This window comes from Onychostoma macrolepis, chromosome 05, assembly GCF_012432095.1.
Source record: "Onychostoma macrolepis isolate SWU-2019 chromosome 05, ASM1243209v1, whole genome shotgun sequence".
Taxonomy (NCBI): domain Eukaryota; kingdom Metazoa; phylum Chordata; class Actinopteri; order Cypriniformes; family Cyprinidae; genus Onychostoma; species Onychostoma macrolepis.
The window spans coordinates 28847588-29135945 of record NC_081159.1 but is presented as its reverse complement, the minus strand read 5'-3'; the positions used below and the strand labels follow the sequence as shown (position 1 = coordinate 29135945).

The 288358-nt window shown below is 37.5% G+C and overlaps 5 protein-coding genes across 19 annotated transcripts; 2 read left to right on the top strand and 3 right to left on the bottom strand.

The window, feature by feature from the left end:
• Positions 1-22600: 22600 nt before the first annotated feature.
• Positions 22601-50599, bottom strand: pik3r1 (phosphoinositide-3-kinase, regulatory subunit 1 (alpha)). 5 transcript variants are annotated; one of them, XM_058775275.1, is made up of 16 exons: positions 50258-50599; positions 48568-49188; positions 34521-34616; positions 34345-34419; positions 33640-33771; positions 31977-32178; positions 31812-31894; positions 27227-27333; positions 27027-27121; positions 26731-26911; positions 26488-26613; positions 26230-26372; positions 25964-26140; positions 25752-25826; positions 25495-25665; positions 22601-25320 (listed from the first exon to the last, which is right to left on the bottom strand). In XM_058775275.1, the coding sequence occupies exons 2-16, from the start codon at positions 48896-48898 to the stop codon at positions 25131-25133; spliced, it is 2184 nt and encodes a 727-aa protein (XP_058631258.1). In that variant the 5' UTR covers positions 48899-49188; positions 50258-50599; the 3' UTR covers positions 22601-25130. The 5 variants fall into 5 exon arrangements, with proteins under 5 accessions (XP_058631258.1, XP_058631261.1, XP_058631262.1 ...); XM_058775278.1 differs by lacking the exons at positions 31812-31894; positions 31977-32178; positions 33640-33771; ... (2 more) ...; positions 48568-49188; positions 50258-50599 and adding an exon at positions 29892-31417; XM_058775279.1 differs by lacking the exons at positions 31812-31894; positions 31977-32178; positions 33640-33771; ... (2 more) ...; positions 48568-49188; positions 50258-50599 and adding an exon at positions 28774-29860.
• A 73537-nt stretch (positions 50600-124136) lies between these two features.
• Positions 124137-126775, top strand: cd180 (CD180 molecule). 2 transcript variants are annotated; one of them, XM_058777590.1, is made up of 3 exons: positions 124137-124502; positions 124611-124771; positions 124870-126775. In XM_058777590.1, the coding sequence occupies exons 1-3, from the start codon at positions 124362-124364 to the stop codon at positions 126599-126601; spliced, it is 2034 nt and encodes a 677-aa protein (XP_058633573.1). In that variant the 5' UTR covers positions 124137-124361; the 3' UTR covers positions 126602-126775. The 2 variants fall into 2 exon arrangements, with proteins under 2 accessions (XP_058633573.1, XP_058633572.1); XM_058777589.1 differs by having other exon boundaries at positions 124137-124771.
• Positions 126776-126783: 8 nt separating this feature from the next.
• On the bottom strand, positions 126784-237706 carry mast4 (microtubule associated serine/threonine kinase family member 4). Of its 6 annotated transcripts, none has more exons than XM_058777582.1 (30): positions 237255-237706; positions 207631-207784; positions 202162-202289; positions 177828-177859; positions 167860-167940; positions 160106-160194; positions 157897-157966; positions 156418-156496; positions 152856-153010; positions 152468-152543; positions 152163-152372; positions 151882-151983; positions 151592-151724; positions 149802-149869; positions 149451-149542; positions 149062-149270; positions 148415-148553; positions 147985-148117; positions 145696-145861; positions 138633-138734; positions 138005-138130; positions 137413-137525; positions 136396-136517; positions 135912-136129; positions 135295-135492; positions 134903-135129; positions 134606-134728; positions 134361-134497; positions 133860-134044; positions 126784-133646 (listed from the first exon to the last, which is right to left on the bottom strand). In XM_058777582.1, the coding sequence occupies exons 1-30, from the start codon at positions 237513-237515 to the stop codon at positions 129655-129657; spliced, it is 7920 nt and encodes a 2639-aa protein (XP_058633565.1). In that variant the 5' UTR covers positions 237516-237706; the 3' UTR covers positions 126784-129654. The 6 variants fall into 6 exon arrangements, with proteins under 6 accessions (XP_058633565.1, XP_058633566.1, XP_058633567.1 ...); XM_058777583.1 differs by having other exon boundaries at positions 138005-138127; XM_058777584.1 differs by having other exon boundaries at positions 152856-152992.
• A 7839-nt stretch (positions 237707-245545) lies between these two features.
• On the top strand, positions 245546-261434 carry LOC131540402 (interleukin-31 receptor subunit alpha). The gene is made up of 16 exons (XM_058775167.1): positions 245546-245654; positions 245767-245802; positions 247089-247151; positions 248060-248162; positions 248336-248499; positions 249050-249192; positions 252778-252913; positions 253179-253276; positions 255475-255685; positions 255837-256046; positions 256536-256664; positions 257110-257256; positions 257803-257946; positions 258087-258180; positions 258286-258367; positions 259576-261434. The coding sequence occupies exons 1-16, from the start codon at positions 245546-245548 to the stop codon at positions 260125-260127; spliced, it is 2421 nt and encodes an 806-aa protein (XP_058631150.1). The 3' UTR covers positions 260128-261434.
• An 809-nt stretch (positions 261435-262243) lies between these two features.
• On the bottom strand, positions 262244-287620 carry srek1 (splicing regulatory glutamine/lysine-rich protein 1). Of its 5 annotated transcripts, none has more exons than XM_058775170.1 (13): positions 287369-287507; positions 284132-284238; positions 282028-282161; positions 270438-270553; positions 269315-269479; positions 268830-269008; positions 268547-268677; positions 268348-268453; positions 267510-267620; positions 267292-267423; positions 266063-266137; positions 265865-265979; positions 262244-263639 (listed from the first exon to the last, which is right to left on the bottom strand). In XM_058775170.1, the coding sequence occupies exons 2-13, from the start codon at positions 284179-284181 to the stop codon at positions 263484-263486; spliced, it is 1470 nt and encodes a 489-aa protein (XP_058631153.1). In that variant the 5' UTR covers positions 284182-284238; positions 287369-287507; the 3' UTR covers positions 262244-263483. The 5 variants fall into 5 exon arrangements, with proteins under 5 accessions (XP_058631153.1, XP_058631155.1, XP_058631152.1 ...); XM_058775172.1 differs by lacking the exons at positions 284132-284238; positions 287369-287507 and adding exons at positions 270875-271005; positions 273738-274116 and having other exon boundaries at positions 282028-282162; XM_058775169.1 differs by lacking the exon at positions 284132-284238 and having other exon boundaries at positions 266084-266137; positions 287369-287620.
• Between the last annotated feature and the right edge of the window lie 738 nt (positions 287621-288358).

The window sequence follows — 288358 nt, the reverse complement described above, 5'->3', positions numbered from 1 at the left end:
GAGGGCTCCACAAATGACTGATGGTTTTAAAAGGGGTCTAAAATCTTACTTGTTAAAGTCTTTTAATGTTTGATGTTTAATTTCGGTGTTAATCTTAGTTGGCAGCTGGTTTTAATTTATTTTTTTTAATTGTTCTAATTGCTTTATAATATTATGACTCTTTTTGTAGCACTTTGAGATTTTCTTTAAAATGTAAAGTGCTTCATAAATAAAATGTATTATTATTATTACTTTTAGTTTTCTGCTGTTTTTCGATTATGAATACGGACAAACTACTCTTTTCGCATACTGTTTTTCATTAGCCATATAGTATGGAAGTATTCCATTTCGGGTGCAGTAATACATATATATATATATATAGTCACGGGGTGAAGAATCACACGACAAGGATTGTTCAAATAAATGCCCCGGAGGGTGGGTTTATTTACAGACAAACAGGGGGGTGAGGGGAAAAGGCGCCTCAGTGCTCTCTCCTCCAGTTTCTTGGCAGTGTGTCCGTGCTCATGCTCAAGGGGAGCCGCTCGGTCATATGCTGCTGTCTGTGGAGGAAACGAGAGAAAGGCGTTAGGTGCTGCCTCATGGAGATCGAACTCTCCTGTGGCTTAGTTCGACATGGCTTAAGAAGCTGGCTGCTGATGAGCCGCAGCTGGGACCGAGTGGCCAGTGACGAGGGAGTGCAGGTGTTCCTGCTCCGTTTCCAGGGTGACGCTGATGAGTTACCGGGGCGCTCGTCACACTCCCTCCCCCCTAAGCATCGTCCTGGTCCTGTTGGAGATGTGAGACAGTAGGGGAGAAATTGGGGGTGGGTGGGGAGTGACCCCTGACAGACCTGAGAAAACTGCCCAGATCCGAGAGAGGCCATCTGCGTTGGCGTTCGTGGCTCCGGCCCGGTGACGCACAACAAAGTGGAAGTCCTGGAGTGTGAGGAACCACCGAGTCACCCTGGCGTTGGTGTCCTTGGTGCAGGCCATCCATTGTAGGGGCGCGTGGTCGGTGACCAGGGTGAACTTTTGGCCGAGGAGATAGTACCGCAGCTCCAGGACTGCCCACTTGACAGCCAGGGCTTCCTTCTCTACTGCGGCGTAGTTTCTCTCGGCTGGGGACAGCTTTCTGCTGATATAAAGGACCGGATACTCCTCACCTTCCTGGACCTGTGACAGGATGGCCCCGAGTCCTGTATCGGAGGCATCCGTCTGCAGCAGGAAGGGACAGCTAAAATCCGGGGCTCGGAGGTAAGAGCTTCCTTGATGTTCCGAAAGGCCTCCTCTGCTGCTGATGTCCACTGCACTTTCTCTGGCTGCCCCTTCCTGGTCAGATCTGTCAGGGAGGCGGCTAAGGAGGAGAAGTTAGGGATGAAGCAGCGATAATATCCCGCCAACCCCAAAAAGGCTCGTACCTGGGTTTTTGTCTTTGGCCTAGGGGCGGAGCGTACGGCTTCCACCTTCTTTTCTTGCGGCCGAATTAGACCCCGCCCGACTTGGAATCCCAGGTACTTCGCTTCTGAGAGCGCCAGATGACATTTGCGGGGGTTGGCGGTGAGTCCAGCCCTCCGGAGTTCTGACAGCACCCTCCGTAACCTTTCCAGGTGGTCCTCCCAGGTCTCTGAATGGACTACCACGTCATCCAAGTAGGCGGCGGCGTACGACTGATGGGGCCGCAAGAGGATATCCATCATCCGTTGGAACGTGGCTGGAGCCCCGTGAAGGCCGAAGGGAAGGGTCCGGTACTGCCAGTGGCCACTAGGGGTGGAAAAAGCAGTTTTAAGTTTGGCATTTTCTGATAGCGGTACCTGCCAATAGCCTTTGGTAAGGTCCAGCGTAGAGATGTACCGGGCCCTTCCCAAGCGGTCCAAAAGTTCATCGACCCTTGGCATAGGGTAGCCATCGAACTGGGAGACTTCATTAAGGCGGCGGTAGTCATTACAGAAACGGAGGGTGCCATCCGGTTTCGGGACCAAGACGATGGGGCTGGACCACGGGCTGCGCGATGGCTCAATCACCCCTAACTTCAGCATTTGTTGAATCTCCACCTCAATAGCATGCCGACGAGCCTCAGGAGGTGTCTGAATATCATGCTGAATGACATTGGTCTGCCCGGGGAGAGGGGAGAACACATCAGAGAACTGACCGATCAGGTGCTGCAGCTCTGTCTTCTGGGCGGCCGACAGATGGGGGTTGAAGTCTACAACCACGGGCTCTGAGGTGGCGAGGGCGGCGAGCTGTTCTCTCATCCCCACCCATTTCTTCAGCAAGTTCACTAATGGCATGACACGGTCGATCCTCTCCCTCATCTCCTTGACGTGCTCGATAACTGAGCGTTGGGGTGCCGGCTGCTGCTCCCAGGCTTCCTTCGCCACATCCAGCAGGCCACGGGGTTGTCGGCCGAACAGGAGCTCAAAGGGGGTGAAGCCAGTTGAGGCCTGGGGGACCTCGCGGATCCCGAAGAGGACGTAGGGAATCATGAGGTCCCAATCGCGCTTGTCTTCTGCCACCACTCGTCTTAACATCTGTTTGAGGGTCTGATTAAAGCGCTCGACGAGCCCATCCATTTCGGGGTGGTAGACTGTGGTCTTCAACTGCTTCACCCTCAGCAGCCGGCAGAGGTCAGCCATTAACCGGGACATGAATGGGGTCCCCTGATCGATCAGGATCTCCGCTGGGATGGCGACTCGGCTGGACAGTAGGAAGAGCTCCTGGGCGATAGCTTTGGCCGTGGCTTTCCGCAGGGGGATTGCCTCTGGGTACCGGGTGGCATAGTCGACGATCACCAGGATGTGTTCGTGTCCCCGGGCAGACTTTGGCAACGGCCCTACCAGGTCCATCCCGATGCGCTCGAAGGGCACCTCAATGATGGGAAGCGGAATAAGCGGGCTAGGGGGAGGCTTTCTGGGTGATGTCACCTGGCAGGTGGGACAGGCCTGACAGAACCGTTTCACCTCGGCGTCCAGGCCCAGCCAGTGGAAACGATCTCTAATTCGTTGAGCGGTGTTGGCCGGCCCAAGGTGTCCCGCCATGGGATGGGAGTGCATCTCGGTCTTGGTGCGTGGCACCACCAGTAGCCATTTTTCCTCCCCCCTTCGCTACGCAACACAATAGAGCAGGCCGTTCTGGACAACGAAATGCGGGAGAGGATGGGGCCCAACAGTGTTTCAGCCTATCGTCCTCCCGTTGTTCTCGGCCGAACGAGCCGAGGGGTACTCACCATCTCTCCCGCATTCCGAAGCCAGAAGGACGGGGCGTTTGCGCGGCCGCTTTGGGGCTGGCCGTTTTTGGCGGCCCCCTCCAGAGCTGGCAGGCTGGGTGAGGGTCGCCAGGAGGCGGTCAAACCCGGGCCAGTCTCGGCCGATCAGGGCGGGGACGGGGAGATCCTTCATCACGCCCACTTCGACGGGCCATGTGCCTGGAGCAGCCGAGATGGTCACACGGCGGGCTGGGACCTGACGGGTGTCCCCATGGACACAAGTTATTGGCAGGTACGTCTTGTAGTCAGTGCGAGGGGCCAGGACGTGAGACTGGACTAGGCTAACTGCGCTCCCCGAGTCCAGGAGGGCCCGGAACAACTTTCCATTTACTTTTACCTCGGTCTCAGGTGCCCCAGCGGGAAGGTCCCGGTGTACGATGCAGCCTGCCAGCCAGGTTCGAGCGGGAGGTGTGGGAGGCTCCGTTGGCATGGGCTCGTCCCGAGGGGAGGGAGCCGCTGGCCTGCTCATGTGTCACAGGGTGCCCTCCGGCGCGCGTCGCTCCTGGCCCACCCTCCGGGGAAACGGCGGCGCTCTCTCCCCAACGGGTTCCCCTCCAGTAGCCAGTGCTGCGCCAACCGTGTGAGCTCGGGCTTTATATTCCCACTCGTGGAAGTGTTGCGCTGCACATACAGCTGACAGGCCCAGTCGGGCTAGGATTTCTCACTTGACCTCGTCATACTGGCCAGCGGTAACCGCGGGGAGACTGAAATACGCTCGTTGAGCTTCACCAGTTAAGAGGGGAGCCAAGGCCCGGGCCCAGTCAGCGGGTAGCCAACCTTCCACGGTCGCTGTATTTTCAAACATTTGAAAAAAACGCCTCGACGTCATCGCGGGGAGTAATCTTTGGGAGTAACCTTGCAGCCTGCGCGCGGGCATCCGGGGGCGGAACGGGTGGGGCGGAGGCTCGGAGAGCTGCGAGCTCCTGCTCGGTCTGTCCTTGCCGGGTGGCGAGATGTTCCACGATTTGTTGCTGGCGGATGCTAACCTCGGTGAGGTGTTTTAGGAGTTCGTCCATGTCGGGGGGAAAGAGCGCGCACCTATGCAGAAAGGAGAAAAAACTCGGGATGAAAAAAAAAAACAGGCAAGTGATCCCGTTTGTCGGTGATCCTTCACTACCATGCCCGCATTCTCCACCACTTGTCACGGGGTGAAGAATCACACGACAAGGACTGTTCAAATAAATGCCCCGGAGGGTGGGTTTATTTACAGACAAACAGGGGGGTGAGGGGAAAAGGCGCCTCAGTGCCGTCAGTGCTCTCTCCTCCAGTTTCTTGGCAGTGTGTCCGTGCTCGTGCTCAAGGGGAGCCGCTCGGTCATATGCTGCTGTCTGTGGAGGAAACAAGAGAAAGGCGTTAGGTGCTGCCTCATGGAGATCAAACTCTCCTGTGGCTTAGTTTGGCGTGGCTTAAGAAGCTGGCTGCTGATGAGCCGCAGCTGGGACCGAGCAGCCGGTGACGAGGGAGTGCAGGTGTTCCTGCTCCGTTTCCAGGGCGACGCTGATGAGTTACCGGGGCGTTCGTCACAATATATATACTGTATACATTGAAGGAGGAACCCAGAATTATCAAGTCAAGAGATTTGCAGGTGGGCTCTTCTAGCAACATCCTAGCTAGCAGTATTCCATCCACTTAGAAGCCCCCAATGCCTTGGTGAGCATCAGTGACTTTTCTCTTTAGAAAATGTTAAATCTATATATGACACGTTTAAAAATGTCAAGCAAACACTGCCGAGTGGGAAACCAAAAGCTGTGAATTTCAGCTCTTTTCTAATCTTACATAAGTGCTGTGACATCATCCAGTGGGCCAATCTGGATAGTGGGGTACTTGGATTAAAACTCATTGCATAGTGAGTTTATTTTGGGACTAACAATGGATAAAAAAAAGGATTAGAGCTCAATAAATCCCCGAGAACTCTTAGTGTTAAGGTCCTCAAAAGCCTGCTGCTGTGACATCTCATATTCTCAAATCTCCATCTGGGAGTGATAGTCTTCTGCTAAACATAGATTTGACATCCTATCTGATGAGAAGATTTACTGTTTTAGGTCTGCTCGACAACTATACTGGCATTCTGTATGGAAATGTTTAAGAACAGAGTGTTCTGCCTGTTGAAGTGCTTTAGATGTTTGGGAGATGGGGAGAAAGAGATTACTAAAAATAAGCTGATAGGCGATGACTGTAAAAGTTGATCTTCAAGTTACATCTCATTAACTTGAATACACTGAATTTTGATTACATAAACAATGTTCCCAGCAAAGTAAATTTAAATGTAGCATTTATGCATGACTTGCAGTAACAAAGTGGACCAGGTGAACTCGGTCATTTCCATAGTGATTGACTGAAGACCCTTCTCGGTGCTTAAATAGACCTCGGTGCTTAAAGGTTTGGTGCAACAATCTTTTGAACATCTAAAGCAAGCAGGCTTTTACAATTAGAAAATGTTTTAGGGTGCTTTAAGTGTGTGCCTTACATGTTAAGTTGTGGAGCTTATGCAGAGGACACACGTTTGACCTGCAAGCTTTTCCGATAACTTTCCCTCTTTCGTTTTTTTGGGCTCTTTATTATTTGTTATATTATGAAATTAAATATTTATTTATGAAAATGTGAAAAGGCAAACATTCAGAAAATAAATTAAGGGAAAGCAAATCTTGTTTGAGTTCATATTCAGATGGTACAGATTTCCTTGTGACAACATACGCTCAATTATTCATAGCTTATAGTGATCTCTGATAGGCTCCGCTTTTTCAATTAGGCACAATAGACTAGTGCTCTAGTAATTTCTTCTGTTTAAGTGAATTAGGAGCCCTACAACCTCATCTCCAGGGATATTAATCTCATAGTCTCTGGAGAGCATTAAACTCGATGTACATTTTCTGATTGAGCTTTGAAATGATTGACCTGATTTAACTTTTTGACCATATTGCCATATGGTCTTTTTTTTAATTATTATTATTATTTTTTAATCATTATATTGTCAAATCAACCAAATATCAGAAACTTCCCTGGCTCAAATTTTGATTTTGTAAATATTTTTTCTTTTTCTGAAGAAAGATATATATATATGTATAATTATGAAAGTCAAAATATTAAATGTAATTTATGTATATTTAGAGAATAATTCACTATTTTGTGTAGGGGGGGTTAAAGACCATATTAAGCTGAGATTCAGAGCCAAATTACAGAGGGGTAAAAATGACTTCAGAAAGATGCCAGCTTCACTATGCTATATTTACACAGAGATTGGTAGGTCTATTAGTAAATTTGTTGCAATTGTCTTTATCAACTTTACTTATTCTTCAGACATTCCCTTTAAATACAAGAAATGGGAAATATTCAACAATCTGAATATGGAGCTGCACTGAGAACCCCATATCTCTGGGACTGAATGATGTAGGGCCTTAAAATGAAGATTCCAAAAGAAAAGTTTAAGTACTAGAATCTAAAATCATATTGAGATATCTTTAAACCTTCTTGAGTTACAGGCATGCAAATTTTGGAAAAAGAATATTAATGGCACAGGTATGGAACAGGTATGTTCAAAACAGTTTTTTTGACAGAAAGAAATGATATACATTTCTAGTTTCAACATTTTTGTTCTTCAGACATTCCTCTTTAAAAGAAAATCATCTTTATGGAAAGTGATGCACATTTGGTTTTTGACCACTGAAAAATTGTACAATTAACAATTTGCTACTGGAGCCATATTGAAATTCCAATATCTCTGGAACCATATACATAAAAAAAAAATGAAGATTTTTTCCAAAAGAAAAGTTTAAGACCCAAAATCTAAAAGGACATTAAGATAGCTTAGATGCTTCTCAAGTTACAGGCATGCAAATTTTGGAGAAAAAACCTGAAAATAGTTTTTCCCTCAGTTTTGAATGGTCACCATTGACACGTAATACAACAAAGATTGCTGAAGTCAACAGATTTTACTAAAAGACCTACTAATCTCAATGTAAAAAATGGCATATGGTGCTGTCATCTTTCCGTTTTACCCCCCTGTAATTTGCCTCTGAATCTCAGGCAAAAATTGGCATTTTGATCCCCCTCTACATACTACTGAAATTTGAGCCAGGTTGAGTTGACTGGGAATGGCTTCTTGGAATAGGACTTCAGTTACAGCAACAATTCCAGACACTAAGCCAAACACAAATGGAAGAAAATTTCAAATATTTTGTAACAACAAAAGTATTATTCTGTATTTTATTTCTCTGATTCTACCACGGGTATGGGGTGTTCTTAGGCACCATGAAAAAAACACAATAGTTAATAAATTATAATGTATTAATAGTTCAAGTCAAGTCAAGTCACCTTTATTTATATAGCGCTTTTAACAATACAGATTGTGTCAAAGCACTTAACAGTATCAAATTGGAGGATAGAGAGTCAGTAATGTATAATGATAAGATTAAACACTCAATTTTCAGTTAAAGGCATTTCATTATTGAATTCAGAGATGTCATTGTCTAGCTCAGTTTAGTTTAAATAGTATCTGTGCAATCAAATCGACGATAATCGCTAGAAATTAAGTGTACCCAACTGAGCAAGCCAGAGGCGACAGCGGCAAGGAACCAATAGTTCAATAAATAGTTAATAAATTATGATTTATTGATAGTATAAATCAGATAAACTGCTTACAGATGGCTTACAGTTGGCAAGTAACATAGCACTTGGGGCTGCAGGGATGACCTACATCTGACATTTGTAGGCCAAAACCCGGAACTGATTTAGCATTTTAGCACTTCTGGTTCCATCTTCAAAGGATTTTTGAATGGGTTTTCGGTTCAATGCCTGAAAAAAGGTCTGTGGTTAACACAATTGATTCTGGTAATACAGTATCTCACAGAAGTGAGTACACCCCTCACATTTTTGTAAATATTTTATTATATCTTTTCATGTGACAACACTGAAGAAATAACACTTTACTACAATGTAAAGTAGTGAGTGTACAGCTTGTATAACAGTGTAAATTTGCTGTCCCCTCAAAATAACTCAACACACAGCCATTAATGTCTAAATCACTGGCCACAAAAGTGAGTACACTGTCCAAATTGGGCCCAATTAGCCATTTTCTCTCCCCGGTGTCATGTGACTCGTTAGTGTTACAAGGTCTCAGGTGTGAATGGGGAGCAGGTGTGTTAAATTTGGTGTTATCACTCTCACTCTCTCATACTGGTCACTGGAAGTTCAACATGGCACCTCATGGCAAAGAACTCCTCTGAGGATCTGAAAAAAATAATTGTTGCTCTACATAAAGATGGCGTAGGCTATAAGAAGATTGCCAAGACCCTGAAACTGAGCTGCAGCACAATGGCCAAGACTATACAGTGGTTTAACAGGACAGGTTCCACTCAGAACAGGCCTCGCCATGGTCGACCAAAGAAGTTGAGTGCACGTGCTCAGCATCATATCCAGAGGTTGTGTTTGGGAAAAAGACGTATGAGTGCTGCCAGCATTGCTGTGGAGGTTGAAGGGGTGGGGGGTCAGCCTGTCAGTTCTCAGACCATACGCTGCACACTGCATCAAATTGGTCTGCATGGCTGTCGTCCCAGAAGGAAGCCTCTTCTAAAGATGATGCACAAGAAAGCCTGCAAACAGTTTGCTGAAGACAAGCAGACTAAGGACATGGATTACTGGAACCATGTCCTGTGGTCTGATGAGACCAAGATAAACTTATTTGGTTCAGATAGTGTCAAGCGTGTGTGGCAGCAACCAGGTGAGGAGTACAAAGACAAGTGTGTCTTGCCTACAGTCAAGCATGGTGGTGGGAGTGTCATGGTCTGGGGGCTGCATGAGTCCTGCCGGCACTGGGGAGCTACAGTTCATTGAGGGGAACCATGAATGCCAACATGTACTGTGACATACTGAAGCAGAGCATGATCCTCTCCCTTCGGAGACTGGGCCGCAAGGCAATATTCCAACATAACGATCCAAACACACCTCCAAGACGACCACTGCCTTGCTAAAGAAGCTGATGGTAGAGGTGATGGACTGGCCAAGCATGTCTCCAGACCTAAACCCTATTGAGCATCTGTGGGGCATCCTCAAACGGAAGGTGGAGGAGCGCAAGGTCTCTAACATCCACCAGCTCCGTGATGTCGTCGTGGAGGAGTGGAAGAGGACTCCAGTGGCAACCTGTGAAGCTCTGGTGAACTCCATGCCCAAGAGGGTTAAGGCAGTGCTGGAAAATAATTGTGGCCACACAAAATATTGACACTTTGAGCCCAATTTGGATATTTTCACTTTGGGGTGTACTCACTTTTGTGGCCAGCAGTTTAGACATTAATGGCTGTGTGTTGAGTTATTTTGAGGGGACAGCAAATTTACACTGTTATACAAGCTGTACACTCACTACTTTACAGTGTAGCAAAGTGTCATTTCTTCAGTGTTGTCACATGAAAAGATATAATAAAATATTTACAAAAATGTGAGGAGTGTACTCACTTCTGTGAGATACTGTATACTTAAGTTTTCTTATAGTTGTTTTTTCAGCCCCATTAAATATAATTCCAGTCACAAATCATGTATCAAAATTGTGTCATCGTAATTATGCTGTCACACCCCAGGACTGTTTTGTTGTGTTTTTTATTCCCCATGTGCTCTGTGTGACCTAGTTTCTGTCTATGTCTGATTGTGTCATGTTCAGGTGTGTCTCGTCAATTAACCTCCCTATATAAGTTGTATTCAGTTCAGTGTTTTTTCGTCCGGTCTTATGTCTGTATTACCCTGGTGTGTGTGTATGCTGCTTCCTTGCTATGGATTACACATATGTGGATTATTAAATACTGTTTATTGTTATCTTCGTCGCATTAGTGCTTCTCTCCCGCACCACACCGTGACCGATGACCGGACCCATAAAAAAAGTATAGCGTCGTCTTCCCCTCGTTTTGTTTTCTGTTTTTGCCAGTTTTTTGTTTGTTGTCATGGACGATCCTGCTGTCCTCGTCCTCCAAAAAATAAAATAAATAAATATATATATATATACAACAGAAATATATTAAATGAATTAAACTATAAATTTAAATTATCATAAACAAACAAATATATATTATAAAAATAGACAGAGAAACAATAAATGTATAGTTTAATAACTATACATTACAATTATAGCAAATGAATAAATCATATAAATGAAAAACTTCAAATAATGAATAAAACACAAATATAACAAGACCACGAGAATCAGATAAGCCCTTTACACAATCTGACATGGTTGTGGTTGGAATTGAACTGCGGGTTTCGTCTGGCCAGAGGAGAACTGCCCCCCCCGACTGAGCCTGGTTTCTCCCAAGGTTTTTTTCTCCATTCTGTCACAGAGGGAGTTTTGGTTCCTTGCCGCTGTCGCCTCTGGCTTGCTCAGTTGGGGACACTTAATTTCTAGCGATTATCGCCGATTTGATTGCACAGATACTATTTAAACTAAACTGAGCTAGACAATGACATCTCTGAATTCAATAATGAAATGCCTTTAACTGAAAATTGAGTGTTTAATCGTATCATTATACATTACTGACACTCTGTCCTCCAATTTGATACTGTTAAGTGCTTTGACACAATCTGTATTGTTAAAAGCGCTATATAAATAAAGGTGACTTGACTTGACTTGGCTCCTGCTGGAGCAGGGGGGCCTCTCTCTAGAGGACCACACCGAAGACTTTGTGTTTCTTGCCAACCTGACACACTACCCGAACAGCTACCTCTGCTCGTTTTATCAAGCTGGACTGAACACCTCTACACTTCATCAAGTGGGTACTGGTGTCCTGCAAGTCACATCTGACCGTGGACATCACGGATGACGACACCAGCCCCACTCAGGACCCAGAGCCCAGTCATCTACCACCCCACAGCGCGGAGCTGCCCGAGCCCACCGCAGACGGAGAGCCAGAGCCTGCTGCGGTCGTTGAGCCATTGCCATCAGGAGCGACAGAACTGACTGAGTGTCTGACCAGGTGCGAGAGCCAACAGCACAAGTGATGGTGGATGCAGCTGTGGAGATCGTGGAGGCAATGGAAAGCCCCAGCTACGGTGCCACCGCTGGGGGTGAGCACAAACTGGACCTGGGAGATTTACTAGACTTTCACTCAGAGATACTCGTCCTTCAGCCATCATCATGAACTGTGTGCCTGGGAAAATATCCCACCCAACCTCCCTCTCCCACCGCCTCTCATTGATCTGTTCCTTTCCTCAATGCCATTTCCGCAGGATCATTTCAGCCCCTTTGCTCACCCTCAGCTCACCATCTGTGGCGTGGGCTCGCCGCTAGTCTGCCCATCTCCAGCTCCATTGGCGTTGAGTCTGGAGGATCCCTCGACTCCGTCTTCAGGTGCTTCAGTATGCTGCTTCCTTGCTATGGATTACCCATATGTGGATTATTAAATACTGTTTATTGTTATCTTCGTCATATTAGTGCTTCTCTCCCGCACCACACCGTGACATATGCATTAAAAACTGTTCATTAATGCAATTTGTATTCATAACAGCATTGCTTTAAATGAAGGTTGTGTCTTATGTTATCATATCACATACAGGTACATTGCCAAAGATAATATGAATCATTGATCTTAAAAGGAATTACCATGACAGATACCAGCAGGGTTATTAAAGGGCATGACTAATAGAAAAAGGAAAGAGAATCCTTTTTGAGCACTTTCTTTTTCTGTTCATGGTTCTTGGTACAGTACTAGCACTGAAGTTTTTGCGCCTGTATTATGTTTGGAAGTGCATAACCTCACAGGCTAAGCAAGATTAGCGTCTTGCTCAAGCAGAAAACAGCGTCAAGCTAAATCCTTTTCCTAGAAGCTAACTTCACCGGTTGCACTGGTGTAATGACACACATAGAGCAGGCTATGGAATGATAATCACGGCTTATTATATGAGCTGTTGGAAATACTTGTCATAAGCTTATAACCTGCGTAACCTAAACAGTTCTGTCAATCTGTTAGAAACAGAATAAGAAGATATTCCTGATATTTCCTGATATGAAACTATTTCCTCAAGTTTTCATTTACTGAAAGACCATAAGTGTTTAATGTATAGGTTTAGATAGTATGCCATTTATTAATTCATGAGTATATTGTGTTGATGACTTTGGGTTAGTTCACAGAGAATGTTTTTGTTTTTTGTAACACCTACAAGGAGAAATGTTGAAGAATGTCCTTTTACATAGAATAAAAGTAAATGGAGACTTGGGCTGTGAGATCCAAAATGACAAATAAGCACCACAGATGATAAATGTGGTAATATGACTGCACTATTTTATTTATTTGATTAAATCTTTTGAGGCTAAATGATTTTCTCACAGAAAAATAACATTTGCATTCAGAATGCTTGGAATACACTACTAAATATTTACCTTTTTTGCACTTAAAAAAAAAAAAAAAAAGGTTGAGCCAATTTTAAATTTTAAGGTAACCAGCTTCAGCAGATTTTTGAGTTTTCTCAATTTGTTTTAAGTTTATACAACAAAAAGTTGAGACAAATCAAAAATCTCCTACAAAGAACTCAAAAATCTGCTGAAGCTGCTGCATTAAAGTTTTAAGTTGGCTATTTTACAGTGTGCCACCCTTCATTTAATACATTTATATGCAAAACATCAGCACGGACTAAATATGGAATTACTTCTTTGAGTGACCATGTTATTTAACTATTCATTTATGGTTATTTTTTTTCTCATTATGCCCTAAATATACATAAACCCACAAATTTAGTGCTTCATGCTTTCCACAAGTGCTTTTAGATAATTCTTCTTAGAGATACACTGAAGGAGCAACATTTCAATATCATAGATATGCCTGGCAAACCATTAACAGCTTATTGCATAAGAGTAAACTAATGGTCTGAGCTCTTTCAGGTGTGCACTTTAAACCTTTATCTTATCTTCATAGCATACATAGGAACCTCAGGACCCTCAGTTGAGTCAAAAGCACCCAATCCATTCAATGCCAGTAAGAGTCAATATTATAAAATACATAGGAAAAAGTATAAAAATATATATAACTAATCCATCTTGGCAGATGAAACAAAACTACTACTGATTTGACATTAGTTGCTAAATTATGTTTGAAGTAATTGACAAGCAGTTGGCTTCCTGTATTTGAGGCAAGCATGAATTGTAAACTGTGAACTGCTTTTTGAAATAGAAATATTGTTATAAAAGCTGTTCTCAGCATTCTAATCAGATTTAACAAAGTTAAAAGCTTATTACTTGTGAACCCATGGCAGGGTTATTGCCATGTAAAAGATTAGAATGTATCTAGGCCAACAGGTGGAACAGCCAGGGATGGCTTGGCCTACAGGGGATATGTGTAGTTGCCTGGGGCCCCAAAGTGTCTGGGGGTCCCATAGGGAGATGTAAATGTAACTGTTTTACTGCCAAGTAAATATTCTTTGTTCTCCATTAAAAATGTGATTGGCACAAAGACCACACAGCAGATTGCATATACAATAGAACAGTGCCATCAAAAAACAAAAAACAAACAAACAAAAAACAAAACAATAAAAGATAAGCTTTCAGTCACTAAATGACAAATAACTGTCAAGTAACTTAATTCACAAAGTGTATAAAAAACAACAACAACAGTCAAACAAAAAAATAATTTCCAGAAATTACTTCAGTAAGACTGCTTAAGTTGGTGAAAATGTACAAAATAGGTCACATAAATGATTACAGATATTTGTGATGTTTTCTGTGTTTCAAGCATGTTTGAATGGAAGAAACAGCCCTTCTGTTGCCAAAGTCTTGACATGTTTTCTCAAGAATATTCTGGGCAACATATTCAAAAATTGCCAACACAAAAATGTGAAAAAATCAGGCAATTAATTAATAAACTAATCCATCTACTAAAGATCTGGGTCCGTATTCATGAAAAATCTTAAAACTGTTAGGAGTACGGGCGAGGACTTTTAAGAAGCTTAAGAGTTTCTTTAGCAGTCGAGAAAATGGACAAAACTTGAAGAGGGAGAAGAAATATGTTGCACACAATGCATGACAGTGAGTATAATAATATGTATATATGTGTATATACTATATGTATGTATATGTATATGTATATGTGTATGTATGTGTATATGTATGTGCATATGTGTATGTGTATATATGTGTATGTGTATGTATGTATATTATATATACACATATATAATGTGTGTGTGAGAGAGCCCCACCTCCTCACTAAGATGAAGGTTTTGTCTTTTCCTTGCTCAGAGTTGCTCTCAGTCTCAAATGTCTCTTAAGCTAAGTCTCCTATACATATATATATACTAAATTAGGAGCTTTCTTAGAGGTTTCTTAGAAGCTTTAAGAATATGGGCCCTGGTATGGTTATAGATATGTGTGTAGTCATTACATATTTATGCATTATGCATTCTCCAAACTGCAAGTCCTAGTTCTGTCCCAATTTTTGTACACACTTTTACTTATTCATTTTGCACTACTAAGTGTTTATATATATAGTTGGCATGGAATTTCAAGCACTCAAGTGTGAAATTTCAGATTATCCATCAACTCTATACTAAAATTATTGTACAAGCAGTTTTTATGACATCACATTAATGTCTGCATGATTTATATTGTACTTTCATTAATTATTTGTGACACCACTACTGCTAAAAGCTGAAAGGTGATTAAAAATAGTGAAAAATTTAATTAAATTTTCAGTCATATCACCTAAAATAAACACTGTTAATTTTATATTTATATAGATTTTAACTTAATGTTGGTAAAAAAAAATGTACGTATATGTTATTTGTCAAGAATCTGTGTACATATTGTATTGTACTGAATATGTACTGTAATTTAATATTGTTAGTACCCACAAACCCATACTGTGTGTTTTCTCTCATGTTGAACATGACAGCTGCGCTGAAATACATTGTATACATCTAAAACAACTATGACATCTGATCAATTGCAGTTTGTGTATATTTAAAGCACATCGCACATTAGTAACCGTGAATGTTGTATAGCACTTCAGGCTGTGCTAGAATGAATTCTTCTTTTTGACGTTCTCTCTGCTGTTATTTCCACAGTCCCCTGTGCAAGCCTGCCTGCCAATGAGCTGCCATAATGAACGAATCGGAAATGCTTGTTCAGTTTTTCTCACTACACTCCAGTGTACATATACAGTCATTCCAACCAAGGATTACTGTAGCAGTGAAATATCTTATGTTGAAAGTTGACACGAAATGTCATTCTCAACAGATTTTACTTCCTTAATGTGAAGTATTTCTAAACTAAACAAGATAATCCAATAGAAAGAGTATTGTTGGGGTTTAGAGTGATAGTTTCTTTTACTCTCCATCAAGCTATCGGAGATGTAGGTTACTTTTTTTTCTTAAGTAGAACAGTAAAGAAGATTTTTAGCTGAAACCATGGGCCTTGGTGATTCATAAAATGCAGGTAAGCAGCTACTAGTTTTGAGAATAAAAAATAAAAGCATATCAAGGAACACAAAATTGATACCCGTGGCTCCTGACGATATATTGCGGTCTTATGAAGTTAAACGATCGGTCTGTGCATGAACCTGAACATTACTGACCTGTAACCCATAGCCTCAGGCAAGACCAATTCTTTTCTGCAAACTGGTTCTTTTTGACTGTTTCACCAGTTGATATAATCACACAATGATGTAATACACAATTATGTAATTAAAGCAAACAATAATGTGAAATGTGGATGTTTTACATCTAAAGCATATAGAGTAAATAAACTTGTCTTCATCAGCTCAGTTTTTTACATAAATAATAGGAAACCAAATACCATTACAAACCATTTTCTGTAGTGTGCTTTGGGACATATTCCATTAGGATTTATTGCTTTTAACAAGCCACCAATAGAAGGTGACCAATTACCATTAGAGACCAACAGGGTCCATTACAGTTTCCATTAAAACCAATACAAGTCCTGTTATAACTAGTAAAACCATAAAAAATTTTGTGATGGTGTCTATTTTTTTTTTTTTCAACATTACATGTTATTACAAATGCCTGCAAAGGGAGCCAAAGGCCTGGTAATTGCTGCTGTTACACTTACAGGATGATCATATCCTTGTTTAATAGGCTATTGACCAAACATTTAATTCAAATATCTACTTAATCTTTAATTTTTGGACACCTTTTTGCTATAGATGACACAGCCTCTATAATTTCTTCAACAAAAAACATGTGGACATCACAACCCTTACAAAAATTAACCATGGTTTTCGTAGTAAAACTGCTTAATTTTCTTTTGCATGAGACCATAAAATCAATCAGACAACTGTATTAATAAAATAATAGCCATAGGTAACTGTCTAGACTAAGCTACAATTGTAATTTGTAAATAATACAATTTAATTACAATTTATTTATTTATTTACTTTTATATTTTATTAACGTTCTATTTTGACCCCTATAGTAGGTTTTTTTTAAATTAATTTATTTTTTTACTTCCATAATATTTAAGGGAGAGGGCACAACAATACAATCCTGTTTAGGGCACCCATTTGGCCAGCTGGCTGTGGATTACAGGTAATGATGTTGTAAATAATGTTCAGTTTCTTGCATAGACCGATCATTTCGCTTCATAAGACCTCAATATATTGTCAGGAGCCACAGGTCTTAAATTTGTGTTTCTTAATTAGATTTGTTTTTTAAATTTATTCTCAAAAACCAGTACTTACTGGCTTGCATTTTATGATTCATTAACAACCATAGTTTCAGCTAAAAGTCTTCTTTTCTGTTCTACTGAAGAAAAAAGTCACCTACATCTTGAATGGGTGAGTAAATTAACAGCAAATTTTCTTTTTTGGGTGAACTATCCCTTTAAGAGGCCTTGGTGACATTAGCTGAAAAATAAATTTGTTTCAGAGTTGGAGCTACATTTTGATCAAAAAGATTTCAAAAGACTTTTTGTAATAAATGAAAATGGTACTTTAAAAAAAGTGTTGGATTTAAATATGTTTGCTGACATTCAATGGTGTGTTGCTAAATTAAACATTTGAGTTGGTATATGAACCTTTTATATGCTTTGGATTGATCAGGCCTTTTCAAGCTATAAGTGAAGAGTCTGCCTTCTGAAAGTAGGTTGAGAGCTACCAGGAAGTGCAAAGTCTCTAATGAATATTTAACAGTGAGCGATTACAGCTCGACACTCTGACATTCACCACACTCATACAGATCTGAGCTTCTCAGCCTTACCAACAGATCAACAGCTTAGTAAAAGATACATTATAGCAAACCAACCCTACAAATGAGATGTAGAATGAGCTCCAAATGTTGAGACATCTAGTTTAAATTCTATTTTATATTTTATTAATTTAGTACAATTCTTTAATGAACAAGTTTGTGTACAACCTGATGATCATGTTCTCCAGCATGGTCTGAGAATGATATAAAAAAACATCTGTACAAAGAAGTTCACATGGTCAATGTCACAAATGTATTGCAGTGCCACAAATTTGACTTAGAAACAATGTTTATTTATTTATTTATTTGCATATCAAACCATTTATTTATTTTTTAAGCTTAAAATGTTCTATTTACAAATTTAAGTTAGACTGAAGGACCTAGACTTTGTTCATGAAAAGTACTTGGTATACAGGGTGTAAGTCAATACTACTACTACTACTACTACTACTAATAATAATAATAATAATAAACATAGAATTTAACATATTATGCCAATATTTATTGGCAAAATATGATATTTTTACAAAATATACTTCACAGGGCACACTTTTTTTAATGCATTATTACAGATGTTGCAGGAAGTCTAGTTACAATTGGATAGAGGACCTTTCTGCCTATTATAACCTGCCTATTACAGTCACACATAATTTCCTGTAGATTCAAAACAATAATCTGAAATGTGCAAGCTGTTAACATCTGTAATCGCGTATACAATACACTATGCAGATGTATTATACTCAAAAGTATGTGGGCACCTGAACACCACACATTTCTGATGTATTTGTTAATCAAATTAATGGCTTCCATGTTTAAGATGCAGTCACATTTGCCGTTGCTACTTCATACACCGTTACACTATTGACAACGGAAAATTTATCATTTTTGTCTGTGACCTCGAGTGTTCAGGCTAGTCGGGTTCTTAACAGACTTTTTATATGGACCTTGTTTTGTGCACAGGGCTATTGTCATGCTGAAACAGAAGGGCACACAATTCTTTCGAAATGTCATAGTAAACTGTAGCATTATTATTATTATTATTTTATTCAGTGGAATTAAGGCTCCTAGCAAACTCATTAATCAGAAGTGGGAATCCACACTTTTGTGCATAGTGTAGTCTATACGGTAAGAATGTTGTTGCAGAAGTATGACATAAAGACACCACCCTGCATCACTGTGAAAAAGAAAAAGAGCGTCATCTCCAATACTGATGAACACAGTCCGATGGCCTCTGTGTACATGTTGCACAAGTGAAGAAATCTCACAGTCTGTCAGTCATACTCTAGATTTTTTCTGCATGCCATTCTGAACCTGTTACAATCTACATGACATGGTGGTAAATGCATTGAATGCATGTATATCAGACAACTTTGTAGATCTGGCCTGTTTTAATGATGTGAGAAGACAGTTTTACACTCTTCCCTTTTCCTGAGAACAGTGCATTTGACGCTGCTCATGACTGTGGTTTACTGTTTCCGTCTTCTCTTGCTACAGAGTGGCGTGGTAAAGAACTGCATGGTCAACCAAATCCTATAGTACGACAGAAAGTAGGTCACAACTTTAAAAGCCACTTCTCAAGTCTTGCATTATCGGTGTTATTCTTTTCCTAAAAAAGGTAACAATTGCAAAATCATTGCTTTTTTTGATGTCAGTCACATTTGATATTCGGTTTTAGAAGGTACACATTATTGTTAGAGGGGACACAAATGCAATGTGTGCTATATAATGTCTCTTTCTCAAAAAAAAAAAAAAATTACTCTTTCAGCAATTCATCAATATGACTACTGACTTCTAAATACTTCAGTTATGCAGGAAGTTATGCGAGACCGTTTCTGCCCTTATGCACATGTGGCATACAGCTGGGTGTTTTTTTTTTTTTAAGTGAAGAGACTTTTGTACCTTTTTTTTCTGAGAGTATGGTAGCCATTGACATCCAAAGCATTGATTCAAATCAATGGCTTCCAGCGACAGTTTGGTTACCAACATTCTTCCATTTTTCAAATTTACATTAAAATGCAGTGAGATCTATAAATACCTGTAGCATTTACATTTTTCTTTTTTTAATTTTAGTTTTTAGGGGTTCAAGTAGTGCTGAAACCCTATTGCAATTGTAAGGATTTTTATTATTATTTTTCCGCCGTAAAACTGATCGTGCAGACCAAACCGTAAGGCCTAGAGACTTGAAACTTGGCCAGATAGTAGAGCTCAATTTGGGGAGAACCTGACAAAGACTCACACCAATCGGCCAATAGGGGGCGCTACAGCGAACAAAAACGTGAAATTGCTCATATCTCCCAGACCGTTTGTCTGTATAAGTATAAATTTAATACTTTTGAAATCCTTGGGTCAAGACGAACAAAAGCCCAGAAATTCGTAGATTCGCGCTACGAGGTCTGGTTTTCCCACTATTATGAAGTAAATTCAAAACCTACTTTTGCAAAGTAGTCCTAGGTTTTTCGCCCGATCAGAACCAAACCACTGCAGAACTGCACCATCTCTGGACAGTGAATATCAATAATTATAAAAAAACTCGCTGTCTCATAGGGACACCAAAATGTTCATAAGGGGCGGGGCCAATTTTACTAAAATGGCTTTAACCAAAGTCCCTTTCAAGGAAAGTCTGTCATATTTGCAATGCCTCCGGGCAGCTCAAATAAGACCAAGTCCTATCTAAATGAATGGGGGAATCCTGAAATGTCAAAAACTGCTCGCTGAACTCGTGATTAAATTCATGAACAGAATTAGATATCTTCACCAATCTCAGTACACATGTGTAAGAGCTTAATCTTTGCCTAATTGACCTGAAAATTGGTATGCAGTGTCTTTGTCCAATGTGCCATAACTGTCTATGAGGACATTGGCGTATATCAAAAAACATGGCTGCCATTGGCCAATGAAGTTTGAGCACCTATTAGACAAGGTTAACGGAGGCCGATCGGAACGAAACTTTGTGGGCATGTTTGACCCATGGCCCTAAAGGTCTGTAAGAATTTTGAAAGAAATCGGCCACCATGGGGGCGAAATTGCATTTTTAAAGTACATAAATGATTGTATATTGCACGATTTTTCAGACATACACTCAATATTCATATCATTTGATAGATCTCCTCATGCTGAGAAACTTTGCCTCAAGAATCACTGCTGTCAATCAAATCGTTCATTAATTATTCTCAATTGTGTTAAAAACTTACTTTTACGAACTAGTCCTAGGTTTTTCGCTCAATCTCGATCAAACCACTGCAGCACAATTCTCTGGGCCCAAAAGCTTATAAAACCTAAACAAAAACTAAAAACTTTACGAAACTTGGTGAAAACATTTGTCAGATAACTCTTAACAATCATGCAAAGTTTCATTAAGATCGGAACATAGGTGGTGCTATAACAGTAAAAAAGACTTCAAAAACACAACATTTCAATTGAAAATGACTTTAAATTCTAAAAAAACAAGTTTATTCATATCATATGATAGATCTCCTCATTCTCAACAACTTTGCCTCCTGGACCAATGCTGTCAATCAAACTGGTCATTAAATATTCAAGATTATTTAAAAAGGCTACTTTTGCAAAGTAGTCCTAGGTTTTTCGCTCGATTGCAACAAAACCACTGCAGTACAATTCTCGGGACCCTCTAGATCCATAATTATCAAAAAATATTAAACTTTACACTTTGGTAAGCTACAACAGCGTCACTTTTAAAGGGATGTGGCCAATTATACCCAAAAGCCTATAAATCCTAAAGAAAAACTCAAAACTTCATGAAACTCGGTGAGCATATGCAACAGATGATTCTAAACAAGCATGCAACATTTAATGTACATTTGACCATAGGTAGCGCTATAACAGTCATAACTGTTAAAAATCATCATATTTCTTTGGTAAATTACCTGCATTTACCAAATGCTATTTTAATCATTGATTTAGGTGGTTACAGCCGTTAACACAATGTCTTTTACCTTATGTGCTTAAATGCCTAAAGTGCTTGAACCCCGGTAATCGCTGCTTGCAGCTATATTTTATTTATTTATTTATAATTATTATTATTTTTATTCATTAAATATTTTTATATTTTAATATCAGCCATATCAGTCATGAAAATAATTATCAGGTTTTCCGGCCAGAATTTAAAGTCTGTTAAGTTGTGTCACTTTATATTAGGTGCTTTAACTACTATGTACATATCTCAAAATGTTTATACTTTTAAACTAATATGTAGTTGCATTATTGTACATACTACTGAAAGCAGGGACCCATTTTAGGTCTATCAAGTCAAGTCAAGTCAAGTCACCTTTATTTATATAGCGCTTTTAACAATACAGATTGTGTGAAAGCAGCTTTACAGTATTAAAAATGAAAAATAGGGTGTCAATAATGCAAAAGGACAATAGTAAGCACTAAATTTTCAGTTAAAGGCAGTTCTGTATCATGTGCCACAAACCATATAATAGTGTATAATTAGAAGAGTACAATATATATGCTTATTAACTTAATAGGGGGAGGACAAAAGTTTTTCTTTTGTTTCATCTTTTATTACTGACGTTGCTGAGACTGTCTCAAATCAAACTCTTAGATATTTTGGTGCAAGTTCATATATTTGAAGCTAATCACATTGTTAATTTTCCTATTCAAATTGTCATGACAATAATAATTGACAATTTTGCATATTATTGGACCTATGCAAGGCACAGTAATGTCAGCACATTTTAAAGTTTTGAAAATCAAACAGTGTTAGTACTGTGTTGGATTGCCACCATTGAAATGTTGGGTTCTGAGGTAAAACTAGTTAGGCCCTTGTTTAATAAATTGTCTTCACAATTTGTTAGCCAGGAAAGACCTAAAAATAAAGTAAAGTCAACTAACTAATCAAGTAAACCTGTTGCATTTCTCAATGCGAGAACAAAGTTCTAACCTTCAGCCCATTTTGTGACTGATGACATCAATGCCGTGCCATCATATCACACCACAACATTTGCATAACCTCAAAAGTCTCTGAAATGGTACAGGGAGTTCAACAGTCAACTGTCAACTTATAGACATATATAGAAAAGACCAGAAATGATCATAAAAACCAAAGACTTTTAGTTTCTAAACCATTTTATTTAACCTTAAAAAAAAAAAAAAAAGCCAATACAGATCTGAAGCATTTTAGAACTGGAACACACTGGTTAATCTCAATTTCAGCATTCCGGTAACAATGTCTGTAAACCAATGCTATACAATTTCCAAAAAAAAAAACAAATTGGATTCACAAAATACAAGAAATTCTGAGAACAGGGGCTGCAGAAAGAAGACTACCATGATAATGTGAAACACGGAAGTTTGTGGCCTTTAAGCGAGAGGTGAAAAGAGTACAACGCAGAAGGGGAGAAAGAAAGAAAGAAAGAAAGAAAGAAAGAAAGAAAAGAAAGAAAAGAAAGAAAGAAAAAAGCCTCAGATAAAATTACCATGAAAGTTGTGTGTTTTTTTTCTTCCCCATTGTAATTGAGTATAGGTTTACGGTGACATTTGCAGAGATTGAATAATAATAAAAAAAAATGGTTAAAAAACAAATTAAGAATTAGAACATGTAAACTTCCTGATTCTCAGATTTTCAAAATCACAAGCAGTAAAAGTTTGAAACGAATTGGCCTGTGAAGTTCAAATATTTGCTTCAAACCACATGCTAGTTTACTCAGTAAGAAGGGGACTCGGAGAGAGCCCATCTTATCATTTGAGAACTTTATGCTAACTCGGTGGGCAAATCATAATAGTATAGGACAATTGTGCGTATAGACGTGGCAGAAAAACGCAAGAATTACCATTCCTCTTAAATCTTACATTAAAGACCTTCAAATACTTACAAAACCCAAAATGGTGAAATTCAGCAGTACTCTCTGCTTAAAAAAAAATTATAATAATAATACACAGCTGACTCATTTTAAGGCAATCAGGCCTAGTTAAAACAAGGAGTCAAACTAATTCAAAATATAGGAACAGAGAGTTGACCAACAAAAGTGATTTAAAAATAACATTAATTAATGGTGTCACATTGATGTTTATTTATGTGGAACATCAAATGCAAATTTGCATGTGTCAAGTGTAACTGCAATGCAGATGAGAGGGGAAGGCAAAAGCAATACTGATGTCAGTGATGATAAAATCAGAAATACTGTAGCTAGCTTTGAATGTCAAGCTGGAAGGTTCCCCTAACTTTGTTGCATCCAAGTAATAAACTTTTTTGTTTTAGAGAATGTGGCGCAAACTAGAACGTTGGGTACTAGTCGAACTGAGTTAATCCATTTATGTAAACACTATTAAGGATTTTCTGATACAGAAAAAATACTATGTTGACAAGGAATGAGAGGGAGTTATGTCACCGAAATGAATTTTTGTTTTGTTTTGTTTTCCATCATTCCAGAGGATCAAATCAATACACTCTCGATTATGGGAAAGATATCACAAAATAAACCTCTATATTGGATTAGGAACCTGCAGTATTATGTTGTCGTGACATTAATCATTCAATTGCAGTTATTTCAAATGTCATGTTTTATTCATTTATGTTTGCTCTAGTGAAAATGTTCAGATATATATCACCATTACTGTAGACAGAAACAGCACTAATGTCCTCCAGGCTCTGCCCAAGAGAAAATCAGCTCCAAGTGAAAAAGACTAATAAAATACTCTCTCTTTAATTTTACCAGCGGCTGATAAAGAAATATGTAATAAAGTACTTTTTCCACACTTCTTCTGTAAAACTGAAGCCACCCTTCTTGGTGCTTTGACACTTAAAATATCCTCTTAGATACATAAAAAAAGACTTTAAGCATTAAAAACAAGTTTATATTATGGGTAGCAACATGTAAAATAAAATCACAACTCTGCAGAGAAGATGGAAAATACAGAATTTGCATAGCAGATTAGAATACAACTGAGAAGGAACTGCGTTTTTGGTACAATATGGTTGTGTCACATAGCTTTTGATGCTATCTGTATGTACAGCGTGAAGTCCGTTTCAGTTCCTTTCTTGCCAGTCCATAAAGCAGAAATGGTTTTAGAGTCTGTCACTATAATGCTCACAAAAGAAATGCCAAGCATCTCGTTCGCTTCTCGTCGCGCTGCTCCTTTCAGGCGATATGTGTCATATCAATGTTTGTGTAGGAGTCTCTTACAGGAAAACGAGTAGATACTGTTTCGAAAGTGCCATCTTGCTACATTTGATCAGCTGATTCCATGGTCTGTTCGTGAAAATTAAACATCCCGATAGCTTTCATATACTGTGAGTTTTGGTCACATTCTCTCGTACACACACACACACACACACACACACACACACACACACAACCACACGCATACACACAAATGGGGACCTGCACCGAACAGGTCGAGGGGTAGAAGAGGTAAAAAAAAGATGCACTCTAGACGTTCAATCAATGTTCCACATTCCAGCAGCGGGTAAAGCTTTGAAATGAACAAGCACCATTTGGAAAAGGCCTCCGAAGTCCTCCATTTTGGGAGAGAGAGTTAAATTTTAGCAGTTTCCGCTCAATAAAGAAAACTACATTCAGACTGGCAAAAGTCTCAGTGGCTGAAATGTTCGTTTTGGGTTTTGCTTTCTTGGCTTTCCGACATGGTCGTTTCAAGGCAAAAAGAAGCCCTCGGTAGCAGCCTTACTGGAGGCGTCTCCATTCGAGGGGAGGCCCTTTCTCAACTCCCGTGTTTGTAACGAGTCCCAAGGGTGTGTTCACGAGTCCTCACCGCCTCTGGTGTGCGTAGACTGGGTATGCTAACGTGACATTCAAAGAGTCATTGTGCTGAACCAGGGACGTATGCTGGTAGTGCAAGACCAGTTCTTTCAGAGAGCTGTAAAGGTTGTAGGGCTCAGCAAAGCCAAATCCTGTGGGTGTCTTGTTGATGACGCAGTGCTTGACCTCACCATCCACACTGAGAGAAGACAAAGAGATGGTTTTAGTCATCAGTGCCTTTTGCAATTTCCCATTTCAACATGCAACTGGTCTAGTAGTCAATGAATTGCACAGCATATCGAGATATGTCTATGTAAAAACAACCTACATGTGAACTGATGCTGCCCTACAAGCACAAAAAAGTGGTACGTACACAACACTACAGGCGTAACATCCAGCTTTGCTGCTGTCCCTGACCAGGAATGTTCCGTCTCTCTTGCCCCGCAGCAGGGCCTCTGCCTGGAGGCGGTTAATGTTACCCAGCTTCCAAGAGCGTTCGTCGTGGTGTGGCAAATCCTCATCGTCATCCACCATTGAGTATTGACTAGTGCAGAAGCAGAGAGTTTGATTTAGTAACCAGGAAAACTTTTAAATGTCAGGTGGCTATAATGTGCTTAGCAGAATACTCACTCGTCCTGGTTGTCGTTTTTGATTCCCAACCATTCGTTGAGTTTCTTCTGTCGGACCCCTTTCTGTGTCAACCACCTGTGCAGCAAAAAAAAAAAAAAAAGGAGAATTGTTTATTACATTACATTGTGCTCCATTTAGTCATTTCTGAATGCAAGATTGCGTCCTGTGTGTTAAATCTGAAGTGCAGAACCTATGGAGTATGAGCTACTTACATGAGGTACTGATCCCTGGTCTTTCTGAGCTGGATGAGGTCAGGCTTAATGCTGTTCATCCGCTTGTCGATCTCCCTGTAGTCCGCCGCTTGCTTCTTCAGGTCTTCCTCGAGACGCCGTTTGCTGTCCACAATTTCACTGATGCGTGATTTTAACTTCTCATAGTTGACCATTATCCTGCATTGAAACATCGCAGAGATGTTGCATTACACTTCTGAAATGTTCACAAAAAGACTACTTTGGAAGTTCTCAGCTTCAGAACTCACCTTTGGATTTCCTTCTCATTGCCTTCTCTCCTGAACTTCTCAATATATTCTTTGCTGTACCGTTCTTGTGTTTGGCACTGCTCTTCAAAGATCTTTATGGTCTCATTAAAAGCTTCAATAGCAGTCCTTTTCATTTGTATTTCCTAGTGAGCAGACAAAAGCATGTCAGAATGTGAGCTTTCCCTGAAGGGCTTTTCTCAAGCTTTGTGTGAAATACATATAGCCAATCATCTACTATAAACACATTTAGGAGCACACCTGTGATGTTCTAGTGTATTCCTCATAGAGTCGGTCGTACTCTCTGTTCTTTTCTTGGTACTGCTGGTGGTATTCGTGCAACTTCTTCCCAACAGCTTCAATATTGTCCTCCTTTACCACCTGATCCTGTAAATACAAAAAAAACCCCATATATTCAATAAAATGTTTCCAAATGAAACGCGATGATCTAGAGTGAAGTGCTTCAGGGCACTCTACATTCCAGTGAAATCAGAGGATGATTACCTGTTGGTGCTTGGACACAGGATACAGTAGTTTCACATCTAGTTTGGGGTTGTACTGGGCGAGAGACTCGTGCCGATAGTGGTTGATCAACTCAACCACAGAGTTGAAGGTCAGGGGGTCTGAAAAGCCGTATTTTCCATCACGATGGAAGATTTTGATCAGCTTGTTGTTACCTCCTTTCCTGTACGGCCAATAAAAAGTAGTATTTAGATCAATCCTTTGAGTCAAGGGAAGCACCCTCAATAAAAAAAAAAAATGCATACACACATATGGGTTTTTACAGAGGAGATCTGTACCTCAGTGTCAGTGTGTAATCCCCATGCATTTTAGTGGAAGCATCTCGGACCAAAAATGTACCATCAGCAGTGTCCCTAAGCTTTTCGTTGACCTCCTCCCTGCAACAGAAAGAGAGTCAAACTTTTACAAGAAGAAACATTAATAAGAACAACAAAAAAAATGCATGCTTATCTGACCAAACATTAGGGTTGATGAGTACTTGCCTGGAGATGTCCCCCCAGTACCATTCAGCATCTTGCAGAGCCATGTTGTTGTTCATACCGTTGTTAGTGACAGACGTTGGTTTGGGTGGCTTGGGAGGTAGTGCTGTAAAGAGAAAAAGAGAGAAACTGGTTGAGACCAGAACTGCCGATGAACCAGCAGCACTCAAGGTCATTTACACAGACAACATGTGCAGGCATGCTCAAACCTATGTGTCAATATGAAACAACAATATTACTAAAGGATGCTTTAATCTGATGAGGAGAAAGGAAAACCCCTAAAAAAATCCTTTAGCATTTTTCTGTCAAGTAAGCGATGAATGTTGTTTTCCCCCAAATGTGACAGTCATGTTTTAAAAGCATGCAACGGTTACTGCAGTTTTCTCAAATTCTTGCCTCCTCCCCTTCCAGCGTTTTCCATTTCATTAAATGCAGCTGAGCACATGCCTCTCGAGCGCTCAGCGGGGAGTCGGATTCTTTACTCAGTGAGAATGCATTTCATTGACCCTTTCAAAAAATATTTATCATCACTATTTCTGGATCTGGACAGCATTATACCACATAAACTGTTCCTGAGATGCAAAATCACACACATAAATCACGGATATACAAGACGGGGATATGGAGCTTTAATTTGGATTTGAGCATCGCTTGACATTTACAACAAGTGTTTCAGAACAGAATTAGCACCATTTCTAGAAGCAATGACATCTGACAGCATGCAGAGACCCAGTGATGGGCTTTTTAAAGCATTGCAATATGCACATTCATGCAAGAATCCTTAACCATTGAGAACATGTTGCTTTGCTGGATGGAGGCAGAGGTTGCATCTGATTGGCTGCTGGGCCGAGTGACGAGAAGCAGCGGGGGCAGTGCAGTCTCCGTGGAGCATGAGGCAGAGCTGAAGCGGTGGGCTATTTTTATCTTCCAACCCCCCCCCACCTCATGCACACTCACTGTCTCTCCTTTGTTCACTTCAGTCACTATCGTCGCTAAGCATTTTCAGCCTAGTTCAACCACACAAAGATTAATTAACCAGATACACCTACAAGAATCTATCCGACAAATCACCCAATGCTTTGCAGTACTTGCAGCAGATGCATCCTCCATAAAAGAAACACACACAAAATAATCTACGCAATGACTAATGTATGTTTCACCATAAGAATAAGTCAACATCAAATATTAAAACTGTTTTCAGATGAACGAATGCATCCAAGACAACATACAGAGCTGTCACCCATCAAATCGAGCCTTAAGAATGACACATTTGTTATGTACCAACTTCAACAGTTACCTGGCACGTCTATTTCTAGGTAAAACAGCAGGTCTGATCCAGCTCCTGATCCAGTGTCAAGTCTCAGGCTTTCTAAATCTGCCATGCTTAATGGTTTGTTGCATATCTGGAAGATTTCGCATACAGTTTTCTTGGCAAACCTCCTCAAAATAGATACTATAAATCCAGGTTCTTCTTGCTCATTGCTTCGAGATCAATTTTCGAAAAGCCTTGGAGAGTGGGGTCGGTGAAAACCATTACATCACTTACCCCAGCCAATGGTGCAGCGGGACTGTTGCTGGCCACTCCTGCCTCATCACCTGCCTCTATTTCTTCCAAGTCCTGAGTGCAGTGATGTCATTGCAACAGTGCTTTGTCCATTCAAAAGAAGTCGGCAATGAAAAACGTAGCAAAGAAAGATGTATCTGCTCCGAAGTACGTGATCCAGCAATTTCCTTTATCCGTGTGGAACATAAGCGTTGTCTAAGCCGTTTCAATGCTGCCAAACGCAGGGAGGTAAATCATCGACAAGGTGCACTGCAGTACAGCATCTTTCGAATGAGGAAAGGAACTGAAGCCTCACACTGTCTTTCTCTGTCACCCCCTCCCTTCCTGTATCTATGATACAGCTTTGCTAAGCCCCGCCTCTCTGAGCAGAAGCGATCAGTACAGCCCCTCTGCTGGTAGGCAGACAAAAGCAGAGCCCTGATCGCTGCTGCAGCGGCACGTAGGCAGTCCCTACGTCAAAGACAAGGCCGGGTCAGGAGGCAGGCACGGCTTGCAAATACTTCTTATAATCCCCAAATGCGACTCATGGAGGACCGTAGGAGGGGAGAGATCAGCTATTTGAGCTTGAGAAGGTACCTGAAATAGTCGCAGTTCTAAGTAGGGTTAAAAACGGCTCCAGGAACGTGGGCTATTGTCACGCTCAGCACTCTAATGACAGGTCAGAGAGGCACTTCAGCTGGGGCGCTTAACAGTCATGCAGTAGGTCAAGTGTAACTGACTGCTTCTGGATAAAGCAGCATATAAAAAAAACACTGAAAACTTTAATAACTTTAATGAATAATACAACATGTTCACCTCGCGTGTTCAGACATGCCAGTGTCAGTCAAACAGGTTAACCCACTTTTCGTAGCAGGTTGCACTTGTGCTAGTCTTGATACACATGAGCACTAGCCAATCTCACAGTGGAGAAGCATGGATATTCAAGTCTGTGAAAGAGCTAGAACAGGACACAAAATAGGATATCTGAGAAGAGCCACTCATGCTCTCTGAAAAGCTGGGTAACTTCCCAAAGCAATGAAATGCTGCTTTGATTTGATGCACTTCTAAAAGTACCCAATCATTACACCAAACTTCCTGAGACACAAAAACCACACACTTACATTGCAAGTTGTGCATGTTCAGCAGAAGTCAAGCAGCCTTTTGTTCAGTAAGTCCGCCCGGGAAGCATTTCTTGTGATTAAATCCAAGAGACAGTCCTTTTGAAAAAAATATTCCCACTTGACAGGCGCAGGAGTCTAAAACTCACTGTAGCAGTCTGAAGAAATTCAGCAAAATCCAAGTTGATAAAGAGAAGCTGAGTGCGACAGGTTGAAACCGTAGAGCCCGACGAACTAAAGCAGGTCTGAGAGGGGTGGAGAATGACGCCTGCTCCGGGACGGCTAGGTTAATGATTGCTGGGGTCGCACTGCTGCTAACCAACTCTCTCTCTCTCTCTCTCTCTCTGCTCATTCACTCTGTCTGGCTCCAAGGGTTCAGTCTCATGATTAACTTGCTCAGGTTCAAATATTTGCTGAGCTGTGCACCCTTATGTTTTGGGAGGGGACTGTGGCACAGGCAGGAGGGGGCCAGGGGGTGGAGTAAAGTCCTCGGAAGTGAACGTTTGCAAGTGTGTGAGAATGCATGCAAGACAGAACAGCCGCCGTTGCAAGGGAACAAGAGAGCTCTGTGGAGCAGACAGCACTTCAATCCAACCCAATCCAAGTGGGCCTTTTGCCACCAGCTTAAAATAGCCACCCAGTAACTAGGAACATGCGCACACACACACACACACACACACACCCTTGCACTCAAATTAACACACACATCCACAGTTACCGACCGCCACATGTGCAGGAATCGTGTATGGGCAGGTTGGTAAGGCAACAAGTAGCAGTTAAAGGTGGCACTTGTGTGATTCGTGTTTGTGTAAAAGCTTGCACATAAGGTACAGGAAGTATTCGAGCTGCACGAGCAGAAAGGAGGCAAGTGTGCTTTTGAGTCTGGGCTCGCCCAACCCAGCCTCCTGCAGGTGCAAATTACTGACAGCTGAGCTCGCTCCATGCCAGGGCAAGGTATAAATAGGCCCTAACAGGTAATAAAACATTTAAACAGTCACACAGCCAGACTTGGGGCCCCTGGCAGCCTGAGAGAGATAGACGGATAAAGACAGGGAGAGAAACTTTACTGCTGCTATAAAAGCCCAACTAGACAACTGGTCTGTGTTCAGGGTAGCATACACACAGCAGAAGTGTCTCTGTGGCCTGTCCCATCTCTAAATGAACCTGACCCACAGAAGCAAGGGAGTGGAACACAGATTTTTCAACAGAGCACTCCCATCCATTAAACATTCATATCAAAGTGCTACACTGCAGCCAAGATTACACACTGCTGAGGTGAAGGGGCACAGCTACTTCACATAATAATTAAGAACATCAATAGTGTTGTCTTTTTTAACTGCATAAAACAAATCAGGACTGGACATCTCCCTTTTTTACAACTCTTTTCTGTCCATTTCAGCAATTCTTTGGAGCAGTGTTTGATTTTGATCTGACGTACAAGGTGTGAACATCATTTGGATCTGTGGGCTAGCTCATGCAGTAAAACCTGTTGCTAGTTCATTACACAAAATCTTTACCTGACCTATCTTCTTCCCAATGTTGCCTACCCTCCATCTACTTGAATACATTATAAAAAAGGTGCATGTGTGAGACATTGAGCCATGGTATTCAATGTTTGCACAACACTGGTTTGAATATAGCTCGTCATCGCTATCCTATTCCCCCACCATTGTCTCTTGTCCTGTCAAAAATATCAGTAAAAAGCAGCATGACTACACTACATACAATGCCATAGAGCAGTGTTTCTCAACCTTTTCGACTACAACGCTGCATTTGAATATGATGTCAAGTTTAAAGTTTTACATATTTATTTTTCATTTGTTAACATAGCTAAATTTCAATAAAGTAACTTAAAATAACTTATTGGTTGAGAACCATTGCTTTGTAATTTGTGGTTTGTACTCAATATTGTAGTATATTTACCTGGAGCCGCCTGACTATCACTCCATTCGCTGGTCACCAGGACTTCAATTATCCGGATGTGTGCCTCTGGGCTGGGCTCACAGCTGGGGAAGGGAAATTAAACATCAGGGTTTTTCGCTAGCTGGCAACAATGTGATTCATCAGCATATATGTGTGAGGGTGTACCTGGTGGGCTGTTGTCTGAAGAGTGCCGGGCTGAAGATCTCAGCAAGGGCACGAGCACTAAGCAGGTTGGCCGCTGAGGCCTGGCAAACACGGGAGAAGTGGCGCAGCAAGCTCTGCAGGGTCAGCCAGTACTGCGGAGGAAGTGCAGAGGAGCTGGCCACCAGCCGCAGGTGATGTGCGCATTCGTCTGTACCCTGCACTTCTGAAGAGACAAGAGATAAAAAAAAAAGTGTGTGAAAAAGGGCTCTCACACCCACTTTAACACACTTGGTGTGTCGTCAGAACACATCCCTTGACATTTGACTCAAGGGCTATGTATTTATAGTGAGCTAAACATTCCAATAAGCAGCGAGGACATATGCAAAAAAAAAAAAAAAAAAAAAGTGTACATGCAGTCATGTGGAAAATTGTGCGCAGTGTGCATCTAACCACACAAGATCTTAAGCGAGACAATGACAGAGTGAGTAAGGTACTCTGAGAGGTGATTGGTTGACAGCGCTGATGTCGCAGATAAGTTTTCAGGTTTGCTTTAGGTCTATTAACCACAGATATCCTGTTTCCAGCCACGTGACTGTACACTACCCAAAAGAGAACTGAAATAAAGAAAATAACACCGTGTTCTCTTTCAAACTGGATACATGCTAGTTTACACCGCTGAAAGTTTGTTCTGCACACGGACAGAATGTTCAGTCACACAGCGAGGGCAGATAAAGTTAACATCCTCAAGCCAACCACCAATACACCACCTGGAATACTTTTCACTGTCAAATTGTCTGGGGTTTGTAGACACAAAAACAGATAAGCGTTGGAACATGTGTACTCATAAAAGCACACGCCGAGATGATACAACCACAAGATTTTGCTAGATGAGTCCACACTGATGCTTTCAGAAGTTCATGGGAGTGTGCAAAACTCTCTTCTTTCATGAGGACTCCTTGAGATACTTTATTACCATTGTAGGAGGCTCACCATCTGGCAAACACATATCAGAACAATTGCACCACCCTGTGGCTCGAATAATGAATTGAGATCAATGAAAAATGCTTTGATTATTCCATACATCCTTTGGTTTTAAGGCTTTTAAGTTTAATTTAATGGACCACAGGAGTTCACATCAGAGAGACAGACCATATAATGAACCAGACCACTAACGAACAGGAAATATCAGGACTCTGAACATGACAGTTGAAAGGAAGTCCTACATTTCAAATGAAATAACTGAAAGCCCTTACTCTAAAACGTGCATTAGCATAACCAACCTGATCAAAATTCTTTAAAAATACATATGTTAGCCTGATTGTAGCTAAATAAGCTAATTTTAAGATATTGTTACTGAGATTTTATTGGGGACTTGATGTGTTACCAAAATCTGATCCGGTAACATAGGAGCTGTACTTGCATAGCTAGAACATAGCATAGGAATGTTACTATGCTGACCAATGAATGAACCGATTTAAAAAGGACTTAAGCCACAGCATTTCATAGCAGTTTAAACATTAGCTTAGTGGCAAACTGAGAATTGGCAACTCATCCCACTGTAAATCCAATGATTCACATAGTTCTATTAATATAGATTATTATTATTATTATATTATGGAAACCCCCTGAGAATTGTAAGGCTGTTAATCTAATGCTGATATGCTGTACACCTATGGAAACCCACCTTGAGCGATGCGCATCATCTCGCTGTAGACCACAGAGGGGACGACAGGCTGAGGTAGATCTTGAAGATACCTCCTCAGACCATCACACAACATCTGAAGGTCCATCTGCTCAAGATCCACCGAGGCAGGGTCTATTTCAAAGAACACAAACATCAGTGAGCTAGCACCAGGCACAAAGAGACAAGCATTAAATCTTTTCGATCTATACATTTTCACCTTAACCAGCTTTAGCTATGATTTATATTTGTAGCATGTTGAAAATATGAGTGGTGCTCAATGTAACAATGCTAGCTTGTTCTGGGTGGTTTGCCAGGACATAGATGTGGTTTCTAAAAGTATTCTGAGTAGCTGTATGTGGTTGCTAGGGTGTCCTGGGTCAAAATCCATTGCCAAGTCTACGTGACAATCTGGTCTTCAGATACGTTCAGAGTGCTTTCAAGTGTAAGTCTATGGAATTTTACCTAAAATTGTAAATCTGACTGCTTAGACAACTGACAGAACACCTTTTCTCAAGAAGCCACGTCTGTAGCGCCAATTATGTGAGAAGAGTTACGTAAATTTTATTACTTCAGGTTGAGGTTTTTGAGAAAGGAGCAACAGTAGTATCCAAAGGCTGTGTTTCACGTTCAGCGTGGACAGAAAGCATGCGTTGCATCGCTCCAGACAACTAACGGTAGCAAAACCTAATGCAGTGCATCACTTACCACTATCAAAGGACTGTCTGACATCCAGCCCTCCTCCAGCAGTGAAGTTTCTGTAGAGCGTAGGGTTGTCTAAACCTGTACAAAGTTTATATGTAAGTTAATACATGTAGAAAATGCAATAATTACGGTGTGCACATACATGTGACAAAGAAATATGCATGATGGATTCTATTCACCTTTCCTCTCGATGGCCTCAAGGAGCTTGAGCAGCATGGGCGGTGCTACCTCCGGAGGTGCAAACTGCTCCGTCAGGTCTACCAGAGCACTCGAGCCTAGAGGAGAGAAAGTGGAACGCTCAGATCAAAAAGCCGCCAGGTACCTTTGAACAAGTACTAGCTTTTCATTAAGCACCAAACGCCATCATTTCAAAGCCTCCAAGGAAAACAAGAATTTTACACCACGACCCACTCCAGAGAGTCACGGCACGCTTAGATCAATAATGGTCCTCGTGTATTTGTGTGGTGCAGCAAGAAGCACATTTGGACGGCACATCTAAGCATGGCCGGGGGGGTTTAGGGCTGGTGCTGACCGGTAGGATATGATTAAGTGTGCAGTGAAGGTGGACGAGAAGGCTAAAGCAAACAGACCGCAATATGCAGCCGCTGGTGTAGGGTGGAGGGTTACTGAGATCTACAAGTCCAGGTGCGGGTATGAAAGGGCTGCGGGCCTGGCTTGAGCTTTATTTGGATTCACTGCACAGCATTTTAAAAGGCTAGGATTTCTAAAAGACTTGACTGTTAGCAATGTCCGAGATCCAAACACAGCAGATTATGAATGGATTCCCTTTACAGAGTCTTTTTTATAGAGGTATCAAGAGTATCTTTGCAAAGTTTCTTGGAAGGAATGGCTCAAATTAAAAGTTTGGATGCTGCCTAAATGGGGAACAAAAAAACAACAACCACACATGAGGAAATGGGGGTTTAAGCCATTAGAAATAATAGTCTTGTTTAGTCCCAAGGCTCTGGGACTTTTTTTTGCTAGCCTGGGAGATAAGCAAGGAAAGTTGTAGATATCACACCACTTCTCTTGAACTTCGCTTTGAAAGACAACAGCCAGCTGGAGTCCATTACTGCGAAGGCAACATCGAGCATAAGAAGAGTTATTCATTTTCTGAGAACTGCTGAACTCGAGGCAGGGAGAGTGAATGACGGATTCCTCATATAGAAATTTGGAGTGTAGTGTCACTTTGGTACGCCGCACTGAGTGGTAACCTTGTGCCCAAACGGACACCTTATCCAGCCCACTGCTTCTTAGAATCAAGATTCAAAGTGCTGGGCTAATTTTACCTTAGCTCGAAATGTTCTGGTCAAAGGCGACAAATATGGTCTTTGAATTTAACAGATCTCTACATTTCCTACGTATGTTTGGTGAAATAGCTAAAGTCACTATGCTGTTGTGAGATTGAAACTGGCTCAGTGAATAACACTATGGTGGTCTGGAATCTCAAAATAAATAAAATAAACAAATGTCATAACGCACACCCTATTTCAGGGTAGAACTGTATATTCCAAGAAGCTTGTGTTTATTTACATGTGTTGGATGGGCATTTCCACGGAGATGGGAGACTGAGAGGGGAGGGGGGGATGAGTTGCTTCTAAGTAACTCAGGGTGACCTGATAGCACTGGCCTTCCACACGGCTAGATTGAATGACATTCAGGATTGATGATAGTAGAATAGTCCAAATGTTTTAGTTCAAGGTTCCACTATGTCCCTGAGACAACTTCTTGGTGTAACTAAAGAGGAACTAGACTTTGGTTCTTAGGTTTTGAGCATGCAAAACACATTGCAAAAAAAGTCAAAAGGGCCCATCTCAATGTTTTCAGCCTGGGTCTGTTCTTCAGTGTAATTCAATGGAATTTTCTGGCTATTTATTGTTCATTGAAAACTAAGTCTGACCACTCTCCAAAATAAGCTACGTGACGCGTTACATGCCAAGTATAAGCAAGCGTCACTAAGAACTGGGCAGTCCAGCAAGATTGGATGCACTGCGCCGTGAACTCACGCAATGTTATACTCACGCCAAGCTCGTCAACCCACTGCGAGTAGCAATAGTGGGAACTTAGTGAGTGAGTGTTCCTGTGAACAATGCTCTAGAAAGATCCACATGAAAACACCCCCTGTTTTCAACTACTAGGCTTAATTTGTTCAAGCTGTGCAGTTGAGATCACACAATCAACCGGGCAATGGAAACAATTAAAGATGCATTCACAGTGAAGTCCAAGTGCTGTAAGACTTTACGGGTAAAGGGTAAACATTAGCAACATTTGTGCGTGAAAAAACTGCTTAAAATGCCTCTAGTTCTCTGCTAGCAAATTAAACAAACAGAAAACAGGCAGAAAGCAGCCCAGCTCAGATTCAGACAGCCAATCAAAGTGGGCTGCAGATTCCAGTTGCCGTAGCAACTCTTGGAAGAGGGAGTCAATGGACAAGTCTGAACATGCGTCTGAATGTGTGGTGGTCCTGTTGTTTCTATGCCATGGGATGCAAGGAAAGAATCCCAGGTTAAGGAGGGGAAAGCAGCTGCCTGGGTTTGTAGAACAAACTCGGCACATCTGAAACACAGACTAAGATCAGAGAAAGTGCACATGGTGCTAAAGACAATTTCCTCAGCAGCTAATTTTAGGCGTCTACTCGTGTACCTAGTGTTTCCATTACTGACTTATTCTTCTTTGAAATGTCATTCTAGCAAACCACTAAATGATCATTTCCCCCAAGCATCAATAAGGGATGTTTAAGTGTCTTAACCTGCTTTTGAGGAAACAAGTTGTCAAGGTGTAGCAGAAAGCAGCGTTTCCATAAGAGTCATCAGCTGCTCTGGTTAATACTTGTGTTGTGTACGTAAAAATGGTCCTCTTGGTAGCTTGACAGAATTTTTGGAAAGAGTCAAGTCGAGTCACCTTTATTTATATAGCGCTTTATATAATACAGATTGTGTCAAAGCAGCTTTAGAATATTAAACAGTAAAATAGTGTGTCGATAATGCAAGAGGACCACAGTAAACTAAATTTTTCAGTGATGTCATCGTTTAGTTCAAATAGTATCTGTGCAATCAAGTCGACAATATTGCCAGAAATTAAATGTCCCCAGCTAAGGGGACAGTGGCAAGGAGTGACAACCCAGTAGCAAGGGTGGGGTCATTTCTCCTCTGGCCAGACAAATCCAGCATGGTGTGATCGTCTGGTTCTTGTGGTCCAGAGCTCTTTGATGATCCTTCAAAATCTCCCCCACCCTCCCCATTTAATGTCTCCTATAAAACATCTTTAAATAATCTATTTTATTCATTAAATCTTTAGTAAAATGCAATGAAAGAAATAAGGGTCACACTTTATTCTCACAATTAACTATGAATTTTTGCCTAATTTGCTGCTTATTAACAGTTAGTAAGGTAGTTGTTTAAGTTTATGTATTGGGTAGAATTAGGGATGTATATGTGCTTTAAGTACTAATAAACAGCCAATATGTTAATAATAAGCATGCTAATAATGCCTTATTCTACATCCCTAATCCTAAATGTCTTTTCCAACTTAAATATACAGTCACAAAGAATTGTTTATTACACAGAATCTGTACCAATATCATGGACCATAAGCATCACTTGGCCATTGAGTGTACACTTAAGTAATTGCAATTTAATAAATTTAAGTTAGTCCAACTTAAAATAAAAAGACAACATGTTTTCAAATTGTTATTTGACAGTGTAACTCAGAATTGTCAAGTTGACTTATTGTATTACTTTAATTATGCATTAAGTTTATTTACTTAATTTTAAAGGCAACGGATTTCCTTTTGTTTTTTAAATTTTTTTTTTTTTTAAGAAAACTGATCGCTTTTTACAGTGTTAGTTTGGGCTCCTCCTCAATGCATCCTATAGAAATGTTGTCATATCTCTCACACATCCAGTCAGTTTTTCTTCATTAGTAACATGCAATTTTATAGGACTTGTTGAATTTTATCTTTAGTTTGCATTCTTTATCACGTAGACAACAGGTTAAGTAAAAACATTAATATGCAATAGCGAATAAATATAGTAAAATGCTCCTCTTTATAGTTGAGGTAAATGTATTGTTACGTGGCATTGTTTACAAGCTTTGCACATTTTCCAGTTTGACACAGAATGAGCGATTACATGAGACATTTCAATATGTTTTACTGTAGGCTCTCTTATAAAATAGCCTACCTTTTGATGTTAATTCACGTTCATTTCGTACTATAGTAGAGAAAGATATAATGGGTTCACTTGCCGCTTGAACTGAGGTGCTTGCGCCTGCCTCATTAAAGAGCGCCAAAACCGTATTTATTGAATGAATTTCGTTCAGAACATTTCGGCAGAATGTTAAAGCTGATACTTTGTTTATTAAAAAGTAACAAAACACAAAGCTTATGGTGATTACTGGACAGCAAGTGCGCTGCAACCAGGCTAATATGAAGTTCAGGCATTAACAGAACAGCATATACTAAGATCTTGATAACAAGAAGCCATATTAGTAATTATTATAAGCAAGAATTGTTAACGATATTGCCAATATCCACACAGCTGACAGCTTTACCTGTTGAAGTTTGTTCAAGTTGTGCAAGAAATAGACACTGCTTTTCTGCACTCACTTTACACGTCTCCGTCATTTTGATCTCTCTCGCGCTGCGTTTAGCAGCATTTCTGCAGAGATGAGGACTTTTTTTCCACTAAAACTTTGATGCGCATCGTCTCAGTTTAATGCAAAACAATCAGGAAAATAAATAAATAGTCATAACATGTAAATATACATTGTCGCCAGCGGCGACCTCAGCAAAAACTTCACTCGCAAATTTAGATTTTTGGTCGCAAATGCGACCGTTTTAGTCGCAGTTTGGAGCCCTGAACTTACTAACTATTAATAAGCAGCAAATTAAGAATTTGAGGGAAAAGTCATAGTTAATAGTTAACAAGTGTTACCTATTCTAAAGTGTTACCGATATAAGCTACCAAAATAGGAACAAAATTTATTACAGTGAACATTGTGTGTTGCCCTATTGGTTAAGAGCATAACAGCTCAAATCAGCAGAAGAAAGGGGTTTTCAAACAACCCACTTCTTAACAGAAAGACTTCAGACAAAAAGACACTTGTGTTTTGAAACATCTACGGTAATAGCAATGTGAGATATTACAGTGATGAAACATTCAATGTAACAACACTTTGGGCAGCGTGTGAAAATGCCTCTGATAGCACACACAAATGATCACAGCACACAAGACACTATACAGCAAGACAGCAAAAATAATGCTGAGACACAGATGGGCTGTTTTCATGTTTTCAATCTTAACGCCCTGAAAACAGCACACATGTATTGTGATCTTACATGAAGATAACAGGCTCTTTGTTTTTTCCAGCTGCTTTAAGAGCTTGTAAAAATCTCAAACCCCTGGAGTGAAAATCCTTTTATTTCTATTTCTTTTAATAAGTTTAGTGTTTGTGGTTTAGTTTGCATGCAGGGTTTTAGCCCAGGGGTGGGCAAACTTTCTGACTCGAGGGCCACATCAAGTTTTCCACATTAAGTGAGGGGCTGCATTATGTTTATGACAAATTAAGCTTTTATTATTTTTTTTATTCTAAATTGACACTCACTTACTACTGTACTGTATACTTGTACATACATGGCAGTTCTATTCTTGTACCATCTCTACCTATTTTTTTTTATGAGCACTTTATGACATAGATTAGTTGCATTAGTGTAGCCTACAAGTCGATTGATGTGTAAGACACATTTTATAGTTTCATTCAGAAATAATGTAAAATAAACTAAAAGTTTACAAACATTAAAACATGTATATTCCCCACACTCCACAAAAATCCTGTAAATTTAGCAGTGTTCAGAATAGATAAAAGAACAAAAATAAGTGAAAAACAAACAAATTATAGTGGCATTCACTATAAACATATATTATAAACTCCCAGCCTAATTATTTAAAGCGAAACTGAAACTAGTGCGTGGTTGCTAGAAAATGCACAATACAAGCTCAAAACAAACTCACTTGCCTTTTCTCGTTCGTTATCAATCCTAATGTGTGTGTTTTGCGCTTGACCTTGATTGTTTAATGTCGCCTTGGAAATCGCAGCACTTTTCAGATGAAAAAAAACAAAAAAACGCAATTTATAATCTAGAAAAAAAAAAATAGTACTATATCCATTTTCATAAAAATGTGTGTGGAAAACAGAAGAAAGCACATCTTTGCAAGATAAAACAACAAATTATTTGCATGTTTTCCCCACGAAATTACAGTACCCGTGAGCAGGAGGATAGCACTGGCATTTGTTCTGAAACTGGTAAGTCTAGAGCATTTCAAGCATTTTTAAAACCGTACCAAAAAGCATTTTTTCAAAACAAATGAACCCTTTCATTTTTAAAAGTAATTTACAATTGTGTCAGTTTTGTAGGGTATATTTTGTTACTTTTTATTTTGTATTTGCTGTACGGCTTGAACGCAGCGTCCGTCAAAAATAGACTAGGCACCTATCTTTAGCGAAGCGGCACAGAGAGCCGCTTCTGAAACATGCCGCAGCATGGCTGGTGTAAACACAAGCATTGACTCGAGTGGCCGCAATCAGCTCCAGTGGTCTGAGCGGCACTACGGTGTAAATCAGGGGTTATATGCACTACAGGCTACAGCGCCATCTATTGGATTTTACTGATATTGCATCAAATTAGCTATTTTGGACCAACTGCCTCACGGGCTGGATGAAAACGCCGTAGTTCGCCCACCTCTGCAGATTCGTATCATTTTTAAAAATCCCTCGCAGGCCGCCACATGAGTGATAGTGGGCCGTAGATTGGACACCCCTGGTTTAGCCATTCAGTGCTCGTTCACTGATGGCAACACATTTTCCTGCTGGAAATAATGAAATAAACTACAGATCTAAGATCAGACCTCATGCTATAAAATAATTGTAGGGACGTAACGATCAATCGTGAGCCGGTTGAAAATCGATTCAAAGCGGTTGAGATGCTAAACAAATCGCGATACAATTAAGGGTAGGAGTTTATATGAATGCATGTCTGAGGGGTACTTACTGTCTTTAGAAAAGTTTAGATGGTATTTTTTCCTTTTCATCTTGTCTCTGTATAATGCATATTAAAGTTCATAAGTGCAGCGCTGCTTTGTTTACACCGGAAACCAAGGAAACGCTTTAAGTGCCACCTGCTGGCAGAGAGTGAATCTGCGTCCCATTCTGCTCATCTGCTGTTTCATGCAGATTTTTTTGCATTTTTTCAGACCATTCTGTTTTTGCTTCAAATTTAGAAATTATACAATCTAATTTAGATTAAAAACTGCTCATGTTGTATGTAGGCAGCATCTTTGTTTGGATCATGATTAAAATGCAGTGGTTACCTCTAATTTTAAATGGAAAGAGCACATTTTTCCTTAAAGATGCTTGTAAATTGTAACCTTGATTTTTGCTGAAACAAGAAGGGTTTAAATACCCATTAAAAACCTGTATGGAAAAAAGGTACCGATATCTAGGAAAATCTTCCTTTTTTAAACAAACAATCCAAAGGAACTCAATTAGAGAAATTAACTTGAAGTTTGACTTCAACTCTACTACACGGGCTTGGAAAAGGCTCTACATCTGCTGTGTTCTCTCCCACCACTAATGTTTAGTTTGTGTTATATACAAACACTCCATGTCTCTTCACATAACCAACACGCATGCAAACGATAAATGGGGGATGGGATAGCACCAAAACTCAGTTATCCCTTTGTGCATATTTCAGTTCTGCTTTTCTTCAGCTGCTCTTGCTCCACCTCTTGCAACGTGTTTCTAATCCGCCGAGCAGACATGCTTGTCCTTCAGTAAGAAGATTTGCCAATTCAGCCCCGTGTCTCTGGAGGCGATCATTAATGAAGACCACATGTACACACTCTCACGCACATCCCAATAAACACCAGCTTTCACAACGGTACCACCTCCATTGCAACAACCCTCTACTGAAGTCCAGTCCTTTCTGTTTGACAAGTTTCTTTTCCAGGTTTTGTATGTTACTGCTGGGAACCTTATACAATTTCAATACACTTTTGACCCATAGGCACCAACAGATATGATCTCTTGTGACTGTTATGCAACGCAGCACTTTATCCTACAGAAAGAGCCACAGAGAGTTGTTTTGCTTTATTCAGAGAACAAGTCGATTTAAAACATAGTGGATGTGTAATGGCCATTCCATACCTTGCCAAATGCAGTCATCTGGACTAGCACAAGCTTTCCTTTTGCAAGAGCACTTTTCTGCCGCCTACTGTGCAGCACTTAGAGACGATTGTACGGATTCGTCATGATGCTAAATGTGGCGACCGGGCACAAGCTGTTCAAACTAAGCCACAGGAACGTGCATCATTACGCCCACAGCCACAAACCAATCCTGCCCCGGTTACAACCACCATGATCTAATGAGAGCCATTACTCTGCATAGGAACGATGCCTTTAGCAGGGAAAGAAACTTAAAAGAAATAGCAGGATGCACCTAACAAAGCTGTTTGAGAAAATGTCCTGTGCAGCATTCTAGACAAAGTTGTTGACTTTGAAGATGATATTTAAATTTGTCATTTTTAAAATACATTGTAACTTTATACTTTTGAAGACTATATTACTATAATGCTAAATATGGACAAGAATAATATGTATAATAATCTATCAATCATTGTGTTTTATGGAACCTAACAAATATTTAAAAGCATCTAAACAAATACATTAATAAATGTATTATTTTATACTATTTAAATGAAAATACAATAATCGAGATAAAACGATTATTGCACCCCCTTCCACCACCTTATAAAGTCTTTTAGCTCAAGGTGCACGCCTAAATGGTCAAATACAAGCAAAATGTGTTAGAATGCGGCGCTTAGTGATTATTCATGTAAACCTTCGTGGCTTCGTCAGTCATGTAATAAATGAACGTAAAGAGTTAAGATAAGAATGAAAATACACATGTAATGGTAAATTGGATCCGTGCGGCTCTTAAAGTGACAGCGGGCTATATTCCTGCTTCCGACTGTGTGCTTAATATTAATCAAAAAACAAATTCAAAATCACATACTGATCTTGAGTGAAGGACTTTTGTAGCTCTAATAAGAAAAAGAAAGTTTAATTCTTACAGTGAAAGATACTGTTTTATTTTACATTTGATTATTCATTTCTGTAGTAGGCTGTTAAATGCTTGAGACTTGCATTAAAAAAAAACCTTAAAGCACAGTTTGTTTCATTTGTATCTTTTTATTCTATTGTACTTGTCCTTTGCTTTTTTTATTATTTTTATTTTTTACTACTGATGGTTTAATTATTTTCAATAATTGAGGACTTTTTATTTGTTTGTTTGTTTGTTACTAAAAGTTACCTACTCTGCTCTGTTATTGAGAATTGTGAAATTTCGCTGGTCTCTACAATGTAGATGCCATAGCAACCTTATTTACAGGAAATATATTTGATATGTATCACTATCTTTAAATAAATCACTCGTATAAAGTTTTGGTCATATGGCCCCCTCATAATCTTTTTAAATAATCGTGATTACAATATTGACCAAAACAATCGTGATTATGATTTTTGCCATAATCGAGCAGCCCTACCTTTTCATATATATTGGTTTACTGCTTGGTTAGGAGAAAGTGCACATTCTTTACAAAACCCAGCAACAATTCTCCCTCAAAGAGCTGCTCCATGCAGCAGATGTTCAAATAAGAACTGAAGAGGCCCCAAAAAGGAGAGCAGCACATTATCTCAAACACCAGCAATGCCTTTCCCCAACTAGCTCACACTTTCAGTTAACTGCCACAGCTCTCCCTGGCAGTTCTCACATGTACTCTCTCACAGTCTGTTTTTTTTTTTTTTTTTGTCAATTAATTTGTGATGTCCTGCATTCTTTAAATAAATGCTCATTAACTGCACAACAACAACAACAACAACAAGAGACCTGTAAATAAGATTGAGATTAAATTAAAAGAACAAATAAGGAGATAACATCTCAGCACAGCATCACCATTGCAAACTCGCATGCTAAAAGACTGCCATATCTCATTAAGCACAGGAATGTGGGCCTTGCATGGACTTGAATGTACTAACCAGTTTTAGTCCCACCATGCACAAAGTTTGATCACATCTACTTTATCCATGAAAATAGAGAATCCTGAACTCCAGAATACCAGAACAAAAAAACATTTAGTGGCCTTACTGAACGTTTTATTTCTAAAGCATGCTTTACATAAATTTATTTATTTTTTTATTGTTTTAACTTGATGAATCAAACATAACGCTTGTGATAGGGCACTCAAACATTCAGAAGCAATATTAAATTACTTAAATTAATTACATGTAATAATTAACCATGTAACAGCTAAAGCACCGCTAAAAATGTCAACACTAAAAGAAAACTCTTATCAAATCACTAATCAGTTTTTGGATGACTAGTCCACTTTTGTAACCACTGCAGCTCTAATTTATTTAGCCATTTCCTCATATTTATTATTGAATTACATATTGGTCATTGAAAAAAACATTCTTTCCACTATACAAGTTGATATGCAACAGAAGTTGTAATCTTCTTCCCTCTTGTGAGGCGAATCTGAGTGAAACGGCTTCTTGAATGAGAGTAAAAAAACAAACAAAGTTGGGCAGATTTCATTTGGCACTTCGAGAGTTGATTTGATCATTTGATTGTTGTCGTTTGCCATTTCTGCGATCTCGTGTGAGTGACAGGTTGTCCCACCTTCGCACCATATGTTATCAGAGAAAAGGTGTCGTTGCAAGAGGGAGGGGAGGTTACTTTGAATTTTATTACGAGGGCATATGCATTCCTAATGATGTGCATGGATGAATAAATTATGATAATCACTGCAACATTACATTAATAAAAATGGTCAAGTACTCATGCCTCATGTTTGGTCAAGTACTCATGTTTAGCAGCTCAGCCCCATCATTCTCCATGCAATAAAACAGAACAGTTGTAGATAGAGGAACTCTAATTTCCATGGAACAGAAGAAGTTAAAGCCATAAAAGATCTCATTCCCTGTTCGGAGTCATGCACAGAGAGAAAAAAAAAAAAAAAAAAAAAATCAACTTGGAACCCAAGTGAAGGAAAAACTGAGAAATACATTTTGTGGACCCAAAATGCAGAAGCTTTAGCAAGAATGGGTTAACAAATAAAACAAGAATTGTGCAAAAAGCTGGGCTGGGCACATACGGATTCTCTCACTCCAGAGGCCCGCAGAAAGGAGCATGTTAGTGTTATAAAAAAGCCTGGGAGCCGGAACGGACTGGAATTCCACATCTGCTGTTCTCTGAAGCAAACCCAAGCGGCTCAAAAAGAGAGAGACAGAGACAGAAAATGCAAGAGGCCCCAAGCTGAACACTCCCCCTTAATCCCCTCCATCAGGTCTGACCCCAGAAGAATAATCCAAAAATTCAAAGAGGAAGATGGAGAAATGAGAGAGCTAGGAGAGAGAAAGAGAAAAATCTGGAAGACCATTCAGTAGCAGCTAATAAATCTGAAACACGGCGAGGCAATGAGAAGTGAAACCTGGGTGCCTTAAATACACAATACATTCACACTGATCTAAGTACTGCCGTTTAACAGTATGGATGGTACACAGTATAGAGAGAAGGGGGGGGGAGAAACCCCCTGAAATTTATGGTAAAAAAGAAAAAGAAAAGAAAAGGCAAGCTGTGGTTGCCAGAACTTTACCGTACCATCATGGTACCAGTAAAATAATGAAACTTAAAAGTGGGCTGTCACGCAAAGAATTCTGGGAATGTCACTTTACGGGTTTTCCACTGCAAAATATGAGACTTGGATATGTTTTTGAGGACTAAGATAACTTGTACAGCTTTTGGAACCGAAAAGAACATTTAACAGTTTCTGTGAGTCAAGATGCAATGGTTCCTATCACACATTAAATCACAGTCTAGGCTATTGTATTGCCGTCTTTGTGACATTTTCCCATTAGTACCATGTTCATGTTGTGGAAACCACAATTTCTATTTGTCTATTTTTAAGTTTTAAAGAAAACTGAGAAAATGGTCCCACTTTACATTAGGTGGCCTTAACTACTATGTACTTACATTTAAATTAATAATTTGGTACAATGCACTTATTGTGTACAATCATGTTTTTACATTGTACTTATATTTTTAAAAATACCTATATGTAGTTACATCTGTAATTAATTTCTGTAATTACATTTATAATTACACTGTTGACCCATCCCTTACACCTTAACCCACCCTTAAACCCACCCATACCACCAAACCTGTCCCTAACCTTAACCGTATCCCACCTCAATAGCAGCAAAAGTGAACACAAAACAATATGAACACAATAAGTACATTGTACTTATTTTTTGATGCAAGTACATAGTAGTTAAGGCCACCTAATATAAAGTGTGACCGAAAATACTTTTAGAGTTTCACCAGAAATAACATTTGTCAAAATGACATTTACATCAAGCATCAAGCATCAATATTGTGAATCATTTTCTGGAATTTCACTTCTCTCTGCACTGATTTTTTTATGCAACAGTAATGCAAATAGACTGACTAAAAGTGTACAGTGTAAAACAGCCTCAGCTTTCAGTTCTTTAAATTATCACTGCCAAGTCAAAAGTGCTTAGGCCTTTGAGTTGGAATTTTATCTGAAATTTTATGTGGTTTTAGTGGTGGTGTGGGGGATCAGGGTTTGAGTCCTGTTTCTACTGTGTGAGAAGCATAATGCCAAGAGCTCTGGCCATCATCCAGATCTGCTTTACATTCCGCAAAACTCCGCTCTCTATATCTTCCCTTCCGTTAACGTGGACACAAATCAGAATAGTCATTCAGAACAGAAAGAGGCCATAGTGTCACTTTAGCCACAGTCATGCTGCTTAAGCAATCCTGACCTCCGGGAAAAGTTAGGTGGGTTTCGTCAAACAAAAATAGCTCTCGTCAAAGAAAAAAAAGGTATGTGCTCATGTTTTTATGCATCAAACCACATAGGACAAGGAAGTAGCAAACAAGTTTGCCACTGCTTTTCAACAGAAATGATTCTGAGTGGCATAATCTCACTTATGATCTATGTTCCATAACACGATAACCTGAAAACCACATCTAACTTAGTTGTCACCATGACAACCGAGGTAAACAAGGAGAAAAAAAAATAAAATAAAAGAAGAATACTAGCTGTGTATGGGAAACTGGGTTAAATTTAACACACTTTAAAACGTAAATACTTTCTATACCATTAGCGTCGCCTAACAGAAGAGCAAAGATACTGTTGACAAACATTTCCACACAAACTAAACTCAAATGGATTTGGGTCCCCAAAAGTTCAAGCATGAAAGTGCCCTTAGCGTCTGTATTGTATCATGTACAATAAATATACAGAAGAAGCCTTTTTAGACGTTGCGGGTCACATCACTAGAAAAGAAATGTAACAGTTGGCACAAGAAGACAGCATAGACCAAAACTACAGATTAAAAGATCTGGGTGATATGTTAAAGGAGCCATAGGGGGCTCTAAATGCTCATACTGTGGCTGTGCGAAAGATGCAGCCACGCCAGACAATTACAAACTACTGTGTACAGGCCTTCATCCAGATCTGGGCTTCCTGCCATGTTTGCAATTACGAATCATAGCCCAGCGCAAACCTAAAACAGCCTTAAATATTCAGGGGACATTTGTGTGCTGCAGCTATAAATCCAATCTCTTGATGAAATGGTGGTGTAAAATCTGGTCACTAGTTACGAAAATGGAAAAAGTGGCGAGTGGGTATTTTGAGAGAGGCACGTGGGTTTGGCATCAGCATGAATGGATCTAGTTCAGAGGAAAGAGAATTCGTTAAAATTATGCACCCTGAGATCCAACGAAACCGAGCTAAAATGGTTGACGACAATTTTTTTTACTGTAAATAAACAAGACCTGCTTTGTGACCACTGGTTAAGGTCAACTCTGGTGACCAAATATTAATCTAAAGGTTAACTATAGACAGCTTCTGTGGAATTAGGCAACTATCTAAACAGCAGCTCAAAATGGTAGACAGGTAGAGGGTTTGAGACATAAATATTTTGAATTCACAAGCTCATTCAGATGCACCAAGTTGCAGTGCTTATGCAGCCAACGCAGGATTGAGCCCAGTTAGCAACATATCCTGAGGACTCAATGTGGTTAAAAAAAATGCTGAAAATAACATTCATGAAAAGAAAAAAAAACAAAAACAGCTCACTCACTTTGCTCAGAGTCCGAGTCTGGCCTTGCAGGCCCTGGGGCCACTGGTAGAGGCCTTGGGGGTCTTGGTTTGGGAGTTGGTGGAGAAATCTTTTTCTTGCCGATGAACTCCACGTACGTACCAGGAAAGTCCCCCTTTTCCTGAGTGGTTTCATTAAAGCCAGGCAGCCATCCGATTTCATCTGGTCTCTCCTCCATCCCCTCAGTGTAACCAACTGCGAGTAGTGCACCTTTATTGACTGTAAGAATGTCCCCTATATGCAGGTCAATATCCTCTTCCCTCTCTTTCTTATAGTCATACAGCGCTCTGTACTGATATCCTTCTGCACTCATTTTGATGGCGTCGTCTCAAACTTTTGGTGTCACAAAAATGATAATGATTGCTTACAATGGTTCTTTGAACCAATATTTGGATGAGAGGCAAGAGTCAAAAAAAGTTGTTGTTTATTTTCTCCCTAAGACTTTACGTCTTTATTAACATCATCTACATTGTAGTCTCTAAGGATGAGTGGATTATGTAAAACTAATAGTCCAATGATTGGGTGCACCTTCAAGGTGCTTTATACACACTCTTCCCATCTGTGTGAGGCCTTATCCTGTGAATCTCACAGAGTAACTCGAACCTGAAACACAGAAGAGAAGCCATTTTACACACGCCACACAAAAAAGCACATCAACTACACACAGGCTCAACTTCCATGGGGAAAACACTGTAAATGTACTTATTGTACATTATATGCTCAAACTAAATAAATAACACAAATAATAACAATGTGCAGGTGTTTATTTTCTATAGTAGCTTAATAGTATAAACAACAATGGGTTATAAATATGGTGCATATTTTAGAGTAAATGCTTGACGTTTTTAACAAAATTTTAGCTACATTTTATATTAGTATTTTGAAAAGATTTATGGAACGTTTATTTTTCTTTCTCCGTCATGAAACAAACTTCTTTCAAAATTGTAAACACCATATGCCTAAAAAAAAAACTGACAAACTGACTGAGAAAGCATCAAAAGGATAACACTATACACAAATGCAGTGCAAATAAAGGAACAAATGGCGCAAAAGAACCTCCAAAGAGTCGCAATGCTGACCGTGCAAAACTCTCGATTGAGTTTCATGTAACAGATTACGATTAATAAACGTAAACAATTTAGCCAAGCATAAACTAACCCAGTGTGAATTATTTATTTAAATAAAAAGACAATTAAAGTGCAACTTCATAGTTTTAGAGTGCAGTATTAAGACTGAAAACCACAATCAAATCAGATTCAAAATCACTCTGCAGATGCAATAAAATCGATCTGACCTCATGACCTGTGGCGTTAACCGGAGATGCTTATATTTATAGATTTATATTAATCTTACGTGGTCGGGGTTAGCATATTTGCTAACGTTGGCTTTAAATAATATAACATTATTGCTAGAGCGAAATACATCAACGTATACTCAAAATAACTTTAGAAAGATTATATCTTCAATTACGCGCTAAAACGCACGGTTGCGGTAGAAAATAAAGTCAATGTGAATTAAGCGAGTAGAGCCTGTAATAGGATGCAGTTGGGACACGCTGTACTGGAACAATCGACACAGTAAAGCGATCCTATTAAACCTCCCATAATCTCAACATTACAATACACACTAATCCTAAACAGATTTTTCTGTTTCATAAAACAAGCATACGTACCGGGGAATGGTGAAAATAGAGAGCAGCTGAAGTATATCTGTGAACTTTAGTAAGTTGTAAGGGGCCCGTTCATGAAAACCAGGGCCGAGAAAATCTCCTTCGCTTCCCGTAACTCCAGTTTAGCAGCTCTCCAACAAATCCACTCACCACAACCGCTATAAAACACACCTCATACGACGCGTCTTCAGGGAAGTAACATCCAGAGGTAAGATAAATTTCAACACGCTAATTGAGTGTGTTTTTTGAAATACTTTAACTTAATGATTGAGCTCGTTTCCCGACAGTAAAGCCGACTCCGCCCGAGTCACCGCACAGTGAATCCTCTCAATGGCAGGAACACCAGAACACAAGCCACGCCTTCTGGGCTGCGTCAGCGACAGTCCCCTTTCATGCCCCGCCTCTCTAGTTAATATGTATGTTCTCGTAATACTACAGTATGTGCCAAACGGCTGGACATGCCTGGTTGCGCCCGCGCCAGTCGGTCATGGTGGAGTTACGTAACTTCCACATGTGGGGTGTTTCTAGAGCAATAACTAGAAAATAAACAGCTGTTATCCTGATCATAGCAATCGTAATATAAGGCCTAGTTAATGTGGATCTTCTTAGAAAAGTTACTAGATTGGTTCACAAAATATAAATCAATGATGTATCAGATGTCACCGTATTTTTATACTGCGGTACTGAATAACACAAAATTATGAAATTATGTTGAAACATGAACTTTTTTTTTTTTTTTTTTTGGTAAAAGTGGTACAAGTTTCTGTAACTACAAAACAATTTAGCAATAATGTGTTTGATTGCCAATTGATGTCAAATGCAAAATCTGGGTTGTAAAATAAAACCAGGTGAGAATAACAAAAAATACAAGTAAAATGATTCTTGATATAAATAATGAGGTGCATGAATATGGTAACCATTTAGGCCTATTGTTGTAAAAATCAAAGTAACAACTTTTTGTGTGTATTATCAAAAAATAAATAAAAAAGAAGCCATTCCACATGATTCACATTTTTAATTTGTTTATTTTCCGACGGTTTTGTTAGAATGTTAGGTGCATTCTTGCAGTCTGGTGCGTAAAGCATAAAGAAAGACTGTAAGCATAAGAGTTTCATGCAACATTTTCTCTCTAACTCCCCGTTCCTTTTGCCTAATTAAATCAAGCTGAATTTCTTCCACAGTCACCCTGTTTCTCAGTATTGGAACACTTAGCCTTCTCAGAATAGAGCAGAACATGTCCTCAGTGTATCACTGTGCACTAAGGAGGACGCTGTGAAGCAGTGATATTGCAAAAAAAAAAAAAAAAAAAAAATTAACTGGGACACATTCATCTTAATTTGGTCACATTTTCCTCATAAAATACACAGTAATGAATTTCAAGAAATCGAATTAAAGGTCAATAAAATTTAATATATCATGTGTCTGTGAACGCATATAAATGTAATGTGATCTTATCACCTGATTTCAACTTTACATTCTAAGAAAATACTTTTCTTTCTTTCTTTCTCTTTCTCTTTCTCTTTCTCTTTCTCTTTCTCTTTCTCTTTCTCTTTCTCTTTCTCTTTCTCTTTCTCTTTCTTTCTCTTTGCAGCTATTGCATGAATTTATTGCATTTATAACCAATAACTGATAAATTATCCCTCTCTTTATATTGTTTTATGAATTGATTTCTTCATAAAACTAACTTTATAGAGAAAAAATAACTTTCACAATTTCACACATCTACATTTAGACAACTGATGTTAACTTTTCTTTCTCTCAAAAGTATAAGAAATTAGATTTCCTTCAGTCTTTTGTGGGCAGGTTTCATTCAGCTTCTGCAAAATATATAGCACTCCAAGATAAGTTTAGTGGTCATATCAAAGCAGCGGCCATTTCCTGTGTTCCATTATTCCCTGCCAGTCAGGATTCAATATGGAGTACACTGGACTCATTTAGAATGGCCAATCCCAGCCACATGACTGTGAATGTGGGTGGCCTGATCACGGGGGAGGTTAACTTGCAGAAATCCCCTACCATCCAAAGGATACAGAGAGAGCGTACAGCATTCTGTGCTAGAGAATAATTTAATAAAGCTATGTTGTGAAAGAATTTCAACCAATGTTACTGTGACATTAGAATGTAAAGCAGTGTATTAATGTATCACATTCTTCCAGTAGCCACATGGATCATGTAGGTGGAGTTTGGCAAACCTCAGACAGGCAGTATGTTCTGTTTGGATAGCTGTGGTTTCCTCCTTGGAGCATTCCCATAAACACCACCTTTCTACAGTGTTTTCCGAATGATGAATTCATGGACACTAGTGTTAAGCTAGTTAACTAGCCAGCTCAATCTGTTGGATTATTATACTGCTTATTCTTATTGGGTTACTTAGATAAACGGGTCACACTTTATATAGGTGGCCTTAACTACTATGCACTTACATGAAAAAATAAGTACAATGTACTTATTGTGTTCATACTGTATTGCAAAACACCATTGCTGCTATTGAGGTGGGATACGAGTAAGGTTAGGTACAGGTTTGGTGGTTTGGGTAGGTTTAAGGTGTAAGGGATGGGTCAACAGTGTAATTATAAATGTAATCACATATCGGTATGTTTAAAAATATAAGTACAATGTAAAAACATGCATGTACACAATAAGTGCATTGTACCAAATTATTAATTTAAACGTAAGTACGTAGTAGTTAAGGCCACCTAATATAAAGTCGGACCGATAAACGTATGAGAAATTTAGCAATGGTTTTCAATGTTCTTAAATTGCAGATACATGACTAGGGATGTATGGAACACACAAAAGCATATGCTTTAATATTCTAAAAAAAAAAAAAAGGTGCTAAATAGACCTTAAAGTGGTTTCTTTGGCTCGTAATCATAGGGGACATAGAACCTATATCTTTAAATATGGTGCTATATTGCACCTTAACCACCCCGAAGAACTGCTGAAGAACCATTACAGGTTCTTTATAGGTGCTATAGCAATTGATTACGAGCTATGATTATGATTTGGCTACGATTACGAGCCAAAGAACCACTTAGCAGTGCTATATAGCACCTCAACTACCACAAAGAACTGCTGAAGAACCAATTTGTTTTGTGTGTGTAAATTGTTCAGATGAAATATGTGCTTCTTTAAGTGGTCTTAAACACACAACTGAAAATACTGATAATTTTAGATGACAATACAGGCAAAAACTATTTGAGACGAGTTATATGCAAGTGTACAATAATACCAATACTGAGTACAATATGAACAGTAGCAGTAGAAATACATTGACATTTTTTTTCTGACAAATGGCTGTGGATGTTACGGGTTTGTGGTTGTGGCGTGAGCAAACTTAAATCTAAATGAATGACAAGAGAATGAAATGGCTTCAACGCACTTTTCCCATTTAATAAACTTCAAGAACGGCCAAAAACAAAATGGAGAACTGAAGGCTTTTAAAGGAACAGGAACAAAAGAGCAAACAACTTAATTAAACTCAGGTGGGGACAACGAAACGATAATTAATGAGGACAGGAACTAAACCAAATAAGGAAAACGGGGACTAGGACAGGCAGACACGTTACAGTGGAAAATAAGCATTAAAACAGCTGTATACAGTTGTGAAAAAAAGCATACTTTTAAAAAGACTTTAAGGATTAAATTTTTTATTAAATACTATTAGCTGCACTGGAGAGTGCTTCTTTGATCCACTTAAGTAGGATTTGTTGTAAGTATGTTTAAATGTAATTTCAATTATTTCTAATACATGGATACTTTAAAAACTTGTGACATTATTACAAGGTGCACTTTTTTGGAAGTGTGTTAAGAAACATATTCATAAAACTTCCTTTAAGGACATTTAAGCAGCTTTTATTTAATAATAGTAATATCAATAATAGTAAATCTACAAGTATAGTTTTTAAATACGTTGAATATTTTCAGTACTCTACAAATACAAATTTTTTTTCAGAAGGGTATTTTTCGGTCTGATTTGCACACGGTGCTTTTCAAATCCAGTGCACAGCTAGAAAAGACGCTCCACTCATATTGCATTATCATAAATTAGCCGAACTCATTGTGACATACGAGTATCCCACAGAAGCAGACAAAAAAGTATGGCTCTCTCCCTAATGGAAGTATGCTGATGTTGGCTGTGTTCCAGCCCATCAGCTGCAGGCTCTCAATTCGACATTACAAATCCAGACCTTGGGTCGCCCAGAAGCATCGTTCCACTGATAGAGGCTGTTTATGACTTGTGGAACAGTTTGTCCTGAAATCCTGCAGCTTTGTTTTGCATTTTCACCTATAGCACTCTATATAGAGATGAATTAGGCAATGGCAGATAGCAAGGAGTTACTGTAGTTCACAAAACTTGAGCAACAACATTCACTCACAATTTCTGCACTTCAGAGCTGAGCAGACAGACCTACAGGCAATATACAATTGCAGGTAATTACACCACTATCATCCCATCCACAGCTCTGAGCTTCAGGGTTGTAGCATAATGACTTGAATTCTTTCTGTTTATTAGCATTATACCTGCTAGTCCTACTACTAGCTCACTTTTTTTCATGATTTATGTACCTACAAAACATGTTGTTGCAAGTACTGTGGTGGATTGTTTTTATATATATACCATATCACTGAAAATCATGCTTTTTATGGTCCTCCAAGGTACTTGTCATGCAAGTTGTACCATATATGTCCATAATGGTATACCGTAGTACTTTTATGTGTGCAGAATTACTTTGAGCATTTTCAACCACCCTGTCTTGCATTTTTTCTTTCTTTCTTTTTCAATGTTTTCTTCTTTTTTTAATAGTTATTTTATACAAGCAAGTTACCATAATTTACTGACTTTCATAATGTTCCAAAACCCCTGGAGGAACGTGGTTGAGAACCGTTGTTATAAAAGAAGGAGAATGAGGGTAAATAAATGATGACAGATTTTTTTTTTTCATTCAACTATTCCTTTATTGCCTTTTAAAATTAGATATTTGTAATATCTCACAATATCAAAAAATCTAATTTCATGGCCTTGAAACACTCTTGTATACTTAGTGAGAACACTGGACTCACTCAAATGTGCCTCAGTGCTTTAAAGCAAGTTTAGACATGTCTAAAAAAGAAAACCCTCATCATGTTGCTAGCTGCAGTGCCTCTTTCTTTCTATTTTCACCTTTATGTTTACTATCTGCATAGACATTAGCCCTGATGAATTTCTACATAGGATGCATCATTTACAGTTTTGAAAGAAACTGAATCTCATTATTAAAATTTCATGCAGAAGAAATTTCACATTCTTTCCAAACTACAGAACACCTCCCCCAGTTCACCCATCTTTTTCTCACAAGCTGAAAGCAAAGAAAATCAGTCCTGTCCGCAGATTGTTGCTTTTGGCTCTTGTGAGTTAGTGTAGTTTTAAAATGTGTTTTATTAACGCCTGTACATGACCACAGAGGGGCGTACCATAACATTCAGTGTATGCATGTCTGACACTTAAATAATATACAGAATATACAGTGTATATTTGATGGGATTTTGGATTGAGTGAACTGTTACAAAGCCTAACCAATTTTGACAGGAACTGTCAGCTGGTCTTTTGTTCTTGTTGTAGATTAGTTATGCTGAGGCTCCAAACCAGAGAGGCACAAAATAACTTTCCAGAACGTTTTCATTCACTGTTCCTGGCTGGTGGAATGAACTTCCCACCCCTGTCAGGAATGCTGAATCCCTGACAATTTTCAAGCGACACCTGAAAACTCATCTCTTCTGCCATCACTTGACTTCATCTTAAAAAAAGAGAAACTTTGCTTTCTTTCCTTAACCTCTCCATGTCTAGCTAGTATTTACTCTGAACAATGCCTGCAACTTTGTATTGCAAGCACTTCCTGTGTCTATTTGCCTCTTTATAATGAATCGCTTATTGTATTCCTCAATTGTGAGTCGCTTAAAACCGTCTGCTAAATGAATGAATGTAAATGTAGTGTATATATATGTATATATGTATATGTATATGTACATGTATATATATATATATATATGTGTGTGTGTGTGTGTGTGTGTGTGCAACCCGAATTTCGGAAGTGTTCAGTTTCGGATATTTTATTCACAATAGAACACAGATAACATAACAAATGTTTAAACTGAGAAATTTTAAAATTTTATGCACAAAATGAGCACATTTCAAATTTGATGCCTGCTACAGGTCTCAAAATAGTTGGGATGGGGGCATGTTTACCATGGTGTAGCATCTCCTCTTCTTTTCAAAACAGTTTGAAGATGTCTGGGCATCGAGGTTATGAGTTTCTGGAGTTTTGGTGTTGGAATTTGGTCCCATTCTTGCCTGATATAGGTTTCCAGCTGCTGAAAAGTTTGTGGTCATCTTTGATGTATTTTTTGTTTAATGATGCGCTAAATATTCTCTGTAGGTGAAAGATCTGGACTGCAGGCAGGCCAATTCAGCACCCGGACTCTTCTACTATGAAGCCATGCTGTTGTAATAGCTGCAGTATATGGTTTTGCATTGTCCTGCTGAAATACACAAGGCCTTCCCTGAAATAAACGTCATCTGGAGGGGAGCATATGTTGCTCTAAAACCTTTATATACCTTTCAGCATTCATAGTGCCTTCCAAAACATGCAAGCTGCCCATACCGTATGCACTTATGCACCCCCATACCATCAGAGATGCTGACTTTTGAACTGAACGCTGATAACACGCTGGAAGATCTCCCGCCTCTTTAGCTCAGAGGACACATCGTCCGTGATTTCCAACAAGAATGTCAAATTTGGACTCGTCTGACCATAGAACACTTCCACTTTGAAACAGTCCATTTTAAATGAGCCTTGGCCCACAGGACACGACTGTGGAAGAATTTTGGCCCACTCATCTTTGAAGAATTGTTGTAATTCAGCCACATTGAAGGGTTTTCGAGCATGAACCGCCTTTTTAAGGTCATGCCACAGTATCTCAATAGGATTCAGGTCAGGACTTTGACTAGGCCACTCCAAAGTCTTCATTTTATTTTTCTTCAGCCATTCAGAGGTGGACTTGCTGGTGTGTTTTGGATCATTGTCCTGCTGCAGAACCCAAGTTCGCTTCAGCTTGAGGTCACGAACAGATTGCCGGACATTCTCCTTCAGGATTTTCTGATAGAGTGCAGAATTCATGGTTCCATCAATTATGGCAAGTTCAGGTTCAGACCATCACACTACCACCACCATGTTTGACTGTTGGTATGATGTTCTTTTTATGAAATGCTGTGTTGGTTTTACGTCAGATGTAACAGGACACACACCTTCCAAAAAGTTCAACTTTTATCACATCAGTCCACAGAATATTTGCCCAAAAGTCTTGGGGATAATCAAGATATTTTTTGGCAAATGCGAGATGAGCCTTTGTGTTCTTTTTTGTCAGCAATGGCTTTTGCCTTGGAACTCTCCCATGGATGCTGTTTTTGCCCAGTTTCTTTCTTATTGTTGAATCATGAACACTGACCTTAATTGAGGCGAGTGAGACCTGCAGTTCTTTAGATGTTGTTCTGGGTTCTTTTATGATTTTTTTCTCTTAATAAATGAAATCATTTAAAAACTGCATTTTGTATTTACTTGCATTATCTTTGTGTAATATTACAATTTGTTTGATGATCTGAATCTTTTAAGTGTGACAAATATGCAAAAAATTAAAATCAGGAAGGGGGCCAACATTTTTTCACACCACTGTATATATATATATATATACACACACACACACACACACAGTATATGTATAGATATACACAAATAATATACACACACATTTACATAACTATACAGCAGTATAGTTCATTGTACACGTGACATGGGGGTACTTTTTATCCCTGTGTTCAACAAACCCATCTTGAGTATTTGCTGCTAAAAAGCTCATTGTTTAGTTTCATCTGACCATAGAAGCCAGTCCCATTTGAAGTTCCAGTCGTGTCTGATAACTGAATATGCTGGAGTTTGTTTTTGGATGAGCTAGGAGAATTTTTCTTGAAACCCTCTCAAACAACATGTGGTGATTGTAACAGATTGGGTCGAACACAAGGGTAAGTGGTAGTACGCGAATATTTATTGAAATGAAGCAGATGACTGGAATGAAGGATCAACGTGATGAGGTATGTGATGGTGTTCAATGGAGAGATCCGATTGGTGAGGAGGTCGATGGTAATGTCTTTCTTTCCACAGGATAGCCACGATGGCGAGATGGGGAAATCTTCTAAGATGTACTGGGAGCCGATACAGACAATCTGGGAGGAGAGGACACTAGGAGCAGAAACAGGAGGTAAGGCACACAGAGGTAAGTAATAACGAGTTACCCAAAAAAAGTACTCCTATGTAATACTTTGAGTAAATTTAAAATGGGTACTTTTACTCTAGTAAATTTTTAGTGAAAAAAACGGTACTTTTACTTCGTTACTGTGGGCGACGCTCCTCTCGTTACTTTATCTTAATGCAATACTACAAGTTATAAATCCTTCAATTTATTCCAAGCGATACCACTATGACATTACCAGTTTGTTGTACATGTACTAGGCTACCTTACACATTAAATACATTGTATAATTTATTAATTAAATAAGCCGTCACAGAGTATGAAATAAACACCCGCCAAACCCGCGTTAGTTCCAGGAGGAATGCCTTTGCCTAGACAATTAATACTGATATTGTCACAATATTTACACTTGCAGAAATAAAGGCTATAATTGTTTACATTTTGCAGAACAGACGGAAGATCCGTCAATGTGCATTTGTTTCGTTATGTTCAGATGTTCAGTTGCGGTCATGTGAGGAGTTTTCACTCTTCTCCGTGTCAGAGGTTATATACACATTCATAAAACAATTAAACTTTAAGATATAGTTTAATTTAACTCAGTGATGCAAATCAGAATTTGTATCAGCGGTTACTCCAGTTTTCAGAGTCGTATGATCTTCAGAAATCATTCAAATATATTGATTTATTACCAGTGTTGTTGAAAATAACAAACAAAAAAAACAGCATATGCTGGTTAGGCATGTTTTGAAGCTGGAATGCTGGTCATGTGCTGTTCTTGAGCTGGTCGGACCAGCACATGACCAGCTTAAACCAGCATCTCATGCTTCAAAACATCCCATACCAGCATATGCGGTTTTTTTCAACAGGGAACAGTTTTGCTGCTTAAAGGGTTAGTTCGCCCATTTAAGACATGAAGTTGTATGCAATCCTTACCAGCACTATAGTGCATACACACTGACCCACCCTTTAGTCACCTCCCTGGTCAGAGTTCTGGCCGCTGGAAGTTTTTCAAGATAGTACTCCCGGGGCCTCAAAACTGTGCGTGTTTACGTGAAAAAATTATTTGCGTTTCAAAGCTTGATTAATTTACATCACAAAAAACACGCCTGACAAAATTCATACCTCAGTTTTAATCGGCACTATTTTCTTTCCATTTCTATCAATCCGCGCTGCTGTCAACGTCAACAGTGCGCTCGTTCAGATCAGCTGTTCCATAGTGTTTACACAATCGAATGACAACGACATAAAAAGTAGAAAATTAACAATGGTGTGAACTTGTAAATTCCCAGGCTGTGACCACAAGAATGTGCCGGGATCACCGTTCAGATTCCATCGTTTTCCCAGTTTCGGATATAGCTAGACAGCTTTGGCTGGTTGCCATCGGCTACTCTACTCGGGAGCTAAAATATCGAGAATCAAGGATTTCCGTGTGTGCAGTGCTCACTTCAGCGAAGACGATTACATCCCCAACCAAGGAGGAAAAAGAAAAAAAAATGATTTTAAAGAGTTTTGCTGTACCAGTACCACGGGTAAGCTCTATTTACTAACTTTATGATCCAATGTCTAAACTGTACGGTAAACAAGCTGAAAATTACTTTCATCATCATCTGTTCCGCCTGACATTGTGCTAAAATTGGTTTCGTCATCAGAAGTTTCGTAGTCAGACATTTTATAAGCGAGTCGCGCTATCAACAGCTGATCTGAACGTGCGCACTGTTGACGTTGACAGCAGCGCGGATTGATAGAAATGGAAAGAAAATAGTGCCGATTAAAACTGAGGTATGAATTTTGTCAGGCGTGTTTTTTGTGATGTAAATTATTCAAGCTTTGAAACGCAAATACTTTTTCACGTAAAACCCACAGTTTTGAGGCCCGGAAACTAACCGGGAGTACCATCTTGAAAAACTTCCAGCGGCCAGAACTCTGACCAGGGAGGTGACTAAAGGGTGGGTCAGTGTGTATGCACTATAGTGCTGGTAAGGATTGCATACAACTTCATGTCTTAAATGGGCGAACTAACCCTTTAATATTTTTTGGAACCTGTGACATTTTGTTCAGGATTCTTTTATGAATAGAAAGCTGAAAAAGAACACTGATAATAAATCAGGCTGATAAAAATTGAGATTTGAATCACTGAAATAAATTACATAAAAAAAAAAATAAAAAAAAAACAACATTAAAAGTATTTTGAACGGCTGTGTGTGTGTGTGTGTGTGAGAATGTTTGTATATACAATTTTATTTAAATATCTATATATCTAAATAAAAATATACTATATTCAGTATATGATCCAAAGTAACTAGTAACTAGCTACTTGAGTAGTTTTTTTTTTATCCGATACTTTTTACTCTTACTCAAGTAACTATTCAGACTATTACTTTTACGTTTACTAGAGTAAGCATTTCTTCAAGTACTTTTACTGGAGTACAGTTTTTGGGTACTCTACCCACCTCTGGTAAGTAGTCAGCGAAGGTAATACTCAACACTAGTGTAGCAGCGAGCAGAGTCCACGTTGAAGTTACGAGATTGGACAACTGAATGAATTGAGGTCCTCTATCTGATACCATGTCTTCAGGTATACCATAATAGCGGAAGATGTGGTTGAACAGGAGCTCAGCTGTTTGTAATGCTGTGGGAAGGCCTTTGAGGGGTATCAGATGACAGAACTTAGAGAATCGGTCGATGATGACGAAGATACATGTATTACCATCAGAGGCTGGCAGATCGGTAATGAAATCCACTCCTTAACATACTCCTCCATGGCCTTTTGTTCTGGTTGTGAAAGAGGATAAATTCTCCCATGTGGTACTGGCTCACGCGGAATGAGATCGATCGATCGCGCAGTCCCACGGCCGATGCGGTGGTAGCTGGGCAGCTTTCTTGGGACAGAAGACGTCACTAAAGTGGGCATAACATGATGGGATCTCGATGGATAGTTTCTCCACTGGGCTTTCTATGGATGTGTTTTGGACGGGAAGTTGGATGGGATCCTTGATGGAAGGTTTTGGTATCCTGGGGAAACAGTTCTTGCCCCACTGTAGGACTTCTCCTGTCCTCCAAGATAGGTGGGGATCATGCTGCACCAGCAAGGGGCGGCCAAGGATGATGTCTACAGTGGAACCCTCCAGAACCAACAAATGCAGTTCCTCCAGATGTAACTGTCCAATGCGTAACAGTAAGGGTCCTGCACTGTGGCGAACATGACGTCGTGTTATGGGTTTGCCAGTTATGGATTGGACCTCGTAAGCTGTCTCCGTGACCGAGGTCGGGAGCTGGAGCTGCTGGATAAGGTCTCCAGAGATTAAGTTTCCCACAGAGCCGGAGTCGAGGAGGAAGGTAACTGTAATCACAGAGGATTTGGCAGTAAGCTGAGCACAAGTGGATAGTGGATTTAGTTTGGTGAATGGAGGACGGACGGTACTCACCAAGATCCAGGGCGGACGGAGCGGGCACTCCAGGATCTTGTGCCCACTAGCACCACAATATAGGCATAGACCTTGGGTGATCCGTTTTCATCTCTCTTGCGGTGAAAGGCGGGTTGAGTCAGTTTGCATGGGTTCTGGAGGGTCACTGGTCTCTGGTCGGCGTGGAGGAGGAGTGGCAATGGCTGTGGATGAATCGGTGGAACAAGACTGCATGCGGTCGGAGCATCTGATAGCCAACTGAATAAATTTCTCCAAACCATACGTGTCATCATAGGCGCTGAGATGAAGACGGAGTTGGGGATTAAGCCCTTGTCGGAAGGCCGTAAGTAGAGATGGTTCATTCCAACCGCTAGCAGCGGAGAGGGTTCGAAATTGGAGAGAGTATTGATGGATGGACATAGAACCTTGTCGAAGTCGATACAGTTTTTCGCCAACAGAGGAGTCTACTGGAGAGCTACTAAATACTTCTCGGAAGTGGTTGATAAAATTGGAGAATGTCTGAGTTACTGGTCCGGCCTGGTTTAGAATTGTTTCTGCCCATCTGAGCACAGGGCCCGTGAGGGACGTGACGACAAAGGCTATCTTGGATTGATCCGTGGGAAACATATGTGGGTGAAGATCTGTGGTGAGGGTGCACTGTAGAAGAAAGCCATTGCACTCCTCCGCCGATCCAGAGAAGGGCGCTGGTCTGGCCATGGGACTGGCAAAAACGATCGGAGAAGTGCTGGTAGGTGTGCAGGCCGGAAGAGGTGCAGGAGCGGATGGTGCCAGTGGTGAAGATGATTGAAGTAATATTTTCTTGAAGGAGTCCACCAGTTCTTGAAACGGATCTGTAGAACTCATCTTGCTGTCGGTATACTAGGTCCGATCTTCTGTAACAGATTGGATCGAACACAAGGGTAAGTGGTAGTACGTGAGTATTTATTGAAATGAAGCAGATGACTGGAGTGAAGGATCAACGTGATGAGGTATGTGATGGTGTTCAATGGAGAGATCCGATTGGTGAGGAGGTCGATGGTAATGTCTTTCTTTCCACAGGATAGCCACGATGGCAAGATGGGGAAATCTTCAGATACTATTTAAACTAAACTGAGCTAGACAATGACATCTCTGAATTCAGTGAATTCAACTGAAAATTGAGTGTTTAATCTAATCATTATACATTACTGACACTCGATCGTCTAATTTGATACTGTTAAGTGCTTTGACACAATCTGTATTGTTAAAAGCGCTATATAAATAAAGGTGATTTGACTTGACGTACTGGGAGCCAATACAGACAATCTGGGAGGAGAGGAGGATACTAGGAGCAGAAACAGGAGGTAAGGCGCACGCGCGCACACACAGAGGGAAGTAGTCAGCGAAGGTAATACTCAACACTAGTGGAGCAGAGTCCACGTTGAAGTTACGAGATCAGACAACTGAGTGCTTGAAGTGATGGTTTTTATGTTGGCGTTGATGACTGATGTAATAGGGTGCAGGTGAGCGTGATTAGTACTCTGGTGATGTGGATCGCTGTGATTGGTGGGCTGTAGGGCCTGACTGATCCGTGACAGTGATGTAGCTGTTTGACAATTTTTTTTAAAGGTTTTATGACCCTGAGACTCAACTATTTTCTGCAATTCTCCAGCTGTGGTCCTTGGAGAGTCTTTAGCCACTAAAACTCTCCTTCTCACCGTGCATTAGGATGATATAGACACACGTCCTCTTCCAGTCAGATTCATAACATTTTATGTTGATTGAAAAAACTTAATTATTGCCCTGATGGTGGAAATGGGAATTTTCACTGCTCTAGCTCTTTTCTTAAAGCCACTTCACTAATTTGCAATCTTTTGCTGCACATCAGAAATATATTCTTTGGTTTTTCTCATTGTGATGGATGATTTTGGGAATTTGTTTTCCCTCCTATTTATATTTCTGTGAAACAGGAAGCCATGGTTGGATAATTTCATGTTCATAATCACCCTGGAATGCTCAAAATTGTGAATATGAATGGGAATATACTTCAGAGATATTTTACTCATAAGAATTTCTAGGGGTGCCAATAATTGTGTCCAACGTGTATTTGAGAAAAACATTTATTTCATAATGATATTTCCCCCATTTTAAATTCTTATTATCCAATGAAAGGTTAGATTTTTGTAATTGTTTTTTAAATAAAAGATCAAAAGGATTAACAATGCAGATTAATTTTCACAGCCTTCTTTGATCATATTTACCAAGGGTGCCGATATTTTTATATATGCCGATATGACTGTATATATACATACATACATACATGAATACAGTAGTGGGATTTTCATGTTTAATATAGGTGGTTTGTAAAGATTTTACAATTTAATTTTCATTATAACACCTATATCTCAAATTATGTGGCTCGTTGAGGAAAGGTGTACGGTTACTCTTTTAAGCAATCAAATTAGCATTTCTGTCTGATGGATGATGAAATGCCAAAAAAATTATCTAAAAGTTTTGAAGAATATTATAGAGACTTGTTGGGGTTGGGCTGTTTTGATTTGGGCCACATGCAACCACCTATATGCAAAGAACATCCTAACTTGAACAACCTGAACTGAAATTGAGCAGCCAGTGCGATGCAATGATTGCAATTTCAGCTGCACAGTAAGTACATGTGTTAATTTATGACACATTCACAGAAGTTGCAAGGCATAGCATGTGTTTTCTGCACACAGTAGTTCTGAGAAATGAGAGGAAATATTCTATGTCTGCCCTCAAGCGTAGTACAAACCATTTGCACATTTGTTTTTCTTTCTTGGTTTAACTGAACACTGCAGGTAGGCAACAGAAGGTCCCTCTACACTCCCTCAGTGAATGTCTAATCTACCTTTTAAAAAATTAACTTTGCACAAACTGGGTCCCCTAAACCATTTATCTGACCCATTCACTCCTTATTCCACTGCTGCAGTGACGGCTCTTTTGACTCTGTCCTTTCATTTAGTCTCCCATTCACTGATTCTCCCACTTTTGTGAGCAAGCTGAGAATTCTCACATAGTCTATCCCATAATATCCAGTGACATAAGAGGAACCTGTGAAATGAATCACCCACCAACGCTTATTTAAACTAACCTGGATAAGAGCCCTCTTTCTTGCTATGCATCTCTATCTATTTCTTTCTTTCTACCCATCAACCACTGCTTTACTGAACATTATACATGCATGCCAAAGCTTCTATAAGTCCCATAATTCATGTATGTCAGCGCTCCCCCACACAGACGTTAAAAGAACCATCCTTCTTGCAAGACAACACCTCGGTTGTCAACTTAATATAGTGAAGAATATATCATATGTTGACATTTATATGGACAAATATGTCAAACAGGGCACTGAAGACACTGAACTTATCTTCAATAACATTACTGGCGGCTAAGTTCACAGCACAGTATGGAGAATATTAACTCCCATAAAACCTTTCGCTGTTTTTCTATAACTCCAGACACTTTTATATATTTACGTACAGGGCAATATTTTATTATTTTACTTTTGTTCCAGATCCAGGCTTTCAGTCTTGAACTATGAAAACCCATTATTATTAATGACATTTTAAAAACTCCGCTAAACATAAAGAGTAACAGCAAATAGATAGGTGAAACATTTTTGAAACATTTGGTCTACATGACATAGGTCTGAATTACTTCCCAGCACCACATATGAGATTGTTTCATTGCACATTTGATTATTTGACTGCATTTGCAATATAGTAAGACATAAAAACAGCATGTAAGATGTTGTAACAGAATATGTTTGCATAGATATACAGTTATTACATTTACTTAGTTCCACCCTAGCACTGCTCGGCCCTGAACACACAGCACTATTTACAACAGCATTTCCCTCTTTCAAGCTAGCAATTAAATGACGCTGTCTAGTTCCATTTCTCTTTAGTGTGCAGTGCGAAGATGATACTTTAAACCAAATATCACTAATGATTTGCACAAAAAAAACAACAACAAAAAAAAACTTTAAAAGCAGTAAAGTACAGTGTTTTGAAAAAGGCCCAGATCAACCGACTGGGAGACGCTGCTTAAAAAGACTCGAGGCGACAGTCTGGTGGGAACTATGGCTGATGGATCTTCTGTCTGTTCTGCTACCCAACAGTTTTCTTTAAAAAGAGAATTTGCATCCTCGATTGATGTAGATAGCCATGGCTGCCATGATTTAAATAACTGTAAATCCTAAACTCCTCCCAATCCTGCGTGGGGAAATAATGGAAACACTTTCAGTTTTTTTTTCTTAAGCTTTAGTTCTGAATGTCACATTGTTTTTGTGCATTTAAATATGAATGTTAAAGTGATACACATTGGATGTGTATAGATAGATAGATGGATAGATAGATAGATGCATGTATGTACGTATGCATAAACTGGGCAAAAAAAGAAAGGGCCTTGTTTCAGGATACTGTACTTTAAAGATAATGCGGCAGGCAATTAAGGTCACAGTTACAATAACTTAGAACAGTAAAAATACTTTTTTGGTGACTGAAAAACACCAGATGAAAGATGCCCAGTGTTCCTGCTCAAATGCGTGAACATGCCATAATCCTGCTGCAGGGAGGCATGAGAACTACAGATGTAGCCAGAGCAATAAACTACAATGTCCTTATAAGATGCCTAAAACAGCACTACAGGAAAACAGGAAGGACAGCTGATCATCCTTGAAGATATTACACACAAACATTTCTCATCAAATTCATCTAATGTTTGCCTAAAGACCTATAATGATCAGTAGCTCAGGTTTACTTTCCAAATCCATTGTATAGCTCTATTCTCTGACTTTACATCAGAATTTGTTTTATGTTTCTCTTAAGGAATTCTAGGAGACTAATTTTGAGCAATAAAACTATTCTTGGTAATATTCCTGTTGGAGAAGAGAGAAAAAAAGATTTAAGCTAAAGGCTAAAACTAAACCCCTATAGAATTGCTCTAAGCCAAGATTTATGCTGTCCTCTGTTTCACCTTTCTCTTTTTTTATTTTAATCACACTTCGTTTGACCTTTGACTTCATCTGTAATTTTAAAAGCAGGATTTTACCAACATGCACAGATCAAATGGATCACAAAACCATCTTTATGCATTGTTCTACATGACACAAATTGGTGCAAGAACTCAATAAGGAACAACAAATCCTGCAAGTACTATATGAAAATGTAAAAACATAAAAATGTTCAACAAATTTAAATTACAGAGAATAAATAAAATAATGTTTATTTAAAATTTTTATATAAGTATACAGATTTAAACTGACAACATGCAGCAAATTAGTCGTTTTACAAAAAAAAAAAAAAAATAAAAAATAATAATAATAAAGTAAAGGAAAATATATTTTCTATAACTTTTCTATATTGCTTCAGGTCTCGGTAATGACAGAACAGCTCTTCAGATAAACAGTGGGCCTATTCTAGGCTTGAACATAAAAATCCTTGAATGTCACAGATATTGCTCCAAGAACAGACCCCAAGAACATTTATCTTATTCATTCTCATAAGACCATTATTTATGCTTCATAAAGGACTGAGAGGCCAAAATCTTCATACTTCAAAAGTTCATACTCTTAGACCATCAAATGAAACTATTGGTTCAATAAATGTGGCGAATTCTGATATTTAACATCAGTTTAGGGCATTAGAGATTTATAATTATCAAGGTGGAAGATATGACCCGATTAGACTTACCAAATTCACACATGTAATTGTGTGATTTTGGCAAGTGAGACTTTATAATGAAGTAATTACAAAAGATAAATGTGGTAATACAAGAGATTATAAAGACTTCCCACAAAGACATGAAATACGTGTTTCCAAGAAGTAGTCACAAAATATTTTTAAACCTCAGTTGTAATGCCTTTTCATCCTGTAATGACATACAAGCCTTTTTGAGCTGAATGTGTGGGTACATAATGTACTTTACAGTGTACCAAACAGATCTGGCTTATATAAACCTGCATTTGTACAAATGGGTATATGTGTACTTAATCAAATCAAAACCGCCTGAAGCTAATACATGTACTATTTACTTTTCTAATACTGGTACATGAAAATACGGAAAGACCTAAATGAAAAAAGTAAGAAAAAAATAAATAAAAAAAATAAAACTTGATTTGAATACTCTGCACTGTTCTCGCCTTTGGCTCGTCAAAGCCAACTCCTCAAGGTTTCGTTTGGTTTCAGTGGAAAACAGGTTTACAGAAGAATCATAAGCATTATATATAAACTTGTGTGGGTTTATGTTATTTCCCACAGTTACTTAATGCTACTATTGTATTTTTTAAATTCTTTTTCGCATCATGTAAAATGTAAATTCATCGATTTAAACATCTGTCAGATGTGTCCAAACTTTGGTAATGTAAAAGCATTGAAATGGAAGATTTTGAATTTAACATTTTTGGCCACCATACTCCCATACTTCAATGTGGCAGTAAATAATTTTTGTTGTTATATAGAATTATTTTGGTAAATTATCACTGTAAAACAAAAAGGATAATGTCCTGGCAGACAATAACCAGTGCAAACTATTCCATTAAGATTATAGAAATTTCCTTCAATCTTAAAACACAACATAATGCAATGTGTAATTCAAAAAATGGATAAAACTCCTGTGAAAAAAAAAATCAGTAATAAAATTTATTTTATATTAAAACAGTACACTGATTTCTGAGGCCTTTTCTTAGGGTGTAGTCAATTTTGGTTAAAAGTAACCATGTCAAAACAAAGGACTCTCTGTAACTGCTTGTCTCAGTTTAATATTGAGTCCATGTTCTTTTCCACTTTCTCCCTCTTTGCTCTGTAACGTCAAACCCATCACAACCCTTCTGGCCTCTTACTCTGCAGGTGAAAAATGCAAAGAAAGCAATGGTAGCAATGAAGTGAAGGTTATGCACACACACAGATTTTGTGCAAGGAATGGAAACAGGAATATATAGGCAAGGGAAGGACAAAGGGAGTAGTGAAGGGGTTGGGGGCTGAGTAAGACCCTGGAGAATAGAGCAGCAGATTCACAAGCAAACTGAAGTGATCTGGTTGAAAAAAAGGAAGGGTTGAAAGGAAGGGTTGACCTAGTTTTGCTCTGGTGTGGTTATGGGTGATGGGCACAGACTAGTGAATTCTCCAGCAAGGCAGTCTTGCTCTAGACATTCTTCTCGGTTCCAACAGCTATGCCTTAAAAAGGATGCTGAGATGACTTAAAATCTTCTGGTCAAACGGAAGAACTTGAGATTCATGGACAAAGCAGTTCAAATTATACTGTGAGGTCATGTATTATGTTGTATGCTCTGTGAAAACCTAGAACTGAAAACAAAGAAACATATAACACAGCTATACATCCCCCATCCCCCAGTGCATATGAACTGCAAGTACTTTCAAACTGAGATGCCTTTGCATGTTTGATGTACCAAATTAAAACTCTAAGTGGCTAAAACACTGCTGACGTAAAACCTTGTGAGTGACCTTCAACTGACTAATTTTTCCTGTAAAAATGTCAATTGCAATTCACGGAAATGGTCAAGACAGAAACCAATGTAATTTTTTGCGCAAATTAAAGTGACTAGAATTGTGAGCTGTAAACATTATATTATTCAGGTTATTGCTCTTAATGGTGCACAGTCAATGTCTGATGTGGCTTAACTGATTACAACCAGTACTGCACGTCATGGTCCACATGAATTGACAAGCTCCATTGTTTCAGTCTTTTGACATGCAAATATTGAACTTTGCTTTGAATTGAGGAACCCTTTTTTTTTTTTTTTTTTAAGTCCCTAAATATACTGTTCCAGAGGGATTTTCTACACAAAGATCATTTTATTGATCAGTATTTTTGCCTTGTTGTTTTTTCAGTAAAACTAACCATCTTTACAACAAGATAAGCAATAAGCAAAATTTCAGAGAATATAGTTTTAATTAATTGTCCTTTTCTTACTTCACTGAGGATACAGAGCAGAGACATACTGCACAGTTACTAGGGTAGCTCTTAGGTGATTACTTACAAAAATAAGTCAAAAGAGTGCACCCTCAAATCAAATTAAGTCAACTTAATTTATTTAGCACTTTATACAATACAGATTGGGTCAAAGCAGTTTTACAGTGTTAAACAGGTAAACAGTGTGTCAATAATGTAAGAAGACAATAACAGTCAATTTTTCAGGTAAAGTCAGTTCATTGTTGATTCAGTGATTCAGTTGATTCATCATCCAGCTCAGTTCAGTTCTCTTCAAATAGTATCTGTGCAATCAATCTGACAATATTGCCAGAAATTAAGTGTCCCCAACTAAGCAAGCCTAAGGCGACAGTGGCAAGGAACCAAAACACCATCAGTGACAGAAATGGAGAAAAAAACCTTGGGAGAAACCAGGCTTAGTGGGAGGGCCAATTCTCCTCTGGCCAGATGAAACCAGAATGAAGTGGTTCAATTCCAGGCTGCAACACAAGTCAGATGTGCAGGTCAGATGTCTCTAGGACTCATGTAGTGGTTGTGGTCTCCACTGACATTCGGGTCTGTAGAGGTTGTCTCTAGGCGCTGATCCACCATCTGGATACGGACTGTATCTGAGTGGCTACACTGACCTTGTAATAAGAATAAAACAGACTAATATTAACGTAGATAATATGTTATAATGTTAGGAAAATAGCCGGAATAGCCATTCTTCTTATGATATAGCAAGTACATTGGGCATTATGGGAAGTGTTCCAGGTTCTGGTTGACCTAATAAATGCAGCCTAACAATCCTTTAATGGATTTGAATTACAAAAATGTGATAGTGTGTTATGTGTAAGCTAAGAGATGGGTTTTCAATCTAGATTTAAACTGGCAGAGTGTGTTTGCCTCACGAACAATGCTAGGAAGACTGTTCCAGAGTTTAGGCACTAAAAGGGAAAAGGATCTACCACCCACAGTTGATTTTGATATTCTAGGTATTATCAAATGGGCAGAGGTTTGAGATCGCAGTGGACATGATGGACTATAATGCAATAAGAGCTCACTCAAATACTGAGGAGCTAAACCAGGGATACTCAAATCTGGCTCGCGAGATCCACTTTCCTGCAGAGTTTAGCTCTAACCCTAATCAAACATACCTGAGCATACTAATCAATGTCTTCAGGATCACTAAAAAATCACAGGTAGGTGAGTTTGATTAGGGTTGGAGCTAAACTCTGCAGGAAAGTGGATCTCGCGAGCCATATTTGAGGATCACTGAGCAAAACCATTCAGGGCTTTATAAGTAATTAGCAACATTTTCAAATGTATTTGGTGTTCAATAAGGGGCCAGTTCAGTCTTGACAGAACCGGGCTAATATGGTCATACTTACTGGTTGTAGTAAGAACTCTGCTGTGGCAGAAATGACTGCTGCATTTTAGGTCAGCTGGAGTTTGTTTATTAAGCGCAAAGAGCAACCACCCAATAAAGCATTACAATAAACTAACCTTGAGGTCACAAACTCATTTTAGCCATATGAGTTGAGAAGTGCAAGTTTTTAAAAAAAAAGCTAATAGTGATAATTGCTTTAAGCAACCAAAAATTGGGAAGATTTAACTTCCTAAGCTTAAAGCCAGCATGATAAATCACTTTGTAATTATAGGCAACAGCAGAGCCATCCACTGTGTTCATTATGTCACCAAGGAAACAAGGAATCAAATGGTTTCTGATGGGAGGTGGTAAATATAGTTCCCTCTGCTTACTGGAATCATGAGTGTATCATCACGACTGAGATCTCTCTGAGTTTCTTACGACTATGAAGAGGCTGGATAAAAGCACCATACCACATGAAACCAGACTCCTATTCACACTGTTCATGACTCACCCACTCCAAAGACTTATAATAATGCCCCACTTCATTTCATTGAAGTATTCACCACCATTGCTTCTCTTTTCAGTTTGAACTTGTTTTTGTGAATGTATAATATAGTTGTTATCATGTGTTTTAATTCTATTTTAGAAAAATTCCATTTCAAAAATGTTCCCTTATATTACATTTATAATGGTTTGTTAATGAGTCAATAATGGAATTTATTTAAATGAAATTTTCATTTCATTTTTGAATGAATCCTTTATCTTTACTCCTGGCATAAAGATCCATCTCTGATAATCTGATCACAAGTGGTCAGGCTAGACAAGTCACTATTTACACCTAGTAATGTGTCTCAAATGTGTCTCGTCTAACCACTTATGATTGGATTTCTTAAAGCTGATAAATGTTGATAAAAGCTAAAAGCACAAAAAAAATAAAAGTAATAGAAAGAAAATAAAACGAACAGAACATAGTTTCTTCCCAACATACATGAATTTTCATCTATGCACAAAAGTTATTTCAGTAGAATACCTGTATTAACTTAAACTTCAGGTGTGCTTCACATGATCATTGCATGTTTATTTGAATCCTTAACCCTAAGCATAGCTATGATAGTAAAAAGGACGCTTGACTTAAGGCCGTTAAAATAGCATCTGATCATATAGATGCGGATATGTTTACATCATTTCTGCAATTTGACACTCCAGTGTATTCATGCTTTTACTAATGTCTGACCTTGATTGCCTGAGTAAAGAAATGAATCTGAAAAGGTTTTTATGTTAAAGAAGGTGGAGGCACCTATTACATAATCATCTTGGACCACCAATGGCAGTTTGAAAGTGTTTAACAGCCAGCAAAAACTTGTCTGGAAAGTTCACGGTAGTCATCTGTTTTGAACCAACTTAATTTTGACAAGATTTTGTTTTAAATGATGTCACCCATGTTAATTCCTTCATGTCTCTTTCAGTATCACCAATAATGCACAATGCGTATGAGTACAAGATGTCTGACATACTAATAAAATACTGTGATTATAATATCTCTTCTCAAGTTAAATGTATAAAAGGTCAAACCTGTCAGTGGCTTCCTTCATGTTCTGAACAAGTGCCTTGAGTGATATTATTTTAAAAAATCAGAAGAAAGTTTCTAATGCTTGACACTATACTTGATAAAGAAATGATTAAACACATCGGGACACAGCAAATATAATTGTAATGCCAAATGTTGGTGCCAGAATCTTGTTACACATGGTCCAGAGATTGTTTGACCTTTCTCGCTGATTAAGCCACACGACTAGTCTAAACTTTTCTTCTGATGTTAATCCTGCACGCTTGTGACAGAGATAGTCAACAAGTACTTTAGTGTGAGTGCTGATAGAAGACAGGAGACAGAACAGCCTCAGGCTGCATTGCTTAAAGAGACAAAGCACATACCACACTGATCTGCTAAACCTAAAGCTGGAGAAACAGCAAAGGTATTTTTCACCTTGTCCTCAACAACGTCATGAACCCAGTGGACGACACTGTAGGCATGCATCCAGTCTATAAGGTCAGACACTGATTAGTGTCCTAGCTGTTAGCACACAAGCTCCAGACATATTAAGCAGTGGTGCTCATGCAGGAACTACAAGTTTGAATCTGGTGTTGAAATGAAAACACTGATTTCAGACAAACAGAGACACATAGTCCTGTCCAAAGTCAAGCGATTAGTTGATGCATGTTGGGCTCAAGGGGTCAAGGTTGTGGTGATTAGCATGGCCTGTAAGCCCCTACCGGTAGATGCTGTAACTATATAGTTATAGTAGGCTGCAAAGAGAAAGAAAGTTAGTCGTATAGTTTTAGAACAATATGAATCAATGACAGCAGAATTTTAATTTTTAGGCAAAGAATCCCTTTAATGATAATGGTAAATATTATTATGTTCCCTTTTTTTAAGTGAATAATTAAACTTACCCCTCAACTCTAAAGGCAAACATCTGGATAGTCACAGAAATAAGAATATAATTACGAGAAGTGTTTTCCCTGCAGTGCTGCTCACATTACATTATATGATTACTATCACTACAGAATATTATTACAGAACTTTACTGTGACAACTCAAAGTTCATGTTTCTACTGAAACAATACCTAGGTAAGTAGGTTACATACAGAGAGATCAATAGTTCACCTAAAACTCATAGTCATAAGTCATATGATATTCTTTAGTCTGTGAAACACAAATTTTGAAGAACGTTCCCATGAAAACATACTGTGACCATAGACTGCCATCCCTTATGAAAAATAAGTTTATTCAAGTGTGCTATTAGTACACTACTTTTAATCTAAAAATAGGAATGTATACTTTTAGTCTACTTTTTATGTATTTCTCATTAATGGGCTTTATGTACTTCTCAGAAATATACTTAAAATTACATTTAAGTATACTTGACTTATACTTAGAAAAAGTCTAAATATATTTGAGCTATACTTGTGCTCTAGAATCCATGTTTTCATTGTTATAGGGGGTGCTAGTACACATCTTTTGTACTGAATTTCCAAAAAACACAAGTGAAGAAGAAACCGAAACAACAGATACTTCCACATGTAATCTAACAGGATCATCTGACATAAAACAGCATCAAAACTGTGTAACATTATGGAATAAAATGTCGACCAATGAAGAGGTAATAATGACTGTCAAGCTTTGGGGTGTTGATCGACTCCATCTACGTTTTTATCTTTTTTCAGCTTTTTGTTCAAAATGTTGTTTATTTCTTTATTTTTTATTTATGAAACTTACCCACATTCAAGTGTTAAAAAAGAATGCATGAAGCTAGAATAAAATGTTTTTGTTTACAAGCAGATGCCCTGTTCATTCTTTTGATGTTTTGTATGTTCAGATATTCATATATATATATATAACAAAATATATACAAATTAATACCTAAATACGGACATAGTAATATACTTAAAGTATGTATGGTCCCAAGGAGTATTGAAACAGTACACTTACAAGTATACTACTTGTACACTGATATTACTACATCAACTTAAAAATATACTTAAACTTTACTTAAGTATACTTAATAAAATAAACTTGAAGTATACTACTTTTTGGTAAGGGATGCTCCAAAAAGGACAAACAAGCACCATTCCATGCAAGTCATGTGATACTTTTTCTCATTCTTGAATTTGAAAACCTCTAGTATTGGTCAAAATTGTAAAATAATAAAACATTTCAAATGTTTTTGAAAGAAGTCTCTTATGTTCAACTAAGCTGCATTTATTTGATCAAATATACAAAAAAACAGTAATATTGTAAAATATTATTATACTTGGTTTTCTATTTTAATATAAATCTGTTTTCTACTTAAAAAAAAATATTCCTCATTCCTGTGATTTCGAAGGTGAATTTTGAGCAGTCATTACTCTGGTCTAAAGTGTCACATGACCCCTCAAAAATCATTCTAATATGCTGATTTGGTGCTCCGCTATTATCAGCAGTGGCGGTTTTAGGCATGGGCGAACGGGGCAGCGTTTTCATGACACGTGGGGGGCGGCACAAGCACTTGGAGAAAAAAAATCATCTGCGACGCTAAGCGGTTTTCTATTATCTATCATATTATCTATCATATAACTGTGCGGGGAATTGGCAAATTGGCGCCCCTGCTTGTTGAGAAGGTACCGAGCACAGAAGCTGTGTGAGAAGTGGAAAGGGGAGGGGGGTGCGGCCGCGGGGGACAGTTCACCTCTCCCAAATTAGTGGGACAAGTGGGCTAAAGTCAGTCACACCCAGGGGCGCGGGAAGTGTTTTTTTCATGTGGGCAACTGTTTAATTGTTGGGAATATATAAAAAAAAAAAATCGGAGTGTCTATTTAAGTGCAAATAGCTATGTTGCTGGCAGAGGCTATTTAGATTAACTCCACCCACAAATGTATGATTGGGATAGTCAAATATGCAAAAGACGGTTACTAGCTGTCAGATTCAGTGGTGCAGATGGCAAAATTTGCGTTACACTTCTTTCGACACGATCGACCAGGGTTCGAATCTGCCTTTTGGCGAACTTTTTTTCTCCCTTTTTAAATTTCAAATCACATCACATCAGAAAAGCATTTATTTTTTAATAAAAATGAAGGAAATAATCAAAGAGTTGAACATAAAGTATCGGGTAGGGTTAGGGTAGGTGTAGAGAGGGCTTTTGTCCCAATAAGGTGGCATCCATTTAATAATTAGAAATAAAATTAATGGGCGCTCAGAGGGGGTCTTGCCCGGGGAGTAATTCAATGTAGAACCGCCACTGATTATCAGTTATTAGTGGTGCTCAATTTTTAACAATTGTTCTTATTTTTATCAGTGTTAAAAACAGTTATATATTCTTGTGCAAACCGTGAAACATTTTTCCTGGATTTGATGAACAGAAAGTTCGAAACAACAGAATTTATTTGAAACAATAATTTATCTCCCTCATTTACATATTGTTGATTTTCCACCTTCATGGGATGGGATATGAAATCAAAGGTGAGGCAATCAACTCCTCCTTTGTGTGAGGAGCAAAGGCCCATCATTCAGTTTAATTGCATATAAAATAAAGCCATCCTTCATTTAAACCTCTTCCAATCGAATAAGGATATTTACATAAATTATGTGGCTGTTTTGGAGTATACAGATATTGCTCCAAAGGTCAAGAGCAGATTTTACAGTGAATCAAACAGCTTTGACATAAATGTATTGTATTATAATGCAGGTTTATTGTTGTTAGGAATTAGGTACTGTTTTGGAAGTATAGGCTATTCCTACTTGATATCTTTGACTGTCACTCATAAAAGTGCTCCGTTGCTCGATGCTCAAAAGATAACACAAATTAAAAAGCAAAATGGTACACAATCTGTTTGGTTTGCAGGTGTTCCATAAAGCTCCGTAATTGGCACACCGCAAGTGATGCTATGCAATGTTAGTATGTTTGTTCTGCAGGTGTATGATTGTATACAGAGAGGATAATTTTTACACACCTGCAGTTGTACAAATCTTTGCTAAACTGATTTAATTATGTAATGAAGGGACATTTATTCATTGCTGCATTTTATTTACCTGAAACTGAATGTTCAGTATGCGTATCAATGGATCAGTGTGTACCCAGGGAGGGTGCCACCACCACATTCATGTTATATCATATATTTGCATCGCTGCAATGTTGGAGTAAATGCCTGCATGAGTTTCCAAGTTTGAGGTCTGACATCAAGTGCCATTCAACTGGATTTTTCCAAATAAAAATGTGGAAATTCCAGTCTTCCAACTTTAAATGGAATGCAGCACAAGTCCAGAAGACAAACATAGCATTGTGAGACTGTCATTAAGGCAGCAAAATGCATTCTTTCTGTGACTGGAATGTTTCAATTTCAGAGTTAAAAAAGGATTGAGGACAAATTCTTGGGTTTGTGTTTACCTCTACTTTACTCAGGTAAAACATGTGATGCATGATAGACTAGCGTGTAGCTACTCTAGTTTGATTTGTTGCACTGTTGCATACCGAAATGTTTCAGAACATTGTTCATACATCAAGTATGCCATGCATTTGCAGCATTGCTACAAGGGGCACTATAATAGGTATTAGCATAAATTGTTTTCTTCTTTTATGAATTTCTGTGAGAATTTCTGAAGGATGCACATGTGCAAAGGGAACCTAAGTGTATGACGTAAGCAAGAGGGAACCCACAATGAAGTAAACATTCAACAAAGCAAAATAACTGGGAACAAAAATAGTAAAGTCATCATCAGATGCCTTGTTCAATACAGAATCTCAGAGATCTGGAATCAAGTAATTAACATACGCCACCACATGCACATGATGTCATTAATGCCAGCCCTATAACGCAGGGATTCAACCATATTCGGGAAACATTTGTGACTATCTAGTTAGTTTCCACAACAATGCATCACATATGTATTTCTTGCACTGCTATGATAAGTGCATTTTTACACTATAGGGTTAATCCAAAGAAACCACATAGCATCTGGTCACAATATGTAGAATGGTTTTAACATCTGACAGAATGTGATAATTCTAAGGTATTATTTCCCGGTCTGTGCCATATTCCCGTAGCAAAATCAGGCTAAGTATCTTTGTAGGTCAAAAAATGTTAAATAAGTACACACTTCATTCTATTCCATTTGCATTTTAAGTTGGATGCTAAATGTTAAAAAACACCACAGCTTGGTCTAAATGGATAGAAACACTGTGATAAGTACCCTCTGGCATTATGGATCATTGAGTGTTGTATAAAAGCAGTGGGATGGCTCTCTGTAATGCAGATTGCATTACTGCGGTAGATTGAGTTCTGTTGGGAACAATGCAGACTGTGTGCATAAGAGGGTCCAACTCTTGCTATTAATAAGCCATTAACTATGACTTTTGCCTCAAGAAACTCCTAATTTGCTGCTTATTAATAGTTAGCAAGGTAGTTGATAAATTTAGGTATTGGGTAGGATTAGGGATGTAGAACATGGTCATGCAGAATGTGTGCTTTATAAGTAATAATAAACAGTCACTATGTTAATAATAGGCATGATAATATGCAACTAGTGAATAGTGAGAACTGGTTCCTATACTAAAGTGTTACCAAAAGAAGTTAGCAAGAGATAATGTTCAAATTCAGAAGAAAAAAGGGTATACAGGATGTATAATTTGCTGGGAAGTATTTCATTACTCAGAGGTCTTTATTTCAAAGCTTATGAGACAGACTTAAAGGGATATTTCACCTCAAAAATGAAATTCCTGTCATAATTTACTCACCACATCGTTCCAAATCTTGTTTAGATCAGTTCGTATTTTCTTGGAACAATCTGAATTCAGACTTCTGTGAGATTACTTGTCTTCCTTTTTTAAAATAAATTTTTGTGACATTCTTAGTGACATTGTGACATTTTCAGTGACAAAGGCAAACATATGTATCACAGTAAAATGATCAGTATTCATTCAACTGAAACTAATCTCATTCCTCTGTTGGTTTGTAATGCGAGAGTTCACAGTCTTGACAGTGTCCTGCTTCCTGACCTGCAGCACAGATGAAATCAAACACATGGCTGAACACCATTTATACATTCTGAGTCCAGCGGGAGTGCAGATGGGGGAATTTAAGACTGAAACGACAGGCTGAAGCTTAAATTATTCAACCAGAAAGCTCTTGAACCTTGCAAGCATGCAGCAAAATTAGATTGCTCTAATTATAATTGAATCTGTCTAGATTGAAAGAATATGGTAATGCATACAGCTTTGTTGATGATTACAATGAAACTTAAATTTTGAGTCTGTCAGGCTATATTTTTGCTACAAACTGTATTAATCTTTGATAATGTTAATAAAAAAATAAAAATGTTCATTGTTAGTTCATGACCATTAACTAATATTAACAGTAATGATAATTGAAATTAGCATTAAGTGAGATTAATAAATGCTTTAGAAGTGTTTTTCATTTCTAGTTCATGCAGGGCCAAACAGTGACTTCTATTCCTTTTATTATTTTATATTTAAACTTTTATATTATTTTATATTTGAGGGCATTTTTAAAAGTATATTGTTAATCTAATGAATATATAATTATTTTTGCATTTACCCAAAATGTATTTTAAGATTGAAAAGGCATTTTCTTGTCCCTTGAAAACATTATTTAAAATGCATTACATACTATAACATACTTAAATAACATATTTTGGAATTTGTATGTTTATACAATCTTTTTAATAATAATAATAAAACAATCATTGAGGCATGCTATTTACACCGTATATTCAGCATGAATTTGAAATAGATTTTGGCAAGATTAAAAAAAAAAAGTGCTGTACGGGAATATTATAATATTGATATATTAATGATATATTATTTTATTTTATTTTATTATGCAGCAAGTAGTACACTCCCATCTGAAAATGGCGTACACAAGTGTGCTGTTGTCAGCCACTGCAATTCTGTTTCTTAGGAAGGGCTGCGGTGGCTGGCAGACTTTATGCATTTCTCACGAGGGAGGAGCGGCCTGAACAGGCAACACTGGTGCCTGCTGGTTCCCCATCTCCTCCACTTTCACAAGAAAGCTAAAAACTGAACATACAACAAGATTTGGAGGGAGATATATTAATTAAATAAGAATTTAAGATGACGCATTTTAAGAGAGAAATGTAAAAATGGCCATCTGGCCCCATCAAAGATGAAAACTGGCAACAGAAAGACAGAAGCACAAAGTGAACCGACTAGCTGTGGTCATTATCGCGTGCTACACAAGCAGAGGCGGTCAAACTCCAACTGCTGTGGTGTGTGATTCATCCCCTCTCATAAAAAATTTAAGTATTCGTGTTCTTTTTTATTTTCTTCCAAGAAAACCATCTAGTATAAATAACTTTAAAGCAATCCCTGTTTGAAATTTTAATTGAAGCAGTTCGGTGGAACAGGAAAGGGGGCACAAAAGTTTTGGTGGGGGCATGGTGTAGTTTTCACAGGCTTATCATTAATGTTTGATAAATTATGTTTGGGCTCAATAAATCAAAATTTGAGCTTTCCGGATTTTAGGCTGTATATGTTAGTTTTAAGGTTGTCTATGCTAATGTATTTGTAAATGAATGTTTAGCAGATATGCACATTTTACATGTTCTAGAAAGGCACCTATGACCAAAAAGTTTTATTTATTTAATATATACAGTGAGGAAAATAAGTATTTGAACACCCTGCTATTTTGCAAGTTCTCCCACTTAGAAATCATGGAGGGGTCTGAAATTGTCATCGTAGGTGCATGTCCACTGTGAGAGACATAATCTAAAAAAAAAAATCCAGAAATCACAATGTATGATTTTTTAACTATTTATTTGTATGATACAGCTGCAAATAAGTATTTGAACACCTGTCTATCAGCTAGAATTCTGACCCTCAAAGACCTGTTAGTCTGCCTTTAATTTAGGATAATAAATGGAGTGGAGGTGGACATTTTAGATGCACCTGTTTGAGGTCGTTAGCTGCATAAAAGACACCTGTCCACCCCATACAATCAGTAAGAATCCAACTACTAACATGGCTAAGACCAAAGAGCTGTCCAAAGACACTAGAAACAAAATTGTACACCTCCACAAGGCTGGAAAGGGCTACGGGAAATTGCCAAGCAGCTTGGTGAAAAAGGTCCACTGTTGGAGCAATCATTAGAAAATGGAAGAAGCTAAACATGACTGTCAATCTCCTCGGACTGGGGCTCCATGCAAGATCTCACCGTGGGGTCTCAATGATCCTAAGAAAGGTGAGAAATCAGCCCAGAACTACACGGGAGGAGCTGGTCAATGACCTGAAAAGAGCTGGGACCACCGCTTCCAAGGTTACTGTTGGTAATACACTAAGACGTCATGGTTTGAAATCATGCATGGCACGGAAGGTTCCCCTGCTTAAACCAGCACATGTCCAGGCCCGACTTAAGTTTGCCAATGACCATTTGGATGATCCAGAGGAGTCATGGGAGAAAGTCATGTGGTCAGATGAGACCAAAATAGAACTTTTGGTCATAATTCCACTAAACGTGTTTGGAGGAAGAAGAATGATGAGTACCATCCCAAGAACACCATCCCTACTGTGAAGCATGGGGTGGTAGCATCATGCTTTGGGGTGTTTTTCTGCACATGGGACAGGGCGACTGCACTGTATTAAGGAGAGGATGACCGGGGCCATGTATTGCGAGATTTTGGGGAACAACCTCCTTCCCTCAGTTAGAGCATTGAAGATGGGTCGAGGCTGGGTCTTCCAACATGACAATGACCAAGCACACAGCCAGGATAACCAAGGAGTGGCTCTGTAAGAAGCATATCAAGGTTCTGGCGTGGCCTAGCCAGTCTCCAGACCTAAACCCAATAGAGAATCTTTGGAGGGAGCTCAAACTCCGTGTTTCTCAGCGACAGGCCAGAAACCTGACTGATCTAGAGAAGATCTGTGTGGAGGTGGGCCAAAATCCCTCCTGCAGTGTGTGCAAACCTGGTGAAAAACTACAGGAAACGCTTTGACCTCTGTAATTGCAAACAAAGGCTACTGTACCAAATATTAACATTGATTTTCTCAGGTGTTCAAATACTTATTTGCAGCTGTATCATACAAATAAATAGTTAAAAATCATACATTGTGATTTCTGGATTTTTTTTTAGATTATGTCTCTCACAGTGGACATGCACCTACGATGACAATTTCAGACCCCTCCATGATTTCTAAGTGGGAGAACTTGCAAAATAGCAGGGTGTTCAAATACTTATTTTCCTCACTGTATATATATATTTTATTTTTTTATTTACATGATTATTTAAAGTTTTCTTTTAAAAATTATAGTGTAAAGGATGTTTGAGCATTTAGATTTAGTAATTTATTAGACACTTCTATCCAAAGCGTGTTACAGCTCTAATGAGAAATGCTTAGGGACAATAGAGATGCAGCAAAAGAAAGTTACATAACTGGCTAGAAAAGTACAGCAATCCCTGTTTGAAACTTTAAAGCATTTTTAGATGCATACATGTGCATGAATAAAGCATTAACCTGCACAGTTCTAGTGAGATATGTAAAACTAAACCCATCACATCTTTTATCTAACCCCACCGAAGAATGATTGACACCTACATATTACTCAGTGTGTTTCTGTTGTGGAAATACAAAAGCTAATTGAAAACCTTTCAAGTCTTCATTCGCATTGGAATTAGATTTGTATGTTTGCTACAAGGTGAGCATAATTTCTTATGCCAAATCTTCTGAAATGGAAGGCTCCCGTCATAAACATGAGTTATTGTGTAATTTCTTACACATGTTATAGAATAGATAACCATTGCATTGTGTCTACCTGTGTGTTAAATACATCATTTGAAACATAAACACAGCAACTATGCAGCAGTCTCACCATGTGAGCAAGTAACCCACCACAATATTTCATTATTTTATTTTTGCCCAAAGGGAATTCATTTTAAAGAAACATAGCACTAACACTTTTCAATCCTAAAATTGAAATGCTAAAAAAAGTCTATTTAAAGCAGTCTGTGCATGTTAGTTGATCTTGTTCATTAGCAGTGTTGGGCATGTTACTTTAAAAAAGTAATTAGTTATAGTTACTAGTTACTTCTCACAAATAGTAACTGAGTTAGTAACTGAGTTACATCATTATAAAAGTAACTAATTACCAGGGAAAGTAACTATTGTGTTACTTTTTAAAAATATTCAAATGTCAAATAACTTTGGATGCCCCCAATATTAAATATGTTCAATTAATGAAATGGACACTAAAAAGAATAAATTATTCTTATAAAACATTCTACATTAATCTACACTATTTATCTACTGACACTTATTATCAGTCAGTCAAGCATTATAATATAATATTATGATAATTTAATATTATATGATGATAGAACTTTAGTAATTAGAATAACCAAGTATGAAGGCATATTTGTCATCAATATAAAACGCCCTAAGGATCAATGAGCTGCTGGGATATTAATCACGTTGTCTGCGTTCGCTCGAATTGATTTGCTGAAATCAAAACAGGGACGATAACAGCTGAGCGCCAGCCAATGAGATTGTCGTTTGCGCATTAGTTCCGCCCACTACCAGAGAACCCGGCAGTTCTTAAAAGCTGAAGAATTCCAAAGGAACCCCATTATTTTATTATTAAATGGCATTGCAAAAATGATTTGGAAAAACCTGAAGTTCGTTCTGAGAAACTTTAAGCATTTATTTAGAGAAGACACTTGGTTTGATAATTATATCTAATGTAATGCCATACAGATTTTATTTTATTTTTTACTTGAAACTGGCACTGCAGATAATATATAATGTTGACAATGTGAAATGGAATAACAACATAAAATATGCTGCCACTGGAAAAAGAAAACTGATGTTGTTCCTCTATAGCTAGCAGATGATTGTGGGAGGTATTTATGGCTTCTGATGAAACACTTTGTGATTGGCTGCTCGAGACACACCCTCTCTTCTGTGCTTGTCCAGATCTGAATGAGCACTGACCTGCTGACACTGTTCAAAGGGCACATTCACAGAGTCACAGGAACACAACACAGAACAAATACACGTGGCACTCAAACACAAACAACAGTCTTATCAAATGTCTGTTTATTTCATGTTCTCAGTTCAGAAAAGAACGGACAGATGCTTTTACCTCAAAATGTGAATGTTATTTAAAGATCTATAGGGTAAGAGGATAGCACACTGGGAAAGTGGTTTGTTTATATTTGACTTGTTGAAGCATGCATGTGAGACTGAATAACTCTCTGAGACATATCCTCATTTGACATGCAAGTTACTCCATTATTAAAGTAACAGAGGTAGAGTCTTATGTAAGGACTGCTTTTATGTAACCTGAGCTTTTCAATTAGCATCTTGCATTTTTAATAGCCGACAGTTGTGTAAAAATGTCTAAACATCCTCTTGACAGTCCAATTAAATAAGGAGTCAAGAAAATGATAAAAAATCATGGTTATCATGATACATACATACACACACAAACAAACAAACAAATAAATAAAAGGTGGCATTATGAAATGAATTATGAATGTTGCCATAAGTATTCATTCCAGTTGATTGTGAATAATGTTGACATTCATGTAATGTCACACACTCCATTTACCCGTAATCTAATTTTTAGGTTGTACAGTGATTGAGTGTTTGTGTGTCAGTCACTCATCCTCTTTACCCACAAGTAAATAACATCTGTTAGCACAGATTTCTGACACTAGTTAATATTTATGAATATACTTCAAAGGCACATAAAATGCACTCAGAATCGGATTCAGGAAATGGATTTTACTCTTCGTTGACTGGAGTGAAAAGCCTGCAAATCAACCGGTGTGTTCACATCAAGTGATAATGCCAGAACAGAAATATCACAATTATTTTTTCAAACTTTCATTTAAATAAATCTGAACACAAAGTGTCACTATCATGTATTTATTTCAGCATTACAATGCAATTATGCTTTTTATTTTTTGTTAGAGATTTGACAAATTTTATTTTATTTTATTTATAAAATATAATATTTTTGCCTACGTTTTATTTACACTGATATATATATATATATATATATATAAATAACTTTTTTCTTTAAATGATGTATAGTATTGTGTGTGTTGTTCTGCAAGCATAGTGTAACACTTAGATTAACAAATAATCGATCTTTTTTTTTTTTTTAAATACAAGTTTCCAAGGAACTTAGAATACACCTACCAATGCTGATTTTAGAGTTCACAGTGTTCTTTTCTTATGTCCAACCCTGCAAGTGTTATTTCTGATAAAATCAAATAATTTGATAGTTTTCTTTCTGAAACGAGTGACGGAAATGCAGTTTTCTGTAAATCTATGCAGTTTTCCACAAACTATGTCTAATAGTAATACTTTGTCTATCTAATAGTAATACTTTGCAACTTCAGCCAACTGTTCGCTTGTCTCCAACAGAACAAGACAGCTTGTTTTTGACTGTGTGCACATTGCATCTGCCACAAAGCCCTATGCATACTAAGTAGCCCATCAGGTTGGAGCGGGGCCCTGTGTGTTATGGTCGGAGATAGGCTTCAGATTGCTAGCACAGAGTGTGTGTGGGCGGGCTTTTAAGAAGCAAAACAAGGTCGCTTGGGAACATTTGGTACGCTGCATGTTCTTGTCAACTAGTGGTAATAGAGCAAGTTGAGTCATCATGCAAAGATATATAATTGTCCGTCATGGAGGCCTGTTCTGTGCAGAATCAGTGAAATCGAGAAAGTAAATACTGAACATCTGATATGCATCATGCGTGGAAACACATATTTCAGCATGCACAGCTTGAGTATAGGGTTTTGGCCCATCTCATGTTATGACATGTTTATTGAACAGTAGAGTTGTCATCAGTACAAAGTATTTTATTATTATCCACTTTTTTGAAGGAATATATATAGTACAATATTGCAGACTATATTTATTAAACCACTCGGTCATTATGTTCATTTTAGCTTGTTTTAGTCTTGCTTTTAAACAGTCATTTGCTTTCTGTCAACTTGTTTGGGATATATCTTTAAAAATGTTGAATTAAACTGTTTCTGTCACGATTCACAGGGAGTCAAGGAAGCCAGGAATGAGGAGACGAGGAATTCACAAAACGAGAGTCTTTAATATCCAACAGGGAAACGCAGAGCATGGGCAAGGAAGACATTCAACAGCTGACAAAAACCAAGGGAGAACACAGGACTTATAAAGACGGGCAACGTAATCAGGAAGAACAGAAGCAGGTGGAGTAATTAATCAAAAACCATGGAAACTAATAATAAGAACCGGAACTAAACCAAATAAGGGCAGACAGGAACACAACGGGAACACACATGTGACATTTCCTGGCATAGAGCCACTGCCTAAAAACATTGGCCTTGAAACTGGCCCCAGAATGTCAAGTTTCTTAATTAGACATAAAGCACAAAAAAAAAAAAAAAAAAAAAAAAAAAAATCCTCTTTGGAATAAGTTTAAGCTTTACTGTGTTCAGAATAGAAATATTAGCTATACTAAATACTGTGCAGTTTTTTTATTATTTTTTTTTTATAGTAGGCCTATACAATATGCTATAACTATCTTTTAAAAAAAGTAGTGTGCAAGACTATCACATTGCATTGCATGTGATTTACTGGAAATAAATAGTTAGATTGCAATTTATTTCAGTTTTGTGTAGAAAAATTAATATTTTAAACCGGTAATAACCTCCAGTTCATCACACTGGAAAGAAGGTTTCTTTCTTTTTTTTTTTTTTCTTTTTTTTCTTGCAGTATATGTTTTTGTATTCTGTACATTTAATAATATACACATTTAATAATAAATATAGTATCAAAGATTGTAGGTCATGGGCATTCTGAGTACGCATTTATAAAAATCTGTGTTTACAGTATACTTATTGTATACTTACTGTATGTCTCACTCTAGATTTGTTTTAACTGTGCATCAATTACTATGAAATTCTATAAAGTTTTTAATTCAGTTGTTATTTTACTTCAGAAAAGTAAAAGTCTGTTTTTCCACACTATTAAAGGAACACAATATTTAATTTCTGGTGTCCAAAAAAACAAGTTTCAGGTAGAAAATCACAGTGGTTGAAATAATGCTTTTATTTATTTATTTATTTATTTATCTTTTCAAACAATAAAATAGGCTACAGTTGTCAGTGAGGCCAGAGCAGCTAAATCTGAAATCATTCACTGGGGTTTAACATCTGTTTTCCTAATAAACTCACAATGTTACTTTTTACTTTCTCTCTTGCCCCTTCACTCTGGTCACTTTCCTCTCCTGCTACTTCAGCTCTTCTCTGACCTGGGACTGGTTCTGTCAGAGAAACAAAAATAGCAGTAATGGTTTCTACAGACATTCCCTGCCATATGTCTGAAGGTTGTAAACCAATAAATTGTTAATAATTGTGACAAATTTCAATTAACCCAATGCTGTCAGAAAATTATTATTATTTCATATATCAATGACATCAAGAGCATCATTCTTGATAGATCAAATAATCTGGACTGTACTTCCTGAACTGTAAGTCTAAACTATATCTTAGACAAAGTTACTTAAACCATAGCTGAGAACTCCAGAGAAGTCTTCTGAGCTATGAAAAAGCAACCTAAATGTAATAAAGATTTCCTTAGTACCAAACATATGACAGCAAAGGTCTATCCATCACATGAGTGAGTATTGAGTAATGAAAACTCTTGACTTTTACTGATCTCATTTGAAGTTTGAGACCCTGCCAGTTCATTCAAGTCCCACAGAGCAAATCATTCACATTTGACAGAACATTTTCTGTGAATAGCTACAAAGTTTGCGAAAAGCCTTTTTAGTCATTCTGCCAATACTGGTGCCGGTGTCCATGTTCACACAGAATCTGCAGCAGCGAAAATTCTACTGATTTCTAACCGTTTTTTTTACACAGACGATTCCTTGAATTCTATAAATTTGTGATTGTGTATTAAATATTTTGCCAATACAAGTATAGCACTCTCAGCTCTATTTATCATGTTTACTATGACAATGACAACTGCGCTACGGTGTTCTGTTGTCACCGGCAGTAGTGGACATGACGTCACACACTCTATAAGAAGCATAAAATATAAAGTTTTGTATATAAGTGTTTTAATAGTGACAGTTGCACTTTGCTTAGGCCTATTTAAACTATAAGTCTATGTGTTAATTCGTAGAAAGCATCACTGATTATAATGAGTTCTATAGCATTTTGTAGTGTCGCACAGCTCAAGTCCTGTAGACAGGGTGTATTTAAAGGGATAGTTCACCCAGAAATTAAAATACTGCCATTAATTACACACCCTCATGTCGTTTCAAACCCGTAAGACCTTAGTCCAACTTCAGAACATAAATTAAGATATTTTTGATGCAATCCAAACAACGCATGTGCATGGTGCCGCTGCTTACATAATGTAACGATGCAGAAACAAGCGCATACGTCATGATACTTTCTCCACAATGGCGGCGCATTGCAGGAGACTGGATGAGGAGGAGAAGACTTGTTAAATTAAGTCATTATTTTTGTTTTCTTTGCGCACAAAAAGTATTCTCGTAGCTTCGTAAAATTACGGTTGAACCCCTGATGTCAGATGGACTATTTTACCGATTTTCTTGCTACGTTTCTGGACCTGGGAACATTACAGTTGTGTTGCGGTCTATGGAGGGTCAGAAAGCTCTTGGAATTCATCAAAAATATCTTAATTTGTGTTCTGAAGATGAACGAAGGTCTTACGGGTTTGGAACGACATGAGGGTGAGTAATTAATGACAAAATTTTCATTTTTGGGTGAACTATCCCTTTAACTTATTTGGGTTACTTTCTTATTTAACTGTAGGCCTATTATTTCTTTGATATTGTTTTAGTGTTTTAATGCTAATATAAACACGTTTGTTAATAGATGTTCGAGCCTCTTTTATTTAGGCTAATTTTGTGTTTCAAAACTATATATATATATATATATATGCTATATATGTATTTATATAGGCCTATTTATAATTATTTGATTTATGTATATATTTATTTATATATAAATTTTATATATAATTAATATAAATTATATATAACAACACCGTGCCACCGACAGTTCATTGCCACCATGGTGAAAATCTGCCACTGTCTCAGCCCTAATGTTTACCTCTTTAAAATCCCACTAAATTCCACAGATTTCACCCCAAAAATTCCCATAATTCTGTCTACACTTTTAATCAAATCAAATATTAGGATGTAATGAGTTTATCCCATAACTTAGTCCTGTTCTCTTTGAAAATATGGTATAAGTTTGTATAAATATAATTCTTATATAGTATAATATATAATAAGGAATATGTTTTTTTTCAAAGAAATATAATAAAAAGTGCACATATAACCACACATACTGTATTGATATAAAACTTACAGTTTGACATAAATAACACAATCACTAATTTCAAAATAAATAAATAAATACAGAATGATATATCCTATTATGCAGAGCAAAAATGTGATTTACAGTTTGTGTTTTTTTTTTGTTTGTTTGTTTTGTTTCTTTTACATTTCTTAGAATTGCAAAGTTAGCTGTAAAGCAGTTAGTAGTTTTGTGTTAGCTAATGCAGCTTTCCATCTATGGTGGGTCCAACATATTTGGACACTTAATTCACCCTTAAATATATGAATATCATTGCATTAGATAATGCATATGCATTCAAGAAGCTTCAAGAAGCTTAGACTTCAAGAAGTCAGAAGTGAGGCCACAAATTTTAAAGCTAGTGGACCTCGGTAAAATAGGATGGACCTCAGAGCCAACTCTCAAACTAAAGTATCAGCATTATTGGTATTTGCCTGAAAGAGTAAAAGAACAAAAACAAAGCCGAAAATGTATGCCTGAACTGCAAATAAATGTTACGCTTCATGGATAGTCTTGAATCATATATTGATTAAACAGAATACAGAATACAATAAACATACTAATTATTCCAGGAGAATAAAAAAAAAAACCAAGTTCATTTTTGGCCGTGTTTTGGTTTGTAGCAAACATTAGTAAACCATTGTAGATTACATGTATTTGTTTAGAGCAGGTGTTCTAGATTCAGATGAGCCCAAACACAACACACGCACACAACACAATCACGTCACGATAATGCTGCTGCTGCTGATGTGATGTTTCCCAACATCATTCAAAAAGTTCAACGAAAAGTTGTTGGGAAGTTTAACAAATAGAAACTGGATCTGAGGTATTATGGGAAGGGATGGTGAGTAAAGAAGTATACAATTGATTGCTCATCTTGACTGCTCTTGCATTTATCATTCACTACAGAATAGAAGTGCACAAATGGAAGATTAGCACTCATCCACCAGAATATTATTACTTTCTCTTTACATAAATAAATTAGGTGGACCAGCGGTCAATCTGAGTGGGTCAGTGTAACCCTGGCTCGTATATAGCCTCGCCACTGGAATATAGTGAATGTATTTTCCTTTGAGCCCATATAAGAATGTAGACAACATCCCAGAGTAAAATTATTTATAGCAATCAGTGTAAATACATAACACGGACATTCCAAGGAGAGATCTTTAAATAAACGGTATGCTGAAATGTTTGCAGTCCTTGGGATTGCTCCAAGCATTTGATACAAAGATACCCTGAACACTTCGTTCCAGCATGTGTGCTGTGCATGTCATTGCATGTTAATTAAAAAATATAATGCTGCCCCAGTTACCAGGTAATTGAACCTTCTGGTTTCAGAGAACTGAAAACAGCTGTGGAGAAAAGATTTTAAATATTCTGTGAATGCAAAACTCAACATAATGTTCACAGCTCTCTTCTTGATGAGAAATACTGAACAAACATATAGGGCAGACCAGGGCTGGTTGGCTTTAAAACACTCTGGCCACCATAATAATACAGATGGCAACTTGAGGGTAAAGTTAATAAAAAATATGCCTAATTAAATGCATAAATACGTAGTACTTGAGCTAGTGTTACCCGTGCAAAATAAAATAGAAATAGAAATGATGCAATAAACCTTAACTAAACTGCACATAACTGCATACAAAAATAAAATATTATTACTTAAATAGAATATAATAAAATATCATGCATCACATAGAGAGACATCACACTGGAAAATCCTTTTGGTTTTCAGTCATAGTACAATTGAAGGTAATTTTTTATACAAACAACATTTTAATGAAAACGTATAGTACATGTACTGTCCTATTAAATATCTGATTACATGTTTCACTGTAAATTACTGTGTGATAATTGATACTTCTAAAAGGCATATTTTTATTATTAACTTAAATTTGTATTATTAAAAAGGCATATGTTTATTACTACTAATGTTCTACTAATTTGTATGATTATACTGTAGTATTTATTTATTTGGTCATTATAACTCCCATAAACTTCCTTTTATTTTATTTCACAGTTTTAACGACTTAATGACTTCAATGACATTTACGCATCCAAAATTTTAACTCGTATTAGTACATTTAGTGTACATATTGTTGCCCATGAGATGCTGGTCTTGTGTCCTGTGTCAACACCGCAAGATATAACAGTTGACATAAAACATTCAGTAATTTACAGCCATACTATTATTTATGTTTTTCCGTATTCATGTGCATTAACTGTCTGGCAGTTCCCGAGAGTCACAGATCCAAAACTGGGATCCTGCATATAGAATAATAATAAATTTCCATTTCATCATCACAACCCACTGGACCTCACTAGTGGGAACTCTGGTTGACCCTTACTACATAATATTGTTATTTCATAATAAAAACACATGTCAAAAAGCAGGGTGGGCTAGAGGAAGGGCCTCAAAACCTTTACCAGTCTGCTTAGTGTATGAAAATGTCAGTCCTCTACAACTTTAAAACATATTGAATTCATTACAAGTTGATTTCTGTGAAATTATATTGAAAAGAAGCACTGAATGAAAAGTCTAATTTCCAGGATAAATCTGACACTGGAAATTTCAGTGAAACTTAAGGTGTGCAACCCATGTCCGAAAATTTCCCAGGCAAGTGTGCTGAATCCCAAACACATTCATACACTTGAGATGCACTGAGATTTTTGGATACAGAATATTTCTGATTACACACACTCAACATGTTCAGAGATTTCCAGTATACCAGCTAACAACTAAAAATAAGTTTTGCAAAATTTAATTCGTTTTTAAAAAATTAAGCTACACAGACATGTCCAGTACAAGTGCCTTTTTCAACCTTTGTCACTTTGTGACTTCAAATTTTGACTTTACAGAAGTACTTAGCCCGAATGAACCTAGTGGATTTCACACATATGGTGTCTTTACATGGATAAAGCAGAGGATAAGGTAAAGGAGAGGTTAGATGAGAATTAACACAGCTCATCTCCTCACCTGTAAACCTGCTTCCACTCACTGACCCCACTCTCCACAGACGTGTACACAGATGGTTGGCTGATGCTACAGACCACACACAAACCCTGAGCTGGAGGTGGAAGATGTAAACTTCAGTTGAATGCTTTGGCACAGAATATAAAAGGAACATTGAAATGTTTATGGCAACTCAGCCTTGAAGTTCCTGATGTCAAACGTCTGTTGAAGAATGGTGGTGGGAGAGGAACAACCCATGGCGAAAAAAAAAGTATAATTTTATCCAATCATATGAATGAATAGAGGAAACAGTTTGACTTTAGACAGTTTAATTTAATTCACTACATACACTAGCGTTCATACTTTTGGACACATCTCATACTGACTCCAGTCATCAAAACTATGAAATAACACAAACGGAATTTCTCTCAACTCAATTTCCTTCATGAGATACATTCTTTAAATGCTTTTATGGGATCCACTGAAGTTCCCATGTATGCTGGACACTTGTTGGATTTTCTGTCACTATCTGAATATTTGATTAATATTTGCTCAAGCATTTGAGCAGAAACTTTTAGATTAAAAGTCCTTGAGGAACACGGATGCACTGAAATTCAAAATTTTAGACTGTTAGTGTATTATTTGTGAATACATTTCCTTGTGTTTTAAAGTGCAAGACTCGGAAGCAGTGACATAATTGGTGACATAATCAACAAATAACCTGCAATGCTGTGAAAGCCCCTTAAGTAGCTCAACAGCCCTGTCTGTGATCCTAGACAGGATTTGCATTATCATTCAGTGGAAAGAACGTTAAGAGTTTGGCTGGACTGTACAGGATTACTCGTGCCCTGTCACCTATGGGTTTCAAAAGGGTTAAAGACCAACCCACTATTATATTTCAACTGGTTGGGTGGGTTGGGAGCAGGAGGAAGGGCTACTGAACCCTGGGTGAACCCATTGTGCTATGATAGCCATCAGCTTGGGCAAGGGAACATCCAACATATGTATTATTAAAAGACCATCTGCTGAGTTTCACACAATACGATAGCCATCAGCCTGCCTCCACTCTATCAGTTATTTGCACTAATTGTAAATAGATTCTATTTATACTTATAGTTCAAATAATGGAAGATACTATTACACCTCAGTTCCTTGCAGTACATTGTAAAACAGTATTCAGTTATAACAAAATATTCAGTGATCCATGAAGGGAGCCACGGTTGAGTGTATACTTACAGTATGAGCTGTAGACTTTGTGGATGTGCCAACCCATCAATGCGGGATACCACAGCAAATTTTGGTAAAACTTTATAATGTTAAATATTCTAATAAAGTACTTTTCTTTATTCATTGTCACTGTAATAAACCAAATTATTATTGTTTAATTAGCTCATGTGTAAAGAGTTAGATTATGTTTTGTTAACAACTTATAGTTATAATAAATAGTTAGGAATAGATTACAGTATAAAAACCTGCACAGTACAGTATAAAAACTATGATGCCTATGAAGAGTCTGAGAATAATGTATTTGTAAAGATTTGAAGGGACAGTGAATATGAATGCAATTAATGTTCAATAAAGATTGGTTTAAAGCACTTAATTAATGACATTTTCTAATTTAATGACATTATAAACTATGAATTAACTATAAACTAATAGTTTGTTAATGATTTGTAAGTCCTTTATTAGCGTATATGTATTATAAAGTGTTACTCAAATTCAGGTATATGCCTACTTTATTTACATTATTTGAATATTTCCTACATTTACATTTTTTTTTTTTTTTAAATAAACACCTCTCGTAGCTAGTATGCAGGGAGAGAGAGGAGTGTAATAATGATTTAGGTCAGTCATATTGTATAACACTATCCTTACTCTCCACACCACTGTTCCAGTTACCAGATAGGTTTCTTTTGTAATTTTGTCTGGCTCAAACAGACAGTGGTGGGCGGAACGTGTGGCCCTTGCCAACAAGATGGGGTATTTGAACTTACTGTAAATCAGTGGCGGGTTGTGCATTTTACACCTAGGCTTCAATGGCATCCTACATGAATTAATACACCTCTTAATACATCATAATGATGCCACGGCTATAGAAACCATAAATATTACACAGAAATGCATTGTAACAGGGTATTGCATCACAGACAGGTATCTTATGTAGCGAGAATGAATGCTATTACTAAAGCAAGAAACCCAATTAACACAATTCAACTAACGTTAGTTGCCGCAACTGCGCAACGCATCATCTATAGCTGAGGCATTAACCGCACAAAATGAAACAAATAGAGTGCACCCGATGTTCTTACAGACATTTATTAAATCAAACGTATTTATACCTTACAGATAACATTGGTATAAAACAAATAAGGCGATTACATGTGTTTTAAAGTTGACCTAACAATTTAAAGGATTAGTTCACTTTCAAATTAAAATTTCCTGATAATTTACTCATTCCCATGTTATCCAAAATGGTTATGTATTTCTTTCTTCAGTTGAAAACAAATGAAGGTTTTGGATGGATTTTTCTCCATATAGTGAACTTCAATGGACTCCAAACGGTTGAAGGTCAAAATTACAGTTTCAGTGCAGCTTCAAAGGGCTATAAACGATACCAGATGATGAATAAGGGTCTTATCTTGCGAAACGATCGGTTATTTAAAAAAAAAATATATATGTATATGCTTTATAAACACAAATGCTGGCCTTGCTCTGTTCTGCAGTGTGCGTTCATGACTTCACGTAATATGTAATTACGTTGAAAAGGTCACGCTTGAGAGGTTTGTGTCGCCGCAGTGTCCTCCGTCTGCCTAATTTCTTCCTCTGTGTATTCCGGTTCAAAAAGGTAGGGTACGTATTACATGAAGTCATGAACGAGCATTTGTTTTATAAAGCATTATTTATTTTTTTTAAATAACCGATCGTTCATCGTCTGGTATCGTTTAAAGCCCTTTGAAGCTGCACTGAAACTGTAATTTTGACCTTCAACCGTTTGGAGTCCATTGAAGTTCACTATATGGAGAAAAATCCTGGAATGTTTTCATCAAAAACCTTAATTTGTTTTCGACTGAAGAAAGAAATACATAAACATCTTGGATGACATGGGGGTGAGTAAATTATCAGGAAATTTTCATTTGAAAGTGAACTAATCCTTTAACGAACTCTTACTGCTTTTCGTTTTCACAAGTCTCCCTGCCGCTCTGCCAGCACGCTGCGGGAGGAAAATACTGGTTAGGACAGCTTTACCGGGAAAGCGAGCAAGTAACATTAAAAAAATTCATACAAGACGATGAAGAAAAGCGTATAAATGTGTTTTAACGTACCCCTAGGACTCTCATCTTCACGGCGAGTCTCCCCACCGGTCTGCAAGTGGCGCTGCAGCCGGAGGAATAGACCAGTTAACACAGCTTGACTCGGGAAACTGAGGTATTCTTACGGAATCTTAAACCTGGCTTTATATCGGCCACCACTGCTGTAAATAGACTCATTGATTAAGGCAACTTGATTTTTTTAAAGAAAATGTGTCTTGTGATTTCATGTGCAAAACTTGCTGCCATGATGCTAGTGTGTTGCCAGCAGGTTTCTCCATGGTTGCTAATCTGTTCTGGATGGATTTTAGCATGTTGCTATGTTGTTGCTAGGGTGTTCTGGGTGGTTCCTAGGCCATTTCTACATGGTTGCTTAATGAATGTGTCTAAATTCTAGTCTCTGTGATATTCTTGTCTCCAGATATGGCACCAATCTACAAATTCAATGTAAGTTATCATTCATCAAGAAATTCATTCAACTATCATTCATCAAAAAGGTTCCTTTGTAGCCTGATATGTAATTGCCCTATTTTTGTCAAAAATGTTTATCGAAATGTTTGTGGACTCTCAGGTCACCACATGCCATGGGTGCAGGATCATGTTATGTGAGCTGTAGCCAGAGAGGAATGACAATGGAAATGAACCCGTTATTCAGGAACGGGCACGCTAAATTCCCTAAAGCATGTCCAATTTAGAATGGATCAGTTCATCTGAGGGTTCATATCTCTTGGCGACTCAGAGAAACCTGAGTGGTCGGGGGGCACACAGGCCTCTTCCAGCTGCGCAGTTGGGCTGAAGTGTTGGCCTCTGGGTCACAGTTCACACCGTTTCTCATAAGGGGTGTAAGACCTGGGAAAACCCTGGTGGAAAAAATTGGCATGCACTGCAATTTGATACTGTGTAGTATTTATGAGCAGCCCTCATAGTGTACCTGGAAGATTGGATTAGTTTTATATTTAGATATTGCAATTAACATGATTGACATTGGATGCTGCATCAAATAGGCAAGTCACGTATTAAGAATATAATACAGTTGTGGAACCAAAATAAGTCTGGATGGTTATTTCCATATGTGTAATTATGCATTTATTTCATGTTCAATATTTTGTCATGTTTTCTGTGCAAACAGGAAAATATTTTAATGCTTGTTTTCATGGGACCAAAATGAAAACGTAGGAAGAAACTTCAAAAGTGAACTACTTCAGAGAAAACATTTGTACAAGATAAGAGTAACTGGAAGAACATTTAAGCAATGTTTTTTTTTTTTTTTTTTTTACTTGAACTGCTCAGATTAATGTGATTCATGGCTTCCTGTGTGAATGTTCCCCCTTGATCGGTATCTCAGTTAGGGCAAGTGGATGCAACTCCAAAGAACTTTTATTTTCAGAGTTTGTTTAATGTCTACATTCTTGCTCATAAACCTGATTCATTTTGAGAAACGAGTTTAAAAGGCATAATTTTACATTTTGAAATAGAACGTTTACCACAGAATACAAATGCAGCTGGAGCTGTCACTATGTCTTAAAATTATATTATTATAATAAAATAATATACAATCTGATTACAGTCCAAATTTGAACGGGTCTACTAATTCTTCATTAGTATTCTCAATGTTAAAGCAATCAAAAAGATGGAATATCATTACAGCAGTACAGTTAGTACGTAGTGACTAAAAACATTCAAAAATCTAGTATTTGAGCTTCTCCAGTACAGCTCTGAACACTCTCTTGAACAGCTTCATTCAAGTGCATTCTGGGATGCATTTTAAACAATTGTATTGTATAGATTTTCATGCATGCTACATGTTACTTTCCTTCACTATCCAGTTCAACTCATTTATTCATTAAGTAATTTAAGAAATATTTTTTGACACAATTTATATTTTTCCACTAAAACTAATTTCAAGCATTTAAGCAAGCACAAGGAGTTATATGAGGTTTTAAGATCATGAAATTAAGTAAAGTCTGTCCAAGCTTTTTGACTGGCAGTGTACTTGCTAGATTGAAACTGTCGACACAACGGCAACAAGTGAAGCTGGATTACATGTACTAAAAGTTAAAATAGAATAATAACTTGAAATGTATGTATTTCAATAAAGCTTTTAATTATATTTTAACTTTGCACATTTGTAATTTAAAGCATCAGCAATATTTAAACTCGAAACTCATGAAACTCGGTGCATCTACACATATCTTTAATTATGACAAATGACATATTGTAGAAAAGTGAAAATGTTCTTTTGTTAATGTACTAGTCCAATGAATTATGCTCTGAGACTATTTTGTTCATTTCTTAAGAACATCATATTTTCCACAGGAAGATTTCTACCATGCATTATGGATGTAAACACCATGATGATAATTCATGATAATACATAATGTTAGTGATGTCATATTATGTCTCTTAAACAGCTTCCGGAGTGCTTGGGAAACTGCTTTAAAACTGTAGCTTGAGAAGCTGTTCAACTACAGTCAAGTTATGCTATACAAGCAAATAATAAAAAGTAACTAACTGTATTTAAATGTACCATCCAAATGTACAGACTAGTTAAGATGATGCAACTGTCATGCTACTTAACAATGCAAGTTTGTAGTGTCATTACTTTTCATTAGTCACTCCCTAACATTGATTGTGAAATTTATTTCAGTATGAAATTCTCATGTAATGAAAAAAAAAAAAAAAAAAAATCAGAACACTTGAAGGTCATCCTTTAATATTTGACACAGATCAAGTGGTAGATAGAAAGAGATAATGCGAGTGGCAGGCTGAAGAGAAGGAAAGCACATTTCCCCCTCAAGCTGATTAGAGCACAAGCCCATAATTACAGAACATCTGCACCCTGTGGCTCCTGTCAGCTTAGTCCCTCTCTCCAAACCAGCAGAGCTTCCAACCCAAGATCCAGACTACTTTCATTTTTTCAAGGGTCTGTTCTTATCAAGAGACACATCTGAGGTCCAAACTATTTCAAATATAAACATATCAGGGGATTACACGGGCACATGCTTAACGGGATGCTTGGCCTGACATGTCCAAGCAAGGAAAAATATACACGATGTTAAGTTACAGAAACAATAAACGGGTCTCCACTCTGTGTGCCAGCTCTGGGAAAAGGACGTGGACACTGCTTCTAGAATGTTTCAACATTGTAGATGGAATATGGCAGGTGACAGCTGCAATTCCTTGCTGTTAAGCTTAAATGTACTAATAACACCTGTTGTCCTCTGTCACAATGTATGATGAAAAACTTTTATGTGCGGGAGTCATATGTCTGGACAAGCAAGAGAATTTCTTGCAGATATATATTTAATCTCCTTTCTATTTCTGAAATCATAAACAACTATTGTTTGCATGAGTCGTGACTTGAACGTAATAGATAGTCTGGAATGAAAATACTGTTGAAATGAAAATCATGTGCTGTTTTATATATAAACATGTTGATTGATTTTACCACATTATATGTATTACTAAAATTAAAATATTCAGTTCCAAATATCTTTTGGACATAAGTTAATTGCAAGTACAACATGCTATGGATTTTATTTTGTGAAATGTTTGTTTTAATCTTACCAGTGTTTCTTGAACCCAAATGTGCTGATCTGTGGTTTAGGGTGCAAAAATGTGAATATAGTTGCATATGTTGCACCAGAAACTGCATGTTTAGTAAGAGTGATACCGTTAGGAACAGCTTGACCACCAACTAAATGTCATGTTATTTGATACAGCCCTGTGGAAACAAACATGGTCACAACCACCATGCTCCTAAACTGAACCAATCCCATTCTGATCTGGCCAGAGAAACAAAAATAAACCATCAGGCAAAAAATGAAGAAGATGTGATCTGAATTTTCCATTATTGTGATATCATCCCATTTCCATTGTTCCATTATTATTTCCAAGATGGATAGAATATAAAAAATATATAATACTAAATTACTAATATATTAAAAATTTATATTATAATATTAACATATATTATGAAATGGAAAGTTCCAATCCATGATTACACTTGGTTGAGTGTTGTGCCTAACTATGGCCCTTAGCTGTTCTACATTTGCTGTAAACCACGGCTTCTTGAGGTTTATTGCTTTAATATGTAATATATTATACCCACTGTGGAAAAACTGTGGAAAAAAATAATGCCTACTGTAGTTTGTTGCTTTTTGCTACACTGCATCTTTACATTTTTTCTCTGCAAATATGCCCTTTTATTCTTATAATGGTTAATGGTAATGAATTATTAACGCTAACACTTACTATTGTACGCAAGGCTCTATATATCTGTACAGAATCTATGAAAATTTATGTGACATCTGTACAGTGTTAAGAACCTTTTAGACATGAAAAAAAAATCCTCCATAATGGCCTTTCAGTTTTAATCGCAGTGTCTTACAAATATGTTTTAGTGAAAACAAGAAGAAGAAAAAAGAGTGGTCATCATTTTATTAAGAGAGTTAACTTAATGCAAATGGAAATGAGTGATGGTGTTTGACGGTCCCATTAAAACTGACTGTCCTTTTCATTAACAACACACTACCTCTGTGTCATAATGCTTGGAGGTTGAGCTTTTTTGACCTCAATGGGCCAACAAATCATCCCTACCCTCCACCTCTGCGACCTCCATCTGACAATGGCTTATTAGTGTTGAGGGTATCAAAGCCTCTTTCACTAATGGCTCAGGCAGAGGCTGATGAAATGCACAGCTGTGGCCCACGTGTCCTAAGCCAACCCTAGTTATTCACTTTCTGACGCAGATCAACAAATCCAGTGTATTACTATAATACACTACACACTTAACACCGCTTACCAGAGTAAGTGCATTAGCATCTGATCAGTTCCCGTCTGTGTTTGTTAGCACATCACCTCTCCTCTCTGACATGATCAATGTGGTCACCACTGAACATGCAGTGTATGTAGGAATATACAGTACAGCTTATGTATTCAGAATCATAATTGTGGCTGCTATATCAAATGGATTAAATGGACAAATGGATTCATGAGCATTGGGGGTGCCAATTATCAGTGAAAAAAAAAAAGACTTCAAAACTTTGCACACAAATCCAAGAATTGCACACACAAAAATGCCTCACATCTCTTGCAAAATGAAGCACTGCATTCAAAATATCACAAACACATCACAAACACCGATGTGCCATAATATTAATTCCTGTTAGATTTTTGTTACATAGAGATTTGTGTGTTGTGTTTTGCAAAAAGTGTTTTATGAAATTGAAAACTGAGTCAAAGGCAGAGAATTAGTATATGTACAATACTGTACAATAAATAAATATAATTAGGCTAGAAGAAAGAAAGAAAGAAAGAAAGAAAGAAAGAAAGAAAGAAATGTGTGCTGTATTTCTGTAATCTCAGCCTGCAAGTGGGTACACGTAGTAGTTAAGTTTGAAACCTAAAACTTCTGGTCAAGTTGAGACCATATCCTCGCTGTACAGTAGATCTGGGCCTTCTGCTTTTGTTAAGTGGGGTAAAAGGTTATGGAAAATTTGAAAATGAAATGTGTCCATAATACCAAGTCCAAAAGTAGCACAACCGTTTTAGAGAGTTTCGCAAGATTGATTTTAATTTTCCATTGAAAGCATAAAGCTAAGGCCATAAAGTGGTATATGGAGGATTAGTCCATTTTCCAGCAGACATACTGTAGTACTTTGACCCAGGTATTACATGCACACATTTTTATGAACTGAGCTTTAAATCTGGGCGATCTCTTTCTGTCCCATAAATTACAGAAATCCAGGACAGCAACCTCAATCAGGGCTAATCCACTCTGGGCAGCGGCGGGAGATATCACTGCCTGGGAAAGCTTGGGTAGGAATTGGATTGGCAGTGCTCGCTCTCACCACTTGATATTCTCTGACTCTTATGCAAGACATACCAGCTGTGGCCAGCACATGTTGGGATTGGCTTTTCATAACAGTCCTTGGGTTGCTTTCCTTTCTCCTAAACACAGACCACAGCACAGAATAACAGGGGTAGTGAAAAAGACAACAAGTGGTTGCGAATGGACAAAAGAAGCATTGTTTCTCTACATACAGGTCTTTGGTTATTATATCACACAGACACTGTCAGAGGAAGGTCAGATTGGCTGTCCTATTCCTTCATTCTTCCTTCTGGAAAAATGTGTGGGCAACAGTTCAGCTAGAGTCAGTTTTTATGCCATCTTGATTATGCCTTCCATGTATCTATTTTCTTGTCTTACAACACTTGAATGGGGATTTCACAATACATACTTTTAAAACAGAAATAATACTGTAGAAGACAAATACTTGTGCATGTAAACTGAATGCATGTTTTTGGGACTTTAGTAGATGTTTATATGTTATTTCATTATTGTTTCTATTGTCTGAAATATGGTTGCTATTGAATGTACTGACACATTTATTGACACACACTAAAATAACTGAAATATACTTTAAAGGTATTTCTATTGAATATTTGTAATGATGTTGAAATGCAATACATTTAAAATGATTAACTTCAAATGTAAAACTGGATAACAGTTTAGATCAAATAATAATCAAATACTTCAAATGTGCTTATTTTGTTAGCCAAATCACATTACAATAAGTGTACTTCTTTAAAAGTAAGATTATTATAACTGATTTAAAATGTACTTTAAACTTTAACTTGACAATCTGACTGTACCTGACTACTTAAGAAACATGCACTTAATGTACTTAATAAATCAGTTTATGAATTATATAAGATTATTTTGTCATTCAACATCAAAGTCTGGTAGCCCCTCCCCCTACCCTACATAATTAAAGCTGTGACAGTTCAGTGCATGAAGTGACCAACATTTCACACCCAGTTAATTAAGAGCATCATTCAGATATTTGATGCACACTTTTTTTCACAGTTTTCAGTGTGAACACACTAATCACATTATACAAAAACCAGTTTAGAATAGTGCAAAAGTACATAAATTGGGATGCACCTGTATTTTTACAGTTGTAAAATATTTTTTACATCAAATGTGGTGCCTACTCTGACAGTATTTTAGATATAGCAAATGTATTATAATAAAATCTGCATGCAGTGGTCTCAAAAGTTTGACTGTACATACTTGAATATTTTGCAGTAACTTCAAATGTATTTTTACTTGCCTTTTAGACTTTATTCAATGACTTCAAGTCATGAATATAAGCCACTACAATGCATCATGGGATTAGTGTAGTCTTGTACTTTATCTCTATATTTGTCTGACTTCAGGTGCTTTGACTTTGACCTCGTTAAATTAGCTATTTCAGCTCTTTATTCATTACATAAAATAACTAGACAGATCGTACAATTCTGAAATGGTTTAAAACTGAAGCCTTTGTAAATTGCGACTAAGAATTTACTCGCTCAGTCTTGTCCAAGTAATATTTTCTTTGGAGTCCATGCTGAGGGTGCTGTCTGTCTTGGGGAACACTCAAGTTATCTAGCTCTCCTCTGACCCTGCTTTAGCCTTACTAATCAAGTCCTTTGCAGTGACCTTAATAACACACTGGGTGACTCCTCTTTCATGGTCATGTAATTGCATCTGCAGAATGCTGCTCTGATCTGTGCTAAGCCTCAGGCCTAAATCCTCCTCAGTCTGTCTATATATACTTGATGTGGGCCCACATTGGACACTTGGTGCTCCTCTGGGCTAAAGGTCTTGGCCTAGTGTCTGAGAGGGTATTTCCCCTCCTTCTTCCATTCCTGATCCTTCCTTCACTTTATTTTACCTCTATACTCATTCTTGCACAATAAATAAATAAATAAATAAGTAAATAAATACGTAAATGAATAAATAAACTTAAGCACCACTTCATCTTTACAAGCTCTTAAGAATTAACTCAAAGCCATTTAATTAACACGATAATGCAGAGCGGGTGACTCATGTCATTACAAAATTAAGTGTTGTAATGATAAAATGAGGGCTGGCATTTGCACACAGGAACTATTGTTAAATCTCAAGAAAATAAAAATGAAAGTTGTTTCCAAATGACTCTGCAAACTCTGCTTATTATTAGTTTAGGAGCCAAGCAGTATTTTGAAATGAAAAGTTTTGGGTCGGTTTTGGGTTTGTAAAGCTATGCCCACATTGTTCAGGCCAAACACACACACCACAGTTTCATTAAATTTCCTCAGCTTCCCAGGACAGAGCTGGTCATTGGCAGGTCAATGCATGGCTTCCAAGGCTTAGATAAACAGCCATTATTATTGTTATAGTTGGCCCTTACCGCGATACCCTGAAGAAGACTATGTGCACAGCTGCACCATAGGCATGGCCTAAGAAGCTGTTGAGCTTATGTCAAAAGAAGTCATTTTTAAGCTTTAAAACAATACTATATTTAGAGTAGCATCACTATTACTCTTGATCACACTTAGGATTTTTGGTAACACTTTACAATAAGGTGTCATTTGTCAATATTAGTTAATGTATTAACTAACATGAACAAACATTCAACAATGCATTTATTACACTATTCATTATTCTTTGTTAATGTTAGTTAATGAAAATACAGTTGTTCATTGTTTATTCATGTTAGTTCACAGTGCATTAACTAATGTTAACAAACACAACTTGTGATTTTAATTATGCATTAGTAAATGCTGAAATTAATATTAACTAAGATTAATAAATGCTGTAGAAGTATTGTTCATTCTTAGTTCATGTTTACTAATGTTGTTAACTAATGTTAACTAATGAACCTTATTGTAAAGTGTTACCAGATTTTTTATTTATTTTCATTTAGAGAACAAAAGATCAGTGAGTTAGTATTGTAACCATCTAACAACCACAGAAAACCAGGGTTATGAGTTTTGAACTAATTATTTACTAACTATTAGCTATGACTTTTGCCTCAATAATGCCTTAATAATAGTTAGTAAGGCAGTTAAGTTTAGGTATAGGGTAGGATTAAAGGATGTAGAATATGGTATTGCAGAATAAGGCATTAATTTGTGCTTTTAAATTACTAATAAATTGAGAATTGTTCTATAAAATAAAGTGTTACCCTATCTGTTTATTTTGTGTTATTGTTTGTTTCCCTATCCGTTTATTTTATTTTATTTTATTTTATTTTATTTTATTTTATTTTATTTTATTTTATTTTATTTTATTTTATTTTATTTTATTTTATTTTATTTTATTTTATTTTATTTTATTTTATTTTATTTTATTTCACAGCACAGTGTTGTTGCTATCAAGTGGAATTTTCATCTTTAAAACCAGTGTGAAATGAAAATTCACCCTATGTACTTTCTACTTTCAGGACTGTATTTATTTGGCTTAAACTTAGCCCTTAAAGCTGATGTTTGTCTGCCTCCAAAACCCAAAAATCAACCAATGCGTAGAATCAAGTCTCTACAGAATTTTTTATTTTTTTCCCCCCTTGATAAGAGACTACGATAGGATATAGACTAGGATATAAATCACAATATGGGAGAAAAGATGTATCACAAGCAGAAATGTGTAAAAGTGTTGTTTTATAATACACACTGCATCAAAAAAATAAATAAATAAATAAATAAAAATTTCTTTGAGGCCATTTTTAATATTCTTATTTTCGTTTTGAAATCATGAAAATATTAATTTAGTTTCAGTTTTACACAGTCGATTTCAGATAACAAATGTTTCCATTTAGCTTTCATTTCAGGTTTTGTTACAAATATAACACTGCACAGAACACCTTAGCAACTGTTCTGACAATTTTCATGGTGTAAATATCTAGTTAAAGGGACAGTCCTTCTGGAGCAGTCCTTCCGGTGTTTCATTCCTCACTCCTGCTGACAACCAGTGCCCTTCTGATGATCAGTCCTGAGTGTTAAGTACTACGCCTTGCCACACAGACTGTGTTCTTGCAATTCACAGAAAACTACCACCTGATCAAGGTCAGAAGTTTGAAGTGTAGTTTTACACCCTGAAATATATAGTCAATGGTTTTGGGCCAAGTCTAAGAAGAGAAAATAATGAAGAGCTTTCGTTCGCATTGCGGAAACTCAGCTTAAGCCCAGTAGGTCAAAGGTTTTCTCTGACACTGCCATAACCGCTTTTATTTCTTTAGGTGCATGACACCATTCCAGTGTTCTGATAACAGGTCGCTCATCACGTGACTGTCATAGCATTTGAGATTTGTCTTTAAGAATCTGCAGTGATCAACATTATTTCAAAAAGCATTTTTAGTGTGCAGTTTAAGCAATGTGCTAAGACTGCTCAAGCCACACCTCAGGAATGAATGGGATGATTGAGCCCAGTTCATACTGATGTATATATCGTATTGGGATTTTCCTGACAGACAGCCAAATGATATGATGAAACTTGAGAGTGTCATCCACCACCTGGTCTAAAAGATTACAGATGAAATATATCCCAGTGGCCACGGAACCCTATGAATTCAAACACTCTGAATGCAATTTAAGCCACAACAACCACTTTGATCTCTTTATAAATATGATGACAAGCCCTTTCTCAGAGCCATAATAAAGATTTCGCTCAACAAAGGAAAAAACTGTTTCACTTACATTAGTCTTTTCAGACTAATGTAACATAGCCTCGGGCAACAGGTTGCATAACCTCGTTGAAATTATAAAGGTGTTTTCCTAAATAAACTATAAAGAGAACAAACTAGAAGCCAGGAAAGTATGAGAGAAGAAAGAATTTGGTAAAATGCCATTTGCCCCAAAGGTATGTTCCAAATGTTTAGAAACGGGTAGCGAGAACAAACTGACGTTAAGTGACAATCTTTGGCTCTCACATATCTTTTCATGGCATTACTTTCCAAAACAAGCTCTTTAGATGATGTTGCTTGAACTGTTTGTGAAGTTGCAAAGGACACACATAGTGAAATATGTTCTCCGTGTGACAGATGTGTGAAGCAACACCCATCCTGTCAATCATATTATAGAAAGTTTAACTGCAGTTGTGCAATTCCAGATTCACATACCACATTTGTTTTTTAACTAATAAACACACATCTATATGTATTACATGGCATTATTATGACTCAATGTTTTTTATTGGAAACTAATATCAAAGTGTTCCTTAGTAAGTGTTTTGAGTGCATGGTGTTATATCAAAACTGCCTGTCATGTAGAGGCATGGTTTATTTGCATGTATGTTATCATAAGTCTTTATTTTTAGAAACACTTTAAAATCTCTTAAGAGCAAAAGCTGAATGTAGCCTAAACAACTGTCATTATAAACTAAATCTTTGTGAATTCTTTTCCAAGTTGTTGTACTGACCTTCATATCAAATACTAAATTCAATATTAAATATTGATCCAATTGATTATTTGGTAACACTTTATAATAACTGCACACTATAAATCATTAGGTAAGCATTAGTAAATAGCCAATTCATCCTTTATAAAGCATTGTTCCAACATTAATAGCCATTAGTAAGCATTTTATAAATACAGCTATAAATGTTTTGTTCTTGAGCATATCTATAATGTTTAATAATTGCATTTTCATACTTTATTAACAATCATTTTATCATTTCTAAATTAAGTTATTTACAAACCAGTTATTTAGGAGTTGTCAGTGGTTTATATGATCATTTAGAAAGAGTAAGTAAATGATTAATAACCTATTTAAATGTACATTTATAAATCTTATTATTTAGACACATGATAATAGTTGTTCAGTGTGTTAATAGATGCTTTATTAACACATATTCCTGCTGTAATTCATGATTATGTCATCTATTTTTTTTTTGAGCTCATCTAAAGTGAGGACTATATATACCTTTTTTAGATTTAAAGGCTCATTTATCTTCCAAACAGAAAAGTTAAACAAACACGACACAGAGGGATTCAGAACACAGAAATATTTTTTTTCAACATGCAAAAAATTAAACTGTACACTTGATAAAAAAATGAAAAATAAACCTCTGCATTTTCAGAGGATTATAAACTTGCAATTATAAACTGCTTACTAATGACTATTAATGTTGGGGCAATGCTTTAAGGATGAACTGACTTTTTACTAATGCTTACCTAATGATTCATAGCGTGCAGTTATTATAAAGTGTTGCCGATTATTTTATAGTGTTTGTTAGGGGAAGTATCATTATTACTATCACTTTTTTCAAAAGCATTGCATTTCAGACATTAATAATGCCACAAATAATCAAAACGTGCCTTTTTGAGGAGAGAAGAGGCAGTGCTATTCGAAGTGATCACTTGCTAATGTTATGTAAAATGCTTCTGTTTAGGGCTGAAAGATTAATTGCATTTGCGATAATATCGCGATATAAAAACGCGATTTTTCAACCACAGAGGCTGCGATTACACTCTGTCACGTGACACGCGAGAGTAAAGAGGTGTGTTCGACTGGAAGATCGATAGGTGAATGACATCAAAGTACGGCGAGAGAAAGCATAATATATTACTATTAAGACCCTTTCACATGGGATGTGGCAGTCGTGAATGTCTAGTTCATTTTCAATGGGAGACATGCGGAAAGCGGCAAACCGCGGGCGGTTTCGCTGTCGGCACGGAGGTAGAGCGCAAGCGGTGCTCGTGCACCCAAAATCATGCCGCTTAGACGAGCACAGACCTTCACGGCAGGCGCCGCTAAAGATAAAAAGTATTTTAACTTTTTGTAAGAGGCAGCGGCAGCCACCTCGGCTTTAACCAATTACTGAACAGAATATTAAAACCCAATCATAGAACATTACACTGAGCTCATTTGTTGAAAACATGATGATATATATATTCTTATTTATTTATTTAAAGTCTGTCTAAAGTTAACAGACAGTGTTTAAAAAGTGCAATCCACATGTTTACATATGTTTATTACAGTGACTTTGAATGAATTACCTAAATACTGAGTGTGGTAAAGCAACAGATTTGTTTTTATATTTCTGCAATCTACTTTAGTTTGTGTGATTTGTTACTGACTTTCATAATAATGTTTACACCAGGCTTATTTGTCAGTGCTTTATGTTGTCATAATTATTACACGGTTACAAGGCTGGAAGTTCAACAAATCAGTCAATATACTACTGTGATTGTAGTTGTTAAATAATGTCATTCATATCAATTCATACATTACCTAATTTCATCGTAACATAGGCCTGGCCTACAGAAAAGAACATTTATGTCTAATCTATCTAATATTGTGTTGGTCACACTATACAATGTTTTAAAGAGCTTTAAAAAATAATTGCATATTAAATCGCAATCACAATATTGGTAAAAAAAAAAAAAAAAAAAATCGCAATTAGATTATTTTCCAAAATTGACCAGCCCTACTTCTGTTTTACATACTGTCAATATTCAAAATGTACGTTTACTAGAACCACACTTTGCATATGAATACTTACAGCCACAAAGATCACGCTGGGATCTGGGGGCAGGTTCTTTGGATTTTGGCAGTTATAAACTAGCTTGCAACAACCCAGCAATGCACTAAAAAACTCCAAGCCAAACCCCTGGCAATCATCCACCATCCATCATGGTAACAAGTTACATTAGCAAGTATCACTCACATTTTCTAAAAGTAAAAAATAATAATATTTTATATATTAATACAAAAAATTTTTAATTGTCATTTATCCATGAAATTGGTATTATTTGATCAGGCCACTGATCGCTTGAAACAATTCCTGTTCAGTTAAATATGAACCATATAATGAGATGGGAAGTCTGCCAACTCCCAGTCCAAGAGCAAACATTTGATGAATAGCTGGGATGAGTGCTGGAAGCTCTTCCCCATATGCATCTGGAATGTTTTCTGTGCTTTTCCAGCCAACTAAACACACATCGATCTCAGACTATTCTACACACTGTTATTCCTGATGTTAAGATTGCAATGTGTTTTTCTTTCAAAACTCTCATGTAACAAATTGTCTCTGATTGATATGTTTATTCTTGTTTTTTAGTACAAGCAGCCAGCGTTTCCATTTTTAGGACTGGAGCTTTGACTGTTAATTGCAACATAGGACTGTTGGGCTGAAGCTTGGCTTGCTCCCAGTTCACAAAATGTTCTTGAATTAATTCCATCTGAAGTTAATACAGGCGGAGGATTTATCTGTCTCTCAGATTGCTGTGTATACAATCGGTCTATGTCGAGGTTAAGCGCTGCCTACTCTGTTACCAAATGTCCTGCATTTTAAAAATGCTTGTATACATAACCCTAATATTTATTTAACCAGTTGCAGAGAGAGAGGGAAGTGAGAGTTTCTTTAGACCACTTCATCCCATGAACAACAAAACACAGTTGATTCAAAACTTGTATCAGTTTATTCAGATACACAAAAGAGACGTTTATAGCACAAGACTTAATCTACAGCGCAAAAGCATTATAGAGTTGACAATTTAAGTTGACATTTCAAGTTAAAAAAGGAGTCCAAAGAACTCTAAATATTTAGCATACGGTGCTCAAAAAGGGCTGTTTGTAGAAGTTATCCATCTCATACTGGTAATAGTTTGCAAGGACAATAACAGAATTTACATATCACTGAATGGGCGTTGTAACCTGCAGCACAATACAACACAGACAAATATTGTTGTCTTAATAATAAGGCCACTGTGTTGAGTCTCACAAGTGTCCTTGTCCACAACAATAACTTGTTTGATAGCTATTTGTTAAACAAATGTGCATTTCTGCTCCATTTTACTCAGCATTTTGGCTTTGCCAATGGACATCTGCTATGTATCACACGTTTACATCAGCAGATTACATAAAGTCAACTATTTGGAACATACATTTACTCCTGGCAGCCCTGTGAAATGTGTTATGACATCAGTGTGTGAAATGCTGACTGTCCTATCTGATATACTGAGTATGCACTCGCCTGTTTCATTTGCTTTTCTAAAATGGTGTGACTCTGTTCTATGAACCCCCAAACTGATTATTTGGAACTGCTCCGTTTGAAGCTGATTGTAATTTTTTCATGGTAAAGTACTTTCTCCTATCCCAGCTTGATTTGAACAGTACATAAGCGATTCATAGGTTGATTCCTGCTTTGCTATCAAAACATTGTTCTATTTGTTTGAACATCATAACCTGGGGTGAAATTCCTGACCAATGACAACTGCTACTTGACTACGATAGTATGATACATTGTTGGAGAAAATAACTAGCTAGTCACAACTGTATCCCAAAAATTTACAAAACATCTCTAGGTTAGGTATGTAACCATATTTCCAGAGGGGAACCAGACAATGTATCAGAAATGCTTAGGGGACACCTCTGCGTGACCGTGTCCTGAAGCATGAATGAAATTGGTCCAATGGAATGGTGAGATGTCAAAGGCAGTGTGATGTAGAGACCAGGAAGCTTAAAAACGCATCCGAAGGAGGGAAACTGGGCCAGAGAGCCAATCTTGGGCCAGCCACTGGGCTATTAGAAATAGATGGACCCCATCCCGGTGGACTCTGTCCAGAATTCCTGGGAGCACAGCAATCAGGGAAAAGGTGAAGGAGGGAAGGAGGCCTCAGCCCCTGCCTCAGCAGGATATCTGCTCATAAGCTCTTCCCAGCCCGTTAGGGGTGCATCAGTCGAAAGCGTACATAATGACATAGAGCTCCCAACACAGGGCCTTGGGACAGAAACCAAGGCTTCTTTCACATGACTAAGGCATGAAGGCATTGGTGAGTGATTTTGATCATGCAAAATGGGTTGCCCCTCTGGAACTGTTTTACAGTGAGTTACTGACCTAGCTTCACACTGTTACGGCTATGGGAATCAAATAATATTAATAGGAGACAAACGTGCCTCTATTGTTGTTAAAACCCATACAACACCAAGAATAGTGGTTCTCTATACTGGAGAAAGCACACTCTTCTTGGCGTTCCGCCCTTAAACCAAGCTCTTTCATGTGAGCGAGAATGACATCTTGATGCCAAATTACCGAATCTCTCTGATTGAGCTAATATCAAACAATCATTGATGTAATTCAATACGTGGATGCCCTGGAGTCATGGAGGTGTCAGAATTACATCCATACACTGGTGAAAGTGCGGGGTGACAGTGCTAGGTTGAAAGAAAGAACCCTAATGCTGAAATGCTTTGCCCCCAAAAGCAAACCTCAGGCACTTTATGTGTTGTGGAAGGATCAATGCATGGATGCATGTGTCCTCTATGGTGACAAGTCCTCACACCAGTCCTCAGATCTGAATAGACTTGTTTCAATGTCAGCATTTTGAATGTAAACATTTTGACAGAATGATTCAATCTGCACAGACCTAGAATCGGACGCAACCCCCCATCATTCCATGGAACGATTACATACAGGATGTAGAACCCGGACACCCTCTTGAGAGGAGGAATATGTTCTGTGGCCTCCTTGCTCACAACAGTAACTACTTCCTGTTTCACTACCAGAGCCTGCCCAGGACCAACCTGATCTCACAGAATTCCGTGTAATGTTCACGGACTTAATTAACCTCCGAATCTGTGGTGGCATCACGGAATCGCCGAAAATTCCGTGATGGGCTCACAGAAGGCATCAGCCGTGGTCCATGCACGGATTTACTGGTTCAACACCAGCGCTGCATCGGACCACGTAAAAAGAGTGACTCCGATGCAGTTATACTTTCACTGGAGTACCTGACCCCACCCCTACCCTAAACCTACCCAGTTCTGAACAATAATGATGACGATAAATTCCCCAGTATCGCATCGGCATATTGATGCTAAGGGTTTCCGTGCGTGGAGCACGGCTGATGCCTGTCACTGACTTACATTGGTATCACTTCTGTGAGCCCATCACGGAATTTTTTCTGTGAGCCCATCACGGAATTTTCGGCGATTCTGTGATGCCACCACAGATTCGGAGGTTAATTAAATCCGTGAACATTACACAGAATTCTGTGAGATCATGTTGCCAGGACACACCAACTGCAGCCAAATGCAGCCAAAAGCAACACTAAATGCTTTCTGCTCATATGCAAGAGATTGCGGTTGCAAGTCCTCAATCTCTTTGATATCAATGGCTGTGGTTTAACTGGTACTAAGGGGCCCAAAATGTGTCAAGAAAATATCCATGCTTTCATGTTGTTTACACCAAATTATGACCCTACAATCCAAATGTCTCAGCAGAAATTAAGACTCATCAAACCAGGCAATCTTTTTACAATTTGCTATTGTCCAATTTTCGTAAGCCCGTGCAAATTGTAACCGTAGTTTCCTGTTCTTAGCTGACAGGTATGGTATCCAGTGTGATTTTCTGCTGCTGAAACAATCTTCTTCAAGGTTCGACGTGTTGTGCTTTTAGAGATGCTCTTCTGCATACCTCGGTTGTAACAAGTGGTTATTTGAGTTACTGTTGTCTTTCTATCAGCCTATTGTGACTGTGACAAGACACAGGTGGACTAACTCAAGTAATCAAAGGGGAGACAGAAACTAGGTCAAAGAACAAGACAAGCAGCCAAAGTCAAAACAGGGTGATGGTGGGTCAGGAGACGGCAGAGGGATGGCGACAAGGGATGGCAAAGGGCTGTCAGAAAGGTAGGCAGACAACCAGGGTGGAACAGATGGAGGGAGGAACCAGGGAGGAGCCCAGAGCAGGATGAGACGTGGGATGCTCCAGAGCCCAGCCAGATAGACAGCCCTCGGTGAAGCCGATGGAGGGAGAAGCCATGGTGGAGGAAAGGCTGACAACTCCGGGACGACTGACAGTGGCAGAGCAGGAGGGAAAGGAGCCCAAAGCGAAGAAGGAGAGCCGACGATCAGGTTGATGCAAAGGATCCGGAGGGCCAAGGCAGAGCAGATGGCTCAGGCGACCGAGGTGCAGGCAGGGGTCCAAAAGGACGCGGTGGAGCCGGAGCGACAGGGGACCAAGGTGGAACCAGAGGGAGGGAGGGAGGAGCCTGACAGAGCCAGAGGGACAGAGGGACAGAGTGACAAGGCGAAGTCGGAAGAGTGGAGTCCTGAGGTGGCAGTTGGTTGATGATTGACCAAGGCGAAGCCAGAGGGATGAGGGAGCCTGGCAGAGCTGGTGGAGACAAGGTAGCTGTGAGCCATGGTGGAGCCGATGGGTCGACAGGCCGAGGCGGAGTCCAAAGATAGAGAGCTGAGGATGAGCTGAGAAACTGGCAGGATGCAGCGGGACAGAGAATGACGGAGGATACAGAAGAGGAGGCGGGAGCAGGAGGCTGGGACAGACAGTTCACTACAGTCCTCCATGGTCGTGCAGGTCAGTACCTCCACTCCCTATATGCAGAGTACGCAGTTTGCATAGGGCACCAACTCCCAGGGGAGCACCATCCCAGTTGCTAAAAAATAACTTCCGTTCTATATTAATATTAACGTACATATACGTAAATAAAAATATAAACATAAGGCATTTTACGGTGAACACAGTAAGCATCCGCGACCCCTCGCAACTCATGTTTGTGGCTGAATGCAAATGATCATAATTGATGGACAGCTATGCCCATGAAAAGACATCAGCAATCCGGCGCCGAGAAAAGAAAAAGAAAAAAAAGATGAAGACGATCATTAGTCGTCAGATTCAGTGGTGTAGATGGTAAAGCATGTGTCACACTCCTTTTTACACGATCGACCGGGGTTCGAATCTACCTTTTGGCGAACTTTTTTTCTCCCTTTTCAAATTTCAAATCACATCAGAAAAGCATATCTTTAATCAAAAAGTTATAATAAAGTATCGGGTAGGTGTAGGGAGGGCTTGTCCCAATAAGGTGGCATCCATTTAATAATTTAAAATAAAATAAAAAAATTATTCTCAATAAGTTATTGCATACAGTTTTATAATGTATTACAATGCTGAGGTGCAGATAATTGCCACTATTTGCAATAAGTAATTAGCAGAATATCCTGCTATTTTAACATAGAATAAATATAATCTAAAGCTATTTGCACTGTGCAAATAGCATATCACTAAAAAATACTGCTATTTTCTCTTAGTGTAAATAGCCTCTATTGCAAATGTGTCACATGACTGTGCCGAAGGAACATACACGAAGAGGAAGATTCAGATATCAAAAAGGCTTTAATAATCCACACAGGTATAATCCAGACAGGGCAGGTTAGAGGCACACGAGTTATGAATGTTTAAGACCTGACAAACACACACCGAACAGACAAGAACTGAAGTACACAGGCAAATGAGGATAACTGACAAGACACAGGTGAACTAACTCAAGTAATCAAATGGGAGACAGAAACTAGGACAAAGAACAAGACAGGTAACCAAAATTCAAACAGGGTGATGGGTTGACACCCATGAACCAGTCTGGTTATTCTCCCCTGACCTCTGGCATCAATAAGAACTGTCGCTCACTGTATATTTTAATTTTTTGGGTCTGTAGACCCTTAAGATGGTTGTGTGTGAAATTCCCAGTAGATCAGTTTCTGAAATGCTCAGACCAACCCCTCTGGCAACAACAACCATGCCAACCAAATCACCTTTATTCACCATTCTGATGCTCTGCTTCTTCTGCCCTGCCTAAATGCTTTAATTTTTATCTGATTAGATCTTTGCATCATTTACATTTACATTTACATTTATGCATTTAGCAGACGCTTTTATCCAAAGTGACTTACATTGCATTCAAGTTACAGTTTTTACATTTTATCAGCTCTTGCTTTTTTAATGAGCAGTTGAGCATCAATGAGCAGTTGAAGAGGTGTACCTAATAAAGTGGCCAGTAAATGTAATTATTAACAAACTAAAAAGAGATAGAATGAAATTTATATACATATGGAATGAATATATAAATTGTACTATATGTTAGCTTGCTTATTTTGCTCAAGTGCATGATCTGTATATGTTCACATACAATGTATAGACAAAAGGTTAACACTTTACAATAATGGTACATGAATAATCATGTACTAATAACTGAATTAATACTTACTTTAGCATGAACTCATGATTAGTGAAGACATGAGCTAATCATGAACCAATCAAGAGCTATCCTTAACTAAGACTGGAGCGATTCATGCATGAATGATGCTGCCTTAACTACATGTTAGTACATGTATTTATTATTCCTTCTTTTATAAATGGTTTGATTTAGTTCAATGCTAATTAAATGTTAATTAGGGGTGGACTAAATCAAACCATTTATAAAAGAAGGAATAATAAATATTTTGACTTTCAAACAAATGTAATCATTTTAATATAGTTTATTGAATTTATTATTATTATTCAAAGTACATTCTTGATCTGATCGGCTGACTTTATACATATTTTGGGAGTAAGCAGACAGAGGGTTCTTCATCAGTCCAGCTGGTAACAAAGTCGTGTTTGCAGTGTATATGTCACGGCCCTGCTGGTGTGCCCTGGTTGGCCACCAGATGTCACTGTGTGTGTTAGCACATGGCTTATTGTTTGTTGTTTGTGCCATGTGCTTTCCTGTCTATTGTCTGACCCCACCCTCCTTGTTATCTCATTATTGTTTCAGTTACTTCACCTGTGTCCTCCTCGTTTGGCTCCCCATATAGTCTCCTGGTGTCTGCAGTCCTGTGCTGTTACGTTGTTAATGTTGGATGTTTGGTATCGTGTGTGGGTTTGTCTATGTGTGCTGTAGCTCTCTGCCTGCCTGCCTGCCTGTTTTCCCCCTCGGGGTGGTTTTTGTTCATCTTTTGTTTCTTTTTTTAATAAAAGACCCACTTTTCTCCTGCACTTGAGTCCTCGCCTCATCTCTCGACCGATCCCTGACAGAACGAAACAGCCAAATGAGGACTCAGCGGAGAATGGGCTCACACCATCCACCAGCCTCTAACGTCAGCAGCCCCCTCTACCAACGCATCCTCCAGTTCCAGGCCCTGAGCTCCCTCCGTCAGCAGGGCACTGATGTGAGGAAGTTTGCCCTGAGGTTCTGTGGTGCAGCAGAGGGTTTGGGGTACAATGATGCGGCCCTCAAGGACCTTTTCAATAGTGCCCTTGAGGAGCCCCTCAAATGGTGGAGGATGAGGGGGCTGGACCACCTGACGTTTGGGGAATTTGTGGAGTTCCTGGCACGTTCCCCAGCTAGGGTAGCTGGAGTGCCTCAGGCAGTGCTCGTCGAAGCTGCAGCACCTCCAGTGGTGGCCGACAAAGCTGCAGAAGCTGCAGGGCCCCCAGCGGCAATCAAAAGGGTGTCAGAGGACTCGTCTGCCTCACCCAATACCTCCAGCCCGCTTCCAGAGCGTCCCGGGCTGATACGAAGCGTGCAGGAACCCCCACTGATGTCAATGCGAGCGGCGTGGTCTGCTCGCGCTCCCGAGGCGGTGGTACCCGCTCACATTCCTCCCGAGGCTGCGGTACCCGCTCACGTTCCTCCCGAGGCTGCGGTACCCGCTCACGTTCCTCCCGAGGCTGCGGTACCCGCTCACGTTCCTCCCGAGGCTGCGGTACCCGCTCACGTTCCTCCCGAGGCTGCGGTACCCGCTCACGTTCCTCCCGAGGCGGCGGTGTCCGCACACGTTCCCGAGGCGGCGGTGTCCGCTCACAAAAGGCTCAGCGGCGGTGTCCGCACACGTTCCTCCCGAGGCGGCGGTGTCCGCTCACAAGGCTTCAGTGGCGGTTTCCGCACACGTTCCTCCCGAGGCGGCGGTTTATGCTCACGTTCCTCCCGAGGCGGCGGTGTCCGCTCACAAGGCTCCCGAAGCGGCGGTGTCCGCACACGTTCCTCCCGAGGCGGCGGTTTCGCTCACGTTCCTCGAGGCGGCGGTGTCCGCTCACAAAAGGCTCCCAGCGGTGGTGTCCGCACACGTTCCTCGAGGCGGCGGTTTCGCTCACGTTCCTCCAGGCGGCGGTGTCCGCTCACAAAAGGCTTCAGCGGCGGTTTCGCACACGTTCCTCGAGGCGGCGGTGTCCGCTCACAAGGCTTCCGAAGCGGCGTTTTCCGCACACGTTCCTCCCGAGGCGGCGGTGTCCACTCACAAGGCTTCCGAAGCGGCGGTTTCCGCACACGTTCCTCCCGAAGCGGCGGTGTCCGCTTACAAGGCTCCCGAAGCGGCGGTGTCCGCTCACAAGGCTCCCGAAGCGGCGGTTTCCGCACACGTTCCTCCCGAGGCGGCGGTTTCCGCTCACGTTCCTCCCGAGGTGGCGGTTTCCGCTCACGTTCCTCCCGAGGTGGCGGTGTCCGCTCACAAGGCTCCCGAGGTGGCGGTGTCCGCTCACAAGGCTCCCGAAGCGGCGGTGTCCACACACAAGGCTCCCGAAGTGGCGGTGTCCGCTCACAAGGCTCCTGAAGCGGCGGTGCCCGCCACGATTTTCAGCGGCGGTGTCCGCACATTCCTCCCAAGCGGCGGTGTCCGCACACAAAACTCCCGAGGCGGCGGTGCCCGCCACGTTCCTCCCGAGGCGGCGGTGTCCGCTCACAAGGCTTCCGAAGCGGCGGTTTCCGCACACGTTCCTCCCGAGGCGGCGGTGTCCGCTCACAAGGTTCCCGAAACGGCGGTGTCCGCACACGATTTTCCCGAAGCGGCGGTGTCCGCACACAAGGCTCCCGAGGCGGCGGTGCCCGCTCACAAGGTTCCCGAAACGGCGGTGTCCGCACACGATTTTCCCGAAGCGGCGGTGTCCGCACACAAGGCTCCCGAAACGGCAGAGCCTGTCATTGCCCGTTCCCAGGTGGCAAATCACACATACCGCTGTGGTGGCGCGGGCTCTGCCCTGGGTCCCCATCCGCCGGCGCTGCCTCAGTCCCCAGGTCCCCTCTGCCGCTACATGGGCCTGGCCCACCATCTCTCCCCTGATCCGCCTCCGCCCACCGCTCTCCTAGACATATTTTTTGTTTCCTCTTCTCAGTTTTAGTGTGTGGAGCGTCTAGAATCCGCTCCTTAAAGGGGGGGTTGTGTCACGGCCCTGCTGGTGTGCCCTGGTTGGCCACCAGATGTCACTGTGTGTGTTAGCACATGGCTTATTGTTTGTTGTTTGTGCCATGTGCTTTCCTGTCTATTGTCTGACCCCACCCTCCTTGTTATCTCATTATTGTTTCAGTTACTTCACCTGTGTCCTCCTCGTTTGGCTCCCCATATAGTCTCCTGGTGTCTGCAGTCCTGTGCTGTTACGTTGTTAATGTTGGATGTTTGGTATCGTGTGTGGGTTTGTCTATGTGTGCTGTAGCTCTCTGCCTGCCTGCCTGTTTTCCCCCTCGGGGTGGTTTTTGTTCATCTTTTGTTCCTTTAAGTTAATAAAGACCTGCATTTGGACCCAGATCCCTGTTTACACGGTGTGTTCCCTTACTGCGCCGTGACAGTATAGAGCTGATACGGTTAGTGTGGATGACATAATCATTGGATTTGCCAAAGTTTATCAGGCTAGTTGCATAAAATATTTGAAAGACATTCAGGGTTTTGTTTGAGGCAATTAGTAAGTAGATATCAACAAACAGAATTGTTTGTTATATTTGAATAGACTTATTACTTTTGTTGATTTACCTGCATTTTATGTACAACTGTTCACAATGTTTTAAATGAGATATAAAACAAAACAATTATTTTTATTTATTTTTATTTTTTGCATTTCTGTCTGTAAAATGAATATACAGCATTCAGTTGTTGTAGGTTGAGGGATAGGTTTAGTGTTAGTTGCTTGTTAAAGAGCCAATTCTGAATAGAATCATGTGCTTACACTTTATTTTAATAAGGTGTCATTGTTGCACTATATTTATTTATTTGAGTAATATTAATTAGCAACATGTACTTACTATGGGGTTTGATTTAGGGTTAGTCGAATGCAATTATTTATTCATTGATTTATTGATTGCATATAATTATTTATTAATTTATTGTTATGATTTTAGTACATGCAGTAACAAGGACAATGTAAAGTAAAGTGTTACCAAATATTTTTATCTGGGGAAACAAAGCAGTCTGATATTGTCTTTATTGTATTTTATCAGTAATTACTCTAAAAGTGTCACGGTGCTACTGTGAGGAGCAAAGGAGCGCAGAGACAAAGGAGATTCAGGATAACAGTCTTTAACAGTCAAAATCAAGGGGGTAACACAGAGCTTGGCAGGAACACACATATAGCACATAATACAGACGACAAAGGAATCAAGGAACAGACAACACTTTAAATACTGAACTAAATGAGGGTAATCACCTAAACCAAATGATTAATCAAACGAGAGGGAGAAACTGGGTCACGGGGAGCACATGGGGAAAAACACAACAAAACAGGTCCATATTCCTAACAAAGAGATTGAAAGTAAGATAATGTAATTAAATCACCTTTTTTTTTTTTTTTTTTTGGACTATTGATTCCAAACTACCAAAAAATATTTATTCCAAAACTACCATTTTTTAATTTCTGCTTCTTAAATATCCAACATCTGGCTGTTGTGAATAACTCGTAGGCCTATAACACAAATGAAACACACATTTCTTTCAGAAGCCTTGGCCTGCTTACAGATAGAGAATCCCACGCATTCTTAACACATCTCATTTGTTTGTATTTCTTAAGCAGCCTTCAAGATTATGAGTTCCGAAGCAAACTTATTCAAGGCTATTGGAAAGATTTTTCTCACTGAAATCACAAACAGTATTATAGGCCTGGAGAGCAGCATATGATAGCACATGATTTTAATTACAGTTCTTCATCAATCACCTTGATATATTTGTGTAAGTGCATGTTTGAAGAACAGTGGGGGTTGAAGTGTTACATAAAACACGATATGAACAGTTCATAAAAGGCGAAAGGGAGGAATGGCCACCTCTTTCTTTCTGCATTCACTTCTGACAAGAGCGCTGTCAGAATGATTTCAATTTAGTCGGGTGAGATTAAGGGTTATTCATTGAAGTCTAATTTAGCAATTTGGGTCAGAGGAGGCCTGCTGTCTGCTCTTTGTGTGCCGCTCCTCTCGTACGAGACATCTGATTCGTGCAGCTATGACAGTAGCCACAATTGTCCTCAATACCCAGTGCAGTTTTCTGCCCCATTTCATCGAAGCTCACTTTAAGAGGGAGGGAGAGCAGGGAGCATTAAAATCTCTAAGAGGATTATGGTCTGGGAGGAAGGATTTTTTTTCTGCTTAGTAATATCTGCGAGTGGGCACAAGTGCATCTGCAGTATCACGACTGAGAACAGCTGATGTGGGTGGTGGGCTGAATAGGCCCTCCGGTAATTTTGTTTCTGTGTCACCATGTGGGGGTGTGATTTCAGTGTGCTATTATGCTTCAGCATGCGGCCATGGCAGATTTTCTCTATTTCTAATCCTTTATTACTGGCAGCATTAATCCAAGAATTAAAAAGGGGTAGTGTGTATTAAATGTGCAATATAATGACCAAATTGTGGCTTCATCCACCAAAATAATACACATGGTAATGCTTCAGTGTTTGAATAGAAAAATGGAAAAGCTCTTGTTTCACAGATATATAAAAAAAAAAAAAAAGATTGTGGCTTTTATGAATGGTTCTGAATGGTTTAATTGTTCATAACTCAAAATATTTTAAGCAACTACAAAGATGTAATATGCACATTTACATTCATCCAAAGCGACTTAGAAATGAGGACAATAAAAGCAATCAAACCAACAAAAGAGCAACAATATGTAAGTGCTGTGAAAAGTCCCAGTACATGTAGCAAGGTTTTTTTTTTAATAATGAATAGAAAGAATAAAAAGTAGATAGAATGGAAATAGAATAAAGAGTGTTAGTGTTTAGAGGGTCAAGTTATTATATATATATATACAGTATATATTATAAACAGGGTGTTACAGTTTTTTTGTTTGTTTTTTAATAAATAAAAAGAAAGTATAGAATAGAGTAGAAGAATACAAATAGAGAGTGCTAGTGTTAAAGGGTCTTTTTTAAATAAAGAAAAATAAAAATAAAACAAGAACAGCTCTGGAAAAAATTAAGCGACTACTCAAACTTTTTCTTAAACCAGCATCTCTTCATGTGAGCCATTCCACTCCAGTGTCTGTTGAATTCCAACACAGGCACACCTCATTCTGCTTAATGAAGTACAGATTAGATAAATCACCTCAACCAGATCTTATTTAATGAGAAAAAGGATACAAACCATCACTATTCTCTTGCAATAGGACCAGCTGGATGGCATAACAGTGCTAGTACATCAAAAGTAATTAGAATTTAATTAATAAGAATGCATGAAATAACTATAGACCATGCCAAAGGAGTTAAAAAGAAATGTTTTGAGAGAGAAAAAGAAAGAAGAAAAAGAAAAGGTTCAATTCTGGCTTTACACTCTTAAAAATAAAGGTGCTTCAAAAGGTTCTTCACAGAGATGCCCTAGAAGAACCATCTCTTGCTTACCTTTTTATAATCTGGAGAACCTTCTTTCACCACAACGAACCTTTTGTGAAACAGAAAGGTTCTTTAGATGTTAAAGATGTTCTTTATGTAACCATTTAGACAAAAAGATTCTTCTATGACATTGTGAAGCACCTTTATTTTTAAGATATGGTGTACTGGCAGTGTCAGATTGGTTCCATCCTTAAAATGCAAAAGATTGGACTGTAGACTCTGATGAGTCCAATTTTTATCTAATGGTTATAAGGAGACCTGGAGAGGCCTACAAGCCATAGTGTCTCACACACATTGTAACATTTGATGGAGGATCTGTGATGATCTGGAGGCGCTTCAGCAAGGACTGGAATCAGGCGCATTCGTCTTTGTGAAGGGTGCAAGAATCAAGCCAAGTACAATGTTGTCCTGGAATAAAACTTGCTTCCTTCTGCTCTGACAATGTTCCCGAACTCTGAGGACTGTATTAGTATTATTATTATTATTTATTCCAGCAGGACAATGCTCCATGCCACACAGCCAGCTCAATCAAGGTGTGGATAGTGGACCCTGTCATGGCCAGTGGACCCTGTCCAGACCTGAACCCCATTGAAAATCTCTGGAATGTGATCAAGGAGAATATGGATGATCACAAGTCATCAAACAAAGCCGAATTGCTTGAATTTTTGTGACAGGAGTGGCATGCAGTCACCCAACAATCAGGATTATTCCACCAAATATTGATTTCTGAAGCCTTCCTAAGTTAAAACATTAGTATTGTGTTGTTTAATGAACTAATACGAACTTGCTTTCTTGAGGTCTGAAAATGCTACATCACATTTGCAATTTTGACCAGCTGTCATTTTCTGCAAATAAATGCTCTAAATGACAATGTTTATTTGGAATTTTGGATAAATGTTGTCAGTAGTTAATAGAATAAAAGAAAAATGTTCATTAGTAGAATAGAGAGTGATTACTATTTGCACGACTGTCCTGAACTGTGTATAATAATAATAATACTAATCATAATAACCATCATCAATTCTACACATTTACTGTAAACCATAAAACATTGTCTTCCTTCTTTGTATGCATGTATGTTTTTATTAGACAATGCAGCTACAGATTCTGTCAAAATACCACAGTCAATCCACTAAATACTACTGAAGGACCTTGAAACTCTGTAAATTGCTTTTTGAAAGACAGTTAGCAAAAAATAACTGTATGGAATTTCCATAAGTTCGGTGGATATTATGGTTGTTAAGGTATTTTTTTAAGACTCATGCGGTTTTGCTGACACATTCCTGGTAGAATCCACTATTTTGCACAATACTTGAAATCAGCTCATGTGAGCTTAAAAGTGGCTTTGGGAAAATTTGCAAAATCACCACTTTTGCTAATCTTATGAGTGAAACGTCATAATGCAGATGATCGTCAGTACATCATTTCCACAGTTTCCCTTTTTTCAGCTTCCTTGAAATTCTTATTAACACTGTAAAAGTAAAGCTTGAATGTATCAGATGTCACAATGACTGTCCACAATACTTATTTAACAGTATTGCTGCTAGAATGCTGTATCTTTGAAGCTCTTTTTGATTAAACAGTAGCAGTCATCCAGGTAGGTGTTTTGTAAACTAGTAATAAAGATGAGAAATAATACAGAGAAATTAGCAATTATATAAATTAGATATGTGAAGATAATCCATAAAGACATGAATTGTGCCAAATACATAATTATATAATGCACATATCAATACAAATCCATGAAAGCAATTGGTGGTCCACACTAGACATACAAGAATCATTAAATCCTATCTGGAGTCATGTCCTGTGTATTAACATTTGGATTTGAAAACAGAGTAATCCTCTGGCCCCACTGAGACACTATAATGTAAAAAAGATTTATTTCTATTTATACGTACATTACAATAAGTGTGGCCTTTATCTCTCAATTGGATGTAAGGATTGCATAACTACCAACATTACAATTTTTCACCCTATTACAGAGGAGAGCAAAGACAGCAAAATAACTCCCCCTACAGCAAAGCTGTTTCTATTGCAAGGCTTCATGAGGGACATTGGATTGGTGTGTGTTCAGTTCCAGTATGATTCCACAAGTCAGTACCCAGTTCCAACAAACATTTAGAATGGTGATTAATCGGACTGGAACTACCTGAACACCTGTCTACCAATCAGAATAGAGTATTCAAGCAGACTATGGTATAAAGCAAATATAAAGAAGGCACACCTAAAATATTTGATTTTCTCTTTGAGGGTAAAATGCAGCTAAAGGTCAATGCAAATATGTCTTGGCCCCCAGGAAATCATTTCCCCCTTGAACACTAATAGTAATATTATATTACAACAAATAGTTTAACAAATAGTCAACAAATAGTTCGGCATACGCCAAGATAATTTGGTTGAAACTGATGTACGAAATAGACACACATTAGATCCGGTCACAATCGTAGATAAAAATTTATTTAATTCAATTCACAGGTACTTTTTTCAGACAAATTGTTACTCAATATTCAATAACGATTTTTTTTTTTCTTTTAGCACACTACCCTTTAGGATGAAAACAAAACACAAAACAAAACAAATCTGATTTTTGGAAAGTTCTGATCTACTTCAAACTGAAAGAGGTAAAAGTTGAAAATGGCATGTTTGCTTTCTGTACATCACAGTGATATCCTGTGGGCTTCTAAACATACAGAAAACCATTGTTGACATAAAGGGAAGTTACAGCTGGACACTTCTTGTTTTATGTGAAGTTCCTCTATTTTACCTATATATTTATATGAAGAGGAGACACTGTTCTCTTTTTGTCCTGTACACTATGGAGAAGCAATTTGTTTTCTACACGTTATGCTACACTATTCTGTTTCACCTTTTACAGCATAATGAAGCAACACCATGGGCTAGGAGACAGTGTCATCAGGTACATTTATGGTGGCTTATTTTGCATGATTATGGAACTAATATACTGTTTATATTATGTTTTATGTTATGTTTCAGTGATTGGTTTCAGTTTATTTTTTTTTTTCAGGTTGTAAATGGCTATGATTGTAGTGATATGGACCTACAAGTCATTCCAAATGAGATACCAAATTCTGTCCAAATTTTGAAATTTAGCTTCAACTATCTTCCTGCCCTTTACAACTTTACTTTTCAGAGGCTAACGAGCTTGAATTATTTAGACCTGACAAGGTGAGCAAAACAACATGTATTTCAAGACGAACTGTATAAAATTGTGCATCAGAGAATCTAATGTTTCTTCTTCTCACATCTAACCCTAAAACTCACAGATGTGGCATCACATTCATGTATGAAGACATTTTTAAATATCAGTCTGACTTGGTGGACCTTATCCTAATCGGAAACCCACTTGTGTTCATCGCAGAAAGAGCTTTTTCTGGACCTCTAGCACTCAAATATCTAAGCCTTGCTCAGTCAAAGATACAAAGCCTATCAGACATCCCATCATATAATCTTGCATATTTGGAGGTTTTGGAAATTGGGGGAAGTGAAATTCGCTCATTAGATGGACTAAGCAGTTTCCACTGTCAAAACTTACACAGTCTGCAACTGGACATGAACTCCATTGACTGGATAAGAGAGGATGATTTAGCACCACTCCGCAATGTGCACGGGATGAGCATCAGCTTCAAAGGAAACGATTTTATCAATATAGAACCAGGTGCGTTTAAGTCACTGAACTTGAGTAGTCTTGATTTCAGTGGCTGCTTTAGCAAGATGAACTTCTCCTCCCTACTGAAAGGGCTTGAAGGCCTTACAACCAACAGACTGAACCTGGGATTGTATGAAACCGATCCAAATGTGTACATACCATCAGCTGCACTACAATCTTTGTGCAAGATCTTTGTTACAGACTTGGATTTCCAGCTTCAGCATTTCTCAGACCTAAATAATTTCCCATTTGATTGCCTTAAATGGATTAAAAAGCTCGACCTTACTAGAGCTCACCTGGATTCATTGCAATTTAACATGACTGGCCCATCTAGATTGTCCCATCTGGTGCTAGATGAGAACCGCTTTAAAGATGTCTGCAGCATCAACACCAGAAACGTTCCCTTGCTTACGCACTTGTCCGTGAGCGGGAATTCAAAGCAACTTAATTTTAGCAGCAAATGCTTGGAGAGTCTCGGAATCCTAGAAGAGCTAGATCTCAGTCTTAGTTTAGTAAATCCCAGGGGACCTTGTTGTAATGACCAGCTGTTTGGTCTGAGTGAACTGAAGCTCCTGAATCTCAGCTATGGCTCACAAATTTTCTGGAGTTCACAGCCTTTCAGTGCAACGCCACAGTTGGAGCACTTGGACTTCAGCCATTCATACTACACTTTGAATGACAGCTCACCTTTTAGCAATCTACAGAATCTCAAAACTCTAAATCTTTCCTGGTCAAATACCAGTCTGACAAACGTGCGCATTTTCAAAGGGTTGAAGAATTTGCAACTCCTCAATTTAAAGGGGAATACAATTCAAGGAGGGGTTCTTACCCAGACGGAGCTTTTTAAATACGTCCCCCTTTTGGAAACCCTTGTTCTAGCTTCATGCAAAATAACTGCTTTTGAAGAGAACTTGTTTAAAGGTCTTGTGCATCTCAGGCAAGTAGACCTGAGTGAAAACAAGTTGGTCAAACTGAGCACCTCTGGATTTTACTCCCTGCATTTTCTCCAACTTAACTATGCCAGTAATGCCATTGTGACAGTGGATGTTGGAAGCGTTATGGATCTGGGAAACATCAGTACTGTTGATCTGAGCTACAATCCCCTGGTATGCAACTGTAGCAACTTTGAGTTCATCAACTGGGTTATAAAAAACAAAATCAAAGTAAAACACTTAATGGAGACCACTTGTAATGGCACAGGAACAAGGATTATTGATGCCGAACTTCAGTGTGAATTACCTGTTGGTGTACTTGCATCTGTTATAATTCTAGTTGCAATCATAATTATATTGGCCATTTTCTGCCTTGTCAGGAGAATTAGAAAATATTCAAGATATTCACAACTGTAAATTAAGAGTTTGTTTGGACTCCCTCCAAATGCAGACTATATAAACATAAAACATGAACATCTGCTTTACGTTGGAGATCAACACTGTATTTTTGCAGTCTCATTAAGTCTACTTCCTTGATTATGGCGATTTCAAGTCTAAGTAATTTTAAAGACAAAAAGACAATAAAATGCAATAAAAGGTCATTTTGACATGCCTTTTTATTTTCAGTATTATACAACTTTAGAAGTATAAATATTTGTTTAGTATACAACATCTATGACATCCATAGAGCTTTCTGTGGGTGATATACAAAACTCAAAACCACATCTCTTATTGCACAGATCCTAAAAGACAATGATAAGCAGAATCATCTACATAAACACTGTTTTCACACATAGAGAGAGGAAAGAAAACTCCAGAAAACAAGCAAGAACATACTGAACTAGAAGGACAACATTAGGCTACCACACCAATTGTCTTCAACAGCAAGTGTCTGCTAAGAGGAACTCACACACACACTCCCCCGATCACCACACACACACACACACTCCCCCGATCACAACATAACTGCCTGTGACGCAGCACATTAATTTGGCAAATAACACAAATGTACAAAATATACATCCATGAAGTAGTTGTAAACAAACATTTAATGTGCTTCTTAAAGGATTTAAACATTAATTGTCAGAAAAGGGAAGGAAAAGAAACACCAACAACATGAATGTCTGGGGTTAATTCATGACAATACTATCAATATTGGAGAACAGACAATGCATGTGTCCTATAAAACATTCACATTTTATCATTACAGTTTCTATTATGTTTGCTTAGAATCTCTTCCCCAATTTCCCAATAAGCGTTGTGTTTTTAATCTTAAGGTGCCTTGTAGCTCTTTAGACCTCCTAAGCTACAATTGTAAAGCCTATAAGGAACTGAAACGTCAGTCTGCGAATACGCTTTAAAATCTCTACAATCTTTTCATTAGACATGGTGCATTCTGTTGTTTAGTTACTTATGCAGACCTGTGTGTTCAGCTCAGATATATACTCTGTTTACATAAAACATTAAATCACAAATACTTCAATATCATACGGTAATATAGCCTAGATTTTTCACAATATAGGTATACTATACACAGTCGCTTTACTTTAAGTTGTTACGAGATGTATGCACACCAGCAGAGATATAGCAGGTTTAAAGTTCAGACCAAATGTTATCAAAAGACACAATGATTAATCCTCTTCTCTGTTCTGATGCTAACCTTCAGTGGTCATTATGCAACTGCTTAAAGGTCAAATCAAGCATAACTAATGACAAATATGCTTTTTAAAGTTTGAGCACAAAAAGGAAGGAGAGCTTTGAAAGGTCTTGAAGGTAAAAAGTGCAGGGAATGCACTTAGCAGTCCTATTGCGTGACTAGAGACGTTAATAGCACAAATGCATTTAGTAAAGTATTACACAGTCCCCATTTGTAAGTGCTGTACTTTGCATATGAATATGTAAGAAATATGAATATGATGGAACATGAAGAACGAACATGCAGTGAAACTCCTGACATTTACCACAAGCGCTGACTACCAGCCCTGACATGTTGCTAAAACACATTTTATTATCCCCGTATAAGCCCTTTTAACCAAACCAGGGGAAATGCATCATGTTCCTGTATGCCAAATGTTAGCCCTAAAAGCTTGACATTTTTCTTTTTTTTGAAAAACAGATTGTATATAATCTACATAGTAGCAAACCTTAATCATGGGGTAATCCTTCAGTCTCTGAAACTTGCCTTTTATATAGTGTGCTACATCTGCCTCGTCCCTGTTTCACGTAAATGCATGATTTCCTTGTTAGTGGTATCAAGTATAATGAACATTCGGAGAGCAACTCTGCTGCGTCACTTAAAATACATATCTGAAAATGCATGTGGTTAAGCCCTACATACCTTAGTGAAACTTCAAGTACACTTCATTTTAGAGTGAGACTATCATTATTCTGCTAGTTTAGACTCTATATCATCACAATTACTGAGCAGATCACCAGGAGACTGACATTGAGTACAGTATACAAACATAATATGACATAGCAAAATATATACATATAAAACATACAACACTCATTTTCAACCGACCCCTCTGTACAATTAATGCTGCTCTATTTACAATATATTGCATAAAAATTAATCCTTACAAATGCATGTGAAAGGAATGTGAATTTCACCATGACCTGCTAAGAACAGCAAGTCATATTTCCCCAAAAAACTCTAAGGCCCCTTCCACAACGAATCCAGAACCATAAGATGATTCCAATATAAAATAGTTCCAGGTGAGAAGCACAGGACAAAGTGCTTTCCCTCTGTGCACCACTACCCAAAACAAAACTTTGCTGACAAGGTCACAAAAAAAAAAAAAAAAAAAGAAAAGAAAAAAACACAAGTGAAAAAAATAAAATAAGTGATCTGTTCTGCTTGCAGAATTTAAGCCACATCAATAGCACCATTGCTACATATATTTTCCTAGTGGTTTTAAAATACATCAAAAACCAGTGTAGTACATGATAACACTAGCCTGAATAAGCGTGAAGCTTTTTTTTTTTTTTTTTTTTTTTTTACTTTACACAGTCAGTTAACATGCACCTTCATCTCTAAAGTTGAGGTGCTCTTTGTTTGGTACAGTTACACTCAACCAGGATTGGCACAGTTCATTTAATCATTAAAAAAGGCATCTACACTCCGTCTCCCCAATTATTGCACACGCCACACGTTACATCACATCGCAACACAATACAATGACTAATTTTGGCGCTTTTGCGAGATCTAAAACAAGACCACAAATCAGCAGCAAAACAAGTCAACATTCAGCCTACACTTTTTTGACATAATATTAACGGAGCATGATAGATCACAACACAAACAAACAAATTAATTTCTGGTTTCTTATGAATACCCAAAGTAACAGCTTCACCGGTCCTCAGATAGAAAGGGTTCATGATATTACATATAGACAAAACTGATGTTTACAACCTCATAGTCTTTTTAAAATTCAATACGCTTGGCAACTACAATACAATACAATACATCACTTTTTACAAGTTGAACCACGTGGGATATCCTTTGTTTGTTTAGGACGGACTGAATCTTTTTCAACAGTAGTACTATCCTTTGCCAAAGGCATGCCTCTTGACGAATCTTTGCGGTTAGTTTTGGGTGCTGACGATGTATCTAGAGTAGTTTCCTTTCTCTTCTTTTCCACTTGCTCTTTTCGGTTGGATGAAATTTGTTTGTCAGTCACCTTTGACTCACTGGAGGCATGTTTAGGGTCAGGACTGGATATAGTAGTAGTAGTTTTCCCTATGGGATCACTTGTGCTGGAGCCCTTGAGAGACTCTGATCTTGGAACATCAATTCTGGACTTCACTTGTTCCTTTGAGGAAGGTCCAAGTGATTCAGCTACAGCAGTGTTGCCCTTACCAGGAGGAAGTCCACTAGACACATGGATTTTAACAGCTGGAACAGGCAACACTGGCACAGAGCCACATTGAGAACCAGTGTGGGTGTCTTTATGAGGCTGAGATTTAGGTGTAGACAAGACTGACTCTCTTAGCTCCTTTGGTTTTACCATGTTGTCTTTGACAATAGGCTGTAGCTGTGCTATGTTTTCCTGCTTTCCCTTAACTTCAACTGCCTTCCCTAAAGACTGCGTAACAAGAGGAGAGTCTACTCGGGGCTTGTTTTTGGAACTCAAAGGGGTTTGTTTTAGTGTAGCACTACCAGATGGTTGCGTCTGTTTTATTGCAGTCTGTGCTGGACTTGTCTCCATCATGGACATGTCCATAACTTGCTTCTTGGCCTTCTCAGTGTCTACATCAACAACAGTCTTGGATTTCTGTTTTTCTTCTGTTTTAATTGCAGATTGCACATGCACAGTGTCTTTTGTTGAAGCGTCACAACTTCTAGTCTTTGGTGGGCTTGAACCCGTGTCCATTGATGTGATATTCATGTTTACTTGGCTTCTGAAGATGGCTTCCTGCTTTTCACAGTTTTCTGAAACTTCAGCTTTGACTGAAGGGTTAGAGGCACAAGTAACCTTTTCACTCATACTGCATTTGGAGTCCTTTTTAGAAGCCATTTTATCTCTCGAGTCCATTTTGTCTCCACATGCTGGCAGGGTTTTCAGATCCTTCACCATTAAATTGGATTGGCTACTTGCCTTCTCTGCATTTACTTTGTCTGCATGTTGATTTTTGTTTAAGCCTTGCTGAGACTGATGGGTTTGCACACTGAATTCTCTGCTACCACTTGATGCACCGGAATTTTGTGTTCTGTCTGAGATTTGTTTGGAGAGTTGAGTTGAAATACTTGCTGTCTGTCCATTTGCCAATCCAACAGAGCTTGAAATTTTGGCACAAGTCTGATCAGACTGTGGAGGTTGGATGGTGGTTGTTTTTACTTCAGCCAACTCAGAAAGTTGTGGGGTGGTGCTTGCACTGGCTTTGGATTTGGAATCAGTAGCAGGCATGTCTTTCAATGGGGCAGCAATGGCAGATGGAGTGGTTTTACTTTGAAGGGTAGACAATGAGCTTTTAACAATAGTGGTCTCGGGTGCATCTGACGGCGCTGAGACAGAGGACTCAGTGGATGTTGTGACCGAGGAAGCTAAAGATAGACTCTGCGGGATGGGTGCTGTTTCTTTGACCGATATCTCTGGTTTAGCCTGCCCTGAGTCAGCAGCTGAGGTTGGTGTTCCATCAGTTCTGCCTCCCAGTGCAGACTCTACGTTTTTGTCCAAAATTTTCACTCGGCTAGATGTTTTGCTTTCCTTCAAATCTTGAAGATGTTCTGGATTGATGTTGAGAAGGTCTTTGGTGCTACCAGCCCTATCCTTTCTATCTATCACAGTCTTGGTTTTAGACAAAGTTGGGCTTGATGTTGCACTTGCATTGTCCATAACATTTTCTGATGAATGGACCTGCTTTATCACTGCAGTGGTCTTTGTATCAGCTGGTTTGTCTTTATTTATGCTATCCTTCACTGTAGACATTGCTGGACTGCGTGAACTAATTGGTGTCTCACTCCGCCTACTATTATTTTTGCCAGAATTTGCTTCTGGGATTTGCTGGACAGAGATGGGTTGAGAAAGAACAGCAGAAGACACTGGGATTTCCTCAGGTTGATTTGTTTTACAAAGAACTGGTTGTATCTGCTGCTGAGTTTCGTTTTGCTTTGGAGATGTATCCTCTATATTTTCCATGTCATCTTCCTGGTCTTCATTGCTGACTTCCCTGATGGAGGGTGTTTTCCCACAAGCAAAGTGAGCATTGTGTCGTGCAGCTCTCATCTCCTGAGCCGTCTTTAGCCTAGTCTCCACTTTCACACTCGTGTCTATGGACTCAACTTTAGTGGCTGTAATCTGCAACTTCACTCCATCATTAAATTTATTTCTATCATGCAAGGCCACATTGCAAGCAGAACTTATTGTGGAGTCCTTATTGGAAATGGACTCTTCTTTTGTAAACGTTTTACTGCTCAAATACACATTGTCCTTATGGTTAAGTGTCCCAGACATCCCTGCATGAGAACTTTTCTGTTTCTCTGTGGTTTTCTGTTGAACAGGCTGTTTTCCACAAAGATCTTCTGCCAACATAGTACTTTCACCATGGCTGTCTGCCATTTTGGAAAGACATGTGTCAGTCTTGGATACCCGAGGCCCAGAAAGCAGACCAATGTCCAAGGTGCCCTCTAGTGGCTTTAAAGAGGACACAAGCCTTCCTTCCAATTTGTACTCAGAGGAGGTCTTCCTGATAGGACCATCGGAAGCAATCATCTGAAGTTTTTCTACTGCACTCTCTCCTCTTCCACTAAAAAGCTTAGGGGCCAAAGTTTCAGAAGTGCCATGGATGTTGCACATGCCCCCTTTAACATGTTCTAAAGCCAACGCGGAATCAAGTTGAAGACTTTTGGACCTGGTGGTGTTGAAATGAATGCTTTCATGAACACCAGAGGATATTCGACACAAGGAGTCTTCTCTGTCCTCAAAGGACTGTCTCTTTCTGGCAAACTCCATGTTGGAGGCTTTGAAATCTGGTTTATTACTTTCCTTCATTGCCCGAGACATTTGACGATCTGATTGACATAAAGGTGACCTCCCATTCTCACTTAAAAGTGATACACAGTCTCCACTGGTGACAGACTCAGCTATGCTCTCACAGACTCTCGGATTTAGTTTTTTGTAGAGGACATCCTTTAAAGTAGCATTTGTAGACTTGTCCAGGCATCCAGATTCAGAACCCTGGGGTCTCACACTGGGACGTGTAAGGACACTCCACTCCTTATCTTCAGCAGCAGCACCTTCCACATCTTGCACGGTGTCTTGTTTTTGCATAAACTCTCGTCTCTCAGCCCAGTCCTGCCTCTTCACCACCACTTTGGCTTTCAGCTTCTCCCTATCTAGCTCCTCTACTGACTCCTGACGACCAACTTTGCGAGTGACAGGCCGCTTTAGGCAACCCTGCTCAGCAGGCCTCACCCGAGTAATGGTGGGTGGCTCACAGGAACTGCTCTCCTCTATAGATGGTGGGATATGCTCCCCTCTAGATGAGGCCTCCCCTTGAGACTCCTCTTGGGTGACCTCCAAACTATGCTTTCGGGTGCATAAATGTTTTTTGTCACCAGCGTAAGAGGGGGAAAGCTTCTCCTCAGATTGAACTCGCTTCAAGAGTGGGGACCGAGGAGGCTCTGCACTTTTAGGTCGTACCATATGGCGTACAATAGTCGGGGGTGAGTGCATTTTAGCAGGGAAGGCCTGAGAGGGTTTGGTGCTTCCCACAGTGTGAGTCAGCAAGGGAGATGGGGACCGCTGAGGAGAAGTCGGCTGAGGCTGAGGGGTCGGGGAGGGTGTACGAGCCAGTGGTGAGAGGGGAATGCTTCCTGCCGATTTACGTCGACCCTGACGTAAACGTCCAGGTAGTTTGGGACCCAGGCCATGCAGAGTGCTGGGTCGGATGTGGCCAGAACCTGCTGGTGAGTTGGGTGCGCTGGAACTGGGGGAGCTACTCTGTGATGAATTGGCACCTGGATGAAAGAGTTGAAAGTTAAAACATTAAGATAAGCGGCAATTTTTTTTTATTACTTTCATTCAGATTTCATCATTTCACATTGAACTGAACAGGATGTGCACAGAACACCAATAATTACACCCCTTGACACGACAGGCAACATTAAAATATATATACTTTTTTTTTTTTTTAAATCAGGACCAATGTCTGGGTAATGTAAGACACACACCTGACTGGCTGAAGTCGGGTGTTGGGCGAAAGGCAGCTGTGGGGGAGCGTGGCGAGAGACTGTGTGTGGGAGATCCAGGTAGACTCTCTCCTGAAGACAGTGAGCGGTTTAGCGAGGAGAAACTACGGCTGGTGTGTAAAAGTGGAGAGGGCTGCATGGCAAAACGTTTGAATACTGAACGCCGCCTAGAGAGAAAAAAAAAGCTTAAACTGAAAAAGCACACTGGATAATGAAATTATTATACATACATACAGCCTACTGATTTAAATAATATTTTAAAATAGTAGGTTATATACTGTATATACTACACGGCATGCAGCAGAAAAGTACACAAATCTTCCATTCTGAGCAGAGTGTACATTACAAAAACAATGCAGTAACAGCTACATCTAGTGGCAGTGGGGGATCTTGCTACTGAGGTGTAGGTAGTTTATCCAAATATATGTAGTTATGTACTGTAAATAAACATTTGAATGAATGATGATATTCTTGTTTTCTTACCTTTCTTGAGTTTTCTCTTTCTTCGGCTTCTTGGTTCTTCTCACCATTTTGCTTCTGTAACTATTTCTTCTAGCTGGACCAGTTTTAATAGAAGTGTTTTCAAAAGGGGTTGTGGAAATCGCGACTTTACTTCCGCTCTGCGAAATAAGCACATGACACTTACAGACATATTGTAACACAAAATTAAATGGGAAAAAAAGCTGTGAAAATAGTGTTGTGGTTGTAACATTGGTTGGGTTTTTCACCTTCAGCAATAGTTCCACCACCTCAGTGTGAAGCAGCCCATGAACTGTTTCTCCATTCACATGAGTGATCAGGTCTCCAGCCTTAAGACCAGCCTTGTGAGCAGGGCCACCATCCTCTACATTCTATTTCCAAACGATACAATATACATAGTAAATCATACATGGTTCGAAAGCTTTCATCAATATCTTAACTGTGTGTGATGCAGTAAACTGAGATATGAAAAATCTAAGTGAGAATACATTTTGTCAGCTGTTTGGGTTCTATAGTGGTGTGCTGGACAGCCCTGCCACACTCACCCAGACCATGTGATACACTGTATAAATGTCACTGTCACAGGCGTAGACCCGGATAGCTCGCAGAGTGAAGCCAAACTTCTTCCCTGAGCTGTGAATGATGATTGGCTGACGACAGACGACACCACTGAGGGAGGAGTCTCGGCTGGGGGAGGAATCTCTAGAGGATGGGTCTGATGACAGCGAGTATGGAGAAATGGGGCTTGCTAATGGCGACACACCAAAAACATCTGGGGGGAATAAATCAATAAATCAACTGACTGGTGCTGTGCAACAGCAGGTAACCATCTTTCAAAAAAAAAAAAAAACCTGACATGGACAATAACAAACACTTTCACAAAAGTAAAGATACTCCAACATATTCTTTCACATACACATACATACTGTACACTCACCTCCAGGAATCATGAGTGACAGGGCGCTGGTAGACACTGATTTTGGGACTTTGCTGACTGCACACTGTTTCTCTGTGCTCTCAGGTTTGGGAGCAGTCAGGAAGGAGGCTGTATCAGAGGAGGGCTTACAGGAGCTCTCCAGACTCTCCACTCCATCTCCACGTGATGGCGCCTGATCCAGGTGCTCAGAGAAACTGCCTACTCAAAAAAAAAAAAAAAAAAAAAAAAAGAGAGAGAACAGTTAGTTATAACAGTTATGCATACTTATTATGCAACCTATAAATAATTGTAATATTTAAAATTTGTGTTATTTCCCTTTTAATAATTTTTTTAATTTAAATATTAATTACTATCTGTTTGATCACAAACAAATCACTTTTTTTTTTTTTTCAGTTAAATGGGGGGTCAATTGTACCTTGGCAAAAACTCAAAATACAATCAACATAAAATACAGTAAATACACTGCAGGAATCCACTGCCTATAGTACTGCATGTGCACCAAAAGCATGTGAAAATGAATTGCATTTATTAATGTTTTATACATGTAGTCTCAAACAGAAGTAAACATTTATTTATGGAGGACGTCTGATCCCATCTCCTGTATATCACCCCTGTACCTGAGAGAGTGGAGTTACTGATGGTGCTACAGGGTGTGGTGGGATCAGGCTCATCCTGAGGCAACTCCCCAATACTAAAGGTCAATTTACTGGGGTCTTCCAAAGCCAGGGAACCCTCATCGTCTTCCACTTCTGCAGAGATTGCAAACTTAGGAAGAAGACCAGAACATCTGCTCAAGCTGGTGCTCTCAGTGTCAGATGAGTGAGAGAGAGAGGGGCTGGAGAAGAGAAACAAGGAAAAATGACATGATTCACCTGAAAAAGTCAGGTTCTACAAATTTAAGGTAGTTTTAGGAACATAGAAGCTGTTTTGTTGGTCTACCAGCTTTATTAATAGTGGACTATGAGGTAGGCCTTGACCACGCTAGCAGGTAGTCCAATCTAATCAACCATCTGGACCAGTTAATGACCATACATGACCAACCTGGAGAATGTAAAATTATCTACTATCAGAAGTTGGATTTTCCCGTTAAATTCAACATACATCTCAGTGAAGTCTGGAGTCCAGCTCAGTGAGTCAACAGTGAGAGGACTGTCTGTTGTCTTCTCTGGCTGTTCTCCTTTCTCTTCCAGCTGTCCTCGAGACAGATCCAGACTACTGTAAACCTACACACACACCACATACAAACAAACAGCATATTTATGCATCAATAAACTCCATTAGATCTTGTAGTAAACATATGCATGTGTCACAGCATTCAAACAGGAGAATGAGATAAAGAATCCTGAAAAGCGAGGAAATGTAACTTGAAATGCTTCTGCTGGTCACTACTAGGTTGCTCCTAAGGTGTTCTGGGTGGTTGCTTACTCTCCCAAACAAATTAGTGGCAAATATATATGAATTTGTACAATCTCATTCCACTGAGGTTAAGGTTTGGGTCGGGGTAATAGATGCAGCTTCATGCTTACTTTTTTTATACAAAATATATTTTTATACGAATTGCGTACAATGGTTTGAATTATTGTTTGAATTTAGTAGAAAACAGCAATTAATAAAATGGCAATCATCACCAAAAATAACAATTGATGATGCCTGAATTTTATATTAGTAATAATATTCTTAATAAATTTAAATAATTAAAATGCTAAAGAATACATAGAATCAATAAATCATATTCTTTCCCCCTGTCCTAGTTTGTTTATACAAAAAAAAAATTAAAATCAAGCAACAATCCCAAAATTATAGCATATATTTATAAAACACAGCCATCACCATATTCTGGAAGCAACTGATACTGCAATGCACCAAAGCTTTGCATGCCTGAGAACAAGGATGTGCGCGAGTATTTGTTGTGTGCGATGTTGTTCCCTGACCTACAAAAGTATATCCCTCTCACAAAAGCAAATGCACGTAAATCTATGAGCTGAGCCCTATGGCAGAGATGGTGCTGGCCATAGTTTTCCACATTTTTATTTGAACATACACTGGTCAATGGTCACGGAGTCATTCTGTACTGCATGAATTAAACAGTGTGAGGAAAAAAAGAGATACGCAACTCACTTTGGAGAATCGGTGTGAAGATGAGGAAAACTGGCGCAGTTCCACATTGAAATCTTCATCATTGGTATCATCCTCCTCCTCAGTTTCCAAATGATGGTACCTATCAGATCGTGCTGAGATTGAAAGAGAAAATGTCACATTGTGCGGTGATGTCTGTTGTCAAGATGCTCTCATGTCAGTTATTTTAAGAGTCCATTCTTCTAAGAAATGTTAAAAGGACAGTTCAATCAAAAATAAACATTCAGTCATCTAGCTTGGTCATTATACAATACACAGAAGGAGAAAAAACAGCATGTCTACTTAAATCTATATTGTTATTACTGCGTATATATATAAGATGAGAAACATTTTGACAATGAAGTGTCCAAAGCAAAGCAAAAGACTAAGCTACAGCAAATTGTTGACATTTCTCCAAACAAATGACAAAGATTCATATCATCAACCAACTGTGCTATACTAAAATATGACTAATCTATCAGTCTGGGAACATCTGATCCTCCTGACATAAAAACAGACATGGACACTGGATCTCAGCTCTGCACTGCTTGCATGGACCATGAAGGACAATGACTTCACTTCTGCTGTCACTCACTGTCAAAGTAGCTGGTGTCATCCTCAGACTCCAGCTGGGGGATGAACTCTGCCTTCTGCCTCAGCAGGCTGTTCCAGTCCAGACTGTGAAAGAACTGATGGTGCTTGACCTCATATGCCCCTCCTGCTTACAGATATAGATCCAATCAAATTTCAGAAACAATGTGATAAAGCAACAAGCGGTAAATTCTATTTACTCCACTTTGTGTATTAAATATCTGGTTTAGTAATTGTTGTTTTGTTGCATTTCACAATATTTTCACTTTATGTGATGCCAAAAATGTGATGCTGGAATCTTCTTAATATCACCAATATCAAGAAATTTTATTAAGCGAATATAGTTTAAACTTTCACTGGCAAAGTGGTGATGATTCTAAAATATTTATTTTATTTACTTTTTTTAAAAATTAATTTATTATTATTTTTTACCAGCCATGGAATAATATTTACTTAATTTACTTAATGTATATATGCATGTTTTACATTGCATTTTATCCACAGAGCCATGCATTACTTTGCAAACCCTAAAATACCTTTTGGACAACTAAACATTCACTTAAATGCCAAAAGTAATTTTTACTCATTTTTGGAGCTTGGCAAGTATTACCGCAAACATTTTGGACCCTTACCAGTGCCAAGGCGCTCCAGAGGGTTCTGTCTGAGCAGTAGGGTGATCAGCTCCTGAGCATCAGCTGGTGGCGCATCCTCTCCCTCCGGCCAGTTTATTTCATCTAAGAGAAGAAGCAGCACACAGTTTCATCCTCATTAGCCAAATGGAACAAAATCAGTGTCTTTTCCAAAAATCATTACTTTTCATTCAAAATGAAAGCTCCTCTCTGGTTTTGTTGGGTCTTTATTGTAACACAGAATTGTTCACTCGTGCACAGCACCAAACTAATGAATACAGAGAATATTTTTACATATGAATCAAATCTGATTATTAAAATGCATCAAAATGCCTGCTACAACATAAATAGGCATGCATAAAACATCCTAATATTCCACTTTCTCATGCATCAATTCCATGCATGGATTTCCAGCATCCAGAGGTTATTTGGCATTTTTCACTAATCAAAGAACAGGGCCCTTGACACAATCAAACCACAAATGAATGCAGAGCAACAACAAAACTGAGCTTAGATCAGAAAGAAATGGGTACTTTAGCATAAAGGCCAGGGGAGTGAAATAAATGAAGGGCTGTGCTTTGTTTGTTTCTCGACTGTCTCTACAGCAACATGAGCCTCACATTTGAATCACATTAAGCAGCATGAATATGCATCCAAGCCCAGGGCAACAGCAGCTCGCTGGGCTCATTAATTAAGACTCACACCTATGCTAACCCCATAGCAAAAAACTAATACTAAAGGTATAAATGGTAGCACAAATATTTAGGAGCTGCAGAAACACATGGTGGTTGTTTCAAGGTTTTCTTGCTTAATGGATAGTAAAAGAATCCACACAAATATTTTGGAAATTTACATTTTTAGGTCAAATTTAAAGAGCAAATATATTTGATTGAAACACATCTTTCTATCAATAAAAATGTATCAATGTATTCTTTAAGTAAAAGTAAAACAAGATGGCGCCGCACACGGCAGCCACGGTGCTTTGCTCTCCAGTTGTTTTAGTGTTTTTGTTAGTTTTTCCTGTTTTTTGTTTTTCAAACACGATTAGTTTCACCAGGGATGAACTGCTGAACATTCGGCAGAACACACCACAAAATCTCCTACCAGTTTTCGATTATTCCGATTGTTACATCCCGGCTCAAGGAAGCAACAAAATACAGAGGGTTCTGAGTCCAAGTATCAGATATTTATTAACTTAGGGGTTCAAAAAGAAGAAAAATAAACAATAATAAAGAATCACATAATTAACAGAATTAAACTAAAATTGACAAAATGTCCAGCCAAGCTCAAATGCAGGAGCCTCTTCACAAAGGATCCAGATCTCTTAGATGTCCAGTTTGTGATTGATAACAGATGGATCCAATTAACCTATAAAAATAAGAGAACAACAACAGAACCAAAACAAAACCCGTAACAGGGCGTTTTGCTGAACATAGTAGTTGGAGGAGCAGTGACGCTGATCAACCGCTTCAGGACACACAAACGGGGGAAGCGAGCCGGCGCGCTCGTGAAGCTCAGCGCGGATTTCAAACGCCATTGCCTAGCATCCATCTGGCAAATCTCCACTCTCTACCCAACAAAACGGATGAACTACTTCTGCTCTCCCGGACAAATAAGGATTTCTCACACTCTGCTGCACTGTTTCTCACGGAAACCTGGCTGAATGACGCCATTCCGGACAGCGCATTAAGTCTGCCGGGCTTTCAGCTGTTTAGAGCGGACCGCAACGCAGAATCAACAGGGAAATTGCGTGGTGGCGGGACATGCTTCTACAACAATGAAAGGTGGTGTACAGATGTAACGGTGTTAAAAAAGATGTTCCGTCTCGATCTAGAAGTGTTCTTCTTCAACTGTAAGCCTTTCTATTCGCCGCGGGAGTTTTGCGCATTCATTCTCGTGAGTATTTACATTCCTCTGCAAACGCACGTGAGCTCAGCTTTACAGAAACTCGCTGATCAGATCACTCTGTTTTAATCATTCTTGGGGACTTTAATAAAGTCAATCTCTCCCGTGAACTGCCAAAACACAAACAGCATGTTACATGTCCCACCAGAGACAGTAACATACTGGACCATTGTTACACCACAATAAAGAATGCATCCACTCTGTCCCATGGGCAGCTTTGGGGCTCTCTGACCACTGCCTAGATCATCTTATACCAACCTACAGGCAAAAACTTAAATCTGCTAAACCTGTAGTAAAGACTGTAAAGAGATGGACCAACGAAACAGAGTGGGTTTTACAAGCCTGTTTCGACTGCACAGATTGGAGCATTTTTTAAGCTGCTACCACCGATCTGGACGAGCTCACAGAGACTGTAACATCCTATATTAGCTTCTGTGAGGATATATGCATTCCTACCAGGACTTATTTAACATTCAACAATGATAAGCCATGGTTTACAGCAAAACTCAGACATCTTCATCAGGCCAAAGAGGATGCCTACAGAAATGGGGACAGAGTCTTGTACAATCAGGTCAGGAACACACTGAATAAGGAGATTAGAGAGGCTAAAAGGACCTACGCTAAAAAGTTGGAAGATCAGTTCACTTCCAATGACTCCGCTTCAGTGTGGAAAGGTCTGAAAGCCATCACCAACTACAAGACACCATCCCCCAGCACTGAGGTGAATCAACAACTTGCTGAAGACCTGAATGAGTTTTATTGTAGATTTGAAACCCCCCACACCCGTCCTGACCATCTCTCTACACAACCGCTAACACCTTCTGTAGCCCCCCTCTCCCCGCTCCTCCACTTCAGATCAGTGAAGATGATGTGCGGCAGGTCTTCAGAAAGAACAAGAGAAGAAAGGCACCAGGCCCAGACGGTGTGACACCAGCATGTCTGAAAACCTGTGCTGACCAGCTGACCCCCATCTTTTCACAGATCTTCAATAGATCTCTGGAGTTGTGTGAAGTCCCTTCCTGCTTCAAACACTCCACCATCATCCCCGTCCCAAAGAAACCCAAGATAACAGGACTTAACGACTACAGACCAGTGTCACTAACGTCTGTCGTCATGAAGTCATTCGAAAAACTGGTTCTGGCTTATCTGAAGGACATCACTGGACCCTTACTGGACCCCCTGCAGTTTGCTTACCGAGCAAACAGGTCCGTGGATGATGCAGTCAACATGGGACTGCAATTCATCCTGCAGCATCTGGACAAATCAGGGACTTATGTGAGGATCCTGTTTGTGGACTTTAGTTCGGCCTTCAACACAATCATCCAGACCAAACTAACCCAGCTCTCCGTCCCTAGCTCTATCTGTCAGTGGATCACCAGCTTTCTGACAGATAGGCAGCAGCTAGTGAGACTGGGGAGATTCATGTCAAACAGCCACTCCACCAACACTGGTGCCCTTCAGGAATGTGTTCTCTCCCCACTGCTCTTCTCCCTGTACACCAACGACTGCACCTCCAAAGACCCCTCTGTCAAGCTCCTGAAGTTCGCAGACGACACTACAGTTATCGGCCTCATCCAGGACGGCGATGAGTCTGCTTGCAGACAGGAGGTTGAGCAGCTTGCTGTCTGGTGCAGTCTTAACAACCTGGAGCTGAACACGCTCAAAACAGTGGAGATGATCATGGACTTCAGGAGAAACCCCCCTGCACTCTCCCCACTCACCATCATAGACAGCACTGTGGCTGCAGTGGAGACATTCAAGTTCCTGGGATCCATCATCTCTCAGGACCTGAAGTGGGACACACACATCTCACACTCACAGGCCCAACAAAGGTTGCACTTCCTTCGCCAGCTGAGGAAGTTTAACCTGCCACAGGAGCTGCTAAAACAGTTCTACTCAGCCGTCATCGAGTCTGTTCTGTGCATATCAATAACTGTCTGGTTTGGTTCAGCTACAAAATCAGACATCAGAAGACTACAGAGAACGGTTCGGACTGCTGAAAGGATTATTGGTGCTCCCCTGCCCACCCTCCAAGAACTGTATACATCCAGAGTAGGGGTGTCGCGATATACCGGTATTGACGATAACCGTGATATTCAAAGCAACAATTATCGATATAGTGTTAATTTAGTGTGTGACGATATACCGGTATTGGCGATAACCGCAATATTTAAAATGAACAGGATTGATAACACCACATGTAAACACTCCAGCGCCAGTACCTGGTTGACCTCCAGGTGGCAGTATTGCACCTTAACACTGACACCTGTCAAACAAGCAGCAGCACACACAGCTACTCCGAGAAGAGCCGTGTTCATCAGAGTAAGTTTCCATTATTTTACTAGTCATTAGAATGGGAAATGTTACATTAACCTGTTAACAGAGGTTTTCTGTGTTCATATATTTAAGTAAAGGGTGATTATTTAATAAGTACTGTGTTTTCTTTACTCGACTTATTTTTGTATTTGCAATCAATACAGCCTGTGCGTAGTAACACTTCATTTCTTTGTTCAAATCTGTTAACAGTTACACGATTAAAACTGATCTTGAAAAACTGAGCGACCACATTGCTATATTAAACTCTGTAAAATGTTCAGCTGGTCGCAGTGCCATGCACTTAATGCCTCATCTGCAGCCGTTCTAGATGCACATTAAAACTGAATTAGCAGCGCTCTTACTGCATGACTTCAGTGGCGCCGGCGCAACTATAAGTTAAAGAGCTTAAAATACGGGTATACAAGTTAACAGGTTAAAGTATCAGTTTAGATGTTAACATGGCAACACTTTACAATAAGGTTCATTAGTTAATTACATTAGTTAACATGAAATGAGAATGAACAATACTTCCACAGCATTTATTAATCGTAGTTAATGTTAATTTCAGCATTTACTAATGCATTATTAAAATCACAAGTTGTGTTTGTAAACTTTAATGCACCGTGAACTAACATGAACAATGAACGACTATTTTTATTAACATTAACAAAGAATAATAAATTGTGTAATAAATATATTGTTAGTTAATACATTAATGTTATCAAATGACATCTTATTGTAATGCGTTACCATTCATATTTATTCATCATACTGTTGAAACTGACAGTATTTTTTTCTCTTGTTATTTCATAGGAGCTCCAAAGAAGACCGAGAAAGTCAAGACAAGAAAGTCTTGTGTCCTGCGTTTATCATTATCCTTATGTTCGTTGGGTGAAAAAGAAAAACTCAAACAAAGTAAAAAATAATTTGACTGATTATTAAACCCCAAGGTTTCTATAGATATCGTGATATATCGATATCGTGAATTCTTATGGCCACAATAACCGTGATATGAAAAATCTAATATCGTGACAGCCCTAATCCAGAGTGAGGAAAAGGGCTCAGAAAATCACTCTGGATCCCTCACGTCCAAGTCACCCCTTTTTGAACTTTTGCCATCTGGCCAGCGCTACAGAGCCCCAAATACCAGGACAGCCAGGCATAAGAACAGTTTCTTCCCCCAGGCAATCTACCTTATGAACAGTTAAATTTTCTCCACATTATGCAATAAAAATGTGCAATAACCTTATATTTCTTATATTTATTTGTTACCACCTCCATCCTATCACATCCCTGCATCTAATTCTATTCTGTTCCATTCTATCATCTATAGCACAACTGTACATACAATTTATTTATTTTTCAATTTTTGTCCATTTATATTTACATGTGTGTATTTTTTATTCTTATCTTATTTTTATTGTCTGTGTTGTTGTCGTCTCTGTGTACTGGAAGCTTATGTTACTAAAACAAATTCCTTGTATGCGCAAGCATACTTGGCAATAAAGCTCTTTCTGATTCTGATTCTTCAAATGGCATTTAATACAAATAAGATCATCCTAAATCTCTTGGAAACAAGACTATATGACTATATAAAAACAGCATTATATACTGTACTTTAAAAGTCCCTCTGAAAGTAGCCCAAATGAATATACAACCAACAACAATTTAACTATAATGTTAAGGGTTTGTTTTTGGTTGAGGACTGAATTAGGGTAAACACATTTTGGCACAGTCATGAAGATATTCATCACTTTACTTGGCTTAACTTAATGCAACACTGCTAAAACAAGTGGCTGTGTTCTATCAGATATGCATGACCATGAAAACGATACTACATGTAAAAATAAATCGTATGTACTGTATACTTCTCAGACTAACTAGAAAATAGAATAAAATTAAACAAAATAATAATATGAATAATACGAATATCGAGGCCCCTGTCAAGCTATATGCAAAACAAATTTACACATTTCGGTTTCAAGTGAATAAAGCTAACATATTTCTTTTGTATAATGGTACACTTAATTTAAAAATGTAAAATATGTTTGAAAGTCAAATCTGATTGCTTGATTTAAGGTACAGACGTTATTAATGCAATTTTCAGGCAATTTTTAAAGGGTTACTCCACTCCAAAATGAAAATTTTGTCATTAATCACCCCCATGTCGTTCCATATGTGTGGTGCGGCTGAGACAGAACAGCATATACTGTTTGCAACCAGCGGATACTCTCCAAAATGGTGCTATGGTGACGCGGATGAGACGCGGAGACTAATTGTTGAATAAAGTCGTTATTTTTGTTTTCTTTGTGCAGAAAAAGTGTTTGCGTCGCTTCATTAAATTCAGACTGGACCACTGATGGCAGATGGACTATTTTGACGATGTCTTTCATACTTTTCTGGGCCTTGACAGTGTTATTTACTTGGCAGTCAATAGGACGAACAAAGCTTTTACGGGTTTGGAACGACATGGGGGTAAGTGATTATGGACAAAATTTTCATTTTGGGGTGGAGTAACCCATTAATACTTAAATGTAAGTCTTTTGTTCAGTTAAATTACCTGTCACACTTTGCTTCTTCTCATATAAAAACAGAATCACATGTGATTTCATTTGCATAAGACAGCAATGAACAAATCCAGAGTGATCAAGGTTTGCATAACAACAGGTGGAGGATAAGAACAGGAGACCCACATGTCTGCAGGGGTCTTTTGCTGATCCTATGAGATACTGATATGCATTAATGAGAAGCAGAGTTGAGATTACGCAACAGTCTGAATCTGCTAAAGCTCTTGCTGAATGAAGCAAGTCTGTATTGCATAACAGGAATTCAGAATGTGACTGACCGCTGATGACCTGCCCAAACAGTTCTTCTGGAGTGTCTCCAAAGAATGGTACACAGCCCACCAGGAACTCATAGAGGATGATGCCCATTGCCCACCAGTCCACTGGCTTCCCATAGCCTTGCCTTAGAATTACTTCTGGAGCAATGTACTCAGGTGTCCCACACACCTGTAAAGAAAAATGTATGCAGATATTTCAACCCTCAAGTTCAACAAAGCTGGTCAATTAGTAGGTTTAGATGCTGGTGTCTTGTCTTGTCTTATCTACAGTATCTCACAAAAGTGAGTACACCCCTCACATTTCGGCAATCACTCTATAGAAATGAAACTTGGATATATTTTAGAGTAGTCAATGTGCAACTTGTATAGCAGTACAGATTTACTGTCCACTGAAAATAACTCAACATACAGCCATTACTGTCAAAACAGCTGGCAACAAAAGTGAGGACACCCTACGTGACAACAGCTATATGTCATTTAGCCATGCAAAGCCACATGTGCTATTCATCATGTTCATGTTTTGTCTGCTTGACAGGACTATACAAATTTGTGTATCTTGTTTTAGAGCAGTTAAAATTTGGTGCTTCGAGTACAATTCTCTCATACTGACCACTGGATGTTCAACATGGCACCTCATGACAAAGAACTCTCTGAGGATTTGAGAGTTAGAATTGTTGCTCTCCACAAAGATGGCCTAGGCTATAAGAAGTTCGGTAACACCCTGAAACTGAGTTAAAGTACAGTGGCCAGTGGCATACAGAGGTTTTCCAAGACGGGTTTCACTCGGAACAGGCCTCGCAAGGGTCGATCATAGAAGTTGAGTCCTTGTGCCGTGCGTCAGGTGCAGAAGCTGGCTTCAAAAAACAGACACATGAGTGCTGCCAGCATTGCTTTAGAGGTTGCAGAAGTGGAAGGTCAGCTTGTCAGTGCTCAGACCATTGGGGACACTTAATTTCTAGCGATTATCGCCGATTTGATTGCACAGATACTATTTAAACTAAACTGAGCTAGACAATGACATCTCTGAATTCAATAATGAAATGCCTTTAACTGAAAATTGAAAATTGAGTGTTTAATCTTATCATTATACATTACTGACACTCTATCCTCCAATTTGATACTGTTAAGTGCTTTGACACAATCTGTATTGTAAAAGCGCTATATAAATAAAGGTGACTTGACTTGACTTGACCATACGCCGCACACTGCAACAAGTCGGCTTGCATGGCCGTCGTCCCAGAAGGAAGCCTCTTCTGAAGCTGGCTCACAAAAAAGCCTGTAAACAGTTTGCTGAAGGCAACCTGGCCAAGAGCATGAATTACTGGAACTATGTCCTGTGGTCTGATGAGACGAAGATAAACTTGTTTGGCTCAGATGGTGTCCAGCATGTGTGGTGACGCCCTGGTGAGGAGTACCAAAAAAATTGTATCTTGCCTACAGTCAAGCGTGGTGGTGGTAGCATAATGGTCTGGGGCTGAATGAGTGCTGCTGGTACTGGGGAGCTGTGGTTCATTGAGGGAAACATGGATTCCAACATGTACTGTGACATTCTGAAGCAGAAGATGATGCCCTCCCTTCAGAAACTGGGCCGAATGGCAGTTTTCCAACATAATAACGACCCATAAACACACTGCCAAGATGACAACTGCCTTGCTGATGAAGCTGAAGGTGAAGGAGTGGCCAAGTATGCCTCCAGACCTGAACCCTATTGAACACATGTGGGGCATTCCTCAAGCGGAAGGTGGAGAAGCACCATGTGTCTAACATCCAGCAGCTCTGTGATGCCATTATGGAGGAGTGGAAGAGGATCCCAGCAACAACCTGTGCAGCTCTGGTGAACTCCAAGCCCAGGAGGATTAAAGCAGTGCTACATATGCAAAATATTGACACTTTGGACACAGTTTTGACATGTTCACTTAGGGTGTACTCATTTTTGTTGCCAGTTATTTGGAGAATAATGGCTGTATGTTGAGCCATATTTAGAGGGCAGTAAATTTGTACTTCTATACAAGCTGCACATTGACTACTCTAAAATATATCCAAGTTTCATTTGTGTAGTATTGTCCCTTGAGAAGATATACAACATGTTAACCAGCAAAACTACCTAAAAGCATGGCTGTGCTAGTCATCTAACCAGGATAAACCAGCCTAGGCCAGCATGGAAATTCAAGCTTCTCTAAAGACCAAATCTTCAGAGCAGATATCTAACATAGAGGTTATGATGACAATGGCTATGTAAATTCAAATGAAATATCTAGTTGTCAGGACTTTCACAGAGAATTGGATCTTTACCTGTTTATCAGAGAACTCTCTAGCATCCTTCTCAATGTGACCCTCATAGAGGTTAGTGGTCATGTTCATCAGCCCCACTTTCGATAGGCCAAAGTCTGTCAGCTTGATGTGTCCCATTGAAGTGACCAACAGACTATCATAGGATCATAAGGAAAAAAAATAAAATTAGTTATTAGAATCATCAGAGGAAAACCCTGCTTGAAAAAGCTGGTAGCAGTTTTTTTTTTTGCCAGTTCCAGGAAATGCTTTGCATACTCTAGCTAGCTTAAAGATTGTTTTCCAAACAGAAACCCAGTCCACCAGATGGTAGGCAGGCTTGAATCAACTAACAATACAAATCAGCAAGAAATCAACTTCCATTTTTCACAGATTTTTCACTCTTCATGTTCATTTCACTTAAAGTTCTCTAATCAAATCACACACAGCTTACTTGTCTGGTTTGAGATCTCGATGGACAATTCCATAGTTGTGGAGATATTCCAGGGCTAACACAGTCTCGGCAAAGTACATTCTAGCCATGTCCACAGGGAGAGGACCCATGTTCTTCAGCAATGTAGCACAATCCCCTCCTGTCAGGACAGGAAACATACAAATTAATGCTCCATAAAAATATGAATAAATTGCATAAATAGCATAACATTTTGCATAAAACACGTTTCATAGTTACATTATTATGTTCATTTATTTCTTGGTTCAAGCACTTTTTTGGTAAATCTGTTTTTGTTTTTTTTCCCTGAAATTTGATTCTGAAAAAAGTTATGTGAATTATTTTATATTTTATTTATTCACTGACCGGTTGACATGGTTGACAGCTTACTTAAATATTTGAACAAATATTGAGCTGATAAAAAAAAAAAAAAAAACTCTGACTGCACTCAGACATAATTGGTGGTTACAGAACGTTAAATCTAGTATCATTATTATTACCAGGTCATTTATTTATTACTCCCTGGTTACCCTGCATTCCATGTCACTACCTATACAATGGTGCCATTCATTACTTTTATTAGCAGTAACAGAATAATGAAACTTTTAAAAAGTAACATTCCCCAACACTGTAAATGTGTTACAGCATACCTTCAACATACTCCATAACCATGCAAAGATGTCTGCGAGTCTCAAAGGAGCAGTACATGCTGACAACAAAAGGGTTCTCAGCGAAAGTCAGGATGTCTCTCTCCACAAAAGCCTGCTGGATCTGGTTCCTCAGCATCAGGTTCTGCTTGTTAATCTTTTTCATGGCAAAACGCTGCTTTGTCTCTTTGTGTCTAACTAAATATACCGCACTGTGGGGGGAAAAACATTTATTGGTTTAAATTAACAATGTATGATCATTTAACACACAGTAACAATGATATAGAGAAAACTAATTTAAATGACTAACCTTGGAATGGATTACTACGATTTTGTCTACTGTGCTGTATGTACTACTATATGTACTGCAAATAATCATTTTAGTTACTTACCCATAAGCCCCATTACTGATCAGTTTGATCATCTCAAAGTCGAGCTCACAGGGTTTACGCCGGGGCCGCAGTGCTGCACTCAAACTGTGGGACTGGATATATAAGTTCAATCATATTTTTGTAGACGGCTTCACTAGCAAATGAATGACAGTAATTTTCATATATTTCATCCTTAAATTACATTTTTTTTCTAGAATAATTTCTTTAATAACTTCTCTGTGGGATGCTTTAATAATCACAGTTGTTTATCTGCTTTATATTCTATACATTTCTGAACAACAATTGTGCTCTACAGTAGTGTACTATTTTGCTGTCTTGGTTAATTGGTTTACAGTAGTTAAAACTACTTACACTGACAGACTCATCCGTCTCAGGAGTTTCTGCAATCCCACTGTCGTAGCTAGTCAACTGGGCAATTTCTGCAAGACAATGAGAATTAATGAGATGCTGGACTAAAAAAAATTTTGAAACAAGCTTAAAAAAAGAAACCAAGAATACAAACAATGACAACTATGACCCTCTAATTTTTATTCTTGCTAAACAAAATCAATATACTGTTTATTTCCAAATCATTGGACATAATTTTTTGACTACAGTTGGCCTTTCATTTACATTTACATATTTGTGAGGCTGTCTTCTATGCAGAATCTTTTTCGTCATTTAAAAGACCCAGAATGTTCTATTGTTAAAATAGTCAAAACTATTCTTCCATTGTGTGTTTTTTTTTTTTTTTTTGACTGAAAGAAAACAAACAAACAAAAACTAACAAGTCATTTTTCCAAAAGAGTAACTTGGTAGAGCTGACTGCTGTGGTTTGTAAATGAGTTAAATGGTGTGGAAAGCAACGGTAAAATCTACACACATCATGAAACATTTACTTGGAAAAACTGCCATTCTGAACAAATCCCGGTGAGGCAGTTCTCAGGGGGTTCCAAAAGTAACTGATGAACAGCAGGAGGTAATGAACCGGAGGGTCATTCGGCTGCCTCGAAAGACAACTAAGCCCATCAGAAAGCCCTCACAACAGCTGCCGATCTACATTTCCAATCATCACACCAAATGATTTGGATGTTCTCCGAGGATTAGAAAGCCTTGGAGGGCTTTGTACCAAACACTGCTTTGGCAGAGATGGCAAGACAGAGGCATCAAGGTCTACGAGCGTATTCTGTTCTCATTACCGATAATGATAGTCTTGAGTACAAATTCAGAGCTTCGTTACAGTATGTTGTGTCTGTACGAGGCTTTCAGCTTACATTACAAGAAATAAAACTCAAGTCTGCGATCCGCCATAAAGCAAGAAGACGACGACGACGCATCACGCGCCGGCTGTTGTGTGAACGAGCTCAGGAGAGTTGGACCGTGCAGCGGATCAGAGGTAAAAAATCTATATAAATACTGTTCGGTTTCTTGCACAGACCGATTGTTTTGTGTCTTTAGACCTCAATGTATCGTCACGAACTGCAGGGTTTAATTTGGTTTTGTCGGTGTGTTTTTTTCCCCTCTCAAAGCCATGAATACCATTGACTGACATTATATGACTGACAGACTGCAACGGTTTGAGTTAAAAATCTTTGTTTGTGTTCTACTAAAGAAGCAAAGTTGCCTACATCTTGGATGCCCTTGGGGTAAGCAGATAAACATCCAAATTTTAATTTTTGGGTGAACTCTCCCCTTTAAAAAAATACGTACTATTTAATAATTGTTATACATTTTGACCAATTTGTAAATTTTGTTTCATAAAAGAATATTTTCTGTTGATCACAAAAAGCTTTAATTGAATCCTTTATGGTTTAATGTTGTAAAACAATAAAACAAACTCCCAGCAGAGTGACAAGTTTTATAGACTGAACTCATCTTATCTTGTTTAAAGGTTTGACACAAACTGGGGAAAATCCAGCAACTAGTTGTTCCTTGGAAGCACTCAGCCTGAAAGCCTGTGAATAAAACTATTTCATGATGGACTGATAAAAACCTGTGTGCCCAGACTCCCAGAAGTTGCATGATTTTCAGCCAAGCAAACTGAAACAATTTTTACTCGTTCTTGGCACTCAAGGAAAATGCACCATACAGCTTATGAACAAACCATGGGTGAACCCTCTGAGGCCAAGACTACTGAAAACCATGTACTGAGGTCCTCCTACCCTCAAGTGGGTCCCTTGTCAAACCAAGTTGGCTGATAATGTAGCGTGGGATGTCGGTCTTGATGCCTTGGCCCTCTTTGGCATGACCCTCTGCAGCCTCCAGGAGATGATAGAACTCTTCAGGGTCAAACTCCTATAAGACAGAAAGTATTCATCTTTAACACAAAACTTTGACCAGACTGAACTAAAGGATTCTCACTTCTTGCATAACTTAAAGCATTTGGTCATACTGATTTAAATCAGGCCGACTGACCCAGACCGTTGTTAAGAAACTCTTATAGACAACCTACCAGACATTCAAGGAGTCGAGCAGGCCTGGCGATGACGATGAGAATCTTCTTCACCAGCTCCTTGATGAAGGTCACCTCTGCACTCTCCGATCGCTCAGTTGACTGAATTACAATGGCAGAACACATCACAAGTGGCCATTGATATGCATGCATCAATGAAAGCAATGATCAGAAATAACTTGAAATGTGAGAATACACAAGGGGAAAAGTATTTTAACTACAGAAAGTTAGTTTTAGCTCAGAAGAATGAAGAAAGCAAAGTCTCTGGAGGCATCATTTACCTCCTGAAAAAGCCTTTCCAGTTTATCCGTGAGCTCACAGAAGTATCGTGAGGTAATAAGGCCGAGACGGGACTTTTCCAAGCAGTCTCTGGCCAGCTCAATGATCTGATGGTGTGCAAAGCTGAGGACACCGTCAGCCAGGGGCAAGACATTCTCAGGGGAGTTGCTTTGAATGATCTCCTTGATGCGCTCCTCCATCTGAGCTGTGGCCTGAAGGGTGGAGAATACAAACCAACAATGAATTCCCCTTTAAAGATACAATCACTCCACAATGAAGAAGATTGGTGAAAGTAGGTTACACTTACCTTGGGAAATCTTTCTTTGTATACATGATTCATCATGATAATCTCATGGTCACAGCATGATGGGGATCTTCCAGGACTGTCAATACAATTTAAGAAAAAATAATTTTGCAATACACTCATACAGTAGTCGTGTTGTAATTCTTTATAAAACTGTAAAATTAATATTTTAAGAATAAGATGGGATGTGTCCCAGTTTGCATATGTACATGCATTTCAACATTTGTGACACACTACAGCATTAACATACATCTTCATACCTTTGGCATACTACTTTGTGATTTGGTATGCAGTAATTCTTGCATATTAAGACAGATGGAATGTGAATTGTGATGCATTGGGATACAGATCTCAGATAAGTTCCAAAAGAAAACATTTAAGCTTCCTGTACCTGAGACTGCGGGAGCGTGGCCGCATAGGTGTAGCTCTCCTGTGGTCGTCTCCAGCAATGCTCTCTGTGTAGAAATGCTTGGACAGGAAGTGGAGCTCATCTGGTGTGGGCTGGAAAGGTAGTTGATGGAGCTTCTCCTGTGATGAACAGGACGACTGGAAATGAAACGAAAATACATTGAAAAAGAAAAGAAAAAGAGAAAATGAAATGAAATGAAAACAAATCAAAAAAGAAAAGATGCCCCTGATGTGTTACATAACACATCATTAGGTGATAATGCAGATGATGGATAAAACTAAAACACAGCAATGGGTTTTCACTGTTTTTCTGTTTCTTCACAATGATGCAAGTCTACAAATGATGTGGAGCAGAGACCCCCATCAATACGCAAGTATATAAGTGAAGTATCTAAAAGAATAACAAAATGCTATTGTGCAAATGTTGTGCATAATGCTATGCTAGCTCTACCAAGTTTGCTAAAACCAAAACACAAATGTCATCGTTTACTCCACCTCATTTCACTGCACAAATATATAATTTTCATTTTTGGGGTCAACTACTCCTTTCATGTAAGGGAGTTGGAATAAAAAAAAAATTAACTATGAATCTATTATTCTTTTGAAACTGACAATATATTGTGGTGGATTCTGGAAAATTGGTTCATTTTGCTTATTATGTACTATATTAAAAACAAACATTTTGTTCACCATTTTGTAGACTGCTATGTTGTGCACTAACCAACAATGACAGGACAAAAACCCTATATTTCACATTCACATTGAAATCAGATTTAAAAAAAAAAAAAATATATAAGGTTTCTATTTAATACTTTAACAATTCATTCCTGTAATGGCAAAGTTTTTTTTTATTATTAGAGATTAATACTTAATAAAAGTGAGTAAATTTTTACTAAGAATTAATCTCTAATGAATACAAATATTTTACTGACAAATGATACTGAGGGGAAATTTCTGTAAACTGAACATTGGTTGGCCAGCATCACACCGTTTGCCATTTCCTGTAAAGATGGGCAGCTGCAGCAACTGTGTCACTAAACAACAGCAACCAGAGAGTGAGCGAGTGAGTGGGTGGGAAGTCTGGCATGGATTCAGGGACATATTTACCAGCAAACAAATCTGGCGATGCTCAGAGGCACATGAATCAGACTGGGAGACATTCATGGCAGCATCTGTTGCCCGTGGCAGACAGTCTCAGCCAAGTATCAATTCAGTTGTGCATGTAAGCGCAAGGACACATACACGAACCAAAAGCTTCAAAGCAGAAACAGCAATGAAGCTTGCAATGTCAACAACATACAAAGAAGTAATGTTGGTGGTGTTCATTGTATACAACAAGATGCATACAATTTTAGTTGATAGTTGGAGATTCCTCTGTTACAAAACCTAGTGAGCTGCATACCTAAATAACATTTTAAACCATCACAGATGTGCTTCTGACAGAAAGGCAACATTATGGCTGCCTTTATTTGTCTAAGTTAGTATCTCATTTGAGGAAAAAGCGATCCCATAATGCACTGCTAAGACAGCAGATGAGTCAGTAGAAATGTTGATTATAAATACATTTCATTTAACACTTAAATGTACTGTTAAAAGTAGAAACTTTTTTTGGGGGCATTTTTTACCTTTACTGTGATAGGACAGATCAGACATGACAGGAAGCGAAGTTGGAGAGAGAGGGGGGCGGGATCGGTCTTCGAGTCAGGATTCAAACACGGGATACCCGAAGCGCAATGTTTTTATCTACAAAAGTAGATACTTAAGTATGCAGGGGGCCTTAGCAAACCTCCAAGAATAAAATGTATGAATAAAATGGTGAATAAAAGTATTTTTGAAAATCCATATCCTTAAATCTCAACTCAACTTTATTTATTTAGCGCCAATAAAAACAATGATTGTTGACCAAGGTGCTGTGCAATCAATCAAATATCAAAACATTAGCACTAAGAACAACAAATTACAGCACAAAAAGATGGGTTTTGAGTTTGGCTGTAAACTCATTCAGTGTAGAGGCAGTTCTAATAGAAACCAGTAGGCTGTTCCAGATTTGCCGAGCAGCAACAGCAAAGGCTCGGTCACCTCTTGATTTCAATTTAGCCCGAGGAACGTTTAATAGTCTCTGGTTGAAAGACCTAAGAGACCTTCCAGGATTGTGAGCAGATAATAAATCAGACAGATATACAGGAGTTAACCCATTCAGAGATTTAAAAACCAGCAGCAGGACTTTAAATTGGGAGCCGATGCAAAGATATTAATACTGGGGTAATGTGCTCTCCTTTACGCACACCAGTAAGGAGCCTAGCAGCAGCATTTTGTACCATTTGAAGTCGACTAAGAGATGCTTGATTAATACCCATATAAAGGGAATTACAGTAATCAAGCCTCGTTGAAATAAAAGCATGAATGGCCCTTTCAAAGTTCTTAAAAGAAAGAAATGGTTTCACTTTAGCTAAGACTCTGAGTTGGAAAAAATGGTTTTGACTACTGTACTAATCTGTGTGTCAAATTTGAGAGCACTATCAAAATAGACCCCCAAATTCTTCACTACTGGTTTCACACAGGAAGACAGATGGCCAAGATTTAAGCCAGGGGAGCTAGCAACTTCTGATGATTCAAAAACTATAATCTCAGTTTCGACTTCATTAAGGTGAAGAAAATTTAGGGACATCTAAGCCTTAACATCAGCTAGACACGCCAGCAGATCATCTAAACCCTTGTTATTAGATTCCAGGGGCAGATAGATTTGGGTATCATCTGCGTAACAATGGAAGGAGACACCATGTTTTCTAAAAATCGACCCCAGGGGAAGCATGTACAAAGAGAATAAGATTGGAGTGAGAATAGAGCCTTGAGGGACACCGCACATGAGGGGAGCTGCATCTGAAGTAAATTCACCAAGACTAAATCTTTATCTACTGAACAACTGGAAAAGTCATGTAAATTTATTGGTTAAAAAGAGTGAGAACCCTACAGAACAAAAGACTCTGGAAGCCTGAAATTTAATTTAATGAACTGAATTTAATTTAAATTTTTATTTTATATATTTATTTATTTATTAAAAATGGGGCAGGGGTTGTAGACAATAGGAGGTCTTGGAGTAAAAAGTTGCTAATGAGTGTTTCATTTCACTTACGGGATCACTTATAAGATTCATTTTCAGTTAAAAGTTAGCTGCCTTTAAAGGCAGTAGAGAGCAAGGCAGCTCGCTAGATTTTGGAATAGAGCCTAAGGAATAGAGTTCAATGCTACTTTAGGTTCACTCTAAGATGGCATTCATACTGACAGTCATTTATTTGCTTAACGCCACCAAAATGTTTTTGCCATTTGTTGCTGGTAGGCCTTCCTGCTCAAAGTATCGAACCAACATCTTTACATGCTGGAATTCTGCTCAACTCAACAAAGCCAAATTTGGACGTTGCTTATATCTCTTCAAATTCCAATGAAAATTAATGTCATTGTGTCATTTAAACTTCAAGTTATTTTGTTGCTTCAAATCTCTGCCAGTGAATGCATCTTCTGCTATTTGAAAAGCATGTGGTACTTACAGAGACGGTGGAGCTGGGTGTGTTTGTTCCATAGCCAGAGGAGGGAAGGGATGCCAATGACCAGCGTCGCCCATCAGTTCTACAAACACAGACATCGCTCAGTCCATTTCCTCTCAAATAATTACAGGTACTGTGAATCATCATCAGTAAATAGCATATTCTAGATTGCATTGCATTGGATCCAAGACATGAGAGACGGGTGGTACACTAGATAAAAGGAAAATGCTGAGTGAGTCATTTATTTTCAAAGTAGAGCAGATGAAAGACAGTGGCAGAGTAATCCATGAGCCGGGGCTGCTATCTTTTCGAGCAGTGCTCTGTGAGCAATTTCCTATGGGTCTCCTGGCTGATTGAATGATCTGATGATAATCTCAGGAAGACAAATGCCACAAACACTGGGAGGAGTGTTACATGGGCCGAGTAAATACAGAAGATGCCAAAAAATGGTTGTGCAGTCACATATCTACAGTGAACAGTTTAATGTAGAAGGAAAGGAGTGTGATGCACTATGGTTGATTTCTAGCACAAATGTACAAGAATAGAGTGAATCTCATGACAACATGTCCAGGTCAGATTGCACCCCCCACTGTTACATGCATACATGCATACACATTAAGATATTTTTTTATTGTGACATTTTTTCCATAATAATTAAAAAGACATTTTACCCGAATTCTCATTTGCCATAATTTTTTTTTTTATTAGACTATCATTCCTATAAAAATATAATTTAATATAAAAACAATATAAATAGTTTATTTTGCTTGTTTGTTTGTCATTGTAAAATTAACATTACATTATTAAAAAAAAAAAAAAACACTGACTTATTTTGAATTTGGTGAAATATGACCTGAAAAGTTAAAGACATGTATCATGAGATTCGCTCGATAAGTTTCATTTGAATTACCTGTCTGCTCTTAGTCCATGACTAGAAGATTATAAATAGTACAAATAAAAATACATTAATAAAATAATAATAATATTTGAAGTAAAAAAAAAAAAAAATGAATTTTGAAATAAAAGACCCATTTTTCACCCCATCCTGTCTGATCGAACAGAGTTTGATGTGACAGGTTAAATCTGAACTTCTGAACCATGTTTTTAAATTTGTTCCCATCTAAAACTGTACAAAGCCTGTCAGCTCCTGAGTTTTTCAAAAGCAGCAACCAAGAGCTTTCATCAGCCACATGCTCCTCACTTCAAAAGAACATTGTTTACTTGAACATTGTAATGATGTCCTGATATTCCTGACAGATTTGGACCGCTATTCTAATAATACAGATATTTACCTTTTAAATTATGGGTGCTATAGGTAGTTTACACACTGTTCTTCTTTACACATTTTAATATTCTGCTACTTGCATCACAATGTCAAAAGAGCCCAGCCCAAATCTTTATAATACTCTTGTCCCTAGATAAAACTTGGATCCCACCTTTAATGCAAGTCTTGGATTTTTTGGAGTGTACTGTAGTCATTACCTGCGTGTGAAGGAGAAATGAGCTGAAGCACTAGGGGAGAAGTTTCTAGGGCTGTCTTGTGGACTGGTGCCTGAACAAAGGGGAAAAAAAAAAAAAAAAAAAACACTTTTTTTTTTTAACCGTGCCAGCAATACTCTACAATCTTCAAACAATATTAACAACATCATTTTTTCTGCAGTTATATATGGCCAATATATGGCTGTGCCAGCTGTACCATCTTTCTTCTTGAAGGGATAGGCAACACTTTCAGTAAACAACATTTTGGTTTGGCCCCAAAACTATTACACTGCCTTAAATGCTTTGGATTATAATTAATAACACATATGGACAGTTTTTATAGTATTTTATGAGGCCCTTTGTCCTTTTTGGCAAACATAGAAGTCGGTTAACCCAGAAAGGTCCATACGCCATTGTCACCATATGTGCCCTCTTATTAGCTAAACCCCACTGTTTCTGGGGATTGCTTTTGGCAACATGGCCACAATTGAGGGTCTGGGAGATCCCAAATCATGGCCATTAGAGCCAGTATCCCACTTCCAATCCACAAACAGAAAAACAGCCTTCTGCCCTGCAATAATTACAGATAATTAACCTGATTGAACAGGGGAAGGAGTTAATAGTTAATTAACAGACATGTCTATGGCCCCACCGGTGTTGATAAAGAGAGGCCCCTAAGCTTTGCTGCTGGTGGCTCCTCATTAGTGGTGACTCATTTACTGATATTCACACACAACTGATAAACAGAGTCAGAATGAATTGAAATGAATGCAAATAAGAAACTAATAATGATATGGAATTAGCATTTTATTAGATGATATGAGGTTTTCAATAGATGATGCCAATATCTACAAAGTGGCAGATTGCTGATACAGTGGCATGAATACAATATATTATCCGATGTAGAGCCTGTGTGCTTGAAACGTCACCTTTGTGTTAATAAATTTCTACAATTTTGCAATTGCGATATGTCAACTTTATCTCCTGTGTCTGTTTTCAGTTATTTTTGAACAATCTGCCAGTGATGTGCGTGTTCTTGTTTTGTGTTTGATGAATACAATATATAAAAAATAATTCATACGGTATTTTTTAATACAATACAATTGTGGTATGTATATATCTTCAGCATTTTATTTTTTCCTTTTTTTTTTTTAAACTTCTGTTCAACAAATATGCATTAAATGTCTTTTACTACTACTATGAACTTACATTTAAAGTAATTATTTGATACAATGCACTCATTGCGTACATGCATGTTTTTATGTGTTTGTACTTACAATATTTTCCTGTAATTACATCCGTGATTAATTTCAATATAGTACATACTGCTAATTAGTAGTAGTAGTAGTCGTCCCTACTCCTACACCTTTACCCAAACCATACCAACAAACCTTTGCCATCACAGGAATATATTGCATTTTTAAATATATTAAAACAGAAAACACAGTTATTTTAAATTGTAATATTTAAAAATATTACTGTTTTTACTATATTTTTGATCAAACAAATGCAGCCTTGATGAAAACACTATGTAAAACAATTTAAAAATATCTTTCAGATCCCTAAAGTTAGACCAGTAATGTATAAAATAAATTCATAAATGCATTATTCTTTATCCTCACATAATTCATGACTCAAGTCTATAAATGCTATGCTAAATGGTATCTGAGAGCATAAGCTGTTATGAGCCAGCTGACTATGCCTCATTTCATGACTATAAAACTAAAGCGATGTTTAATCACATTAATACACTGTAATTAAATCAACAGTAATGCAGAATGTTCTTTAAAGGTTTTCAGTACAGGTGCAGCGGGTGCTCAGTCTGCAGAATGTGAGAGACGACAACCTAGTGCACAGCTCATGAATCAGACAGGATCGCTGCTTGAACACTTTTTTTCTGCAGTGCTTTATCGAGTTTTGTGGGCCTGGCCGCCTTAAAACAGACTGTTTCTGCAACACAGGTAAGTATTAAACCATGTCCTAACCAGGTGTGAAGCAACAGTTAAATAATTGCAAGCTAAGTAGTTTAATATAAAGCTTATATTAGAGGGGTTTTTTTTATTTTTACAATTTTTTTTATTTTTTATTAGAGACTTCACTATGGGTAGGCCTACACTGCAAAAATAAGAATTCAAGTGTCACTTGGACAGACTCTAGACACCAAAACCATCAGTAATAACAGACATGCAGACAAACACACTGAACAGGTTACCTGTGTGTGACGACAGAGGTGAGTGTGGTCGAGGAAGGGCTGATGACTGACCACTCCCTATCAGACTTTTTCTGTTGCTTGTTCTGCAGCTAGAAAAACAGACCAAAGCATCAGACCACTGCAGTAATACCTTTGCATTACAGAAAAATGACAACAGCATTAAGACAGGTGAGCCATTTTAACACTTAGTCACACTGGCACAAAAAGAAAAAATAAAGAGAGGCATCAATACTTTAATTGTGCATCTGTCATGGTTTACATAAAATATCACTATAGATTTGAAAGTATTATTATAGACAACTGATTTTATATATGATCTGCATAAAAGTATATAGCAAATATCTTTTACTGTAACACTGCTCTGTCTGTCAAGTGAACGTTTACAAAAAAAAGAAAAAAGAAAAAACAGGGCAGTGAAATGCAAAAAAGAACTATTTCAGTATGTTTGATATTTCATTTTTGCAATAAAAGTGACCAGTTGAAAGGTGCTGTTATTTTTGTTTGTGTGTTGTTTGCTTATACAAAACATTTACTGTTAATAATGACCTGTAGTAATGTTATACTTTGTCATTTTGAATTGCCTTGACTTTTTGAGTTGAAGAAATAGTTAACTTTTTTTCTCTTTTTCTGAACATATAGGATATGTTTAAAATAAGTTTGTAAAATATTTTTAATTTTTTCTCTTCTGCAAATATATTAACCAAGTCATTTCAAGTCATTTTAAATGACCATGCTGACCACTTCATGTGTGGTGCATTTAGAATAGAACTTTCTCAAATAAGATGTTTAATAAAAAAGAATGTTACTTGAATCAAGTTGCAGTTGCATATTTAAGCTGACTAGTTAAAATAATAATAAATGGCAAACACCGTTCTAATAGAATTCTAATATATTTATTTATTTTTAAATTATTATTAGTTTTTTTTGCCATATCGCCCAGACCTAAGTAATAGTTATGCTTTAGCAACACAATCATAGAGGACAGGGTGAAATCCTAGAGGGGAATTGAACATGTGACTGTGGCCTCTTCTCTAGCCATTGATCCCAAAGCTGGTGTCTGAATGGCAGCTGGGCAGGCATCACAGATGACATTGCAAAGCCCTTGTGACCATCACCTCAGCAAAGAGACTGTGAAGAGCAGCTGCCAGTGAATCCAATCACATTCATGGAGGTGTAAAAGGAATAGTTTGCCCAAAAATTATAAGTCTATCATCATCTACTTTTTTTTTTTTTTTTTTTTTTTGAGGAGCCCACAAAGAGAAGTTAAACGGAATGCCCAGGCTGTTCTTTTGCATGGAATGCAACTTTTTGTGTGAACCATGACTTTAACAGTCTCTGTGATCCTTATTTTTTTCTTTTCCTCTTGAAAACATGAATAATTTATTAAGGAAAAGGCCACAAGAAATAAGCGTTGGCCACAGCTTATTATGGGCAGGAAGGTTAAGACAGTTGAATATTCCTCTCTGAGTTAGAGAGTCACCACATTAGCTGAAAATGTGCATGATTTTAGTAAAACAACAAACACTTTCCAGCTTTTAGTGAACTAGGATGAACTAGGCAACAATCTTAAGTACTCAAGCAGGACCTTCACTACTACCAGTAAAGAAGCATATGATTCATACAACATACAGAAACATAACAAACCACTGAATAATATGACATTTGTCTACATATGCAAGAAAATCGAAAACAATTTAAGTAATTTTCTTGAATGCAGATGGAGAGGCGGATGACTCTAAAAGGGGGAAAAATAAATCAAATGTCAAGCAAGGAAAATTGCAATGAATCAAATAATCATTTTGAAGCACTTCAAAAGGAGCCATATCTTACATATGTGTACCATTCTTGTTTTAATATTTTCTCTCAAAGCCCACTTGTGTTAGTCAAGGTTTGTTGCACTAAACACAGATGCAATTTAATTTTACATGACCATTTTCCACCTTCCACCTACCACTTGGACTTTAGATATGTAGAGACATGTAACTTGAATATGCAAGCATGGGCAGTCATATGGTACTGTAGTGAGCTTATTGTTATGATGTTAAGATAATAAGCTATTTTTGCAGTAAATGGGGTTTTAAACTGGTTCGACTTAAGAATTTGAAAGTTAACAGTATACCTTTACTTTATAAGAGCAAGGAATGTCTTGTCATGATATGACCCCTTTAAACAGGTACTGTAGCATGATTCAGAATAATATCTGGTTCATGAGCGCTCAGTTAAAGAGGATCAGATTTTGCTATTTATACAGCTGCTGCACACAGGCAGATTAGAAATGGACAGTGCTCAGCTCCACACTTCTTGCGTTATTGTCATAATGAAAATGCAATAGCTCTATGCTACACTTGAAGGAAACCCACACAGAAATGACTGCAAGCAACGTAATAACTGAATCTAGTATCAGTCACTGTTTTGCCACTTGACAGCAGACATTTTGCTTTCGTCACTGACTAATCATTCAGGCATTTACAGACAGCTTACAAAGGCTAATTGTGAAGCAGTCTCTTTAATGATCTTTTTTTATTAGCTTGGCCTCAGTGGGTCCTTTCTTTAATTTGTAAAAAGACTTAAATCCATCATTGTTCTTTGTATATAAATACCGTATTCATTATATAAATGTTAATTATATGAGGTTCAATTTATCAAGCACCAACAAAACATCCAGTAACTTTTTTAAACATTGCCTGGAAGTACGATTTATGGAACTATATCTGGTCATTCAATACAAAAATGAAAAAAAAAAGAAAGCTCTGATTACTAAATTACTTTACAAGTGACACTTATCTAACTCGTGTCAACACATGATAGGTTTTATTTGGCCAACATTTCAGAACACTGCAAATATTAGGTCCACTATTGTCAGATACAAAAAGAGAGCTATAAAAACACGATTAAAAGCAAGAACTTTAGATTTGAGGTGTCAGAATTGATTAATCAAGGTCATAACTATAAATTATGAGGATCTCTTTGACAGATGATACATCATGCATTTCGCTAGTATATACACAACATAAAATGTAGTTCTTATACTACTTAACTATAGAACACAGAAGGAATACACCACTTTGCTAGCAGTGTAACAGCTGAGTGCCATTATCAAAGTTATTACAGATAAAGACATTACTCATTACTGAAACCTCCACCCAGTACAAACCAATAAACAGCACTGTGAAGAAAGCACATTCGTATTTTCTTTGCATGTTCTCCACAACTAATTTATTTCAACATAAATGATAGATTCAGTCTGATTTACTCAGCCTGATGATACTAATCGGATCATCTGTATCATCAATGGTAAAATAGGTCATTCCCAGGATTAAAAAGTGCGCAAGATGGAAAAGCACAAGCAGTAATGCACATTAATGTTTGCTAGCAGAGATATCTACAGTATGGCTGGTTGGCCTTTTGGTGAAGGTCTGGTCTTGTCACATGAGAAGTGAAAAGGATACGGCGCAACTTCAGCATTTCCTGCGAGATCAGTGTATCTGACTGTATCTGTCAAATAACATTGAGATGCCCAGCTCTTTTCAGGAGGATTTAGAGAATCCATTTTCCTCACATTCAACATGCATATTTAGGCAAATGTGCAGTAATTAGGCATGTAGGTAAACATCTTTTGTGCCTGCTGCATGGACTGAACAATAACGCCCTGATTACAATCAAGAGGTACTCCAGTTCAACATTCACAACGGAAATCTAACACAATAGAAAACACAGCACCTGCATTACCATATTGTTCTTGTCTAACCTCAACTGACTTAATCCTTGATAAAGGTTTACCACCTAAAAACCCAACGAAAGTAGTGACAAGCAATCAACTCGTTTACCTTTTGGAGCGCCGTAATCTTGCTCCACTGATAAAGTGAGGCATAGAAAAGTTGGAGAGTAGAGTCCATAAGCTGGAGTCGGACATTGTCCCAAAGTCATGCCCCCAAAGTGCTCTGAGCTGTCTTGGAAAAGAGAGCGAGGAAAAATGCCTGGCTTCCACAAGAAGTAGGCACCCAATGCAAGAGTCCTGGGAAGTCCTCCCAGCGCGACGCTCTGTCACTACAGAGGTTCGTCCATGCACATCTGCTGCTCTCTGCAGCATACACAGGCTGTCAAGGGGGACAGTGTGTCCTTTGAAGTGTCCTAAATCGAAGAGTGTGAAAGCTCCTCTGAGCTGTTTCCTATTCAGGTCATATCCGCTCCTGCTTGAACGCTGGGTGCCTCTGGGACAGAGGGACAGGACCGCTTCCAGCAGGATGACTTTTTGTTTTGATGTGAAAGTCGCACGGCTCTGCTGCTATCCCGTAGACTCATTGAGACTCAGGCGCGCTCCATATCGTGTAACAGGCACCTACCGTACCACATCCTGAGGCGGGGAGGGGAGAGGAAAGGAAGGGAGGGGGGCGTGAGTCAGAGCAGCAATGCATCATCAGCAGACGACGCAGTGAATGCAATCACGGTTCTCCCAGTCTGGCCCCGCTCCAGAACTCATCGGACCATTTGAAATGGAAATGCACAGCTTTTCAACCGTAGCCATGTGCAAGTCCTGCACCCTGTAGCCAAGCCTCTTCACCCCTCTCCTTTTTTTCCCCTTTTCTGGACCTACCATATGAAGAAAACTACCCTCTCTCTTCCACTTCATCACCTTTCATCTCCTCCTGTTCTGTTCTTCAATCTGCTCTTTTGGCAGGCAGGGACATGGAAAGGCCCAACCTCCCTGACACATGACAGATGAAGTCGGAGGGGTGGAATGGGGCCACTCGCCCTCGACAATTAGCTGTTGAATGCAGAGGGCCCGCTAGCCACTAAGGTGTGAGGCAAAGGACATCACTATAAGGAGACAATCAAAGCTTCAAAGAGTGCTTCAGATATGGACATAATCATAAGGAAGCTGGTCACGCATGAAGTGAGCAAAGTCTAGTTCAGTCATCTCACAACTTTAGTCTCATGACTTCTTATCTCTTCCTGCAAGGCCAGTGACCTATAGAAACTTAAATCTGGTAACAAGCCAAGCCTAGTCTCTTCTGTGTCAGCATGTGCTCTATATCTGTATGCACTGTTTTTGGTGCTCCAATTTGGAGAGGATGAACCAAAAACAATAGCAGTGGTCTGATTCAACCAAGTGCAAGTTATCTTTTTTAGCATATAAAGCTCAGAGTAGGGATGCACCAAATGTTCGGCAACCGAAATTATTCAGCCGAAAATAGCAAAAGACCGAATAAGCGAAAAGATCGGATAAATTGTACCGAACAATGACGTGACGCGATCAAATAGAGGCACGCGCTAATGCAGCAAACACATCTTCAGTGTAGAAACATTTAAAAGTGTCTGAGAAAGATGCAAAAATCATTATAAGCACCGACAGCGAGAGACCGTTTAGTACTACATGGCATGTCTTCAATGAGAAGAGGAAGGGGTGGTTGTTGCTGGTTACTGTATGATGATTGAAATCGCGAAATACCCTTAAACAATTAAATAAAGTGCAGACTGTTGTGCTTTCTAATACACACGCGAATTGCATGCATTCTGACAGCGCTGCACGAGCTCACGGCACTATCTGCTTGTTAGCCAGGGTTCAAAGTCCAAAGGACAAGGAAAATCTGCATTGAAACAGTGTTACTCGTTAGTTGCTCAGTAACATAATTAATTAAAAAATTTAAAAATAAGACCACAATAATAAATACAACAGCTCTATTAATACATTTATTATAACATTCACACAGTGTTCATATTGGGATCTGTAATATTTTCTAACGTTTTAAAAGAATTCTCTTCTGTTCAGCAAGGCTGCATTTATTTGTACAGTAAAAAAAAATAATAAATACATAACTGATTCAAGAAGGGGGTCTCAAAAATGGCCAAAAACTATTGGTTTTCTAACTTATTAATTTTAAGTTAAACTGTGCCTTGTTTGTGTAAATGTCTGCTAGAATATTGCAAAAAAATTCAGTGTTAACTAAATTGTATTCTATTCTGTTCTGTTCTGTTCTGTTCTGACTTATTAATTTTAAGTTAAATTGTGCCTTGTTTGTGTAAATGTCTGCTAGAATATTGAAAAAAAAAAATTCAGTGTTAAGTAAATATATTTTTTAATTGTTTTGGAATTGATTTTTTCTTTGAAAAGCAAGACAAAACAGTAAAAGGCACATTTTGGCCATTTAACTTATGCAATGGTGAAAAAAAAATTGACAAAATACATGGGAGAAAGACGTGAAAAACCATGTTCGGTATTCGGCCTTCAGCCCAGTGTTTAATTTTCATCGTCATTTCGGTGCATCCCTAGCTCAGAGTATACCTTCCTTGTCCGCACTCTGCTTTGGCTTGCAGAAAATCTGTGTGACATCATTTTATCAGTACAGTCTGCTGATATCTGTGTGCACTGTCTGTGTGAAGCCCAATTACTGTGACCATGTAGAAAAAGTGATTTGAGGGCCTGAAAAGAAAGATCCACTAGATCCAACCACACAATGAAGTGAACGCACTGTGGAATTTTCTTTAGCTTCATGTGAGCCACTCATTTATCAAGGAATGGGATTTTGCACACTCAAGACTTTTCATATTATTTTTCAGAAACCATGTGTATGAATGTTCTATAATGTAATCATGACCTCCTTATCTAAACAGTTTCTCAACTATTGTGTGTAAACACCAACTAATCAAACTAGTTCAAACAGCTCAGTGACCCATTTCAACAGCAAGCCCAACAGACTTACTTGATGACAAGCAAAGGCAGATTGGCTGTGCTGTTCACAGTTTTTTTTTTTTAAATATAGAATTCTCAAACAGGCCACAAAGCATATAGCAACAAACAAAAGGAAGCAAAGCTGTGAAATAAAAGGAAGCTTCAACAAAATGTGATGACTGTCAATTTTCACTTAAGAAATGAGTGTTAGATTCAAGCAATCAATAGTCACGTTTATACCTGGTCTTAAAACCTGTCCTGAATGATCCAATTACAAGATTGTGAGCTGAGACACTTTGCTGTTAACAGGTGACAACATGCGTCTTAAATGAGTATCCGGTGACCATTTGTGAACAGATTTCAAAGGAAGGGGTTTCTGATTTTGTGACAACACACATTCACTGTCAAGAGCTCCAATGCATGTTCATAAAACACAAAGTCACCACACTTGCTTCAAAGTATTAATATAATATAATCTTTGTCTAAATGTATTTATGTATTTTTAAAGGCACATTAATGCATTTTGTGTAAACTCCTCATGAAATGTATTCTAACATATAAAACCACAATATTTTACAATTGGTTAATTCACTGTATTATCAAGCCTGAAAAACATACTATTCAAAAAGTCTTGCTTTCTCAAAAATGCTTCCTTTGTCTTTGCCGTAAAAATAATCGCTGCCACAGTTCCTCATTTTTAATCTTTTGAAATGACCTGGATTCCACCAGAAATGGTGCAGAGCTCTTTCCACCAAAATGCTCAATGGCCAAAGCAGCAAATCCTATTTATCACATAAAAGAGGGCGAATGAGAGACTCACCAAAAAGGTTGGGGGAAGGGGGTGAATATAAGAACGTTATATAAGCACAAGAAACAAAGCTATTCCCCACAGTTTTAGACAATAAATTCCCATTCAAAGATTTCAAACATAAAAATAATAAAACTCAAAAGAGGTAAATGAATAAAGACCCTGTGCCGTTTCGATCACTGAACTCCATGCTTTCATTTTCAGTGGCGGAACACAGAGCCTTGAACACGGTAAGCCTCAAAACAAAATGGCTATGTAAAAGAAGCACGCGCTTACCTCCAAAAATGAAACGCGTGCAGCGGGCTGCATGGGCTGCAAGGGCTTGTGGGAGTTGGGCTCAAGCTTCGTGGAGTGAGGCTGGAAGTCAAATTGAGTTTTGTGAATGTTCATCATGGACAAGAACAGTCTCTCTCAGGATGTAGCTTTTGAAGTTGAGAGATTATATGAGTGCAGAGAAATACACGAACTGGCATGCATTAACCACAGAGCAGCATCATGCATGACCGTTGAAGGCATTTCGGGTAAGATACCGTTTTGTGACGAGGTTGCCACAACAATGGTCCATTTCATTGCCTGTGCATGAAATGCTTTTTTTTATTTTTTTTTATTGTATACTTGTTGATATTATACAGACTGGCCACACGTTCCAATTGAATTAACATTAAAACATTCCAAAAAAATTATTTTTAATTACAAACATCATGCGTTTATCAAGCATTGCTTTTGCTGAGAAACAAAACATGTCAGGTGAAACTGCTGAGCTGACATGTCCAGGAGATACGCATGTATCTGTATCCTTAGCAACAGCAGCCATGATGCAACACCTGATCACAGCCACAAACATGCATCTCTTGCGACCCCTGTAAACAAAAACAAAGGCGTCTCATCTCATCAAAGCATCAATGGCCAATCGAGTATGATGAGAGATTAACTGTTTACGTCGCTGCACCAAACACTACAGTATGGTGGCGTCTTTGACCTGCTAACAGGTCGACAACAAACAGGCCTTCTGTAGGGGGATTCAACCAGTTAATTTAGTAAGCGATAGCAATCAAAAGCTACAGTATAAACGCTGCAAGAGGAGATGTCAGCGTAGCAAAACAGAAAGGCCGGTCACCCAGCTGCTGCGCAAGTCCTTCTGGCTCTAGTCTGACAAGCCATGACTACAAGATAATCCTGTATTGATCTAGCATCATCGTCTTTTATCCAACCATGAGCCCGTTCCATAAAAATCACATGCAAAGCTGCCGCAAAGGGACACTAGCTGGATCTACACAAGCTAGCAAACCTATATTTACCCTTCAACACATGCCGCATACGCTGCCACTGTGGTAATGCTGCACTGCTCAGCTCAGATGTGCCGTCACCACTACAGCGACAGACACACTGCAGATAAACAGTCTGCTGTCATCCCAGCCAGAGAAGACGTGAGAGAGAAGGGAAAATACTCACTCCAATGTCAACCCCGGAATCCTCAGCCTCTCCCGCTGGGCTTTCATGGTCGTGCTGCACTCGTTCACTCTATTGTGTACATGATATATTCATGCCGCTCGTCTGCCCGCACCCCCATGCGCTGACAAAGAGCCAAAGCCAGGCTCTGGTGCGGAGAAAGCGACTGAGAGCTGTTCACTGGGGAGGAGTAGATACTGGGGACCCAGCGCTCTGAGCCGTTCAACTTCCACCCTGAGCTGTCAGATGTGATCATCAACTGCCTGTGGAGGGCAGGGAGGCTGGGCGACAATGCTTTTCCCCTCCCCTGTCGCTCACGCACCAGCACTAAACAGATCTAATGCCCCTCCTCCACTGAGGAAGGAGACTTACGTCAGCAAAGCACAGTCAGAGGAGTCTACAGTACATGCAGCACTTCCTAACTGCAGCAGGGCTGTTGACCATCATTCACAGTGTTGGTGTTTTTCCCACATTACACTGCAGCATAACTGTCAATGTTCAAAATAAAGGTGTGAAATACGCAATAAATGCCTCAAATGAGAACCCAAGAACAAGAAATGAAGACACCTCACTAGTGTTTGCGAAGGCAAAAAATAAAAATAAGAGTTAAGAATTTGAGCAAATCCTTAACCCCAAGTGTTAATCTCATCCAGCACAGCTGCTACAGATATAAATCATATCTCAAATCATATGCGGTTATTTCTCTAAAGCAATAAGACTTTTGGTTTTACCTGCCAGATAATAAAAAGGGCAAGAAAATTCCACAGACTTCAATTGAAGGAAGGACTTGAGCTATATTTAGAACAGAGTATCATAGAGATTTGGAGGTGGGAGTTTATAACTTGTACTAGCATTGAAGTGCACAAACTAAAACGGTTCAAATGAACATGTTCATTATTTAAAATAAAGCTTAAATAAAATAAAATATAAATATTAGGCAAAAAGCTTAAACAAAAATATATGCTGTCTTGCCGACAAACTGAAAAAGTTTAACTTCCAAAACAGTGGTCCTCAAATAGCGGACAGTCCAATTCTTGACTCTAGCTTGGTTCGTAGGTTTCGTTGGTTCCTAACTATGAGACGTAACTAGCAACATTTTTACGGTTTCCACAGCTCAAAGTGAGCAGTGCATCAAAACCACAGAGCTGTACACACCACAACTGCTCAGGGTTGTACAACAGTAGCAGAAACAGTGAACGGCAAAATAAATAAAGATAAATAAATAGATGAAATGTAGACGGCAAGAAAAGAAAACTAAACTTTGAAATTACTAGTTAATTATTTGTTTTCTGCTTGATGAGAGCGAAAGCGTTTTCATTATTATGTGCATTGTTGCCACAGGTATTGAAATGTAAAATAGCCTGGTAAAACAATTTATCTTAGCTTTTAATATTCATATCTTATTGGGGTCAACTGATGAAATATTTTATGAATTTTTGAATGATTTTTGAATGCTTTGGAGATGGAAATTTACAGTAACTATTCCAAAAAAGTATTATCCAGGCCTCTGCTGGGAAGGAAATATAAAGACTGATCATCTTGGAGCTTTAATTGAATATCTCTGCTTTAAGGAATATGACAAAACATCAATTTTCTAGAATGCCTTGAAAAGAATCTTGTGATTATGATACATGGAGAATATTGCACTAGTCTGTACCAGACACTGAGTTTCACTGGGGACAAAGGTGCTTGGAGACCGCTGCTATAATGAGCTCAAGATTTAACAAGCAATTTAACCCGAGTTCCGCTAAAGACCTGCTAATGAAACTCATAAAGCCGGGAAAGGCATCAGACCTGAAACCACATGTGTCCTTCTGCTTAGCAACATCAATATGCGCCACTAAAATGAGAGACATATTACTCAAAACCCTAGATGATGTAGGAAATGGCTAAACAGATGAAGACATGCTGTAAAATTAACACTTGTGATCAATGGGAGTGAAAAATGGCTCTGGCATTCTTGAAAACATTACTAACTGATGCAACATCATGTTTGAATACATACATCACATTTGAAATGCACTTTGAAACAAGGGTGACAACAAAATTAAGAGGATCACTAAATCCTATGGGGACAAAAACCTATGGGTGCACATAAATGCTGGATTTGCATGTGTACTTTGTACTTTCTGCAATATGTGCTTGACTGCAATACTGAGATTACTGTAACGCTGGACACCACATTCAACATGATCATCTCTTTTCTTTTTTATTTAAATGCACATTTAAAATCTTAAAAGTTCTCATGTCAACAACAATCTTTCAAGCGCTCAGGCAAACAACAGGATGAAGATTTACATTTACATCTAATCATTTAGCAATTTAGCAGATGCTTTTATCCCAAGCGACTTACAAATGAGGGCAATAGAAGCAAATCAAAACAACAAAAGAGCAACAATATATAGTTATAGTCCATGTTTAGTCTAACACAGTGCAAAAAGCAATGTTTTTTTTTTTTTTATAATAAGCAAAAAGAATAAAAAAAGTACATATAAAAGAGATAGCATGGATAGAGCTAGTATTAATAAATAGTCAATACGATATTCATGCATGCTAATAAGCAACTAGTAAATATTGAGAATTGGTCCCTATACTAAAGTGTTACCAGAGTTCTAATGATAGAGGGTCAAGTGTAGATAGAAGAGATGTGTCTTTAGACATTTCTTGAAGATGGCCAAGGACTGCTCGGATCGAGTTGGGCAGGTCATTCCACCAGCAGGGAACAATTAAGGTAAAAGTCTGTGAAAGTGTCTGAACTTTGTGCCTCTTTGCGATGGCACTACAAAGGGCTGTTCACTTAAAGAACACAAGCTTTTGAAGGGCACATAAGTCTAGATTTAGTTTAAGGGGTGCAGAGTGGTTGTTTTGTAAGCAAACATCAATAGCTTGAATTTTATGCGAGCAGCTATGGTAGCCAGTGCAAGTTGATGAACAGAGGTGTACCATACTCTTTTCGGCTCGTTAAAGTCTAATCTTTCAGCCGCATTCTAGATCAGTTGTAGAGGTTTGACAGAACTGGCTGGAAAATATAGTCCAAGAAGAGCTTGAACAAGGAGCTGTGTAGAAACTATATACGAAGGCAAAGCCAATTACACCACAAATGTGAATACACTGAATCTAAAGGGCTGCATTTCATGAAAAGTAAATTGTTGTCCACAGTTGGCAGGCTCATGGGAGCACACAATCGCAGATGACAGTGTACAGTGCATCAAAGACCGAGCAGGAGCAGCAGGCGGTCGGGAAGTGGGGCGTAAGGACAGAACCCAGTTAAACACCTGCTGCAGTTCTTCTGAATTAGGCCAAACTCATTCATGCTGAGAAACTGGATTAGCAAAACTTATTTATCTGAAACATATTTATCTGAAGCAAAGAGGGAATGCTTTAATGAATAATCAAAATAGCTTTAATCTTTTAGGTTGTTCAAGAATGTTCAAGGCTCATTGTTTGCATGTGCACGTGTTTGAGGGAAAGAAGCAATCAGCTGAGGCTGCTGGGACTGCACCATTGGGATTTAACAGGTCACACTTCACTTATTAACCTCTATTTACATTCATTAATTGCTGTAACCCTTTCTTTTCCACACTGCCATCATATTGGACAATACCATACACGTGCGTTAGAAGGATATCAAAAGGAATTAAATGAGGTCAACTTAAAGGCGTCATATTTTAATAATTGTATATTTTCCAATAATGTCATTTATGTGTTTTCATTAAATTAAAAAAAAGGCACTGCTAATCATGTGATATAGTAGCTGAGAAAAACTGAAATAGAAATATTACAGGAAAACCCATTTCTGCTTACAATTAAATTAGAAATGTTGCATTGGCAACTAATTGAAATAAGATAGTAAGTTAAATACTGTTTAAATTGAAACACTAAAGAATCATATCAACTTGTGGAAAATGGGCATCTGATGACCCCTTTAAAATTAAAATTAGACATTTTTATGCTTTAATTTTTCACAATTTTAATTAATTTTATTATTTTATACATTTATAAAAGATACTTTATTAGTAGAGTATTTGTTGCCATTGACCTGCTGCTGCTGATGCGAATGCATAAACGGGTGACTCACCTCTCATTAACATTCAGTAAACACATCTGGAGAGCATGACCTGAGTGTCCATAACCTCCCCATCCACCACTTCAACTACATCCCACTGTTGATCGAGCCCAGTCACATGACCATTGCATTGACTCACTCCCTCTCAGAAACAAACAGACAACCGTAACAGCACATTCATCACACAATGCCCGTGCCGCCGTCACGGCAGCATGCCATAAATCATAAACGCAAAAGGCCAATAAAATTCATTGACATGTTTTTTTTCTTCTAATTTGTTTCTGACAGGTTGAGACGTATTGAAGATCTATCATATACATCCAACCGAGAGAGCGTAACTGACGGAAAATGGGTGCGATGAGCATGTATTTTCAGAGACAATGCACTAGCAATCAGTTTTCTCAGAAATAAATATTTTGAAAAGAACAGTGAACATAGGATGAGATCACTGTGGAGTGGGAAAAAGTGTTACATATCTAATGGCGCTTTTCCACTGCGTGGTACGGCTCGGTTCAGTTCAGAACGGCACGGCATGGCTCAGTTCGGCTCGGTTTGCGTTTCCACTGCAGTTTAGTACTGCTTTAGCATGGGTGGGATTATTCACGTGTCATTATAGTTGCGCCGCCTCTACTGCCGTGACCCCTGAAAAACTTTTTAATTCCGTGTCGCTCCATCACGCTCTCGCTGGATCCGCTCCTCGGCTATCAACGAGAAGAACGTCTGTACTTCCTCAACAGACAACGAAACAGACATTTTTTGGTTGTTAAAAGAAAGGTGCGCTATATATGTTGTAAGGTAAATTCCTAATGTTACTTGTTTCAAACTAAAAACTACTATTGCACAACCTGTGCTTTTGTGATCTTGGTAAAGTACAGAGTTGCACCTTCACATATGCCCGACATGTCAACCGACACCAGACACAGTCATCAGGGTCACCTTAAAAAAAAAAAAACTGCCAACTGTCATGGTTTCTAAATATAGAAATTGAAATCTCTGACCTATTACAAACACAAACATCCACAACCACCACCACCAAACAGACATAAACATATGCCAGACCCTTCTTGAACTGTCATTATCTTGACTCCTCCAAACTTTACTGATAAAAGTATAAAACAATTCTATATGCCTATAATTCTATATACCTAGGTCTAAAACTACGGGTGTCAATCAATCTTAATAACAGAATTAATTCCCCAATATGTGATAAATAAATCTGAAATCTTAATGATTTTAATTGCATTGTTTCTTTTTAACATTAAATTATAAACCTCTAAAATTACAGTGTTAAATTAACAGCCCTAATGAAGACCTTTTTGATGCAGACCAGAGATCCATCTGCCCATTCTTTGGACTGGGTTTTCGGTGACAGCAGGCTAAGTCCTTTTCCCTGGCCACTTCCTTCAGCTCATCTTGGGGGATCCCAAGGCGTTCACCTGGCCAGCCGATAGATATAATCCCTCCTGGGTCTGTCCTGGGCCCCTTCCTTGTTGGACATGCCTGGAACACTTCCACTGGGAGGCGACCAGGAGCCATCCTGACCAAATTCCCGAACCACCTCAACTGGTTCCTTTAAACGCTGTGGAGCAGCCGCTCTATTCTGAGTCTCTCCTGGATGTCTGAACTTTGCTGCCTGTCTCTCAGGGGCAGCCCAGACACCAGAGAAAACTAATTTCAGTCGCTTGCACCCACAATCTCATTCTTTCGGTCATTACCAAGAGCTCATGAGAATAGTATGGAACACATATCGACTGGTAAATTCAGAGCTTTGCCTTCAGGCTTTGCTCCCTTTTCACCACGACAGCCTGGTACAATGACTGCTTTACTGCTGCCACCACACTAATCCAACTGTCAATCTCATGCCCCAACCTACCCTCACTTGTGAAAAAGACTTTGGAGGTACTTCTCTATCCACCACTACGCACTTAATTGCAAACAGCCCAGGTAAACACTGAAGTTCACAGCCCGATGAAGCCATCAGGATGATATCATCCTCAAAAAGCATAGATGCCATCCTAAGACCCCCGAGCTAGACAGCCTCCACCCCTCGGTTCTGCCTTCAAGTCCATGAATATCCATCCATTTCACTATGAAGAGCCAAAAATCTAACTTGATTACAGGGCTTGGGCAGAAAACAAATGCTGCATTATATTAAAATTTAAATTCATACAGTACATTCATTCATGGACAAAAGTATTGGGACCAGCCCATTACACCAACAGGGATTTTAAAGGGATTGTTCACCCAAAAATGTAAATATACCCATCATATACTCACTGTCAAGCCAAGCTAGATGTATCTGACTTTCTTCTTTCAGATGAATATAATCGGAGGTACATTAAAAAATATCCTGTCTCTTCCCAGCTTTATAATGGGAGTGAATGGGGGTCTAGCACATACAACCAGTGAAAATACACAATATGCCACAATGTGTGCTATGAAAGCCTGTGGGCTCTCCAAATTTGTTCAAAAGTATCTGAGTGTTCACAGACAGTAGAGAACATTGTGAGTAAAGACAACATAACATTCAGAGGGAATGCAGGGATTGACAAGAGTTGATCACTTTTAAAGCAGTGTTTATGTTTCAAAATGTCATGGATACATTATTAGATACTTTGTGAAGAGACATTTAACCAATGCTATGTTGACAACTCTTAGGCAAGAGAGGAAAAAAACAACAAGATAAACCACCAGTAAAATGTTTTTAATTTTGCAATTATTTCTCCTGGACAATAAATTGGATTAAATGGAGACTTTTGGGAAGGTATCCTGTTTCTTGTAAAGACCTTAGCTCTCTTACATATACATCCTCTAGAGTTTAAGAAGAGATATTAACAATGTCACAGGCTGTGCTCAGATACCTAAGCCTCAAATATCAGCTTTTCATATAAACTCAGAAAATCTTCATCTCATCTGTCCCAAACCAAAATATGAGCTATACCATCCACATTCAATTTACAGCTCAATACTCTTACTTTACACCAGTCAACAGTTTTTTTTTTCCAATTTATTTATTTATTTGTTAATGTTTATATATTTATAATGCTTCTCCTAAAAATTCAAAGGAACATGTTTGAAAATCAAACCAATGGCTAGGGTGTAACGCACAGATTGGTTTATTTGAACTGTCAGAAATATAAGAAATATAACTGTCAGTCTGTTACCCAAGACTCCCTCAAAGAAACAGAGAGTGAAGGTTTCATTAATAAATGCAACGGATGAGTATGCATCCTATAAAGAGAAACAAAAAAGCTTTAGTTCATATTATAAAACCCCTCAAAGATGAAAAATTAAAATTCTGTCATCATTTTCACGCCTTCAAGCCATTCCAAACCTGTATGACACCCATGAAGGTCAAATATTCACTTCAGTTTACATAGAGATTACAGTTTAATAATCATTCTAGGCCATGTTATGATTTCAATTTCAAGTAACTATGAAGCCCTACCATAAATGTTGCAACATGTAGATGACAGTTTACTGAGGGCCCAGTTCAGATAACAGTCAAAGATCTTATATTTCAAATTTCTGGTCACTGCCAAAGTTCAAGACAGCTGTGTGATGACTCAGCCTATATGCAAGAGATCGCCTGCAGCCTTGAGCTCAACACGACGGAGTAAACAAAACTCAGTGGTATCTACAGGTATGCCATCACCATTCTGTAATCATCAGCAGCTGCCATTTAAAAAAAAAAAGTTTTATTTCATATTGTTTGTATGCAAATGTGCAACTCCAAAAATAAACAATTAAATAAATAAACATATGAATGCAAGCCATGCTTTAACAAGCAAATCCTTTTATGTGGATGTAAGGACAACAAAAGAACTGTTTACTCATCAACTTGCATAAAGAATCTCGAGATGGGAAGTAATTGGGAAGGTAATTTACATAAAACAGTGTTATTTTGAGAAATTTAGCTAACGAGGCACGTTTCACATCTTTGTCTCTTAAAATCTTCAAAGCAAAGGGAAAAAAAAGAAAAATTATATGACCAAGAGAACGATATGCTTTTTCTTCTTTTAATAATGAAATCTAGTAATTCACTGTAAAACAAAGCCTGTAAGAATTTATTGCACTTATGATAAACAGATCCTGAGCTAGATCACAGATGACGTCATTTTAAATTTTCCATCAATTAAAAGGAGGCTGTGATTGACAAAAGTCCAACACTGCCTCAAAGTCTTAGGTCACTCCTACATTTTCCAACACATTCATTTAAAAGTTTCTTTTTGGAAAGATGCATTTTCAATGTTTCAATGGCTGGATGATGACAAAGTACACAACAGTATAACAGTATATCTTAATGGTGCCTACCCTACAGAGGCCCATTCCATTTCCTTTTTATCTAACTTGGAAAAACGTCAGAACAGCTATAAATTCAGAATTCTGACTTTTCTTCTCAGAAGTACAAGTTTATACCTCTTAAGGTTTGAAATTCACAATTACAGGTTAATGTCACACAATTCAAACTTTTTTTACAATTCTGAGATATTATAGAATATAGAATTGCAATTAATTGAATTGTTAGATTAAAAACTCAATTATTTTTTGTTTGTTTGTTTTTTAAATTTTTAATTCCGAAACAGGCTTCCATACTACCCTGACTCTGTTCTGTAGATGATTAAAAAAAAAAATCTTTAAAAAAATGTTATGCTGGGGATGCAGGTTTATGTCTAGGCTCAATTGTGTGTTGTGTTAAATTTAAGACAATTAAAGTAGCTTTACTCACAAACTTCCTCGTCTGGGGAGGCTGAGCTCTTTCTGAAAAAAAAAAGCACAAAAAAAGAACAAAGTTCATGATTGAGTAGATTAAAACACACACACAAACAAAATATGCACACACACAAAATATGCGTGCACACACACACACACTATTTATAATATAAAGAAACATGTCATGCTTAAAGGTGATGTGTGTAAAAATTTGAATGCTAAAATCGTAACTACTGTCCAAGTTGGATGTGCAACTTGGGCACCCTGACAGCCAATTACCAGCCATCTTTGCTTAGTCATTCACCGTCAGTGCATGCTAACAGGTGACCCAGATTTTAACGGTAACCCCAGTGGTGCCAGTGGTGACCTAGTTTTCCGGCTCTCTAAATCCATTCAGTCCCAAAGACAACATGAATATTTAACCCCTGCACTCATGCAGCCCTCAGCTCTGGCTGTATGTGAAACTCAAACATTTGTAAGAGTAGTTCTGAATACACTATACTTTTCAAACGTTTGGGGTCAGTAAGGTTTGGGGTTCTCTTATGCTGACCAAAGCTGCATTTATTTTATCAAAAATATAGTACATTTTTAAGGCAATTTTCAAGGGAGCTTAAGAACACATATCATTATCATCTTTTTTCCCTTAAATAGAAAAATCCAAAGAACAGCATTTACTTGAAACTGAAATCATCATTATAAATGTACTGTTACCTTTGATCAGTTTAATGCATCAGTGCTGACTAAATGTAATTGTATTAATTTCTTTCAAAACTACAAAACATCACTTACTGACTTGCTAACTTCAAGCAGTAGTGTTTACCTAATCACAGGAATGGATTTGCTCTGTGTTACTGTAGAACCATAAATTAGCATATCCATAATAGCAGAAACATTAAATTGAATAATTCATTTCAGATTATTGGTTCTCTCTCAAAACCTTCAACAAAGTGAAGTATACCCTTTATAAAGAAATATATTCCTAACCTAATTTGTTTATTAATTGATGGTTAGACTTGTATAAATTGAAATTAATACAATATAGACTATACCACATTCCCATTTCAGCAACTGCAGATGATCCAGTTATGATTCCTCAATAAGCACATGCAATTGTCACAGAAGACCACAAGAGGGCATTTGAGCTGATACAATAATTGATACAATTTGAGACCTTTTTATGTGAGGAAGGAACATCTGATGTTATTATGTTGTTCTAGGCTTTAATATAATATGGTCCGCATATCTGTATATGACCAGAAAAAAATAAAAAATAAAAATAAAAAGATGGGGAAATAATTTACAGTAGTTCCAGTCACAACATTAACACACAAATGTCTTGAATAAACCCAGTAATTAGGTAACTTTCATACAGTGATTATGATTATATTTTTAATCAGTAATTTGTCATTTATATTGCTTTTTTCTTTTTAATTAACCATCTAGTCTCTGTTCCTATACATCATACTCATCAACAGAAAAAGATTTCATGTGTTCAGAATAAAATGCATATATTCCAGCAGGGCTACTGTTTCCAAAAATGGGATCATGTCACATTTCCAGCAGCAGCTAGTTCTGAACTTCTGATGTGCGACTGTGACTTCAAGCTCTGCCGTATGGTGCTGCAGCACCCTGAGAAACCGTAGCCTCACGCTACTCAAAAATAATGAATGAAAAGGAGCGCTGGAGCTGCTGCAGAGCACAGCAGGGAACAGCAGTGAAATGGTGCGACTCTAGCAGGGTTTACCCATGAATTCAACGCTGGGCAGGCTCACCCACGGCTCAACATGAATATATGCGTTACTATTCACTCTCAAAGCTACTAGGAAAGATGTGCCTGTGGAAAGTCGGGAATGATTGAATTATATTTCCATCATGTTTCAGCGGAATTCCTAAACAAAATCATGGGGGATAAAGAGAATCAAACAATGAACATTGTGAGGACATGGAAAAGATCCATACTGCATAAGACGCAACAAGACTATTTACAACAGACATGACACAGTATCTGACATTACAAGATATTTAACATGCAAATTACAATTTTATAATATTTTATTTTAAATGCAATTTTTGTGTCAGCATTGCTTTTTTTTAAATTGATTTTTAAAGAGGTTTCTTATGCCCACCAAGGTTACACTTACTTGATCAAAAATGCAGTAAAAATAATATTATTGTGAAATATTACAATAACTGTTTTCCATTTTAAAACAATTTATTCCTGTGATGGCAAAACTGTTATTATTAAATTATTCCAGTGACATGATCATTCAGAAAACAGTCTAATATGCTGATTTGTTACGCAAGAAAAAATATTTTTGTTACAGTTGTGCTGCTTAATATTTTGTGGAAGTCATCAACTTTTTCCTCTTTTTTTTTTTTTTTTTTAAAAGATGAATAGAAAATTCAAAAGAACATTTTTTTATTTTATAAGCATTTATTTTATAATATTTTATAAGTCTTCACTGTCACTTTTGATGAATTTAATGAGTCATTGCTGAATAAAAAGTATTAATATCTTTAAAAAAATTATTTTGAAGATGACTTTAGAATAGGGAACGCTTATTCACTACAACTTTTCCCTCAATAAATTCCTAATTTGCTGCTTTTTAATAGTTAGTAAGGTAGTTGTTAAGTTTAGGTATTGGGTAGGATTAAGGATGTAGAATAAGGCATTAATATGAGCTTAATTAGTACTAATAAAGGGCTAATATTCTAGTAATATGCATGCTAATAAGCAACTAGTTAAGAGACCCTAAAATAAAGTGTTACCTTTCTCTCTTATGTTTTTAGATACAGATGTAGATCATCCTTCATCTTTTCACTAAGAATAAATGAAATATGAGATCAGCACTACAAGGTCATGGTGCCTTCAAACATAATGTTTCAGGTATTGACAGACAGCCAACATCAAACCATCCCTGGGCGTTTGAAGACATCTACCTTCAGTAATTTCAATGACAGCAAGTAATTCCAATGCAAAACTGCAATCTAAAGTTGGCAAAGCAGCCCAGTAACACAGCTCCTCTTATCTGACAAAACAGGGAAGAGAAAAAAAAAAAAAAAAAAAACACAGTAAAACATCTGTCTACTGTCTTAAACATCTCTGGATTTTTGCATGTCCAGACCACGACATGAAACTTCCTAATACTCCAGCTACATCAAAGCTTTAGTGATACTGTTTTAAAGACCTTGCCATGATAGCGTATTAATAATTCCCTTTGAATTTGCTGCATTTCTGCACTCTCTCAAGATCAAAAGTATGCAGTGTGAAATGCTGACTTGTCTCTGTAAGGGCTTCCCCTCTCATTCTTCCCATTTTTTTTTCCTTCCCAAAATGGAAAAGTGATGGAAAAGTTTAACCGGATCTACCATCTGTTATTTGCCAAAATGACAGTGGTGGTGAAACCTCCGGTCAAGAGAAACAATGTTTCTATTATGATTTATGATAAAATGAATACTTTAACTGCAAAGACAAAGCAATCAGAGTGACTCACTCTTTACAATGGCAAGGGAAATCTGCAACATTTCCTGCTTTAGACTCTACAGTGTTTACCAAATGAACAATGAACTAGCATAATCAGCAAGCATTAAAGGGACAGTTCAGCAAAAAAGGGGGGGAAAAAAACAAACTTTACTTTATGTACTCTCCCTTTTACAAACCTGTATGAATGGATGATGATTTACACTGTTAAACTTTTCATATTATATTGTTTATATTAAATTATATTGATTCATATTGCTTTCACAGAATAAACATTAGTCTGTTTCTCAAAACTATTGTATGGCTTCAGGAGACGTTGAATATGCCAGGAGTCATATGGACCACTGTAATGTATTTTTTTTTTTTGAACATTAGGTTGATGGAATAAACCACCAGTGACATAATTTAAGTTACTACATATAAAAAAACAAATTTAAAAAAAAGAAAGAAAGAAGAAAAAAGCTGCAAGCAGTGATTACCAGGGTTCAAGCGCTTTAAGTCATTTAAGTACATTTGAAAAAAGACACTACGTATTATTTATCAAGCCGCCTAACCACCTAATTCAATGATTTAAAAAGCATTTTTGGCAAATCCAGGTAATTTACAATAGAAACATGATGATTTTTAATGTTGTTGTTATAATGACAGCTGTGGTCCGATCTTCATAAAACTTTGCATGCTGCTTTCATGTGCCGTATGTGCTTAAGTTTTGAGTTTTCGTTTAGAATTTATAGGATTTGGAGAATATTTGGCCACGCCCATTTTCTAAATGACCCTGCTATAGCTATTCAAAGGGCAACAATTTTTTTTTTTATAAATTATTGACAGAGTCCAGAGTATTGTACTGCAGTTTTTGTTGTTGTTGTTGTTTTGTTTTGTTTTTAGGTTGAGTGTAAAACGTAGGAGCAGTTCGCAAAAGTAGTTTGTTTTTTTTGTTTTTTTATAAATAATCAAATATTTAAAGAACCATGTCCTAGAGGCTAAGTTGTTCAAGATCTAGTGATCTAGTAATGCCCCCGTTATAGCTTCCCAAAGGGTACATTTCAACATTTGTTTTTGATAATTATTGACCTAGAGAGTCCAGAGAATTGTACTGCAGTGTTTTTCCAGACTGAGTGAAAAACCTAGGACTTTTTTGGTTTTGTTTTGTTTTTTTACAGTGGCCAGTGGCCGATTTCTCTCAAATTTCTCACAGACCTTTAGGGCCGTGAGTCAAACAGGCCCACTGAGTTTCATTCCACTCGGCCTCCACTAACTTTGTCTAATAGATGCTCAAACTTCATTGGCCAATGTTTTTTGAGATACCATGTTTTTTGAGATACACAAATGTCCTTATAGACACTTGTTGCTTTTGACCAAGACATGCATTCCAATTTTCATGTTGATAGGACAAATTAGTTATAGCCATTTTTATATGTTTTCCCTCTTATAGTGCCAAACTCCACGAGTTTTTTCATGTGACCTCAGATTGAGCTCTTATATATGTGTTCTGAGTCTGCCGAAGATATCTCATTCCGTTCATAAGTTAGAGCTGTTTAAGTAAAAGTGACTTTGCCCCTTTCGAACGTTTTGGCATACCTTTGCGACCGTGAGTTGAAAGTTTTTTTTTGGATAATTACTGATATTCACTCTCCAGAGAAACTTTCTGCACTGGTTTGGTTGGTTTGTTCCTAGGACTAATCCGCAAAAAGTAGGTTTTTCAAAAAAATCCAAAACACCCGAAAATTTCTAAGGCAAAAGTCCAAGGCATGCGTTTTGTCTGATGCGAGCCATCATGATATAGCTGACTCTGTAACTAACAGTTCAGGAGCTATGAGCGATTTCAGACTTTTGGGCCAATTGGGGCGAGCCTTGGTGATGTTGTAGACGGTGCAAGTACTACCATCCCTCCAAGTTTCAAGTCTCTGGATTTATGGTTTAGTCTGCTTGATCAGTTTTATGGAGAGATTGCGGATCCTTGGCCATTCTAACAATTACAATAGGATTTCAGCAATACGCACTTGAACCCCTATAAAAAAAAATTATAATAAAAAAGAAGAAACCTAACCTCTAAGGTGCAGTTGTCATCCGATAAATAAGTAAATAAATACGTAGGCAGGCGGCCTAAGAGTGAGACATAACAGAAGGAAGGAAGAAAGAAAGAATCCACAAGCTGACCAAGCAAAAGAAAACCATGGAGGCAGGGGAGTGCACATTGTTCCTCCAGTAAAAAGGAAGAACTCTGCATTCAGCTGGAGTTTGTATTGGTCAGACAGAAGGTCAGTGGTTGGGGTACAAGTGCTGGGAAGTGCTATGGAGGTCAATCCAGCTAATAATGTGGTCATGGCACTCAGAGATCCCTCAGGGCCACAGACCAGTGTTTTCATCATCTGTAAAGGTCAGCTGATATGACAGGCTGAAGGAACGTGCCTAGCTTCCCTTCACACCATCATATCTGTTACCCCGCAGTATTTTGTCCTTTTGTCTGAGCATTTTGATTCACATTATTATTCTTCTCTGGGAAGGTCTGCACTATATGGCATTTCTAGAAGACTTTAGAGAATGCAGTAAAATACAGTTAAGTGAGAGTGACAACTATGCCAAAAAGCTTGTTTCTTTTCATTACTGTTTTAGTGGCCTGTGTTTAGAGACAGCCACACACAAGATTCTGCCACTCCTCATATGATCGTCTAACACACTTTAGGTTCTTCTGTTCAGTTATTCATATAAATGCTATAGAGACGTTGTTAACTGCTGCATCTACTCAACCTAAATCCAACAAATGAACAACATTCAAAGTTTATCCAGACAAACTTTCCCTTTTCCTCTTAAAAATTACACTTCGGGTTGTATAAATTTATCAGAATATTTATTCATTTCATTCATATTTTATTAATTCATGTTTCTGTTCAAATTACCTTTCTTCTCTAAAAAATAAAATAAAATAAAATCTAAAAATGCATGCATAATGATTATAAAAGAAATCAGAACAACCAAACGTTGTTTTTCCAGCATAAAATAATGATAAATAGTAATATGAAGATATAAACACTACATTCATCTGCAGAGATATCCGATTCATCATAGTAGACTAATTTAGGTTGTGCAGGACAAAACAATGTCTAATTTCCAGGCGGGAAAAAAAAAAAAAAGAAAAAAAAAAAAGTCATCTTTGTCGAGCACCAAGCAGAGAAAATGTGCATTTGTTTGATGTGGGTCATTTACCTTGGCAAGCTTTTTCTGATTTGGAGCTCATTTGAACTTTCCATTACTTGTTTTCTTTCAGCGGCACCTCTGAAGGTGAAATGCACCTCAGTGTCAATCTAATTTCAACATTTCTAAAGTCCAGCCCTAATTATGTCAGTCAATCAGACCCACTTTTGCAATTTCTCCACTTACTTCATGAATGCTTTTTCAATCTCTCCACAAAGTCCATCTTCACTTACCTTCTGCAATCCACACAAGGCTTTATCTCTCCCCCTCCCCCCTCCAATTTATGATTCTCCAACAGTCTAAGAAGCGTATGTGAAGAAGTGTGTATTTACTGGCCAAGAGTCAGACTCCCACTGCTAGATTAACACTGTGTCAACCGTGCAGATAGGCAACATATGGCACGCAGCGCATACAAATTTAACTTAGATGTGCTGATAACTTCCAGAAGAGCTGAACACACACTGTGCTGGACTGGTGGGCTTTTGATGTTACCATGAATATAGAAAGAACTCAAAACTACACAACATATCAGAACAAACATGCTGTTGTTGCAGTATTAGTATTTTAGTTGAATCCAGTATCAACAGTGTTTTTATTAAATATGCCTTGTTTTTATTAACAAATAATAATGAACCAACATTGTATAAAAAGTAATTTTCTGAAAGCACCACAGGGCAAATGCTTTACTTCTATCTGTCCACACATTACAAATAAATAAACAAATAAAATATTACCTTTAACTTTAAAAGCCCTTGTTTGTTCTCCAGAATTCTTAATGAATGCACAGCACACAGTGACCAGTGCATAAATACAAAAAGCCAGACAGTTAACGTGTGAATCATGCACATTAATAGTGTGGAAAATGAGAATTGACCGATGTGCCCATACGGGCACAAACAGCTCTCATTAGACATTATCAATCATGCTTATTGAATTCTGATACATCGTCATATATCATACACAACAAAGCACTCGTCTTTGTCAGCCTTTGTGAATGTGACTAAGATTGCTCACTATACACATAAATCAAATATGACGGCAAGTCATTCACAAAACAAACATTACATTACAAACGTATGAAGTATACAGGATATTAAGTGATTTTTCCATAAAGATATTTTAATATCCTAGACCTTAAACACAGATTACTTTTTAAAAACACAATCCATATTCCTCAAGACTGCCACATAATTACTTCCATGAAAAAAAAAAAAAAAGCAATTACATTTGCACTTTTTTTTTTTTTTTTATTAGATCAAGTCTAAATGTGAAGCGAAGCTCAATGCAACTAAACAAATGCAGGAAGATGACCCCATGAGACTTCTGAACGCACACATTCACTGCAACTGTAATTACAAAGCTAATATAGCACCACTACTGTCTATTCATTCTAATTACCTGCCAGTATCTACCGCCCATTTCAATATGTTCTGCTGACAACAGTATCCTCGGTGGAACCAGCCGATCAGTATACAGTTACAGGATACAGCCTGGAAGACCCATGTTTATTTGCTAAACAATATGTTTTAGTCTTTTTGAATTGCATTACTGAATCTAATGTGATAACAGGCAGAACATTTGGGCAGTAGTGAGAAAATTCTATCAATGCTTTGGAAAGTGAAATGGCATGCTGTTTAACCTGAGACTGTAACATTTCCATTTAACATCCTTCCTGACCAATTCACACCAAACACAATATAGCAAAACGGATCATTGATGAAAGGTACATTTTATTTACACCAAGACATTTAACCCTTTTCTTAATTTAAAGGCTGAAATGTGAGGTTTACCATTTTTTTCAAAGCTTTATTTGAACATCTAGGTTTTTAAACATTTCCAGCACACTTTAACAATTCTGTGATAAGAAATTTGTATACCGTTTCATCTCTAGAATGATGACAGAATAAAAGACATAAGAAATACAAATGGATGAATGACTAAACAAATGAGTTAAAATAATGAAGAACGAATGAATTTTGTAAAAAAAAAACAAGAATGAGTTAATGAATTAAATACAAGAATGAACGAATTAATGTATAAAAAAAAAAAAAAAAAGAGTGAATGAATAAAATAAGAATGAGCAAATGAATTAAAAAAACAAAAACAAGAATGAGCGAATTCAAAAAAATGCAACGAGTGAATGAACAAAAAAAACGGGGGGGGGGGGGACCTTGCTCTGTTGCTCTATTGTTGGACAAATACAGATTATCATTTTAGGATTCTTTGAGTTCACAGAAATGCATGGTTACAAATCAAAGTTTTTGTGGCGAATATGGAATCGTGGTGTGTGAACAAGCTTTTAGATTTAAACTCCAACATAATTATACTGAAAGCTCTCACAAAACACAATTAGAAGTGACGCTGTGTGTTTAGTGGGTCTCAGAACAATTGTCCTGCATGCTGCAGCTACCTTGATGTAATTGACATAAAGCAGCTAATTGACTCAACCTTCTCACTGACATCAACCCGTCTAAATTTAGCCATGTAACGCACTCACTTTCTCTGCTGTACTGACAATTATAGCATTAACTCAATTCAGGAAGTTTCCTAACATAAAAGACTCCATATCAAAAAATGTCCCAGTCGCCCCAGTCTACGATTTATGAGCTCATCTAGCCTGAAGCAATACAGAGTGTGAAACAGTGCACTGACATGCATTTGACTGACAAATGAAAACACTGTGTCCCACATGAAATCATACAGCAGAACTCTGAATCTTGTCCTCAGGGCAAACGATCTTTTTGTTTTAATCGCCAGCTGTGGTGAGGTCCACAGCACGCAGAGTTTAGAAACAAGTGTCCCATGCCTAAACAAAGAAAAGACTATAAGAGGCTCTTTAATGTCACCCTTTCACAAAGAGATTAACCGCCAATGGATGGATGACTAATTAGTCCTTATAAACTCACACAGCAGTTACTCCAAATATAATGTCTTGAAGGGATAGATCATACAAAGAAGGAAATTCCATAATTTATTCGCCCTCATGTCGTTCCAAACCCATGTGTGAAACACAAAAGATGATATTTTGAGAAATGTTTTTTGTTTGTTTGTTACCTACATTTTTTATCTTCTTGTCTGTTCTGCAGCAGAAAGTCATAATGGTTTGGAATACATTAGTGGCAATGGCGTACAACAATGAATACAAAAAACTAGAAACTTTTCAAAATCGTGAATGCCTCAGATAATTTTTCAGTTACTGCCAACAATACACAAATAACACACTAAAATGGAAAGTCCAATTAATTGTTAAATTTGTTCATTAAAAACATTAATTAAAACATTAATTAAAAGATCCAGCCTAAATACAATATTCAAAATAATAAATAAAAAAAATTATAAAAATAGAATGAACTAAAATGCTGTCAGAAGCTTCATTGTTTTATTACAATTACCAAGAATTTAACAGTCTAACAAAGGCAGTTTCTTTTAAAAAGATAATTTTGTTGTGTTCTATCAGTTTTGTAAAGTTGCTGATCTTGTTTAAAAAGAAACTAACAAGTTCTGAAGGTATAAACTATGTGCAGAGACACAGTAACCAGTACCTAGATTCACACTTTGCAGTCTTTTCAGTGACAAAACTCACATTTTCTGTTTTCCAGCTCAGCATTTGGATGTTTCAGCATGCGAAGACACAGACTCTATTCTGTAATTCATCCCACATCCAAGTGATCACATAAAAGCTACAAAACAAGGAAGCAGCAAACACCCACGCCCCGCATCGCTCTATATTCCCTACCTGTAGCCCGCGTCTCCTCAGAATGCTGGACTCATCCATGCCGGAGAGGCAGAGCACATACTCTCTCATTCGCACTCTCTCGCTGTGTGTGCACGCGCGTCTCACTGCTACTTAGCCATACTGCACCGCGCTCCCGCGATCCTACAGGCACGCTCCATCTGATCCGAGCAGCTGCTAAAGACTTACATCAGAACTTATCTGATTGGAGGGGGCCGGTCAGCTGACATGTCGGCGTTTCGCTCTCTTTGAACTTCAGGACAATGTGCGAGCATGTACGTGTTTGAGGAGAAGAGAGGATGGGAGCATGTGAAAGAGAGAGAGCTTGTGAACGTGTGTTTGATGGAAGAGCAAGAGAGATAGGGAATGCAGGAGGGGTGAGAGAGGAGTAGAGAGGTAGGGGGGTGAAGACCGGCAGCTTAAAATCAGTGTAAAATCTCATGAGGGCCGCCGATTCATTCCCTCCCAAATAGGCACATTCTGTGGCACCTGGAGTAACCGCTTGCAGGGAAAGAGACAGGAAATCCTGTTGTGCATTGTTTTGCCCGCACTAAACAATGCAGCTGGCATCCTGTGTGTGCATCCACATTCGGTCAATGTTGTTAACGAGCTGATGTTGAATGGTATTGAGTTCCTATTTGTCTTTCAACTGGAGCTGTAGATAAGGAGTCAGGAGTGAAGGTCAGAAGGCTTGGCGGTCACGGCCAGGTTGAACTAGGCAGAAATAAGATGGAAGGACTGCACAGGGGTAGATGGGGCATCCTGTAACAGCTAGTTTGCAAGCACTTCCTTCATTATTGTGATGTGCCATAGCTGACAGGAAGAGTTTTCCTTCCTTTCCAACATAAACAAGCTTGCACAATAAAATCTTTTCTATCAGATTCTTCATTTTAAACCAGCTTTGCTACTGCCATAAACATGCAGACAATGTCTTTGGTCATTCTGTCACCTTTCACATGTTTTTTTTTCAGTGTCTTACGCAATGAGCTCTAGGCTTTTGGCAAACTGGCAAATGCATGCAAAAGTTTTTGAACACAAGAATGCATCAATGTGAAACAGATCAGGGTCAGGTAAACCCGAAAAAAAAAAAATAAAATAAGGGTTTTCCTAATTCGAAAATTAACTATTTGCCAAAACTCCCAATGGTTGGTAACTTGAGAAAAAGCACCCTATATAATATAATATACAATATTTATAATGTTTAATATAAACTATTCTCATAAACAAATAGATACAGATAGTTGGTTGCATGATATAAGGGAAACAACGCAGATTTATTTTAGGTTGCATTTGGCTCTTACTGAACGTTAATTTTAGGCCCAGTCCCACCTTTTCTCCCGCTAGTGCCGCCCCTGCATCTGACATGGCAATAATACAAAGCTGGTTGAAAACTGGCGAACTTGTCCTTTAAGATTATTTGTTAAAGCTATTTTCCCCAACCAGTCGCTTTTGAAAATGTGTTATATATACAAAATATGTAAAAATAAATAAATACATAAAAACAAAATATGTTGTGTTGTACATCCTATTAGTCTCAGCAGCTGCATGCTAAAATGGCCAGGGGCCTCATTTATAAAACTCTCCGTAGATTTCATCCTAAAAGTTTACGTAGGCACAAACGCTAGATTTTGTGTACGCCAGAACCTGAGTAAAAATCCCTTTATAAATCCCAGTCAGGGGAAGATCCCAGTCCACCCCGTATCCTCCCTGAAATAACCATATATGGAGCTTACAAGGCCTAGTTTTACTATGCATAACCTAATCTACATATCATTTCCATACATATTCCCATCCACGTGACACCATGTTTAACACAGTCAAAGATAAGACGACATTAAGGAAAAATGAGATACGGACTACAATTTTTTTTTTATTGCTAAAAATCATCTAATATCCTTATTATGCTTTAGAATAAATATATCAAAATACCCATAAAAATAAAACTGTTTTAAAACAGTTATCAGATCTCATTTTACAGTGACCAAATAGTATTTAAATTGTTTTAAACAATTCAAATCAAATTAAGTTCATGCAATTTTGCCGATAATCCTTGTTTACTTCATTACTTTTCTCACTCCTGGAAAAAAGGCGTGCGTACGCACAGTCAAGAGCATCCGTACGGTGCGCATATATTTACGCCAAGTTTTTTTAATAAATCCAGAAACGTGCGTGGGGAAAAAAAAAAAAAAAAAACGCACATTTTATGCTCATTTTAATACATGTTAATACATGAGGCCCCAGTTCAGATTTGACTGCTCTTACACAATTTCTAGGAGTCAGGACAGGTAGAAATTTATCTGGCAACACATGTGTGTTAACAATGAGCACTTTTAAAAAGAACAAATAATCACTGGATAAGTTTACAAGTTTACTCTTGTTTGTGCCACTCAGTAGCATGTAGACGACATATCGATGAGCAGAATTGTATTCTAATACAGTTTGGTAATTTTATAGCTATAGCAATAAAACAATGCCCAAAATAAGCTGCCAAGTGGACTAGACTTAATGCTAACAGTCAAAAGTTCAGCTATACATAGCTAAACTATCATTTGGTAAGCTATACCAGCTACCATGTTCCATCAACTTGACCACCGTCAGCTGGTATATGACCTGGTTTTTCCCAGTAAGATGCCTTTCAAAAACGAATTATCCCCAGAACCAGCTACATATTGGGAGTCAATATAGTGTGATTTCATGGGCAGCTGTAGTGGTATTTTTAAGGCATCCATTCACCAATCTTTTTTTCTCCTGGAGTGTTATACAGCGGTGCAGTCTTATTAATATGTAGAGATGAAACTTTAAGCGACGACCAATCCCAATCGTCAATTTCACAGTCTGCTGTGTGTTTTTTTTCTTGCTCGCCCTCTCTCACCTCCCCACACACTCACACTCTCGCTCCAACATACTCACAAACCCTTAGTCTCTCTCACTCATTCATTTCAATTCACCATGACTGCCGTGTGAATATTAAGTGGGTTCCCCCCAGTTCCCCTTGTTTCTCCAGCGAAGCTTGAACGATGCCAGTTACGGAGCAGCACAAAAGAGATTGACAGTTACCTGCAGAATATGTTTGAAAATGATTTTAGAAGGTCAAACGTGTAAAAATGTAATAAACTCTTCTTCGTCAGCTCATCTACCGCAGTTTGCCTGCAGGAGAACAGTGTTCATTTGGTGAGAGAACGCTAAGAAGCATAATTTGACATTGGCATTTTAAAATTCTTCCAAACTGAGGTAAAGAGCTTGGATTAAAATAGGTCTCTTCTCTGTAGATGAACAATTTTGGAAGATTATCCTGGGAGAATTAGTCCTGATTCAGCAAGTACAGCGAATGGTAGGAGAAGGAACAATTACAACATTCCCTTACTTGTTACTTGTTATTTCTCATTCGGTTTTGGGTATGCTCCCTGTGGCGGGGTATGAATGCAAACACTGAACTTCCTCAAGTGTATTGAAGGAAACGATTTTCGACAACAAAGCTTTTTAACCCATGCAGGAACTGAAAACATAATTGGCTGGAAACCACTTCATTGACAAAAGCGAAAACTCACACCATCACCCTTACTTCCTGTAGAACTGCAGGAAACACATTCAATAAGGAATACATTTGAGTCGACCGCTGCATGCAATTCACTTAACGTAAATTTACCCAAGTACAACAACATCCTTGTTGGTTTTGGAACATCATTGGATTCTATAGTATTCACCAGGCCAGTCTTTAGGAAGAACAACAAACTCTAATTTCAAATTATGTGAAATATTTCTTTGAAGGGTAAGTTCACCTCAAAATGAAAAATTATGTCATTAATTACTCACCATCATGTCGTTCCAAACCTGTGAGACCTTCGTTCATCTTCGGAACACAAATTAAGATGTTTTTGATGAAATCGGAGAGCTATCTGACACTCCATAGATGGCGACACAACTGAAATGTTCAGAGGTCCAGAAACGTAGTAAAAACATCGGTAAAACAGTCCATGTGACATCAGTGGCTCAACTTCAGTTTTGCGACGCTACGACAATACTTTTCTTTTGCACAAAGAATACAAAAATAACAATTTACTCAACCATTCTTCTCCCCAGAGTTACGTCGTCCGCCATTTTAGAGAGTATCACAACGCGCATACACACTTTCCCCTAAGCGTAAACAACACTTAATACGCAGATTGCGGTCATGCTTGCGCTTTCCCCCTGAACGTAAACACCACTGATTATGTGAAATACGTTGTGAGGTACTCTCCAAAATAGCGGAAGATGTAACTCGGGGAGAAGAATGGTTGAGTAAATTGTGTTATTTTTGTTTTCTTTGCACAAAAAAAAAAAAAAAAAAAAAAAAGGATTCTCGTAGCGTAGCAAAACTGAAGTTGAGCCACTGATGTCACATGGACTGTTTTACCGATGTTTTTACTACGTTTCTGGACCTCGGAACATTTCAGTTGTGTTGCTGTCTATGGACTGTCAGATAGCTCTCCGATTTCATCAAAAACATCTTAATTTGTGTTCCGAAGATGAACGAAGGTCTCACAGGTTTGGAACGACATGAGGGTGAGTAAATAATGACAGAATTTTCATTTTGGGGTGAACTAACGCTTTAAGGCAACTTTGACAGCCCAAATAAATACATTTTCCAATACATTAAATATTATTATAAAATTTGTATTATTAATTATTTGTACTCCCAAATCAATATAACTATAATCATGACCATTCTGTGGGTAGAATCCATCCTTCTCTACTGAAAGCCAATCAAAATTAGCCATGTATTCTGACTAAATGAATACCTTACTCGAGCTACAACCTTTGAAATTAATGGGAATGTTAACAGAGAGCCTCTCTCAAGATGTAAATTTCATTAGAAACAATCTATAGAATATAAATATAAAATATCTATAGATATGTTTATAAGGTCTTGTGAGGATACAGCAGGTTAGTCCTATTACTGCTTAATAGAAAGGTCCAGGTCCAACAAAGGATGCTTTGCACATAAATTACATTGTGCATCCTGTCTGATAGTGGTGGAGATGAATATGGGGATAGGGAACAAGGGAGATGGGCAGTGCAGGGTCATGTTGAGGTCATTACAGGTGAAGAAAGAGGTTTTGACCAAGAGGTCATAACAGGATGTGAGAGACCTCTTTGTTCTCAGTGGGTGGGAGACTTGAGAGGCTTCCATATGAAAGTCTAAAGAGTCTAAAGGAAATGGAGAGATAGAGAAAGAGACGTAAAGTGGAAAGGGGCTTCAGAGGTGAGGGCACAGGGGCCTGTGGTGAAGGTTGATTGAGTGACCTGTGAGGTCGGGCTCCATTCTAGCCCATCCGAGTCTTGTCAGGGGTGTAAGGATATGAGCCAGAGGCCTGCAGAGACTACACACACACACACACACACACACACAATGCTGCTTCACAGACCTGAAACCATTCCAGTCACAGTCTGTCCCACCAGACCTGATAACAGCACGCTTTTACTGACACATCAAACACCAAGGGTAAACCTGACGGCCACCACAGAGCACCTGCAGTATGAGTATCACATCAGATCACAATGACGTCATGCAATAGAATCACTTTCTTAAATATCATATTACACGATTGTATCAAATCAACATGTCACAATTAAGACCCTTGACCTGGCATTATAAAATTTAAGCAACACTGCCACTGCTTTCTAAACCCATCACACCAGATTAGATTCAAGCTTCGTGAACATTATGATTTTTAACAGCATATTTAAATTTCAGTAGCTAAAATGGCATTCAAGTTGGTGCTGTAGGTTTGGTTCATTTTTGTGAAACATTTCAAAAGGTATATTTCAAAGGATCAATTTAAAAATTTTTAGTAGCACTTTTAGTAAAATTGATAGGCATACATTTCTGTTTATTGCTACACAACCGGTCAAAAGTTTGGAATAAATAGGTGTTTTTAAAAGAAGTCTCTATGCTTACCAAGACTGCATTTTTTTGAGTAATACTGTAAAATAACAGAACAGTTTTCGATTTTGATATATATTAAAATATAAATCATTCCAGTGATGCCAATAAATAAATGCAGCAGCAGATATAATAAATAAATGCAGATATAAATATAAGAGACACATACACACGATTAGATAGATAGAAGAGAGAGAAGAGAGAGAGAGAGAGAGAGAGAGAGGAGAGAGAGGAGAGAGAGAGAGGAGAGAGAGAGAGAGAGAGAGAGAGAGAGAGAGAGGAGAGAGAGGAGAGAGAGAGGAGAGAGGAGAGAGAGGAGAGAGAGAGAGAGAAGAGAGAGAGAGAGAGAGAGAGAGAGAGAGAGAGAGAGAGAGAGAGAGAGAGAGAGAGAGAGAGAGAGAGAGAGAGAGAGAGAGATACATATACACATACAGACAGTTTCCACACTGTTTTCCCCCAGAATATTGCATACATACACACACCTACCTTTTTCACCCTCTGTCACCCTCAACTTTACAGTGTGGAAATCATTTATTATTATTATTACTACTACTATTTTGGCAATACCTGCCAGCCCTAGATATAATTTTATGAAAATTTGCACTTAGCTATTTCACTTTTATTGCTCGTATTCCAAATATCTCACCATCTTATAACACTTTGAAGGTTGGAGAATATGACAAACAATGTCATATTTCACCTGATGGTTAATGCAGTGCTATTTCAATAGAAAACCATTTCAAAATGGAACGGGCCAGTGAGTCAAGGGTTCAACATCCCAACTGCTCCCACTTCATCAGAAAGACAGTTCCCATTTAACTGCCGTCTCCCAGTGTACACACTGACATGCAGCATGTCTGTAATTCAATTCAGGTTTACTAAACGAGGCTTTCACCTCTCATAACCCTCTCGAGATGATTTTGAAAGTCAAGGAAAAACAGACATGTACCACAGCGACAAATGCGACAAGAAAGGACAGCACCACTTAGAAGGTTCTTTTAAGTCCTACTTAAAGCATTGAACTTTAAACACAAATGGCAAGTGGCTATGAAGTTTTCAATGCCAAATGCTGATATCTCCAGAGGGTTAGGTGGCAAATGACCAATGCAATGCTGATGTGTAAATAACAGAATTTCAATAAAAGCTACTTATTTATTTAGTAAATAAATAAAGAGAGAGAGAAAAAAAAAAGTGTAGATAATTTTAAAATGACCAAAATACCAACCAGTATGCCGTCAAATCAAACAACAGCATTAAAAGCACAAACATAAAACCTGAAAGGCTGTTGGTTTGAGTGACGTTATTCTTCCTGCCCTGCGGTTCTGGCTCAGAAAACAGGCTAAGACAAAAGACACTGTTATCAGTAAAGGACATCTCTGGCCAAAATAATGAAGAGGGTCTCACGGCCACAAAGCCCCAACATCAGGATTATGATGTCTTATCTCCATATCTGGCCAGGAGGAGTTGTATTGATTTCCTGTCAGAGTTAATCATGCTCAGGACAGATGAGACGCCATGACAGAAGCAGGTTAAAACTTCACACTGTTCTAAGATCAGATTTTTGGATTTCTTACAGTGGATCTGGCTAAGATTTGTTTGGCTCAACAGGTCCACAATCAGCATGAAAACACAAGGGCTTCATGGTGCACCATGACGAGCTGTAATGCTCGCTGAAGGGAGAAATAGATTGAGGTGGAGGAGAGGACAAACCTACATGAAGTCAGGACTTTGCACTATACTATTACAAATACGAAAACAATTTAAGTGGTAGAAAAAAAACTCTGAACTACACAGATGGTGAAGTGCTGGCAGTGTCTCAGCAAACATCCACATGACAAGTTCCTCTTGGATTTAAGCCAGGCAATAAAAGACCTCAAGCTATATAACATCAAAGCAAAATATTTAATAAACATACTTTTGTGTAAAATTGTAAGACAACTGTAGAAATTTCTGCTCTGGTCCATGATAAAGGTAATTTCTACAAGGGATGCACAACAGAGGTTTGGTTTTAGTTACTTATTATACTACCATATTTTCACTTTTTTACTAAAACATGCAGTGACTTATTCCAAAGCAACTAAGTAAATAATGCAATTAACATCAAGCACGCAAAACAGCGCATTTTGGTAGTTTCTGTTTTGCTTTAAAAAAAAAAAGTTTAAATGTTGTTAATAATGAAAAGGATTTGCTGTGAAGAAAGGGAAACTACTGTCTTTAAAAAGGTTGTTTATAAACATTTTATTTACTGGTATTTTACATTAATTCTGAATGTGATTTATACACTGATGTGACTTATCAGGGTTCTTTCTTTCTCTTTCAAAAAAAAAAAAAAAAAAAAAAAATTATAATAATTTTAACCTGGTGACTTAGTCACATGCAACTTATTTTCTAGAAAATACAGTGTATGTATATATGTATATATATATATAAAATATATATGATAGTTATTTTATAGTGTATATTTAATTATTCTTACAGTATCAACACATTTAAAATGTAATCTTTAGGAAATCTATAAATGAAAATCCATTCTATCATACTGCGCATTATAGGGTTGTGAATGATTTCTTAAAACATAGAACTTGAATATTGTCTATTTACTGGTTATCAACCACATGTAAATAATGAGCTTTTAGGTTTAAACCAGTATTTTAGCACCAATTAATCCCTAATTTCCACCAAAATTCTATTATAAACCGTAGAACTTTGGAGATCATAAATGATTTATTATTAAATTTAATACAATTTAATAATTTAGTTTTACAGTATTAACAATAATAGTAGACTCGTGGTATTTTGCCTCAAACTATTGTTAACGTCGCAAATTATTGTAAGGATAGAATTATAATATAATGTATTCTATTCATATATATAATACAATATATAATATAATTTATCCAAACATCTCCTTATAGCTCAGACAGGATTTGGGAACTGATGAAAATGTTCTCTAAGGGGACCTTTAACTCTGGTGACTCAGTGTCATAACTAATAAACAATCCCTTTGTAGTCATAATTTGCATTCTACCATGTGCGACTACCGCTGGATCCTAATAAAAACTGCAATCGCCCTAAGCGGACCTGCCAAAAGAGCACAGAGTCGATTCAAAATCTTTCTAATAAATTGCATAATTCATCAGTTTCAGATATGACAGAGTTAGGTCTGCTGGGACAATTTGATTTATGGAGCACAAATCCCATAGTAAAGAAACTGAAGAGAAAAAGGTGGTGGGCATATCTGAAAAGCTCTCCTAGCGGTTTGAACACAGATTTATACATAACATGCTAAATAATATTCAGATTTCACAGCTAGGGTGGCAAGGTGTGTGTGTGTGTAAATAAATAAATCATTAATTAATTAAGTAAGTAAGTAAATAAACACACACACACACATACATATACATGTATATAGTTTCTTGCTTTAGAAGTCTTGGATGAAAATGCATTAATCATTTTGATGGTCACTAGTAACCATCCACTCTCAATGTATAAAAAAAGAGCAGAGTTCAACATTTGTTCATTATGTAATATTTCTTTGTGTATTCCACAAGAAAATGGTTTCCATGGTTTACATAAAAAAAAAAAGCTTATTTGTGATGTCATATGATTGTTTTCCAGTTACGCCTACAACAGAAATGTGTCAACCAGTAAAGACGTGTCACCACTGTATATCCACCACGATTTACAAAGTCCAACACATAACAGAAAACTATAGCCTACTTTGCAAACAGATGGGTGCTTCCAGTGTAGACAGCAAAATTGACTGTAATAGGAGTGATTTCATTTCAGCACGTCGAGCCATGTCTCACATGTCCAGTGTAAATACTGCATGACTAAAGATTGTTTACGGTTGCTATGCAATGTCGCAACTCGACACACTAATATAGTATTCAACTGTATGTTTATGCAGACACATTAATACTGTATAAATAAAATGACTGTTTTGGGGCGTTTTTCAACTCAAGTGTTAATACAAAGCTAAAAGTGAGCTAAATCAGTTACATACTCTCTATGGAGGGTCAGAAAGCTCTCGGATTTCATCAAAAATACCTTAATTTGTGTTCTGAAGACGAACTAAGGTGTTACGGGTTTGGAACGACATTAGTAATTAATGACCGAATTTTCATTTTTGGGTGAACTATCCCTTTAACGGTTCATCTGGTTATATAGTATTTCCTGTTAAGATGATGTACACAGGCAAAACCACAATACCTCTAAACAAATATATTTCCGCTGAAGCACAATCCATTTTTTTCTTGTTTAACTGTTTGTTCTAAGAGTTCGTGTGAAGAACTCGATAAAAAGCAAAAAGCACTGTAAACACAAAATTCCCTTGATAAAACGGAGATATCTACCACGATCACTGAAGAAAAAAACCAACAAAACCACATTTTATCTCATCCCAACTGACTCCAACAACACATACAATTTACAAATTTCTTGAATATCCAAACAGACCAAAGCAAAAACCCATATACCCTCCACATGAGGTTTACAAAGGGAAAACAGATAAGCTCCCTCTGTGTGTGAGGAATATCTTTCCAAGGTCACATATGAACCGTCAGCCTACTCCACAGGCACTCGTTTTCACTAAACAGCGTTAACATTCCCAAGACATACTCCTTCCCTTTGTATTTTGCAGGAGGGGGAACATCCAAAAAGATAGCGCAGGAATGGCGCAGGGGAAAAGACCATTAGCAATTCAATGGGAGTAAACGCAAAGCGGGAAGGCCCCGCCATCATTGATTTTCAGGGAGGCCGATTTAGAAGTAGGGTCATGTAAACGGCCTGATAAAGCCAAAGCAGCTGAGATGATACCAGACACTGAGAGAGAGAGTGAGAGAGTGTGTGTGAGAGAGAGAGAGAGAGAGAGAGAGAGAGAGAGAGAGAGAGAGAGAGAGAGAGAGAGAGAGAGAGAGAGAGAGAGAGAGAGAGAGAGAGAGAGAGAGAGACACAATTCTATTAACGATTCTTTCTTTTTTTTTTTTTTTTTTTTTTAAAGCAACTGCATACACACACAAACAGGAAATTATGACTTTTTTCCGAAATCTCACATTATATATTATGTTCACTATCATTTTGTAATGGTATATAATGGTGTAAATTACATGCGTTACATTTTTGGAATAAAACAGTGACTCCCTTATCTTGGAAAGAGTAATCAGCAGTTTCTAGTATCCTAAACACAGAAAATATTTCATTATTGTAAGATTTTATTTTATTTTTTCTTTCATATTTTGCACAAAACTACAGATTTATTGGAAATGCTGCACAATTTTTTTTTTTTTTTTGCATAAAATATTAGAAATTGTTGGTTGTGATGGAAATGACTCCTGAAAATTAATTAGAAAATATTTATGAATATTTCAATATTAAATGAACATTTAAATCTTTCTTCAAATTGAAGTATTTAAATGTAGAAGTTTTTAGTCTGGGAAAGGGGTAAAACAAAACTAAAAGAGAGACATTTGAAAAATAGCATTAAGGCATGGTGAAAAGTTTCCAATTACACTTCAGTCTCTCTGCATTGCACATTTACGTTCACGTGTATTAATTTAGCAGACACTTTTATCCAAAGGAACACTTTTTTCTTTTTTGAAAGTGGCAAACCTCAAGTTTGAAGGACTAAATCTTGTGCCCAGTTTCAAATGCCCCAGACCCAAAAGTCCTCAACCCCAAAGGCTGGTGCTACACTTAACACAGTAACAGTTCTCTGACCGTTTCAAGACATCATGAAAATGATAAATGCAGTTTAGCAAGTCAAAAACCAGACCCATTTAGTAACTTTGTGATCCATTAGACTGTTTTTGATGGATTCAATAAATCACATTCAAGAATCATATTATGTCCAGTCTGAAAGCTCACAGTCTGGAGTCCATTTCTATTGCACTGTGCTATAAATGGACTACTTTAGTGTTCTGTCCACACTGGAGAGAAAAAAAAAAATTAAAAATCATGAGTCATTCACTGAAGAGACAAGAACCAACAATGGGACCAAATGTAATAAGAAGCATTTGTTCCAGCATTATTCATTTATTTCTTCTTAGTATTATTTTTATTTTAACAGAACTGGTTCTGAATAAAAATTGGTTCTTGTTTTCCAACCCTCAGCAGCATACCTAATACAGGAAACCAGGAGTATGGTTTTAACTGGTTATCTAAGCTGGTCAAAGGCTGTTTATTTCAGCAGGGAAGAGGGAGAGAAACCCAGGAGGCCACAATGAAAGCAGATCGGATACGGCAGCTAAGTAAATGACATTCTGTTTGTTGCAGCATTGACCCTGCTCTCTGCGCTCATTAATTTCAATCAGGCGCCCAACATGGAACCTGGACCTCTGTTTGCCACAGCTCAGGAGAGGCAAATAAGACATGGCAGTTTCTCAGTGTATCATCACAGCTTCCAGCTCAACACAGACAAAAATAATGTTTCAAAATCTTGAAGATATTTGGTCCCAAAATTGGAATAGGAATATGGCTGTGTTAACATCAACATAGCTCCTCTTAGGCAATGCTAGGTCTTGCAGACAAACTAAAAATATGTACTAAGTTTGTATATATGATTAGTGATTTTTTTTTTTCCAGTGAGCAATGCTGAGGTATTATACAATTTATAATTGAAAAAAATAAAAAACATTGGTATTAAATAATTAGTTATTTACTTCACACCATCTAAACTTAAAAAAAGAAAGAAATAAAAGAAAACAGATCCTCATTTATTGACTATCATTAGACTTCATCACTTTACATATATTAAAGTGATATTTAATAGATATTTTAAGTATCCCCATCTCATTTTTGTCCATCCATTGAAAGTCCTTGAAACCATTAACAAAAACTCATAAAAACATTAAAAAAAATAATCTATAGGAATCCAACCATTTAGTCCTCTAAATAGATATAATTGCATTAATGAACCGATCTAATTTACAAGTTTTTAAAAGATTTAATTTAACATGCATAGGATACATTAAATATGGTAAACAGAAGCTCAACCATGCATGCTTGACACACATGAACAAACTTTATTGGTTTGTATGCATCAAACAAGGCTTAGTTTTTAGTTGCATGGAGATCATGGATGGACAAAAATAATGAAAATATTTGTAAAAATATCTTCATTTGTGTTCCGATGATTAACAGAAGTATTATGGAATTGGAATGACAAGAGATTGAGCAAATCATGACAGAATTGTAATTTTTGGGTGAACAATGCAGCCAACAAAAAAACTGAAGCCGACAAAAGAAACTTTACAATTTTACTGATCCAGACTGCTTCTCCAACTTGCTACAATCCTGAATTTCTTTATATTGAGCAATTTATAAATATTGCAATATATGCAGTGCTTTTATGGAGTTTGACAGCCTCGGGTGACCACTTTCATTATAAGGAATAGAGCAGCTGGGACATTCTGCGAAATAACTCGATAAGTCTAACACTGTTAAAAATAATTAAAACGCATAAAGCTAAGTAGATTCTGACAGCAGGTGTGACATGTCTGTTCATAAAACTGGAACCATGTTTGGTACCACAAATTGTCATTCAATGTGTTTTGGGAACTGTATGCATGGGGGGTATAGTGGGAGGTATACAAGGCCAGAGGCAACCCTTCCTCCCACCCCATAGAAAATCAGTAAAATAATGTTTTAACTGTGATTGAGTTTTATATATTTTTCTAATTAACTATTGGGCTAATATTTTCCAAATTGATCTTTCAGTTAGTCAGAACAAGTTAATCAATCAATAAATCAATCAATCAATCAATCAATCAATCAATCTCATCAGTTCATAAGACTTTGTTCTAATTTCACGCCAAATGCCTGATTTTTTTGTTTCTGCAACATGCTATAAAAGCAATATCCTGCTAGACAACTGTATGGAAATTAAATGGTTCTTCATCACAGAGTCCATCAGAACAGGCCAAAATATGTTATTCGCAGTTTGATGCAGCAGTGCTCCCTAGTGTTTGAGTGGGGAATCTACCATGTGATATCAGGTTAAACTTTGATTGTGGTATACTGACCAGGCTGGCTGTGAGAGAGGGTGCAGATTTGCCAAGGGTCTGTGAGCGCATGCGCACCAGGTTGGTGGTCTCTGAGCCAGTAGCTGACCATGTCTGCAGGGTTGAGGCATATGGCAGCAGGTACTTCCCTGGGAGGGAAATAAAAGATGTATGCGAGTAAAAAACAAAGAGTAAACATTTTATTACTTATATTTAAACATTGCATTATATCTGTAAGTAAAATGTACTGTGGTAGCATACTAAACAAAACAGGTTCTTAAAGGTTAATGTGTTAACTAATCTAGCCAATGACTCACTGGTGCATCATAATGGACATGTCATAACAAACACATGGCATTCAACATGACCCAAATGACTGCATCTATAGACATGTGAATGGCTAAGAGCAAAAGTCATACTGTCCAGTGAGATAGCACATCATTTGTGTGAATGCACACACTGATTTTATGTATGGCTGGCACAAAAACATTTGGACATTTAGGAACTGTTCACACACTCCACTGTGCTGCTTTGCCATTGTTTTTTTTATGTAAACAATTCACTACACAGATACGTTTGACTTAAGCCCGAGACACACTGAACAATTTTCGGCTGTCCCAGACGAAAGACTGGCATCGTGAAACAATCGTGACGATTTCTGATTCACCACGATTGTTTCACGATGCCAGTCTTTGTGCAGTGTCTCTCGGGCTTTACACTCGCATGTTGTATCTTTTGCAGCATCTCATGCATGAAACAATGTACTAAAAATGCAGAGCTTAAATTAAAATGCATGTTTAAACACAAAAACTTGTATGACTGACTTTCTTTTGTGCATCACAATGGATTATATTTTGAAAAATGTCTCAGTGCTTCTTTCTTAATCTATTCAATAATGGTCAATGGGGTCCAAAGTTGTTGAAAGATTCTTCAAAATGTCTTATTTCAAAATAAACAGCAGAAAGGAAGTCATGCAGTTTTGGAACAACATGACAATAACTTTTGTGCAAACAAACTTACATGCAATCATATGAATATACTTATCTTCCCATATGTTCTATTGAAGGTACAGTACAATAGGTCATGGCAGCAACACTGTGAATAAGAACTGAATGATTTCACCAAATTAGCCACTCAATTATTGGTTTTAATAAAATTATAACACTAGCAGCAACATGCCACTTTGGGCCTTCTATGCCAATTCTGGGGGCACCTTACGCATTTCCCTTCAAAATAAAAACCATTACTCCACAAATCTAAAATGTATACACCCAATTCAAATTTAAATTAATAATAAAAAAATTAATTAAAAAAGTGTCACAAACCACCAGTTTCCAGAGATGCACATATTGCCCAGTGGGGCATCTGACCCTATTTTTCCCTACTGTTCAAAATAAGGACATTTGTCCATATTATTATTGTATATACACCATTTGTCAAATATTAGTGCGTAATATTCATAATTAATGAGATGAACTACTCCTGCAATAACTCTGCTAGGACACTAGCATGAACTTGAGGAGAACTGACTTCACACATCCACTAAAACAGAAAGAAGCTGCAATAGACCAACATTCAGCTCCTATTCGAGCCCTTCACACCATGTCACAGCATATCACAGCACTGTGGACGGCCTCTTCACCTTGACTGATCCTTTTCCAGCCCCCCGTCGATCTGTTCAGAGTTTTGATTGATAATCTAATATACCTTCATAACACTGAGCTGCCATACCAAATGTAATTTGTTGGCTGAGAAGTTGTGTCAGACTAAATTATCTCTCTTAGAACCAAATTATATACAGTTTAATATGATCAATTTACGCGTTTGCGATCTTATATTTCAGGAATTGTTTTCACGGTGCATTAGGTGCTGCGTACAACTGCAGCTCGTTATTTGAAATGGTTTTGTAGGCTGTCTGAGAGAAGCACATATTTGATGTGTTATTTCCAAATAACTGCTTACATAGCAAATAATGCATTACTGTAGCAAGGAGATTGGTAAAATACTGGTAAAATGAGTACAATTTAACATTTTCTGAACAAAATGTGAGTGGTGCTTGTCCATGCAAAGCAAGACAAAACTGGGGGGAAAAAAAGAAAAGGAGAGAACAGCAGGGGTTGTAAGGCCATGACAAAAGCATCATCATAGTGTTCATTTCAATTAATTTGAGTCAAGACAATATAACAGATGATTATTACAAATACAAAATGCAATCAAATGTATTAACCAGAACTTCTCCATGCGATTAAAATGGATTTATCTGACCATTTGCATTACGTGTTTGTCCATGCGTATCTGTCCTGCTCTTCAGTTTGTTTTATTTTTCAAGTGTTCTTCAGGATTAAGTGTTGCCTGAATTTCTAATGCCCTTTATGAAGCAGCAGCTGTTTGTCCTTTAATACTAAATACAGAACAATCTTCTCCCTGGCAACAGTACAAAACCTCACTGCTGTAAGGTTTACAGAGTAATGGAAAAAATAATAGCGTTTAGAAGTACATAGACAAAAACTGAATTGAATTGGATTGATTCAAATAGACAAAAAACTGAGGAGAAAGGATCACTTTGCAGTTTTCGGTGTAGGAGAGATGAGAGAGGATCCTTTAACTAATAAAAGAGAGACACTTTTAGTTCAGCTATAGCATCGTCTCCCAGACAACCTATTGCTAACCCATATTTATGTGTTTGTGGGCTCTACATGGTCACAGAGCCAGGTCAAAAAAACAGGACACGTAGGAGGAAAATTGCAATTCCTGCTCAATGCGAAACAGCTTCCACATAGTCATCATCCACAGAACTAAGGAAATGCCAGCTAGACACCCTCAGCACATTTCAACATTGTGCCCTATATACCCGATTCAACATGTCAGACCCCGGGAAACGGCAAGACAAACATCAAATAGAACAGAAGGGTCATTGTGTGTCAAATCAACCAAACTTCAGAATCTTCCCCGGCTCAAATTTTAGATTGTCAATTTTTTTTTTCTAAATAAATATAAACACGTATAGTAATGAAAACCAAAATATTAAATGTCATGGGGGCATCAAAATGAGCATTTTCACCTGGGATTCGGAGCCAGATTACAGGGGGGTAAAAATGACTAGAAAGATGGCAGCATCATTATGTTATTTTTACACAGAGACTGGTAGATCTATTAGTAAAATCTGTTGACTAGCAATCTTTGTTGCATTGCATGCCAGTGGTAAGTTTGCATGCCTGTAACTCAAGAAGTTTTAAAAGATATCTTAATGATCTTTTAGATTTTGGGTCTTAAACTTTCCTTTAGGCATATTCATTTTTAAGGCTCTATATGGTTCCATTCTAGCAATATTGGAAACTCAATATGTAAATATTTTCAGTGGTCAAAAACCAAATGTGGGTCACTTTGCATACACAATGCTTTATTTCTATTGAAGAGAACTCGAAATGTATCTTGTTTCCCTACATCAAAAGAATTGCATAGAACATAACAGAGTCCCATAAATATTCTTTTTTCCCCCCCAAAGTTTGCACATTTAACTCAAGTATAAAAGTTATCTTAATATCTTTTTAGATTACGGTTCCTAATAACCTTTGCTTTTGAATCTTCATTTTCAAGGACCTATATTGTTCACTGTCAGAGATATTGGAATCAGTGTGGCTGTGTGGAATCTCAGTTGTTGAATATTACCCATTTTCAGTGGTCGGAAACCAAATGTGGGTTTTAAATGTGTAACATTTAAAAGAGAACTGACATTGAATTGACACGGAATGTAGTCGAATATGGTGATTGCAATGTCCAGTCTAATGAAAACAGCACAATGAAGTTCTGAAGAACCAAATCCAAAAAAGAAAAGTATTAAAAATCAAAATGGCACTATATGTTCTGAAATATTTGGCCATTTTGTTCATTTCAAACTAGGGCTGTCAAACAATTAATTGCAATTAATCACATCCAAAATAAAAGTTTGTTTGCATAATGTGTGTGCACTGTATATATTTATTATATACATGTATACATTTTAAAAATATATATTTTTTCTTATGTATTGTGTGTACACACATTTTGTAGATACAAACTTATTTTCGATGTGATTAATCACAATTAATCGTTTGACAGCCCTATTTCAAACACTCTGTTTCTCTCTCTCATCTTCAGAACACAAAAGGATAATTTGAAACCTGAGAGAATTAAATTCTGTCCCTCCACAAATCTGAATGGCTAATTATTGTTTATATGAGAATTTTTTTTTTTTTTTTTTGATTTCTCAGTTTCTTAGGAGAACAGACTTTTAAAATGGACAAAAAAAAAAATTCAGATTTGATTAAAAATATCTTAATTTGTGTTCCAAAGACAAAATAATTTCCTATCGGTTTGGAATTACTTATATAATGAGAATAATGTCAAGCAAACAAAACATGTCAAGCAAATAGTTTATTTGTATAGTGCATTTCCCATACGCTGATATTTTTAGTTTCTGTTTAAATAAATTTGTTTAGATTTATAATAAATTATGTCTCTAATGAATGCCACTATACAGTAATTCATTTGTTTTATATGCATGTTTGTCTTTTAGTTCCCCTCACTCTACAACAATCCTTGCAATTTAACAGTACACTGTATTTTTTATTATTGTTTTAATCAAGACATCCTGTTATGCAGATATTTATTGAATGTATTCAGTGTTTTTTTCTTGTTCAAAATAAGATTTTTTTTTTTTTTCTGGGTTGTTTTTTTTTTTTTTATGTATTTCTGTTTTTAATATTTGGTGGGGGGCAGTGAGAAGTAAACAATTGTTACTACAATTTTAAATATTTCATTGCACCAATAACATTGTTTGGTAAACTAAATTTTCCTATTGGCTGATTATATTATTTCTGTTAAGCCAATGTTAGTAAACAGTTGCCACAAGAGAACTGTTTACACAAATTTACAGAAATTAAATTAGGCCAAATTTATTTACAGTGTATTGAGAAAAGAACAGGAATGAAAAATGTTCATAGTTTATCTAATATTTATTTTTCTGCCGTTCATTTCAAATGAAATGCATTATCATCATGGATTATAAAAATATGAAGTTGCCCGATATGAACCTCTTTACAAGGGATGTAACGGTTCTCTGTAAAAAAACAACAACACCACATAAAACAGGCAGAGTACGGCTAATGTATGTTTCTGTTTTTGGATATGCATTCTGGATTCCCAATACATTACAACAACAGCGATGGGGAAAAAAACCTGGACAGACCAGCCATTTTTGCTCAATGCGAAGTGAAAACCTGAAAAGCACCGTTTATTTTATTTGTATCTTTACTCTTTTGTATTTATTTTTGCAGCTGCTTGTAGATTATTTGTTCTTATTTTCTTTATTTTTATTTGACAGTATAGTTTTTTCCCTAAACATAGCAAACATATTGAATATCGAAACCGTGATTATTTAAACTGTGATTAAGTTGAACCGTTACACCCCGACTCTTTAAATCTGGCTGTACACAAAGGTCAGGGTGTTACCTGTAAGAGCGCCCCCTAGACTTCCTCTCCGGAGCTGTTTGCCATCATCACTGAGTTGTCGTTTAAATTTCAGCGCTAAACTGGAGCCATGAGAAACCTCTGGGTTGCTGAACTTGCGGAAGGGCATCGAGGGTGGGTAGAGGATGTTATCCGGCTGAAAGAGAGATGAGATCAACATTGAGTTCAATCTGGGAACCATTACAGATAAAGATCACATGAGGAATAGCACTGCAGTGTTTACAGAAATATTTAACACATGGCTGCATATCCATTGCTAACAATGCATCAGTACATTCATTATAATGTAACTTATTCCAGCTCTAAAACGCCTTGCCTTTTGGCTGACGTCACTCTTTATTTTTCAACCCCATTAAAGTCAACTCACTTTGACTGAATTTTCAATCTCAGCATGAACCGTTATTAATGTTGCATTTGATACTGTTAAATCCCCTGTGTTATCATCATAATAATTAGCATTTTAAAAATTAAAATGACATGTTATATAACCCACAAATTTTCCTCCACTCTCAGTTCATTTGAGGTTACCTCTTCACCCACTCCAGCACTCACTGAACAAAACAAGCCCTTTTCTCGTACAGATAGAATCTTTCTAGACAAGCAAACACATCTGAGGGCTTTTTCTACCTCAAATGATAAACACGTTAGTGGAAATGTCACTGGAGAAATCCAAGACAACAAACTGTTTATTACCAAAGCAGATTAATCAAAATAAAACCAAAATTTGCAATTTGAAGATTGTGCTGCACTATACTGCATACTCTGGAATTTAATTAAAATATGCACTGCACTTTGTTCATTTAAACATGAGCAGCTCATGATCTGGTTCAGTTCACAGTAAATGCTGTTCCACACAAATTCATCTCTGCATCTGCTCGGGGTTTCAGTTGCTTATAATGTGCATTTGGCAACCCAATATGTGCTAAGAATCTTCCCAAAGTCATGTTGATATACACATCACAAAATTTTGGCAAAATTGAGCAGTTCTAAGAAGCAAAACAAACCTGGAGCTTCAAAATAAATAAATAAAATTCAATGCCAACCCAATGTGCCCAAAATATCATTCTAAACATACGGCTGCATGTGCTGCACGTACCAAGAGCAATCACATATAATTCTTGCTTTTTAATTTATTCTGATTTGTTTTATGGGGTGGAAGGGTGAGCGATCTGCACCACTTGCAGTGTTCATTCATTTACCAGATAGACTGCAGAGTAATTCAAGTAATTTTACTATTCCTTGTCCTTCTGAAATATACATTTTTATTGTGTGTATGATTTTAAAGCAGGGGTGTCAAACTCAGTTCCTGGAGGGCTGAAGCCCTGCAGAGTTTAGATGCAACCCTAATTAAACACACCTGATCTAGCTAATCAATTCATTCAGGCTTATTTGAACACTACATGGCTTGTGTGTTGGAACAAAACTCTGCAGGGCTGCAGCCCTCCAGGAGTTTGACATCCCTGTTTTAAAGGATATTATGTATAAAGATACACTTACACTGAACGTGAAACTCAATTCCAAAACAGTAAACATTTGGCCTTGAAGAAAAATATTTTTTTTTGCTATTGTTGCCATCACAAACACTACACCATGCCGTATAACAAACGTTCTTTCTTTCCATTGTCAAAAAGAGTTGAAAGGCTGGCAGAGCTGAGTAGCACCTCGCTGTGCAACAATGAAAGAGTAGAGGAAGAGGTTCCTCCCCAAGAATGTAAACAAATGGAGGCCCAGTGTGTTCTCTAACTGGAAGGGAACTGCCTCTGCTTTGAGGAAAGTGATTTGTGATACTACACACTGAGGTCACCTCCAACTGGGACCAGTAAAATGCATGTGGCATATCACATATCCATACATAGCACTGGTAATAACTATGTAACGGAACTTAAAATAAATATATATTGCTTGACAACTCTGAGACAATAACCCTACACAGTTGAATTTTAAAGTGTTTTGGTAGTAGTGATTTAGAACCTATGAGAGGAAGTGGAAGTCTAGCAGTACAGATTGGTTACGTCACATGTTTAATCTTGGACAGGAAGACTGGACCAAGTCTAGCTTCATGAGACTATTCCAGCCAAAGATTTTCAGCTTGACCCGGAGGCAACTTCTGACTGGAGCAGGTAAAATGTATAAAAAATAAATAAATAAAAAAATAAATAAAATAAAAAGTTAGCTAAAAAACGGTTTGCTATAAATTGGCAGCTCATTTAAATACTGGCACCACAGTCTCTCTGAAATGTTGTACAATACCAAAAAAAGTGTAGACTATGTATTTTGTTTGATAAAAACTTTCTAAAACATTTAAGCTTCTTATTGCAAATGAATTTATCCAACATGACTTATAAACTGCATGACCTTGGTGTTGCTAGCACCATAATTCAGAGTTTGAGCAATAGGATCAGACATATGAGTAAAAATAAATAAGTCAACATTTTCAAACACCACATTTACCACTTAAGAACCTGCTTAAGACTTGAGCTAAGCATAGGAAGCATAGGAAGCATACTAAGCAAGGAAGTTTTGCACTCTTGAATGTATCACATATTGAGCAGTAAGATAAATGTCATAATTTATGGGCATCCCAACCCTCACAACGCAACATTCTGACCCAAATACATTTGCCAAAGTGCTCAGGAAGACAAGTCAAGGTGAGCTGGAACAGGAGGAAATGTGCCTTACAGCCAAGTTTACACAAAAGAAGTAAGGCTTGCAACTAATATTTTTCTCATCTTAACCTGCATTTATGTTATTTATTATGTTATTTTATGTAAGCTTATGAAAAGCTAAACTACTCTAAATTCTGATGAAGAGCTATGAGGCATACTCATGAAAAGGCAAAAGCAATTTTTTTATGATTCATTAAATGAAGCACCTGGAGCAATCTGGCTTTATGCCCAATGCTGACAGCAAAGCTCAGCGTCTCTCCAGTTCATGGATCACCCTTCCAAAATTTATAAACATCCACAATGTCTGTGTATATACATATTAGGACAGGTTTCGAACATTAGGACAGGTTTTTTAAAAACTGCATTATTTCTGGAAAATGCTTGTCACTATTAAATAAAATATGAAACAATTTTTGCTCTTTAAACCTTTAGAAATTATTTGCAGAATATGCCCATAAGGTTATCAAAATGATTGGTATGTAAATAAATGCAGTTTTTTGTGCAGAAACAAACTGCATGGAGAGGGTTTAAGCATAATACCCCTGTACAGTACTTCCACCAGCCCTTTTACATACTAGACCACAAAATTGTGTGCTCCTCTGCCAAAATGGGCTAAGATGCGATATAATCATGCATAGAAAGCAAAGGTTTGTGTTCAAAACAATACAATGTTTTCCCTACAGCAAAAAAATTTGACTGCTTTAATACCAACTACAAAAGAAGGATAGGATATCATAATTATTAGACTTGCTGTACACTTCTGTGAAATATGAAAAAAAAAAAATATTAAATTAAAGTTAAGTTAAGTTAAGTTAAGTTAAATTAAATTAAGGGTCATAAGGTCAAATATGTCAGGGTGAAACAACAGTCCTGGTATTACAAAACAGAAAATAGCCTCATTAAAATGTAAGATTTAAAAAAAATAATAATAATTGAAAAGATTTCATAAAAGTTTCCTCTTGACTTGGTTACATCACATAACATTTTTAGAGCTAGAGATTTAAACTCTTATAGAAAATTACATAATTCTTTTTCAAGACCAAATAAAAACTAAGTGTATGTACGTACATGATTAAAAACCACATACATTTCATACGTCATACATACATAAAGACCCTATTTGACAACAATCCTGCTTGGCTGAGAACAGAATTCTGACTGATTGATATAAACTCAGTCTATATAAAGTAAATAACGTATCTACTGTCTCCATTATTTCAATGTCTTTGAGTTGAGCTAAATCCAAATTTGCTGACTATGAATCAGACAAATGTCTATTTTGCACATAGAGAGGAACACTAACGTTTTATGAACATAAGTATCTATAAAAATCAACAAGAAATAGTCAGTCATGTAATATAAACAAAAGTAAGCCTACTGCATGACTTCATAACTTAAAGCAAGCCTACACCAACAGCAAACAAAAACTGTGCCTGCAGAAGAGGAGCTCATATTGTATTACTCACTACGGTGTTTTCATGAGGTGGTAACATCTCTTTATGACTTGCCATACATATAAACACAACTCAATCTCGTGGCAATTTGTACATATTTCATAAAGTTGCTAATTCGTAGGAATTTGTACGATGGACCACCCCTAACCTCTCTCCTAAACCTACCCCCTCACTGGGGTCTAGACAAATCGTACAAAATTTAGCCACCTCATAAAATACGTACGAATCGGTCGTGAAATAATGTTGATAAACATGACATGGTAATTGGTCACACGCCAAAGTTTCTTTACTTATCTCAACAGTCCATCTATAATAACAACAAAGTTGTAAAATAATAACCATCATGCATTTTGGCCAGGTAGACGGTTAAACTATGACTCATAGTTACACTATAATCAATTTCTGTGGGACAGAGGTGAAGCATGAGTTACAATTTTATTGTACATTTTATTATGCCTCTGATCCCTGATTGTAGATCAGATCACAGCCAATACAAAGTTCATTTTGGGACTTTGTGAAGTCTAAAGCTTTAATACATCTCTCTCTGACCCCTCCTTTTATATCAACTTTAGAACAAGATTACCTGGGATTTACACCTTTGTTTCATCAGGATTTCATACAAACAGATATGAAAGTTATATAATTACAGCACAACTCAAGCAGATTAATCAGTCCTGAACTTTCTAAGAGGATTAAAAGGTGTGCATCAGAAAACATCGACATAAACCATCTTTCCTTGCAGTCTGGCTGACTATGAAGGACAGATATGTGGAGTTCAGTTCTTTGTATGGGGAACAGCTGTGTGGTTTCAGTGACCAAAGTGCCTTGAGTTGCAGGCAAAACACATTTACAGTGTCTCACAAAATCTACTGCAGTCCAGTGGGCTGAGTTTCCTGATAACGCTGTCTCTTAGCACTCTACGAAGACTCTAAAGGTATGCCTTAACTAAAGGTGTACCTGTTCTAGGCGTGTTCCCCGAACTATACCTTAGGAGGCTGCTTAAGGTATACCTTACGTGCGACGTTAACAGGTGCTGAATTGGTTGATATCGATGACTCGAGAATCGATTATTCACTCTATGCAGGGGCTGCTTCACTGCGTTATACGAGAAAGTGGTGGTCTTTATTTAAAAAAAAAAAAAAAAAAAAAGTGTTGATTTTAAATAAAGACATGGAACTCTTTGCTGTTAGAATGCAACAAACTTGTGTTTAACTTTTACTTTCACTTTGCAACATACATGGCGTCAGGGAAGAAAACCAAGAAAGAAAAATATATTCCGAGAGCACCTCCCAGTGGTCACCACATAAAATACAGGCGGAAAAAACCTACATGGGACACTGCTTAATAATTTGACAGCTTTTAACAAAAGAAGAAAGAAAAACATAGGCCAACAGAAAAACATTCTGGTGAGAGTACTTTCCAACAAGAAACACTTCAGAAATAGTTGAAGTTGCATTTAATCAAGAATAATCCAAATTATAAACTAAATCCAACCCTGGATATTTTATATAATTTCGAAATGAGAACCAGCAACCTCACGCCCAAACGTATCATGCATATCACTAACTATGTCTTCACTGGCCTTTTTAAGGGTCAATTATATTATTAAAATATATTTTCCACAGTGTCTTAATTTACTCTACAACCAGGGTTGATTTCCCAGCAGCTGCAGCACCTCATTGATATGAACCACTAATTTCTATTATTGCATGACCTACCCAATAAAAGCACAGCACACAAAACATACAGTGGTGTGAAAAATGTTGGCCCCCTTCCGGATTTGTAAACTTTTTGCATATTTGTCACACTTAAAAGATTCAGATCAAACTAATTTTAATATTACACAAAGATAATTGCAAGTAAATACAAAATGCAGTTTTTAAATGCTGATTTCATTTATTAAGGGAAAAAAGCTGTCCAAACCTACCTGGCCCTACGTGAAAAATTAATTGCCCCCTCCTATTAAATCATGAAAGAACTGTGATTAACCACATTATTTTAGAAAGCAGAGTTAAATTTCACTAGCCAAACCCAGGCCTGATTACTGCCAGACCTGTTGAATCAAGAAATCACTTAAATAGAACCTGTCTGACAAAGTGAAGCATGTTTAAAGAGCAACATGTCATTCCGCGATCTTAAGAAATTCATAAACAGATGAGAAAATAGTTTACATGTATCAGTCTGGAAAGGGTTATAAAGCCATTTCTAAGGCTTTGGGACTCCAGCAAACCATGGTCAGAGCCATTATCCACAAATGGAGAAAACTTGGAACAGTGGTGAACCTTCCCAGGAGTGGCCGGCCTACCAAAATTACTCCAAGAGCACAAAGACGACTCATCCAGGAGGTCATAAAAGAACCCAGAACTGCAGGCCTCACTCGCCTCAATTAAGGTCAGTGTTCATGATTCAACAATAAGAAAGAGACTGCGCTAAAACAGCATCCATGGGAGAGTTCCAAGGCAAAAGCCATTGCTGACCAAAAAGAACAAAGGCTCGTCTCACATTTGCCAAAAAATATCTTGATTATCCCCAAGACTTTTAGGCAAATATTCTGTGGACTGATGCGATAAAAGTTGAACTTTTCGGAAGGTGTGTGTCCCGTTACATCTGGCGTAAAACCAACAGCATTTCATAAAAAGAACATCATACCAACAGTCAAACATGGTGCTGGTAGTGTGATGGTCTGAGACTGCTTTGCAACTTCAGAACCTGGATGACTTGCCATAATTGATGGAACCATGAATTCTGCACTCTATCAGAAAATCCTGAAGGAGAATGTCTGGCCATCAGTTTGTGACCTCAAGCTCAAGTGCACTTGGGTTCTGCAGCAGGACAATGATTCCAAACACAGCAGCAAGTCCACCTCTGAATGTCTCAAGAAAAACAAAATGAAGGTTTTGGAGTGGCCAAATCAAAGTCTGGACTTTAATCCAATTGAAATGCTGTGGCATGACCTTAAACAGTCCATTCATGCTCGAAAACCCTCTAATGTGGCTGAATTAAAACAATTCTGCAAAGAAGAGTGGGCCAAAATTCCTCCACAGCGCTGTAACAGACTCATTGCCAGTTATCACAAACACTTGATTGCAGTTGTTGCTGCTAAGGGTGGCACAACCAGTTATTAGGTTTAGGGGGCAAGCACTTTTTCACACAGGGCCATGTGGGTTTGGATTTTGTTTTCCCTTCATAATAAAAAACTTCATTTAAAAACTGCATGTTGTGTTTACTTGTGTTATCTTTGATTAATATTTAAATTTGTTTGATGATCTGAAACATTAAATAAAAAAAAATTAAAAAAAATCAGGAAGAGGGCCAACACTTTTTCACATTTCTATGTCGATAGAAAGAGCGAAAGAAAGAAAGGGCAAAAGAAAGAAAGAGCAAAAGAAAGAAAGAGCAAAAGAAAGAAAGAGCGAAAGAAAGAAAGAAAGGGGAGAGCTGCCAGCAGCTGAATATGAGTTTGTCTTTGTCTACAAGCTGCTAAATTTGCTGACGTGTCCAAGAGTATAATTATCATCATTATTCTTTTTTTTTTTTTTTTTAGAATTGCGCTTTTGAAAATTTTAGTGCACACACAGTTCCGTGGACGGTGCCGTCTTTGATTTAGCAAAACTGTAGAAGCCATTTATTGACTTTATTTGAAGGTTTATATGGCCCTGGACATCAGTTTATGGGTTTGTTTCTGATGATGTCAATGTTGTTTTTGGTTTTTGGTAACATAAAAAAAAAAAAAAAAAACGCAGTTAGCTCAAAAAGCTGAGGGCACACGACAGGCGCTGTTTGTATGTTCAATGCATGACGTGCGTGTGCGTGCGTTTTGTTTGACCTAATTCAGGATATTTCCAGCCTAAGACGTGTGATTAATCCGTATCTAAAGCCGTGTCTACACCAAGAGAACCCATAATAATCAGTTGATGTGGTGACCATCCACACGAGAAGTGGCACGAGGTGACAAATCTTCTACAGTAACTGATGCCTCCTATTCCGAATCTTGGAAACATGCGTTGAAAGTGAAACCTAAAAAAACAGTGCGTATAAGAAAGCGACTGCACGGTTTCGCGAGCTTCTGCAAATTGCACGCTTCCCAGCCAAACAACCCCCCACGTGAAACTGAAATAATAACCCGTGATAAGATTTGCCATATTGCCCGTCTAAATCATTCATCCCACACTATCAACTGGTGCATCATGTAGGCTATACTTCTTGTACTTCGTTTGGGCACCACAAGGTGTCACTGTGGCCTCAAAGCTTACCCCTCGCCTACTCTGGCTCAATTGCTATTCCTGAGGTAAAACACGCCCTCCTCATTACCCTACAGACAAAGAAATGTATAAATAAAAAAAGTGAAAATAAATAAATACATAAATGTGAAAAAAGTGGAAATAAATGTATAAATAAATAAATAAACAAACAAACAAAACAAACAAGGGAAAAAATGAAATGCATGAAATAAAATTATAAATTATTTATTTTTGCATTTTTACTTTTCTTTGTATATTTATTTATTTTTGCTTTTTTTTTTTTTACACATTTCTTTGTACATTTATTTATTTATAATTATGGCAGGATTGGCATTCCATAAGCCACAGCCTAACCACAAGCTTTACACTTCACCATAATAGTAACCTCAAAAATCAACAAACAAACTTTTAAATGTCAAATATAACTGAACAACAAACTTTAAGTCTTTCCCCTTACTAAAAACACATTAAAGGGCACTTAATTTCAACATTTATTCTCCTGATCTGTCCCTATGCAAAGCATGCTGGGAACTAGAAATCCACTGCCCAGATTCAGTCAATGCAATACAAATGATTAAATGTAACCCAAACACAAATGTAATTTTATTTATAATAAAATTGAGTGCAAATGCCAACAGAATAAAAAACTAAAGATGTGTTATTTTAGCTTATTTCAAGTAAACTGAGCAAACAGCTACGTTTTTTGTTTTTTTTTGAGTGTAGCTCCATAGTCCATAAAAATAAAAAATAAAAAAAAACAAAATAACATCTATTAAATATGAGTGTCTTTCATAAAACTGCATTTGCAGCTGTTTCTTTCAGGTGGGTTAAGAAGAAGAAAAAAAAAAACATAGCTGCATGGCCTGTGTGAGAATAGTTGAAATGAATTCTTGAATTAGACAACTCATAACACACAGGGAAAATAATGATATAACAGAAGCTAAGTTGTTTTGTTGCAGGTGTTTCTCATTTCAAAGCAGCTGAGCATAGCATCAGGAAAGTGTATTCAGGAGAACCAGACAGTTGAAGTGGAAGTCACTTCTCCGAGTCCATCGGTGTGGAAAATAACTGCACCGCAAATGATAAAGAAACAAAAACGGCAGAATTAACTTTGCATTGTGCTGAGAACAACACACAAGTGCCTATAGCAGACAAAAGAATACCGATATCCTGAATGCACGATACAGTGATGTATCTGATGGTAATACCATCAGTACTGATTAGCATATTTACAAGTTTGGGGTCAGTAAGAGCTTTTTCTAAAAGAAGCAAATACCTTTATTCAGAAAGGACAAATTATTGATCAAATTTGATCAGAAGTGATAGCAAAGAAATAAATAGCTTAAGACATCTTTGCTTCTTAGACATGTACAATGATGATATTAAATCTTATCTTAGGATATCTTGGGTATATTGGCATACCATATAAATAGCATGTAACTGCATAGTACCATGGCATTACGATGTGATGTCATCAGTGAATCATGGCAGTACCACATTACTGTTTTGTTAGTGTATCACTTCATGATTTCATCACATAAAAAAAATAAGAACAAACAGGGAAAAGACTGAGAAAGTGAAAGAAGGACAGTATGCTGTGAAAAAATAAAAAACAGCTTCTAAAAGGCTCCTGGAAAGACAATTTACAATCACTGCTGTTTCTGAACCCAGAGAAGAGAAGGTAGTTGTCATGTGAAGAGTCCTAGAGAGTGACGTCCATTTCTCTGTTATCAGAAGGGCTTGTTGTCCCACGCATAACTGCAATCAGTTTTCAGACGGAAATGTATTCCTAACTGAAGGACCTGTGCATACGCCATGCTGTTTGAGCAGATTAGTAACAATGTGACATCTCCAAGTGCCCAACACTGACTCAATCAGTAATGCTGGACAGGGATTTTGCCGTGTTGCCTGGAAACTAATGAGTATAATATTAGAGGAGATACTTGATCAAACAGATTTATTTGAAGAATTTGGTTCTTAGACACGATTCTCTGATAGCCAAAAACAAAGCACTCATCTTTGAAAATAAAACAAACAAACAAACAAACAAACAAACAAACAAACAAACAAACAAACAAACAAATAAATAAATAAATAAATAAATAAATCAAATCAATCAATCAATCACTTTCCCTGGTCGACCATTTGTTTTTCCTCATTCAGTTTCTCTCCCTCAGGCAGGGTCAAAGTGAAACTGCACTCCGTTACATAATCATATAAGATCACTTTTTATATCAGAGGTACATTTCACATTTCGCAAACCATTTAAAAACACTCAGCAACAGTAGGAATAATTAATGTCAATTTCACCACTAATAGAAAACATGAATGCCTGCAGCCTGGCAAAGCATCAGTTCTCTTTAGAGTATACAGTATTTTACAGTTATGTACAACTCGTTCTTATGAATCATAAAACACCATTAGCAATAACAGTTGGAAAGATGCATGCTTTGTTAAACTGAAAAGGCTCAGGCCACAACAATGTAAACACATCGTTAGACTGCATCTCAATTTGTGCATTTATACTATGCACTTTGCAGGCATTGCTCTGAGTAAGTGACTAAACAGTGCACTATTATTAGCACATAGTACCACATCATAAAATGTCTGACAGCACAGATTGTTGTAAATGTCAAGTAGGTACAAACAAACAAATAAATTTGGAAGAAAAAAAAATTGTTCTTTGAATATTAATGGGAAAAGTATATCTTCAAGACATTTCAGATAAATATTTTAAATGCAGATGCACCAATCTAGTCTTGCATACTACATAACGGTTACTCAGTGTTGTGCCAACAAACATAATTGGATGGACAAGGTGAACCTTTCCTGAATACAAGAATTTAGGGGAGAGTTACTTCCTTAAGTGTGCTTGAAACAGACCAGGAGCTCATTGGATTGAGTAACCCCTGCTCATAATTTTAGCAATTACGCTGAGAATTTGACAACAGGAAGGGGGGGAGGGAGGGGGGGGGATGAGTCAAGAGTAAAAGACTTACTCCAGGGAATGGGTGAAAGTTAAAACATTTGGATAAGGGACTATGTTTCTCCCTTTTTTATTAGCGGCTTATCTCTACATTTGCCACTGACAGTCCCTTGATCTTTCATGGTCAGTCAGCAAACAAATTCAGTCCTTGAGTACAAAATATGACTTGTTGGGTCAAGGTTTTAAGCCACCCTGGTGTTACCTTTTTATTTTGTACATCTGTGGGCATTTTATTTTTTGATTTCCGCACTCTTACTGCACTCATTATAACACACATGGGCAAAATTAAAACAACAGGAGATGTAATGCGAGTAATTTCATATAGTGGTGACTCATAAGGAGGCAAATATGGGCTTCAGTTGCTCTGTTGTTGAGCTATCAAAGACAACGGCCTCTGCCTAAATACACACAACAGATCTAGGTCATTTACCCTTCTTACCAACTTTCAAACAGCAGTGTTTGTTTACATGTTGATGTCATAGGACCTTCTGGGTCATCTTTGTGCATCAGATTACTTCACTTTTGCATTACGGCCATGAAAACAGATCTTGAACTCCAATCTCTCCCAAATGGTGCTGCTAATGTCATTAGAAACACATTTTCCATTACTACAAGTTGTCTGAGCATCTGATCAGTGGTGTCTCATGTGTCACTGTCAGAAATGAATCAACATGAAGACCTATATCATATTCAAAAGGTCAACCTCACACGATAGGAGAAGCTGCGCTGTGGCACATGTGCCCAAAATAGCCAAGGCTAATATTTTAAACACTAGACAAGTAAACCATGTAACCACCAGCCACAAAAGCACTGAAACGTGGAGAACTGGCAAGGTCTTAAGCCCGATTCGGACGGTAATTGTTTCTCATATGGATGTCTGTATTAAAAAAAAAATAATAAAATAAAATAAAATTTTAATCACATTTATTAACAGTGGAGGAGTGAGTTTTGTGATCCTACAAACCCGGGATCGCTGCTCACATGGCCAGTCACATGATTGTTTGCTGTAAATAAAATTTATTATATTTACAAATGTATTCTTATTATTGTGTAAAATGTATTTAAAAATACTTATGGAAAATATATTCTTATTATTCCAAGCATATTTTATAATATAGCCTATAGTCTAATCCTGTTTATTATTTAATTATTTAAATCAAAAATAGGAAAATAGAAACGCTATAGTTTTATATAATCATAGTATACGCGATATAGTTATGTATATATCTGTTAATAATACACATTTAAAAAATTGTATTGCATACCTGCTGCTGCCTAATAAAGACCCATTTCGAATGTTTGTGTGCTTTTCTTCTCTTTCTGCTCCCAGTCGCTGTGGTGGAGCAGTTATGAAGTATTGTTCTTTTAAATACTTCCCAGAATTTCAGAAATAAATGTGTATGCAAATTACACCGAAGTACAACAGTTACCGTATGGTGTTCGGGAGTGTTCAAAAAGGGTTTAAACACTGAATTTTGGGCGAATTCCAAACAGAAGTGAGCATCCCTATGCCCTACTCCCTTCGAAGGGCAGAGCCCTTGAAGTGTGTTCTTTGAAGGGTGTAGGGCATTACTGTCTCATATAAGCGTTTGGAACTCCCTTGGTGAAGGGAATGACGGACAAAATGTTACCTTGACAACGCTGCGCGTGCGTGCAGCATTCAGCGCTTCAACAATTGTTGCAAATAAATATTTCTTATTATTATTATTTTATTCAAATAGTGTCTAACTGTGTCTTATTTACTATTAAACTTTTTTCAAACTAAACTTGCTTAAAGGGGTCATATAATGATACATGCACTTTTACAAGTTGATTGTACTGAAATGTGTGTTAGCAGTGCCTGTACACAACCATCATAAAATGATAAAAATCCATCCAGTGTTTTTTTTTTAATCTCCTTATTTGTTTTACCCTGTCTCAAATCAAGCCGTTCGACCGTGTGACGTCACACGGTCGGACGCCCCTCCCACGATGGTTGATTGACAGCAGTGTTTCAACACAGACCCGCCCTTGCTCGTGAGTGAGCTGTCAATCATAGTCCGCGTCATTGTTGATATACGCTGGAGCTGTCTATGAGCAGAATGGCGTCTAAGCGATTGTGGTGTTCTGTTCTCGGTGCAATAATGAACACAGCAGTCATTTTGATGTTCCTAAGTCCGAACCGCTGAAGACACAGTGGCTGAGTTTTGCTTTTGAAGGAATATTCCCCACGAGCAACGTCAATGTTTTCATGTTTGCGAATCATTTTTCACCAGACTGCTTTATAAATGAAGGTCAGTATAAAGCTGGTTTTGCTAAGAAGCTGCTCCTGAAAAAGAATCGGTACCAACTATTCGTGTTCCTGCTGAACCTCCAGAAGAAGTGAGTGTAACGTTTAATTAACCTTTATATTAATCTTTGCAAATCGCTAGCACGCTTCACGATGTATGTGGCTAATGTTTACATTCAGGGTACATGCATGTTTTCTATTCTGACGTTCTCAATATAATTAATAATCCCACGTTTATAATGAACAAAACGTTACGGTTGCACAGTATCCTCAGAGACTCCGCTGCCATTCTTCAAAATATACCCTCAACTGTTGTCAAGGCAACACTCCACGTGTGTTGTGTCAAAATCGCCCCACAGAACAGAGGGGCGGGGCGGGGCGAGCAAAGCTCACTAGCATTTAAAAACACACGCACTAAAACGGTGTGCTGAACAGAGAGCTGTTTTTGACCAGGTAAAATTAGTGTTTTCTTACAATACTAATGAGAATTTTTAATTAAAGTATATTACAAACTTTCAATTTAGACCCTAAAGAATCATATTAGCTTGTACAAAAATGGCATTATATGACCCCTTTAAACTTGCTAACAATACAGTCTTAAATCATATTTTTATCACTGACGAAAATATTTTGTATTACATAAAAATAAAGAAAAAATTTATTCTACTTACGTTTGTATGTAAAGTCAAAATAAACCCCAACTTTGTTTTAAAATGCATCGCAAGATCTCCTAAGTGAAGACCACATGATCACAAACGGAAATCACTTCCGTGAAGTGACCATCGCATGTTCCCTTCACTAACGGACTTCTGGAAGGGCCCTTCGTGAAGGGAATCAGTTGCTCACTTTCGTTTGGAACGTCCCTACAAATGGCGTCCCCTTCCCGAAGTGCCCTTCAAGGGCGCAAAAAAGCCGTTTGGAATTCGCCCTTTGAATTTATTTCTTTTTGTAAACTCGGAGATGTGGATTCAGACAGCAATTAAATTACCACGACCTTGGTGTTGGTCAAAAAAAAAAAAAAAAAAAAAAAAAACAACAGTAGGTAATTTGGCTGGGGATTTTTACAGGGGTGGTGAGCGATAAATACCGACATCCTGGATTCAGGCGGCAATTAAATCACTGACTACCCCTCGTAAATGGTGAAAATCACTTCTGTCCCCATGAGAAACAATTACTGTCTGTATAGGGCTTTATTTGGTTATGCTTTACTCAAAGGTGTACCACACAATGGTCTTTTTATCCTTAATGGGGTCATGCAATAAAGAATCAAACTGTTCTTGATATTTACACATGCAAGTGTTACTCTGCAATTAGGGATGTAATGATGCACCCCCGATGCACCCGTCAAGTCGGTTAAGGTGTTAAACCAACTGCAACACAATTGGTGGTGGGGGTTCATATGCATGTACCTCTGAATAAAACTAGCCTCGATAAACAATAAAAAAAAAATCTGAAACTGCACTTTTTGACCATCATGACCCGTGATCTGTCTAATTTGTAAGGGCTCAAGTATGGATTTTTTTTTTGTTGCAAAGTGATCTACTGTATTTTTTTATGCATAAGTGAATAAGGAATCAACAGTCACACTGTTCCTGTTAGTAGCATGAAAGCCATCTGTTATCTAGATTGTGATTATATTATACACAGAAAGAAATCAAAAATTGCTCTTTATAATAACTGCAGAAGTAGATTCAATATAAAAGTGCAATTCTTTCAGTGACTTGATTTTTGCATTTTTGCATGACAGTTCACACTGCTCAACGAGTCTCTAATTTGCATTGTGCTTTCATTGTGATAATTGCGATAAATGCATTTGTTATTGCAGAAATCGTGTTGCAATAAGATCACTGGATTGTGTCTTCAGTAGACATTGACTGCGTTCGACTACAGTGCAGTGCTGCAACCTTTAATCCAATGGGAGTAGTTCTAAATATAATGCTATAATCAACACTTTTCATGATCAGTTAGTCTTGGCAGCTGTTGTAGTAAAAAAGCAAATAGTAATAGTAAAAGTTTGAGAGTTCACTTCTGCTCATTTCATAAGATGTTAGCCAATTTTAGCAGAGGGTGTTGACCCCTTTAAAGAATTAAAAGTTATATTTGACATACGTATTGTATGTCAGCAACAGCCATTTTTCCGCTTGGGCGAGCACTTCGCCTAGCTTGACTCACGCATGAAATCAGCCGCGTGCCAGTAAACCAAAGAGAATGCGCTACAATCTTGACGAGTCATAGCAATAAAGGCAAGAAAGCTGCAGAGAATCCACTCGCCCAGAAGTAACCACAACTGGTCCGTTTGGCAAATAAATCATTTTACATACTTATCTTTAAGTTACATTTCAAATGACAAAAGATACACTTTAGTCATGTATAATATTAATTATCCCATGAACTTATTCTCTCAAATGCCCTGGGTATGCAGAGAATTCACAGCTTATATGGACGAAAAGCCACTGCTGAATACTAAATACAGCTTTAATCACCATGAATACAATAATTTATTAAGAGAAAACATTTAAATTGTATTCATGTTTTACTGTATTTTTGATCAAATAAATGAAGCCTTGGTGAGCATAAGAGACTTCCAAAACAATAAATAAATACATGACCCCAAACTTGTGAATAGTAGTGTATATTACACTAATGAAGGACCTCGAATTTAGAAAGATGCTTTTAAGAATCCAGATGTTGTAAAGCATCCACCAACAAAGCGTAATGAGGCCATGCTAACCAGTCAAACCTTGACCCCTTGATTTACACTGCAGCCATGAACTTGCCCTACCTGGACCAAGTCTCATTTGCAGTCTATATGTAAACAGGCATGCATGGAAATACAAGTCAATAACAGCAGGAAGAAACCTTTCTAACATTTTAGCCTTGAAACCTCGGAGACCTTTGGCACAAAGCAAAAGCTACAGCTCTCAATGGTCCATAGCCTTTCAGTCTGGCAGAGTTATGTCTGAAACAACAGCCTCATATCCTGAGAATCACCAGAGGAATTGAGGAGGCTGCTCATACAGTGTCCAGCTAATAATACACTGTGGGATCAAACAATCATTCAAAATGCCACACAGAAACAATTATGTGAACAGTTCATTTTTATTAATTGCATTACCTTTTAGAAATTTATAAATGTAAACATGTTTTTCATAGAGGCGATGGGAGTTATCTTGCATCAGTTGCCGATCGCTCCACTTTCTAAATGTAATTTCCTGTCCTACATGGTCATTATTAAAGGAGGAGTTCATCAAGAAAAAAAAAATTAAGATTATGTCCTATAACTTGCCTTCATCTCATTCTAAAGGAGTATGCTTGTTCCTTTCCCTCTAGAACACAAATGAGAACTGAACAGTTTCCATGCAGAGAACTTACAACAGGTCACAGTAACCAGAGGCTCTCAAGGTCCAATGAGGGCAGCATATTTAAATATATAAATAACAGCAAAAGTAGTCCATTTGTGCTCTATTCCAAGTTTCCAAAGTCATATCATGATGTTTTGTATTTGGTTTCTCAGAAATCAAACAGCAGACAAAGCAATTTTAATGCTGATAATAATCAGTTTTCATCAAGCTTTCATCCAGATTTTTAAGGGGAACATCAAAAAAAGAAAAATTGTATATTATATCCCTCATGCTACACACATACACACACACATACACACACTTTTTTTTCCCTTTTTTTCACAAATTCTAAAAAAATATATATACACAACAACAACAACAACAAACACAACCACAACAACAACATCATGAGGGCAAATAAAATAAATAATTATCATTGTTGGATTATTTAATAGTAGAGAGGCACCAATTGACCAGCCAGTGATCGGAATCGCCGATTTTTCGCATGACCCGAATCGGTGACCGATCAGTCTCACGTCTTGCAGATTTCGAGCAGATCCTTTTATTGCCAGCGGCGCAGGAAATGACGTCACAGCCACGCACACGCTCACAGTCACGTGTAAACACGACATTTCCCGTGAGAATGATTCTCATTTTAATTGCATTCAGTGTAAATGGCGACTGAATGTATTTATGTCGTGCACAGCCTGAGTGAGTGTGTGAGAGAGTCAGCACACACAAAGTAACTCTCAGAAATTTATAGATGCATACTGCCGTAGGAAAAAAAAAAAAAAAAATAAAGAGATATTTACAATATATGATTTAGATAAGCAACATTATACGGCCATGATGTTTCCCCGATTATCAATATTGTTGTGTTCTTTGGTGCATATTGGCCAGTAGGTGGCGATAGAGGTTTGTGGTATATGTATGTCGAATATAGAAGAGTAAGGGAGTCAGAAGAGTTCCACCTGCTGCTGCATGTGTTGTACCTGTTCTGCTACTTAAATTGGTTAATTAAAAAGTATTTTTTATTTTCAAATGCCTCTCATTGCTTCCTACCAAGGATATAACAAATTGGTGACGAGGTACTTTTTGATTTGGGGATGGCAGCTGTTTCTACTTTTCCCACACCATTTTTGCCATGTCCTGGAGAACCGGCTATCCCTATTGATACGATGTTCAAGAATTATTTGCTCGTTGTTGGTGCTTCTGGAGATGTATGGCCGATCTAACGAAATCAAGCACTGTTTCTACATTGTCTGGGGACTTAAGGCCAGAGATTGTTTTATACCTTGCCGAATCAAGGTGATTCAATGGAAGATGCGATTGCAACCTTGAAAGCACACTTTGCTCCTCGACGGAACAGTGGCTGAGCATCATGCTTTCAGGAAACGTGTTCGGGCACCAGGAGAAACCATACTTCAGCACGTAGCTGCTCTACGGGATTTAGCAGTTACTTGTGACTTTGCAGCTACTCTGGACGACATGTTGCGTGATCAGCTGGTGGAGAACGTGTCCAGACATCGGATTCGTGAGAGATTGCTTTTGGAATCTGAATTGACTCTTGAAAAAGCCATTACTGTTGCCACTCAACCAGAAGCTGCTGGTGAACAAGCCAAGTTATTAACAGAGTAATCGTTCAGTTCCTGTGCAAGTGATGCATGCAAAGTCTCCACCTGTAGCTGCACGTCACCGCTGTAGACCACCTTCAGAGCCACCGTCTACAGCACGTTCTTCAAAGCCTTCACCTACTGCACCTGCTTCATCATCCCGTGAATGTTATCGTGTGGCTCTAGGAAACACCTCGTGAATGACCGTAGTTGTCTGGCTGCATCAGCACAGTGCAATAACGGTCAAAAGGTGGGACATTATTCGTGGGTGTGTTGTTCGGGACAAGCTCGCTCAGTGCTTGAAATTGACTTACCTGAGGTTCAGATCCTTTATATGCATGACTCAATAACGGATTCAGTGCACTGCAGTCATTGCGACATTGTGCCTATAGAGCTTACCGTGGATTCTGGATCATCCGTTTCTATCTTGCCGAAATTGTGTATGATACACACTTCAGGAAAGACGCTTTGCAGCCTCCTTCTGTAAGGCTGGTGATGTATTCTCGTGCTCCGATTCCCATACTTGGATGCTTACCTGTCACTGTCTCTAAGGATGGCATCACCTGCTCCATGTCGTTGTTCGTGGTTGAATCTGGCACAGCTCTGCTTGGGATGAATCTGATCAATGGGCTGCATCTTCGTTTTGAAGGCAATTCAATTTTGCCAGCACGCACATCAGCTCCTGTGTTTGCGACTGTCTGCTTTGACACCCCTACCTCCTTTGGGATGCGCAAAAGGCTTTGTGCACAAGGTAAAGATTTTGTCAGCTGTGGCTCATGTGCGCCAGAAACTCCACCGCTTACCTTTGTCTGTTAGACGCAGTCAGTGAGGAAATTCATCGCCTTCTCTCTCAATAATGCCCAACTCGAGTGGACGCGTCGCCATGGGTCTCCCCTATAGTAGTAATACAGAAAAAGTCAGGTGCCATTCGTATGTGCGTGGACCTGCGAGAGCCCAACAAGGCTGTAGTTATGGATAGCTACCCATTACCACACATTGAAGAATTGTTGTCTTTGTTAAGAGGAGCGACTATTTTCCACTATCGATTTGGAGTGCGCTTACTTTCAGTTGCCATTACACGAGGAGAGCCGCGATCTGTCTGCCTTCATTACTCACACAGGACTTTTCAGATTTTGTCGGGTACCATTTGGTCTTGCTTCAGCACCCTCCGCCTTTCAGAAAGTGTTGGCAACAGTTTTACGAGGACTTCCGAATGTTGCCAATTACCTGGATGACATTATTCTTTGGGGACGTACACAAACAGAACATGACCACATGCTCAAAGCCGACGTTCAGCGCTTACAGGATGCTGGGCTGAAGCTGAATCAATCGAAGTGCCAATTCACATACAGTGAACGCACAAGGAATTCAACCTGATGATGATCATCTCTCAGCTATTCTTCATGCACCTGCTCCGGAAGATGCGACCCAACGCCGCGCGTTCATTGGGCTACTGTCGTGGTACAACAAATTCATTCCTAATTTTGCCACAGTAGTTGAACCTCTGCGCGTTTGTATCAGAAAGGGCTCAGATTTCGTCTGGTCCGAGGACGCACAGCAATGCTTTGATGCTGTAAAACAATTGCTCATTAATAGCCCTGCACTTTCATTATTCGACCCAGATTTGCCTACGGTGGCATCTACAGATGCCTCTGACTACGGTCTGGGCGCTGTTCTTGCTCAAGTTCGCAAGGATAAAACAGAGCGCATTGTCGCTTTTGCGTCCCGGACCTTGTCACTGGCTGAACTCGAAGTACCCGAGCATTGAAAAGGAAGCACTTGCTTGTGTCTGACCCATTGAAAAGTGGCAAACTTTTCAAAAAAGTGGAAAGAAAAAAAGTGGAAAGAAAATCGAAATCCGCAAAAATCGGAATCGGCAGGCCAGACTTCCAAAACAAAAAAATCTGAATCGGCCAAGAAAATTGCAATCAGTGCATCTCTATTTAATAGCAAAAAGGGCCATACGTAAAGTTAAAATGTAACATGAAATTCATTCAATAATAGCCATTTATTGTGCAGAGACAACTACAATTAAGAAATGACATTTCACCCTAAAGAAAAAAATATTTATACTCTCAATGATGAAAAACTCCAGTGCAGCAGCTAACGTCATCTCTGCACATCTGCCTGACCTTAACATTTCCCCTGCTCCATTTCCAACTAAATCATGTTCCTCTGAAGGTTAAACAGCTCACATTACTGTGCTGTGCTGCTGGGGTCAGCCTCACCAGAACGTCCCGGTGTCACAGAAGTTCCCACTGCCCTAAAAGAGGCATGTCCCCCCGTCAAACTGCACTGCTCCTTTCCCCCAAAGGTTTACTGGTGTCAACAGCCCTGCAAAATCTCAGTAGCAAAGCCATGTTTCCTGTGTTGACAAAACCTCCCTCTGGATATAAACAGATGTGTGGTTTTTAGAAGCATGATCGAGTACACGTGCTTGCACATTTCTTATATGTGGAGGAAAAGGAAATTGCTCTTCATCTTTATTTGGACATGTTCATTCATGAAGGAACTCCCAAAATGCCAGAGAAGTATGTCAGATGACAGTGTGTCTGCTAGCAAACATCAAAACACACCATGCAGATTCACTGATACAATGTAACTTTAAAAGAACATTCTGGGTTCAGTTCAGTCAAGCTCAATCTACAGCATTTGTGGCATAATGATGATTTCTATGACATGTCCACTTCTTCCTTTTCTTAAATAAACAAAAAAATAAATAAATCTAGGTTACAGTAAGAAACTTACAATCCAATCCATAAATGCTAAAATACTGAACATGAGTCTAACACTAACTTTTCTGTGTAAAGTTAAATTCAAGTTTACAACTTTGTTGCCATGAAAACCCAATGGCATAATCTCAAATATTAAAAAAAAAATACAATTCCAACTCAAATACTATGGAGAATTTAAATTAAATTGCTTTAAAAAAAATTAAAAATTTTAAAAAAGCCACACGCTTTTTTTTTTCTTCTGCTTTTAAAACCTCAAAAAAATTGGTCCCATTCACTTCCCCGGTTTGTTTGTTTGTTTACTTATAAGAAAACAAGGGGCAAGTTTAAATTATTTTGTGGCAATCAACAATAATTCACAAATGCTGTTTTACTGTATAAACCTAACTTGTGCTGAACCTAGAATATTCCTTTAAAAGGCACAAAAATAAGAAATTGCTTCATCAAAAAGAAAATGCTGTTTGTGAAAACAGAAACCCATCAAATATACAGAAAAAATATTGTTTGAAAAGCTGTCATTTCATATAACATTAAGTTGGACAGCGGAACAGAGTGTATGTAATGTACTCAGAAAGCAGGCAGCAAGACAAAACTGGATCATTCCGATTATAAAATCAACAAAGTCTTCACATAATGTGGAAAAACTAGATCACACTTGCAGTGTAGACAGCTTTGTGGTTATAATGGGGATACACAGGATCAAGTTTTGTCACTATGCTTGTTTGCTCTGTGTGCACTGCAGTATATCGGTCTAAAATCAAGATAAGATTACTGCAACCCAAATCATAGGATTCTCCAAAAATAGTACGTCACAGACATCCAGTATGTCTGGATAACATACGTTTTTAGAGGATATTTGAAATAAGCATCCTTCCAGAAAAAAAACAAAAAACAAAATAAAACACTTTACATAACTCGCAAAACTGTATAGGACAAGGACTAACACCAAATAAATAAATAAAAAGGGCTGTCGGTTTAATGCCTTAATTCAGTGCGATTAATTTTGGGGAAAAAAAAAAAAAAAAATGATTAATGCTTTCAACATACCTCGCCTCGGCCCAAGCCTGTAAGTCATCTTAGAGAACAAATGTGAGAATGATTTTACACCAGCAATTCCAAAAACAAGAAGTTAATATTGTTACATTCTTATTACATTATTATTAATTTCATTATTTATTTTTAAAATCGTTAATGCCCATTTAAAATCCATTAATCTCATTGCATTTCTTTTTATGCAGTAATTCTAGTTGCAGTGTAAATGCAATTTACACATTGACCGGTGCTTGTTTTCACCAATTCAGCATTGTCCTGTGTCTGTCGGTGCAGTGGGAATTGACCTTAAATATACATAAATGCCATTTCATATGAAGTTTTTGAAAACAAATTCATGGGCACATTGTAGCCTTAAATGTTTGTGGAAAAAATTCAGTAACACTTTATTTTAAGGACCAATTTTCACTATTAACTAGCTTCTTATTAGCATGCATTTAAGTACTAGCATACTGGCTATTTGTTAGTACTTATTAATGCATTAATCTGCATGAGCATATGTGCTTTATATTTTAGATCCCTTAATCTTACCCAATACCTAAACTTAACAACTACCTTACTAATTATTAATAAGTAGCAAATTAGAAGTTTATTGAGGGGGAAAATCTGAATTAATAGTGAATGCGTTTCCTTTTCGCTAAAGTGTTACAAAAAATTCTATACTGAATCAAAATATTTCTTTCTAAGGCCCCGTTTACACTAGTGCATTTTCGTTTTAAAACGGCATTTTAGAATGAAAACGATCCTCGTTTACACTGGCGTTTCCACTGTGTTTCAGAAACTATCTCCCTTTCAGTGTTGCCAATTTGGGGATTTTGTCGCCAAATTTAGCTACTTTCTCATTGTTGCTGCGACTTGTACTGATTTTTTGCGACAAGGAGCTATTTTAGCTATATTTAAATAAAAATAGCGATTTTTGGAGATTTTAATTTTTTTTACTTGGCCACACCTTAGGCCCGTGACCTCTCACGTTTGCTCTCAATCATGCCAATAGGTGCGTTCGACTTTAAGCGGCGCTGTGCAGAATGGTCAGTGACATCAAAGTACCGCGAGAGCGATTTGAATGCATAGGATCCGTCTGCTCTCTTATCGCTCTCGCGGTACTTTGATGTCATACACTGACCATTCTGCGCAGCGCCGCTTAAAGTGGAACGCGCCTAATGAGTCTGCGCAGTGAACACACATCAGTACATCTGCCATTCAGACATGATGACACACACCACCATTTCATTATAAGCATCAAGATGGTGGAGAAAAATATGATTACATCAGTGCATGAACATCTTTTAACCACAGACACAAAAGTTATGCCACAATTCATGCACAATCATGTCAGCCAGATACTGAAAGACACAGTGCATCATCGTGTCATGTGTGCTGCGATGCAGTATTTTGCACTTACTTTGTAGTAATAGAAAAGAAAAAAGAAAAGAAAGTGACCCATACTTGGAATTTGTGATTCAGAATTTACTGATTCAAATGCGTCCAGTAGAGTTACAAGTAGACCTAAGCATTTCCTAATTTCACTTCAGATTTTTTTTTGTTATAGGCCTACTTCACAGGTTATTTTTTATACTGTCATCATTTGTAAAGTAGATATATATTTACTTTCCTTTACCTTTACCAAATTTACCTGTATTTACTTTCTTTTCATATTTGGCGACTTTTTTTGAAAAATGGAGACTTTTGAGGGGTTTGGCAACACTGCTCCGTTTACACTACACAACCGAAAACGCATGTCACGTGACCATTCATGCAGGTACAACCATAGATATGTAACGTAGATTCCCTGTTATTTAGATGGTGGACGCGTCTGCGTGCTTGGAGCGGTCGAATGGGGATCTACCCATACGTCTCTATGGGTACAATACAGAGCGTTCTGTTACTGTTTACACGGTCGTCAAGGATACGCAGAGAGAACTTGGGCAGCCCCGCCATCGTTTTCAAAAGTATCTGTTTTGGTCCGTTTACACTGAAACGCTACCCCGGCGTTTTTTAAACTAAAACAGGGTCTGCAGCGTTTTCAAAGTCTCCGTTTTATTCGCGTAACCGTAGCAAAAGTTATGCGTTTTAAAACGAAAACACACTAGTGTAAACGGGGCTTAAAGCTACTTTTTGTAATGTATATTCCATGCTTTTCTCATTTAACACAATAATGACTTCATCTTTTGGGGGTAATTTCTCAGCCTAAATTAACGCGTGATTAACTAACAATGAATTTGATAAATCAGCACATTAATTAGATTTTAAAAAAATAATAATAATAATATATATATATATATATATATATATATATATATATATATATATATATATATATATATATATATATATATATAATTAATCGACAACAAATATGTTTGAATTAATCCAGCCTTTATGAATAATGGAGGTTTGTAAAGTTTCTGCTAGTTATAAAGTGCCACTGCTCATTTGCAGTGTAAACAGTGCTTAAAGAGTGTTAAGCAACCAGTAGACACTTCCCTAAAAAAACGGATGTATTTGCCAAGCCTTTCACTTTCCCTGGATCCTCAGGCTTAGCGTGTGATTGCAGTATTGTAAACAGAATCTATCTCAAACAGCCATCAGCTCACAAGATTGAATACAGATACAATTTATGAAGAACAGACACCATAGTTTACATTAGATACATTACAAAATGGTTTGTTGTCATCTCAGCCAAGTTTCCACACAGGTGTTAAAAGTAAGCCATAACCTTATAATAGCAACAACCAAACCACACCGACAGCTATACTGTTATTATATGATTTGCACCATTTCAGGATTCTAATAATGTTTTGTTCTTATAAGGTTATATTCTACCTATACTACAACAAAAATGTGATGAGTCAATAACATTAATACACAATATCAAAAGCTATATAGTTTGAAAACGAAAAGTTCCTCTATTCTTACCCTACACCCATCAGAAGATGTCCACACTGATGCTGTGAAATTCCTTGTCGATGCCATTAAAATGTTTTCCCAGAAGCCAATGCTATATCAGTCTCATCAACAGTGGACCAAGTGAAACCAATAAATCAACAGCAAACAGAAAGGCATGCTGGGGATGAGATGACATCACCCACAATGGACACAGGAGAAACCCTAAACAGATTAACAGCAAATCCTCTTAGCAAGCAAGCCATTCATACATCCTCTTTACAGGTTCGAGAAACCCTGTTAAAATAAATGGATGGTTATTTATAACTCCAGAAATGGAATTTCACTTGTTGAGTCCTGCTGAGAGCGCCACAACAGATCATTCTGATTGAGAAAAAAAAGAAAGAAAAGAAATAGCACATAACAGTGCTCATCACTTTGAGAACAATGCACCCTCATCAGGTCATGAATGATTCACTGTCAAAAATATGACCAGAAATGATTAAAAGGTATGATATTGAGACTGAGAGATTATGACAATAATCAGGGAAACATTAATATAATTGTAATAATGTAATATCATCTTGAGGATTAAGTCTTTCCTGCACAAATACATTAGTACAGAACAGCCAGAGTAGATATACACATTCACTGCCATTCAAAAGTGTGGGATCAGTAAGATTCTTTTTTTTTTTTTTTTAATGTCTCTTATGCTCATCAAGGCTGTATTTATTTGAAAAAAACTGGAATAATATTGCAATTTCTAATATTGGTTTCCGATTTTAATATACTTTAAAATATAATTTATTTTTGGGACACCACATTGAATTTTTATCGGCCATTATTTTAAACAGTTGTGCTGCTTAATATTTTTTGGAACCTGTGATACTTTGATTAATAAAATTTTTTAAACAACAGCATTTATTCAAAATAGAAATATTTTCGAACAATATGTTTTACTATCACTTTTTAACCATTCAACACATCCTTGCTGAATAAAAGTATTAATTTCTTTAAAAAAAAATAAAATAAAAAATTACTGTCCACAAACTTTTCAATAGTAGTGTATATTGTAACACAAAATTTATATTTTGAATAAACACTATTATTTTTAACTTTTTATTAAATCAAAGAATCCTGAAAAAGCATCACAGGTCCCAAAAAATATTAAGCAGCAAAACTGTTTCCAACATTGATTATAAATCAGCATATTAGAATGATTTCTGAAGGATCATGAGACACTGAAGACTGGATAATGATGCTGAAAATTCATCTTTGCTTCACAGGAATAAATTATATTTTCAAGTATATTAAAATAGAAACCGTTTAAAATACACAACTTTAATTTGCAATTATATTTCACACATTTTCTTCTGTATTTTTGATCAAATAGATATATCCTTGTTGAGCAAAAGAAACTTAAAAAAAAACATAAAAAATCTGACTGATCCCAAACTTTTGAACGGTAACATTTCATTTTATTTTACTTTAAATGCAACATATGGATGTTAGCAGGCGGTCGGAAGTTCAAGTTCAAATCCCAGACCGCGGTCCTTCCCGATCCAGACCACCCTTTCCCACTTCACTTTAGGACACGCAAATAAAGACAAAATGCCTGTCTGAACAAAGCCTGGGTGATGTACTACCTCTCAACAACTTACTGCCCTTTCATCATAAGTTCATTATTTAAAGGTTCCTGCACCATTAGCAGCATTGAAGGGAATTGGATGAGTCAATGTTGCTGTGTCAGGCTGGCTGACATGCCCAAACAAATAGAACAGAACCTGCCCCAGTAGAATCAACATACAAAAAATAAAATAAAAACACTGCACATTAAGACTGGAAAGGAGAAAGTTTTTACCATTCAAAGCCACCTGGCTAAAACCAAAAACCCAACCGCTATACCACAACCACAGTCCCAGAAAGCTGTCTGTCCTCATATAGTCTCTAAAGCAACAACTGTAAGCATCAAAGATACATTCAGGACAGTGTCGCAGTGTTGCCGTCTTTGCATTGACATCTTTTGCTTTTCTGGGGCAGTATTCATGAGGGAAGGGTGAAAAGAGAAAGAGGCTATTTAAGAGAACTAAAATGAGGTTGATGAGTGAAAGCGGTCAAGTTTAGGATGAAATACTGTAAGGGCACAAGAAATCACTAAGAAGGCAAAAGAAAATTGAGGATCCAAACATTTTGGCGTGTTCTACATAATATCAAATGTTCAGATTTTGAACATAGTTTGAACAAAGTTTTTTTTTTGTTAATAACTGGAGCATGCAATATTCTTCTTGCTCATGACAGTACCACGGTTTATACACGTACTGAATGATTACGATATTAACACATTTAAAATATTAAGGTATTTCAAAGAAGTCCATAATGCCCATGTCCTTTTCGTCCAAGTCCTGACTTAAAGTCTTTCCATTCATCATTTTGACATTACAACAAAGTACAGGGATGATAATGCCTTAGAGTACATTGATTTTTATTTTTTCCACCAAATATGGTCAATAATCCAGACACTTAAATGTCATAAGTGCTGTTAGCTACAGTATCACAAGCACGTGTAGATCATGTAGATTTTATTGTTCACATGAAGGGTGTATAAATATGCAATAGTTGGAATCCCGTCACATAAACAAACAGCAGCGGGGGAAGATATGCTGCACTGTTTCTCAGAAGTCTGTCTTCTACATTGTAATACAATTGCAGCAAAAGAGTATCTATCTCTATGAGCTTCAGATGACTTGTTTGCACTCGCTTGACCTGGCTGTAAGTAAACAGGTGATGACATGGCTCTGAGAGCGACAAGCATCTCAAGTATCTGATTGGTGTGGCAAAGCCATCTAATCCTCGGGCAAGACGTCACTCCCAGTGAAAAGGGTCTGACATATTAGCCATGCTGGACAAACCAGTCAGGAAGAGTTTGACAATGACTAACCTACTTTTCGAGTTAGACTAGGCAAACAAAAGTCACAGAATCCCTTCTTGGTTTTAAGAACCTATTGTATGAAACAAGCAAAAGGATCTTTTGTTTTTAGACCATGTGCAAACCAAACACAACATATACAGCTGAATGAAACTGAAACCAGATGAAAATGCATGTGAGAAAGTTCAAAGTACAAATGCAGAGCACCTGTAAACGAACACCTTCAAATGACAACTGAATGAATTACAGCTGAATGACAGAAACTCACTGTCTGGAATTACTGAGATACAATACAACTGAGATACACCGAGTACAACATTGCATATATGCCTCTAGACAAATAACTTAAAGTGGAATTTTAAGTTTAGGGTGAGACTAACAAGGAATTATGTGTGAAAGGTGATTGAAGAACATGAATAAAAATAAATAAATAAATAAGATGATTTGGTGATGTCAAGCAGAAAGGAAGGTCTTTTTAGATGTAGAGCAAGTTATTAAAGTATGATGAAAGATTATGAAGACATATACTTCAGTGAATCAATCACAATAAGAGCAGGTGCATGTATTCATAAAGTAAACTGGGTTGAGTTCATGTTGACTAACATAATGCATAATTTAGGAGGGGTTAAAAAACAAACCTATGGTTTCACACTGGTTAGGCTCTTTTAAATATTATATTAAGTGTAATTGTGCTATTATAATAAACACGTCTCCCAATTTTATCTAATTAAAGGGCAAACCCATTTCCATAATGTTATTAAATATTTTGATAAAACAAACAAGTATTAACGTGCGAATAAATATTTGACAATGAATAATTAAGTCTTTGGATAAAGGGATTTATTAATTAATAAACTCTTAACTGTATATCAAAAAAAATAATACAAGTCATTAAATTTCTGTTTGTATTGCAATACAATGTGCAAATGTGTTTCTTTCTTTCTTTATCAGACATGCATGAATAAAGCAATTATATCTTTGTTAATAGTTAAACATGTGGAAGAAAACAAAATTAAGTGAAACGTGGAGGAGGAAACATGTGAAAGACGAGACCCATCATAATTCAGTACGCGAATACAGCCTTACAATAGCAATTTAGTTTGCAAATTATGGCGATATTACAATGAACACGTGACTCTCGGTATAGTCTGAAAAGGCTAATTATTTCATACAGATATATTACGATTTTATCATATCATTCATGCATTAATTAATTCATAAATAAATAAACAAACTGCAGATGTGTAACACTTAGGTTAGAGTTTTGAGCAAAATTTAGCCTACGGTTGCTGCTGAATATCAATATCAATCAGTAACAACAACATGCAGAGCGTTTTCGCTCAAACAAACACACCTGCAGTGGCGCGCTTACAGCTCTCATTATACAAACTCACACAAACTTAATGTCATGAGTGTTTGGTGCTATCATAATTAATGTACTTTACCATTTCGTCCTCGTCCCCTTCATTTTCTCCCTCTTCTTGGTGATCCCCATTTCTCGCTTTTATCTCGTCGCTGCATTCATCAGAATCATTTCCCTTCACTTTTTCGTCAAGACCTACAAAATCTGAGGAGTGACATTTATATTCCTCAAAGTGTAACTGGGATTGATACGGCTCGGCTCGCGTCTCGCCCTCTGACAGCGTGTCGGAGCCTGATGAATCTTCTCCGCCGCCTCCAAATGTTCCTGACTGCTCACTCTCCATTGCCCTTAAACATCACGTTAATTATCTTAAACTAATGACATGCAGAAGGACACCTTATCTGAGCTCCTGCTAAGCGCGCGAAAGAACTCCCTTCACTGTCCTGCTGTAATTTTAACTAACATCAATCTTCAAAACATGACAAACATCCATTGGAAAGTGAAGTTTGTTGCTCGTCCTGCTTAACGCATTGCTGCAGTGTCTTTAACTAAAGTCTGCTTTCATTGGCCAAACAAACTCCGCCCATCAGCCAATGAGAAAAGAGCGCGTTGGCCAATACCTTTTAAATCAATGGCGCACTACTGACCCTTGCGACCACAGAAAAACGTTTGTCCGAAGAAGAATACTGACGGGTGTAAAGTTGCCATTTACAGCAGGGATAAAAAAAATAAAAAAAGGACTATGTTTCTTTTTTATGAAAACAAGAGACACGAATTGTTTGTATCATTTTACACTTAGGCCAGTAATTTGGCTTTATTGTGTACAATTGTTTTGTTCAGGTTACTTCCGTGTTATGTGTCCGATTAGAACATGGTAGCGCAAGCTGGTTAAGGCCACACACACCCTCCACCTTGCCCCGCCTCTCGTCTTTAAAGCTACAGACACAGAAATGGCACGTCCTAAGGAAAGCTCATTGTGGGACTGGCTTGTACAGTGGCTGAAATTCTGCACCAAGGCTGAATTTTGGGAAAGAGACTTCAGATACAGTACTAGGGACCACTTAGGCCTATATAACAGCATCCAAAAAGCAGCATGTCATGGGACCTTTAATGAAAGATTCAAGCGCACTTTTCAAGAAAAACATTTAAATGCAAGACATTGTTATCTTTCAAATAGTAATCCTCTACAAATCCTCTACCAATACTCTAAGAGTAAAGGCTGGACTTTAAATCTGACCAGATATTTAAAACACTAGGCATCATACACTTACCGACTTTGTAAATAGTGACAAAGGAAAACTGGGCATCATACACTACGTGACTGAAGATCATACACAACCAGACTTTAAAGCTGTTCCGATCACAACAAACTCAAGCAGAAAGGTGTGCCTTGTTGCTAGGAGACGCATATGACAAATGAAAACATATGTTTTCTAAAATCGGCTGAAAATATCAAGCATGTTTGATATCCAACGACTGTATAGAATCAAAGTCTGAAGCTAAAAAATCGGAGACTGTGACCATCATACACTACGCGATTTTCTGTGGAATCTGTCAGCTGTAATCTGCAGACTGGCTCCGACTTTCCTCAACTAGCATCAACTCCTTCAGACTGTAAAATCGGGGGGGAAATTGGGGCAAAAATCGCGTAGTGTATTCCAGGCTTTATAATTAGTTGAAGTAGTTGCAAAGTATTCAACTGAATTTCTGAAGGGGACCATCAAAATAATGTGTAACCCAATAATAATCTCTAAACTATAAGGGCAATTCCCTAGTTAAAAAAAAAAATAAAAAAAAAATAACAAAAAATAAAAATGGGCTAATATTACATTTAGTTCATATAGTTCAAATCTATTTACATATCGACATATTGCTCCAGATTTACTGATATAATTTTTTTTACTTTATTTGGTGTAGCCTGCTTGTGCACAATGCACATTTCTTTAAATTAAGCCTAAAATATGTTTAATTGTCACTATTGATGAGGATTGTATGATCTTTGAATAATATCTGTCTTTAAATGCAAGATATTTGAAGTGTACCTGAAGTATTCTTGCAATAGTTCCACTTTGGCAATCAAATGCACTTATATCCTTAGTTGGACTTCAGCACTAATGCACAATTGAAGTGCATTAAGTACAACATTAGTTGTTCAAATTTAGCAGATTTTAAGTAGGCCTATAAAAGTACAGTTGCAGAGTACAGAGTATTTTCACGAAAATAAATATGTAAATGTATTTGTAGCATACTTAGCATTAAATAAATGTATTTAAAATACATTTTAGTATTTATTTTCACTAGGGTTGTCACAACTGTTTTATGGGCAATCACATCACTAATGTATGTACAGTATACAAAACATGAACTTACCCAAAGCATTTCATTCATGCTTCAAAACCCAGTTACTGTGTCAGTAAATTGGCCAGTGTCTCCAAAATGAAACATTTATTTGCAATTGTGTGAGCCCTGCTGATAAAAAAATGTTTAAATGATTTCTCACCATGGAAGTCTGCCCTGGAAAAAATTTGTTCATTTCATTTTTAATTTAAATTTTTGTTGAGACTCGCTGCTTACTGTAATATACCAATCAGCTTTGTCTAGATAGAAGTGATTGTGAATTACTTTGATTTTTTTAGATGCAGATTTCAACAGTTGGTAAAATTGACCAGGAAAAGTCAATAAACAGTCACACAATACAGTCTATATACAAATGTATATAGTGCATTTAATTTTGCAGCAATCTATGAATACATAAAATTCAAATTTGCATGTCTTTTTTTTTTTTTTAACATGTGAAGTGATATACAGTGAATGGAAAATTGACTCAAAATGAACACAAGCTATATAAACATGCATCCAAAATTATTGGTTGATTAATTAAATGGCCTATGATTCTTATTTCATTATTTTGGCAGGTCATATGCCAAAGCACACATCACAAACATTATGTCATAGATATGTATGGAATATGCTGTGTATCTGACAGATTTTTATAATGGATAATAATGATTTCATGAGCATCAACTCATCAGTTTTATCAGCATACTCTATTATTTTTTAGAGAGAATTAATCCAAAGTGATTAAGAAAACCTGATTTTTAGATTTTATGTAACATGGTCAAACCGTATAAAATATTGTGGTCATTGTGCTTTATAAATAGAGCCTTGTGCTTCTTGTTATTAGTCTGTAAAGATTCACATTAAGAGTGCCACACCTAAAATAACTGTAAACTTATAAATGTCAACTTATTATTCACTACAAGATTTATAGATTCACTCTGTAGCTCTTTCAAACACATTTCAAGAAACATGCATGCACACGTATTTAAATGCTTTATTTGGATTTACAGTTGAAACAAGATTATTGACTATTTTAGGGACTTTTTTACATACAGTAGAAAAGAAAAAAGGCACCATTGTGCACATTATCAAATTAAAGTCAAAGTGGTTACAATAAGTAACTTTGCAACTACATGTCAGCTAACTATCACTATTATTAGCAAACTGTTAGATTAAGGTTAGTAGAATAAATTGACATACTTGCAAAATTATAGACAGTAGAATATCTGCAGATATTGTATTAAGCAAACAGTCTATTAATACTCTAATGACTAGTAGGTGACATGCACTTGCAAAATTACAGTCAGCCAAATGTCTAAAGTGGACTATCAAATTAAAGTGTTACCATCTAAGTATGTAACTGTGTACAGTGACAGTTTAAATTACAAAGGTGAAATAGTTAGTTAGTTAGTACATTTACTTCACACTAGATGGCGCTCATCTACAATAGATTGATTTTATGACTGTAAAGGTTTGTGATATTCCCAATAATATAATCTATAGTCCAACCTATAGAATGATATAAAATCAGATTGTTTTCATTGGGGTTAGGGGTTTAGGGTTTATTAAATAAATAAATAATTAAAAAAAAATCAAAAGACGCAACTGAAATATCACATAATGCTATTTATTCAGAATCTTTGCTTTAGCTCAGGTGCATCCCATTTCTTTGAATATGTTTCTTCACTTTGACTGGAGTCCATCTGTGGCAAATTCAATAAATTGAAATGATGTGGAAAAGCACACTCATGTCTATATAAGGGCTCACAGCTGAAAACACATATCAGAGTAATAATTAACTGAATGCATTTTAGCATATGGCTGCAACACAGCAAAAAAATTATACTAAATACTTTCTGAATGCACCGTATGTGTTAAAATGATTTTTTCCCACAGTCATTATCATCTCACTATCCTTGTATAATTCAAACAAGATGTTGATTCAGTTTCAACCTTTACCACAATGTCACGCAGCCCACGCACTCTTATCTAAATCAAGGATCAAGACTGTCGTCTTCCATCCACCAGGTGATCAAAGCAATGAGTGGTGAAAGTACTGATAATCTTAAAGGTGGGGGATTTTAAAACTGTGTTGTACATTACTCTAAATATATGACCAATTTCCTGTGAATGTCCCTTTGACTGCTCTATATATGTTTGTCAAACAGACTAACACAAAGGGCTTACTCACATATTGGTGTTTAACCAAGAAGTCGGAACAAATTTGAAATATGCAAAGGAAATATATTTCATTTTTTCAATCTTGCTCATGCTCGTTTCTCAGAATGTGACATGCTATATGTAAACAAAATGAAAGGATGTTCATTTTATCAAACCCTCTGATCATTGTGCGGTTGCCGTTGTTCGCACTGTCACAAAAACATGTTCCATGTGCTGTTAGCAGCAAGCTATAGGTAAAAAGAAAATACTCTGTTCTTCCATACACACAAACAACATTGCAGGTTGGTAGATGCCGATACACAATGAATCTTATTGAAATTGTAAAACAGTGCATATGTGAAGGTTTTGCCTGCATGTCTTTTCTGCGTTGATAAATGAAATGTGTAGACGCTGTTATGGAGGACAAGCTTTTTAAGTTACACTGCAATGTGTTTCCTAAATTGGGCCTCCTACCGTTAAAGTCTCTCAAGTGTGAACATGCCTCTTCCTGTGTGTATGTGTGTGTAGGAGAAAGAGAGAGATGTTTAACATCTCACAGCTCATACCACAGGTTCTCTAGTACATTATGTGTAGTAACTATAGAGCTGCCAGATACATTATTTAGATAAAACTGTTTATGCTGATTTTGTGCTGTTTTATGCACTGTAAAAATATGGTATTCTCATATTTATAAGCACGAAATATGTATTTAATCACTTCATATGTGCAGTTTATTAGTAACTTCAGCAATTCCAGAGAGAGAATTAATTGATTTAGACATTAGAGTGTGTAGTACATTCATCAGGCTGAGAATATGTTTCCTTGAAAGCTCAACAGAAGCAAAGAATCAAACTGTCATAACAGTTCGTCTTTGGTTTTCTGAGATCTGTCATGTGAAACGTTTACTCATTTCTCAAAAGTTGTAATCTAGAGTAAAAAGAGTAATCTAGTGTTTGTTCCCTTAAAAAGGCAAGTTCCAACCACACATTTTGTACTTGTTATGCTGCACTTCAACTGTGAATATAGTAAACAAAAACTGAACTTTGCCATGAGATAAAAAAAAACAAATATCAAAGTCATATTCATAAAGATAGTCACACAGGCTACTTATAGTCTGTCCAATTTAACTGTTATATAATAACAACTACTTATTGGTTATTTGGTGGTAGCTATAACTTGCTTGAGAATTATTTATAGAATTATTTAGGGTTTTACAGACAAAAAAATAGCAGTTAAAAGTATATGTTCTTGTCTGGCCAAAAGAAAAAAGAAAAAGATTCATAAACATGTTGAGCTCTCTTCAATCAGTGTTGGGTGTAATCCGTTACTAAGTAACGCGTTACTGTAATTAAATTACTTATCCACTGAAAAAGTAAAGTAAGGGATTACTGTTCATTTTTAGGTAATTTAATTACAGTTACTTATAAAGTACTTGCGTTACATACACTAAATAATTTCAACAGTTCTAAAATCAATATTGAATTTGAAATCTAAATTTACCATCTAAAGATAAAATTGAATGCAGCGGCGTTAACCCTCCGCGCGCCGGTTCGTTCACTTTCAGATTTCCCTGATTCACAGAGAAACCTTAAATACTCAGATACATATAAGTAGGGTTGCCAATCGTCCCATATTAGCCGAGACCGTGCTGCCGCGACTGAGAGCGGCTCGACGGTGTTTAGTGTCCCGCAGCAGCAGCGAGAGCAAGTGACTTCAGCACAGCTGAAGAGTTCTGCGTTCAAATGCACGCAATAGGCTGAAGCTTGCCCCAAAGCCCCAGCAAACATGACCATGAATGTGTCCACGGGAAATAGTAAGGACATATTTGAATGATTTAATAAACTGTTTTCTGAGTCCGTGTCGCAAGGATGAAGTTGCTGACCCTGACTCGGCGTCTCCTCATTAGACGCGCCTTTAGAGAGAAATGCCTCTTTATTGATTATGATTAAGATTATAATAAAACTTTGTTTTAGATTTTTTTTCTTTCGTTACGTGATAATTTAAAGTTTTCTATAGATATATTTATCATGTATGTGAGGCATGTATTCGCTCAGCTTCGGTTCAAGACGAGACGGCAGAAAACGCATCATGTTTGTTTTCTTTGTTTAATAAAAGCACAACCTTTTGTTGATATTGTGAGTGCACACAAATAAAATTAGACCCTTTACAGTTCCGATTGATTTATTACTCTTACCTTTATCAGAAAAAAAAAAAAAAAAAGACGGCGTAGGCTATTTTAAGTTGTTTCCACTGAAAAAATGCAAGTGATGTCCCTGGTGCCTCCGTGTCCTGCAGAGCGCGCTTCAGCTTCCACTCTCCGCACAAACTTGGATATAGGTTAGCGCACATCATTATTATAGCGCAGGTTTAACGTTTAAACATTGTTATATGCTTGAACTGTTTTAGTATATCTATAGATTTTATTTTAGGTAAGTCGTGATGATTTGAGAAGGCTAAATTGATCAAACATAGGCTATGATCCGCTCACTGTATGCTGCTGGCCGCTTGGTCGTTATACATTATATAAAACTGATATTTAACGAACAAAAATACTCCAAACGTTTTTCTAAATTAACTTAATGAAAAAAAAAAGAATATCATTTCTGTAATTTATTCTTACCTACATTAGTTAACGTGTTATTTTTACATAAACCTGTATGGATTTTACTAGTTGGGCTTTTCATGAACATCAAACTGAAATGTATTGTTTAACTTTTAAGCTTTTTTGTTATTCAGATATTTTGCAGAGTATTTATATTTGTTAACCAAAGAAGGTTAACATTTTTTATAAAAATGTTTAAGTATTAAAGTTGTGTTAAATCTAAAATGCTAAACTATTCTATGTTTGACTCAAATTGAAAGAATAAACAGTTTAATTTCTATTAAGGTTTATAGGGATTTTAAGATGTAGCCTAATTAGCGATTTGAATAATTAAGTTACTTATTGAGTAACTAAGTTACTTTTCAGACAGAGTAATCAGTACAGTAATTTAAATACAATATTGATGATGTAATTAGTAACTGTGATTAATTACTTTTTGAAAGTAACTTACCCAACACTGTCTTCAATAGCAATTTAAATTAATATTTTGCTGTTTTATTTTTAAGAGTTGACACAAACCTGCAGTTCAGTGAGAAAATAAAAGGGAAATTTCTCAAGCCATAAGTGATTTCAAGTGTCAACAGACTTGCCAAAGTTCAACAATAGTTCTATTCTGAGTTTGCAGAACTGAAACTGTTTTTCTGCACAAGCACTGTATAGGTCAGCTCCATTGCAATTTGATACTTTGGAGGATTAATTAACATCCAGATACTGAATGGCTATGATGGCATAGCTTGCTACCATATAGCCCATAATGTAAGCACTATGCTAATTTGACTGTGCATGAACATTTGGTCCGACTATAAGAACTTGAAGGTACAGTTTTCCTAAAAGTTCTGTCATAATTTAATGTCGTTCCCAACTGTGGAACACAAAAGACAATATTTTAAAGAATGTCCATCTTGTTCATTTCCTCAGCGACTTTCATTGTAAATAAATAGACAGAGAGACAAAATATTTTTGTGTGCGTTTCTTAATGAGGAGGAGTCCTGCTGCATTAATCTCTTAATTTTCTTAAATGTGACAAAAAAGTGTAACAAAATCAATTCAGGCTTTGAGACGTAACTATAAAGGCACATTTTCACGAGCACAGAAGTGTCCGAAAGCTGTGGAGAGTCAGCTGACTTTCTGCCAGCATCGTTTAGCGCCTATAATGGCCAAAAATACTCCGCGCGCCTAAACGTTACCGAGTTGTGCTTTCGAGGTAAGCAGTTCACTAGGCTCCGAGACCGCCTATGAGAGTTTAAGAGCATCTGTTGGGCTGTAGTTTCATGTGTATTGAGAAGGGAATATCCCATACTCTTCCGTTAGTTGGTAGGCGCAGAGTGTCAGAGGAGGCGACAATGCGCAAGTGCTCGGCTGCATTTTATATTACTCTAGGTATGTGTTTTAGCTGTGTTTTTAAACAAGTATTTAAACAGAAGTATGGCATATTATTGCATTTCATTCATATGGTTGCTGAAGTGAATTTCTGTAGATTTATTAATTTCAGGTTTCGTATCTCTCTGGACAATTGAAGCGTCAACAGGTCAGTACAGCGGGCAGTGTCTGTGCTGTGTGTGTGTGTGTGTGTGTGTGTGTGTTTACCTGTAAACAATAAACAAGTTTTAAAGATTTTTTAAAAATCAAACAAAGACATGTTTTCACATAAAATAAAGACATAGCCTATTAAAGATTGTGCAGTGTTTCTAGGTCAGTAGCCTAATGAACAACATGCATTGCACTCTAAAAAACACTGGGTTAAAATCAACCCAATTTGGGTTGTTTTTAACCCAAGGTCTGGGTAAATAGGGTTGTTTTTTAACCCATCATAATGGGTTGATGTAACCCAACTAATGGGATGATTAATTTTTAATATAATATAGCTCTCTTATTTTACTTTATAGCCTACATGAAATAATGTAAAACGTAATAATAATGAAACTTAAATCATCTAAACTTTTGTAAAATACTCTAAAATTACTACTGGTTTGCATGATAACTTCCTTTATTTTCCTTTATTTATCATTTACAGCATTGTGTATCGTTTTTATGTATACATGTTGCCTATTTAAACTCGTTTAACAAATATTAAAAGTAAAAAATTAAACAGAATTCACTTGTAATCGAGCAGTCTCTGTTATTCCGTTTCCACCGTAACGGCGCTGGCTCTCGTGCCCGAGCTCGTGTTCGATGTATTCTTTGTATTCTATATCTTTATGAATAAAATCGTTTATTTTATGCAGAGTATCAGGCTTTTCCATCACGCGATGGACAGACATTTAGGTGATTCACACTGTGTGCCTGTATGTTGCTCTGCATGAAATTGAAAGATATACAGCACAGTAACGATTTTATATATATTTAATAAAATGTACACAAACTTGTATTTACCGAAGAAATGCATCAATTCGATGGCGCAACTGCTCTCTCCAGAAGAGGACGCAAAACCCCGCCATAAATAGCTCAACCGCTGGGTTACGTCTGACCCAGGATCTGAGTAATACAAAAACTACCCAAACATTGAGTTGTTATGTCTGACCCAGGAGCTGGGTAACACAAAAACTCATGCTCAATGCTCAACCCAGCATTTGGGTTAAAAAAATAAGCCAGGATTTTTGTGAACCTCTTTGTATAAAACATCTTTGTATAGGCATTTTTATTTGTTTCTATTTAAGCACAAGATGCTCTTTAGTGCTTTCTCAAATCATGCTGGATTGCACAAACCTGTGGAGTTCATAACAATTTTGTTTAAAAATAAAAAAAACAAGAGAATAAATTAACATTTGTGGAACTTAATTTCTCCTTTTGTAACTTATCATTGTAACTTTACAGGACCCTGTTACTGCGGACCTGACCATTTTAACTTATTGAAAAATAAATGTAACAACACTGAAGGTAAGAATTTAACATTTCCACCAATGATGTATTTTTATTCAGTAAATTGGAGTAAAATAGAATAGCCTACTTTTTCTTGGTGTAACATGAATGAATAATACACCTGAATAATACTTTATTTGTATTAGGAATAATGTACATTGACACATCAAAAGGTTTTATTTCACCACTAAATTGTTGGAGAAAGTTTTGCGCTTATGAAAATGGGTCAATACAAATGTCTTATAGCCACTTTTCCAATAAAACATATTGATTGTTTGAGATTGGCACTGTTCAAGTTGGCCTATAAACTATTACTGTTTTCTGACAAATAGAGCAGCTGTGAGAGTATAAAGACAGTGGCCTGACCAACCTGAGTTTGAATCTTCCTTTTTCCAATCCTATTCTTCTCCCTTTTTCTATTTGTATAAGCAATCCCATGTTTTTTTTTTTTGGTTGAAGTAGATTATTAGATGAACTATTATATAATATAAAATATAAACTAGCTCTTAACCTTCTTGACTATTAAATAAATACAATTAAAATAATAAAACATCATGTCATAATTTTGACATAGTCTCTGCATGCTCTCAGATTTTACATGAAAAGTTTTGACTGCATTCACAAGCTCTACATTCCGCCCTGTTGGTTTAACAATAACTACAAACCAATATCTATTGTCAAAATAGTGGCAGCTTAATTTAGGATGAGTTTGCATCTGTGTTATTTCCAACCCTATTCCCTATTTTTATTTTTATTTTTTCGGGGGGAGGGGGGTAATTACTAGAAAATAAAATGGTTTTCACCTCACGAATTAAACATTTTGTTTACACTTCATTTTTAAGACTTCCAAGTCCTATTTTGTACTGTATTTGTGGCAAGTGACATTTTTTTGTTTATATTATCAGTGGATTTTTCTCATTTCACAGGAGTCTATGATTTGGCATGCTATACAAAATATAAGACAGATCTTGAGTTCTTCTGCGAATGGAAAGGAGACATATCAACCTCATACACACTGTACATACAACAGTAAGTTTCTGTAAGAAGTGAGAAATGTGATGATTTCAGCTTTATTCTGTTTGCAGTCTGAGTTTCACACCATTGCTATTGTTTGATTGTTATCGCTTACTTGTATATAAGTATATAAATTATGATAACTAAAAATTTTATTAAACAATCCACACTCTTTGTTTGCTGTGTAGGAGGAAATGTAGTTGTGTAAATGTACATCAGAAGAATGGAATTTGGAGTTCCGATGACTTTCGTGTTAACTCAAATCAGAATGTGACAGCTCACGTCATTGCAAGCAGTGGATATCTGCACTGGTGCACCTACAAAAATTTCAGTGGAATTCCATCCAAGATTAGTATGTTAATCAACAATATTAGTATTAGTAACTTTCAATTTATTAATGTTTCTAACCTCTGAACTTAATCTAAATATATTGATTTAAACTGCATTTTCTAGAAATAGTAGTTACTAGAAGTTATAGTATTAGTAGAAGCTGCGGTTACACTTTATTTTGATAGTCCACTTTAGACATTCTACTAACTATAAGTAACTTTGTGACTACATGTGAACTAATTCTCATTAATTTGCAACTACATGTCTACTAACTCTCAGTAGGGTAAGTAGAATATGTTGACATATACTTGCGAAGTTTCTCATATGTTGTATGTTGTGGACCCATCGAAATAAAGTGTTAGAAGATATTAAGCAGACAGTCTACTAATACTCTAATGACTGCTAGTTGACATGTAGTTGCAAAGTTACTTACTGTTAGTATAATGTCTAAAAGTGGACTATCGAAATAAAGTGGTACCGAAGCTGCTTGAAAATTCTTTTAACAGACAAAAATTTCTGCAGGTTAGTATGTGATTCTGCATTGGATTGTTTAATGTTTTCTTTCTTTGCAGCACTGTGCGGTCCTCATTCAAAACTGACTTACAAAAGAATTTCAGGCCATCTGACTATGCAGGTGGAGTGGGGAAATGAAAGAAGACATATTAAAAAATTCTTTGTAGAGTACAAAGAGTTCAACACTACAAGCTGGAAAGAGGTCAGTAACAACACCCTGCAGTTTAAGAGTGTCTGAGGCTCCACTTGTTATACAATCATTATGTCTCCTTGTTTTTATTCTGCATATACACATATGTAAAATGTCATAACTCTTTTGTTCAACTTTGTTATTTAAAGTTGGGCCAGAAATGAACTGTTTAATTAAGGCACACTATTCACCCTATGAAATTCATTTTCAGGGGCATTTATTTAATTCATAACCAAATAACGTTAATAGCGCATTGTGACATTCATTTGTGAACTTAATTACTTGAAATAAATTCTCATATTTTCATAGTTAAATTCTTATAAACAATAATGGCTGATTTTTATCAAATAAAATAAAAAATACAAAAGTATCAGTAGCACACATGTTAAATAATTTGCCCATCCTTATGTCAGATGAGTACAAAAGTGTGTCTTTTTCTCTTCCTAATCCCTGATTAAGCTTTCTATTAAGTAATAGAGTGTGGATCATTGTAGATTTGAGAAAGCACCTTATACTAGTGTGTGGTGTGGCTTTGTGGTTAAAGATCTGGGGCCTCATTTATAAACCTTTGTGAGGGTTTAAACCCCAAAAGTATGTGTAAAAACAAACTATACAAGCTTATAGGTGTTACGGGGCTGACGAGACGAGGGACGTGCGGATCCATATGCAGACTTTTATTGAAGAGAGACGTGGTCATAACAGGCAGGGTCGAACAATGGCAGACAGGTATAACATGGGCGAGACAAAGAGTAAAGTAAGACAAGCGTGGGTCGATGATCGGCGAACAGTATCCAAAGGGGCGAGACAGGAGAGGTAGTCCAAAACGTCAGTGATAGTCCAGGCAGGGGAAAACACAATCCAACAAAGGCAAGGCAAGGCAAGGCAAGGCAAGGCAAGGCGCAAGGCAAGGCAAGGCAAGGCAAGGCAAGACTAGGAAAACTAACGGGGCTCTGTAGGGCAGCGATAACGCATACAATACTCGGCAGTGACGGAAGGAAAGTCCAGGGTAGAAATAGAGTGTGTGATTAGTGAGAGCTGTGTGTGCAATCAGTGCAATTGTAATATGTGACAGCTGTGTGATCTGTGTGATGGATGATGGTGAGTGAGTGACCTCTGGTGGTGAGTGAATGGAAGTACAGACCAGATTCGTGACAATAGGGTTGTCACCATACCATAAAAATGTCTTAAGATACTATGCCAGCTGAAGTATCACGATACCATGCAGTATTGTGTTAATTTAAAATTCAATTCTACAAAATGAATCAAAATTTAATAAATAAATAGATGTAAGTGAAAACAGACAATATTATTCTCTGAATACTTAATCTGAATGAATGACTGGCTATTGTTATCCATGAAATGATTTAAACAAAACTCATCTTATCACTGCACAGAAGCTGCATGAAGTGACATTTAGATGTGGCATTTATACATAATTGCATAAATAATGTTATGAGATTAGTGTTTTAAATACTAAATTCTGAATATAGAAATATGTTGGAAAATAATGTAATATGCCTACTTTTAGATGGGAAACTTAAAAACGGCCAGCAGGTGGCAGAAGTTCGTGATTGAATCACTGAGTCATTCAAATGATTCTTTCAAAACGGCTGAATCCTTCAGGAGCGAATCAAATGACTGTTTTTTATGAATGGCTCAGTGAATCAGTGATTCGCCCAAGACAACGCGGATTTGGATTTGAACACAAACGAAACAAAAACAGCACTCTTGCTCGTGTCGTATTGCCGAACTGTCAGGAGCATTTTTTTTGCTCGCGTATCTTGAAATTTCCGAGTTAGCAGCATGTATATTAAAACATAACATTATAAATGAATAAACAAAATATACATAATGATTGATAAGAACCAAGTGCAAAGCCGCTATGCTGATGAATGGATTTGCATTCCTGATCGCAAAGATGCTTCCAGAAACGAACTATTACACCTGTTCTAGAAGTGGTCAAATTAATTAAACTGTGAGAATACTTTCTTGTAAGATATTATGATGTTGAATAAGTGATGCTTGAGCTGCTGTTTTTTAAAATGACATAAGATGGTCTGAATCAGACCCTTTCTTCTGATAAACTGCAGCATGAACAACGACGTGCAAGTGCGACTTCTCATTGCAAACTGAACTGAAGCATCGGGAAACACTCAGCACCATATAACGCGTAACGTTATACACAGAGCACAGCAGAAAGACATTTGGCAATCAACTTGTAATGTTTCTGCTGGCATGCATGTTCAAATGAACGTTTTAAACAGTGTTCTTGCCGTGCATACAACATATCTTATGGTACCGTATGGACGATACTACCGTTTAAAAAATGCAATGGCACCGCGGGTATTTTTAAGCTTTAGTATCGCGATACTACCGTAGTACCGGTGTATCGTGCAACCCTAGTAGCTTATATGTACAGTAAGCTAAGTCTGGTCTGAACTTATATCTAGTTCCATCCATGAGCTACACTTTTAATATATTTTTAAAATACATTCATGGCCTACTACAGGGATTGGCAAATCTGGTCTTTTGGAGGGCCAGACTGTCCTACAGAGTTTAGCTCCATCCCTAATCAAACACATCTAAAAAAAAATCAAACTTTTGGATCTTCAGGATTGCTTGAAAATGACAGGCAGGTGTGTTTGATTGTTTTGATTTGCAGTATGTACTCTCAGAAAAGAAAAAAAAATGTAATTGGGGCTGTACCTTTTCCAAAACCTTTGTACTTTATTAACCCCTAAAATGTGCATATTCGTTCCTAAAAGGTACACATTAGTACCTAAATTGTACATATAGCACCTTTTTAAATGCTACCACCCCAAGTGACAACTTTTGTGCTTTTTTTCTGAGAGTGTACAATTATAGCACACTTACTGGCATACAAAAACCTGTGATGTAATGTGCTTAACTTCCATTTTAAGAGTGGCCCTTGAGATGGAAATAACACAGTTTTTAACATCTCTCATGACTCATAATTGGTTGAGACTGCCAAAGACTGTTTCATGTTGTCGTCTTATTTTAAGAAAATATCATGCAGCATGTTTATTACTTGGTCACTGGAGTTGCACAGTTCATTTAAAAAGTATGTATGGATGGCAATTGTGTGCACAGGAAACATGTATATACTGTACACTAGGCCCCAAGGTCTTTAAGCTGTTCAGCTAAAAGTTTTTGCAACAGCCCAAATGCCACCGTTGTGTCTCTGACTGTATAGACTAATTTACAGTATCAAGTTCTGCAGCATGTTACAGTGTGGTATAACACACTGGAGTTGAGTAGAATGCAAGTCAGCTGATAATATGGACAGTTTGCTACAGAACAGAGTAGTGGTGTAGTGGGCTACCACAGTGTGAAAAACAAAACAAGGGTGAAATGTAGTTAAGAATAGATTCTGTCATTTTATCTTTCAGTCTGTAAAACCTTTAAACCTTCAAACTTTTTACACCTTTTCTTTCAAGCCCACTAAGTTTGTCTTGGCTAACTTTACTTGTCTAGTAGTACAAAGGTAGGACTTGCAATAAACTTTGCCAAAGGTCCATTTTCTGATGTGAATTGACTTGCTTGTTCCACCTAATTTTCTCTTCTTGTCCTCCACAGCAACAGTCTAAAAACAACAAAGAATGTGTTTTGTGGAATCTGACAACATCTCTGCCTTACGAGTTGCGAATACGTTGTGATCCCACCAAAGAGTGTGTGCAGTGTCCTCGTAGCGAGGTCATCGTGGTTCCACCGGGTGAGTTGAGCACAGGGTGTGTGCATTGACCGATCTCTGTATTTTCTTGAAATGTGTCATTTCTGTGTCACGAAACAGGAAAAACACTGCCTTGTCTTCCATTGTTTGATCAAAGAATCGCTCTAAACTCATGACACTGTTTGAGCCAATGATGTTCCCAGTCTCAAACAAACAAGTCCATTTTGTGGTGCTGCTGGCAGAGAAATCACACACTTTATCTTTAATATTTAATTGACCACTGTCTTTTCCCAAAAAAAATTCCCAGAACTCACAGATGCACCATCAATCCAGCTGGAGATTCAAGACCATATACACAATCGTTTTATATCACCAGGACAGAGAAAAGCAGTCTTGAAGTGGGAGGTACTAACATATTCCCCAAGACCATCTATGGTGTTTTCTGTGGTTGAACTAATGAGATCTTATACGAATCCACTAATCAAATAAGATCCTACTGGATAACCCCAAATTGTAAGTCGCTTTGGATAAAAGCGTCTGCAAAATGACTAAATGTAAATGTAAATGTAAATAACCAAAAATTCTAGTAGGATCTTATTTGATTCTTAGAGAATTCTTATTCCCATTTGGATCCTGGTTACCAATACTTTTTTTTCATTAATGAAAAACTACACAAGTAACACAGTATTAACATTCTAATAACTACTATAAACTATTAGCACTCATTTGAATGTAGTAGTTCACTATTAGCTAATCAAAAATCACTATTTTTCATACCTCCCAGAAAACTGCTAAGAAACTAAATACATTTTCATTATAAATGTGAATTATTTCTAATGTGACAACCATGGTAATTACTCAAATATTACCAAATCCTTCAGATGGAATTCTAAAGTGAAAAACAACCTTTTGAGGTTTTAGATAGTCTTAGCCTCAGATGTCACGCCCATGGACTGTTGGCTGTGAACGTCTGATGCATATCGCACACAAAATTGGACATACTTCAGGAGTTTCGAAGTCGTCATCAGATTGATTGAATTATACAGGATTTCCGGGAGACATGTGTGTCGTGTTCTTTAACCTTCCGCCTGGAAACAAAGATGCCGTGATGCCAAACAACCCTCTCATGGAAGATGAAAGCCGTTGTGTTTACAACTGTGACGATTAGCGCTTATCAGGATAAGCTGGATTTTCAAAAGTGTGTAAAATATTTCAATTTCATGGCATAGAATCATTAAAATATGTACAAGAGTTTTACACACTGGTCTTTTGTTGTGGAGACATTTCCACGGCCCTAAACATGATGCAACACAAAATGAAACGTGATTGGTTGCTTTACTTGTCAGTCATGTGGACTCTTGAACAGGCCTTGGCCATTCAAAGCGGCCAAGGTTCCCAGACCTTCTGCCATCAGCCTGAAGGTCTGGCTATGCGAGACTACGTTTTGGATAGCAATTCCTTTTGAAGAATTTGGTAACACTTGAGTTATTTCTAGCGGGCAACCATCATTCTTACAGTAGTTACTAAGGAAAACCTAATTCAAAAGTATGGACTCTTCTAACCATTCACAATAAGAATTAAAAACTGAAGTAGAAGACACATAAAGAACCGTATGGGGTACGTCGGGGGACGTTAAATTAGTGACTGGCATTTGGGGTGTGGCTAATGACTTGAAAGGTTGCAATAGTCTTTATGGCTCTCCAGTGATTTGGTGAGAAGTGTGGACCTAAGCTACCTTTTCTTTAAGTAGCCTAGTAAATATCATTTACAAAAAAAAAAAAAACTACAGATGGTAGCAAAGTCTAAAATCCATTTCTTTAAAATGATCAATCTTTAGTAAATGGTTCTGTAAGAGGACTCATAATATGTACTTATTATTAACAGCTTCTTCAAATCATAAGTCTGCTACACCCTTATGATTATAAGTGGTTAAATATTAAAGTAGTGGTTAAAATGTTAATTTATTGACTAGTTTCATGTAAAATAAATAAAACTGTATTTAGTTTCTTAACAGTTTTCTTAGGAGGCATGAAAAAATAGTTGCTGATCAGCTAGTAGTTGTTGCTTTTTTGTTCCGGGAGAAAGAGCAGTAGAGGCAAGGATTTATTTACAAGTGATTTATTTTAATAAACAATCCAGCAAGACGCAGAAGAGAATAATCCAACTCAGGGACGCAACAGCTTCAGACATTGCATGTAAAGACAACAATAACAAAGCCTACTGAAACACAGGGGTTTATATACTTAGGATAACCAAGGGATAAACAAGGCACAGGTGAGGCTAATTAGTACTGTAACTGTGGAAACAAACTACTAACTAGAACAAAGGAAGGGAATTACAAACCAAAAGTCCAGGCTAAGGAAACTGAAACTGAACAGAAGCATGACAGTTGTGAATTACTAGTTAATATTAGTTATTAGAATGTTAACATCGCATTACTCATTTGTGCCTGTGTAGTTATTCATTAATAAAGGAATAGTGTTCCTATACTAGGTTCCTAATAATATTATGATCGGGTCTATATAATAGAAATTCCGTAATCAGCATTTTTTATTTATTTATTTAATTTTTTTGGGTGATCATACCATACCTATTTTTCCCAGTATGCAAACAGTGAGGCTGTGGCTTACTACAATGTGACAGTGAGGAAAGTATCCGGGGAACCCAGCAATCAGGACAGTTTCAGAACTGAAGATTCATCTCTCACCCTGATCCTGTCTTACTCTGCATATAACATCAGCGTCAGAGCTTTAAACACTGCTGGATCGTCTGCTGTTTCCAGTATAGCCACTGAGCAAATGGATGAATGGAGGGGTACATTACTTTTATATTTTCTTGAATGCTACATGCAGACTACTCTGGTTAGCCTTACGTCCAATAAGTAAACATATTGTATATGAACATTGGGCGAGAACATTTGACATGTTGCTGTTTGTGAATGCTGTGTATTATTTACATTTTTTAGATTCGTTTGGGCCATTCAGCGTCAACATAACCAGCAACAACAGTTTTAGTCTGTCCTGGAACAGTTCTGTCTCATGTGTTTGTTACTCTGTGGAGTGGTGGGCCAAAGGACAGATGCCATCTTTTCGTCCATTCTACAAAAAGCAGACGCACAAAAAAATAACTGGGGAAACCGACAGCAGTACTGTTCTCTTTCATTCTCCCCTATTAAGTAGGATGAAAAAAAAATGTCAATGTAAACTAAGGATGTCCAAAATGATGAAAAAAGTCTAGTATAAAAGAAAAAGTTCAATGAAATATTTATTTTTATGTTGTAATCATATTTCTAGTATTCTCAAAAATATTGATTTAATAACTCTAAAAATTTGGTGTAAATATCTTGTAAAAAAGTACAAGATATTTTCATTACACACTGAATACATGTTGAGTGTATATTTTTTAATCGTTATTTTTCAAACACTTTTAAAGAAGTATTTTTAGCTATTTTTAATCATAAATTTTTAAATGTTATTATTGTTATTTTTAGAATAAATTCTTAGGTCTAGACACAAATAAATAATGTTTTCAATCAGCATAGTAGACGCTTTTGTATATATTGTATTTTGTATATATAAATGATGATAATTAACAGCTTTATTCATTCACAGCATTCAGATAATGTTCAATAATGTTCTACTTTTTTGTCTTTTTTTGAATTAAGTTTTTCAGCCATATACAAGATATTATTTTGTCCTGCACACCAGACCGTACCTAGACGTCTGCAAGATAAAGAATATAAACAACAGTGAGACGACCTATGGCACAGCCCAAGCTTACTTAACTGAAGGAAGTGAGTATAAATATTCATATATGATAGAACTACTAATATATGTTGAAAAGAACAGCTAAGATGTTCAGACAGGTGCTGATACATTCTCAGAAAAAATATTTTTAGGGGTTCCTTTAATTGTACCTGTTATACTTTTAGGGGTAGAGCTTGTCGCTGGGGCAGTGCCCTCAAAGCACCCCCAGGATCCCCTTCTAAAACACAGATATGTGATATACTATATACATATATATATATATCCTTAACTCTGCCAGAGAAAAATGTGTTATTGTGTGAGGTAAAAATAAAGGCAAAACACTGAAAATTTACAGTATTTACAGTCAGATTATCTACAGTTATAACTACTCTGCTCTAGTTTCCTGGTAATAGTTACAGCAGCAGATAAGAAGAATCTAGATAACCGCTGCATCATTGTGTCTGAATGAGCTAAAGCTCTTTGGGATTTTAGGTCCTATCGGTGCTCCTGGGAATGTGAGCATTTTTAATATTACCCAGCATTCCTCAGTAATCACATGGAGCCCCGTGTCTGAGGAAGACCTTCGCGGATTCTTATTAGGCTACTACATCTACTTGACATGGGACAATAGTAAAACATGTGAGTAGAAGTCAATCATAAGTTTATTACGTATATGTTTATATGTTTTATTTTAAAGTTATTTAATATTTAAAAATAAATATTAGGTACATTACTAGTAGATTTTAAATTATCATTGGAAAGTTTTTTTTATATACTATCCCTTAAACTTGTGTCTGATTTTCAACACTGTTTCTAAAAAAAAAAAAAAAAAAAAGAAGAAATCTGACAAAAAAAAAAAAAAAAACACATATTGTGCAGTAAGCTAAAATTTCAAGAATCACTTCACCACTTGTTTATCTTCTGTTCTTATCTCTTATAAATTTTGTTTCATTTTTAAAATGATTCCCAGACTAATTACTGGAAAACGATTTGATAAAATTTAATGTAAATTGATAGACCATGAGAGTTTCAAGTTTGTAATAGAAAAATAAAATAAAATAAAATTAAATTAAATTAAAAACTGATTCTCAAGAATCAGTGAAACCCAAATGATAACTGAAAATGTGACATTTTTAATGGCAGTCATTTTTAATTTTTTTTCTACCATATTCTTCAAATATGAAGCCTTCACAGTGGATCCCAGCATAAACAGTTATGAGCTGCAGAATCTTGAAAGCAACAGTGCGTACCGTGTGCAGCTGTCTGCATTTACAACAGCTGGAGAAGGAGAGCGGAGTGATTTCAAACACTTTGTCACAAACCCGCTAGGTAAATTCATATTTTTCATGAGATGATAATGTCTGTTATTGAACTTGTATTCAAGCTTTATCTGTTCACGATACAGAGTAAATGTCTAGAGGTTTGTTTTTTAATTTCATACGTACTGACTATATGCCTCATTCTGACAGAATTCACAGCTTTGAACAGCATTATAGCCGCGGTCATTGTGGGAATAATAATTCTTTTACTAGCAGTTCACCTCAGCTGTCGACTTCTACACAGGTAGAGACACATGCATTTTATGTTCTGAAAGATTGCCACTATATGACCAATCTCTATATCACTGCATGTCTGTTATCTAATGGAGCTTACACTGCATTTTTACAGAGCCAAGAAACTGCTGTGGCCGAGTATACCAAATCCTGAGAACAGCAACGCTGTTCAGAAAATCGAAATTGCCTATGAACTGGTAAGCAAAAGACAATATAATGATGACACAATACATTTCATTGTCAATATACAAAAAATGATATACAAACACTGCTGAGACAGGACCAGAAGTACAGTGATGACCTGAGATGGTTATACAATGGTTTACATGGTACACTAAAGGTACTTCACAGAATGTCAAAAAAGCATATTTATTTTCATTTATTTATTTATTAATTTTTACAAATATCATGAATCCATTCATAATATCATTACATGAACTTTTTCATCAAAACATGAAATTATCTGATGCTTCAAGAGACGTATTGAGCCATGAGGCTCTTTAGGGGTCTGCTCGTTGATATTATTTACTGTTTTTTTATGCATGATTCTGCTTGTTGTTTGGATAACATGAGATTGATTTTGAAAACAAATATATTTCATTTGTTAACATTAGTTAATGTATTAGCTAACATGAACAAACAATGAACAATGCATTTATTACACTATTTATTTATCTTTGTCAATGTTAGTTAATGAAAATACAGTCGTTCATTGTTTATTCATGTTAGTTCACATTGCATTAACTAATGTTAACAAACACAACTTGTGATTTTAATAATGCATTAGTAAATGCTGAAATTAACATTAATAAGATTAATAAATGCTGTAGAAGTATTGTTCATTCTTAGTTCATGTTTACTTAAGTTGTTAACTAATGAACCTTATTTCTTAATTATATCAGGGCAGATATAATTTTTTTGACTTTATGATACCCAAAAAATATCAAAATTACTTAATACAACCATTAAAAACATGCACATCATAGAAGAAGTGTATCCAAGTATGTATATGTATTCTACCATTCAAATGTTTGTGTCAAAAGTCTCTTATGTTTACTAAAGCTGCATTCATTTGAGATATTATTACAATTTAAAATAACTGTTTTCTATTTTATAATACTTGAATGTGAATTTTGCATTTTAAAGTTTTTGAATAAATTGATTACCATGTTCATACATCATGGTATTTATATGCTACGCCAAGGTATTGTAGTACCATAATATCAGTTTCATAGCACTATCATGGTACATGTCCAAAAGAACAGTATTACAACAGCACCATGCCAAGAAAGACATGAACATCCCATGGAAATTTTTAGTAAGACTACATTCCAGTTCATTATGAGATGTTTGAACATACTGTATTTATGAGTGAAATCACTTTTGGAATGTGTTTCTTCTGCAGGGTATCCTGGAGCCACTGAACAGACAGCGCTTAGAGGAAAGTGAGGGATGTGATTCCAGTACAGTGTGTGTTGTTGGGAGCAAGAAGGAGGCATCTCCTCTCTGTAGCCCTCCCACTGCTCAGGCTGGTGTGCCCACCACCCTTCTCCTTGGTGAAGATGAGGACAGCCCATTCATCCCAGAGCAAATCGCACCACCTGTCACCCCAACACAAGTCCCCACCAACGAGTCAGAGTCCACAGAGACCTTCCCTATGGACTTTAATAAGACAGACTCCACTTTGAACACTTCTGTTGATGAAGAAATCACAACCTTCGAAAGCAAAGACCCTGGAGAGACCATCTCCATCACGACAGGATCAGACTTCATCCAAGCATCTCAGCCTGCTGTGGTTTTCATGAGCGATTACACTACCATGGAGATCTTTCAGCAGGTCACTATGGCTGGGATTCAGGGTCCATCCATACAAACAGTGAAACCTGGATTGGTTCTTGTACATCCAGGGCAGGATTATGTTCGCCAGTCCTATTTTTTGCAAGAAGCAATCCAGTAACCCTCCAGTGGCATGTAACAGTACTGAATTATTGAACCCAGAAATCACAGTGCCCTGAGATGCTTTTATCCGGTGATTTAGAGGACACTTAACAGTAGACACAATCCCTCTGGAGCACCCTGAGATTAGGAGCCTCATTTAAGGGTACAACGTTCATTGTCCTCTTCCTGACTGAGGTTTAGCCGCTACTCAGCACCTCTACGCCACTTGTATTGACAGTGAATTGGACCCAGGTCTCCAAATTCTACCTCTGAAGCACAAGTGCTCATGACAGAGACCACTACATCAATTACATGAAATGAATTTTCAGATCTTTATATTGGTTAGCAGTTTTATTGTATAAAATGTTAGTATATATATATATATATATATGGTCAGATACTGTATATATATAGTCGCTTTATTGTACATGATCTGTAGGGGAGCGCGGGGCACAAAGTAACACGGGGTTAGTTGTAACACACATGGTTTAAATATTTCCACACATGGTAGCATAACCAAATTTACTAGTTACCATATCAACATTATATGGAGAAAAAAAGTGTGCCAAAATTCAAAAGTATTTTGAAGATATCGCGGAACATTTATTTTACTATAGTAAAATTATATCTCTGGCTTAAGTAAATTTTTCATCTCAGTTTTTATTACAAATCACACAGTTCAGATACAAATCTGCTATTATTTTAATCTTCAATCTGTTATTTCTCAGTTTAAATAATTTTTTTAATGCTTCAATAACTAGCAGAAGACACTAACCGGTTTTAAATTCCAGATGCGCAGACGGGGCACGTTGTAACACTGCGTTACAATGTGCCCTGCCGTGCTATTCTATGACATTAGCGATGTAATTCACACTATTTACTTTAATACATTTTAATGAGAAACGATGAGAAACATGTGAATAAAGACTGACAATGTTTAATGTTCAGAAATGATTATTTCAAGACATGTAAAGCATTTTGGCTCGTTCATGTGGGCCATCCCAAGCATGGTTGCAAAGTGTTCATTGTCAAACTCAAAAATCAGATTATTTTTAATTCTTAAAAATTGCCATTACTTTATTTGAAATAATTATTTTGTTTTATTGACAAAATATTTTAGTTTGTCTTGTACATTTTTGTCATGAGATTAGATAACATTTTAAGCTTATCATGTTACAATGTACCCCACCTATGGGGCATGTTGTCCCATTTCACTTCCAATTTTTGAGGGTAAATAAAGAAAAACGTATACACTGTAATTATGAAACAAAGCAACATATTTGTACTAGACAAGTATGAAATACTCTGAACCCCATGTGGATTTACACAATTTGAGAAAGTCAAAAATTGTTACTTTGTGCCCTTCTCTCCCCTACTGTATATTTTTGTGAATGTACAATTTTACATTAAATATATATTTTAAATGTGTGTATATATATATATACAGTATCTCACAGAAGTGAGTACACGCCTCACATTTTTGTAAATATTTTATTATATCTTTTCATGTGACAACACTGAAGAAATGACACTTTGCTACACTGTAAAGTAGTGAGTGTACAGCTTGTATAACAGTGTAAATTTGCTGTCCCCTCAAAATAACTCAACACACAGCCATTAATGTCTAAACTGCTGGCCAAAAAACAGGCCCAAGCCATGATACTACCACCACCACCACGGTGTTTAACAGATGGATAAGATTCTTAAGCTGGAATGCAGTGTGTTCTTTTCTCCGAACATAACTTCTCATTTAAAGCAATAAGTTCTATTTTGGAGAACAGTGGCTGTCTTCTTGCAACTCTGCCATGCACACCATGGTTGCTCAGTGTTCTCCTGATGGTGGGCTCATGAACATTAGCCGATGTGAGAAAGGCCTTTAGTTGCTTAGAAGTTACCCTGGGAACTTTTGCAACCTTGCAGACTATTACATGTTCTGCTTTGGAGTGATCTTTGTTGGTCGAGCACTTCTCGGGAAGGTAACAGTGGTCTTGAATTTCCTCCATTTGTACACAAGCTGTCTGACTGTGGATTTGTGCAGTCCAAACTCTTTAGAGATGGTAAAGCAACATCAACTCAAGATAGCGAGTTGTACATGTGCAAGCACCATTCAACACAATATGAAAAATACACTGCAGTTGATTAGCTGGAAGTATAACTCTTTAATGTAAATTTTATGTTAAGGAAAATCTTTTATATATGTATGTCTAAACAGATGCACAAAATCACACAAACCAATATCATTAAGAAGTCGCTTCTTATTCATATTAGTTCTGCTGCTAACAAGTACTGTATATAATTATATATACCCACTTACAAAATTAGACTGAACAAAAAAAGACTGTATAAAAAAATAAATAATATTCAGAAGCTTAAATTGTAGATATTCTGAATGAGACAGCAGTCACTGTTAATAATGTTGCTGTGCTCATTAATCAGTAAAGGCTTCTTAGAAAACCTATTAAACATCTGAATATATGTCACACAACAATCCTTTGTATGAAGAGATTACTGTAGGACTGTATACACTGGTTCGAACAAAATACTGTTAAAAATAAGAATAAAACTATGCATTTTTCACAAGCTTTCCTACAATACTAGATAAATAACTCTTGAAATGATTTACATTGTCATTAAATATTTTGTTGCCACACAAACTCTGTCTAGGCACTTTTTTAACATGCACTGTGTTCCTACACAGTTCACCTGGAGTGTTATAATACACATGTATTAAATGTATTTTTGTTTTTTAACTCAGTAAATAGAAATGATGGAAAAGACCAGGTTGAGTGGGTGAATCTCGAGGTACCCCAAAATCAATTTCTGGCAATATTTACATCACAATTAAGCAACTCCTTTTCCACTTTAATGTGAATAAGTAAAATTAAATAAAAAATTTAAAAAAAAAAAGGCAGGATGTTTTTACATTATAGCAATAATGAGATTGTTATTTTGATTTTGGGGTAAAATATAACTTTTCGATTCACACTAATAATGGCTTGTTTTAGTAAGATGGACCAAAGAAGCATAAAAGAACATCTTCCCACAAGAATGTAAACACAAAGTTACATGCAAAAGAAAACAAATGCAAAACTGATTAAAAAAGTGACCTCAACACAAGCACCTTCATTCAACATACAGTGCATCTCTCAGCACAATAAAGATCTATCCAAAACTTTACATTTTCATCCATATGAATATCATATGACAGGTAGCATATTCACAGCAGTAGAAAATGTTTTCAGAAGCCTACAAATCACACAGCAATGGACGCAAGAGAAAGCACTTCAAAAGGAGTGACAGCTGTTAAGAGTATGATACATTATGCTGTGCTCTCCAGACAACATCACTGTTCTTGGCATTATGGGTACACAAGAATCACTCAGCTGCAGAGAGCTCATCCTCCTCTGCGTAAATGCTCCTATAGCTGCCGTTCAGATGAGCTTGAGGAGATCTGTCATCACTACCCACAGAACCCGACCCATCCATGTCACTGTCATACTCGTGGTCCACCTGCTCATAGACCCTCTGCATCTGCAAAAATCAAATCGTGAGTCAGGAAAGGAGACGCAAGAGTAAATCCGACTGAAAGCATCCCATGTCCTCAACACTTAGGCCAAAGTTGCAATAAAGGTTGCGCAATGGCAAGGTGTCTAGACGACTGAATATAAACATAACCACAATCCATGACTTAAGTAATCAAACACCAAATTTGTTTTGCCAGTAACAGAGAGGAGGTTTGCTGAATTGCACATATGAAGAACCAATTATATTTCAGCAAAATGTGTTCTTTTTGTCGGGGGATTCTCTGTGATCGGTATGTGGTCCTCCCAGCCGTGATTAAAGCATATTCAAAGGTACTGTCTGGTTTCTGCTGCGCAGCAGGTTAGTGGAACACTAAAGATCTTAGTCCTGAGTGATGGTGTTCAAACTAGTGTGTTGCCAGTAAACGCGCTGGCTTAACTTTGCATATATTGACGCTTCGGGTGTCGCCAGTAGACGCCCACAGGTAAACTTAGGTCAGGTGCATAGGGGAATTTCTACAACAACGCATTAAACAATGATCAAAAGCGACAGCAAATACATTTAGAATGTTACAAAAGATTTCTATTTCAAATAAATGCAGTTTTTTTTTCTATTCATCAAAGAATCCTGAAAACAGTAGCATGGTTTCCACAAAAATATTAAGAAGCAGATCTTTTCAACATTGCTAACAAGCATATTAGAATAATTTCTGAAGGATCATGTGACACTGAATACTGGTTTAACGGCCATCACAGGAATATATTGCATTTTAAAATCGAAAACTGTAATAATATTTCACAATATTACTAATTTACCTACTAATATTACTGTATTTTTGATCAATTAAATGTAGCCTTGGTGAACATGAGAGCCTTCTTTTTAAAAACATTAACATAAATCTTACTGATCAAACTAAATAAAATAAATCTTAATCTAAAGTTTTGAATATATATTATAATATTGTTCAGTACTTTATCAAATCATAATTTACTAAATTTCTTGCATTTTAAGTCAGTTATTAGCCAATGCAAATGATTCATGTGATAAATCATATTCATAAAAGTCACATAAATGCGGTAACACTTTATTTTAGTGTCTCTTAACTAGTTGCTTATTAGCATGCATATTACTATGAATATTAGCCATTTATTAGTAATAATTAAGCACATGTTAATGCCTTATTCTATCATGACCTTATTCTAAATCTCTAATCTCCAATACCTAAACCTAACAACTACCTTACTAACTATTAATAAGCAGCAAATTAGGAATTTATTGAGGGAAAAGTCGTAGTTAATAGTGAATAAGTGTTCCCTATTCTAAAGTGTTACCATAAATGCATATAAAGCTAGTAAAACGCTACACTAGGTCTGATGGATTTTTATATTCTGTAACTGACGTATTCATTTTCAGACTGATGTTTTGATGTACCATGTCAAAAATGTTTTCTTCGAATGGCAAAAATGTCACAAAGGAAAAAAAACATGTATGACAGTTCACACTTAGTCAGAAAGATGTACGAGTTGGGGGAAATAGAAAAGCTTTACAGTTAAAACTATCATACTGATGGTTATCAGAGGTAGACAGGAGAAAAAAAGACTGTGAAAGTTGATCTTTGAGAGGATCTGCTGTGATCACCTGTTTCTTATCTATAAAAACTAGAGCAGCACTTTGAGATACAGCTCAGCTACAAGTTGTGCAAATTATTTAAACTAAACATGCACAGTGAGCTCTTTGAGATGCACGGGGAGCAACAAGTCCCTCAACGTGAGCATTAGAGGTATAGAGTTTTCATTTATCACTTCAGCATTCAAATGTAATAGCAATACAATATAATAGTAGCAATGCAAACTGGTTATTAATCCAGCAAGCTGAATACATAAGAAATTGACTTTGGTCAGAAGAAGACTTATTGTCACTTGCTGTTCTCCTATAACCAAACCCACAATCTGATTAGCACCACACTGCTCTAACCGTCAGTCTGCACACCTCCAGATATTTGCTGTATCTGGTAAAGGCATAGTTTCATGAAAACCACAATATGAATAAAGTGACTGCACTCAAATGGCGCTATTAACATTATAAATCACAGAGTATTTGTGTAGGCGTTAAGTAACCTCAGACCAAAATAACTTCACCAAATCTCCAATACTTCATTTAGCTTGTGTTTCATAACTGAAACTGAATGTTTAAATGTAAATGAAATGCGTGTTTGAAATATAAATTGGACACACCAGTGATGGTTTAGCTTTATGTTCATAATCCCTGCTTTTCCTCCTGGACATTGAGCTCTCTGTCATTTCCCTGCTACCGTCCCGTCCTTTATCCCTCTTTTTATCTTTCTTGCCTCTGAAAATATACAGAAGAGATTAAGATTTTAATAATGAGTCTGATCAAACAATGTCAGACACAAATTGTCACACACAGTAAACCTTTTAGACGGCGATGGTGACCTGGCTTTCCGCCTTGGTGACCTGGATCGAGATTTGCTTCTTTTCTTATGGCCTCTGTGAGATAAAGGGGGAAAAAATGATCATTTTTTAATCTTTATTTATCTAAACACACAAGCTAACTTCTAAAAAATCTAGTGGTGTCAAAATTAGTGTTAATGCAGGTGATGACTTTTTCCAGTTTAACGACACAGTTAACGCAGGGGTGGAGCTTGGTTTGGCCACCCCACTCACAACTGCTGATTTGGTCTCGTTTTTCTTGACAAGAATTGCGTTTATTTAGACGCAGACAGTCTTTATGAACACATAAAACAGCAGACTTTTCAAACAAGCACTCCATCTCAGCGCCAGCGGAAATAGTACAGGTGACGAGGAGATTCAGTAGAACAACAGTGAACTGCAATCAGATGAGATGTTGTCAGGCCATATATCAGTAAAAACTCATTTTCCTGTCCTGTCGGACGTTATATATTTCATATTAAAGCGTGAATGAAACTACGAGCATGTGTGTCAGATCCTAAATATGACATTTATTATAATGGGTTTATGCGAAGATTTGTTTGAAGTTCAATTAAATTAAAAGTTGTTATTTTTAAAAAGTCGTATAAATGTTCAAATTAATCGCTCTCAATTATACTGTAACGCTGAACGGCTATAGGTAATGGTGAAATATTAGGAAAAAATTTCAGAGACATTAGTATTGGTATCAGTGATACTCACCTTAAATCATAAAAAAAGATGCCATTAAACAAATATTAAAAATATACTGTCTATAAAACTATACTTTATTTTGTTTCTACATTCATTTGAAGATTGAATTTAAAAGTTTTGTCACGATTAATGTCAGAAAAAATGTGAGATTAATTATTTTTTTTTTTTATCGACTGACATCACTAAAAGAAATCTCAGAAAAATTATCCTTCCAACTAAATTTATACATTGATATAAAATTGTATGATAAGACTTGGAAAAGCTCTAAGGGTGGCCCACACTTCACTTTGTTTTATTTCATCTTTTTGGTTACAAATATTTTTGGTAAAATAAGCAGCTCTCTCTTTTTACTGATACTGTAAAGGTTTTTTTTCTTCTTATTGTTAAACATCACTAAATATTTGTTTTATTTGTATATTCTTTTTCTTTTTTTGCATTGTAGGTGATATTTTGAGCATGCAAACTTGGTTTCAGGTTTAATACGGACACTTTCTTCTGACCTGCTTATGCTGCGGGAACGACTAGAGCCACTGTAGCCCTTAGGAGGCGTCCTTCCCTTTTTGTCCCGTGGCCTCTTTTCTTCCCAGTCATCATCCTTCCTTACTTTGCTGTCTTTGTCCTTCCTTTGGTCCCTGGGTATAAGAGACAACACTGGTCTGAAATGTCCTTTGTCGGACAAAAACAGAATATGAGTGTAAAGATGGTGGTGCAGGTTCACCTAGAATGAGATCGACTTCGGCTGTGTTTCCTTTCTTGGGAACGTGAACGCCTCTTATGGGACCCACGGGAGTCGTTCACCTTCTGTCGTGATCTTTGGGACAGGCGTCCCCTTTAAACATCATTGATGAAATAAGTTATTTTCCATTGCTACAGTAAACATTGCTACATGCTAACATAAAAAATAAAGTGGATTATGTCCAAACATATCTAACAAGCAAAGCTCAGGTTATTTAATACAGCGTACCTGCAGAAATTTTAAAATCCAATTTACAGCTTTTTGGGGTTTTTTAAAGATCTGAACCAATAAAATAAAAATTGTTTGTTGATACAGAAGAAACTGTAGTTAAATTCTTTTACTTAATTAAACAGGCTGGGGCACATTTTCAATGAGGACTTATATCAGCAAAACGGGGTAACATGTTTTGATTCAATGTGTATCGAAATTGGTTTATGTACCAATTTATCAGTGCATCCAAATTAGAAGTTGGTGCAAAACACCAATAATAACAGAGAAAAAAAAAAGGTACATAATATGGTTCTTTTAATAATAGACAAGCTGAAATACACCAGGACTCTTATATTGAAATGTCTATGCTTTACTACTTCCAGATGCTCATTCAAATTCACATGAAGGAAATAAAATATAATGGCATACATTGTTAGTAGCATGTTTGTTTTTATTAGTGCATCTTGTATAACTTCTGTAACTAATTTCTTTTTCAAAAGGTTAGCTTGATAGTACATTACCTACTTAACTGTGAGTAGCCTGTAGCTTAGCAAGCTCTTAAGCTTGCATGAGTTAACAACAAGCATGTTTAAGGATGCGTGTAATTTACCTGTGCCTGGATCTGGATCGCTTTCTTCGTGAGTGTGATGGGGAGCGAGAGTGAGATCTGGACCTTCTGGAACGTCTAGATCTACTGGATGAACGAGTTTCATTTTCTGGAAGAAACAATCAAAACTCTCATCAATTAAAAAAACCATTTTGAGAAAGCCTCACTCTGTTTGTGTGTGTCCAGGCTACAGAGGACATACCTGGCTCGATAGCGGCAGCAATGGTGGACTGAGCCTCTCTGACTTTCTTCATCACATCCTCCAGCTCTTTGGCCGCAGCTTGAGGTGTGAGCTCTGGAGGCTTCACTATGGCATTATTGGAGTGGTTAATCCTAAAAAAGTCGATTAATAACTATTAAAATACATAACGCTAGCACATAGATAAAAAAAGGAGGCACTGAAAATATTATATTAAAGAAAACTCGCAGATTATTGTGTATGTAAAGGGTTCAGAAGAGTCGTTTTCTCAAAAAAGAACACTCACTTTAGTGGTCTGTCGCCAAACATGACTCCATTAAATGTCAGCGCTCGTGTCACCGATTCCTGATCAGCAAACTCCACAAAAGCAAAACGTGTAGGCTGGGTTTCATCTCCTGCCATTCTAACAAACTTAACATCTCCCACTTGCTTGAAGAACTTGAGGAGCTGCTCTGCTGTGGTGGTCTACAGGACATTGACAAAACAAGTACAATGTGTGCTTGAAAGAAAAAAGTGAATCTTGTGTCATTTTTGATGCCCACTTTAATTACATTCAGTTTTCTAGGCATTTGTCACATAGTGGCAATAGCAATTATGTTGGAGTGACTTGGACCTTCATTCTTGAACCTTCAATGACACCTTGATTATTTCAGCTTAATGCATACTGTTTTATAATGTACTACAAATACACTCAGGTGCAAATAGTATCTAACACTATCTGCACTTGTCTTGCAAATAGCCTCCGAATGAATTCAATTCATTTTCACATACCTGTGAATTCAAATTGCCGACATACACCGTCCTCCTGATCTCATCAATTTTAGAGGGATCTACATTTCCCATGAGCGGAGGCTGTGAAGCAATTGCATTTAGAGCCGCCACAGATGTGTCCAAATTAGACTTCAGGACCCCCAGATTAGCTAAAGGAAGACCACGCTGTCCGCCAACAAATATAAGACTTTAGTGACAACTGACAATCGCAATAAAATACATTAAATCTGTAGCATGCAGCTGATGATGTAGGTGATATTTGTTCATAATTCAGAAAAGGCTGGAATACACTACACAACTTTTAAATCTGAAATTTAAAACACTAGGATTGATACACTTGACGACTTTGAAAATGAAAAACTTGTCATCATACACGACTCTTTCATGGAAATTCATGCAGAAACACGTGCCTCATCAATAAGAGACATGTGAGACATAAAAACGATGTGTGACCTTGGACCATAAAACCAGTAATTAGGGTCATTTTTTTTTTAAATTGAGATTTATACATCATCTGAAAGCTGAATAAATAAGCTTTCCATTGTATGGTTTGTTAGGATAGGACAATGTTTGGCCGAGAATTCTTCGAAAATCTAAATATTGAGAAAAATCGCCTTTAAAGTTGTCTGAATTAAGTCCTTAGCAATGCATATTACTAATCAAAAATTAAGTTTTGATATATTTACAATAGGAAATTTACAAAATATCTTCAAGGAACATGATCTTTACTTAATGTCCTAATGATTTTTGGCATAAAAGAAAAATCAATAATTTTGACCCACACAATGAACTGTTGGCTATTGCTACAAATATATACCCCAGCGACTTAAGACTGGTTTTGTGGTCCAGGCCACATAAGTGTTCTAAAAAATAAATAAATAAATAAATAACATTTTTAAACATTCAGCGACTGGATGGAATCATAATCTCAAACTAAAAACACATCTGTTGCCCATCACACACTATGTGACTTTCTGTGAAAAGTGTCAACTTTGACTGCCCAAAATCTGCAAACTTGCAGCCGTTTACCAACTACCACTGGCTCCTCCAAACTGCAAATCTGGACAAAAACCTGGGAAAAAGCAGTGTAGTGTATTCCAGCCTTAATTTGCGAGATTTTTACATTCTGTAGTGTAGCGGGGCTAGGAATGGGCAGAAGTCCTCCTCCGCTCATCAGGCTGGCCACTGGTGCGGCGGGGGCCAAAAGCGAGAGCGCCTTTGCCTCTTCAGGGATTTTTCCTGAAGAACAAGAGCACCGGCATTAGAGAGGCCAATGGAGACGTCTCCAGCTGCTTCACCTACGACCCAAGATTCAGAGGAGTGTCCTCCAACAGCCTAGCGCTCTAACACCCACCCTAAGCATCTCCAACCCCGACCATGAACAATCTGAACTAGCATAGCTACTCTCTTTTTACTATCAACAAGACATACTGTAAACAGGATGACTTTTGCACAAAAACAGAGAAAAGAACATTGTGATTTGTCCTTTTCTCTCTTTTAAAAAAAAGGATCAGAACAGAACATGTAGAGAATGAGTTAACACTTTGTGGTATGGGTCACCTGTACTGGAAACATATTGGTCATGAACCATACGATATCAAGCATGGGCGCTTTTCTCCCTGGGGCGATCGTGTCGCAGTGTTGGAAAGGGTGTGCAACACAAGACAACCGTTCATGTTGGCTGCATCACACTAATAGCACATAGAACATCAGATACAGAAAAGAAGAACATTTTAAGTGTCTTTGAGAAATCCCCCCTCAAACTGTCTCCCCTAAAAAGTATTGCCTTCACAATAAAGTTAACAACAAATCATTTTTCCAAATACGTTTCAGCCAATGTTGGTACAACATACAGTATATACGCATGCTTTGTGCTTACAGTCACTACAGTATTCATGGGTAAACTAACTGTTGCTTGGTATATCTGTGCTTTTGTGTAAAGTTAAAAACTAATATTAAAACCTCAAATGTGACTTTTAGCCACTAGTAGGTACTACTCTAAAGACAATGTTCCCCAAAACCATGCAACGGAATTAAACGTGCAATGTTGTGAGCTTTTTTAGAAGAACGGTTTTATTTCTTGTAATTACAGTGAATTAAACAAAAGTGCCTTGCAAAAATAAGCAATTCTAAAAACTCTTTACTAGCAATTCTGTCATTTTACTGAATTACAGATCCTACACAGGCACTGTTAGAAAATATTAGGGCTGCACGATATTGGAATAAACTGATATTGCAATATTTTGTTTTTCAGTTATATATATATAAAAAAAAAAAAAAAAATAGTAATTTTGAAAATAATGAATAATTCTAGAATGACTGGGGTGTTTTTGTAGGGGAGCAGATAATGAAAAAAAAAAACAATTACGAAAATGACCTTTAAAAAAAAAATAATAATTTAAGTGTTTCCCTGAGTCTTCACATGCCACACTGACTACAAATATACATACATATACAGTCATGGCCAAAAATATCAGCACCCTTGGTAAATATGATCAAAGAAGGCTGTGAAAATTAATCTGCATTGTTCATCATTTTGATCTTTTATTTAAAAAAAAATTCACAAAAATCTAACCTTTCATTGGATAATAAGAATTTAAAATGGGGGGAAACATCATTATGAAATAAATAATGATAAATTGAGTTATTCTCAAATACACGTTGGACACAATTATTGGCACCCCTAGAAATTCTTATGAGTAAAATATGTCTGAAGCATATTCCCATTAATATTCACAATTTTGAGCACTCCAGGGTGATTATGAACATGAAATTATCCAGCCATGGCGTCCTGTTTCACAGAAATATAAATGGGAGGGAAAACAAAGCCCAAATTCTCAAAATCATCCATCACAATGAGAAAAACCAAAGAATATATTTCTGATGTGCAGCAAAATTAGTGAAGTGGCTTTAAGAAAAGAGCTAGAGCAGTGAAAATTCCCATTTCCACCATCAGGGCAATAATTAAGAATTTCCAATCAACATAAAATGTTACGAAACTGCCTGGAAGAGGACGTGTGTCTATATCGTCCTAATGCACGGTGAGAACGAGAGTTTGAGTGACTAAAGACTCTCCAAGGACCACAGCTGGAGAATTGCTGAAAATAGTTGAGTCTCGGGTCAGAAAACCTTAAAACAAATTGTCAAACATCACCACATGTTGTTTGGGAGGTTTTCAAGAAAAATTATCCAAAAACAAACTCCAGCATATTCAGTTACCAGACACGACTGGAACTTCAAATGGGACTGGTTTCTATGGTCAGATGAAACTAAAAAATGAGCTTTTTAGCAGCAAACACTCAAGATGGGTTTGGTGAACACAGGGATAAAAAGTACCCCTGTGTACAATGAAATATACTGCTGTATTTTTGATGTTGTGGGCCTATATTTCTGCTGGAGGTCCTGGACATCTTGTTTAGACACATGGCATCATGGATTCTATCAAATACCAACAGATAAAAATTCAATAATTTTCACAGCCTTCTTTGATCGTATTTATGCCGATATTTTTGGCCATGACTGTATATACACACAATGATTTGTAATTACTAATATATAAAAATACTTAAGATAAAAAATATATTGGATTAATGCTATTATAATGTAATAATTTCAAAAATCTAATACTTTGCAATATGTTTAAAAAATAAATATTAAAACTTGATTTCATAGCATGTCTGTAAAATTACAATGCTATTATTTACAAATTTACAAATGTTAAACTATTAGGCTTAGAATCATCAAGCTCCACACAAGTAAATGAACACAGGCCTGCGCTTCACTCCAAAACCCATAGCACATTTATTTATTTATATGGCAACTTTGCTATTTTTATATTCGCACTTATTGTAATATGTTTATTAGGGTTGTAAAAATTGTATTGATATCATGCTGCCCTAGAAAATATGTATTTAAAAAAAATACTGCAAGAAAACCTGTTTTAACTTACAAACTGAAGCTTTGAAAACTGAAAAACAAAGTCCTGATCTCAATCCAACATTGAATAAGCAGCTATATTTGAGCATCAAACAACTAAAGATAACTACATACTGTTCTCAAAATGTAACGGCCATTGCTATTAAAAGTTCTTAAAGAATATTGAAAATAAGTTATATAAATAACTAACAAAATAATGATTAAGAAATAATTAAAGACATTTAAGAATATTTTCTAACAAAACCTGACATTCAATTTAGTGCTCTGAGAAAAAATAAATAAATTATTATTTCAGTACTTATAATTCAGTAAAAACAGAAAATTGGTGAAGAGTCTGAATACTTTTGTGAGGCACTGTGTGGTTATAATGAAGGAATATATTATTTTTCAAAGTAAAACCCTGAGCAGATCAGTGGAGAGGAGCGAGAGAAAGAGAGAGAGGAGGAAATCTTAATGCATTAGATATCAGGAAGAGCTGCCCTTGTACCGTTCAAACTTCCCTCCAATACTGGGCGGCAAGTCAACCTGGACAGCATTCAAAGACAGGCAAAGGGGTGCAACTGTGGGATTGGGGACGAGGGACAAGGGGGACAGGAAAACAAAAAAAAAAAACAATACAATGAATATGCAACTCTTCTAAGAAGCAAAAAAAGGGACAACATGTGAGAGAAATAAAAAAAGGAAATGAAAATAAAATAAAATAAAATAAAAAGAGACAAGGTGTCCATCTCGGAAGGTTCAGCAGCTACGCTCCTGGTCACATTCCCCCCTTGAAGGCAGCGTGGGCCCCGGCGGGTATAGTGGCTTGGAAAACAAAGCCTTGAGTCAGGCTAGTGTAGTAGTGTAGCCTGGGTCACTCTAGTCATCTGATATGCACACATAATCAACACAGAAAAAACATACAGAAACCAAATTAATCAACGTAGTAAGCCATCCAGAACCAAGTCACGAGGACAAGCATTTTAGGCAAGAGGGAAGCTTAGATACCATGTTTTTCATGAATACGGATGTTTACACTAAAAAAGAAAAAACAAAAACCAACGAAAAATAAACCCAAAAAAAAAAAAAAAGTCTAGTGATTAGCCAGTGGTTGCACAGTAGACTTGAGAAGACCTCACCCTTTCACCTCATAACCTTTTGCCTTCATACTCTGCTCACAAATGCTTGTTTTATAATGTGACTTCCCTTTGCATAAGAAGGGTACAAAAACAAGGCTTAAAACTTTTTTTTCTTTTTTAAATCAAGTGATCTATTGTTTCCAGGTCAATGAATAAAGGAGCTTAATCTTCAGAAATCTAACTAAGGAAGCAAATCTAAATGTTTTATTAAATCTTTTTTAATATGCTATGTGGCACATGTCTGAATATAGTTAAAACTTAAAACTAATGAATGTTATTTTGTATTTTTCTTTATTTGAAATACAGATTACCCATTAAAAATATAAAAACGTATACAACCTTTAAAAAAAAAAAAAAAAAATCTGAATAAGCCTGAGTTGCAGTTTTATACTAAATCACTTAGCTGTTGTGGCCAGCTATTAATTTAAATAAATAAATAAATACACTGTAAAAAATGGCCATGATTTTAACGGTAAAAAACTGTGAAAATGCTACAGTAAAAACATGTTAAATGGTTAACGGTAAGTTCCTGTAAAATTTACAGGGAAAAACCGCAAAACTGACGTTCCCAGAATTCCCTGCGTTGCATTTCAAATTTTGTTCGAATTTGATGTTTTTTCTTTGAAATAACTGTTTCTTCTTATCAGTTATGTTTATTAGGGTTGTATGTTACATCTAATGTTGTTAAATTAATGTTTATTGCATATTTCAGTTTAATGAGTCTCACCATGATGGTGTTTAGTGTTTGTGTGAATGGCACTGTGCACCTTCTATATACGTTATTCAGTGCTTAATTTGTAAATATCGAGGTCCCGGAACAAAGCGGGGTGACGGATCCGGCAAGTGATTAGAGGAGGGAGATGTAACGGAGCATTCAGCCGTCACATTGATGGGCCAGCTTAAGTGATTAACAGCGTGCATCAGTTGCTTTTATTAGGGTTCGTACATGAAAAACCTGAAAAAGCCATGAAATTTTGAAAAAGCAATTTCCAGGCTTGGGGAAAAAAAACTAAAAAAAAAAAAATGGAATTTTATTTCACAAATCTCTGTAATAGAGTTATAATTAATCCTGTCCAGAATTTCGTGGGGGATTGTGTGTATATTTTTACTCATCCCCACAGCTTTCAAGTTTATAATGAGGGAAATTCCTGCATTTATTCAATATAGCAAGTAGGTTATATGAGTAAATAAATCCACACAAACTAGCAGATTAAATCAGTCATTTGAAAACAGCGTGAGTGATTCAGCTGAACCGCGGCTTCACATCAGCACATCTCATCTGCAATACAGCGAGCTGCTGCACGCTGTTGCTGATCCAAGACTTTCGCTCGCATTTCGGGACAGTTGACAGAATTGTCACTTGGTTAATCGGGTCATTGTTGCATCGTCACAAAAATGTATAATTTGCATGTCTTTTTAAGCCAATTGGCGCTCCAGAGGCGGTTTCAAGGCTGAGCGCTCACAGTAACATCCAAAGCCGCCTAGAGAGTATCATATTCATTATATATCAGGTCATTATATAGGTCAGCACAAACGTCTTTCAGTGGTGTGCGAGGAGGGGGATCCAACAAAATGAGGTGCCTTCCTCCGATCGGATTTCGGAGGTGCCGGATCCGGATCCGTGTTGTTCCGGCACAAATTAAGCCCTGACGTTATTATTTAAAAGCTGCTTGTGATGAGCTTTGGTTCATCATGCGACTCTCTCATCATTACCTGCATTTGGTGGTTATCAGTGTATTTCAAAGGTACAAAACAGATTTCAGTTGGTTGGTACAGTAACATTATATCAGTTAATGAAATTACAGTATTTAACTGTAAATTTAAGTTAAAACCGTAAAACCTAAAATGTTGTTACCGTATTATTTATGATAGAATTCCGGCAACCACAGCTGCCGGTTTTGTACCATAAATTTTACAGATTTTTTTTTTTTTTACAGTGTATATATAACTTCCCATAAACTAAACTAAATAAAATTAATTTTATTGTTTTTATTATAAACAAACTTCAGTAACAGGATTGACTAATGCATGAAAGTGCCAGAGTGAATAGCTATTACTGTGTTTATAGTCTGGTGTACTGTGGGCTATTCTTGAAGTTCCTTTGAGAACTTCAAAATCTCTAACAAATCACACATAGCAAACAACTCAAATTCAAAATTCAATGCTTTGTTCACCAGGCAAGCAAGAACAATTAATGACAGCATCAAACAATTACGCACATACAAAAAATTTTGATCCCCTGCCGATTTTGTACATTTGTCCACTGACAAAGGAATGATCAGACTATAATTTTAATGGTAGGTTTATTTGAACAGTGAGAGACAGAATGACAACAAAAAGATCCAGAAAAACACATTTCAAAAAAGTTATAAATTGATTTGCATTTTAATAAGTAAAATAAATATTTGATCCCCTATCAATCAGCAAGATTTCTGGCTCCCAGGTGTCTTTTATACAGGTAAGGAGCTGAGATTTGGAGCACTCTCTTAAAGGGAGTGCTCCTAATCTCAGTTTGTTACCTGTATAAAAAAAACAACCTGTCCACAGAAGCAATCAATCAATCAGATTCCAAACTCTCCACCATGGCCAAGACCAAAGAGCTGTCCAAGGATGTCAGGGACAAGATTGTAGACCTACAATCACAAGATATCGATCACAAATGCAGTATGGAGTACCTCAAGGCTCAGTACTAGGGCAGTTACTTTTCACGCTTTACATGTTACCCTTGGGAGATATTATCAGGAGACATGGTGTTAGCTTTCACTGTTATGCTGATGATACTCAGGCTCTATATTTCTTTGCTGCCCGGTGAAACACACCAAATTGAGAAACTAACGGAATGCATAGTCGATATAAAAAACTGGATGACGAGTAATTTTTTACTGCTAAATTCTGAAAAAACAGAGGGGTCAATTATCGGACCTAAAAACCCCACATGTAATAACCTAGAACATTATCTAACACTTGATGGCTGTCAATTCTTCTTCATCAGTCAGGAACCTAGGTGTGCTGTTTGATAGCAATCTTTCATTTGAAAGCCATGTTTCTAGCATCTGTAAAACTGCGTTTTTTCATCTCAAAAACATATCTAAATTGCGACCTATGCTCTCAACGTCAAATGCAGAAATGTTAATTCATGCGCTTATGACCTCAAGGTTAGACTATTGTAATGCTTTATTGGGTGGTTGTTCTGCACGCTTGATCAACAAACTACAGTTGGTCCAAAATGCAGCAGCTAGAGTCCTTACTAGAACCAGGAAATATGACCATATTAGCCCGGTTCTGTCAACACTGGCTTCCTATCAAACATCGGATAGATTTTAAAATCTTGTTAATTACTTATAAAACCCTGAATGGCTTAGCTCCTCAGTACTTGAGCGAGCTGTTATCACACTATAGTCCTCCATGTCCACTGCGTTCTCAAAACTCTGGCCGTTTGATAATACCCAGAATATCAAAATCGACTGCGGGCGGCAGATCCTATTCCTATTTAGCACCCAAACTCTGGAACAATCTACCTAACACTGTTCGGGAGGCAGACACACTCTGTCAGTTTAAATCTAGATTAAAGACCCATCTCTTTAGCCTGGCTTACACATAACACATTAATACGCTTCTATTATTCACATCCGTTAAAGGATTGTTAAGCTGCATTAATTAGATCAACCGGAACCGTCATCTACGCTAATATTTTTCTGTTTCTTTCCTATTCTGTTTCTCAGTCCGTATCCGATCAGATGGTGGATCAGCACCAAGAGATGATGTCTACAGCCCTGATCGTCAGCGGAGACCAGGACACCCAGATGACCCCCAGAGACATATCCCCAGTGAAGACCTCGACTAAAATACAATAAAACTAAAAATATAACAAAATAACTAAAAATATAATAAAATACCTAACTACATAATACTATTATTGTTAGAAATTGCAACAAAATAAAAAATAGAAATATAAACTTTTGAACTGCGGGTTTTGTCTGGCCAGAGGAGAACTGGCCCCCGACTGAGCCTGGTTTCTCCCAAGGTTTTTTTCTCCATTCTGTCACAGATCGGTTCCTTGCCGCTGTCGCCTCTGGCTTGCTCAGTTGGGGACACTTAATTTCTAGCAATTATCGCCGATTTGATTGCACAGATACTATATAAACTAAACTGAGCTAGACAATGACATCTCTGAATTCAATAATGAAATGCCTTTAACTGAAAATTGAGTGTTTAATCTTATCATTATACATTACTGACACTCTATCCTCCAATTTGATACTGTTAAGTGCTTTGAGACAATCTGTATTGTTAAAAGTGCTATATAAATAAAGGTGACTTGACTTGACCTACACAAGGCTGGAATGGGCTACAAGACTATCGCCATGCAGCTTGGTGAGAAGGTGACAACAGCTGGTGCGATTATTCGCAAATGGAAGAAACACAAAATAACTCAATCTCCCTCGGTCTGGGGCTCCATGCAAGATCTCACCTCGTGGAGTTTCAATGATCATGAGAACGGTGAGGAATCAGCCCAGAACTACACGGGAGGATCTTGTCAATGATCTCAAGGCAGCTGGGAACATAGTCACCAAGAAAACAATTGGTAACACACTACACAGTGAATGACTGAAATCCTGCAGCGCCCGCAAGGTCCCCTTGTTCAAGAAAGCACATGTACAGGCCTGTCTGAAGTTTGCCAATGATTCAGAGGAGAACTGGGTGAAAGTGTTGTGGTCAGATGAGACCACAATCGAGCTCTTTGGCACCAACTCAACTCGCCGTGTTTGGAGGAGGAATGCTGCCTATGACTCCAAGAACACCATCCCCACTGTCAAACATTGTTACGGTATGATGTTTGTTTCTTGTGTTTTTAAAAAAATAATATTTCTTTTCTGCTGGATGTTTTCTTTTTGAGTTTCAGATCGCCGCTGATTTGCTAAGTGATGCTGCCTATCAGTGGTAATTGGGTGATCAGCTGGCGGTTTTCTTTAAAACGCCTCTTCCGTTCATCAGAAGGCAGTTGGTGTGACTTCGGGCCGGTCACACTGCTCCAGGCTTCCTGCTAGCCGCCAGACCAAAATGTGTTTTTGAGTGTTTCATTTGATCGTTGGTTTAGTATGGAATGTGGTAGAAATGTAGGCGAGACCTGCCTTTTTGTTTAAACCTCATTTTCATGATGTTTATGTTAAGAGTAGTTAGGTTAGGTTGATTGTATTTTCTTTTTTTTTCTTTTCTTTGTGGTAGGTTATTTACATTGCTGTTTTATTTTATTAGATTGGTTTTGTTTGTTATTTTGGCCTTGGGTCTCTCTGACGAAAAATACCACTGGATTATTCTTGTTTTCTCCCTTTATATTTCTTATCAGACAAATTGTATTGCTATAATGTTATTTTTGGTTGGACCGTAGGTCCCTTAAGGAGATCTACTAATTACTGGTAGTTTTCCCCTTTGTAATTTACAATAAATTTACCTTATAATTTATTGATTTGTTTGGGTCCTTTCTGGTCTGACGGCCTGCCGGAAGTCTTTTGTCCTTTTATTTATTGCGTCTTACCCCTAGCGGACGTAATAAACATTGAGGTGGACGGGGCCATGTACCGTCAGGGCCAGAGCATTGAAAATGGGTCGTGGATGGGTATTCCAGCATGACAATGACCCAAAACACACGGCCAAGGCAACAAAGCAGTGGCTCAAGAAGAAGCACATTAAGGTCCTGGAGTGGTCTAGCCTGTCTCTAGAACTTAATCCCATAGAAAATCTGTGGAGGGAGCTGAAGGTTCGAGTTGCCAAACATCAGCCTCGAAACCTTAATGACTTGGAGAGGATCTGCAAAGAGGAGTGGGACAAAATCCCTCCTGAGATGTGTGCAAACCTGGTGGCAAGCTACAAGAAACATCTGACCTCTGATTGCCAACAGGGGTTTTGCCACCAAGTACTAAGTCATGTTTTGCGAAGGGATCAAATACTTATTTGACTCATTAAAATGCAAATCAATTTATAACTTTTTTGAAATGCATTTTTCTGCATTTTGTTGTTGTTATTCTGTCTCTCACTGTTCAAATAAATCTATCATTAAAATTATAGACAGATGACTTTGTCAGTGGGCAAATGTACAAAATCAGCAGGGGATCAAATAATTTTTTTCCCCACTGTACCTATTATTATTCTTTCAGAACACATACTGCTGAACCAATGGCCACTAAAAGAATGGGATGTAACAATTTACACTCAACAATTCTTCAAGTTGATTTTTTTTTTTTTTCAAAATTACAGAATAAATAAAATCATGACAATAAAACACCTCTGTCAAAAGTTTTGGTAGAATTTAATAAATTATTGGTCATGCAGTCTAGGAGTGCTACTTAAAAATGTAATCAAAAGTTTTAAAAAGTAATCAAATGTTTTGATTAAAATTTGTGAATAAAATCAATTTTCAAACTGACAAAAAAAATAGACATATTTAAGAGAATCTGTTCTTTCCATGTGTCATGGGTAGTCACGCTGTGTCTTATATTCAACTAAACCAAAAAGCTGATTGGATTTTTTAGTTGGTTTATTGTTTTATTTTAATATTTACACTACCGTTCACTGCCGGTTCAGTATATTTTTTGTTTGTTTGCTTGAAAGAAAAAAAAATCAGCAAAGATGCATTAAACTGATCAAACTTAAAGTCTTTATTTTCCTTTTCTTTCTTTTTTTTTTTTTTTTTTTTACAAAAAACTGTTCTTTTGAACTTTCTATTCATTAGTGAATCTTAAAAGCATATCACAATTTCTACTAAAAAATATTAAGTAACAATTGTTTTTAACATTGATAATTAATTTTATTTTGAGAATGATTTCTGAAGATCATGTAACATTGAAGACTGAAGTAAAGGCTGCTGAAAATTCAGTTTCACATCAAAAGAATAAGTGACATTTTTAAAATATATTAAAATAGAAAACAGTTATTTTAAATTGTTATAATATTTTACAATATTATTGTTTTTACTGTATTTTATTCAAATAAATACTTTGGAGAGCATAAAAGACTTTTCCAAAACAGGAAAAAATCTTACGAACCCCAAACTTTTGAATATGTCAATTGATTTTTTTTTAATATAGTTTTTGTTAATGAATAAACTGATAACTGATTCTTATATTTCATTTTTAATTGTCACTCCTAGCCCTCCAAACACATGACTTTTAGTGGTTTTGTACTCTGTTGGCACCCTTCCACCCTGCTTTTCTCATTTTCTAGCAATGCTAGAAATTGTTAAACCCCTATTCAATAGGCAAAAACCATTTATGAATATGAACTAATGACTGTTTAGCAATAATCCTTTGAGTTTAGCAAAACACTAAATGCGTGTTCACACAGTCCTCCTGATACTGTTACATAACACAGAGTATGATCTTAATCATCTCCATCAGTTCCACATCCTCCTGCTCAACTGATAAACAAGAGAGCTAGTGTCACTCCACCCACTTCCACTGAACTCACAAAATAAAACAGAGCTGATAGCAGTGATACCTCAGCACACAGACTCATGGTTATCATACATATCTGGGACACAAAAACACACAAAATAATGTCAGGAAGCCAATTACGGTTTGTTCTTCTCAAAAGTGTGATTTGAAGTTAGATAGTCAGAGTCTCTCAAGCACACAAATGTAACACACATGCAAATGTACTAACCTTCAGCACAGGGCACAACAATCAAAGCTCTGTCAATAAACACAGTGTTGGTTAAATGTTGTGCCACACCAACACTGGAAGGCTCTCGATACTTTATGTAACAAACTTTGGATGAAAAGGAAAGAGGTGCATTGCTGAAAGAGAAGAAAAACAAGGATTTAATTCCCATTTTTTTATACTGTTGATGTTTGCATAGGACTGTTTCTTCTGTGGAACACACACACAAAGATATTTTAAAGAATGTTGGTAACCAAACCAAACCAACTTCCCTTTTAACTTCCATTATATTTTGACCAATGGAACTAAATGGGAACCCAAACTGTTTGGTTATCAACATTCTTTAAAATTCTTTCACAAATGAAAGTCATACAGCTTTGGAATGACATAAGGGTAGATAAATGATGACAGAACAAGAAAACCACAGTGAGTTGATGATCATTTTGTTGTTATTAAATCTGAAATCAAAGAAATGTATTTTTAGCTTTTTTTTTTTAAGGGTTAGTTCACCCAAAATTAAAATTAGTCCATGTTTTACTCACCCTCAAGGCATTCTAAGTGTATATGACTTTCTTCTTTCAGACGAATCCAATCGGAGTTATATTAAACATTTTCCTTGCAATTCCAAGCTTTATAATGGCATGGACGGGGGTTTTTGTTCAACAGTCTCAAAGTAGTCAAATAAAGTGCATCCATCCATATTAAAACATGCCTCACATGGCACACACATAACGCTAGGTTCACACATACTCCGTTCGCAGTGCGTAGGCCTATGTGGTGCATATTTTTTCCGTGCTCATGTTAACAGATTTTAAAGCGTTCACACTGCATGTGGTTACGGTCTGGCAGTGCGTTCCATGAGCGGTGCATCTGCAGCAGTGCAATGATTGATTCCACACAGAGTTTGCTGCACGGCACGCGCTGAATTAAAGTGACCACATTATTTGCGGTAAAAATGAAAACGAAAATGTAGTAATTACACCATAAATTAATATAATTAAAGTCTACTGTGTTTCACAGTCAACACATATGGCTTTTTGGCTAGGTTTAAAGGAAAAGAGCACTTTTAGATAAACAAGGCAATAATAGATGGCATTCGTGTGGATGTAGGAAAACAAAGTTCTTTATGAACAACAGGATTGCTTGTAATAAAGATTTAAATGCAAAAAAAGGCAGTAGAGCTGAGTGTTTCTGTCAGTGGTAAGTTTTAATTTAGAATGTCTGTGATAATGTAAGAAAAGTATTTTAGATGTTTTGCCACTTGCTTGAGCAACTGTGTTGTGCTGGTGCGTAAGCTATTGTGCAACAATTGCACAAGTGTAAAAACAAAAATGTACTGCATGATCAAACATTTAGGTGAGAAAAATATATATTTTTGAAAATTGTCTAAAAAAAAAATGCACATTAAAATAAAAATCCCCTCTCACCTATAAGAGGGAAATTTCAAAAATGAAATTCAGACACTGAATAAATGTCTTAAATTCCTGATTGGAGTATTGCTATAAATAATTCGACATGATAAAAATAAGGCTTTAAAAAGATCATTATCTGTGATCGTATCGGCAGATACTGCTTTCTGTGATCGACGATCTGCCTCAAAAATCCTGATCGTAGGGTTACCCTAACGAAAATGCATCGATTCGCTATAGGTGGTCCTTTTTCACCCCCCGCAGCCATATGAGGCACGTTTTAATATGGATGGATGCGCTTTATTTGAGTACTTTTGGACTGCTGAACAAAAACACCTGCCCATGCCATTATAAAGCATGGAAGAGCAAGGACATTTTTTAATACAACTCCGATTGGATTCATCTGAAAGAAGATAGTCATATACCCCTAGGATACCTTGAGGGTGAGTAAAACATGGGCTAATTTTCATTTCTGGGTGAACTAACCCTTTAATTATAATAACACTATTCAGAAGTATGCTAACGATACTTTTAGAAAATTTAAACAATAACATGATCTACAAAAGCAAGTATAGAGTGCAACAGTTTTGATTTTACATACTGAAACAATTATTATTATTTTTATGTTTATTGCAAAATATGCATATAGACTAATGCATACAAATACTTAAGTAGTTTGAAAGAGTAAGGAAACTGACTTCATGTCATTTGCTTTAGGAGAGTCAGCGGAGCTGAAGTGTTCTTGCATGTTGTTGTTCTCTGATTGGTGGAGATTTATTTGCAGAATAATTGCAGCAGTTGGGTCCTGGAATTAAAAACTCCATTCATTTTCAACAATAACTTTAAAGACAGATCTGGAGCTCAGTAGCTGTTAATTGATTAAATATGCTCTTGTTGAACCATCTGTTTGCATTAATTCACATTATTTGTAATTAAGATGCTGAAAAAGTGGGTGGGCACTAATGCACTCTATGGGTAATGTAGATTACCCATAGGAATAGACATATTATTCAATAGGAATTCTGCTGTCTAACATGATTATTTAAAAGGAAGCATGTTCAGTTAGCATTTAAGCTCATTGTCCCCTATGGAGAAAAATAATGCAGTTTTTACTTCTGGATTCCAACTGTTGCACTCTAGCAGAATAGAGATACACATAATAGGCTCTGTGCACAAGCTTAGCGACGAACATCCGCTGTCGCCAGAAGCCGGGATATTAGTTTCCGGTTTTCATTCGCGTCGCCCAAAATGTCAGTATTTACTAGATGTCTCCGAGATCTGCCAAGTAGAATCAGCGATGTCCATCACATCGTTAATGCCTGGTCTCCTGCTCCAATACACAAACGAAACAAGGGATTCAAACGCATATGCCTATCAAGTTACATGCACAAATAGTTTAATCTAATGTGTTATTTCGGCTTCTAGCGGCTAAGCTAGCGACATGTTCATTTTAGAAGCTTTTCTCTCTCACTTTTAAACGCAGACTGTTCGTTTTTTGTTTTTTTTTGTGATAATTGTATTATCAATTGTACTAAACATCTCCCCCTCTCAGTTTCTAATAAAGATCAGGGAACAGGTGATGTCTGTTCATTGTGCTACAGGTCCATGATGAGGAATGCTGAGAAAACTCACAGTTCGAGTGTATGGTGAAGCTAGGATTGATAAACCCACAATTATAAGCTTGTTAACGTTACTTTAATAACCCGGCGTTTCTAATGTCCCGGGGATTTTGCCAAGGTAATTCATATTTAATATAACTCTTAAAATAGTATGTAATGAAAACAGTGGCTAAAATTGGCAGGTGAGTTTACCTTGCTGGTCCCCATTCGGGTTACTGCATGCATTCATGTTCATGTTATTTCAGAATATATATTATAATATTGTGATGTTAAATTCACTTACAGATAATATTAATAATTTTAATAACAGGCCACCTGAGTGTACTTAAAAGGGAGCCCAATTTCATGACTATGATTCTTAACAAATAAGGACCATTTTTAAAAGTGCACTTTATAATAATGTCAAATTAAAGTTTCTGGAATAATTGTGAAATTACATATAAAGATAAAGATAGATTAAGTGGTTCAACAAAAGTACACATTTTCATTTCATTGCAATTAACGTGCAGTTAAGTGTCCAAAAGCATCACATGTTGTTACAGTTAAGTATATTATTTTAAATTATTTCCATAATAAGTACTTTAAAAAAAGTATGCTAAAGTGTTCTTAAATGGACCTGTAGCACAATGACCAGACAATGCTTCACCTGTGCCCTGATCTTTATTAGAAGCTGACAGGGGGAGATGTTTAATACAATTGATAATACAATTGTCACCAAAAAAAATAGAAAATTAAATAAATAAAAACGAACAGTCTGCGTTTAAAATTGAGAAATAAAAGCTTCTAAAATGAACATGTCGCTAACTAGCTTAGCCACTAGATGCTGAAATAACACATTAAACTATTTGTGCATATAACTCGATATATAGCGTTTGAATCCCTTGTTTCGTTTGTGTATTGGAGCAGGAGACCAGGCATTAACGATGTGATGGACATCGCTGATTCTACTTGGCAGATCTCGGAGACATCTAAATACTGACATTTTGGGCGACGCAAATGAAAACCGGAAACTGATATCCTGACTTCTGGCGATAGCGGAAGTTTGTCGCTACGCTTGTGCACAGAGCCTATTCAATCGACAAATATTTAAAGGGGTCATGAACTGCTTTTTTTATTATTTTGTACTGTCCTCTAAGGTCCCCTTATATTGTTACCAAGATTTTTACATCAAAAAACAATCATTTAGAAGTTATAGGCTATTCAATCCAATATAGTCGGTACTGCATCGTCATTTAGTTTCAATCTTTCTGAAAATCCTGCATCGAATTGTGCCTTACTTGTAAATAAGTCTGCTGCGGTAATATCAAGTAAACAAAGGACCAAGTTCTTTACTGATGTGATCTGGAAATTAATTAAAAATTAAGTTCATCCAATCTTTCTTAACACTGGGATCAGAAGGAAGGCCATGCAAAGACTGTTTTTCCACAGCTTGGCACTATACAGCGTCTTGTAGTCTTTGAAGCCATCTTTATTGTTTGGTTACACCTGCATTTGCCTCTCTCATTATTTACCTACCACATGCGAAAATCAGTGGGCGGGGCTAAACAGACAGTGATGTAGAAGCAGGCGTTGATCATCCTCTGCAGAGGCGGTGTTTAGCCACACTATTAAATCATAAAGTGGCACATTCCACAACCTGTCATTTTGGCACATTGGCTTCAAAATAAGCAGTTTTTAGACTAATGAGAAAGTTTTGAAACTTACAGGATGTTTTTATAGTACAGTGACCTCTTACATGTCAAAAAAGGGAATTTTGATTTCTCAGTTCATGACCCCTTAAAATCCGTTCAAGTGAGGTAAGTGTAGTGGAGTAACTAAGCAATGTGCAATAAGTTCCACAACAGATATACACAATATTACATGATTTCAAATATCACATAATCAAGTTCAAGAGTGTTCACACATATCATGCCATCATTGCCAAGGCCTTTGATGCGATGTGAGACGTGTGGATGATATGCAATACTTCTCTTCTCATAGTGTGTGGATGCATGTTGTTTTTGATGTGCATGTGGGGTGTGTGTTATTGGCTGAAGTGTATGACGTGTTTTGGTGTGTTTACAGTAATGTTATAGGTTGTGCAAGTGTGTTTGATATGTATGGGTGTCGTTTGTACGTATGTGAAGAGTGTATGTAGTTATGTGTTTAATGTGTGCGTGTGCATGTGTGATGCTGATGCTGTGTTGTCATGACTATTAACTGGTCTGATATGTTTTTTTGGGATGTGTGTGTCCGATATATATGATTTGTTGTGACTTTCTCAGGCAAGTGTGTGTGTGTGTGTGTGTGTGTGTGTGTGTTATTGTTGTGACTCACTCAGGCGGGTAAAGTCGCAGCTCCTCAATGTCCCCCAGGAAGCCAAACAGAGTTCTCATCTGATCACTGCTCACCGCCGACGACAGGTTAGTGATTTGAATCACATTTGTCCCGGGCATCCCGCTCATTTCCAGACAGAGACTCAATACTCTGATATTGCAGTGATGCACCAGAGTGGTTAGCTATCGGAGAACTAGCTAGCACAGAGTGCTGCAGACAGCAGTCAGAGGATGAGCGATGCTTACACAACAGCGCCGCCCGCTGGCCTGGAGGTTTAGGCTACAGTGAACATAATGCTCAGTGTTAGGGATGGGGGGAAAACGTTCCTTAAAAGTTCCAAATGATAAAAAAATAAATAATAAATTAATTTAAAAAAATGAAAAATACAAATTCTTGAAAATACTTTAAAAACTTAATAAATTTTATTTTAATGTCGATATTAATGCAAAGTCCAAGGAGCCCAAGGAACAACATTAAAAAAGCCATTTTGTCTGAAACATTTTTCGTCACACTGCCCACCAGTCATTAATATCAGTTTAACACATCAGTAGTTTAAATATTATAGCTTATTCCCTACAGTTTGTATTGGCACTAGGTAGCATTTAGGTTTGGCTTTTATATTGTCAAAACATGATTTTCAAAAACATTTGAATGTATTTGAAACAATAATCTGTTAAGCATTATGTAATGTTTGTTGTTACTTTGTAGATCTCAATGAAGAGCACAATTACTTCACATTTAGAACTGGAGTAAGTAGGTCTACGCTAGAAAAAAATGGAAAATGTACTGATAATTTTCTGCCTGGACATCCATCAGTTTTACAGGCATTACTGTTAACCCTTAAAAAAATCAATATGGAAAACTCCTTCATATTAATACAATATATATATATATATATATATATATATATATATATATTTATTTATTTATTTTTATTTTTTACAGTGTATTTTGTCATTTATAAATTGGTTTCACTGGTACATTATTATA

Excerpts from the sequence above, each read along its gene's own strand:
- pik3r1 (XM_058775275.1), bottom strand. The coding sequence starts at position 48,898 with ATGAGTGCAGAAGGATATCAGTACAGAGCGCTGTATGACTATAAGAAA. Across the intron at positions 26,912-27,026 it reads GATTACACACTGACACTGAG|GAAAGGAGGTAACAACAAGC; the intron begins GTACAGATCTCC and ends TTGGCCGTACAG. Across the intron at positions 26,141-26,229 it reads AATGAGAAGGAAATCCAAAG|GATAATGGTCAACTATGAGA; the intron begins GTGAGTTCTGAA and ends GTTTCAATGCAG.
- cd180 (XM_058777589.1), top strand. The coding sequence starts at position 124,362 with ATGAAGAGGAGACACTGTTCTCTTTTTGTCCTGTACACTATGGAGAAG. Across the intron at positions 124,772-124,869 it reads AATTATTTAGACCTGACAAG|ATGTGGCATCACATTCATGT; the intron begins GTGAGCAAAACA and ends TAAAACTCACAG.
- mast4 (XM_058777582.1), bottom strand. The coding sequence starts at position 237,515 with ATGGAGAGTGAGCAGTCAGGAACATTTGGAGGCGGCGGAGAAGATTCA. Across the intron at positions 156,497-157,896 it reads CATTTCTCCTTCACACGCAG|AACTGATGGGCGACGCTGGT; the intron begins GTAATGACTACA and ends CTGTGTTTGTAG. Across the intron at positions 135,130-135,294 it reads GTCACTCATGATTCCTGGAG|ATGTTTTTGGTGTGTCGCCA; the intron begins GTGAGTGTACAG and ends TATTCCCCCCAG.
- LOC131540402 (XM_058775167.1), top strand. The coding sequence starts at position 245,546 with ATGTGTATTGAGAAGGGAATATCCCATACTCTTCCGTTAGTTGGTAGG. Across the intron at positions 258,181-258,285 it reads AGCTGTCGACTTCTACACAG|AGCCAAGAAACTGCTGTGGC; the intron begins GTAGAGACACAT and ends GCATTTTTACAG. Across the intron at positions 258,368-259,575 it reads TCGAAATTGCCTATGAACTG|GGTATCCTGGAGCCACTGAA; the intron begins GTAAGCAAAAGA and ends TTTCTTCTGCAG.
- srek1 (XM_058775168.1), bottom strand. The coding sequence starts at position 287,496 with ATGAGCGGGATGCCCGGGACAAATGTGATTCAAATCACTAACCTGTCG. Across the intron at positions 268,678-268,829 it reads TTTGGCGACAGACCACTAAA|GATTAACCACTCCAATAATG; the intron begins GTGAGTGTTCTT and ends CGACTTTTTTAG. Across the intron at positions 268,454-268,546 it reads TGCTGCCGCTATCGAGCCAG|AAAATGAAACTCGTTCATCC; the intron begins GTATGTCCTCTG and ends TGTTTCTTCCAG.